At 45.5% G+C, this 288,358-nt stretch overlaps 1 protein-coding gene and 1 pseudogene across 1 annotated transcript; both read left to right on the top strand.

Annotated features, from left to right (window-relative positions):
• The first annotated feature begins 23,702 nt into the window (after positions 1 to 23,702).
• Positions 23,703 to 154,186, top strand: IGSF11 (immunoglobulin superfamily member 11). Its single transcript, XM_067546051.1, has 7 exons — positions 23,703 to 24,249; positions 144,609 to 144,772; positions 148,081 to 148,288; positions 149,113 to 149,268; positions 150,594 to 150,716; positions 150,954 to 151,104; positions 152,083 to 154,186. Exons 1-7 carry the CDS (start codon positions 24,180 to 24,182, stop codon positions 152,528 to 152,530), a joined length of 1,320 nt encoding a protein of 439 aa, XP_067402152.1. The 5' UTR covers positions 23,703 to 24,179; the 3' UTR covers positions 152,531 to 154,186.
• A 101,304-nt stretch (positions 154,187 to 255,490) lies between these two features.
• Positions 255,491 to 261,463, top strand: LOC137151923 (uncharacterized; annotated as a pseudogene).
• The last annotated feature ends 26,895 nt before the right edge of the window (positions 261,464 to 288,358 follow it).

The raw sequence follows: 288,358 nt of genomic DNA on the forward strand, positions 1-288,358 counted from the left end.
ATACAGAACTATTCTGCTGATTTATTCTGGAAACCAGATGAGATAGATCATATTAATTCCAATTCAAGAGATTTTCTAAGGCAGAAGGAGCCAGGAGGATCCTGCAGGGATTAACCAATGTCAGAAAGAAGTTCAGGTTGAAGTGTGTTTGTTATTTGTTGTCAATAAATGAAACTCCAGGAAGGGGATAAGTTTGGACACTTGTGCTTGTGTGTACTGTGTAGGATCAAGATAGGAATTCCATCTGCTTACAGTGAGTATTCACAGCTAAGAGCTTGTCTATACACACCCTTGCTCTGCTTTAGTTAAACTGGTGCAAACCCCTGCATGGGGTTTGAGCTTTTGTTCTCTTGATCACTCTTGATCATCTTTGATCAGCCTTGTGATCACCCTCCACCCAGTGCATGGGGGCCAAGCCTACATTTCCACCTCCTGCAGGCCTCATGCCCCACCTCCCGCGCAGGGCAGGAGGGGTCCCGGTGCTGTCCCCCAGCTGCCCTGGGGAGAGAGGGTCTGTACCTGCATGGGGGGGGTGAGGCTTGGGAGGGATGCAAATGCAGGCTTGGCTCCATCGCCTCCCCTTCCCGCACTTATCCCCATATGGCGCCCGCTTCTCCCACTGCTGCCCCACAGCCCGGCGCTGGCTTGGATGGGGTGGCCACACACCCCCAGCCTAGGGAGGGGTGCGCCGGGCCGGCCCTTCATGATGCGCAGGTGGGGAGGTGCTGAGGGGCACCCCTCAGAGCCTCCTGTGTCCCCCGCCTCCTGTGCTCCTGAACAAACAGGGAACAGCAAATGGGAATTTGAGAGGGAGTCTGTGCGGGGGAGACATGATAGAATCAGTATGGCTAGGAAAAGCTGCATTGCGAGTGCCAACTCTGCTCCTGTCTCTTCAGTTTGCACTTGTATCCAGACAGAGAACCTGACCATGGATGCCTCTATCCAGATTCTGATGTGGACTTGCAGAGACTGTGGCCTGCATTTCTCTTTCACAGAAAGCCAGGCAGGAGACACGGTCCACTGTGGGAGGTGTGCTGTCTGCCAGGGGCCTTTATCAGAGACATTAGAGGGGGATCGTCAAGCATCATCCGGCCCTCTGACTAGTATCCCACGCTATTCATCCCCGTGGGCACTAATGATATGCGAGGCACGACCCTGAGTAGATCAGAAGTGAGTTGGGGGCACAGGTGGTATTTTCTTCAATCCTTCCAGTCAAGGGTAGGGGCCCAAGCAGAGACAGAAGCATCCTGGAAGTGAATGTCTGGCTGCTCAGATGGTGTAACCAGAAGGGCTTTGGTTTCCTTGACCACGGGACGCCATTCCAGGAAGAAGGACTGCTGAGCAGAGATGGGATCCACCTAATGAGGAAAGCGATGCAGATACATCTCTGATCCAGTAAGGTTAAAACTAGTTTTAAACTAGGTTCAATGGAGGCAGAAGACAAAAACCCACAGGTAAGTTAAGAACAGGGAGACTTGGGTGAAGGGTTGGAATCTGGGGGGATCATGGGCAATTATAGCAGGGACAAAGGAGAGACAAGAGGGAACATAGAAGGGAAATCAAATCAATATCTTAGATGTCTGTATACTAATGCAAAAAGTATGGGGAATAAACAGTAAGAACTAGAAATTCTAGTGAATAATCACAACTATGACATAGCTAGCATCAGAGAGACTGGATGGGTTAATACACTTGACTGGAATATTGGTATAGATGGGTACAGCTTGCTTAGGAAGGACAGATATGAAAAAAAAAGGGAAGAGGTGTTGCCTTGTATATCAAAGATGTGTACACTTGCAGTGAGGTTGAGATGGAAATAGGAGACAGACTTGTTGAAAGTCTCTGGGTAAGGATAAAAGCAGTAAAAAACAAGGGTGATGACATGGTAGGGGGCTACTATAGACCACCCAACCAGGACGAAGAGGTGGATGAGGCTTTTTTTAAACAACTAACAAAATCATCCAAAGTACCTGACTTGGTGGTGATGGGGGACTTCAACTACCCCCATCTGTTGGGAAAGTAATACAGCAGGGCACAGATTATCCAACAAGTTCTTGGAATGCATTAGAGACCTTTTTATTTCAGAAGGTGGAGGAAGCTACTAGGGGAGAGGCTTTTCTATATTTGATTTTGATAAATAAGGAGGAACTGGCTGAGAATTTGAAAGCGGAAGGCAGCTTGGGTGAAAGTGATCATAAGGAATAGTTTATGATTCTAAGGAATGGTAGGAGGGAAAACAATACAATAAAGATAATTGATTCCAAGAAGGCAGACTTTAGCAAACGCAGGGAGTTGGCAGGTAAGATCCCATGGGAAGCAAGTCTAAGGGGAAAAACAGTTCAAGAGAGTTGGTGGTTTTTCAAAGAGATATTATTAAGGGCCCAACAGCTAACTACCCCATGCTGTAGGAAAGATATAAAGTATGACAAGAGACCACTCTGGATTTACCAGGAGATCTTCAGTGATCTGAGACTCAAAAAAGAGTCCTAGGAAAAGTGGAAACTAGGTCAAATTACGAAGGATGCATAAAAACATAAACACAAGCATGTAGAGACAAAATTAAAAAGGCCAAGGCAAAAATGAAATTAAACTAGCTAGAGACATAAAGGGTAACAAGAAAACATTCTACAAATACATTAGAAGCAAGGGGAAGACCAAGGACAGGGTAGGCCTGTTATTCAATGAGGGGGCAAAGCCAATAACGGAACACGTGGAAATGGTGGAAGTGCTTAAATGCCTTTTTTGTTTCACTTTTCACCAAAAAATTTAGTAGCAATCGGACGTCTAACATAGTGAATGCTAGTGAAAATGAGATAGAATTTGAGGCTAAAAAGGGAAAGAACATGTTAAAAATTACTTAGACAAGTTAGATGTCTTCAAGTCAGCAGGGCCTGATGACATAATGCTAGAATACTCTAGGAACTGACTGAGGAGATATCTGAGCCCTTAGAGATTATCTTTGAAAAGTTGTGGAAGATGGGGGAGATTTCAGAGGACTGGAAGAGGGCAAATATAGTGCCAATCTGTAAAAAGGGGAATAAGGACACCATGGGGAATTACTGACCAGTCAGCTTAACTTCTGTACCCGGAAAGATAGAGAAGCAAATAATTAAGCAATCAATTTGCAAACACGAGAAGATAATAAGGTAATAAATAAGAGTCAGCATGGATTTGTCAAGAACAAATCATGTCAAACCAACCTCATAGCTTTCTTTGAAAGGGTAACAAGCCTTGTGGATTGGGGGAAAGGGGTAGATGTGGCATATCTTGAAAGGCATAGTTAGTGGGGTCCTGCAGGGATTTGTTTAGGTCCGGTTCTGTTCAATATCTTCGTCAGTGATTTACGTAATGGCATAGAGAATACACTTAAAAAGTTTGTGAATGAAAGCAAGCTAACAGGGGCTGCAAGTGCTTTGGAGTTTAGGATTAAAATTCAAAATGATTTGGACAAACTGGAGAAATGGTCTGAAATAAATTGGATGAAATTCAATAAGGACAACTGCAAAGTACTCCACTTAGGAAGGAACAATCAGTTGCACACATACAAAATGGGAAATGACTGCCTAGGAAGGAGTACTGTGGAAAGGGATCTGGGGGTCAGAGTGCATCACAAACTAAATATGAGTCAACAGTGTCACACAGTTGCAAAAAAAAGCAAACCTCATTCTGGGATATATTAGCAGGAGTGTTGTAAGGAAGACACGAGAAGTAATTCTTCCTCTCTACTCGGTGCTGATAAGGTCTCAGCTGGAGCATTGTGTCCAGTTCTGGGCATCACATTCCAGGAAAGATGTGGACAAATTGGAGAAAGTCCAGAGGAGAGCAACAAAAATGATTAAAAGTCTAGAAAAGATGACCTATGAGGAAAGATTGAAAAAAAATGGATTTGTTTAGTTTGGAGAAAAGAAGACTGAGCGGGGGACATAATAAAAGTTTTCAGTACATCAAAGGTTGTTACAAGGAGGAGATGGTGAAAAATTATTCTCCTTAATCTCTGAGAAGACAAGAAGCAATGGGCTTAAATTGCAGCAAGGGTAGTTTAGGTTGGACATTAGGAAGAACTTTCTAACTGTCAGGGTAGTTAAGCACTGGAACGAATTGCCTAGGGAATCTCCATCATTGGAGGTTTTTAAGAACAGGTTAGACAAATACCCTGTCAGGGAGGGTCTAGTTATTACTTAGTCCTGTTTGAATGTAGGGGACTGTACTAGATGACCTACTAAGGTCCCTTCCGGTCCAACACTTCTGTGATTCTATGGGCACTCTTAAACCAGTTTAGAAGTGCCTTAGATCAACTTAGCTTAAGTTGGTTCCTTACTGACTTGGATTTAAGCAATTTCTTCACTGATTTAAGAGCATCCATGCAGGGGTTTACATCACTTTAGTTAAACTGGAGCAAGTTGGTGTGCGGACAAGGTCTAAGAAACATAACTTGGATTTTGGGTATTCACAATCACTAAAGAATGAAAAAACAAAAGCAACCCCCCCCAAATAAACAAACAAACCCCAGAAAAAACTATCTAATAAATTCATATAATGTATGCATTTGAAGAAACTGCGATCTATTTGTACAGAGAGAGGCTACAGTCATCAAAGTATTTGTTCTATGTTGTTTGCTCTTCTGTAGCTTCCTTATGAAGTAAGATGAAATAAATAGGAAGGGCTAGAATGGAAGGGACCAGGTTTTTCCCCCACATTTTCCTTATTGGTACTAAATTAGTAAACATAGTTGCTCAGTGGTCTCCATAGGGCAGGAGGCCAAGGATTAGTGGAAATGCCTTGCAGGAATCCCATGGAATTTCCCACCTTGCCAGTGAAGAATACCATAGGAATTTTAGTATGCCATGATACCTCACTGCAGGAATGAAATGTTCCTCCCATCCACTGTGGGAGAACAGGACAAAAGAGGAAAGAGTGAGTTGGAATAGAACTTGTCTGGAATGGAGTATGGGCTGGCCCCTTTTATACAGAACATGGGGATTCTGAATGTATTAATAGGCAGATGCCGCTACACCTCTGACTTATGAAATCAAGGTGGGTCCTGATGTCAGTGGCAAGATCACCGCCCCTAGATTTGCCACAAGGTCTTAGGTTTGATCAATGACCTGGATGATGGCAGAAGGTATTGAAGATCTCCATTCATGGAGACGAGGACTCTTAAAGGATACGTAGGGAGTTAAGCAACCAAATCCCACTGAATTTTAATGATATTTGGGTGCCCAACTCCTTTAGGTTCCTTTGAAAACCCCTGTCTTAGTATTAGCCTTCCAAAACCCTGCACAGGGTTTGCCTACTTGCTGCAATTTTATTAATTTACAAGGAAAACTTCAATTAGGAGAGCTCGTTAGTTTGTAAAATTTTACTTATTTACACTGCTTTTTGGACAGGGACCTTCATGGAGTATGACGATAATAGGCTTAGGCATTACAAACTCTCTTGCTGCTTCTGTTAATGTGCAGGCTGAGAACAGTAATTAGAGGGAGACATTTCCAGCTGTGAGCTGCACTCTAGTTTCTAACCACGGGGGCCAGTTCCGCAAGGTCACCCCCTGAAGTTAATGGGAGTTCTGCTTGGGAAGAGTTTTCAGGCCTAGATCTCTTGCTTTCTGCTGTAGAAACCCACTTGAAATAACAGCGGTGAACCAAGGAGTTCTTCATTAATCACGGTGTAAATAACAGACAATGGGGGCACAGCATTTGCCTTAAAACGCAGCGTGATGCTTACAACATGCCCCTAAGCCCCAAACTCTTTATCTGCACAGTGTATTTGTTTTCAGTGGGAGATATGGTAATGCTCTTCAATATGTTAGTACACTCTAGACCACTCTCCATCCAGGAATCTCACTACTTTGCAAACTAATTCAGGTTCATATCACCCCTAAGTGGGAGATGAGTCTGATCCTCATTTTACAGATTGGAAAACTGTGGCACATAGTGGGAAGGTGGTTTCTAAGGGTGTGCAACAAGTCAGTCACAGGGCTGGGAAGATCCAAGGTCTTGTAACATCCAGGCCTGTGCCTTAACAGGACCATCTATGTTCTCATCCACTGCTCATTCCTATAGGAGCATCCAAGTGAATTCATTGCTAGTGAATTTTACTTGCCGTGTTGTTTTATTAGCGCATACTATAAACAGGGCTAGTGTGGGAGGTAGCGGGAGGTGAGCACCGCTGATTGTACCTTGCGCGGTAGGTGCTAGCTGTCTCTTCCTGATGGAATACATTAGAAAAGTGCTGAATGGGTCACTTTTCCTTCTGTGCTGTTGCTTTATCAATACATCACCACCAGTACTGACTTTTCACAGGAAACATTTCTCAGTCATTCTGGTTACTGAATGTTTGCTCTGGACTCTTGGTGGATCCTCTCTCCCTGTTGTGCAGATGCACTCAGTGCACAAACAGCACAATTTGCACACACACACCATGCTGGAACATTTACAGTGCCTGCCAGCTGGAATCGCCTGGGCAATCGCAGAGGCTGGGCTGGAGGGGTTAAAATAGCACCATGTTTATTTACTGGTACGGGCCACATAGGCAATGCCTCAGGCAGCAGTATACAAGAGGCGACATCTAGCTTCTAAAAGTGACAGGTAAGAGAGAGAGAGGGATGAAGGATTTTTCATATAATGTTTCCATTTTTGCTTTGGTTTGACTCTGTCATGTGTTTTCTCTACGGTTGGCTGACTGTTCTCTGCGACATTTCCTCCAATGCACTTCCCCCCTCCTCAGCTGCTCCCTGGCCCCTGGAACGCCCTGTCCAACATGCTCCCCCAGGGATTCTCCCTGCCCTGTGGAACACCCTGTCCAACGTTCCCCCGCCCCCCGGCTTCTCCCTGCCCTATAGGACACCCTGTCCAACATGCCTCCCCCCCGGCTGCTCCCTGCCCCCTGGGATGCTCTGTTCCACGTGCCTACCTGGCTGCATCCTGCCCCCTGGGATGCTGTGTCCCACAGGACACCTTCCCCCCAGGCTGCTCTTTGCTCCCTGGAATGTTGTGTCCAACTGGGCCCCTCTGGGCAGCTCTCAGCTCTGGGAATTCTGTGTCCAACAGGGCCCGGTGGTCAGCTGTCTGGTTCCTTAAACTCTGTTCAACACAGGCGCACCAATTTGAAATATGGCCTCGTTGCTGTATTTGGCACCAGCCCCCTAAACAGCCAACAGCCACCGGGGCAGCTTGCAGATATTGAGTGATCCTGGGCACCACATTTTCAATTTCCTTCCAGGGGAAGAGAAAGAGGTTGCGGGATGGGCAGACCGGGAGAGGGTGGGCTAAAGTTTTCTCATTGGGAGGAAGCCCTGTCAGTGACATTCCAAAATATAACCTCTTGCAAAATCCGACACTGCAGATTCTTCCTTCACCGAGAGCCGTATATCTTCATTAAAACAGACAGAGGGAAGCAGGAAACCACACACGTCTTTGTACTCATTGGTGCAGAGAAGGGATTTATTCCTTTACCAAGCCAGTTTCCCAAAATCTAACTCTGAAGCACAGCTTTTGCAGATTTCACCCTGGATGGGTAGGCCACAGGTAACTTTACTAGTAGTTATAGGTGTTAGTGTGTACACAAGGACTTTGCTAGGACACTCGTGTGAGCTAAAGGAAGATATGTCGCTAACAGAGTGTTAGACCTGAAGCAGTTTTCAGCCCAACTGAAACCCACAATAATTAACAGGCGTGCATAACAGAACCCCAAGGACAATGGCTAGTGTGAATACCTGATAACTCGAAGACCAGATGCCCACCTAGTGATTCTGCCTTTCCTTGAGAACAAGTGTAGTCAGAGATCCTTTGATTAGAGTGTCTCTGCATGTATGTTCTGAATCTGTCTTTATCACCCCGGTTCTTTCTGGATGGAACAGGGTCTGTATTTGTAAGTAAATAGATAGAAGAAATGTAAATGGATTGTTTAAGTGATAAAACACCGTATATAAGTGACCTTTGCAACACCATGAAGCTGAAGCTGATTTATCAGACTTCCCGGTATCATGAATAAACCTCTTCGGTATTGTCTGTGCTGCCTGATTCTTGGAGAAAGAATCCTTCATGCTTTACAATTTGGCGCAGCGAGCAGGGTGCAACTGGGATCCTCAAGGGCTTCCCACAACTAAGGACAGAGGTGAGTACCTCTTATACTTACCACCTCTGCGTGCACCTTGGTCTGGGACTCCCTGCGATACCCCTTTGCACCCTTTTTTAAATTAAAATGAACCATGCATAAGGCACATAGACAAGAGGACTGAACAGGGATTGTGTTTTGGGGTTGTAGTTTTGGCCACGTTTTCGGGGTGCAGGGATCGCTTCGGCAAAGGCTGCACTGCCAAGTACTGAGCACCAGAGTGTGCTTTAGTAGTGCTGAGTGCAAGGGTGTGCTCGGCTGATTCCCCTGAAACACCGTTTAAGTGGGTTTAAGGAAGCTGGGTGACAATGTCGTACAAATTGCCCCAGGGTGCTTCAATGATTCCCTCAACGGGAGGAAAAATCATTGAATTTCTAAAAGAAAAACATGCAAAGGTTCAGAAATCTATGGTAAAAGATGGATGGACGGGTATAAGTGTGAAAGACAGTTTGTTGTGGTGGTCTGGTCAGATGAAAGGAAAGCTAGAGAAAGGAGTTGTGATACTTTACTGTGAGGAAAGAAAGGTAAAAGAGTTAGAGGAACTTCAAAAGGCTTTCACATCAGTGCAGAGCTAAAAGGCAGATCTGAACCATAAATTAAATGAACTCCAAATGGAGAACAGTGCTTTGCAGGTTAAAATGAAAGAATGTAACTCCTCTGCACATCGTATTACTGCTATCATGCAACAGGAGGATCGCACCGATTTTGGTTCAGACAATGATAATGAAAATAACCAAAAAGAAATTAATTGGGAACAGCTCACAAAACAGATACAAAAATGGAAGCTGGCACACACGGAGAGAACTCAGGATAATTGGCTTCTTCCTCCTCCTCCATTTAACCCAGAACCTGGTGCCAGCGCTCCCTTCGCTCCGTTCCAAGTAACCCCGCAATGGACGGGACAGGGAGATAACAGAACAGCTCAGCATACTTATAAGTATACTCCTCTCAGTACCGAGGAAATGAGGGGCTTATTAAAGGATCTCCCGGATCTAAAGCCCAAAGACCCAAACTTGATATTTTGGAAAAAGATAAATCAGATGGTTACAACATATACGTTACATCCTAGGGATCTCCATATCCTAACTAAAGCCAAATGCCCCGACCTCTCATGGGCCAAAATCCCTTCAGAAGAACATCGAAGTGGCACCTGGGCCTCTGTTAAATTTGAATCAGAAATCGACATGACCTGTGCCTGCGCTGGCTTTAAAGAAGCTGTTCAAGAAGCTCTGGGTAATGGAGCCGGTAACTGGGGATTGATAGTGTGATGTGTGCAAGACAAAGATGAGCCTGCTGCCATGTATTGTGAGTGAAAGTGGGAAGTGTATTCAAGTAATGCAGGCATCTCGGACCCAAAAAAGACCGAGCACTCATTCTTAAAAAAGTTGACGGAAGGTTTCAGCTCCCATCTGCAAACCGCCCTTAATTTGGGAGTAAACCCAGGCTCCGATTATGAATCTATCTGCCTGTGGGCTTCTGAATGTGAAGCTAGACAAGCCAAAAATAAGAAAGAAAAACCTGCCCGCATTTCTGTGGTAACAGCAAAAAGTAAAATAACTTGTCATAACTGCAGGGGTGGTGGGCATACCCAGAAAACCTGTAGGCGTAAAGCCAAAACCCTAGTCAGGGATGGGACCACGGCCAATTGAACCCCCGCAGTACTCTGCCTTTTCAGGCTGGTCCTGGCCCCGCTCCTCCTACTTTGCCATGTTTTATCTGTGGGAGGACTGGACATTCGGCAGCTGGATGCCCAATCCGGACGGCCCCAGGAAACCAACCCCAGCCGGCAGCTCAGCCCACTGCCAACCCCTACTCACACCCGAGCAGGGAAGAAAAGGCTAGACTTTTGAATTCCATGACCCGCTAGGATTCAGCGGCCCCCTTATCCGTCAGTGCTAGGGAGGCGGATATAAACCTCTCGAGACCACACTTGCAAGCTGGATAAGGGGCCGGCCATGCACAATTCTTGTGGACACGGGAGCGTCCGTTTCCCTTACTGACCTCCCCCTCCCCATTATTAAACAATACATTACTATTTCAGGAGTAGGAGGCACATGCATCACTGCTTACAGGAGCCACCCCCTTCTTATAGAATCCAATCCCTTTTTCTGGACTCAATCTTTTTATGTAGTTCCAAATGCTGAGGGAACTATTTTGGGCATGGAGGCCCTCCGCGATCTTGCAGCTACCTTTAATCTCGCTCAGAGCACAGTGACATTTACTGATAAACTCATGCGCACTCATACCATTCCCCTTCGCAGCAACAAATCTCTTTCTTCTATTGCCACGGCTAACTCTGTAACTCTCACCTGGAATACCTCTAACCCTTTTCAAGAATTATGTTCCAGGTTTCCTTCTGTCTGGGCTGAGGACAAGTTATCTTGCGACTTGGTGCCTGCTCATCTCTGCCCACCCATCCAGGTTACCGGTCAATTTCCCCCACCTACCAAACAATATCCTCTCCAGCCTGAGGCCTTAAACGCGGTAGGTGACATTATTCATTCCTTACACCGACGACGCATACTTGTTCCCTGTTCCTCTCCCACCAACTCTCCTATCTGGCCAGTTAAAAAACCTGATGGCGCCTTATCATCGACTACCGCACCATTAATCAATATGCAGATAAACTTGCCCCTATTGTAGCTGACCCATCAGTCGCCCTTTCGGGCCTTGATCATTCTTACTGCATCTTCACTGTGTTAGGCATTGCAAACAGCTTTTGGAGCCTCCCCGAGCATCCAGAGTCACAACGCTGGTTTGCGTTTACCTTTGGCCCCACCCAGTTCAGCTGGACTCGTTTGCCCCAAGGACATCAAAATTCTCCCACCCTCTTTCACCGGGTTATGGCAAAGGCCCTCTCGTCGGTAGACTGGGCTTCTGCCAATTCTACTTGTTTGCAATATATTGATGATTTATTGCTTGCTTCCTCCACTGTTTCTGGCCACTTACGTGCCCTTCAAATGTTGCTCCAGGCCTTAGCCGATGCAGGCTTAAAGGCCATCCCTTGGAAAGCTCAGATAGCTCTACCTACAGTTCAAGGTTACACGGTCTCCCAGGTCTCCAAAGCCCTCACTTCAGACTGCCAGATCACAATTGCTGCAGCCCCGCAGCCGACAACAGTTCAAGAATTACGTAAGTTAATGGGCCTCCTTAACTTTTGTAGACAATATATCCCATCATTTTCCACCTTAGCACAACCCCTCAACCCCTTCTTAAAGGGGCCCAAGCCTCCTCGGACCCCATCTCTTGGTCACCAGAGCATGACCACTTCTTAATGCAGCTTAAAACAGCCCTCCTTTTGGCTCCAGGACTTGGGTTCCCCCGCCCGTCAGTACCATTCGAACTATGGAATTCACAACGTTACATATAATGTTGCTACACACATTCTACCATGATACTATTGGCCAGCAAGTTATTTGTTTTCCAGTGAGACTTTACAAGGCATATTTTGCACCAAGATTATTACCATAGTGTGTAGGATGTGACTACAGGTGTGCATTCCATCACAGTGCTGCTCTTCCTTCTGCGTGGGCTCTGTCAAAGCCCCCCAGTGTGGAGCGGGTGACACTGGGCATTGTCACCTTTCAGATGAAACATTGATTCATCAAAATCTCCACACTCTGTAAAAGATAGGGTGTTAACTTTGGGATCCTGGCCAACTTCCAACTTACATTCTGCCTTCTTAAATTTCTCCCAGCATTTTCAATTTCCTTCACTTCTTGCCATAGCCTGTTAGCCCATGCTAGTGATGGAGAGAAAAATGTCAATAAATAAGTTGTACTTGAATATCATATCTTGGTTTCCCAACCAGCTTTACCATGCCCTGTTCAATGCCTGCTGCATTCCACCAGAGAAGCGGCTGCGCTGCAGCCTGGATGAAGTGATTCCTTTGGGTTAGTGGGTGGGATGGCGTGGTATAGAATTATGATAGGTGTGAGTTTGAGATGGTCGCATTATTCATGCATAGCGAGACTATGAATCAGTTATGCAGCTTGTCCTGAATGAGTGCTGGTAAACCTTTATCCCATCTAATCTGTATGTGCCATATAAGTTATCTCCAAACATTTTAACAATGTTTTAGCAAACTTAAAACAAATATTTATGGGGGTTATGTTTTCCATTGCTCTGTCTGTGAACCCAGGTGCCTTAGTTTCTGTGATTCCACCTGTGCCGGGCTCAGAGGCAGGAGCCTCATTTGCTATGGGGCAAGATGGGCAGTTACCCCCTCAGCCCTTGCTTTGTGCCCCCACCCCAGACTTTTCATAGGTCTATACACTCCATTACAACTTCTGTTGTTGCCTCTCCCACTGACTTTTCAGGATATAAGATGATCTTTGTCCAGCTCCTCAGGGGATAGTGATTTTGTTGTCTTGGACGCTTGGACACGGTCATTAGGGAAGCAATAGGGCCCAGATCCTTATTGCTTATCAGTGGGAATTAGACACTTCAATTCCTCTGAGGATCTGGGCCTCATTGCCTGCTTCTCATTCTTGATGCTGTTTGAGACAGTGAATGTTCTATATGCTGATACAACTTTTTCTCTACCCACATTTTTCTGAAATGACGCCCCTGCTCAGAGAGAGCTGCAAAGCCCTCTACATATGACTTTAAAAGGCTCTTGTGTATAAAAATGTCATGATTTTAAAGTGTGTTTATCTTGGGTCCTTCCAGGGCTAGAAGTGAGTGCTGTGTGTCCCACTGTGCAGCTGAAAAGCTCCTTTCTCCAGTGGTATGAAGCTTCCATTTCTATTGCTTCAGGGCCATGTAAATGTCAGACAGTAAAGTCAGAGCATTTTTTATGCCTAGAAAAGCATCACTAGCCCAGGGCTGAATCTTGTCCATCCTGGGCAGGGATTGCTTTGGGAGAGAAGAAGGAAACAGAGTTGTTGTTTTGTATGGTGAGTGTTTGAAGCTTCTCTGGCGTTTGCAATGTTAGAATGCATCCCAGGGAAGATGGATTGCTAGGTAGAATGCAGCTGAGGTGGTAAAAAGTTCACGATATGTTCATTTCTGACATGACTCTGCAGTCGATCACGTGGCTCTCACCTCCACCTATGTGAGACGTATGTCACTGGTTGATGATTATTTGTACTGCTGTAGCACCTAGGAGCCCCAGTTGTGAACCAGGGCCCCATTGTGCTAGGTGCTGTATAGACACCAGAGCAGGCATTCAGCTTCTCAAGAATGTTGAGATCATTTTGAATGATGGGGCAGTTTTAGTGTGGAATATTAGTGGATCCTTCATGCTTGAGAGGCTTCTTTACTTTGTAGCCTTCCAGGCGTGCCCCATCTTACATCTTTGGAGCCAGTCCCTTGCGAAGACAAAGTCTGGTTTCAAAAATAACTAATAGTAATCCAAGAAGCAAATTTAAAGCAGCGAGGCGAGCAATACAAGGATGCTCCCAAAGACAGTAAACTCCTTCCATGCCACTTGGGTGACAGGGTTTCCCAGATGCTCTTGGTTTTGTTCATGAGCAAAACTGCTCACTGGTTTGAGCAGGGGGTTGGATTCGATGACCTCCCTTCCAACCCTAATTTTCTATGATTCTATGAGAAATTTCTGAGTTTCTTCCACTTAGTGAACCCGTATTGGAATCATGGTAATCTGGGTTAGAGAGTGAATCTGCCTGCAAAGAAAACTGCCATGCTCAAACAGACTAACATCCCTAGCTAAGGGAGTGTATCAACATTGACGCCATCCCTCTGCAGCTCTTTACAATACACTTTTAGCTACAACACTTTGCAAGTATATTTTTTCCATGGTTCCACTGGGATCTCCATATTTCACCTCTGGGTACATGGGCTGTTGTTCACTGAACAGCTTGTGCTCCCCTTGTTAGATACTTAGGAAGTCTCACTGCATAAATCAGTATGACTTTGTGCCTCCATCAGGTGTTTGTTTTCCTGTCAGCTTTCCTTGTATTTCAGACTGGATTGCTTCTGAACTCAGAAGGCCACGGTGTTATTTTGTGTGTAAGTGGGATGCTGGCTCCTCAAAAGGGTTGCTATATAGAGCTTGCAAATCAAGGCAGGCATTGGCCCATTGTCTCTGCATCCCAATCACGGCATCTACTCAACCCAGCAGTGAAATCCTGGAGCTTAATTTCTGACATCATATTCACAGCAGGCTTCTGCCTGATCCTGCATGCAGGATTATGATTTGACTACAGGATAAAGTAGATGCGTAACAGGGTTGGAAGGGAGAGAGTTGACAAGTTAATGTTTGTATGGCTAGTGCCAGAGTCTGCTCTGTTCGCCTGGACTCTCACTGGTGTGACTGAGATCAGGCCTCTGGTCCCGTTCCACTGTCAGTTTCTCTTTGTGAGATACTTTTTTAAAAGCTTCTTTTGTACTTCATTGATGTTGCCCACCTAGGGAGCCAAACGGGAGTTGCTAGCACTGGAAGGATCAATTCTTGGAGATTACGCCTCCCTGAAACTGTTATATGTAGCATAGTGTCTCCCGTTGAACCATAAATGACTACATTCCTATACTTAAAAGAAGAAATTTGTGACATTTTAAATTAGGAGTTGATAGGGAGGAGAGCGCCGATGCTGGAAAACAGGGTACTGAGTTGCACTCCAGTGGATACAAGGTATGTGTGAGTTTTATACCTCAATCCTCATATGTTTCAGCTTACGTCTTTGCACAATTAAGGTCCTATTTACCACATAGCAATGCCTGCATTATACTATAATGCTCTCTTATTCAGTATCATTCTGCTGACACTATTATGGAAGTGTTGTGGTAGCCATGTTGGTCCCAGGATATGAGAGAGACAATGTGGGTGAGGTAAGATCTTTTATTGAACTGATCTGAGGATGTCTGTGAAGCTCAAAAGCTTGTCTCTTCCACCAACAGAAATTGGTCCAATAAAAGATATCACCTCACTGCTAGGAAAGTTATTTAGACCTTGTCCACACACACAGAATACTGATTTAACTAAATTGGTGCAACTCCCTTGTGTAAGGACTCTTAATTGATTTAAGAGTGCCCTCCATTGATTTAGTTTGTCAATTCTTTATTGACTTAAATTAACAATAGAAGGCACCCGTGAACTCATTTAAGGGTGTCTATACTGGGCGTTATATTAATTTAACGAAATCACTTTATAAACCAATTTAGTTAAACTGGTGCAACTTTGGTGTGTAGACAAGGCCTCAGTGGAACTGATCAAATAAAAATTTTAAAATGTCACCATTTTTTAAAGAAAATTTTCTATTGTAACTGTTCATCAAAAAAAGTTTCATTTTTGAAACAAGAAATATTTTTAAAATTAATTTTTTGGTCTGCTTAGTTACATAATGGGATGTTTTTTAAAAAAATAATATGTTTTGGAAAATACATTTTCAGAAATTTCTTATTTCAAAAACACTAAACAATAATTTTCCTATGAACATTTTCAGTAACAAAAAGAGCACCTTTTGACCACCCCTCCCCCCAAAAAATCAATTGAAAATTTTGGCCTGTTCCATTTCTAAGTAACATCTCTTATTTAGTGGGAGTTTGGGGGTAGCTGACTGTTATGTTTGGGGTAATAATAATTGAGGTGAATTACCAATAATAATAATTATTATTTAAAATCTCTGTGACAGTGTGATGGGATGACCACTCCACCCAGGACTAAAAGGGGCTAAGGTGGCCAGGTAGGCCAATTAACTCCACAGGTTGCACCTGGAGGAGGAGCTAGGGAGCAGGGAACAAATTGAGAGCAGGTTCACCTGTGCAGGAATAGGTGGGGCCTGAATAAAGCCAAGTAGCTGGCAATAGAAGGGGGTTGTTGGGGAAGGCTGCAGGAAGGCAGGTAGCAGTCACTCCCTGGGAAGTGGGAGGAGGGTTTTGGAGCTGGCAAACCCAGAGAGAGAAGTGGAACCAGGTGTGGTAAGAAGCAGTCCAGGGAAGGAGCAGGGAGGGCTAAGAGAGGAAAGCCCAGAACTGCTGCACTGAGGGTCCCTGGACTGGAACCTGAAGTAGGGGGCAGGCCCAGGTTCCCCTGCCAGTCACTGAGAGAGTGCCCCGAAGCAGTGGAAGGGAAAACTGCCTAGAACTGCTAGGGAGAAGGGGGGAAACACTGAGCGACACACCCAGAGGACTGTCACGAAGAAGATGCTGTGGTTCTTGGGGTGAGAGAGAGGCTGCAGACCAGGAGAGAGAGAGCGACAGTCTGAAAACTGTGGAAGGAGGGGTGTTGACCTCAGGAGCTAATCCCCAAAATGGCCAGGAGGAGGCGCTAGACCAGTGGTGAGCGGCGTGCCCTATGACAGACAGAAACACCCATAGGCCCCAGTGGAGATTGGGGTCACTGTAAACACTTCTATAGGAAGACACAGTGCAAATGGCAAAGAGCTTACAATCTGAGAAACAAGTGAATTTATTAGAGACTAATTTAACAGCTAATTTAACATTTAATTGAATCTACACTAGCAAAATGGAGAGCTTCAATTGGTTGAAAAAAATTGCTTCCTCATAGATCTTCAGCTGGGTATCAAGTTAAATATGTTATCTCATCAGAACAAATTCTCATTGGCTGATCATATCCTGAGGCTAGGATGCTGCTGCCTCACATCTTCTGAGGACAGCTAGCTTTTAGGAAATAAGTCTTTCCTGGATATCGCATCTGCTACACTCCTGCATGGGAATCTGAATGTAAAACTTCAGAAAAACCAGGCACTGAAGTATAAAAAGGAGGTCATGGTTGGAGAAGGCTACAGCATCTAGAAGCAGGAGCTTCCCCTCATGTACTGAGTTCTTATAAGTGCCCGTCATCATGGTATCTGAACACCCCAAAGCCAGTCTTTCTCTCTTCCTAAACTTCAATGCTCCAATTGACCGAATTCAGTAAAACTCTTTAGAGTAATCAGGGATTGCCAGATGCCACAGCTTGAATCTCTAAAAATTGGAAGTCCCACCAAGTATGAGCCAAACAGAGCAAAGGAAAAATGCAAGATGGAAAGTTCACTCTAAAGTTATGGGAGTGGAGTGGTTATTTGAAATAACTACACTTGCTATGGCAATGTTGGAATTGAGGTGAATACCTGTCCCATCTGTTCTTTTATTATGGAAGGACCATTCTTGAGGATGAGAAAGGAGTTGTGTCTCTATGGACCATTCAGTCCTTGAGCTTTTTGCTAAGACTGACAGGAAAGTTGCCCATTGCAGAGGTAGGTTTTATAGTGTGGACCCTTTTGGACTAGATCAGTGGCTTCAACCTTCTTTCATTTGTGGACCCCAAAAAAATTTGAATGGAGGTGTGGACCTCTTTGGAAATCTATTGTCTGCATATATAGTTGAATTCTGTTCAGTCAGTTTTCAGTCTTTCACAAACCCCTTAGACGTAGTCAAGGGTCCATGGACCTCAGGTTGAAAACCACTGTACTAGATACTACATTGAGTCCTCCCCACTCATTTTCCATAGAGTAACCATACTGCTATTGGAAATATTCATTGTCTTTCATTTCTAGGCATCCATTTTATATCATTAATTTTCTAGCACTGTTTTATAATTGGCTGGTCTGAACTTTCCAGTTTAAAATACGTCTTACTGTGCTTTCAAACATTCAGACAAAACTGTTAGATAGAACAAGATGTTCTTATTGCGTTACCATAGAGACATCCATGCGAAAGTTTCTTGTTCATAATTGTGTTTTTAAGGGGGGCTGTGGTTTAGCTCTAAAAACTTGACAGAGAAGGACTTAAGTCTTTAGCAAGTATTGGTATAAACCAGTTTGGTCTGGGGGTAGTGAAGTGGCAGTCTCTATTCAGATCCTAGTAGATAAATGTTCATATCACAAAACTTGCTATTCCCTAGAAAGGCTAAGGACCGAATGGGCCACTGAGACTGAATTGACTTAAAACATTCAAAAAAAGAAAGAGAGGAAAAACAAACAGTTCAGGCTTTTCCTTAAATTTTAGTGCTGATTTTTAAAATGGAAGATTTCCATTTGCACTCAGCTGAACTTTGCGTTTTAAGTGTACGCATTTTTAAGCAGCACTAAATGAACTTAGTGGTGGTGAAAGATGCTGGACTGACAGCTCTACTCTGGAGACTGAAATCTTACGTTCATCTGCCCAGGCATAGTAGTGGCAGCCGTAGCTGTCTTTCAAACCTGACCTGAAGAAGCCACTCCTAGGAGTGAGAGGTTGGTACAGTCTCTGGATCCATTGACTGCCAACACTAGCGATAGTTCTATTAAGTAGAGAAAAAAGTGGTTCATTGCAGCTCTGGGAAGTGAAAATAAAGGAAAACAAAATAACCGAGGTAGCTGAGAGTCTCAATTCAGCAACATAATCCCTTGATAGGGATAAAGCTGTCTTTGGTTTAGACTAGAGTCTCTGGGTGGCCTGTACTAGGAAAAAAGTGTGTGTTTAAAACAGGTCATGAACTGGCTGGTCCTTTAAGGCAAGCTGAACTCAGCCTTGCCCATGACTTATCTGCTATCTTTCAGCCTCACTGATGAGCGGGCAACATAGGGACTAATTAGTGACCCCAGCTGGATGTAATGGGACTTAATTAGAAAGACTGACCCCAGCTGTGGTAGGGAGGGGACTACCTGAACAGAGTTGGGAATGCAGGAGAGGAAGGAAGGAAGAACAAGGGGAGTTCCCTTCAGGGAAAAACATGAGGGAAGGAGGCTAAGTCATCCACAGGGAGTGGAGTGGGAGCCCTGACATACGGCCTATACAGAGCAGAGAGATTCTCTGAGACAAACTGCTGGAGTCCCCGGTGAAGGGAAGCAGTGGGGGAATCCTGCTAGCAAGAGAATTTCTGCAGGGGCCAGGAAGCAGGGGATTTCAGTCGAGCCTGAGAATGACAAAAGAACTATAAGTTTGAACACTGTTTGTGAACTTTAAGTTGTTTCTTTAGTCTCTCTAGAAGCGGAGTGAACTGGTGTTTGACCTGGCCAAAGGACAGAGCCACAGAACACCCAAAGTCAGGAGAAGAAGACAGCTGGGACTGGTCATTGTGAAGCCAAAGTAGTGGCCATCTGGAGGAGTGCGAGGCAACGTCCCCAGCAACGCTGTGTCAGGGCGTGAGAGGGTACTCTAGAGGTGAGGAAGTGTGTTGGCCGCCTGGCCTGTTTGCTAAACCGTTTTAAAACTAGTGTGGAAAGGGGAAGCTGAGCTTTAACACGTTAGCCGGCTGAATTGAGCCCTTTTATCCTCTGGTGGGCCAGCCCTCAGGCTCAGCTCCACCCTCTAGAGAGGCTACAGCTGCCCTTTCTCTTGGAGTGGAAAGTGTAAACACAGACCAAAGGAGTTCTTGTTTCAGAACCTTCAGACTACCTGTTTCGTATCAGTCCTAGGAGTCTCCCTAGGCTGGGGAGAGGAGGAAGAACGAACACTTCCTCCTTTTCTGACTACCCCAGATAATTTCCTCTTCTGGTTACATACCTGCCTTGATGAACCTAGGAGTAAACTCTGTGCTGGGCAAGCACAATATAGTTCTCTAGGGTAGGGCTGGTCCTTTGCCTGTCTCACTTTGCAGGGAATTAACCCCTTTCCTGCCTAATCAGATGCCATCACAAGATTGTGGATGTGAACATATGGCATTCTGCTTTATGGACTAACAGCCAACAGGCTATTGCTTGCCACTGTGTCCTTGTGTTTTATTATAGTGTTAACAGAGGTGAGGTACCTGGGTACACATCTTTTTTGTCACTAAATAGTATGTTAAGCGGATCTGTGTTCTCAAATATCCAAAATGCTACTAACTCAGTGGAGTTTAGGCTCTGTCAGAGATGATATATGGTCTGTGGTATCAATAAAAAACAACATGCCATGCTGTTAGTTATAACCTAAGGATTAACGGTCCCTGTTTGTTCCGATTTATGTGATGGAGTGTACTAACTCTGAAGCGGGTGGAAAGGCCTGTGAGACTCAGACCTGGCATGATCTCAGGACAGTTTCTTGCCCCCAGAGCCAAATCTGAATGCACAATTTAGGGGGCAGGCTTGAATGTTTGACCCCCAGTTTTAATTGGAGCCTGTGCCTCCTGATATTTTAGCTAAAATTTAATTTAGGATTTAAAGGCTCTTATTTTTAATTAATTCCTAGAATTAAAGGCTCAGTTTCTTCCCACTGTAACTCTATTTAATGGGGTTACACCAAGGATGAATGTGGCCCTCGGTTTCTATGCATCATCATGTTGTACATGGCAGAAAGGCACAGAGAGGCGGTGTAGGTTCTGAACACTAGTCACACATGAACTGGACTGGCAGAGTGGGATTGGGTGCTGGGAAGCAGGCTCCACTGCAAACTTTTTTTTTTTTTAAAATGCACTGTCACTTTCTCTCTATGTACAGCACCTAGCACAATGGGGGCACCAACATGATAAGCCTTGGCCAGTAATATTTTTCAAAATTAATAAAAAAAAAAAACCTCCAACATAATAAGCAAGATATTTCAAATGACCCAATCATTACCAAGATCAAGATGAAAATATCCAGTTAAGTCTATTGCTTTATATTTGTAGCTTCTATTTTTCTCCAGGTATTTGTTTTATTTTTAATTTTGATACAGAAAGGGGCCAATGCATGATCATAAGATAAGTGTATACTAATTGCCAAAGCACTTAAAAATATTATGACATCCTGTAAGAACCATGCTATGTTGTGCATGCATATAACAAATTTTAGTGTGTTTTCTCCTTTTTGTCAGTAATGTGTTTTATCAATCAGAGTTGTGTCTTACATTCTTCCATTATGAATAAATTAGATTTCCATTCTCTGAGCATTATGAGTTATGCTACTATAGTCTATAAGACATGTCATTGCCACTCTTTGTTGATGTTTACTGAAAAACATAATTCACTAATTCCAGTATTACAGACTTTTTGAGATGGATAGGACTTTGTATTCAGAGCTATGGAAAAGCCTTTGAACATTTTGCTCCAATATTTTTGTAAATCTTGGCAGGAAAAAATTGTGTGTTGGATTCATAGTTGATAGTCAGTGGCATCTCCAGCATTTGCTATGGTTAGCTAAATCTATAGATGTTGGTGTTCAGTAAAATCTGGAAAAATTGTAAAGATAATTAACTGGATGTATTTCTGATGTTCTGTCACATTTCTTGCCAAACAGAATTAAAACAGAGTGAGTTGCCCAACTCCATTTCCTCAATAGCATTGAGATAACCAAGTTTCTGTAGACTTTGCAGTTATTAATGATCAGTTCAGTAAATTTTATCATCTTTATATGTCAGAAGGAAACTTTGATGAAGCTGATTTTGTTCAATTCTTGAGCAATGTCACCTTTAATAAATTACTATATGACAATGGATAGCCCAATAACTGTTCAGGAGACAGAAGAGGCAATTCAGGACTTTGGCATCTGACAGAGTTCATGGAACTGATGGCTTCCAAACTGATTGTTATAAACCAATTCAGGAATAGGTAGCCCCTATCCTGGAAAGGCTCTTCACCAAACTATCCCAGAAAATATTATTTCCTGATATGAGAACTACCTTACTTACAGACATTCTTTAAAAGCGTAAGGCAGGTAATAATTGTGGATTCTTTTGCCCTATGTCTTTGCCAAGATCTTACATGCTATGTCTGGCAAAGATGTTAGCCACTAAATGATACGTACATGACAGGGAGAATTGCCCCAATTAGCTGCTGATGCCTGGAGAATTTGTATGAGTAACTCTCCTCCACTCACAGAAGTATACTGTTCCATCAGTGTTAGTGGGGAGTCACACAGGCAACCCCTGATGGGCAAATGGACCCCCAGGGAGCAGTAAATATAAACCTCACAGTCACTTGCTCCTTCCCCTTGTCTGGAGCACCTAGCTGCAGAGGTGTTGACTTGTGTACTTTCTCATGGTCAAACAAGGAGCTGGAGCATACTAAGTATTTTGCGGAAGACTAAATTTCCTTTCCAAAAATCCACTAGAGTTCCAGGAACAAGGGGACATCTCTAAAATCCTTTTTGAGCAATTTGCAAACTGTTTTGGTGGTGTTGGCATGTGGTGGAGTGAGGAGTGTTCCTAAATCTCTTGCCATTTGTTGCCTGTGGCTGCAATTCCAGTTTTCAGCATAGCCACCGATTAATAGGTTATTTCAGTGGCTGGAGAAATAAATGAAAGCCACCTTTGTTGATATGACATGATACGTTGTGAGGGTCAGATGCTAGCAAACCATTAACTGATAGGCACAGCTCCTCCCCACCTGACCAAGAGGAATTGGCTCATTTTAGGCCAGCTGGCAGAAGTGCTCCCCTACCATGGTGATTAAAAGTCATGCTTAGGGTACTCTGCTGGAAGTGAATCCAATCAGCCACTGCAGAGGGACCTGCTCATTGACTGACTTGATTCGAGTGGTCTGGCCCCTCAGCTAGTAGATGACATGGCATGAGAGAAATTGGTATGTATTAAATGCTGTGCGACTGTTTTCAATCAAACACTTATTTCTCAAGAGGCCAAGGTAGCTCCCAGGTCTCAGCAGAGGCAAAGGACACTTCAGCACCACCATCCAGTAACTGAAACTTTGTTTTTATTTGCTTGGTTTGTCTATCCATTTCTAAGGGCCTCATCCCTCTTACACCTAGATGCCAGATTCATGAATAAGAGCCGTGTCCCTCTCCCCTGCATGCAGCCCGCAGCCTCTCCACCCTGCTTGGTGGTGTTCGGTGTTTCTCACGTTACACCGCGTTGCTGGCTCCACACTCCAGTTAACTTTATTTTTGATAACATCTTGGTGTGATTTTCACAGGTTCTTGTGTGTCCCCTTGACGTGGAATTGCTGGCGTACAACACCTCTGAAAATTAGGCCTGTGGGTATGCATGCCACTTGAAGATGGGTAGTGCAGAGACCACGGGTCCAGACAGGTCCAATGTAGCTTACCCAAGCCTACAACCCAAACTGCCGTTCATAGAGGTGCAAGCTGTACGTCCCTCAATGCCCTCTTCCTTCCAGAACTGCTGCAGATGCTAAGAGGGAGATTGCACAGGGCTAGCCCAGAGTGTCATACCCCACAAGCCACAGCCTCTGCTGGCAGGATGCAAGCTGGGCCCTGTTGCTCCCATGAGGCCACAGACCTGCAGGGATTAAAAACTGAGTATGGCAAGCAGGGGCAGGGCTGGTTCGTGAGGGGTTGCACCTTAGCTTGGACCCTCCCATGTGGGAATGCCTGGTCTCTACATACTAAAACAAGAGGTGAGTACGTGGGTGCTGGTTTTAGGGGGGTGATGCTCCACCTTTAGTTGAGCCAGGCAGGGAGATGACTTGGCTGAAGAGGGAGCATCACCGGCAGGGAGGAAACTGGGCTTGGCATGAAGCTGGCCCCGTCGCTGGCTGAGTCACTGGACGGGGCTGCCGGCGGGGGCCAGCGACCGACTTGGGGCGGTGCGGCCGGAGGGCAGGGCGGAACCCGGCGCCGTGTCATGCAGACCGGGGGTTTTCTGGCAAGTGCCCGGCGGCCGTTTGGGCAGCCCTTGGCTGGGCCGGGCTGGCGGCGGGGGATGAGGGCGGGGATGAACAGGCGTGCCCGCCTCTCGGCCGAGCCGCGCCCTGCAGTTTGAGTCGGCGGCGGGCGGGTGTCTGCCGCTCTCCGGCGTGCGGGGGCGAAGAGGTCGGGGGTAGTGGGGGAGGCCCGGCCGGAGCAGGAGCCGAGCCCGCGGGCTGGGAGGCAGGCGCTCGGGCGCGGGCGGGGCGGGGCCCGCGGGCGGGCCGGGGCAGGCGTCGCCCGGGCGGGGTGGCATCCCGGCGCAGCGGGCGGCGGCGGCTGCTGCTGCTGCAGCTCGGCCAGGCCGCCAGGCTGCGCTCGCGGGCCGGTTCGGAGCCTGGCGGACGTCCCCGGGCTAGCGGGGCTCCGGAGCGCCAGAGCCTCCCGGGGAGCGGGAGGTGCAGGCGGCCGGTCCCGGGACAGCGGCTGCGGCGGGAGCGGAGCCGGAGCCGGAGCCGGAGCGGCGGCGGCGGCTGCAGCGGGGACTCCGCTAGGCTGGGGCAGGGGCAGCCGCCTGCGCTTCCCCCCCCGGGGGGCTTCGGAGCTGGCCGCGAGGCGCGGAGCCGCCGGTGCCCGGGGAGGGGGAGCGAGGTGCCCGCGGAGCCCCTCTCCCTGCCCGGCATGACTCCCCGCGGACCCGGCGGCTGGGGGCTCTTGGTCGGCTCCTTGGCCGCGCTCCTGGCTCTGCGAGGTGAGTGGCCCGCTGGGCGAGCTGCGGGCTCCGGAGGAGGAGGGGGGGAAGGCTCGGGAGCCTGGCACGGGCTGGGGGGGCACCGGCCCTCCGCCTTCACCCCGACCCCGGGGCGGGACGTGAGCGCCCAACTTTCCCGGTGCCCGGGGAAGCGATCGCCCCCCAGGCGGCTCAGGCTCGGGCCGGGAGGGGAGGGTGGCACCCAGGCACCGAGCGCTTCTCCAATGCATGGGGCGGGGGGACCCAAAGCAAGTCGGCCGGGAGTCCCAGAGACGGTCTGATCCGCCGCTCGCCCGGCTCCCGAGCTGCCTGGTCCTGGAGGGGCTGGGGCAATGGATGCGCCTGGGCCGGCAGAGGTTTTGATTTGTGTCCGGACCGGGCTCGGTGACCTTTTAAGGAGCAGCTGCCTGCGCCGTGGCTCGTTGACGGAGCGGGAAGTGTGCGGGTTGCTCGTGTAGTAGTTTTTCATGCAGAGGGGTGTGATGGAGTTGTTACATTGCAACCCGGCATGGAGAGGAGCGCGTTTCCTTTCCTCTCCCGGAGTCTGTGTTCCCATGGGCGTTTTCTGTTGAGCCCTTGAACCTGCTTTTGACAAGGACCGTATTTCAGTTCATGTTCACTGGCCTGGCCCCAGCATATCTCCGAGATGGCTTCACGCTCCAGGAGGGAGATCGTGATTTACAACTTCGATTCTCAGCACAAGGCAACTTTCCGCCAGTAGGGCAAAGCTTGTCTGTGAGCGAGACAGAGCTTTCTCAGGGACCGGTCCAAGACTATGGCATGAACTCCCACAGGATCATCCCAAACCTCACTGCCTTCAGCTGCGAGAGCAAAGTGCATTTCTCCAAACTGCCTTCTCTGACGTTCACACACAGCCGCATGTACAGTTAACACACCAGCCTCAACCCATGCCGCTACCAAAACAAAACGCTGCCCTGCATTCATAGTTCTCCTCTCGAGGAGGGCATGAGAGAGTTCAGACTACACACAAGATGTTAGTTACATGCTAGTCAGTTAAATGCACCACTGCAAAGTGCTCAGGTACTAAGGTGATGGGAGCAATAGAAAAGCCTGTCTCGAGTTGAATCTTCAGACTCATCCTTTGATCAGTTAGTTATGCCTGTTACTGAAAAGAGAGCATACTTGAGGGTCTGCATTGTATATGCTATGCTATGATCCTTTTCCTCTCCATAGTTTAGCTATAATTCCTCTAAGATACTGGGTACAATTTTCAAACGTGCTGAAGTGACTTGGATCCCAAAGTCCCATTTTCAAAAGTGATTTAGGAGCCTAAATTAGGTTGTTTTGACAGGTAAAATGTTCAACTTAAAAAAGATAATTTGTTTACAGTATATTTCCTTACCCATTTTACTAACAACACTTTAGATTAAATAAGACAGGAATAGTCAATAGGTGGACTGCGGGACAAATCCAGATGCTTTTTGAATGGACCCTGAAATCTTTTTATTTACTTATTATCATTATTATTGTTGTTTGTATTATTTTCTCTGGGGTCTGGACCTTGACTATATCTTGACTATATCTGTATCACAAAATTTGGATCTTGAAAAAAAAAATTGATTACTCCTGAAATAGGTACTATTGATCATGCTATTGGTCTACTTTTTGCCTTTCTCTTAGCTTGGATAATGATGAAAGTGAAAGCAACTTCACTAATTAGGTTCTCAATGCTGCAGTGTTGGGGCTACAAACAATGCAAGGGTATGTTTGTTTAAACAGACCCTCTCCCCATTAGCTGGGAGGGGGAATAATGAAAACATTTCTATTGATGTGAGATTTTTGTAAAAGCTTATTACAAACTCCAATTTTGGGGACAAATTTGAGTTGTACTTTGCTGTCTCTTTACATAGTAAAGGATCTGGCTAATATTTATTCTGGAGCTTTCATTTTATTGTACAATGTTGATAGATACTACTTGGCACATAACAAATTTCCCTTTAAATAAAATATTTCATTTACAGTACTGTAACTACTGTACACCTTCCTCTTTAATTTTTAAAGATGCATCAGTGATCCCCCATTCTCTCAAGCTGGTGGTTTCTTTTTTTGCCTTCAGAAGATGCTTCGAAGTGGGTGACAGTTGTAAGCAACAGTGGAATAGTAACCTGCATGTTACACAGAAGGCGAAGACACACAATTGTTTTGGTCCTTTATAGAAGAATAATCTGGTGTAGGTGTAAGTGTCAGGCATATAGCATTACTTACGTTGATTTAAAACCCAGTGAGTACCATGGTGGGTTTTTTTTTTTAAATCCAAATAATGTTTGAAGGAGACCTACATGTGGATCTCACTTTGGGGTACAAAGTGTGGTCTTTCTGTCAGATGTGTGTTTGGTTTGATGGGAGGGTGGAGGGAGGAGATTGGACCTCATTCGAGGTGATATTTGGACTGAGGGTGGAACCTCCAGCGGTCTTCTCGCACCCCGTCACTTTTCTCCTATGACAAGGAACAGTCACACCTTTTAGTGAATTGACTGATGAGAACCAGGTGTCACAGCCTCTTTAACTTATGTTTTTTTGTGGCACCGAGGTGATTCTGTCGTCATAGAAGCCACTGTGCTGCTTTGTTTTGGTTTATAATCCACTACTGCATGCTCCTCAGGGCAGGGACAAGGTCTGTATTTTCCCTGTAAAGCATTAAGGGGGATTTATACAAATGTTAACGAACATTCAGCCCCCTTAGAGGAGTATACGGAAAATATAGAGGAAATTCTGTTTAAAGCTGAAACCAAACCTATGCTTGCAAATCAATCGCTATGTTGCCAGTAATAGCTCATTGCAAATTTTCAAATGTGTTAGAAATCACACATTGGGAACAGCTAAATTGAAGTTGTGTTGGTTTTTTTTTTTTTTTTTTTTAAAACTAAATGAGGTTTCGATCATGTGATGTAGTGTTGCAACTGGTGAATGTGTTAACTGCATGTGCAATGGGAACTCTCGAGATTGAAGGACTGACAGCACTGCATAGATTCTGCCAGAGTCCCAGCAACTTTCCACACCTTTAAGTCTTGATCTGTAGCACCGTTTGCTTTTTTATTACAGTCGTGGACTCTTTTTTATGCAGCTCTGGTAGTGCACTTCAGCCCTGCCATGAAGCACCTTCTTCTATTGAAGGCCTTCTCCCTCTTCTTCCCAGCTCTGCTATAGATCCTGGTTCCCGGCCACAGGGCTGTACCCCTTGCTCTTCCATCTTTATGTATCATCTGAACAGTTTGTGTCAAGGTGTGTGGCTTCTTGATTATGTAGATAAATTATTTCACTTGTGACCTGACCTGTTCTCTAGAGGTAAACACAAATGCATTAACCCACTCTTGGTCTTCTCCATTAGGGTTCCTCCCCTTTTTTGGGCATAATTAATTTTTCATCTCTTTTCCCTCACTATTCTTCAAACAGTTTTCCTTTGTGGGATGCCTGTCATTGTGGGATCTCAAAGCACCTCAAGACCAGCTATATTTAGTTTTTCTGTAACAGTTGGAATATTCCAGTGTTGCATAAAGAACTTTAGAAACTTGCAGATTATTTCTCCCCTCCCTCCTGAGAGGTGAGTAAGTATCCCTATGCCAATATTACAGATGGCAATATTGAGACACAAAAGGGTTTGATGTCTTACTCAAGGTCAGTGGCAGTGCCATGAGAAGAGGCCAATGTTCCTGGCTCTTTGGTCCACGTTCTAACCATGAGAGAACGTTAAATGCATGTGGCAGGATGAGCAAATTCCTAATGGTACTCTTAACTACTAAATTGCGGTGACTGATCTATATTTAGCAGGATGCAACTATCATTGTGCTTTTTTAAAATCAAGTGCTTTTAACACAATGTATTTCAAGGAGAAATGCACACACTAAGAATCTAACCTTTGTAGTTTTCTTCTTGTTGAGCAATGATTCTACTTTCCTTTTATGACAGTCCAGAGTGAAATGTAGCTTCTCGGTGGTCAACAGACAGAGGTGTAATGAAGAAAATTCCCTTGTTGTTAACACTGACTAGGATTTACATGGCAAATTATAAATATTATCCAATGAGTGCTCCCAACACTTTTGTTTGGTAAGGGAGGGCACGGTCATTATACCCATTTTACAAATGGGGAAACTGAGGCACAGAGGAGGGACGTGACTTGCTCAGTATCACATAGTGCATCCTCCCAGCTCTGCTTCTTAGAACTCAGGAGTACCTGGTTCTCAGCCAAGTGTTAATAAAATAATAATATATAATAATAATACCTATCTCTTCATCAGTGGATCTCAAAGCACTTTACAAAGGGGGGCGGGAGCCAGTAGTATTATCCTTATTTTACAGATAGGGAAACTGAGACAGAGAGAGGCAAAGTGATTGTCTGAGATCACCCAGCAGGACAGTGGCAGAACTGGGCGTAGGCCCAAGGTCTCCTGAGTATCAGTCCAGTGCTGTATCCACTGGGCAACACTGCCTTCAGACCACTTCTCTCTTGTCTAAGTTTCATGCTCCTGAAGACCATGGTTAAAAATGTATCATTATTAGTTATGTCCAGTAGAATGATTTCTCTACATAACTGATTTATCTGCTTGGTTTTGGTGGTCACTGTTATGTCTATTCTGGCTCCAGTGTTTACTTAGCTATTTCTGTTGATTTTTTTTTTTTGAAGGGGGTTGAAGTTTAAAAATACACCAAGAAACCTGCCCTCCCCTCATGACTGGTGGTATTTGGAAGCAGTAATCTTGCCTTTTTAATATCGAATGGCCCATCGTTCCTCATCCTTCTTTCCTGCCTCTATACAGAGTCTTGCATGCAAATACTTCATACACACATGCCATGTTGTGTGTGTCCTTCATTATTCATATCTACATAGAGTCCAGCCCTCCTTCCCCAAAATGAGTGGATGGTGTAGTCTGAAGTCTATTAATTTTGAATTAAACCTCCCCCTGTTTTTCACCTTCTGGAGCAGTTGGAAGAGAATCAAAACAGAACTAGTAGATTTGACACAGCCATTTATTACTCATGTACATTCAGAGTCACACCTCTCCCCTCTGCACACGTATACTCATTTGCATGCAGATAAATCAAAGTGCGCTTCTGCTCTGAAAAATGACTATGTAAAAATGTCCCCTTCTGTCTCAATATATCTGAACCGTGTGTGTATTAGAGGAATCAGATCACTCACTTAAGAATAAAAAGCAGCTTCATGGTGTCTTGTCTCATTAGTCTTCCTGAGACAACAGAGTGACAAGAGTGTGAGTTAGGTTCTACATCTTCCAGTTGATGTCTACGTTCTGGTCAGTTACATCCATGCACAGGTTTTCTTCAAAACAGGAGGGCTAGAAGTGTAACTTTAAAGAGCTGAAAGTTTTACATTTGGAGGCACGATTCTGCAGCCGTGAGCATAAGAATTGCTGTACAGGATCAGAGCCGTGATCACAGAGGGCAGTTTCCTGTCTCTGACAGTGGCCAATACCAGATGCTTCAAAGAAAGGTGCAAGAAACTCCACGGTGGGCGGTTAGTTAATAATGTGCATTTAGTGAAGAAGTTCCCTGGTGCTGTCTCATTACTGAGGGCAGCCCAGTAGCTGGGCCTTGAAGGTAAACAACATTCCAGGTGTAGCTCCTAAAATCTTCTGCCTTGTCAAGGCCACATTCCCTTCAACCCTCTGTTACTTAAAGAAGCTCTCCCGAGTCATACAGGCAAGCTGCATTTTGAGGTTTTCATGTCTCAAAATAAAGTAAGTTATATGTTCCTTTTAACAGAAGAAAGAGACGAAGGAGTCCAAAACCCATTCTTCCCTCAGGGAAGCTCTTTCTATCCAGAAGACAAGAAGCACAAGTCTCTCTTGTTCAAAAGCAAGATTCAGTTACAGCAACTGAAAACAAACTTGCAGACTCTTCAATTATCTCGACCGTTGGCATGAAATACCTTCCCCTCATTCAGGCACCCAGTCTTTCCCCTAGCCCCCACATCAGGGGGCTGGTGTGCCATATCAAAATGACACGTGGGCAGGGCCCCCACATGGAGGTGGAAGGGTACACTTAACCAGGCCCTGGGGGGAAAGGGGGCTGGCCCAGGCTGCAACCCCCATTGTGTGTGTGGGAGGGGGGCTCGTGTTACAAGTTTTTACTGGGCCTGAAAAAATTATGCTTCGGGCCTGCACGTGGGAGATTTCTTCCTGACCCCCATGAGTGAGTTAGAGATTGACTTATTCTGCTTTCAAGCATGGAGATTTATAGCATATATAGAATGTTTATATTCTACCGCACATAACTGGTGGTGTTCTCATTATCCTTATAAAAGTTTAATCCATTGTGAATCCCGCTACGCTCTTGGCCTTAGTGATAACTTGTGCTAATAAGTTCCACAGGTTAATTATGTGCTGTGCAAAAAAACCCCCCAAAAAACGAATAATGAAGTGTTTCATTACACATTCCCTTGTCCTTCTGTTCTGAGGGTACATAGAAGCACTCGGTTTATGTTCTCCATACCATTCAGTATCTTATCTGTCTCTAGCCTATCCTTTTCTTGTGTATCTCCTCTCTAAATTGAACAGTGCCAATTTTAACTTCATAAGGAAGTTCCTCCAATAACCATTTTTGTCACCCATTTTTGAAACTCTTCAGTTTCTGCTATATTTTTTAGCTAAAGCGCATCCAGAAATAAACACCGTGTTCTAGCTGAGGGTGAACTATGCATTTTCATACTGGCATTTTAATATTTTCAGTATATTCTATCTCATTCTTTAGACCGTCTAACATTTTGTTTGACTGCTGCTGTGCGTTGAACAGATGTTTTCACTGAGCTGTCCACAGTGACACCAAGGTAATTTCCCCAAGGGATTCCAGTTAAATTAGAACCTACTAATATGTATGAGTAGTTCAAATGATTCCTTTAAGTTTGTATTACCTTCCATTTGCTAACACTGAATTTCATCCTACGTCATCACGCTATCCATTCACCTAGCTTTGTCACATCCTTCTGAAGTTCCTCACAGCCTTCTTTTGTCTCAATTAACCTAAACCATTTTATCATGTGCCAATTTTGCCCCTCCCCCACTATTTTTTGTTTAGGGTTGTATGTACCCTTGTGTGATTCTGTTCTGGTTGCTTACATAGCCTCCATGCTAACTCTAAGGGTTTTAATTTCTCTGCTTTGAAGTCTGGTTCTTTTGAACCAGCTTCCTCATTACTTTTAAAATCTCCCATTTTAAAGTTTCGTGTCACGTAGCTGCTACCTTTTGGTATGATCCCTTTCACAAGGATGTAAAGCTTAATTGTATTATGGTTACTATAATTTCAAATGTGGTTACCTCTTGAATGAATTCCTGTGCTACTTAGTAAGAAGTCAAGAGTCGCCTCTGTTCTTGTCTGCCTTAGAACTAGCTGTTCCGAGAAGCGCTGTTTAAGATGTTGAGAAATTGTTTCTTTCACCTTTGTCCTGTGGTGGTATTGAACCAGTTTTCCATGCAGGTAGCTGAAGTCACCTACTATTACTGTTTTTTGTTAGGCTTTGTTGCTTCTTTGATCTCCCTCAACACTGTACGCTCCATATCCTGTTCCTGTTCAGGAGGTCAGTAATAGGAACTTTAGTAGTATACTTCTGGGTTTCGTGGCTTGGGCTTTGTAGCCATAAAGATTCTACCCTGTTCCTCTCTTCTCAGGAATTTCAGCTCATTAGATTCTATAGAATCTCTCAGGTGTAATGCTACTATATCATCCTCTACATCTCGGTGAGTCCATCCTATAGCACTGTTCCACTGATTTATTGTTTGTTTGTTTTTATTATTATTTTGTCAGCCAACCACCTCTCAGTAATATCTATCGAGTCAAGGTCCTCTTCAGCTAGTAGGCATTCTAGTTCACCCAGTGTTGGCTTTGAGTTTCTTGCATTGGTATGTTGGATTAGTACTGCTATTATTTTAATCAGCCCTGGGCCTATTTTGCTTTAACGTATCTTATTACTTCTTACAGAATTTAACTGTGAGCGGTCGAGCTGTTCATCAGTTAATCCTACAAGGGATGCAGAGTTAGTTCTGTATCACTGGCATCCCTAGCCGATGTCTTTGTTGGACTTGAGTGCCCCTCTGCACCTGTTGGCTTTTCAGACATGGCTGCGTTCTGTGGCGAATTCTGCAGCCACAGGACCCTGAACTACATGGAGCCCTGGTCATATGCACCCTCATGCTCTGCGACTAACTTATGCATTCAGCTGTACAATACTCTGCCCTGTGGAAGTCAGAAATTATATCATGCCAGAGGGGATGGTTTGGAGTAGATCCTAAGCATCAAATGTTAAATACTCAGACTTCCCAGAAACATGGGTTCTGGCTCCAGGGCAGTCTATACAGATCTTCAGCCTCATGAAGTAGATAGACTGAGTTTCATGCAGCATACCGTCTGTTGGTCCTTGGGCTGATGTTGTAAAAACCAAGGTCCCGACTGCTCTGCTTGGATTCAAAAGATTCCATGGATTTACCTTGGTGTTCTTGGCCAAAATGTCCCCTCCTACTGATGTGCAGCATGCTCTCTGCTTGGCTGCTGTTCTCGACTCAGAAGTGATGCATCTCAGTGCTGCTATGTGTATGTGGTGTCTGATGCTACTCTGGGATCTTTTGGGAAGAGAGGAAGATTCTTTACCCTGGTAAAGACTGCGATATGTTGTTTTAATGAAGCCACTTGTGAGAGGCTGTGCCAAGGGCATCGGGAATGGGCTGCCGGGCATGTGCAACTCGGATTGCCTGAATAATCTAAGTATCCTTTGTCTCACTAGCTGCATTAGCCTCTCTGTTAGTTCTGGAGCAATGAGAAGGTCTTTCAGAGGGGCTGCAGTTGACCTTCTGGCTAGTTGTCCGGAGCTAGTAGCCAGGACAGACCAAAGAGAGCTTGGCTAGTTGGCAAAGGGACAGAATAGCCTCAGTCCCTGTGCAAATCATCCTGTCTTTGGTTTGTCAAGGGCAACTGCTCCCTTTGCCCCTGAAACAGCTGGTCTGCCTGGGGCCCCATCCACAATCCGGGCCTTCCATTCCCATGCTGCTAACGTCCATGGCACAAACCATAAGTGTGTCTTTTTCAGTTGGGTGGTGGTGTGGTAATGCTGTATTTACAGGGCTTTTGCTGGGACTCTTGGGACACACTTCGTCTCTGTCTTTTGTGCATCCCCTCCCTAGTCTCTGCTTTTTTCTTCTGTCCTGGCTTCTCTTGTCCCTATTTCCAGTTACAATTTAAATCACATTTTAAGCCTCTGTCATGACAGATTGATAGCAATTCTCCGTTTATCCACAGAACAGGTGCAACGGGGGCAGCAGCCACACAGACTCCTCATCCCCCAGTACTGTCTTGCCAATGGGCTGTAGCCCAGCTCTGAAGGGGCAGGAGGGGAGTTCAGTCTCCACATACTCTTGCTGCATCCTAGTTGAAATAGCCCTTCCAGAATCAGCAGTTTCTTCAAGTAATTGACAAGAGACACTGGATTCTTGCTGAATCAGTGAGGTGTGTGCTTGCCAAGTGACTGCAGCAGAAGGAGGCTGTTGCGAGCCTCAGATAGAGGGAAGCCAGGGCAGTGTGGGTTCCTTAGCTGCTTTTGGGCTCTTTTACTCTAATTTTGCAGAAAACGAGCTGTCGCAGCAGTTATGCTGTGCATTAGGGGACAAGGAGTGTGCTGGCTAAAGCACAGGACCGGGACTCAGGGGGTCTGAGCTGTCTTCCCAGCTGCCACTGCTCACTCATTGTGCTACCCCATCTACACGCCGAGCCCAATTTCACAAGGGCAGAAAGCCTGGTGTAAACTACCTGTTGGGTGTAACTGGCAAATGAGCGTGTCAGGCAACCATATGGCATGCAGTGGGTGTGAAAAATGCAGGTGTCACCCTAAGGTGGGGAGGCAGTGAGGAAAGCAACAGGCAGATGCTTTTTCTAACCCTTCCTGAGATTCAAAATGTACTGTGGGTGCTTTTCACAGACAGAAAGACAGATCTTTCTCCCATCTTCTGACCAGTTTATGGCTAGCACCTGAACTCTCATTGAAGATTATGGGAATTTCGCCATTTACTTCAATGGGTGCAGGATTGGCTTGCTGGTGTGTGACTAATAATAGGGTTTATATCACTGCTGAATTTGGCCCAGGGACTTCCATGGAAGATACTTACACAAACCTTGGTTCAGATTAAATTTGGTCCTCTGTGTCTGTCTCCCTATCTGTACCCTGCGGCAATATCTTCCTGCTTTACACAGAGATACAGAAGTGTTTGTTTGTCAAGTATTATCCTCAGTCAGTAAGGTCTGGGTCCTGCTCCCCAAAACATTTTCACAAATGTCAATCAAATATTCCTTTCAACACCCTGGTGAGGTCAGCAATTATTGTCATCCCTGTTCTGTATATGGGAAACTGAGGCAAGGAAGGAGAGGAACTGACTTACCCAAGGACACACAGGATGTGTGTGGCAGAGCCAAAAATAGATTTTGCATCTCTCGACTCCTAGCTCTATGCTTTAATCCCAACTTCCCATTGATTTGCTTAATCAGCGAACATCTAATTCTTTCCCTCTTGAGTTTTAGTGGCAAAATCTAGTGGATAGTTATTGATTTTTTGGGGGGGTATTTATACAATAGCTGCAATTACTAAATCAAATCTTGATATTTTCTTTATATCAGTCATACCTTTGTCACCTCCAGGCTGGATTACTGCAGTGACCCTTATTCAAGGTATTCCGTGAGGCTGCCTTCTGAGTGGGGAGCTGTGAGTGTGTGACAGCCATGCTTCTTGCCCTCTGCTGACTACCTGTTTGCCTTCTGGGAGCAAATCATAGAATCATAGAAGATTAGGGTTGGAAGGGACCTCAGGAGGTCATGTAGTCCGACCCCCTGCTCAAAGCAAGGTGCTAAAGCAATCTGGAAAGCCCTACTTTGCTTGAGACACATATTGTAGAGAGAGCTGTTTTTCCTATGTTCTGCTGAGATGTTTGTGATCTGCTGGGGTATCTGGGCTGTCAGAACCTGATGCTCAGCATCTGTGGGTCACAATGCTGTCTAGAGAGAGGCCCTCCTGGCTTTGGAGCTCTCTCCCCAATGCTGTTCATAAGTGTGCTTTAGAGCACACCAGAAGGATCCTGCTCCCTGTGGTTGATGATCTCATTTTGTTTTTTTCTGTTTGAATGCTGTGCTGGTTAGTTGGATGTCTTAGGCCAGCACATTGATATGGAGGATGGGGGCTCTTGTATGGCCAATGGTTATTGTACCGGAGGGTCTCCTCCCTAGCCCTGTTTTTCATCTAACCTTCCGCTCTTCATCCAAATCCCCTTTTTAAGGCTCTTTCAGTGAGCTGGTCCCCATGCCCTGATCCAGGCCTTTCTGTGCTATCCACTCCCCATCCCTGCCTTCAAAAACTGTCTGTCAAGCCTAGTAAATCTGGGTTTTCCAAGGTACCTAAAGGACATGATTTCCTAGCTCTGTTAATCTTCTTTGAAAAATTTAGTTGAAATTAATGTAAAAATAAATGAACAGCAGAGGCACCAAGTGTCAATACCACGAAGCCCATCTCATAATTTTTCACGCTAGTGCTATTATAACTCTCCTCTCCTTCATCCCTCCCTGCCTGTATTGTAATTTTTTGCTGGGATAAATCTGATTTAGATGCTAAGCTCTTTGCGCCAGGGGCTGGGAATGGAATTTTCAAAAGAACGTATGGGTAACATTTTCAAAATCACGTAAATGGCTTTGACTCCTAAAGTCCCATTTTCAAAAGCAACTCGGGTCCGTAGAGGCCTTAATTCTCATTGAAAGTCAATGGGATGTAGGCTCCTAAACCACTTAGGCTGTTTAGAGACTTTGACCTGCATCTTTTGTCTGTTAAGAACCCAGCAAACCTGAAGTACTCTAGAAATATCACAGGATCATAATACTAATAGTAGTAATAATGCTACTAATACCACCAGTTATTCTTGGTATGGGACTTGCCCAAGGACTATGTCTACTAGCCAGGGTGCATAAGAGCTCTGTGTAGCTTAAAGCTGGTCTTTCACCAACAGAAGTTGGTCCAATAAAAGCCATTACCTCCCCTACTGTGTCTCTCTACTAGCTAGAGCGACAGACGTGTGACACCACGCCTACTGTCATTTCTGAAGAAGTCAAACAGCTGTGTGTTTGTTGTGTATGGTGTTTAATTGTAGGGTTGTCACGTCAGTGGGTATTCATTCAAGTCACATTTGGGAAGTTATTTTTCACAACTATGGGGGCCAGAATCTTTTTCTTTTTAGGGAAGCTTAGGATGTGCAGATGTTGAACACACTTGCCAGCGAAAGGTTCCTACATGCCCTCTCTGAGTGGCCAGGTGGATCTCTTAAGCCCTGATAGGTGCAATGGCAGACAAAGTGGTATATTAAAATGCTTTCAGTGTTAGCCTGACTTCGCTGTCATTGAAGTCAATGAGGGAAAACTGAAACACCCATTCGCTTCAATGGGGGCAGAATCAGACCAGTGCTGAGAGCTGGTAAAACTTCTTCTCTTCCACCCTCCCCATCATAAACAAATAGTGTATGCGTTGTTTTACTGAAAATCTAGAATTTTTGCATCTCTCAGTAATTACTGTAATTTTTCATTAAAAGTGAACAAAAATACTTTAAAAAACCCCAAAACTGCTGAGAGGCCAGACAAGTAACATTGTGTTTATCATTTAGAAATACATTTTAAAACAAAAGAGTTGAAAAACGTTTCCATCTTTTGTTATATATGAATATCCCGGCTCAAGGTTGTGTTTCCTTACAGAGATGGGGTGGGTGGGTGGGAGGGAGTTAGTGTTTTACATTTTACTTTTATAATGCCTTTCCTTTGGCTGTCTATATAGATTACAAATATTCATGGTTTTAAGCTTTGCTTCTCTCCATGGGAAGTAAGTCAATTTTCTTAATTTAGTGTTCTAATAGGCAAAATGTAAATGTATCTATCTGGGAACAAAGAATGTAGCCATACATACAGGATGAGGGACTTTATGCTGGAAAGCTGTGACTCTGAAAAAGATAGGGGGTAATAGTGAATAATCAGCTGAACATGAGCTCCCAGTGTGATGCTGTGGCCGAAAGAGCTAATGTGATCCTGGGATGCATAAAGAGGAGAATCATGAGTAGGAGTAGAGAGGTTATTTTATTGCTATTTTTGGCACTAGAGTGACCGCTGCTGGAATATTGTGTCCATTTCTGGTGCCAACAATTTTAGAAGGATGTTGATAAATTGGAGAGGGTTCAGAGAAGAGCCACATGAATGATTAAAGGATTAGAAAACCTGCCTTCTAGTGATAGACTGAAGGAGCTCAATCTATTTACCTTAGCAAAGAGAAGTTTAAGGGATTACTTTACAGTCTATAAGTATCTACATGGGGAACAAATATTTAATGATGGGCTCTTTAGTCTAGCAGAGAAAGGTATAGCACAATCCAATGGCTGGAAGTAGAAGCTAGATACATTCAGACTGGAAATAAGGTGTACATTTTTAACAGTGAGAGTAATCAACCATTGGAACAATTTACCAAGGGTTGTGGTGGATTCTCCATCACTGACCATTTTTAAATCAAGATTGGATGTTTTTCCAAAAGATCTGCTGTGAGAATTATTTTTTGGGGGGGAAGTTCTATGGTCTGTGCTATACAGGAGGTCAGACTGGATGATCACAATGGTCCCTTTTTGCTTTGGCATCTATGAATCTGTGAACTTCCTTTCAGAAATAAGAAAACTGAGGCAAACAGAAGTGACTTGTTCAGGGTGAGTCAGGGCCAGGCTAGGAACAGAATCCAGAACTCCTGTCTTTCCGGCCTGCTATTATCCACTATGCAGTGTTCCCTTTCTTGAGGGCACAACTAACATCTGCTGCTGGTCCACGCATTTCAAAATGGGTAACAATTCTGATTTTCACTAGTTTGGCTCATGCCCTGCATGCCCAACTAGTTAGACAATTAAAGAGTTCTTTGAATTCTCTCTTGGTCTGCGGTATTACTGTCACCATGTGGAGATCAGGGCATGATGACACCCTGTTGCTGTAGGGTTGAGATGTGACTTTTGTCCTGAAGGACAGTTGCAAGTAGGTGATACCTAATGACATTCCAAGCAGTGAGAGGGCAGCAGTTCTCCGGCTCTGCGTAGAGGTTGATGGCATTCTCAACTATTGCAAATTAAACATATAACCATGAACTTGGATCTTGAGACTCTGCACATCGAATACCTAGCATTCAGACCCCTTAAAGTTTTATGGAGGATGGACTTGAATGATGGAAACATTTAGGGGTGATGTTATAAGAATACAAACCCCAGAAAGGTACAAATGTTTGTGTGTATCTGTTGGAGGCTGTACATGGTATAAATATATATCTTGACTTGTATATAGTATATCAGTTTAATAAACCCAGCATCATTCTGGTGTATGCGTTGCAAAGTAGGTCTAGCTCAAAGGTACCTTTTAAAAACAGTGCATGGACTGGATGGAGATGGGTATGATGGGGGGGAGGGAGTGATTGGCAGGGAACCCCATTAGGTGCAGATCAGTATGGTCCGGAAGGATCAGGAGAGGGAAAGCCACATGTGGGTCAAGCGGAAAGGAAAGGAAGAAGCAAGTCACATGTGCAGGAAGGCGACTTTTGGGGAAGGAACGGGGTCTGTACCTGCTTGGCTAGCCAGGTTCAAAACAAGTCCCTTTGCAGCTGGAAAGGTCTGCGGGGTGTCCCGTCACTGAGCCGTTTTTCAACATTCTTTGACATTGACTTCCAGGGGCTTTGGGTAAGGCTCATAGTTCATAAATGACAAGCTGATTTTGTGCAACTGTGGTTACTAGGAGTACTGCCATTGACTTCAGTGTGTGTAGGATTGGGATCTGAGGGGCCATTTAAGTAGGCACTAAGTGTATTCTGAAGTCAGATAAATTCCTACTGAGAGACTCCTATTCCAGTGCATGCCATGTGTGCCCCAGAGTCAGTGCAGGATAGACTTTAAGGCCAGAAGGGACCATAATGACCATCTAGTCTGACCTCCTGCACATTGCAGGCCACAGAACCTCACCCGCCCAATCCGGTAATAGACCTCTAACCTCTGGCTCAGTGATTTAAAGATTTTAAGTTACAGAGACTCCACCATTTACTCTAGTTTAAACCTGCAAGTGACTCGTGCGCCATGCTGCAGAGGAAGGCAAAAAAACCCAGGGTCTATGACAATCTGACCCGGGGGAAAAATACCTTCCTGACCCCAAATATGGTGATCAGTTAAACTCTGGGCATGTGGGCAAGACCCACCAGCCAGACACCTGGCAAAGAATTCTCTGTAGTAACTCAGAGCACTCCCCAGCTAGTGTCCCATCACTGGCTATTGGGAATATTTACTACTGGCAGTTGCAGATCCTGGCTACATGCCATTGCAGGCAGTCCCATCATACCGTCCCCTCCATAAACTTATCAAGCTCTGTCTTGGAGCCACTTAGGTGTTTTGTCCTCTCTGCTCCCCTTGAAAGGCTGTTCCAGAACTTCACTCCCTCTGATGGTTAGAAACCTTTTGTCTAATTTTAAGCCTGAACTTGTTGATGGCCAGTTTATATCCATTTGTTCTTGTGTCCACATTGGTGCTAAACTTAAATAATTCCTCTTTCTCACTTATATTTATCCCCCTGATATATTTATAGAGAGCAATTATATCTCTCCTCAGCCTTCTTTTAGTTAGGCTAAATAAGTCAAGCTCTTTGAGTCTCCTCTCATAAAGATAGTTTTTCCATTTCTCTGATCATCCTCATAGCCCTTCTCTTTGCCTGTTCCAGTTTGAATTCATCTTTCTTAAACGTGGGAGACCAGAATTGCTCACACTATTCCAGATGAGTTCCCACCAGTGCCTTGTATAATGGTACTAACACTTCCTTGTCTCTACTGGAAATACCTCACCTGATGCATCCTAGAATTGCATTTGTCTTCTTTACAGCCGCATCATATTGGTGGCTCATAGTCATCTTGTGATCAACAAATACACCCAGGGCTTTCTCCTCCTCTGTCGCTTCCAGCTGATAAGTCCCCAGCTTATAGCAAAAATTCATGTTAGTGTTGTTACGTTTCTTCTAAAACCTTGCATACAACTGAGGTAAAACTAACAGGCCTGTAGTTTCTCAGATCACTTTTTCCCCCCCTTTCATAAAAATAGGAACCATTTTACCAATTCTCCAATCATGGTGTATGGCCCCCGAGTATACAGATTCATGAAAAATCCTTGCTATTTGGCTTGCTATTTCATGTGCCAGTTCCTTTAATATTCTTGGATGGAGATTATCTGAGCCCCCTAATTTAGTCCCATTAAGATGCTTGAGTTTGACTTCCACCTTGGACGTGGTAATTTCTACTTCAATATCCTCATTTCCATTAGCCATCCTGACACTGCCTCTAATATCTTCATTAGCCTTATTAAAAACTGAGGCAAAATATTTGTTTAGGTGTTGGACCATGCCAAGATTATCTTGAATCTCCACCTTCAGTGCTTAGCTGTTCCACTTGTTCTTTCCTTGTTTTCTTTTAATTTCTATGGCTATCAAACCATTTGCTATTGGTTTTAATTCCCTTTGCAAGGTCCAACTCTGCTTGGCTTTTGGCAGTTCTCACTTTTGCCCTACACTTTCTGACCTCCAAGAGGTAGCTTTCCTTGCTGATCCCTCCTATCTTCCATTCCTTGTAGGCTTTCTGCTTTTTCTTAATCACCTGTTTGAGATGCTTGCTCATCCAGCTTGATCTACAACTCTTCCCTATGAATTTTACCCCTTGATTGAGATGCAGTTTCAGATAGTTTCTGTAACTTTGACTTAAAGTAATTCCAAGCCTCCTCCACATTCAGATCCTTGAACTCTTCAATACAGTCCACTTCCCTGACTAATTCCCTTCATTTTAAAGTTTGCCCTTTTGAAATCAAAGACCCTAGTTCCAAATCTATTTTTGTTTATCCTTCCAGTTAGTTTAAACTGAATTAGCTCATGAACACTTGAACCAAGGTTGTCCCCTACACCCAGCTCTATGAGGTCCTCACTACTCATCAATACCAAATCTAAAATGGCATCATCGCTTGTTGGTTCAGTGACTATTTGGTGAGAAGTCTGTCAGTTATCACATCCAGGGCAATCTAGACCCTACTATTATTAGTAGCACTTGTCCTCCAATCTGTATCTGGGAAGTTAAAGTCTCCCATAATCACAGAATTCCCAGTAATATTTATTTCATTAAAAACATTAAAGAGGTCTCTGTCCATATCCAGATCAGATCCTGGAGGTCTGTGTCATACCCCAAGTACTGTCCCAGGTGAGCTTCTAGTAGCTTTCTTCCCCAAAGTGTTTTTGACCCAAACAGATTCTGTTTTATCCATTCCATCGCTTCTAATGTCTTTACAGTCTACCTCATCATTACTATACAATGCTACTCCACCACTTTTGCCTTTATATCTGTCTTTCCTCAACAGCACATATCCTTCAATACCTGTATTCCAGTCATGACTACTATTCCACCATTTTTCTATTATCCCTATAATATCTGGTTTCGCTTCCTGCACCAGTAGCTCTAGTAACTCCATTTTGTTACCCAGGCTCCTTGCATTGGTGTAAAAACATCTTAGTTGTTCCTGCTTGGCTTTGTCCACATTCCTCATCTGACTGGGTACAGTTATTCTACTGCAGTATTGCCTACCTGACTGTTAACTTCATTGGTATCATCACTCTCTTTCCTCTTAATGGCCATTCTCCTTCCCACTGCTGTTCCTTTCTCCACTGCTCTATCCTTTCTTACTTGTTTTTTAATTCCCCGTCATGGAGATTACATCAGCGTCTCCCAACCGTGTCCCCCAGGTTCCTAGTTTAAAGCTTTTAATCAGTTGTGCCAGCCTCCATCCCAGAAGTCTATTTCCCTCCATACTCAGGTGGAGTCCATCCCGAAAGAACAGTCCTCTGTCCATGAGAGCCTCCCAACGGTCAAACATCCCAAAGCTCTCCTTATAGCATCACTGCCTGAGCCATCTGTTGATCATCATTATCTTGTCTCACCTTCCTTCTCCTTCCCTAGGGACAGGTAGATAGATGGCTTCCTGTTGCAGACTTGTTCTTGTAATAAATTTAACTTTTTTTTCTATTCTGCTTTTTGGTGCAGAATGTGGCTGGTGTGTATTTCTCATTTGACCCATCAGGTCACTAAAAATAACATTTCCCTTCTCTAGAGCCTTTAATTCAAGGGCTTCGGAGGTGTCATTGACCCTATTTTACAAATGAGGAAACTGAGGCACAGAGCAGCAAAGTGACTTTCAGTGAATTGGTGGCAGAAGTGGGAACAGAAACGAGGGGGAATAGAATCCTACTCTCCTGCTCTCATCACTAGATCTGCCCATTACCCTGGGTGATGTTCACGGTATGCAGTATGCTGGGTGAGCTTCACAGTGTGGATCCAAGCAGCAGTAAACAGACTTGTTTTTCCCCCTTGTAATAGTTTCTGGAATCAGGCTCAACAGAGGTGTTCTGCTTGTGTGAAATCTCTGCTTGCATGGTGTGCTTTTTATTAGGAGGGCTTCACTGCACATTTTCTTCTGTTTTTTGGGTTTTTTTTCAACATCACCCATCAAACTGGGGACATCCTAGTGCCCCGGAAGGTGACCCTTCACAGCTCTGTTAAATCACTTTAATCTGACCTCCAACACACCCTGCTGTTCCGGGCCGGAAACCCACCCCCTTCTCCCAAGGGCTGCTGCTGCATGACAACGCTGCCCTGTGGCGTTCCCTGCTGTTCCCCTTCTAGACTGACTCTGAAGAACATGCTTGGAGTGGCATGATCATTTTGTGCTGTCCTAGCTCTCTTGGGACGAGGTGGACAAACAACAAACTCATTTCACTTGGGTCTGCTTCAAATAAGTGGCTGGTGTGCCCTGAGCAGATCGGATTGCTGCTCTTCTGCGTCTGATTTATATTTTTGCATCAAGGTGAGATGGGCTCACAGATGTTCTGTTGTCCTCTCTCCTGCTCGCTATACAGCTTCAGCTTCTACTCCACCCCGCCTGAGCCCTGCATTAGGTCTATACAACAAGGAAGAGGGCACTTCTCCGGAAGAGCTAGGAGCACAAGCCGCAGAGGTTCCCCCTAGTCCTTTTACCACACGCACAGAGCAACCATACGCTTTCATACCGAACGATTCTGTGTTCCAATTACAAGAAAGAAAGAACAAAAGTCAAGTCTGTGTGAGAGAGTGCATGGCAGAAGTAATGCTGTGTCTTGAATGGTCTCCCCACCCTTCCAACAGCCAGGCAGGAAAACGCCTCCTTATTTTAAAGGTGCCCTATACCGTCATAATATTTCCTTCTTTCCAATAGATGGAAGATCGTACCAGTCTGATCACATTGTGCTTCACTGATTACACTCTAGTAAGATACAGCTCTCAAACCATCCTGAATATTTCTCCTTGCAGCTCCAAACTCCCAGTCTCCTCCAGAGTCTGCTTCATTTCATCCTGTTGGGAGGCATGGACTACACAAAGCAACAGAAATTACCTGACATTTCATCACAAAAGACAGGACTAGAATAGCGGGAGAAGGGGAGGACAAGGAGGGGGAGACTGCGGGGCAGGAGTGAGGGACATTGACAGAGCTGTGTGGGAAGCCTAGGACTGGAAGAGCAGGGGGCTGCAGGTCAGGAGCCCTGGCCAGACCCATTGCCGTTAATATGTATGTATAACCCATCTGACCTTCCCAAGGGGTTCTCCAAGTATCGTCATTCTAGGCTATGAAAAGGTTTAAAAGGGGACCCGTAAAAGGGTTTTGCAATTACTCTCACTTCCTTGACATTTTGTATCAATCGTCTCCCTTCCCCTGTCCATCTGGAGCATTTGGCACGTTAATAATTTAAATTTGCCCAGGCTCACCACTGATAACTGGCTCCTTTTTTAACCCCAGTATTGCACACTGTGAAATGTATATAGGAAATTACTCATATGCAAGAAGAATAAACAGAAAATGGTCGTGTGCCCTTCACTTTACACAACCCCGTCTACAGGGGCGTAGGAAGCGCTGCATTGAGTGCCCCATAGTTCCTGACTTCCCCCAAAATGCACAGCTTTGGAGACAGCAGGATCAAGAGGAAATGGCATCCTCATGTCTTTGGCAATTGAGCCTCTCTAACTTGGGGAAGCCAGGCTTTGGCCCCGTGTCTGTGTTCTGGGCAGCCAGAGCCAGGTTCTGAATGTGACTCCGCTTTGTTTTCCTATTGCCCGTAGACCCGCACAGGGTGAAATGGTTTGTTTTTTAAAAGAAATGTGGTGATGTCTCCATCCAGCAGCAGGAGCTGCTGCTAAGTTTGTGAGTCCTGCAGAAATGCTAGTCACCTCCGAGAGGGTTCTGACAAGAGGAGTAGCATCCTTTAAACTGGGGAGAGGAGGATTTCTAAAAACGGGATGGGGAGAGTTCTCGTTCCCTGAACGTAAAGCCTGGAAGAGGAGGTACGTGGTACAGGTTAACGTTTTGACTACCCTCCCCTATTCCCCTCACTGGGCCAGTGTTGGAAACACAAATTGTTTTAATCTCTGGATAAATCCTGGTTGTGATATGGGCTAACGTATTTGGTCATGAGTCCTGTGGGATTATGGACCTTTTCAGACCTGAATTGCTGGTACTGTACAACAAGCTCACGGTGCCTCTGTCATAGTCAAACAGGACAAGAGGAAACAGGCAAGGGGAAGAAAAAACACACAAATTTCTGCATCCACAGCAGCTGGAGAGAACATCAAACAGATGGGCTCTTCCACCTCGATTATTCTAACCTCCTAAATATAGAAATACTGGCTTTTTTTTTTTTTTTTTTTTTAATATAAATTTAAATTACCCGAGGGGGTGGTGTTAGCACACGCTAGGGCAGTGCTAACGAGTGCAAATAGAAGTCATCTGCTGACAGTCGGAGCCCGGCTCTGCTGATGACTCTAGCTCTCTCTCTGCTCTGCACGCTCCTCCGCTAGAGAATGTATATACCAAGCATCAGCTGAAGCCTTCTTCCCTCCAGACAGGTAAAATATGTAAGAACAGGCTTTCATATTGCATCATGTCTATGGCTGCACACACACAGTAAAACATAAGTAAGAAAATTGGTGGAAGGTTTTTATGTTCTTGCCTCTCCCAGCAGGAGGTGCTGAAGGGAACGGGGCAGGAGTGCTGGCTGAGGGCAGTTCACAGTAACTCCAGGCATGGCCTCTCCCAGCAGCAGACACTGTGAAGAATAGCACAGGAGCACTGGTTGTGAGGAAGCACGCAGCTACTCCATTACCAGCGTCTCCCAGCAGGAGGCACTGCAGAGAACAGTGTAGGGATTGTTTTACTGTCTCTTAAATCCCAGATGGTATTATAATACAACTGCATAGTGATCAAGAGAGAGACAGTGCCAGTGGCTGGGTGACTGCTGCAGCTCTGCCTGAGCCCCCATGTCCTCTTTGTCCTGGAGTGTGTGACACCAGTAAAGAGACTGGGGTGTGTGCGTTGTTTTTGGAATTTTCTCCTTTTTCTGCCATGGCTGAGAGCTTAGTTAGGGAAACACTGACTGGAAAGTGGAATCTTCCCGGCTGGCATGCAACACTTTGGGTTTAGCTTCGTATGTTTTTCATCAATGTATTGCATTAGGACCGATCTTAATAAATGTTTCCAGCTTTGTGGTTACCCTGGTCTAGGACCAAGAGGGGAGGAAGGGGAAGAGCAAGGTGCCAGATGCAGAGATTTGTGGACTGAGAACAGGACTGAGGTTCTAATTCCCACTCTGTTCAGTCTTTCTGCGGCATGCCACTCAGCCCCTAAGGGTATGTCTACACTGCAGTGTAAGCCCAGGGTTAGCGGGACTCAAGTCAATTGACCTGTGTTAGAGAACCCTGGGCTTGGGCATCTATGATGATTCTTAACACTACGTGAAGACTTCCCAACCTGCGGCACTGGCGTTCACGCCGCGGACCCAGGTCAAACTGATAGTATCCCAGAATCCCTAGCACCCTCCCAAAACGTAGTTGCTCTAGCACTAGTGTGCTGAGGGAAAGCTTTCCTGCCCACCCTGCACGTTACAGGAAGTGTGAACAACCCTCCAGCACTGCCTGCCAGACAGTCATTTTGGTCTGGGTGCTCCCAGCTCCTGAAGCCAGCAATGTGGAGAGGGAGCCTTTTGTAGAACTTCCCTTGCTGGAAATTTCACTCCTGTGTCGGGAAATGGGCAGAGCTTCCGTGAAGCACTGGTGGACACCTTAGCAGCGTTTTCTGACCCACCAAAGGCACCTGACGGAGCTTCAGCTGGAAGAGGTGGCAGTGGCAGTGGTGGAGGAGTACCCAGGCATGGCAGATTCACACTGGCTGATGCTCCTCAGTACACTTGGTACAGTCACTGAAGCCCCCTACATAGACCGGTGCTTCTGGCGCAGGTCCACAAGCACAGACTGGTGGGACCACGTCATCCTGCAGAGCTGGGATGACCAGCAGTGGGTCCAGAACTTTTCCATGCAGAAAGCCAGATTTCTGGAGTTTTGTGAGCAGTTTGCCCCAACCCTTCAGCGTAAAGACACACGCATGAGGTCACCCCTGCTGGTCCAGAAGCAGGTTGCTATACCTGTCTGGAAGCTGGCTACCCCAGGCTGCTACAGGTCCGTTGCCGACCAGATTGGTGTTGGCAAGTTGACTGTGGGTAAAGTGGTGGTGGAGGTTTTGGAGGCAATCCAGCTTATGGTTTACCCCAAGGTGGCGGGCATAAAAGATATTCCTGAGGTAATTGCTGGCTTTGGGGGAAAGGGGTTTCCAACCTGCTCCAGGGCCATTGATGGGACTTATGTGCCTACAGTTTGCCCTCCTCAAGGAGTACACAAACTGCAAAGGGTTTTTTCCATTGTTATGCAGGCCCTCATGGACCACAGAGCTAAGCTCACGATGCCAGGCTTTGTTGCCAATAGGGAGTCTCCATTCACGAACAGGCTGGGACACTATTCCCACCGCATGACTACCTATCTGGAGTGCCTATTTCAGGAAAAATGTGCAGCTATAAACACCGGGGATTGGGTCAGAATTCACGAGGGACTCAACGGGGTGCTGCATTAGCTTCCAGACAGCTCACCCTGTTGTGACTTCATGCAAACATGCAGAACTCCACAGCCTTCCTCTTCCCCGCTCCGGGCACGTTTCTGAACGAAAATTCAAACCCCAGTCACACTTGAGACACACGATTTTGTCACCTGTGGACTGCATAGACTAGCTGTCACTGAAATGGACTCGATTTGTAAACAGAACACATTTCCCTCCACACGCACAATACACTGTGTCCAGGTGGTTCGACAGATCATTTTGTAATTACAGGGTGGCAAACTTAAATGCGCGGCAATGTAATGTTATTACTTTTAAGGACCAGGAATGGCCCTAGCAAAAATCTGCACCTTTCCATTAAAAATACTCTGTAAAAGTTGTTCTTTACTGTTTGCATTTCCTAGTCACCGTTTTGAGCACCACGTGGTTAGGGGACGGGGGGCTGCCAAGGTGCTGGGGTACAATCTGCTAGCCTGGGCTTCTCAGAACTTTTGGTTTCGTTCTTAGAGTGGAAATCCCTCCTGTTACTGTGGCAATAAACACTAAATAGGAGCCAAAAAATGACTGGGTCCAGGGGCGGCTTCTGTGTTTGCCACAGGCTTGGCAGTCAGCTGTTCCTCCTGGGGAGAAGAAAGGAGGGGGCTTCAAACAGCTCTTTTGAGTATGGACTCAGAATTTGCTGCTGATCCTGTCCAAGGGACTGATTTCAGCAACAGGGGCTTCATGGTCCTCACTTGGTGCCTGCTGCTGGCTTCCATTGGCTTCCAAAAACACAGCAAGAAGGAATTGATTATCTCTGTGCTGCTTGGACTTGGGGTAGGGAGCGTTTCTAGGCATAAGCGAGAGATCCCCAGCTGCTTAGCCTGGGTTAGCACTGAAGGCAGTGCTTAATTTGTGCTGGGGCTTAGCCCTGGCACCTCTAGGCTTGCCACGTCAGTTATGAAAGTAAAAGAATTGCTTGAGCCCCGGCACTTCATTGTTTGAGCCCCAGAACCCCTTTCATTACAAATTAAGCAGTGGCCTAAAGGACATCTAGAGCTTGTTGATTATAGAAGCTTCTATCACCTTTTGAAATTGAAGATTGTAACTCATTCACGTGTCTGCTTGCTTTAATCTTATAAATAATTCTCTGGTTTCCTTTTCCTATTTAATCCATTTTTTATCTACAGTTCCCTAAGGTGGAATTGACCTGGGGTAAGTGACTGGTCCTTTTGGACAGGCAGTAACCTGAATATTGCTATGATTCTTGGTGTAAAGGAACATCTGCCAGAAAGGTACACTCACATGGCTGGCAAGATGGGTTGGAGTACCCAAGGGCTTCATCTGTGACTCCATGTTAAGGCTGTTATAGTGCCTGAGGAATTTCCACTTGATAACTGATTTGTGAAATCTAAGTGTAGAACTCACAGCCAATTTGGGGTTGGTGCCCTGGTTCCTAACAGTCTACCCTGAGGTTGGTATTCACGCATGCTCTTGAGTCCCTGCAAGTTGCGTTACAGAAATGCTAAATTTGGGGGGTATAGAAACAGCCAACATTAAAATTGGAGAAGTTTCTTGAATTTTTCTCAGCCCTGGTAGGGAAATTTAAGGTCTTGTTCACAATGGGGATTTCAATGCTTGGTGGCCAGCCTCCAGTGTGTCTGTACCAGCACAAAACTATAGAGTAGACTGGGAAACCAGTCTATAATCTATAAACTGCAATTTGCACTGGGGGAGGTTAAACCTCCTTGAAACAGAGAGAAACTGCAGCAGTGCAAATCGCAGGTTTGCCCGCCCATCCTGGCATTTGCACCAGTAAAACTACACTTATGGCGGGCAAACAATGGGTGAAATTGGGCAAATGCTTGTTGCAGAAAAGAAATGTCAACGTTGAGTGCATCAACTGCACAGCACTACATGGAGGACCGAGTGTGTTGCAAGAGAGACTTCATCTTCCCCCTAAAGCATCAAGTAGTAATCCTCTGTGGGATGCAATATACAGAACCCGATGGACCAATATCTGACCCATGACGGCAGGTCCTATGTTCACTGGGGAATATTTTTTTTTTTAATTAGTGAATAAAAGAATCAGTTACAGTTTAACAGTAGGTTAGGAAGAATTCAATTTTTTAAAAATAATTTCAATGGATAATATCAATGTTTATTTTAAGCATTTTTATTTTTATTGATTTAAATTTTCGCAGTTGTGGGAAATTATGGGAGGGTGGGTCGGACAGTAAGAGGGCTCAGACAGTAATTATTTAATGACAGTAATGCTGAAATTCAAAAAGTTAAATCTTTATAACCATTGAAACACAAATAGTCAAACACCACATGTCAAAATATATAAAGTAAATACCCTTAAATCAAGTTCTCAAGCAGCATTTTTCTTTCTTTGTAAATTTTGATTATCAGTGGAAGTATTTTTATTGGGTTGTGATTATGATGAAATTGATGTTTTTTGAGACAGATAAAAATCTAATCCTTCCAAGCGTATTTAACAGTGACAGTGGAATCCTGTATGGCAGAGACATCTTTACTCAATGACTGACAGTTGTCAATACTTGCATGCTTTGCTTACAAACCACCCCTGCCACAGGATGCTGCACAATCAGTACAGTTTAAAAAGGAACCAAATTAAAAATGACTAAATAATTAAAAATCTAATAGGTTTAAATCTCAGCATGGTAGAGTCAATCCTTCATCCTTCCAATGCAAATAAATCGAGTTCCAGAATGTCACCTATTCTCACTCTTGTCCCCACCACTTTTATGCCCAAGGCAGAATGCCTGATTGCTACGGTGTCACTTGGAAGTGGCTACATATCACAGGTACAGAATGAATATTCTTGGTGTCGCACTTAAGATGGATGGGGACAGGGACTGTCTTTTTTTTTTTTTTATTGTATGTTTGTACAAAGGCTAGCAAAATGGGGTCCAGGTCTGTGACTGGGTGCTACCCTAGTGCAAGTTAGTAAGTAATTATTGTTAGCCAATCCAGGCTAGCATGCATTTTATATAAAAACAAACAAAAAAAAAAAGTGGTGGGGAGGGAAGAAGGAAGGGAAAGGGGAGATAAAGAATCAGGTGTGGGAAAGAATCTCCTCTTAAATAGGCAGGGATTCAGAACTGGATTTGAAAGGGGAGTGGAGAGCAAGCTCCAAAACAAACGCCATGTACTGAGCAGCATATGTACATTGCACTGTGCAAGGAGATCTCTCTCTCTCAGGGATTTAGGCAGTGCTAGCTGCCAAAACCACTTGGCGTGGTTACACACTTCTGTTACCTGCATTGTTAATCTGCTCTCATTACACGTCAGTACTTGAGGATTGAGTGTAATAGGGATATGGCTTTTGCTGGCCGTGGCTGAAATATGCTGCTTGGGTTCCTTGTTCCTCTCACTTTTGTTTTTATTCGGGATAGTAAAAGCGAAGGACAAAATCCAGCTTTGAGATGATCTATATTATGGCTGATGCCATCCCGACCAGGGACCTCACAAAGCCATTCAGTGGCAATCCTCCCCGTGCAGTTGGGTCAGATATTTTACATTTAAGTGCCTATAGCTGGACGCTTAAATCCATATTTAGGCATCTTAAATAAAAAAGCCACCTGATTTGAATGCAGCTGAGCATTGAATTCAGTGGGAGTTGTAGGTGCTGAGCCCTGCTGAAAACCAGACAGCTTTTACTTAGGTGCCTAAACATGGATTTAGGTGCCTAACTTTATGCACCCGAAGTTACAAGAAAAAATGCCTCCCTGCTAGAAGTCTGGCTCCCCGACATCTGCCAGTTTAGCAGGTTTTCCTCACATAAATACTTTCCCACATCCATGAATCTCCAAACTGGATGTATTATTTTCCAGTGGCTGGGAGTAAAGCAGTTAGTATTGGCCGAATGAGCGTGTGGGAGGGAGAACAGAGTTCCCAGAGTGTATTCCCCTATTAATCACTTGCCGTCTTTAGTATTTTGCGACTCTGCAGCAGGTTGATTTTGAAATGCATTGGAAGCTGTTTCCACACAGCGCTGATAAAGGTCTGCCGCAGTGGCTGGCCTGGTGTTCTGCTCCATCCCTCTCTCTGCTTCCGTTCTGCGGACAAATTCCGTCTTGGGAGGAAGAAACAAATATGTGACGTGTGGTGCTTTATCGGGTCATCCCCCCTACTCAAGCTGGTCCAGTACTGCCGAAGACTATTTGCAGATACTTGTTGGAATTCTGAAAGACTGTTCTGTTTTACACTCCTTCTGCCCTTGTTGTTTGCAAACGTTTGTGCAAATGGGTTTTGCTCACTGTAATAGCAGTCACATGTACACGAAGGTATCTGTGTGCAAATGGGAGAATTTCCCGTTTGACTTTTGTGGTTCCTTAGTCTCTGGATGGAGCAGAAACAATACCACGTTACCTATAGTACCAGCTGCATACAGCAAATAGTTGAAACAGTTTGTGAATTTCACATGGATTGAAATGTTTTTGCATAAACTGTTGGTCAGATAGTTGTGACTAGTGAGTTGATTAATAAAAATCAAACTCTGAATGCATCACAAGCAGGGAAAAGGGCTGAAATCAACATCACACATTCACAGTGACTGATTCAACCAGTGCCTTCTACCAACTCCAGAGCCGTGGTCCTGAGAAAGAGAGCCCCCTAAGCCCCTCTCGCTGTGTTGGAATTATTGTGGAAAGTATTAATGGCAGTGTTGTGAGAAATGTATGAACAGTGTCAGGAACACCCAGTGAGTGGCCTCAGTGCTCCTACACAACACATTCATCTCTTGAAATGTGGAAGTTAAGCTTTACAATCAAAGCATCCCTTTCCCACCAGCCTAAGCCTTGAAGAGACACAAGAAGGCTGTCTGCCTGTCTCTCTTTGTGTGCTTTAACCTCGTGGTCTAGAGTGAGACTTTCTCAGTTACAAATGGGTGACGGCCAAGTCTCTGGCCAAGTAAAGGACTTTATAGTGGCTGTCTGTCTGCACCCCTAGAGTTTCTCTCCAGATATCTTTGCCCTTGTCTCTTGTGCAGCTGTGAAAGTGAGCCAATCAGAAATGTCAGGAAAAGCTGCTTTCAAGAGTGAGGGGTGGAGCTGCGTAGCTGACCTCATTTTTCTCTTGCTCTTCCTTCTCACCACCCTTTGCATGCAGAACCATGTGGGTTCACAGCACACTCAAGCAAAGGGCAGAGTTCACTGTCATTTTTTTTTCTCTCATGGCCTGTGCTCATTTCTTATGGTGACTGAGCTTTTGAAATATGTCCCAGAAGATTACTCCAAAACTGCCTCTCTATTATCTCCCTGCCCAAACTCAAGCCAAAACTCTTCTCTCCCGGCCCTAACTCAAGACAGAACATGTGGACTGAATTCCAGATAGTTTTTAAACTTGTCTTCCTTCAGTCTCCTGATCGGGGAAGTGATCTGTGAGGTAAAGACAGGTGAGGTTCTTACAGGAGGAATTTGAGTCTCTCCCTTTGGCCGTCTGTCTTGATTGGGAATCCAGTTTCAACTCCCCCTCATGGTTCTGGTCCCACCATTCAGAGCATCTGCCTCATTTATGGTCTCTGGTCATCAGGATAAGAGTGAGATGTTATTCATCAAGCAAAGGCCACTTCTGAACTGTCCATTTGGGGTAGTGTAGATGAAGAATAAGACAGGGAGATGTCTGTCTCTGCTCCTCTTTCTCCTGTATCTGCCTCCTGGGCCTCAGACATAATCATTCTTCAGGGCACATGCTCACCCCAAGACTAGTGGGAGAGTACTGAGGTTACTTACGGTAGACAATACCACATGGCAGCAAAAGACAAAGCTGTGAAACCAAAGCCTTCAGGTTGGCTTGTAAAATTGCCCAGGAATGACGTTTTGATGTCTTGTCTTGGTTTATTTAATTTGATGTATTTAATTAGGTCTTGTCTTGGTTTATTCTGTGGCCATCTTATCTCATGCAGTGAAAGCTCCTGCCTGAACTGCCCCTGTGTAAAGCGCTGCATTTTCCCAGGCTGGAAACACTCGTCATTGGTGACTAGTGCCAGAGCTCTAAATACACTTACACAAAGGTGAATTGAATTCACAAGCCATGCTCTTTGGGGGGGAGTGACAAGGGGATTTCTCGAGCTTTGGTAAGGATCTCTGCAACTGACAGCCTGTGCCACCGTGAGCAAGTCACTTCGCTTCCCTGTGCCTCTGTTTCTCCATTTGGAAAAGGGGCTAATGCGGCTCACCTGCATTTGCTGTGTGCTTTGAGATCCATGGATGAGAACACATTGTTAGGTGCAGATTATTAGTTGGGGTTGGTCCTGCTTTGAGCAGGGGGTGGGACTAGATGACCTCCTGAGGTCCCTTCCAACCCTAAGCTTCTATGATTATTACTTTATTATGGAACAGGAAAGTCAAGTTCATGTTAGTTGCATGGGCTTTAACTCTCACTGGACGGGCTTTAGTTCCTCCGCCCTCAAAAGCTTTTAAGACCCTTTCTCCAACTTTGGAAGCGTGCATGCAGGCCTGGAATGTGCATGCTTGAATGTGTCCCTTCCTCCTCCATCTCATTCCTCCCCCCACCCTCATTTCCCCCCTTGGAAATCTCCCAGTTCTACTAGGAGGAATTGGTGCTTGTCCTTTCTCAGTGCAGGCCCTGATTTCCATCTGAATAACAAGCTTTCTGCTAAAACTTCCCTGTGGTCCAGGCCAGCACACAAGGAGCCCACTGTCCGCAGACTGAATGTTCAGCCAGCCCTGACGTACTCACCATTGTCAATGGAGCTTATTCAATACAACTTGTGTGTGTGGTGCAGGCCAGGGTGAGGGGCTTGTCGAGGGGAGGGGGACTTTGCTACTGGTAAACAGACTCCCCACTCCATGCAAACACTGCAGTAATGTGAAGCAACCCCTTCTGTCTCCACTTAGGGCTTTATGGTTTATTGCAGGGTGTTTCAGAGGCTTGTTTAACTTGCAGCTGGTTTTCATGTGGCGCTGCGTTGGTTCCTTTCAGCTTTCTGCTCTGCATTTGTCAGTGTTCATTTTCAAGCTGTAAAGTGTGTGAGGAAATTGCAATGAATCTTTAGAGGGATCTGCTTTTCTTTCACCCTGTGTTCTTTCCCTTTCATTAGTTTTTCATGCTCTTTCTCCCTTATTTTTTTTTTCATTTCTTTATCACTCTTTCTGCACCTCTTTTTCTCTCATCTTTTCATTGTGCCCTTTCATCTGTCTCACGTCTCTCTCTCTCTCACTCTCACATGCATGTGCACACATGCTTTTCTCCTGCCCCTGTTTCTTTCTGTCTCTCACACCCCTCTACCTCTGAGGACTATCAGGGTGACTTGTCAGAATATAGGTAATAACATAGAAGGGATGGGTCAAATTGGAAAGGCAAATAAGAGGTCATTTGCCAAAAGCTTGACTGAAGTTTGAGCGCGTGGACAGGGGTGAGCATACAGCACACGCAAGATGTGTCCCCTCGTGGACTTGCAGTGATGCCTCAGGTTAGGCACAGACCTGCATTGAATACTTAATGTTTTCTTCTAAAAATGTATTTGTACCGCCTGTCACCCAGTGTCTGTATCAGAAGCAGCTTTTTCTATTCGCTCTTGTTGTCAGCCACACAGCTGTGTCTCTAGTGTTTCAGTAATAGAGGCAGGACAAAGGAGTGGAACATCCCCATCTCCCGAGTCCTTGGAGGCTGAGAAACCAGAGGCGTGGCTGTGCCTTCCCCATTGAAAGGATTGTGTGTGAACTGGGAAGGAGAGGGCAGCGAGGTTAAGATGCCCTGGTGACCCCATGAGCCTGGCTAGGTCATGCTAAACGCTCTGTCACACAAGACCTGGGAGTTCGCTGGCTGGGTTCGAAAGTGCTGGAATCTCATTATCACAGCCGGATGCGGATGAGGGCTGACATGCCCTCTAGTAATTTTTTGAGTTTTGTCCTTCAGACGAGGCTGGCCTGGGTGTCGTGATGGATTCTTCTGCCGCACTGAAATCGCCTCTCCTGAAGAGGCACAGGAGTACTTGGCTACTTCTTCAACTGGGATTAGCATCCAGAATGTTTTAATTGAATCTGGAGTCCCGAATGGGCTCCCAGCATTGCCATGTGCAAAGCTGCTTCTCTGTGTCGTTTGTCTTTATGGGACTAGTGAGAGAATCCACTGTTGGTTTTTGTTTTGTTTTTTTAAAGGGTGTCACATTAATGACACTGGCATCCTATCCCTATTTTCAGTGCAGTCACAGTGTGGGCAGCCGCGGGGCCAGGGTCTCTCCATGCTGCCCTGGAAAGGGCCACTGGTAGCATGAGAAAGGGGAGAAAGGTGGGTCATTCTTAGAGCCCTTTCAATCCTCTCTCTTGAGACTGCCAGCTGCGATGTGGTTAAGTCTCCAGTACACAGGGAACTGGACTGAGAACCTACCCATTCGTTATACGTTAGCCACCAATCTGCTAGTGGATTGTACCAACTTTGGGTCACTTCTGACGTAGGCTGGAGTTAAAGTAGTAACCTATCAAACCCTTGAGCCGTTCATCCAGTCCTCCAGGGCACTCTCCTCATAGTGAACCGTGGCATTCTGTTCAAATTGATCTCTACCAGTCAAACCTTGACTTGTGAAAAACAAACGGCCGACAGCCTGAGATCAGAAGCCCAACTTCCCTGTGTCCGTTCTCGGTGCTACCCACCAGTCCCTGAGAAGAGAGCACCGCAGGCCCGAGAGCGTGGTGGATAGCCTGGCACGAGAACCGGCAGCCACTGCAGCATCTCAACAAGTCAGGGCTGTGAAGATAATTTGCAGCCGGTCACAGATTAAATGTCTTCCTTCTGCAGGGGTTTAATGAGACTGCGAATCACATCAGCGGCGAGGGCATGCTTACTGTGCCGTACGGTGGCTATCACTCAGGCCTGGCACGCAGGGGCAGGCCCCGCAGGGCGTGCAGCAGAGAAAACAGCAGCCTGACTGTGTAGACTCCAGAGCTGAGGACGAGGGACTGCACTCGGAGTCTCAGCCGTGCTGAATGAAGCACAGAGCTTTGAGCTGGTGAGCTTGCTTCCAGCTTGACCACAGAAGACTCTGCTAGAATGAGGTGGGATCTCCTGGAAGGCTGTTCCTATGGCAGAGTAAACCCAAAGCTTTAGCATAATTAGGGACACAGTTTGGTGTCTCCCTCCCCCAGTTCTGCAAGATGGAGCCATGTTTTAACTGTGTATGGCGAAAAACGATGGTCTAATTTATAGGTAAGCAACACTAGCATGGTTGCTTCTACAGTATGAAGAGGCCCCACCTAGTCCCCCGTGCCCATATGAAAGAAGCCCTGCATTTTATGATACAGCTGCAGTCTGTTATCTAAATAGGTCCAGGGCTAGCATAGCAGGAGGTGCTGAATGTCAGGAGTGAGGGACATTGGCAGAGCTGCGGGGAGCTCAGGACTGGATTAGTTGGAAGATGGAGAACAGGCCCTGCAGGTTAGGAAAGAGAGGCATGGGCAGGATCGTGTGTGGGTATCCCAGGACTGGAATAGCAGGGCATGCTGCAGATCGGGAGTCAGAAACATAAGCAGAGCTGTCTAAGAGAGCACCTCCCTGCATTCTGCTTGGCCAATTTTCATGAGCCTGGGGTAAATGGAAAATGATTTCAAAACACAAGACCATCCCTTAAGAAAGTAGTCGGGATAGAGGATCGAGTCTGCACAAAGCCGTCGTGCCCAGGGAAGGAGTGGATTGGTTTAACTTTATTCATGAAGCCTTAGCTGTTTGAGCAAACTCTGTATGCGCATGTGTGCGCACTCACAAAAATTCTATGCCGTTGAGCAGACCCGCGAGCATGGTACGTAGATACAGGAGAATGCTTCTGTGCTCAAGTAACACCGGCAAGGTGGACACTGCACTTTTAATGATTGCAGAGTGGGAAATCATTGAACGATGCCACTGTAGCCTCAGAGGTGGAAGAAGCTAAAGTGACTGCACTGTCTAGGTTTCTTTTTTTTAAAAATTTTATTTATTAAAATGCTCCAGAGGCAGGGGAACTCTGCTTATTATTTATAAGTTTCTCTGCTGCCTTGCAATGGGGTCTTTTATCAAGGGCACTTTGATAAATGTGGTGGAAACTTGTCTGGTTTCACTGCCATTTTCCTAAAGTGCTTCCCGTATCCTCTGCTGAAATGCTGGTTCATACGTTTATATAACAACGCTCAGTGACTTGCAACAGACACCCGTTTTATCCGGTGCTGGTGGAAATAGAGCAAGAGTGAGTAATGCAATGCATAGTTGGGAGCACTAGGGGGAGCGAAGAGGAGGAAGTACCTTGTTGGGATACAGAATCCAATGTATTCCCTCTACCTGCTTGCTTCCTTTAGTTAAGATCACATGCTATTCTTAGGCCTCATGGTGCGCCGGGGTCACCTTTTCTACCCAGCTGGTAATTCTTTCCCATAATCTTAACTTCTGTGTGCAGTGCAGAGTGATGGATGAGCCCTTTCTTGTGCCCTCTGCTGAGGCTAAAAAACGCTGCCTCCTTCCAAGCCATTCTGCCAAACGGCAAAAAATAAAATATGTTAAATTTCCCCAGGTCTTCCCCTTCTCCTCAATCATCTCAGCCACCTAGGAGATTGGCGCCGCATCTGGCATGCAGGCAAAACATGGCTTGCATGTGTAAGAATGTGTTGAAGACAGTGTCCCAGGGAGCAGAAACCCAAAGGGCCAGTAGGATGCAATATCCCAGAGAGCAGAGAACAGCAAAAAGTCTGCAGCAGGGTGGATGCAAATCACTGATTTTTTTCCCCCCAAATTGGATTGGTTTAATTATTATTAAATACGGGGTTTTGTTTTTAAAAAATAAAATTGAAACTGACCATCCATGTTGCAGTTTAAATTTATAATCTATTAAAAACATTTAGATTAAATACAAAATATAATATTAAGCAATACGTTTGCTGCCCGGTTTAAAAGAAAAGTCAGACCACTGAACTCATGGAAATCACTGGCTGAGCACCTGGAGCCAGAGTTGGTTGACGTGCTAAACCAGCTTTTAACAGCAGTAGTGTCTTCTGTAGGTGCAAAGAAAATAGTTTATTACGATTTATTATAATGGTTCAGTGGAATGACTAGTTCATTCCAAGTTAAGAAACCAACTGGGAGATGAAAAAGCAAGAAAGCTTGTTTTTTGCCTTCCAAACCATGAATAAGAACAAAGTGGATGAGGATGAGATCTATTAGTTCTAAAATCTTGAAGGACACACACTGATCAGAAACAATCAGTTAAATGCACTAGCTACAGATAATACTTCCTTTGTTTACTAAATCAGTTAGTTTTAAAGGCAAAAGTTTTTATCAACTTATTTCTTATGTATCCAGCACATTTAAGATAGCTTATTTTAAAAAATGCTTATTTTGTGCATTTTAATTGAATTTAAATTTCCACCCAAATAGTTTGACACAAATTGCAAACAAAAAATTAATCATCATCTAGTCAAAAGTTGTGATATAATTGCTTAAATAAATGTATTTAGATACACTATATCCTGCTGGTTAGCAAAAAGACACACTAAATTTTGTGTAAATTCTATATTTAGTTGCAAATCAGCATGTTTTAATGGTATCTACCAATCAGTATTAATCTTTCCTTAGGAAAATAATTTAAAAGTACAAATGCAAAAACATGATTAAAACTGATAATTTGAATCAGGTTTCCTGCTTGCTGATTTAAATCATGATTTAAAATTGATGATTTAAATCATTTTGATTTAAATCTGTCCAGCCCGGTCCACAGGGAAAGGCACAAAAATCAAAATAAATGGAGAAGTCTTGTAAAAATCTTCTGTCTCTTCTCCTTTGGCCACTGGAAGTTGCTCTTGGCCTATTTAGGCCCCCCCCTTCCCCCATCTAATCAATCTAATCTCCCTTTGATAGTGCATATTTTATTTAGAGAAGTGCCTCAATCAAAACCCTGAATCAAACTTGAGAGTGTTTGAAATCTGAACCAAATTTTGCAGTTTGAATCAATTTCTAGATTTTTTTCCATCCCTTTAAAAAATGTTCCTTTATCTTGAATTCTCTATAGTTTCAGTACCCTGTACGGAAGCTTCTCCACATTCAGGTTTGTGTGAGCCATTTCAGCCTGTGTCCAGCTGCTCAGTAGTTTTGGGGGCTGAAAGCCATTTACTAGCTAAGAGGGCAATGGTACAAAGCTATTTTCAGCAACGTGACCCCATCTCAGCCAATTGGATTGTGTTTGGGAATCCAATTTGATTGAGACAGGGTCACACACCCTGAAATAGATTGTGCTGCTGCCTTCTCTGGTTCACACAGACATGCACGTACAGTTAAGGACTCTTGACTACATGCTTTGGTACATGACCTCCAGTACTGAATGGTGCTATGTGGAGTCTCCTCTCTAAGATTTCTGCTCCTCATTCACTGTTGTTAGGTGAGAAAGTTGCCACCTTTTCCCAGTTTGTCCTGACGAGCAAACTCTGTGTCATCCATTTATATTGCAACCTGATCACATAGTGCCAGCCCCAAATCATTTTTGCTCTGCACACTAGTCCGCCAGGCCTGTTTACAGGATGCATAGCCACCCCACTGAAATTTGGATGAGCCTGCAAAATGGTACCATCAGATTGATAGTGTGGAAATTAGCAGCAGTTTTAAGACTCTGTATTATGGGCTTTCTAGAGTACCTAGGTATTTTGTGTAGGAATTGCTGCCCTTGGGGCCCAAATTCCTAATATATCCCACGTGGATCCCACAAGCTGCATGTGTCGAAAAGGGGATGTTGCATTCATTGCTTATTTAGTGGACAGCGTAGGATTGTCCTAGCAGCTGCTGACTGCGGGGGGGGGGGGGGAGTGGAGCAGTGCCCCCGAGCTGTGGCTCCCTGGGCTAACCTGCCAGTGTACAGTGGGGTGGCTCAGAGTGGCTAAAAGGGGATGTGTGATGGAGTACACAACAAAGCTAGCCCGGCACAGGATGATCATTGAAGCATAGAGAAGTTGGGAGCCAGATCAAAGCACCACTCTCCAGTGGTATTCTGGCAAGCACAACAGCTGGGCCACAGCTCCTGATCTGTCCTTGAGCTCCCGTCCTGCCCAAGTCCTCTTCCCTCACTGCCCCTTAGCTGTGCAGCAATGAGCAACACTTGGCCCACGCTTCATGTTAAACAGTGAGCCAGGACATTCCCATAGGCCATGCCTGCGTTCAGCATTTCTGGGGAGCCTCCCAGTGTTTCACTAGCACCAGTGCAGCTCCATCTTAAATAACAACAGTCAGGCACTCTAATGAAGACGGGACGACAGCGTTCGTCACTATTTCCCCGCCACATCAGCAAGACCTGCTGCGAGAAGGGTCAGGTGGAAAGGTGCTGGGTCTACATTAGGACACACACAATTGCTGCTCCAGCTGGAGCTGCACTCCAGTGTAGACGCAGCCATGCTGTTCTGGGTTTTATTGCTCCTGGCTGAACTTCCCGGTTCCCGGGAATGGCGTCTGTTCTCTTCTTGACCCCCGGCTGTGCTGCGGGATTGCGCTTACGTGGGACACGCAGCCACCTGCTATTCAGAGACCTCGCCAGTACTCCAGTCCAGCAGGGTGCAATAAGGCTGGAGAAACCATTCTCGGCTGCTCTGGCCATGCTGTGTGGTGGGTGTTTTGGCTTATTGTGGGGGGCTTAAGTATAATTAGTTCGTGTGTGTGTGTGTGTGTGTGTGTGTGTGTGTGTGTGTGTGTGTGTGTGTGTGTGTGTGTGTGTGTGTGTGTTGGAATATTATACGCTTTCTCTGTGCTGCACCCAGAGCCCTCCCTTTCTAGCATTGTTCTTTTGGGAGGGCAGCATGCAAGGCATAAGCTTCTTGGAAAGTAGCTGGACATGAGAGGGTGAGTAACGTCACTCGATCTCTCTGTGAACCCTGTTGGTGGTTGCTTAGGTAGACGGCTTGGAAATGTTTTGACAGATCAAGGTGGCTAGGGCTAAAAAATGACACAGTGGCACTTGACCCGTACTGATGACTCCTATTCATGGCAGGTGAGTGGAGGGTTTCTTCTCCCTTAGCGGAGTCAGGCTTCTGTAAGCAAGGAGCAGATGTGCCTCTTGTAGGTCTATGCTAAATCACTGTGCAGCCACCTCTGGTGATTTTCAGGGTTAACGCCGAGATTTTGGCCCCTGGGGGAGCCATCCGGGCCATGATGTGAGAAGCTCCAGCAAATTTCAGCCCGGCCTGGGGGAAAACCTGCCTTTCCCGCTTCCCCACCACCTGGAGAAGAGCAGCCAATCACAGCTGCTGCAAGAGGCAGCCAGAGCTCTGCCCTTTCCCGTCAGGAGCTGAGGAGTTTTTGGATGGGGAGGGTGAGATGGAGCCATTGATACCTCAGACTTCAGGGTTTTTTTTATCCCCCCTTCCCCGCCTCATGTTGCAGGGATGAAGAGGAGAGGGGGGAAGTTTGCTTCTCCACTCTCCATTCCTGCAACATTGAGCCTGGAAGGGGATAACCCCTCTAAAACTGCAGGAGGAGCAGCTGTGGGGCTGGGCAGACCAAAAACCGCTATAAATGCTTTTAAAAGAAACCTGTGTATTTTGGGGTCAGTCTTGTGACTTTTGAGGGGCTCTGACACTTTATTTAATTTATTTATTTATTATTGGGGTTGACAACATGGAAACTGACGTTGCAATGCTGGGTCAATTACAGTGGAAATTTTTGTTTTGAAGGTGTCTGTGGATGCTTTTTGCTTTCCTCAATAGAGAATTAAACTTCACTCTCATCCCCACACCAGTCCCTTACTCCATAATCCTTCATAAGGGGTGGTAAAAATTAGACGAGGCAATTGCTAGACGGCCATTAGGACAAGGTAGCCGTGGCCTCCACCTCTCCAGGAGTGCTGCTGTAGCTTAGCTGTTTTTTTACCCAGCTCCACGTCGTTGTCCCTAGACCGTACTCCCTTGGGGCAAGCTCTGCTGTAGGTCTGCGTCATTGGGGGGTTAGGACTAATCAGGTCTGGTACGTTGGGTTTGGTTTGGGTTTGCATTTTGCTTTGAGTGTCTTGTTCGAAAACACCAGACAACTCAAAGTGCTACTCAGCAAAAACCACCAAGTTTCCTCTGATTTAGCAGCTCATGGTTTCAAACTGGTGCATAACTGGCCCCAGGTTGACTCCGTCCTGGGCTTGCAGATTCGCAGTGTTTTGGATTAAACTGGCTCTAGTTTCAAATTGGTAGCAAAACTCCAAACCAACTGAGTTTTACCCGGTTTTATAATTACTGTTTGGGTTGGCTCAGGCCAAGCACCTTCCAGCCTCTCCTTTGGTGTCCACGCTGTCCTTTGCTTGACAAATGGCTGCAATGGACAAAGGCGGGTTCCATATGGCTGTCTCACTCTCCCATCATGTGCAAACAACTGTTGGTTAACCTCCTTCTGCCTCAGAGGCTGCCCTGGTGATTATCTGCTCTCCTTTAAGGGGTGACAGGAGAGCCCCACTTTGGCCTGTAGCAGAGATCCTCCAGGTGCAGGCAGGCCCTGACCATGGGACAAGGAATGACTCTGCTGCTGACGCCTCTTGGGCTCAGTTGATGTCTGCTGTTTATTTTAAGGAGTGCATTTTTTACACGGCAAAGGCATGTTTCCCAGGGGACCTAAGGAGCAGCAGGCCCTCGGTGTGGGCTTCTCGCTGATGTGAAAAGAGCCTCTGAGCCTCCTCGGTACAATCCGAACCCGAGCCTGCCGTTTGAAATGACCCTCAATGCCAGCATCAAATCTGACTCCCAAACACATGATCGTGCACCAGAGAGTGGTCGCCCCATGTTCGTTGGGTGCCTGGTTCGTGTACGATGTGCGAGAAGCCTTTGCCCACCTGTCGCTGGCTACTATTAATAAAATCATGCCGTTTTTAATACTCCAGAGACTTCGGTGCAAGGATGTTACAAACTTTAATGAGTTAAGCCTTGCGAGAAACCCGGGGGATAGGTCAGCCTGGTATAAATTGGGGAACAGAGGCACAGATTTGAAGTCACATACCCAAGGTCACACGGTGAGGCCGTAACAGAGCATGTAATAAAACCTAGGAGTCTTGCAGTCTCGTGCTGTAACCCCCCGATCACACTCACTTCAGAGCTGGAAATAGAAACCAGGAGCCCAGTCTCTGCTCAGATCACTCTTCTCCCTTCCCCACCCTACTCCTACCAGGTTGAGTAAATCCAATGTATTGATGGATCTCAGGTGGGTTTGTTACCTCTTAAATTCTGCCTGATTAAAAAGCAGTTAATCCTTGCGTGTTCGTGCTGCATCTGTGTGTGTGGATAGTGTACTGTGGGTGTCTACCCTTTACTTTACAGCTCTATGGATAGCCACCAGGGAGAAGTCACAATAAAGGAAGGAGGCAGCTGATACGCTGTTGATTTTGTGTGAGCACATACATACACCAAGGCAGCACTGACGACTGGTAGGGGTCAGGTTCAGTGGGAACTTTACCAGCCTGGAATGTATGCAGAGGGAGGGAAAGGGGTTCTCGCCTCTCTAGAGCATTCACACTTACAGGGTGGGCATCAGGGATGTGTCAACTCTTCTATTTTGCGCTGCCTTTTCTGTCAGTCCGCCTCCTTCTCACCTGCCTCCATGGCATGTGCAGCAACTGCATGAGGAGGAGCACTTCCCCTGACACACTGATATCCAGCCCCCAAGATTAGGCTGCAGCCCATGTCTCTCACTCAGCCTGTCTCCCCGTCCCTCTGAGTTGGAGTAGATTTTTTTTGTAGGGTGTATCTAGAGTTTTCCCAGAGAAGCTCAGACGTGGCATCTGATTTACAGTCATTTCTTTTTTTACTGTTATTCAGCTGAGTACAACCATTGTCCAGTTTCAGTGATGGGAACATTAGGCCGTTGGACTCGGGTATTGCATGCGATGCAGAGGCCAATTGCCAGCAAAATATTGTGTAAGTTTGGAATAAATTATACATCCAATTCATCTTGTCATGTCACTTATGCTAGGTGACTCTGGAAACCAGAGACTCTGGGAACTCTTTTAGGCAGGAGAGAAGTCAAAACCTGTTAGAGACAGAAGAATCTTTCCAGCATAAGGGAGTTCCCTTAGCAGATTTCAGCGTTCTCAGCTCACCAGGGCATCCTGTATTCTAAACACATCCCATAAATGCTGACTTGGGTCCTAGACTGCACTGGGGATGCCGAGGCTGGATTATACACTAGGACAGTGGTTTTCAAACTTTAGACTGCATACCCCTTTCCATATAATGTAGCCTACTGCATACCCCCATCTGATCCCCATAGGGTCACAATATGCCTATGATTATATTGCCAAGTCTTACTAAATGAAGTGCGTTGTCTGCCATTACAGAATTTTTCTTGCATACCCCCTGATGGGAGCTCATGTACGCCTAGTGGTGCTTGTAACCCCAGTTTGAAAACCACTGCACTAGGAGGTCTGAAGGCCTGAGTTCCAGGGTAGTTGCTATTACATCTCCTATGCTTGGCTCTGAACTGTGTCCATGTCCATCCCCTAGTGCTAGTCAGACTTAAGCACCTCTTTCCCCCCGCCCGCTGATTCAATTTCTTTTGTTCACTGCATTTAGTTGTGAATTGCAGCGGTCATGGTATTACAAAAAAGAAAAAAAAAAAAAAATCTGGGTTTAGAAACCAGCTTCTAGGACGTTTAATTACACCCAGCTCAATGGACACAACCAGGAAGAGCCCCACTTTGTGTGTGTATGTAGTTTGCTGGCTGTAGTGGAATCAAGAGGGGACACAGGTGTGTGTGTGTGTGTGTGTGTGTGTGTGTGTGAGAGAGAGAGAGAGAGCAGGGCCCAAGCATAATTCTTTCGGGCCCAGTACAAACTTGTAACACGGGCCCCCTCCTACACACATACCACAATCCCTCATCCCATACATACAATCGCATGAGCCATGAACATTTTTTCCTCATGGTAATGGCTAGGCTGGGCCCCTCTAGGCCTCAGTAAAGTGTACCCTTCCCCCCCCATGTGGGGGCCCTGTGTGAGAGAGAGAGAGAGAGAGAGAGAGAGAGAGAGCTTATGAGATCTGGTTAAATAGATCCTTTATATCCCTGTTCCAAATATAATGTTCTTAAATGCATAACCCACAAGGAGACAGCAATCCCGTTATGAAATGTTCTGAGACGATCTGAAGGCTAGTGGCTGGAAAAGGTCAGCAGGCCAGCTTGACATGGGCAGCGTGGCGCTGGACCTGGGAGACAGACTGCTTCGATGGGCCGTGGAAGCACCTCAGACAGGCCTCTGAAAGGGGGGAATGTTTCTCTCTCGTGTCAAGCAGTACAGCTGAAGAATCTCGGCTAATTGACAATAGGACTAACGCACTGTGATTAGGGAATCTGCAGGAAAGTTTCCAAAGACCATAGCGGAGAGAAACTTCTGTGTTCTTCTGGTGTGTGTGTGTGCCCCCTTGTGTGTGGTTTGGGGGAAACCTGTTCAGGTGCCTATGTTTGGTAGGGAGGGTGGTCTGGGCCTGTAGGAACAGAGCCATTACCATATCCAGGATCGTGCCTCTGACTGTGGCCAGCACTGGACGTTCAGAGGAAGATGCAAGGCACACTGCAATTATGGAATAACCTATCCCCAGGGAAATTCCCTTCTAAACCATCCTAGTAAAAGGTTGGTTTAAGCCCTGAAATTGAATGGTTTATATGATCCCTCCCAAAACTCTTGAGGTTTTTGTTTAACCCTTTCTGTATAACTCTAAATAGTCATATAAATGTATAATCCTTCACTGAATCTTACTAAGCTCTTGGCTTCTATATAATGAAGCATTGAGTTCCACAGGTGAATTGTGCACTGTGTGGGAAAAGTCTTTCCTTTATTCAGGTTTTAAATGTGCTTCCATTCAGTATCATTGAATCTTTCCTTGTTACTGTGGCATTCTGAAACAGGAGGAGGAGACGTGCCTTTCTGTGCCACACGTTATTTTGCATTTGTTCGCACCTGTGTCTGTCTGGGGAAGGGCAGCATATGCCCCCCCTGCTTCTGAATGCCCCCATTGCCCGATCCAAACATGTGATGTTGATGTGATATGTAGGAAGGAGGGAAGTGGAGTGGAAGCAGTTGGGCTCTGAATTTCACCTTTGAGCCTGTCCCGGACACCTGTATGCGCCATACCTTTCATTCGTGCTGCAGTTGCCCCTCTGGTTTGACAAGGAACTGATTTTATTTTTTCTTCATTTTTGAGGGGACGGAGGTGCGCAGCGGTGAATAATTTAGCGCTAGTGGAAGTGGCTTCCATCTTCCTCACACCTTGCCTGGTTTTTCTGACTATTCTTTTTTCTAAAAATAGCCTGGGGTTCCCTTTCTCTATTTCTGGATGGGTCTGTCATGCCTCCCGCTTGGTTCCAGACACAGGAATCCTCATGTTCATGACATCTCCTCTCTTTCCAATTCCAGAGCCCTCACAGACCACTCCCTCCCTCAGGGCAGCTGGGGGCTGAGTCCTGTGAGTGCGGCTAAGTGTCAGTCCCACGGGCAGTTGTAGTAACTGGAGGCCTCCTGCTGCCTTATGTATGTTGTCCTTGCATCATAGCTGCTTGCAAAGTCTCTGTCATTCTCATGTGTGTTCTATTTAAAAAAAAAAATTTCCCTGCTCTTGTTTTCTGACTGAAACAGGCCAAATCTACAAGTCACGAGCAGCCATTCCCATGACAAATAAAACGATTGTGTGCAACTCTCTAATAACAGGCCAGTGTGCTCACATCACCACTTCCATCCACTAAGCGACTTCTCAATGTCCCGTTGGCAGCAAGAAGACGAGGGCGTGGGGAAGAGGTTAACGGTGATATTTCTTTGTAAATGTTATTGTTAGCTATTTGTAATACAGTAGATACAGTGCTTGCAGTTACACATTTCAGTTGCATTAGATAACTCAATAGCACTTGCAGTGTTCCCTGTATTCAGCATAAAGAATATTGCAAAAGGCTGATCGTTGTCTGAGCTATAAACTTATCCCCCAGTTACAATCCTACATCTCTCTACAGAATATAACTTTCATATGTAGGATTATGTTCAACTACATTTTCCCATAAAAGGTGGCAACCTAACATACTGTTCTTGCAATCAGGGAAATGCAGACTTCTTTAGTTTCTGCGGAGTCATTGTATGTGTAGTGGAATCAGGTTATAACAACTAGTCTGGACAACTTCTGGTTTGATTGTTCAGTCAGAGCGATTGCCACATCGAGAGCTAGAAACCCGTTAGCTTCTCACATCACACGCACAGATATAAAATCCCCACTTCGCAGGGACTAGAGCGAGTCATGGCATTGCAGTGCCGCAGCAGGTCATTCAGGTTATAATCGGCTCTAATTAGCACTCCCAGAAGCTGTGACATTCTGTACCTGCAGCCAAGTGGCCCAGAAAGGTGTGAATCTAGTTTTATAAAAACATCAAAGAAATGCTTTCCAATCTGCTCCTCGGCTTCAAAGGCTGTGTGATAATGTAATGATCAGCACCAAGGGGAAATGTCTTCTGGCAGATGGCTTTGGGAGCTATATCCAGTACAAGGGGTGGTCACACCAAGCACAGTCATTAAAGAATGTTTCATTGCCAGGCTCTTCTAATAACAGTGAATGACAGTCTGATGAGGAGCTCAGGAAAAAAAACTCTGGTGCATTAACATGGAGTGCTGAGATTTAAGTGCTTTTTCAGCTTCTTCTTGTCAGGAATAAGTCTCAATTCTGGGGAGGGTTAGATCAAGTGTCTCTCCTCAATCAGATTTAGTTCCACTCCATCTGTTCTCCGCAGCTCATGTTCTTCCTTGCTCAATTAGCACAGCTTGTTTGGGCTCAAGGAGCAGTTATTGGGGCCTGGAGTAGACTAAGGGTTTGTCTACACAGCTGCAGTCTGGACTGTGGGGCTGTGAATAGAGGAACGCTCCAAAGTGTTGTGTGCTCTACGGAGGGATTGGGAAAAGCCCTGGTTATCTATGGTAGCCTTAGGGGCTGAATTTTGGCTCTCAAGTTCTTTCTTGGTAACACCAGAATTGAATGGTGTGCTGTGGGGGTTTCTGATGGAAAGTGACTGGCTGGTTGAGAGTTTTATGTATCCCAGCTGACTTCACCTTTAGCACCATCTCCTAAAGGATGAACTAAGCTCAGGAACGTGCTTACCTGGTGCTCAGAGCCCTCTGGGTGGTGGAAAAAGGTGAAGTTGATGGGGTCGAGGTTTTGCATTGGTAGTTGAATAGTGAAATATGCTGTTCACTCTGCTTTCCTTTTCTGAGCACAGCCATAATGTTGAGGTGGGAGAACCCTGCATCTGCTTGCCTCTTTCTGGCTTAAAGGAACTACTTGTGGTGCCCATTGAAATTCTTCTCCTCCTGCTGTCCTCATTTTGTCCAGTCCCCACCCAAACGCTAACACAACAAAATGACACCAGGAGTCTCGGCAAGTTGTCTTTCCGGACAGGATGAAGCCGTCTAAGCGGGTGCAGTTTGGAGCAGAGGACAGAAGAGATGTTATTCCTAGTGCTGCTGGGAATAATTGCCTCATTATTCCTAAAGAGCCACAGTTCAAGAATAGCTGGTGTGTAACAATGCCTCTTTTGTAACTAATGCCCTGGGCACCTTCTTCGGAAGCAAGAAGAGAGACCCAGAGCTCTGTCTGCCCCTGCAGTTCATGATCAGCATTACTCACTTTGATTTTGGCCTTCTGGTTTATTTTTTTTCTTTTAGATACTAATATTACTTAATGCTTTTCATCTGTAGCCCTCCGAGCAGTTTGCCTAAATGCAGATAAGTGCTGTTATCCCCATTTTGCAGCTGGTGAAACTGAGGCACAGAGAAGGAAAGTGATTTGTCCAAGATCACACAGTAAGTTACTTGTAGACCAGGAACAGAATCAGGAATCCTGATTCTCAATTCTCTGTTCTCTTCATACTGTCTCTCTTTCTCCTTTTTTTTTCTTTTTTTTTAAGTATCCCTTCACAGGAGAAAACCAGCTCTTTGGGGCAGGGACTGTCTTTCTGTTCTGTGTTTGTACAGTGCCTAGCACATTGGGGTCCTGGTCTATGCTGGCAGCTCCTAGGTGCTACCACCATGCAAATTATGTATAATAATAATAATGGTGGTTCCATTTTGGGCTTCATTATGACATAGAAAAGAGGCTTGGAAGGCTGTTTGGTTTGGTTTGGTTTGCTTTCTCTTTACACTGGAAATATCAGGGTTTTTTGTCTCCCAATTGTTGTTGGAGGTTTCCTTGAAGGACTGGAGAACTAAAGCAGGAACTTCCTCAGCCCTGGAAGGGGGGAAAGCCTTAAATCTTTGCCAAAGAGGGCATTTCTTGCAGATGTTTTGTCAGGCGAATGAGCTGACTATGCATTACCGCAAACCAAAAAGGCCATTTTAAACATTTTGACTACTAATCCCCCCTCCCTCCCGTCAGTTGCTCAGATTTCAGTCTCATCAAACAATATCACTAGTTCATCAGAGAAATTGCTGGTTTTGCCAGAAAAGTCAAGAACTGATATATTTAATGTGCTTGCAAAAAATGGAGATTTCTTTAAAAAAAACCAGACCCTTTCAGGCCACCTGTATACCTCACAAAGAAGCAAAAATGGGAATAAACCCCATTTTATTTTTTAATTGCAGGTTACCTTTAAGACTTCTTTTGCTATAGGGCCCTTGTGCTTCAAATGAATTGTGGAGCAAGACGGGACTGGAGGGGACTTGCTGACATTCACTGAAGGAAGCATGGTCTGTTGGAATATATGGTGTGGGGGAGTTCTATTCCATGGCTCTGCCACTGACTCACTGTATAGCCTTGGGCAAATGCCCCCACTTTCCCCATCAATAAAATGGGGATAGTGGTAATTATCTACCATAAAGAGAGATGGTGTGAGGGTTAAGTCGTGAATGTATAGAGCTTGGCATATGTAAAGTCCTGCATAAATGCTAAGTATTCATCTCCTCCATGTAGCCACCACCAAAAATCCTGGGAGGGAAGACGGAAAACCCACCCTCCTCACAGCACATCTGCAAACAGTTCTGAACACACCCTCTGCCATTCCTCCCTGAGCCTTCATCTTTATGGTACATAGGGATTGTCTGATTTTCCTCCCCCTCACTCACCTCCTTGATAAGCGAGGGCTTAAAAGGAAGGAGCTCTGTGAATTGAAATCCCGGCCATAACCTCAGGAAGTGCAGGCTATCGCCAAGCAATAAGACATCTTGGTCTTCACAACACCATCTGTCTCGTCTAACTTTCTGTAATCCTCCTGCTGCTGGATTAGAAGTTAGCACTGGAGAGAGCTGGATTGAGTCCAGAGCGGGGTGTCTTCTTAGGGCCGACGAGGAAGGGGAAAGACTAGTTGAAACACCCTTCCTCATCAGAGTTAAACAGTCTGGATATTTCAGTAGAGGTTTCTGCCGCTCATTCCAGACACTCCTTTCCTAAGGCTCTGTTCAGGTGCAGTGGGGCAGAAGGGTGCTCTGTGTGTGTGGGGAGGGCGGAGGATGAGAAGGGAATTGGGGGAATACATGGAAGGCTCCCTCTTATTTCTCCTTTGGTTTAATAAGCACAGACCACCTGTTTGTTGCTGCACAGGGTACAGAGAAGACCAAGACCCTGCCCTAACCTGTGGTAGGTTTACTCCCTGGAAATGATTTGATCTTCACCTTTGATTCAGCAATAGGAGAATGGAACCAATATATCTGCCTTTTTAGAAGACAAACATTTTGAGCGGTAGAGAAATCACTAGTTACTCCCTCCTCCAACATCCTACCTTCTCCCCCTTCCCCCCCAATCCATGCTATTACTGTGACAGTGAGATGCTGTTTTCTGTTTCCTTGCCTTTAAAGTTGCCTGTCTGCCTTCTCCTTCCACCACCCAAGATGTTCAAAGTGTGTTTTTTCTCTGACCACTGACTGTAAAACTGCACTGTGGGGCTCCATGTTTGGGTCTTACTGATTCCAGGGCAAACTCGGCCAATTTACAGTTCAAAGATGTGTTTTCTAACTTCCTGGGCCACAGACCCTGGGATCTGAGAATCAAGCTGGATTCTTTCCTTCTCAGGCATCATCACCCGTTATAAAGATTCTGCAGGCCAAAGTCCACCTGTTTCCTTCACTGGGGCGACACAAGCGTAAGTGACAGCAGATGTGAGGCCTACAATTGAAACTTTATTTCCTAGTTAGCAAAATTAGGACGATACTTACTCACCTGTGTAAAGTGCTTTGCGTTTTTCAGGTGAAAAGTGCTGTGTAGGCATTAGCTGCTGCTGGTGGTATTTTAGTATCAGTGTTTGACTGTTTGTTTTTTTTATTTTTACTCTCTAACAGTTCAGTTGGTGCATGAGATAGAATAGAATCCAGCTCACTGCTGTGCAGCTGTGTTGGTTCGGCGGTGCTAACGGTAGTAAGAAGCAGTTACTCTGTGTTGTAGACAGTAGAGAGAGCAGATCTTTCACTGAGCATTCTCAGAGGGGACCGGGCTGTTTGGTGAGAATCGGCCCTCTTTTTACCTTAGTCCCTTTCCCAGCCAGAGCTGTCCATTGTTGTTGCTTAGGGTGACCACATAGCAAATGTGAAAAATCAGGACAGGGGGTGGGAGAGAATAGGCGCCTGTATAAGAAAAAGCCCCGAATAGCAGGACTGTCCCTATAAAATCAGGATATCTGGTCACCCTGTTGTTGCTCTTGTGAGGTGCAGCGGTGAATAAGCATTTTAAGGAGTGGAGGTTTATGAAAGATGAAAACTTGTTGTTCAGGGTAGCAGATGCCATCTCTGTGAACCCTCCTTCTCTGTGTGCGTTAATGGTGACTTGGCGTCTTGGACAACTGGCACTGACACTGTGTTGCACTTATTTCCTCTTCTCTGGATTCTTCCTTTTAAGAAGGGACTGGAGACAAAGGGGCAAATAAAAAGGGGCGTTAATTTGGTAACGTGGGTTTCAGATAGAAACTTGCCGGCAGGTCAAGGTGGTTTCATTGTCTGATCCCCTTATTCTATCCCTCCCTCTTTCCAAATCAGTGCTCACTCGGAGAAATGGGTGTTTAAGGGAATGAACTGAGCCCTGAGGTTAACGAGACCTGCCACCCAAAGTGAAATTTGTGGGATGGCGCTGGTTTGTATGGGTCAGTCCTGTGTCCTGCAAGCCCAGAATGATGGTGTATACGGAAGATGTTGTGATACAAAATTGCGGGTCGATGTCAGTATGACGACTTGGCAGGTTTGTGTTGTGACACTGCACCATGCCGTCAGGATGCAGTGACCCGCAGCACAGTGCAGCATTCCAGTCTTGCAACACAATTATTTGTCTGGCAGCAGAAATAAGAGGTGTCCCTAGTTCCGGATGGCCTCAGGTTTCTGTTCCCCTGTGTAGATCAGAAGATCTCAGGCTATGATCTGTGAATCCCCGGTTGGTGCTCTGCAGGCTGAAATAGTTTGGAAATGTACCAGTGAGGAGAATGGGAGGCTGAGTCCTGGAGCCGGCCTTTGCCTTATGAAATGGTACCCAAAATAGAAAGGTTAGACCCCTGATGTAGCGCATAGACATTTTCCCACTGGCTTATATTTACCCTGTTCACCACTGGAATACATCAAACCTACTGAGGATGAGCTAATAGAGAAGCTCCTGAAGCAGGTTATGTGAATCCCAGGGAGGCTCCTCCAGCGAGTCAGCGGCTCGCCTCACTTCCCTGTTTCCTATTGAAAAGTGATAAGATTATTGGAAATAACACTTCACTTCTCTCTTCCCTTCCATGTGAGGCTCTCCAAGCACTTCACAGACATCTAAGCCTCTCAAGCCCTCCGTGAGACATGGAAAGAACTAGTTTATAGGGAGAGTGACTTGCTTATGGTCATTCAGTGAGTCAGTGACAGAACTGGGAATAGAATCCAGGAGCCCTCATTCCTAGTCTTGTGCTATAACCCCAAGGTCATTCTGTTCCCACACCCCCATCATCTGGGGCAAGGGGCAGACCCCACACTGAGCTTGGAAGATTTCTGTGGTTATTTACATTAGGAGACAGCATGGTAACTTCTGTATATGCTTTCCCACCTTATAGGCAAAGGCATTCTGTGTTTAGCCCTTCTTATTGATACAATATCCCCTTTTATTGCATGTAAGCAATTTGCTTAACATCCCCATTTAAAGTCAGCCTTCATTTCCTGTGGATGAGTCGCACCCCCTCCCACGTTAGCACGTCTGTACATGATTACACACGCTAGACCTAACTCACAAATCTTTGCCCGGCATTCCCTTTCGCTCATCTCCTGGTAGCTCAGTGCTTCCCTTTCTGTATTTCCTTGCCAGTCATGCTGTGGGGAGGAAAGGATCAGAGTAGGAAGAGAAGGACCTGTAGTGCCAGCCGTATTCAGGCAGAGTCTAGTCTTGTGTGGAGTTGGATGAGAGAGACTGCTGCACCATCCCTGTTCCTGTCCCCTGCGGAGCTGACCATCTGTTTACATTAATGGGCTAAAGATTAGTAGAAGGGTTAACTCATCACTGTAATTAGCCTAGATCTCTCCTCTAGGGCTGCGGCATTATTTTTTATTTTGCTTTTTCCCTCCTCTTCCTGCTCGATGAAAAGAATCCCAAATGCTGTGAAATTGGGAGGGTTCTCTGCATGAACAGTTGGAACTGTGGCTCATGGAGGGGAAATCCTTTTAAAGACTGAAATAACTCAGAGCCCTTGAAGCATAGCTCACGAGAGATCACGAGGGGATGATGCGTCCAGAAATGAGGGCTGGAGATTTCCTGTTAAACAGGCTGCAGCGTGGACCAGGCAGGAGTGTGCCAAAAGATAGCTGTCCTGATCCCTCAACGAGCACAGGGTATTATCCCTGCAGAGCTCCCAGTTTTCAGCCCTACAGCACAAGGAATAAGCATTGCACTAGCATTCCATTCTATCCTCTTGCTGGTGGAGTTCATTCACTGAGACAAAAGGACTGGCAGCATTGTCCGAACCAGTCCTGGCTGCATTTCCTTCTGTGACCCTTCCGTGCCCAGGGTAGCCCCTGAAAATGCCAAGGTCAGGGCAGGCTGCAAAGGGAGAGCAGATTCCCCCAACACTGGTGGGTGACACTGAAGTCAGACTTCCTAACCAGCCACAAACTGCTTCTGATTCCCCAAACCAGTTATCAAGAAGCCAGTACACAAATACCCACAGCCCCCTTTACTGCATTTCAGCCTCCGGCCCCCAATCAGCCAATAGGTCCAGTAAAGAGATCAGTTATTTAAACTCTGTGCTCTTTACCAAAAAGGTTCCTCCTGACCCCAAAGGGTCAGCCACAGTACCAGATCAGCATGAGTTTAGATCTTACCCAAAATACCACGCTGCCAGCCAATCCTTTAGCAACTAAAACTAAAGGTTTATTATAAAAAGAAAGAAAGAAAGAAACTATAAGAGCAATGTTAGAGGATTAAAGCAATCACATACATACAAATGATTTGAAAGTCCCTATATATCAGGTTTCTAGGAGAAGTGTGGAGTTTGCAGGCTTGTATAGTCCCTCTGGTTATACATCCAGTTCCTGGATGGGTCTCAGTCCTTTGTTTCACAGCTTCAGTTGCAGATGAATTGATCCAGAGGTAGATAGGTGGCTGAAAGCTGAACAGGACTGAAGACAAAATGGATCCCAGGCCTCTGCCTTTTATGTCCTCTGGCCCTTTCCATGCTGCTTGTGGAATTTCACAGGAACCAAAATGGAGTCCAGAGTCACATGAGCAAGTCCTGGTGACTCATCAGGTATATCCCTGGCTTCTCTCCCTGGGCCCCTTGCATCTGTGAATTTCTTAATGGGCCATCAAGCAGGCTTTTGTTCTGCAGCCATCCTGTCTGAGTCGTTACCCAGACAGCACAATTTGACATGCTGATATATCAAACATATCCATAACTTCCATTACACATCTAACACATGAACATAAACATCATCATCGTACTTAGCACATTATAGCCTTTCTAACAGTACCTGGCATGGCATATCTCACATGAATTATGATTTTGACACACTGATGTCAAACAATATACTAAATGCCCTCCTCCCCGCCCCAATCCAGCCAGCGTGACACCCCCAATGCCAGACTGGTGTAGAAGGGAGTAATTGGAGCTTCTGAGTACACCTCAAGGGCCCCCCTGATTCAGCCAGCATCACACCTTCATATGCCAAAGAATATGTCCTGCGGAACTTGGGGGGCAGGGGTTGGAGGTGGGTTGCAGAAGGTTGTGGGGGAAAGTCCAATGTGCTAGTGATATTCAAAACTGGAAACCGAATGGTTCTTGCAGTTACCATCCAGAAAGTTTGAACTTGAACCCCGCTTTAAGTGAAGGCACCGATAGTAATGGAAAGAGGAATCGGCAGTCATCTTGAAGAAAACAGAACCAGCAGTGATGAGATGCATGAGTTGTTAAAGCACAGTTCTTGCTAGATAGATCTAATCCTGTTTATGATTAAATTAGCATACAAGCTTTGGGAAGACCATACCCAGCATACTACATTCAGCTGTAGGCAGTTCACTGTCACAAAGAGATTGACAAATTGGAAGGAGTTCAAAGAAGAACAAAAATGAGTAAGGAGCTGAGGTAGGAGGAAAGGTTCAAAGAACTAAATTCATGTATGTTGCCTAAACGATGATTAACGGGGGAACGTAACTGTCTACAAGTAATTTGAAGGGTGAGAACGCCGCCAGTGAGTGAGAGGAGCTGTTTAGGAAGGGATCGGGAGTATAAGTAGGATTGAAGGGATGAAATTAAGAGAGAAATGCAGGCCGAATATAAAGAAAAATGTCTAATGGCGAGATTTCTTGGAATAGTCTCTGAAAGCAAGTGGTAGATACCCCATTGTTTGGGGTATTCAAAATTAGATGGGGCAAAACACCGAGGGGAACAACTTTGTACAGCCAGAAGATTGACTACGTATGCCCAAATAAGTTTTTTTTTATATATAGCTTATATATATTTATATATATATATATATATATATATATATATATATATATATATATATATGAGAAAACAAGGTGGAGTCAGGTAAAGGGATAATTGACAGCACTGTTCACTTGGAAGTACTTAATAAACATTACATAATTTCTGGTGCAGATAACACTTTGCCCCTGAAATGTCTCCAGAAATTAATCTACTTTCACATTTAATGTCAGATTGACAAGGTTTATAGGAGAGTTGGATTGTGCTCTTACTACGTCTCCTAACTTAAGCAGAGTGAGGCTGGGTCAGTAAGAGGATGGGGGATCGTGCTGTACTAAAAGTGATTTGGGACTGGTTCAAAGACTCAAAGATGGCTCCCCACCCACTGCAAAAACCTCACAATCACCACTAGGGACTTTCCTAGGCTTCTATGAAGCAATCTCATAAATGAGCTCATCCCAGTGTATCCACCTTGCTTCCGAGTTTTCTATAGAAATAACTACCAAGCTGCTTAACCTTTCCTGCTTCATGGACATTCTTAGATAGGTCTTGAATAACTTTATCTTGCTGAAACTCCTTTCATTAGTGGCCATGGTTACAGGACGACCCAAAAAATATACAGTGTTGTTTCTGTGTTAGAGAAAAACTCAACTAAAGACTTTTTTGTAAATGTAGCTAAGGAGATCAGTGGGCGCCTTCATTTCCAGCCATCCTTCAAAATTCATCTGCAAAAACTTGCAAAAAGCTCAATCTCATTTGCAAAAATCTGAATTTAAATCCTAAGGGTAGCTGCTTGTTAAGTTGTAGGCATGCCTCTTTAGGTCTTTGCTGCTGAAACTTTTCTGTTTCTTGCCCATCAAAAAAGCAGACTTTTCTCTGACACCAAGGTACTTATTCATCCTCTCATCCAGTTGTGTTAATAGTTTGTCTAAGATGGGATTGAAAACCTCACATTCAGAATCGTTGTAGGATCTGTTGACCTTTCATCCTTTTGCAGATTTGCCTGGTGTCACCACTACTACTTCTTCAAGTGTTTTTTGAACTGCATGAATATTCTTAATATTTCAAGCTGTGAAGCAGCAGCATCCTTACGTGTAACGAACCCAGAAGACTTCTAATTCTGATAAAGCATCTCAAAGGCCACCAAGTAAACAGCGAACCATTTGAATGTCAAGACTGAATGGACTCTGCAATTTTGTGCTCACTTTTGATAAGATAGTACATCACATCACGGCCAAAACAAGAAACGAAAACTGTGAAATGTTCATTTGCAAGCCCCCATCAGCTTTTGTGGCATAAGATTGTGTGAAGCCCTTATCTCCTCTAAAATATCAAGAACGCCCTCAACCTGATGACCTCCTTGTTGTGCCTTGGCATCTTGATGTAATGCTTTTTCAACACATCCCGACAACTAGTAGAAGCGGAAAACAGGATATACAATCTCTGAAGGATTCCAAAATATAGAGCAATTTGGGGAACAGCCGTTGCAGCAACTTCTCCAACAAGATTCAGTGAGAGGGGCAGTGCGCTGACTGAAATATGCATTCCAATTCACCTGCTGAATTTGATTTTTGAATACTTCTGTATGCTGCAGCCATGTTACCTCCATCGTCATAGCTTTCCCCCCGCAATCAGCCAAATCTAAACCATCTTTTTCAGCCTCTCTAGAATAACCTCTGTAATTCCCTATTTTGTTTTGGAGTAGATATCAGTGAAATCTATAAAGTGCTAACTGGGACCCTCAATGGTCCCTATGGGGCAGTAAATGGTTCCCCAAATACACCATTTGGGACACTAAATGGAGAAGACTAGGGTCCCCCAACAAAAGAAAAGAGTGAGAGGTAAAAACAAAAATCAAACCCCCCAAATGAGGCCCTGTATGGGCCCAGACTGGGTTCCACTGGAACCATTTGAACCCTCTTCTCTTGTTGGGAGAACTCCAAGGAAAATGCATATTTTTTTTGGAAATTCGGTGGGTGGTCCTTTTCCGTCTGAGGCAGTGCTCAGCCAGTGCCCAGCAGGTAGCCAGAACACTGTGCTGCTGTAGGTGCCGTCTTTGAAATGAACTTTAAGAATTGCAGTCCTAGCCCCTTGCGGTTATTGAAGACCACATTGTCCCACTCAGCAATGTGTCATAGACCCTATGCTGTCAGAGGGAGAGTCTCCTTTAGCTGAAGAGGTCAGCATCTGTGCTTTTGGAGCAGGACGGTCTGAATTCAGTTTCTGCTCTCAGTGGAGTTCTGAGTAGCCATAATATGCAGTATAGTGACAGCCAGGAAGCCTTTGGTGGCTGTGTGTATGTTACCATACTATTATTACTATTCTTCCTGTGCATCAAAGTACAACATCCGCTGTCCTGACAGGTGGATGAATTGTCTGCCTTGAATCCCCCAGTGATGGCCATTTTGCAACCGTTCTTTGCCCCTCCTTCTATCTCCTACAAATATATTTGTCCCCTAAATATGTCATCTCTGTATTCCCTCTGTAGTCTAAATCCAATTCCCTACCTCTCCCTCCTTTTCTGTTCATTTGCCAGAGAGCTTGCAGAGTGCTGGCTGACTGAACGCACTGCATGGAGGGGGTTCCCATGTAAGAATCTCACTTTATTACTCCCTGAAGCTTAATGCATTTAACTCTGCCCTTGGAAGTCCATATACAACTTTCTCATTTTGTATCTTACCCTCCCTGTTCTGTTCCCATGTCTTTCTGTGCTTCCCTCTCCTTTTCTCTCTTCCCTTCCCCCGTCCTTGCTGTAACATGTTTCTGTTTTGTACATCAGATGTATGAAAGCCATGGCGTGGGGTACCAGTGCTGCTAAAGCTGTGATGCGCTGGCTGTGCTCTGCCCGTTCTCTCACCTGAGGCAGCCATCCCCATCAACTTAACAGAGAATGACTCTGCTCTGATGCCTCTGCAATAACCTACCTTACTGTAAATTGGAGATGTTTACAGCTAAAGATTTGCCTTTAACTTTATTTTCTTTCTTGCACAGAAATGTTCCTTTTGGTGTGTGTGTGTGTGTGCACGCGTTGTGGGTTTTATTTCTGAAGGAGATGCTGTCATGGTTAATAGGCCCCAAGATGAATTTACCTTAAAAATAATTATTTAGATAACTAACAAAGCTCCTACCAAATCTGATGGGGTGGCAGTTTCACTGTCGGGGGACATTTCAGTGTCCATGTAGAATGCCTCATCTGATAAAATAGTCCAAGGCACCCTACCCATCATGATGACCATGGGCTTCTCTGAGGTTGTCTCCTAGCCCATTCATGTAGCCAGATGCACCCTGGACCTCTTCTTTTAGGCCTGGGATTAGACCTCTTTTTTGACTGGCCACGTCCACTTCTAAAAGAGATGTTAAAGGGATGCCACCTTGCCTTTTCAGTGAACCAGCAATACTAATTCAGTCACAGAAGTGCTTGTACTGGAACATTTCTAGAAATTCCTGGAGCAGAAACCACCCATTCGAATGACCAGGGCACCAGCTAGCAGAACACTGCAGCCAATTGAAACCACTGACAAACTAGGCACAAATGACCCATGGCCCTGTACTGCCCCCTTACAGGTAACTGTGGCTCATTGATGAAGCACACAAAGTGAAGCACAAGAAGGGAGGAAACTAGAGAGTCTATGGTGCAAAACCTACTCATCCATGAACTGTTCAAGGGCTATATGCTTCAGCCACAAAGGAAGTTAAGAGAATCTTCCTCTCTGATAGAACTACATCAGCTAATTCCCAGCCAGCAGAGCTGCTCTGTGGAATCTAATAGCTAGGCATTGTGGACTTCGCTGGTTAATAGGCCTGGACTGCCTGATCTGTCCCTGGACCAAGGCCCTCCGGCCACCAAGAGCCTACTTCACAGAGAAAAATCACTGGGACATGGAGGGAGCCACTCTGGTGCCGGAATGACAATCCTTCCATCTGCCTTCACAGAATGTGAATGGGTCACCTCATTAGAAGACCTGTTAGCTGTTGAGGAATGCCTGGACCACCATTTGTATGAAGTCTAGTGAAAAATGGCTTGTATGATAACAATTTTCCATCCTTCAAAGAAGTCAGGCTACCAGATATCCTAAGGAACAGAGAGACCTGAAAAAGTCTATGATTAATACCAACTACCTTACCAATTACTGGCCAGTTTCCAATACTCCCTCGGTTAGCAAAGGTGGTGGTGTCTAAACTCCAGAAAATCTTCTCTTCTGCCATCCTCTGGAGGTTCATTGCATTCAGGTCTCTGGCAAGGTCAGAGAATAAGAATGGCACTGCTCACACTGATGAATGATGTTCTCCTGGCCTGACACAGGAAATGAACCTCCTTCCTCTGTGGCTTTTGATCATAAGATGCTAATGACACACGTACAAGGTCTCGCAGGACTAAATGGAGCAGGAGTTTGCATGATCCACTCATTCCTGTCTGAAAGATCACATGGAGTTATGATAGACACATGCTCTCGGTGATCCTGGTCCTGAGGAAAAGTCTTTACTCATCACCCCCTACATGTCCACTCAGGAAGTGGGGCAACTCCCAATCAGCAACATGTCTTTATCATTGTCGTCGTCTTCCCATCAGTGCTCCCATTTTCTCTCCACTCTAGGCAATTTCCAAAATAGGGAGTGAAAGGGGGAAGAGAATTTTGCATGTGTGGGTAGATGGCTAGGAATGTTGATGGTTGGATGCCACCAAAATGGTGGAAGGTGGATAGGCAGCGTGAGTTGTTTGTGAGAAGTTGGTGAGATTGGGGTAGCCGCTGTCAGTCTCCTGCCAGCTCTGATTTGCTTGTCAGCAGTGTAAACACTATAGACTAACCTTTTTGGAAAGAAAGTGACAGCGAGGAAATTGAGACTCGTGGAAGTGTACCAGTGAGTGAAGTCTCATCATAAGATACCCTGAGGCCAGATCAGAATTACTCTAGTGCAGGGATATTTTTTTTCCTGCTTGCCTTTCAGGGAAGAGATGCTGCAGATCTTGATCAGTGTTGTTGGACATGTAAAGTGCTGTGTTGCACAGATGGACCAGATGCTGGCCGAGGGACATACTAGGCTCATGTGTGAGTGTTAGCTTGAATGTGTGTCTTCAGAAAAGCAAGCCGTTGGCTTTTTGGAGCAGGTTTGTGTTGCGCAAGCTCCTCATTACTAGGTCAGCACACCCCAAATCCTCACCTGCAGCACCTGCTATTCTTCTGGACATGGGCTCCCATCCCACCTCAATCTTGACTGGTAGCACGGCTTGCTCTTCTAGTTCTGGCCCCCGTGCAGCTCTGCCAAAGCACTTCAGTTCTGACCTGCAGTCTTCACTACTGTTCCGCTCCCGGGTTTTGCCTCCCCCCACACACCTCTCCCAATGCACCTTACTCCTGACCTGCATCACGCCCTGCTGTTCCAGTGCTGCTCCTCCATCCCCCTCCCCCAAGCTCTGCTGATGCATCTTAATCTTTGCCTGCCTTTCCAGATTGTGGGGTCATTGTCTGATGTAGATTAATACATCACCAATCTCATTCAATTTTCGCTCCAAGAAAAAATCTGAATGTAGATCTTAAGTGAAAGGCTATTACTAATAAATTATTATTATTGTTATGTACTGAGCTCCAGCTTTGTGTGTGTAGCACTCTACTAATACAGAGGAGGATATGGTCCAAACACAAGCAGCTTCCAACCTACATGAACTATAATACGGATGAAAACCAGCATAAGTCAGAAGGAAGCTCGTCATGAAAGCTGTGCAGGTTTTTAAGAGACAGATCTGTAGGTAATACCCTGGGGAGTGCAAATGATCAGCTGCAGGGTAGCAGTGAGATTGGTGGGGACTTTTGGAAGTGGAGAGGGTCGGTATACAAGGGCCCCTTCATGGCGATTGCTTCATTGGAGCAACTTGGTTTCACTTGTATAGGAGTGACTGCTCTGATTGAATAGCTGAGATGTGGCAGAAACATGGTGCCTGTTATAGTGCTACTCCGTAAGCTTCTTAAGCCCTGTGTTTCTCCGGGAAGGGTTTCGCTCCAGAGAGAATGCCTCAGAGATACAGTGCACTGAATAACTGAAGGCAGGGGCTTGTCCACTTATCATTAACCTATGTCATGTGGCTGTGAATCTGAGAAATGCTGATTACATCCATCCTCCTACACCAAAGAGACAAAGCATGTGATCCAGAGCAATCCTGCAGTTTCTAGATCAAGATCTAGATCAAACAGGGCTCTACAGTCTACGATTCTACACTTAAGGGTACTTTCTCTTTTTTATGCATGCTCTCTGGGTCTGTCTATCCCGTAGGGTCTCAAGTATTTGCTCTACTGTATGTTTGCTTCAGAAAGGAGTCTAGAGAAGACAGTCCACTCCAATAGAACTGATAAACTACTAAGAAGAGAAATGCTCTCTCAATAACTGGAATAGAAGTGAATCTGCTGACTTAATACCAGGAGGAATGAGGGAAAGGGCAGTAAACTAATTATTTCACTGAAGCACTGTTGAACAGATCCTGATTTTTTGTTGTTGATGTGGTTCAGTTATTTGTCTTGTGATTAACAACATTCCACTTACAATAAGCTTGAGGGAAATACAGCCTTATTCATTAAATCCTGGGAGTCAGGATTTTTGGGCTTTATTCCCTGCTCTTCCACTGACTTGCTGAGAGATCTTAGGTGGGGCATGTCGTCTCTCTGTGCCTCAGTTTCTCCATCTTCAAAGTAGGAATAATACTTATCTCTGTCATACAAAGATTCATTACTGTTTGTAAAGCTTCTGGATGGAAGGCATAGAGGAAGGGCAAAATAGCATTATTTTTATTTTACTTTCTTTTACCTTTATACATTTTTCTAACTGCCAAAATTATACAGGGCTCTTTTTTTGACATCACTGAAATGCAACCACTGTGGAGTGTCACAGCAGCATTTAAACAGCCACACAGAAAGAGTTCAGGTCAGGAAGTGAAGAACTCTTATCTGTGGCAGAAGCTACTGGAGTCAGAGTTTACTGTGAGAATATAGCCCTTTAGGAACCCTGCCCCATGTGAGGGGCCAGGAAATAAACACCAGTCTCTTACCAGCACTCCTGTGTGTCACACCTCTATTATAGGGTGTCAGAAGAAAACTTAATCTTGGCAAAAGCGGAGCATGTGATGCTTCCTGAGTCCCTCAGTCTAGAAGGAGATCCTGACAGAGAATTGGAGGGGATGGTTGCTGTGCTTCCAAATTTTCCTGAAAACAAGTGTTACTCCAGAGAAGTGGGAGGCTCAGAGGCACTGGAGATCAAGCTTAGCTTCCAGTGTGAGTATAAAGGGGACTGCAAATTGATGAAACGGTCATTGAAAATTTGAAGTGTACCATGATCTAACCAGGAATGTTATGTGGGAAAGGCACTCTTTCTTTAAAGGAAACATGCTGTCACATGAGACCAGTGACCATTATGTTACAGACCTTTGCCATCACCCTAAATCATGTGAATTTGAATGCAGATGGATTAATCACCAATCAAGTTCTTTGTGGTGTAACTGACAACCAGGTCAAAACAAGGTTACCATGAGAAATAGACTTGACTTGGCAAGGTACAGTGGATATTTGCAGGGATAGTGAAAACTGTGCTTCCCAAATGAAAGTGTTAGCAGGCGGTGAAAGAAGAGAAGTGCATCTAATTAAAAATGTATGTCAAGGAATAAAGACGGATTCAAAGGGTAAACAAATGGTAGAGACCAGATTTGTTTGCAATAAATGTGGAGGTAATCACAAAACAACACAAAGCTGTCCAGCACAATGGATGCAGTGTCATGCATGCAATGAAAGCAACCATTTTGGTTCTCGTGCTCAACACAAATTGCAAAGAGATACAAAAGCAAAATACATTCATGATCATACAGCTGGAGGAAAAAACTCTGATGATAATGGCACAGAGATATCCGTAACTCTCTGATGAGAAAATATTTTAAAAAAATCTCTTTGCTATCTTGTTAAGTTCACTTGTACTTTATTTCTTAGTACTTGTAATGCATGCATTTTATGGCAGCAAGCTGGGATTGATGTCCATGCGATGTATGCTAATATATCCTCAAATGAATCACAATCTGTTAAACATCTTTCTCATCAAATTCTTTAAGAATATTTTTGTTTTCTGCTCTGCAGACAAATTATGCACCATTTGACCATCTGCATTTGCAGAACTCTCTTCAGCTTGAGCACATGTGGGTACTCCTGTTCTACTATTTCAAATGCTTGAGTGGTATCTCTACTTATACACTCATGGCAGTATAGCTTTAATACATGGGTTTATTTTATGTCTGTTACATGAAGCAAACTTAGGTTATTGAGCAAATAAACACAATTGAATTATCAACAGGGGCACTAAAGTTAAAGATTTGCGTAAGTCCACAAAATTTGAGTGAGGCCCTCAAATGTGAGTGCTACCCCATGAGAACAGTTGAGGAGGTCATGCTTGGACTTAAAAACACTAAAATATTTTCAGTTTTGTGTGCAAACCAATGGTTTTGGCAGGTTCATCTCAATTAGAGGCTGCAGATTCTCTGTACGGTCAGCTCCACTTTTGAGAGACATTGATTTAAGTTACTTTCCTTCATGACTGCTTCTGCATCCGAGGTCTGCCAAAGTTTGTTCTTCTAGATCTTTGAGGATGTAGTTGGGCGCACCAGATGCTTTAATAACAGGTGAAGAACTGCAAACTATAAGTAGTGCATTTTGGCAATTTTGTTCAGAGAGTCTCAGGAAGAAGAACAAAGGACATAGTGACAACTTCCAGCAAGCTTCTTGAGCCAAAGACAATTAAGCCTGAAGTATTTACAAAAGAGCTATGCACCAGGAAACTAGAATAGAAGAAATCCTACAACAAGAATGCCAAAAAGTTATCCTTATTGGAAGTGGGCGAGAGCGTTAGATTACAAACAAATGGGTTGGGATTTTGTTAAAGGTAACAACTATATAATCCACACCAAAGTCATGACCATTTCTGAGTGTCTGTCCTACAGAAAGAACAGAAGACAACTAAACAAATGCAAGGAGGACAATGATTTAGTTGGGGTTGGTCCTGCTTTGAGCAGGGAGGTTGGACTAGATGACTTCCTGAGGTCCCTTCCAACCCTAATCTTCTATGATTCCTCTGTTCCTTGAGGAGGACATCCAGAATCTTTTTCAGACCAAAGTAACCTGCACACACAGTGGAAAACACCAGGAATAGCAAACAGAATCTGCAAGTGGCTGATCCATCTTCATGGCTGAACAGGTCACAGCAAAAGGAGCTATTTTGAGACCAAAGAGTGATTATGTGAACAGAAAGTCATTCGAGTCTAGATATGGTAGTTACTGACAAACGTCCAATACCCTGATCTCTATCCTCAAAGTCTGCATTTGTGTGTGTTATTAATTAGTCTCTGGGTGTTATTTTTAGGTTATTATATTTTATTTGCATTTGATTTTTTTAAGAGAACTTGTAGCTGCTGGAGAGAGTGGCTAATATTAATGTCTGCCGTGTGGCAGGGTATTAACCTTTTGTAACCCTGACCCCTGGCACGTGACTGAGGTTAGTATGTTAAGTTTAGTCTCATAGCTGCTTTCATGTATGTCCCACCTGTGTTACACTATCCAGTCAGAACTGCAGGGGAAATTTCGTTAGGGAAAATGTAATCATCTGAGTTGGAATGTAGCCATGAGACTGGTTTAACATCTTTAATCTTATTAGAAAGTACCACGGGATCTTTAACAACCACGAGTGAGCAGGGCCACAGTTTTGCCTCTCATCTGAAAGACGGCAGCTCCGCACTCCCTGACGCCTGGTGGGTAGGCTGTGGGCTCAGTGGTGACTTGGGGAAGAGTGCCACCTACTGAATCACCAGGCTCACTTCCTGCAGCATCCCCTTTGTTTCTTTGACGGTCTCCTAGCCAAGTACGGACCAGGCCCTACCAGCTTATTATAGGCCTGATCCAAAGACCAACAGAGATCAAAGAGTCTGTCCATTGACTTCAATGGGCTTTGGAGCAGGCCCTGTATGAAGCCTGACTCTATCAAGGGTTGAGGTGGGGGGGCGGGGGACCCGAAGCAGGTGTTTTGTGTTTATAGCCAATTAAAAAGAAACAAAAGCCCCTCTTCTGGTATCTTTCTGTTTTAGGGAGGGATAAGGAGAGCCGGCACGATAGAGAAGGGAGAGAGATTGCAAGGCAGAGTGGGAGCATGGAGGGTAGCTGTGGCGATGGGAAGCCTTCCGCAAGTAAAGAATTAATCGTCTTGATAATAGCTCTGGGCAGCTGGGGGAGCAGAGCAGTGCAAGAATTCAACCATGCTGGCTGGTCATCTTCTTGCCATGCCCATTAGTCGAGACAACGTTTCCTTAACTCAGTCTGAACTCTCTGGGCTCCAGTAAACAGGGAAATGGGATTGGGATACACAGCATGGGATGCTGTAGGCAGTGTGTGTGTGTGTGTGTGTATGTGTGTGTGTGTTTAATTCAAACTGACGGTTTGCCCTGGCATATCGCTATTGTCCCACCTGAGGGAAGCTGTGAGCTGTGGCACCAAATTCTCTCCTCGCCCTCCCCCTCTCACGACCTCCCTCAAGTCGACCTAGACTCCGCACTTAATAAAGATGCTCTGAAAGGGAAGCGCTGAACTTTTGTGTTCAGCCTTCAGCAATGTGCCCCCTTCCCACACACACACCTGAGCGAGGCAGTCTGCCTGCAGCCCCCCTGGGATAGTGCTAGGGTCACTTCACAAAAGGTCACTTCCCAGAATAACGCGGTGGAAACTCTGCTGACGGTGCACCCTGGAGATGGGATCCAGGAGGAAGATGAGCTAATGGCTTTAGTTGACAACGCATTCTTAATACCTGTGCAGCTCCATAGGCAGAGTTGCCTGAGGAAAGATGAAAAATTTATGGGGAGATTTTCACCCTAGCTGGCTCACATGCCATTTTAATCCTGCTACCAACATGATGGGCGTTTTCTGCCTCAGAAGAAGTGCCACATCTAAATCCAAGTTGCTAGGAAAGGAGTAAAACTGATTAGGGGCTCAACAACCCAGATGCAAACACCCCTCTACTTTGGGGGAGTCTGAAGCAAAGCTGTGTGTCTGTGATGGTCTGAACCTCAACCCCTCCTACATCCAAGCACCCTGGAACCCAGGGGTGCTTGATATCCGGATCCTGGCTTTTCAGTCCTAGTCCATTTCTAAAACAAACTACCATGTGAGAGAGAGGGGGGGGGGGCATGGGTGTCATGGGGAAAGTGTATTTTATTTCAGATAGTTAAGACCTGATCCACATACAAAGCTGAACTGATTTAACTCAAGGCATGCTTTGGTTAAACCAGGGGAACTTTGTCTGTCAACACTCTTAAATTGGTTTAAACTAGGCTTTTATTGGTTTAGTTTACATAAAAAAAAGGTGATCTACACAAGAAAGTGGAAGTGATTTTACCTAAAAGAGATTTAAAAAAAATCCACATAGTCAAACTGATGCAAAAGTCTGTGTGGATTCTCTTACTTCCATTTAAATCAGTATTATTTTGGTTTAGTGTAAATCAGTTAGGCACAGATTTAAGCTAAATCTCCGAAAGCTCCTCTTAGGTGAGGTCTACAGACAGAATTCACTGGTTCGACTAAAGGTGTGATGTTAAACCTGTGTGACTGAGTGCATCTTCTGTTCTTACTTCAAGGATAGTTAAATCCAAAGCAGACAGCAAAGAGTTACAAAGGGATCTCACAGAACTGGGTGACTGGGCAACAAAATGGCAAATGAAATTCAATGTTGATAAATGCAAAGTAATGCACATTGGAAAACATAATCCCAACTATACATATAAAATGATGGGGGTCTAAATGAGCTGTTACCACTCAAGAAAGAGAGCTTGGAGTCATTGTGGATAGTTCTCTGAAAACATCCACTCAATGTGCAGCGGTAGGCAAAAAAGCTAAGAGAGTATTGGGAATCATTACGAAAGGATAGATAACAAGACAGAAAATATCGTATTGCCTCTTTATAAATCCATGGTACGCCCACATCTTGAGTACTGCGTGCAGATCTGGTCTCCCCAGCTCAAAAAAGATATATTGGAATTGGAGAAGGTACAAAAAAGGGCAACTAAAATGATTAGGGGTATGGAAAAGCTTCCATCTGAGGTGAGATTAATAAGACTGGGACTTTTCAGCTTGGAAAAGAGATGACTAAGGGGGAATATGATAGAGGTTTATAAAATCATAACTAGTGTGGAGAAAGTAAATAAGGAAGTGTTATTTACTCCCTCTCATAACACATAAACTAGGGGTCACCAAATTAAATTAATAGGCAGCAGGTTTAAAATGAACAAAAGGAATTATTTCTTCACATGATGCACAGTCAACCTGTGGAACTCCTTGCCAGAGGATGTTGTGAAGTCCAAGACTATAACAGGGTTAAAAAAAACTAGATACATTCATGGAGGATAGATCCATCAATGGCTATTAGCCAGGATAGGCAGGGATCGCTGTTTGCCAGAGGCTGTGAATGGCTAACGGGATGGATCACTTGATGATGACCTGTTCTATTTATTCCCTGTGGAGCACCTGGCAATGGTCACTGTCAGAAGACAAGATATTGGGCTAGATGGATCATTGGTCTGACCCAGTATGACCGTTCTTATGTTCTTATCTCATGTTAGCTAACACATGGTATTCATTTGAGCTAATATCCGTATGAAGACAGTGTAAGGTAATATTGATTGGACCAACTTCTGCTGATGAAAGAGACACGTTTCTGAGCTTACACAGAGCTCTTCTTCACTGCAAACAGCTTATGAAGACAAGGCAGTTTGTAGTTTGCACATTAGGTATTAGGTGGTTAAGGTTAGACAAAGGGAGAGCCCTGCCTGTCCTTTTCCTCATCACCTTTTGTTGAAATCTGTGTAGAATTCACATAGTGTTTAATTTTTAGATGCTAGTGGTACTTTATTTAAACCTGCTGTGCGGGGAGGCAGTATCCCATCAGCTGTGTCTCCAGCGTATGCAGACTCCAGCTACCAGGAGGGAAAGGAAAGGGGTTAAAATATCCAAGTCAGAAGTCTTTTTGAAGGCTAGTAAATCTTTTACCTCCAACCCAGCCCTTTGTGTGCCCTCAAGACTCTTCTAGCTACTAGGAAAATTAATTGGGGATAGGAGCCGTTCACTCCACCAGCAGCTCCAAGTTTTATGGTGTTCCAGTGCCTGAATTTATATTGAGCATACACCATTCTAGCAAAGGGAGCTACATGTACTGAGCATTGCTGAAAACCAGGCCAGGAAAGTTTAGGGCTAGAAGCATGGGATGAGCTTGTGGTCTAAAGCTTGGCTGGGCATCAGAATCAGCTATTTCCAGGGAGAGGAATGAGTGATCTGGATGCAACCAAAGCTTAAAGAATAACGGGGAAATGAAAAAAAAATCAAGATGAACCCAAGTTGCAAAGCTCAGACTTGACCCAAAGTCTCCTAAAGTGAAGGTCCCTGGAATCATTAGGTGGGATCTATAGTGGGAACAACGGGAGAACATGCCTGTGCACGCAGAATATTAAACGAGGTATCGCACTTACCAGTCTTCAAACATTCCCAACTTTATTGCAACAGGTTTTTGGCAAGCAAGGCAAATGGGATCTTCCTCCTTCCAGACATATCGGGCTTTAAAACAGTCAGTTTTGAGTTAAAGCTTAAACCTAAGATGATTAAATGATTTCTATTTAAAGCAAAAACTATTGCTTCTCCAGGATTACATAACTCACAAGCCAGATGAATGCACAGTCTGCAAAATTATCACAAAAACAAAATCACCTATGGGACTGCGAAACTCGCAGGATACATTTCAGAATTATGAATAGCTGGAAGCTGTGATGGGAGTTGAAACAGAATTGTCACCACAGCCTTTATTACAGCATCAATGCCACTACGTAGCAGCATACAGGGGCAGATCTGCTCAATTAGTCAATGTTCCTTGGATTGCCACCAATTGCCTTACTATTTTCCCAGTCTCTAGAGAGAGGGTGGACATCTGGAAAATGCTGTATCTTATTGAAGGAAAGTTGAAAAGCAAGAGAGGTTAAGTTCCCCCTATATCTGTCTATATATGCAGTGCAACACAAACAATCCTGCAGTGTTGCATGGCCAGTGGAAAGTAAAAGCAGAGCAGGATGTAGCTGCAAAAAGCTTTAGAGAAATCTGTTTCAAATCAATAGCCAGAAAGTTCTTGTTGTGCAGACTTTGCAGAGGGAAGGAGGTGAAGTTGGGTTACCCACCTTGCCTGCTTTCCTAAAAGACAAAAAAAACACAAACAAGCCCCAGACTCCTCCATGAAACTTGCAAAAACTTCTGAACTCTGAGTTAAAAACAGAAATAAACGCATCCTCCCTATCATCGAGTTTATGGCCAGAAGCGACCATCCAATCATTCTAGTCTGACCTGTATAGCACAGGACACAGACATCACCGTCACCTGCACACTAAAGCTCCCAAACCAAAATTAGACCAAAGTATTACAACGCTCAGGAGACTAATCAGTTACATGCCTCAGGCAGAGAATAGGAGGGACCCTATTCTCAGTGCCAGTGCCTGAGGCCCCAGCAGTGACAGGGAACTGATTAAGTGAGATATACCCAGATGAACCTGGCAAGTGACCCACGCCACATTCTACAGAGGAAGATGTAAAACCCCCCTGGTCTCCGCCAATCTCACCTGGGGGAGGGGGGGGGGGAATTCTTTCCTCACCCCAAATGTGGTGATTAGTTAGACCTTGGGCGTGTGAGCAAGCACCAGCCGCATGTCAGAGAGAGAATTCTCCATGCCACTTCAGACCACCGGTCCACTCCCAGTGACCCGTTCGCAGCCACAGCTCTCTCTGATACGTCCAAGGACAAAGACAAACCCAGCCCAGAATACACCCGGGGGGGGGGAATAATCCTTCCGGGCCCCTGCAGGAGGTGAGGAGGAGCCTTTTGGACATTAGGGGAGTGAAGGCGTTGGCCTAATTTTGCTCCCATTGAAGTCAATGGGAGTTTTGCTCAGGAACATGGCTGCAAATCTGCTGACTACATCAGGTGACTTCTCAGGTATCTTTGTCCCCATTGTTCCTCCATTAGGTGGCTGGCAGGCCACCCAGTTGGACGTTAATTCTGCACCAGTGACCCACTATTTCTTGGGATCCACAAACCTTCCAGCCCACTTGTCGTTACTCTGTTCATCTAGGCTGCTGCTCATCAAAACCACTGTCTGACTGTGTCTTTCCTCCCACGCCCACCTTTCCAGCCGAACCTCAGCCCTTAAAGGAACCTGACGCCTCTGTGTTGCATGCTTGGGGTAGTGCTGAGCACCCAGTTCAGCTCATTGTAGAATAGCCTCATTCTCTGGGAGATGCCGAACTGGGAGTTGTGGTCTTTGTCCTTTCTGTATGTGGTCTTGAGAGCTTTGATTTTCTCTCTGAACTGAGGTCTCACCTGGACAATCCTCTCCTCTGCCGGCTTCTTGGGGATGTATTTGTGGAACTGATGATTTTGGGTCCACCAGATTTTGGGTCTTACTGACCTCACACCAGACAGAGGTTCACCCGAACTTTGGTGTCGGCATCTGGCCAGCTGGCAGCATGTTGGGTGGAGGATTTCCCAGATAGCATGTCTGTTCAACTGCTATGGAAGTGTAACAGAAATATAGCAGGCTGCATGCAGAGTGGGGTTTAAATGCTAACCCAGTATATATAAACTGGTAGGTGACTTTTGGTACAGAAGAAGGGAGTAGATTGAAGGCAAGAAAATACAGCCCAGGGGGATTTGTGGGATGGCATTGGAAGACTATTGGCATCCAAGCTGATTAGTGTGTGTCCACACTGCAAAGTGAGCAGGTTATGAGCCCAACTGAAAGTGGCATCTGGGGTTTAGCCCATACCCCCAGCCAGGCCAGCTAGCCTGGGCTTAAAACACCTCATAGCCCAAGTTAGAGATTTTTCTGTGTGAATGGTAGTCTGGTTAGGGGCAACACCTGACTAAAACCCCAGGCTGACTTAGCAGGGAAGACATACACTTGCTGGGATGGAAAGAAGACAAATTGTGTTCTGACTACGGTGAGAGGGTCTCACATTTCTGCTGGTGACTGTGGTAACTCAGGGGAGTGCACAGGGCAAACTAGTGAAATTTTGCTGTCAAAACTATGGTTCACAGGGATCTAGTTTTTTACAAAAAGGGAATGGCAGAAGCACAGCTAGTGGGAACTTTGTCCCAGTGTCGTGCTGGAATTCAGCCTGTCCCGCTGCTCTAAAAGGCTGCCACTTGTGCACCTAATGCACTGAAACAGAAAACCGAGGAGTCCAGTTTGCAGCCATGTGATACGGTTGAGCAGCATGTCTGCGCTCATAGGAGCTCTCAGCCCTGCGAATGTGAGACAGCAGCACACAGCTCCTCCCAGGCCAGGGATTTAACAGGCTCACAGAGACAAAGGGAGATAAGGCTGAGGTTTAAAGCTGTGCGTGGCAGGCAGGGAGACGTAGCATAGGCTGCTGGACTCTCTCAGTCCTAATGTGGGCATCCCTCCAGGAGACCCACTGCTTAGCTGACCCCCTTGCATGGCCCTCTCCTGGCATGCCGTGCTCCTCAGAGAGAAACAGCCAATGCTTTTCTCCCTTTGCCGCATGCCAAGGCAGTTTGTTTTACTCAGGGGGGAAATTCCCAGGAAAGCTACCGTTATTGTAGTTTGGGAAGTGTTGGGGACCTGACCTGAATGGAAATGTGGATTTGTTATATTGGATGAAACCATTGGGCCATCTATTTCAGCATCCTGCCTCCAGCAAAGTGACGAATGTGAGCCACTGATATGAGCCGTACGTCTCTGTTGTCTTGTAGGAGAGCTTCCTTTCCACCCCATAATGCACCAGCTGAGCTGTGGATGGGAGAGGAAAGATTTCTTCGTAAGCCCTGCAGTGATTTTTGAGACACTCAGGTGTAGTGCCATTAAATCACCACTCCACATCCCCCACTCCACAAAAATATCTTTCCCATTCTCAACCCTACCAAACCACGCTGCAAGACCTGTCTGCTGTCCCATTCTTTTCTTAGATTGCGGTATCAATGGGTTAAAGGTGGACAGGATTTTATTGGTGGGGTTGGGGATGTTTGGGTGATTTACCGATGCTAGGCACGAGTCTCTCAAATTGCCCCATAGATCTAAATGGTAAACACTTTCCTCCTTCGGGACTTTGGTTTCTGTCAATCTCCCACAATGCTAACCTCTGTTAGGCGTGCCCGTGGAGAATAAAGCTGGATCTTTAGAGTAAACACTCATGCATATCATTCCTGGGGCGTGTCTTTCTCAGTTGCACCCAAGCAGGCCTACAGTCTCATGCACACAGAACGACTGCCTGTCCAAACTCAAAATCAGGACCCATCATTGTAATCTCCTGCACACATATCCTCTGGTCTCACCACACCAAATATCCTCTGTTTCCCTTCCCTCTCTGTGTAGGTGTTTTCTCCTCCTTATACTTCCATCTCTCCTTTTCCTCTTCCAGAGCTCTTTTTTCATAGCCCCTTGCTTGGCTGTGGCTGTCCGGGCAATCCTGCTTGCTGCCAAAGTCCCAAAGATCCAATTCAGTTCCAAAATCTCCGCATTCATTAAAAAAAAAAAATGTTTCTCACCCTTGTATTTGCCAAGAATGCCTGAGAAATGTGACCTGAGTATTAGAGATGCACTGCAGACAGCCTGAAACAATAGTTCAGGGAAGCGTGAGCTGGCCCATTCATCTCAAATCAAGAATCTAATTGTCAACATTGTTAACTATTTCACCGGTGATCATTTGAGCAATAACAACCAGCTATTGTGATAATCCCACAGTTCCTATTGCCTCCCACACTTCCCTAAGGGACCAGAAGCCTCAATTGCCCCATATTCAGCTGCTAAAACCTCCAATTTCCCCCCTGACAACTGCTGTGATGCAGATGTGTGTTGTCCACACACTAATCAGGTTGAAAACAGAAAATGAGGAGCGTGAGTATAAAATAAATTGGATTTAACAGAAATAACTAACAGGGGTGCCACTGTCCTGCATGTATGATTCATGTTCCTATTTAACTCACTAAAAAGCTCCATTCTTTAATTCAATTGGCACTGCTGCAGCATCCGCAGCAGAATCCAGGCATATTGCTGCAGAATTTAGGCCGAGTTTGCTGCGGAGTACATGGGAATTTACTGCCTGTTGGCTGTGAGCTTGCGGAAACACTAGAGGGAGTTTTGTGTAGGCACTTTTTCAGGACTATAATGTTCAGAGTCTTATTGAAACATGGGCCATAATTCTCCTGGTCTCAATGAAAACCATCTGGGCCATGGGCCCTAGTCCTTCAAACCAGGATAATCCTGAGAAACTGAAAATCCTGCTTATTCTACTCATTCAGCCTTCCTGCTTGAAATGCATTTAAACAATCCTGCATTATTGATCTGGATGTCTTCAGGTCCCTGTTTCTCTTGTCATCGCTTTACCCTTCTTATTGCAGATGTGCTGCTTAGCTGATATAGTTTATGTTCTTCCCTAGTGATATTGTGGTGGGAGGCTTGCCACATTTGTAAAGGTTTTTAAACAAAGCCTTATATGCAGTTGTGCATATCTCTACTGAATCATGCACATTTCACTTTCCCTTGTTTCAGAGGTGCACAACCTATACCTTGAACGTGGTGTTTGAAGTAGCCTCTGGGCTCTCTCTGTGGTTTGAAAGGTTTTCGCTTTGCCCATCAGTCTCCCGTTTCATCACTTTTCTCATATTCCTTTCTCACCGTGTACAGATAAGGCGATTGCCCTCTGTTACTCTATACCAAACCTGCATTGGTTACTGCACTCCGGAGCAGCTACACTCCTCTGCTGCACTGACTCTGGCATGTTACATATGACTAAATCTAGAATTGTCTCTTTCTTGTGGGCCCCAGGGCAGGCTTTTCTAACACTCAGCTGTTGGCAGTCTCATTAAGTTTCGCCCCCAATAGCTATTCAGCCGGTTCGCAGCACTATTGGACCAAAGGATTTTGCAGTTTGGATGAGACCCATCGCCAGTGAAAAGATTAAACAGTGGCCCAGATGAGAACTTTATATAGCGGGCCAGATCATAATCCCAGACCCAAACACCCCTTCAATGTAAGGTTAAAAATCTAGTTCTGAATCCAGCTTTTCCTAAAGTCTGGGGTGTTCGGATTCAATGTTCTAACCGGATAGATTTCCGCTCCGTAGCCATTCATCCACCCTCCCAGAATGTCTGTGGTCTGTCTCTCTTTTGTAGAGTGCAGCCCACACCCCACCCTTGCTTTGTGACCTGTACTTCATGGCCGCGTGGAGCATTGTGAGAGATTTCTGTTAATCACCCTGTATTTTATTCTCATGTGGTCTGAACTAGAAATGCCTTGTCAGCTAAAGCTGTTTTTTAAAGGGCAAATTTGGGCTCACAAAGACCTCCGCTCAGAGATACAGAAAAACAGAAGCTGTGGTTCTCTTCCCCCGATTTGGTAGCTCTGTCTATCTCTTTTCTCTCCCCTTATTTGCCCTACAACCTCTCCCACTCCAGGGCATTCAGACGTGGGGCTAGTGTCCTGATCAGTCATTCATCCCATAGCTCTCCGCCCTGTTCCACTGTGTGGCCACAAACAGCACCACCTTTTGCTCTACTCCGGAGGTTTCACGCCTTGTCCAACGCTGGGAGCGTAGAGACTCTGTTTCCAGTGGCCTGGAGACCAAGAGTGACACCTTCACAGAAACTGGATCTCCAGTGGGTCAGGGAGTGGACTGGTGGGGATGCTGAAGACAGAGTACGGTGCAGGCAAATCCAGCGCCAGTCCGTGTGCACACGCACACTGCTACCTGCAAATGCTTTTAAAGAGCTTCTGGCAGAACTCAGGGCAGTCTTTACAAAAATCCTGCTTCAGCCTCCCACAGCTTAAAAAGCATTTGTGAAGCATGAGGTGAAATTTGGGTAGTGTCTGTTAACTGTGATTTCTCTAAACCCTAGCGACCCTCTTTGCTCTTGGGGGGCAATCCATGTATTTTTATCTGTGCTTGCTGAATTCCCTGTCTTTATATGGCTCTCTGTCTTCATCCCTGGGCGAGGGTCTTGTCTAGTCACTCTTCCTCTCACTGTACCTGTTTATATTCAGCACTTAGGCATGGATTTGTAGATGCTTCCAAGTGTGGGTTACTCCCAATTTCCACCTGTTGTGAAGATTCTCTCCTGGGAGAAGGGGTCATTTAGCAGTTGGCTCGAGGTACATAGTTAATCCCTGGAGTCTTGAGCTGCTCCTCTTTAAAGATCTGCCTGGTTTTCTGCCCCCAGCCCTTGTCTCAGGGGGATAGAATTACCGAAGATGGCAAGAGGGGGTGGGGAACATGTCTATTCTGAGGAGCAGTGTTTGGTTACCATCTCCTGCTTAGTCCGAATCCTTAGCATTCCAAAGACGCTCTGGTAATAGTAGCTGTAAGAGGGACCCCCAACCCCTCCCACCTCCTGCCCAGTGTGCCTGGTTAAAAGGGGACTGGGAAGAGATGCAGGAGGAAGGGCCTACAATGCTGCATTAGCATTCAGTTGTTTCAGATGAGGATCCTGGGACCATTGCAGGGCGTGGAAGGAGATGACTCCCTGGATCACTTGAACGCTGAGTTTTCCCAATCTCCTCCATGCTCTTTGGTGGTGCTTCATGGGCACTCATGAAAGTGCACAAAGAATCCAGTCTTCACACGGGCAACCAGCCCTGAGGCAGCGGCTCTTCAACAGCAGGCGAAGGAGTGTCTGGAACAGTTTGCAGGCTTGAGTTTTACAGGAGCGGCTCTTTACTGTGCTAATTGCTGAGAAATAGAGGTGGGACATCAGAGAGAGTTTGTGATAGGAGGTGGGAGGGTGGTGGTGGAGGGTATATAAAGCTTTCCATCCATACACCTCCTCCTTTTGCTTTCTCCACTCGGAAGACCTGTTGGCCTATGGGAATGGGCACAGATCCATTTTCCAGAGAGGAAATGGAGGATCAGCATGTTTAAGTGACTTGCCAGAGGATATATAAGGAGTTTGTGACAGAGCAAGGAAGACGACCTACTGACCACTAGACCGTGCGTCTTACATAGGTTGCCTCAGATCGACATACTTAGGCCAGATGTAAAGTTGTACTTCTCTGGTCTTGTAAAGCCCCTTGACATCCATCGACGATGAAGCGTTAGTTAAGTGCAAAGTGTTATTCAATATATCCCCCCCTCTTCTCTCAGTAACACGTCCAAGTTTTGGTCTTTTCTCTCCAACTTCAGGCATATTAGACCCTCATCTTGACTATTGCAACTTCCTCCTCCCAGGCTTTCTTGTTGCCCAGTGCATTCCCCTCAGGTCCATTCAAAAATAGATCATCTTTCCAACCATGCCAGCCTGCTCTTTGAGTTCCTCCACTGGCTCGCCTTCCTCCACGGTGTCAAACTTTAACCCTTTCACAAGGTAGCCCCTCCTACCTCACCTGCTCTTGTATCTCCTTGTGTTTTCCTCCTCCATCTGTTACTCTGCCTATGAGACCCTCCATTAGCTATTTGTCTGCTCCACCCACAAGCACCTTCACAGTCTCTTCTATGCTTTCCTGAAGCCCTCTGGTTGAGCACATATCTACCCTTTTTTATAGAACCATTTCCTTCATCCTCCCTCCCCCTTTCCTTCTACTGTCTGCTGCACCCCAATGTTGTGCTGTCTTAAATTAGATTGTAAGATCTCCTGGGCACAGATTGTCTTTCACTCGCTGCCATGTCCAACACCGTGGTGCCCTGATCTCAGCGGAGGCCCGTAAGCACTACTGTAATACAATATATAATCAGTATCATATTTTTGGGGCTGTGTAAAATTCCTGATGTCCTAAACTAGCAATTTCCTTGCTTTCCTGTGCGTGGGTTATGAAAGTGATGTGATAGGTAAGTATACTGCAGTCACTTAGCAACCAGAACTGGCTTTTGAAACCAATCTTTTCATGTTTGTTTTAAAATTAACTTCTACATGCTCAGCAAATCATTTAAGAGCATGCAGGGTTGTAGGATAAAGATGCCCCATTGGATTGTGTGTATTCTCTGTGGATCTGATTTTTCAGAAGTGCTGCAACTTTGATTATAGTGAGTGGGAGCTACTGGGGCTCGGCACCTCTGAAAATCAGCTCTCCGATGATCCATACGAACACAAACTGCCTCCAATGCATCCCCAGGTGCTAGAAGTTCCAACCACCTCAACGCAAGAGCCAAAACGTCTAGATTTGTCCTTGGCAACTTCTGTAATGCAGTCCTAAGTGATCAATGCAAAAATCTTTGGCACGTGAAAACTAAAAGTGTGAGGACAGCATAAAATAAATTGAATTGTAAAATAACACAGAGGCAATTCTACTGATTGCCTCATTCAGCTTCACATTTATTTAATTAAAAAACTACATTTTATAATTAAAATGCAGCTCTTGCAGAATTTTCAGTTTTCAGGTTCAGGGTGTCAAAGAAACTAGGAATCGGGCCCTAGAACTGCTTGCTGTAAGAGACACAGGGCTCGGACACTGGGGCCCAACCTGCAAACATGTACTAGCAGGAATAATGCTTACTGTCCAGAGCAGTGCCATTGAAGGACGACCAGGATCAGGAACTCACTGGGACTCAGCCTAGATAGCATTTGGCCCATGGGAATGATATCCACTTCCCATATTGATTCCTGTACAGTTCATCAGTGAGATTAGGGTGGCTGAGAGACAGAGCGTGTTTAGATTTTGAAAAGCAGAACAGTGCCCCCGAATGCTGTTCGGTGCTGACGGTGAATGGAAAGCATCCAGAATATGGAGGGCAGCTGTGGAGCGCCCCCTGAAGCCCTGAGGTGCTGTTGAAAAATGACAGTACACTGGGAAAAAAAGGGGCCTTTTTTGTCTTTTTATAGGCATGAAGTAGTGAGAGGAAGAGAAAGTGTCTTGTGACTGGTAAACCAAGCCACTGTGACTCAGCTGATCAAGAAGCTGTGGTGTGTGAGACCCACACTGCATTCTGACCTCAAGGCTGTTTCACAGATATTTCTGATCAAATACATGTTTTTGCCTCTCTGCTCCTCGGATGTGCCTTATACTGTGAACATGTAGTGCATACAGTGCAGTGTTACTGTTCAAGCTGCTGAGCCCTATGGATATGGTGTTGTAATGCTTTGTACATTTGGATGACTTACACCATCCTCACTGGAAGAAAACCTTTCCTGAAGTTTGCAGTGGTAGAGTTTGGGACCACAAATCATACCCGAAACCCTTCCCTTTAGCTGCACTCTCTCTTGCTTGATCCAGTAGTTTGGGATGCTGCAGTGTCAATAGCTTCCTTTCCACCTCCTCCCTCCATGCTTTAGAAACACATGACTAATTTGAACATCACATTGATTTCAGGGGTGTCCCAAATATCCCACCTTGGGAACTTGCTTGGAGCCCAGTCTTGCATCTTTATTTCTAGCCACATTTTTTTAAAATTAAATGTTGGCTAAGAGCGATTCAATGCTAACTGGTACTTGTATTAGAAATGAGCCTGAACCTCTTAGCTGTAAAGGGAGGATTAGAAATCAGGACCTGGTTTTGAATTCTGTGGCTTGAGTCCATTTCTTGCCAGATGGGGAAGATTTGCTTCTTGTTTGGTTCTTCATCAATAAATTCCTGAAGTCTGATGAGCTTTGCCCTTTCTCTGTGATCACAAGGAAAACTTTTGGGCTTGACTTCAAAGCTCTGCAGGCCCCATTTTTGGCACCCCTGTTTAACTGGAACCCAATTGCTCTTTTTTCCCCACCAGGAACTAACCCTGCACAACACTATGCTCTTCCCCTTTAAGGCATGCTTGTGAGTTTTGCTGCTGAGATCTGGGCTGCCGTGCAGAAAGTGACGGTCCTAAAAATTCACTGCATTGCACTGCTGCTAGTGATTGTTAAAAGTTGGGGTGGGTGTGTGGGGGTGTTTTTTAGGTTGGGAAGGGAGTGTGGATGCTGAGATTCTCTCTGTCTTTCTCTTGTGTATGATGACCTCTTCATGGTCCAGGAAGGAGATTGGTGTAGCAGGGCAGCTGGTTCCAGCTAATGTAGTTCTCTGTGTTCCTGACCTGAGGGCAGTCGGGTAGGAAGCTTGGCTGGGAATGGCTCATCATAAGACTGTCATCAGTCTGTTAAAGTCAATACCAATTACAAGGCTATTAATTAAAAAAATGTGACTGATGCCTATAATGAATATAACCCTCTATTTTCCATGTAACCACATTGCACACATCCAGTAAGACTTAGGGAACTCTGCATGCACTGATTGTTAAAGGGGCAGCATGATCTTTTAAGTGTTAAGGCTAATTTTTTCTTTCCTGGCTCCCCCATCTTCTCACACTGATACAGACACTGTTCAATTTGAGATTACTTCCTAATCTTCGGCTGGCTGGGAAGATGTCAAATTTGGGGTTATCTTTTATCTCACCCATTGTGAAAGAGTGAAAGCTCAACCCATGTATGGAAATTCCATTGATGTCATATCTCATTCTTGGGAAGGTTTTTCTTGTAGTCAGCCTCAATGTTCCCATGCTTAATCTGTGAAAAATGGAGATTGTGATCCTTGCCTTCATTTTAAAGCACTTTGAGATCTATAGATGGAAAGAACCTAGATAAGGCTAAGTATATTAGTGCCATTGTGTGTGAATACTATCCCGGAGCTGATTTCCAGGCCGACTGTTCCATTGCCTCTACTCTGAAGAGGGAATTCCAAACTGAGTGACTTCCATGAAAATATGGGAGTGGCTTCTGGAGTGACTGCTTTGTTGCCATGGCATGGTGAAGGGATTTCCAGGCTGACTGATGGTTGCTTCACCACTCTCCTGGAGGGGGTGTGGGTATGGATGGAAGGAAGGGTAGGACTGCATGTGTAAACATGACATTGTAATTTTCCTACCAAGGCTTATCTTTATCTGGGGCTTGGCAGCCAGTCCCATCAGCATTAGTGGTTTCCCCTCCTCACTTTGGGTATCTGGAAAGAGTTGCCTGACTTTGCTTTGTGAATTACCTGCCAGATTTCCTGCACTGCTCCTAAGAGAGTCCACCCCATTCATGCATGCATACATATGCTCCCTGCCTCTCTAACACAAACCCAGGTAACCTTGGAGTGCCACGTAAACTTGGCAAAGACGAGTGTGATTCCTCTGTGTCAGCAGGCAACTTGGATAGCGTTGGGGGCATGAATCCTTCTCAGAAATGCACGTAGACTCGGTTCCCTGACTGCCGGGCAGGACAGATGTGACTCAACGTGCACCAGTGACGCAGACAATCTGTATCTGGCCAGATGCCGGGTCTTTGAATGTGCGTGGCGGGGGGGAGGTGGGGAGAGAGGATCTGCCTTCTCCTTGCCCCTGGTGTTGGAGGAATGCAGGAGGGGGGCTGTGATGGAGAAGCCTGTTTGTCAGTAGGTTCTTGCCCATTTGAGGGCAGAGACGGAACAGAATGGGACTGATGCAGAGAAGCCCTGCTGGAGCTGTTTGTTCTTTTGTTGCATCTGTTGGATTTTTGTGTGTTGTTTTGTTTTTCATCCTCTGTAGTGATATATATATATATATATATATTTTTTGGGTAATAATCCCCTCCAAGGTTACAGCGATATCATTTGTCAGGCAAGCCGACAGCTCTTTCTTACGATGGGATTACATAAGAGAACACAGACTTTATTACCATTTTAGGGAGTATTAGCAGTGTGGATTATTTCCATAGAGACTCAGCACGGCGGCAGCCTTCACTTCTCACTGGCTCTTCCTCCGTCCCCCACCACTTAAAAATAATATTTATCTATGAAGCAAACATTAGAAGTGTCTCGCGACCCTGAAACTCATGGTTTGTGATGGAGGGGTTGAATCAAGGCAGAGCAGCTCACAGACCCATGAATGGAAGGGAAGGTTGTAAAGGGAGAATGCAGAACAGCAAGAAACAATAGCATCTCCTCTAGTCCTGCTTTTTGGCTCTGTGAGAAAACAGTAAGGACTGGGACTTGGGACTTCTGGGGTCTAATTCTGTCTCTACCACTGGGTCACCTTGAGCCAGGCGAGTCGCCCCTCAGTGCCTCAATTTCCCCTTCTGTAAAATTGAGATAATAGTTTTTTCCCAGGTTTTTTGTGCTGTGCATCCTACTAGACCAAAATAAGAGTGCACAGATTGTGGCAAAACAGATTAGCAAGCCTCACATCACCATCCCACTGCCTGCATGAGGTGCATCTGCCTACCTCACCCTCTGCGTAGGCAAAGGTGTAGGGTGTTTGTGTCCAGAAACTAGGCACCTGAAATTGCACAGGCCTCACTTTGAAAAACTAGTCCTGTATTTCTGACTGATATTGTAAGCTCCCCCGGCAGGGACCTACTCCAGGAATGAACTAGGTGGATCTATTATGTCTTTCCCATTTCCAGCTTATTGGGTTGTGCAGATGAACATGGATGAGGAAATAACTGAACCCTGTGGAGTAGCTCTGTATTCTGAATGGCAGAGACGTTCCCCTGGGCATGTGGTGAGCACGATGAGGCAGTGTCTGCTTCTCACATTTTTGAACCAGTGCAGTCTGGAAGGCGTTAACCTTGTCACCACTGTATCTGTGCTGCAGCACAACATGGCAACATTCTACCTGGAGCGTCACCATCTCGGTGCGCTGTACCTGGTTCAAAGGGCAGTCCTCGGTGTACATCTTTGCCCCGTCAGCTTGCTGAGTGAGGCAGCCCGCACGAGTCCCAGCCCATGATTGTCTGTCAAATCTGTTCACGTGGCTGTGCTCAGCTGAGAGTGGAACTGATGTAAATGACTGCTGAGACAGATCACTGCGTCTTCAGTCCAAGATTGGGATCAGAGCAAGGGGACTAGACAAGGGAAGTGCCCTGTCTCTGTGTCTGGGACTCTTTTGTGTTGCCTGCTACTGGATGTTGTGCAATTAGAGCTTCTTCACTTAATGGATATCTGTTTGTAAACTTCATCCAGTGCCTCCAACAGGAATACTGCATTTGATTTGGTTTATTTAGGCCTTCCTTGTTAACAGCTACACAATATGCCCCACAGTCATCTGTCATGACCACCCCTGAGGGTCAGCCCAGCAGGAGGAGCAGAAGACCTTTAAACAAATCCACGGAAAAGATTGCCTCTTTTTCTTGAGGGCATCCAAAATACTACGGACAGTGTGTGTCTGCTGATGGAAGAAGCACCTGCCCACAGACTCACTGACTGTGGAAAACACCAGGAGCAGCAAATGTAGGCTCCAGGTGATGGATCCACCTTAGTGGCTGGATAGGCCCCTGGAGAAGAAACTGTTCCGACAGGAGGAACAAGAAGTGGCCATGTGATCAGAAAGCCATTGAGGTTCAGTCATTCATAGATGATCTGTAAGAGCTGGAATAGGACATTGTGGTGGTCATGAGGGGGATGCTGCTCAGTTCTGGTGTTAGAGGTTGTGAGTGGTTGCTCAGTCTTCTCTTGTGATAGAAACCATTAGAGATCCTTTTTCTGTCTATGTTTTTACTTTATTTTTTATTAAGAAGAACATGTCTTCTTGTTTAGTTTCTTGTTGCATGAGACATTGGCCTCTTAGGGGGAAAAGGGAGCACCTCACCTGCCTACTAGGAGATAACAGTCTTCTTGGTGAGCTCCTAGCTCTTGAGGCACGTGTGTGATTTATAAATGTAGCGTAGGACGGCTAATATCCACATTTTCTGACAATTGGAAATTGTAAAATTTGAGCTTTACCTGTGGGCTGAACCCGTTCTGGCTCTGGGTTCCTTGCTGACATTTGAAAAATAAGTATCAATATATTTACTTTTTCTTGTCCATCAGAAAAATAATCTCTTTGCTGCAGATAAGTGAATCCAGACAAAAGTGGTTCTCAGAGACTCAAAACTGTCTTCTTTGTGGCCTGCCTTGACTTTCTGTTCCCTCTCTATTCTCTTATGTGCCATCACTAACAATCCTGAGAGGCTGAGCATGGTTGTGAGGGCCTATGAAATCCTGCAAAGCCTGAGTTTCAGATTAAAGGCTTGAGGTTATTGATTTGAGGTTATGCAGGTATCTTGTGCAGATACACCAGGCTATTAGTTGCACAAAGGATTCAATTGGATTCCTAGAAATGTTAGCCAAGAATATGGACCAAAAATCCTAAAGTGCCATAGGATTTCTAGGATTCTTCTCTAAATGGAGAAGACAGTCCCATGGTTTTAAGGGCTAACTCCAAAGCCCTGCAGATGCTAAGCATCAGCAAAGGGGCACTTCTCCTAATCGAAGTGTTCTAGTCTGTCTGCCTATCGCAACACTGAAACCACTCACAGGGACTACCTAGTGAGAAGCTGTTCAGGAGGGAGTGAAAGTCAATATGTAATTGGACTAATGAGAGCAATGTGTCTAGCAATAGCATGTTCGGTTACCACCCACACGGTGAACACTGCTGCTCTTCTACCTTCGAAAGATGAAAGGCTCAGTCGACGCTGAATGGATCCCAACCTGCTGGAATACTAAGCCATGGCTCCTGGCGGTAGCAAATCCTATCCAGCAATCTTAGATATCTATATTACCAGGGCAAAAATAGAGGAAGTTAGGGAAAGATTTTTTTAAAGTGTAAAGACTGTGATGTTTTAGGTCTAGCTAGCTGTGTTTGGGGAAGGCTTGTTTCAATGTTCCTCACTTCAGGACTCTGGGACAACTAGGGAATCTCTTCCATGTCTCACACTAGACCTAGGGCAGGGAGGGGCTCTGGGCATTTTAGTGTCCGGTAGATACAATAAAATTACTTTCCTTTAATACAAAGACTCGGACCATCATTTAAAGGCTCTTGGTGGCTTGGGACATGATCAGAAGTATTCCTACTTTATCCCCATGGATTTAAAAAATGTATAGGCAATAACCATAAAAATGAACTATTTTTCTCATCTAAACACACCCACGTGCAGTCTTACAGGCGCCTCAGGGAAGGACACACAGCCAAATGCCGGAACTCCTATGGGCCATGATCAGTATCTATTAATCACAGCTATTATTAAAGTGCGGTTACAGTAAAAAACAGTGAGTGTGGGAGTGAGAACTTCTTCCTCAACAGATCTGTTCTCTCAATGTCTTCAAGTCAGACCTGTTCACTTAACTGATACAAGCTATACAGCTGTGGGAGGATGAGCTGGAATCTCTTCTGCCTTATACATCCTAACATGACGGTTAGCTAGGTTCTGATTGCACACTCTTGAATAGCAGCAGTGGTCGAAGAGGCAGAAAGAATGGCATCTTGGCTTTCACATAAATCTTGAGTACTTTGTATCTTCAGAATGCTTTGCAAATGTACTGAAGTGTGGCCAGGTACGTGCAGAGGTAATGGTCGCCGTTGGAGATGGAACCCAGGGTCTTTGGTATCAAAAGCAGAAGCTACCATCACTTGAGCTAACGGTGTATTTTGAGCCTTTCTGCTGAATGCTGTATCTGTAAGTTACGCAGCACAAAATGGCACTTGAATGCCTGTGCACCTTAGCATGTCATTCACTAGCATAATGCTTGTCTCTTTCTCGGAGCTGGTCCTGGAGATCACAACAGCCAGCTCCAGAGCTGTCACTCCTTTAACCCCCTGTCAGAGGGATTGGGCTTTTGATACTGTAGGTTCCAGGTTTGAATCCTATTGATGACCCTGGTGTTTGTGTATCTATCTTTGGTACTTCTATACCCCATTCTATGTCTCAGTATCTAAGCACCTCATCGCCACTCACAACACCCCTGGGAGGCCAGGCAGTGCTATTATCCCCATTGTACAGATGGGGATCTGAGGCACAGAGAGGCTAAGAGAGTTGTCTAAGGTCACCCAGGAAGTGCATGGTAGAAAAGGAGAGTGAACCCAGCTCTTCTAAGTGCCAGTCCAGCCCCCTAACCCTCCTATCATTAGCCTTTGATTGTTAGCAGCTACTGTGCATTATAGAAACATTAATGTTTTCAGATCCCAGTGTGTCTCCAAATAGGGAAAAAATACCTTTTGAGCAGTGAATCAAGCAAATTTGACAGGGAACTGTGCAGAAAGAATAATTAATAACAATTATTTGTGTTGTAACAGTCTTGCATCCATGGATCTTCCAGAGCTGGACAAACATGAATTAATTCAGCCTTACATTTCCCCCTTGGGAGGACGCAAAGTGTTATTATCCACATTAAGAGTCTCTCTGTAGGATCATGATAATTATATCACAGCACTAAGGTGTTGTTCTAGGCACTATATAAGATGATAAATACATGACATTTGAGAGCAAAGGCATTTCCATTACAGATCACACCAGAGGTCCAACTTGGCCAGTATTCTGTCTCCCACAAAGCATGGTGCCAGATGCTTCGGAGAAAGATGCAAGAAATCTCCTAGCAGACAATTAATGAATAACCTGCTCAGAGCAACAGAGAAGTGAAGCAACTGGCCGAAGGTCAGAAAGTGAGCCTGTGACAGAGCTGGATGTATTCTGGGATCTAGGCCGCCTGTCGTATGACTTAAGAGAAAGGCAATCCATTCCCTACACAATCACTCTTCTGTATTGAAATACACAGTTTTCATGCATTTTTAAAAGTTACATTCTGATGTTTAAAGCCTCAGGTGTACATTCCCAGAAAGGTTTTCTTGCCAGAGTCTGAGATTATTTTGAATCGAGACACCGAAACTTGCTACTGAGGTACCAAACCACTGGCTTTACTGCTTCTGCTTGAGCTACATGGATATCCACAGACCAGACACAGAGCTCCCAGAATCCCACGTGTCATGGATTGGATTTGGTTTAAAACCTAGGATGGATTCTCTGGGACAGACCTGGTCAGAAATGTGGAGAGGAGACTTCCCCAGATATGATAAAGGGGATGGTTGGGTAGCCTTTCTGCCGGGGTTCCCCATGATCCAGCAAAGTCTCCTTTTCTGCTAATCTATGCTCCTTGGGAGACCAGAACACAGGGAATGGCCAGGGATTCTGAGCTGCTTTATTAGTACAGCCTTAGCGGTTAGTGGCCTTGTTCTGTGTGCAGCAGCCTTCCTCTTGCTCAAAGCGTTGGGAAAATGGTTACAGCCCAGATGAAATGGGTGGGTTAAGTCGGTGGGCACTGAAGAGTTATATCTGGACAAATTTGGGGCTGTAGGCCCTCCCTGTTCCTGGATCCTGGCATCTGAGAACTCCAGCAGGGGTTTTTCCATCCCTCCTCCTCAGATACACCCAAAGTGATGTTTGGCTTTTCTGAGGACGACTCCATGGCTGGGCATGGCAATGTCTGAAATAAATATAGTTTTGGAGGAGAATGCATTTCCCCTGAATTAATGCAGCCTGACACAGAGCATAGGAGCATGTGCCATCTGGTCTCAGATCTGACTTGATTCCGTGAACAGGGGGAGGGTAACCGATACTTTTATGAAGTGGAGTTGCAGCACAGGCGGAAACAGCAATCCCTAGGTACCGAAAATGCGAGCTGCTAATCTAAAATTAAAATGGGTAAATGCTTACAGGCCCAGTAAGATCGAGAAGGTCAAAATGTTGATCTCGGAGGAAATGAACCTTTTTTTATCTACAGAAGCCTTGGGCATAACTATGTAGTCCATCAGTTTAATAGGCAACAGTGAGTAGCGTGCTGTTCTTTTGTTTCAGAGCCAGCTTGTTCATTGTATGCATAGAGTGTAATGTAATTTCCCCTCTACTACTCCAAAGATGTGTGTTTTCTCTGTAGAGGATCCCTTTGTTTGTATACCATCCACACACACACACTCTCACGCCCTGTAGTGAAGTTGCCTTCTGATTGAGGACATGTAAATTGGGCCAGAGGGTGCCCCTCATTCAGCAGCACTAGCAGCCCATGCAGCAAGAAATCAGGAATCTAATTCGGTTCTCCTATGTAGTCATGCAGAGCACGTAATGAAACGGCTAAATTGCTCCAACCCTTTGCACAGGGGGGAATCGGAACTCCTCATTTTGGGACCATAAAATAAGCTCTAATACTGCTAAAGCTGAAGGTGATTCTCATTTAGCTCCAGCAGTAGGGACTTGTGTTTTGGAAGCTGAATGATCTGAATTATACTCCCACTGCTGCTGCTGGGAAGTTCCTAATGGTCATGTTATGCATCACAATGACAAACATGAAATCATAGTTGGCCATGATTTTGTTATAAGCATTGATCAGAGGGCCAGCCCAGCTATTGAAGATTTATTGACTAATCGTTTAGTTCTGCAGAAAAGGACCTGGGGATTACAGTGGACAAGAAGCTGGATATGAGTCAACAGTGTGCTCTGATTGCCAAGAAGGCTAATGGCATATTGGGCTGCATAATTAGTAGGAGCATTGCCAGAAGATCGAGGGAAGTGATGATTCCCCTCTATTTTGCATTGGTGAGGGCACATTTGGAGTATTGTGTCCAGTTTTGGCCCCTCCCCCCCACTACAGGAAGGATGTGGACAAATTGGAGAGAGTGCAGCAGAGGCAACAAAAATGATTAGGGGCTGGAGCACATGACTTACGAGGAAAGATTGTTTAGTCTGTAGAAGAGAAGAGTGTGTGTGTGTGGGGGGGATTGATAGCAGCCTTTAACTACCTGAAGGGGGGTTCCAAGGAGGATGGGACTAGGCTGTTCTCAGTGGTGGCAGATGACAGAACAAGGAGCAATGGTCTCAAGTTGCAGTGGGGGAGCTCTAGGTTGGATATTAGGAAAAAGATTTCTACTAGGAGGGTAGTGAAGCACTGGAATGGGAGATGGTGGAGGTTCTTACAGCCCGGATTGATAAAGCCCTGGCTGGGATGATTTAGTTGGGGTTGGTCAAGCTTTGAGCAAGGGTTGGACTAGATGACCTTCTGAGGTCCCTTCCAACCCTAATCTTCTAAGATTCTATGACCAGAGCTTATATAAGAAAGGGAAAGAAAGGACCCTCTTTCCAAGGAAAATGACTGGTGGAGTTGCCCAGCTACTAGCAACAATGCACCCATTGCCTTGGAGTACTGAACTGTAACAGTCAATTTGAAATGTTTAGGGTAAGAAGGCAATAAATAACAAATCTGACCTGCAGGGCCAGGACTAGAGAAGAGGTGATTGAACTGGAGAACTGGAGAGGTGATCCAAAGTGTCCTTCATGTATAGTAAAATAGTCCCTCATAGTGTTCGATGTAATACAGAAGCACCCTATCTCCTTTACCCTCCAAGAGGCTAGCAGAGGAGTGTTGCCCAGGGATAAAACCTGGCTAATCCATCAAGTTAAGCTTGAAATGGAAAGTGTAACAAAACCTTTTGCTGTCATTAGAAGTAAGTCTTTTAACCTTTATATGGGCCTAGTCATTATAATGGGCAACATGACTCATTCATACACATAAAGCTGCTACATTACAACAGCTGTCAATTGACATCAGTGGTTCAAGGTGAGTTGGGTCTGTTGGAGGAATAAATTAAAGGGGGTGTGTTCTTTGCTATTGCTTTTTAAAAATAGCAGTGAACATTGCTGCTCTTCTGGACCAGGTTCGGGGGGACGGGGAGATTTTTGCCCCAGTAACTTTTCATTTGTCACTAACCACAAGGACCCTGTTATAAAGCAAGGATGGAATCTCAGCTTGTTATGTATCTTAGGTTGCTCCACTTATTCTTGGGTGTAGCAAATCTTATCTCCCCAGCTGAGGAGAGGAGAGTGTCTTGACTGTTTGGAAGGAGTGTTTTTGTAGCCATGTTGTTCTGAGGATATTAGAGAGACAAGGTGGGTGAGGTAACATCTTTTATTGAACCAACTTCTGTTGGTGAGAGAGACAAGCTTTCGATCTTACACAGAGCTCTTCTTCAGGTCTGGAACAAACTCAGAGTGTCTCAGCTAAATACAAGGTGGAAAAGATTGTTCAGCATGAGTAGTTAACACATCACAAACCTTGGATGAAGGATGCTCTAGAAGAGCAAAATGATATAAAGATGTGGGTGAGCCGCAAAGCCCTGAAGGCAGGGTTTGTGCTCAGCTCATTACAGAGAGCTTCTAGCTGTGAACTCTGGCCCTGCACCTCTCCACAGTCCAGGGATATTAGGCTTTGGGGATTTGATTCAGCTGTATTTCTATAGAGACTCAATCCCCACCTCACACCCTTTCCCCCAAAGTCCCTTCTCCTAAATTCACTTCACTTCCCATAAATGGGAGAATTTGACCACTCGTTCTCCTCCTCTACTGCACCCGCTTTACTACCAGCCTCATTTATGCCTCTGGAGCAGAACATTGGATAAAATTGTGCAAAGGTCTCTTATTAACGTTCAGCTAGGAGCTGACCAGATGCCCTAGCCTGTGAAATAATCACCATCTGTTGATTGCAATTGTAATTGCAAGTCAAAAGCCAAAAGCCTGGAAGGTTTTTCACTGATGTATTCAAAGAACTGCTGCTTGACTTTTCTGAATTAAAATAAAAGCCTCCTTTTCTGACCCGCTTTGGGTCAAGGCTTTAAAAAGCACACGATACCCTCTGATGCCTATGAATAGCTTTCTGGCTCTTTACCTCCTCCTGGAGTTGTTTAGTTTGCACCAGCCTCTCTTTCCTTTTGCTGTGTTGTGGATGAAATGCAGCATTGCTGTGCGCTGTTAAAGAGCTGATGTTTCACCCTTGCGCTGGCTGTACTTTAGTGGAAAGTGAGTTTCTCTCTGCAGCAGTGCTCACTATCTAGGTTTCTTCCATCTCTAGCATCGGTGGTTCTGTAAACCTCCGTGGTGAAAACTGGAGGTGTAGTGTGGGGGTTGTTTTGGTTTTTTTAAAATGTTAAAGGCAAAGAATCTTTCTGAACAGATTATTAATTATATGAACGTAAGACAAAGTTTTGGGCCTGCTCAAACTATATGAAGAGAGCAAGATACATCACAGGGGATCTAATCTGGTATCCTGCCTCTGTGTTTAGGAGGAAAGTGCTCTGACCAGTTTGTGCAATGTTATATCTGCTGGGGCAGGATTCAGAGATTCCTTTCTGCCTTCCCATCCCACACATGATCAGTGGACAGCTGGAAGCATGAGTGCTCTGGGCAGGGATTGTCATTTACTGTATGTCTGTACAGTGCCAAGCACCATGGGTCCCTGATCTTGTTGGCCTCTAGGCACCACCATAATATAAATATTTATAATAATGATGATGATGCTGAAAAATGGTGCTTGATGACTCTTAATGTTTTCTCTTAATTAAAGACACGTGTGTTAATGGTTATAAGATTATCCAGAGCTGCTGGAAAATCCAGCCAGGCTGTTTGCCTCTGCAGCAGTATGGATTCCACAGGGGGACCTACATGCTCAGTGAAGGGTCTGCTTTTCTTAAAAATAAGGAACAAATCAAACAAACAAACGCAAACCCCACCACTAAGCCTTCATTTTGGTGTCCAAAAGAATCAGATAAACTGGAGAGACGTAGATGACCTAGTTCCTGTTTGTGATCTCACTCATATCAATTTTATACCAGTGTAACTCCTTTGACTTCAGGGAAGTTACTGCTAATGTACACGGAGGTAAGAGCAGAATCAGGGCCGCATATTGCCTGATATGCAGTCTGATTTTCCTTAGTTAAAACCCATACTCCTCATTCTTACCCAGCTACCACTCTAAAACAATCCCTCCCACTCCTTAATATTCACTTGCTTCAGATATCTTTGAAGAGTTATTATGCCTTTTTCCTCTGAGTCCTTCCTTAGTAAAACTATGCACATTTAACCTTTTTTGTCTTGCCTCGTGAGTCTCTCCAGTTCCCTGATCAAGTTTGTTTCTGTTCTGTGAATTCCCTCCAATTTGCCATTCATTTTGGGTAATGAAATGAGCAGAACTGAATTCTTGGGGTGATTGCACCAGAGAGGTGTAGAATGGTCTATTACCTACCTATGCTGTGATGTGATCCTTCTGTGTACAGAGCCCCAAACTGCGTGAGCTTCTTTTGCTTCAGTGTCACAAGTTCATTTCTTATTTGCTGCTTTCTATTCACCCATATCTCTCTTAACATGATTGCTTCCCTGGTTTCTCCTGCCTGTTCAGTATCTGTGTTTTGGATTATTGTTCTCCAGGGGTATCAGCTACATTTTCCAAGATGAATCTCATTTTGTTGTGTTCAGCCCATGTTTCTAGTATGTCTAGTTTCCTTTGCATTATGGCCCCTCTCCGGCAAAGATTTATATATGTGCTTAACTTTCAGTTAGCTTATTGGGGTTACTCATATGCTCACATTATTTACGTGCTTAAAGTTACAGATGTGCATTTGCACTTACAGTTAAAGATGTCTTTGCAGCATGAGGGCCTGTTTCTCTGTCTGCTCTGGCATTTGTTATGCCTTCCACTTGGGTGTCATCTGCAAATTGATTGACATGATGTTGACTTCCTTTTGACTTTCCTTCCCTCCATTGGTTTAATAAACTGGACCTGAGAAAACCTGTGGTACCCCATTAGACACCTCTCTCCCAAAAGATACTTTATTTATAGTCCTTCCACCAGTTTTCAACGCACCTGACAGTGTTCTGTCCAAGAGGATGCAGCATGAAATGCTTTCCTAAAATCCCAAAACATTTCTACATTCTCTTCATATAGTAATTGTGTTATTGCGCCAGAAAACCTGGTTCTGTTCTCTAGATGCTTAATGATTTTTTTCTCTTTAATCTGTGTTCTATTGTTTTACTAGGGATAGAAACTAGACTTACAGTAAATAATTGCCAGGAGCACTTTTCTTTGAAAATCAGTATTACATCTGCTATTCTTCAGTCTTCTGGAACTTTCCTACCTCTTCATAGTTTTTCAGATTTATTTGTCAGAGATATAATAAGTTTGTTAGCTAGTTCCCTTAACAACAACCCCACTCCTGCAGATACTTAAACACATTCTTAACTTTACGCGCTGTGAGTAGGATATCGAAGTGAAAGAGACTGTTTACAGTGAATAAAGTTACCCAGGTACATCCATCTTTGCAAGATCAGGTCCTAGGACATTATTTACTGTATCTGGATTGACTGGTTGGTAAACAATCCAAGTGTTTCTTTATTTGCTGTTTTTCAGTAGCGATGTCTGCCAAGATTTTCCTCTCTTCCTTTCTAGTCCAAACGTCTTACTTTGTTTTTCTCCTAAAGACAGATTTAAAAAAGCTGCTCAGCCATTTTTGAATCATTAGTTTCATCCCCACCCTCATTTATTAATGAACCTATCTTCTTTCAGGCACATCTTTTCCCCCCTAATGAATTTGTAAATCCCTTCTTATTTCCTTTAGTGCCTTGGGCAGCATAAACTCATTTCCTTTTTTTTTTTTTGGTGCCCTTATCTTTTCCCTGCAGCCTTAACTGACTTGGTGTATTCTTGTTTGGTCCCATTCTCCCTTTCAATTTCCATTTCCAGTAAGGATTTTTTAAAATTATTTTTTATAACAAGGTATTGGTCTGAGCACACTGCTGTACGGTACAATGAAGTATAAGTGTGTTATTCATAAGTCTTGTGTGATGGTGTCTCCACAGGGACAATTTGTATTAGCCACAGTCATCTAGCTGCAATGCTAGAGTAGCTCCATGCCTAAAGTGTCCTCTCCATTTACAAAGCTCAGCCCATTATCTGGGTAGCTGGAATGCCAATGAATCAGAAGGGACACTCTTAAGTGTTTCAATCAGTCGTTCAGAGGAAGGTTGAATGTTGGGGGGGAATAATGTGGGAGACGCTCAGGACTGACTGAGTGAATTCCCTGAATACAGGATAGGTGTGTGAGGTAGTTCCTTCCCCTAGTGATTTTCTCCTTATAGACTTTCTTTAGGGATAGATTCACTATGTTGTTATATTGTGTGACACAAGCATTCAAGTGGCTTGGAAGCTGTGATCAACACATTCAACGTTCAACATCAGAACAGGTGGCAAATCCTCTCATAGACTCATGGACTTTAAGGCCAAAAGGGACCATTGTGATCACCTAGTCTCACCTCCTGTACATCACAGGTCATAGAACCTCACCCACCCAGTCTTGTAATAGACCCCTAACCTCTGGCTGAGTTACTGACATCCTGTTCGGTTGGGATTGGAAGATCTGAGCCAGATTCCAGAGAACGTTTTTACTGGTGTCCTTGATTACATGGGGGAGCTGAAGCTTTGTAAAATAGATATTGATGTTCTGAAACCACCTCCTCTGGGTTGAAAGAATCGGGATTGGTTGCCCCCACCATCAATGAACCTGTATTCCTGCTTCTGAGCTCTTCGTAGGGCAATTGCAGTTTACCCCAAATGTAGTATTGGGAATGGAGTTGGGAACTTAGGTCATCCCTAACTAACTGACCACTGCACATAACCATGAAGCTGTGTTAAGGAAGCAGCTCTTCATACTGCTGCATTTATTCTGTTGGGAATTAACGGCGTGCGCAGAACAAATATTGCATATTGACGTTTCACGTGGGTACCGCAGAGCGTCGGCTGGCTGGCTTCCGTGGTCATGATTTAAAGACTTCAAGTTACAGAGAATCCACTATTTACTCTAATTCAAACCAGCAAGAGACTCATTCCCCATGCTACAGAAGAAGGCGAACCTCCACACAAGGTATCTGCCAATATGACCTGGGGTAAAATTCCTTCCTGACCTTAAATATAGTAATCAGTTAGACCCTGAGCATGTCTGCGAGACCCACCAGCCAGACACCTGGGATAGAATTCTCTGTAGTAACCCTCCCTATCTAATGTCCCATCTCTGGCCACTGGGGATATTTGCTACTAGCAGTTGCAGGTGGGCCACGTGCCATTGTAGGCAGTCCCGTCATACCATCCCCTCCATAAACTTATCAAGCTCAGTCTTAAAACAAGTTGGGGTTTTTTTGCCCCCACTGCTGCCCTCGGAAGGCTGTTCCAGAACATCACTCATCTTCCCACAACCTGTTTGGAGGAGAAAGGTTGAGAAGGGTCTGTAAGAGGAGATGCCAGACATGAATAAATATGGAGAGTGAATTCTGCATGATCATCAGAAGAGGGGGGTATTTGGCCATTAAATACATGATGGTCTTGTAGCCAACGCACATGCCTGTGACTCATCCTATCGGGGGTGAGGGGGGGGTCTGTTCTCAGCTTTGTCACTGCCCTGCTGAGAGACCTCAGGTGAGTCACTTTTTCTCTTTGCTTCGCCATCTCTAAAATATAGATAATGATGCTCATAGAGGGACCTTAAGGTTGGTTCCTGAATGGCTGTGAAGTGCTCTGAGATCTGGGAATAGAATAGCAATGTACCTTTTTTATAGGCATTCTGTACTAACGCTTTGCTGGAGCAGGCTGAGAAGGGGCAAGGCCTAACGTTCAGCAATTCATTATTTTCTGTTCAGTCTGTTATTTCCATGATTCTCTAATGGGTTGTTTTCATCCGCTTTCTCCCTCCCCTGTCATTGTGTTGTAGCTGTTGCTATGCAGAGGGTTATGGATAAGTAAAGCATAATGAGGTCACACATTCTCGTGCTCATCTAAGACCAAAACAATACAACCCCCCCACTCCCCTCTTCTCCCTTCATCCCTCTCCTCTCCAAGATGGACAATCCAAAACAGACTCATGCAACCTGCAGAGCGGTGGCAGGAGGGCCCAATGCTGTGTTTAAAAAAAAGACATAAAAGCTCATGTTGCCTTCTCTCTCTTCCTTGATTCCCTTTGCCATATTCTTCTCTGTTGACTGGGTATGGGAAAGCGTTGGGCCTGATCCATGCTGGGGGTATTTACTCACAGAAATGTATTTCTGTGGGGTTTTTGTTTACATAGGGGAGAGAAGCTTAGCGAAGAAACCTGGCACAGAGCAGTTGGGATTCAGTTAATCTGCTTAGAAATACATTAATCAGAGGATCAGATGCTGTCAACAATACTCTTTCCCCCTTGCTGTCTTTCCCTCCCTCTGTATCGTCCCCCATCCGTCTGTTCCTACTCCTCACCCCACTCTGCCTCTCCCTGGCCCTGAGAGTCAGTGAAGCACAAGGAGATTAAAAACAAAATTAACAACTAAAATATAAATCCTGGATCTAAATGAAAATTAAAAATGGGTCTTTGGCTGTTTATTTAAGATTCTAAATATAGCGCCAAGCCTCAGCCAAATTGAATGTAGTAAGAATTTCCCTGGAAATCATCAGGATAATGGGGAGTTCAGAGCAGATAATCATATAACTGCCGTCCACCCTGTTCCTCCACTGAAGGCAGCAGTGCAAAACAGACTTGTTTGTGTCACCGTGTTGGGTCGTAGCCTCGTCCTGGTACAATGTGGTGACGCAGCCACATTGTGTCATTACTAGAGAAGGGTCCACTCAAAACCCACCGCTCCCGTTGACTTCAACTGGAATTATGGGTGCTCACCAGCTCAGAAAACCAGGCCCGAGGGGTTTAAAGTTGGGCGCCCAAAATTTGAGACAATCAAATTTAGTAGACGTTTTTGGAAAATTTGGGCATTGGCCTCTTGTTGCTTCAGTTTCTCTCTCTGTACAACGGGGATAAGGACACTGAGCTAGTTCACAGGAGTGTTGCCTCTGTGGAGAATGAGCTACGTGGCTGAGTTTCAGTGGTGTTTGTTATTAGCAGCAGATTCCATGGCATCTCAGTACGTCTCCAGGGAGCCGCAGGCAGATCTGGAAGAGGAGGAGGGGGACAGGATGGATTCCTGTGGCAATGTGTAGTTGAGGGGTTTTGGAGGAAAAGGATCAGTTGTCCATCACTGCTTTCTGGTTCCTTTTGGGGAAAAAATGATTGGAGGCGCTGTGGTGTGTGCCTGCTCCAACCATATGGGAGAAGTGGGACGATAATCATTGTGGTGCTTTTTGCGGGAAGCTGCAGAGAGGTTTAGCAGCGTGGCCTCTACCATCTCCAGAAAGAGGTTGTGCATGAGTTCTTCTTGGGTTGTTCTCATTCCACGCCCAGTGGTGAAACAAACAGCATGCTGGCTGACAAATGCACATCCTTTAAGCTTTGCCTGTCACTGCTCTGTCAATGGTTTTGCCTAGGAATGGGAGGTTGGAGATGGTGAAAAGGTTGGAGAGGTTTTCTGCATCAAATGCTGGCTTTGTGTGGATCAGGCAATGATTTTTATGGAGGTGGGCAGGCTCACGTCTCTGAAGAAGGGATTGATTATTCCTGTTAGCAGTGGGCACAGTTGTTCTTCACTTCATATTATTCACTGGCTTTCATCCGCCAGGAGAGGCACAGATCTGTTTTGTAGGTGGTGGCTTGAATGTTTATCAGGGCTTCTAGAGTTTCATCTTCTGTGACAAGGCCAAGCTCCACCAGGAGCAGTGGGCGATTAATGTCACCTGGTCTCGTTTAGAGTTTTCTGCCTCAATTAGTTGCCTTCGTATTAGATTAATCTTTTCTGCAAAGAATGATGAGAGCTCTCCGTATACTCTGGTCCAATGTTTGGCTTGTGAGCTGATTTGCTATTTGGTATGGCTGTGATTTTGTGACTCTGGTGATGGAGAAGGAGAAGATTCTCTTTGCTTCTGCTACTATGATGGCACAGTCATGCGGGATTTCTTTGTGCTGTTGACAGATGGATTAGAGCATTGCCATCCTAGTCTTCTGTCTGTGTACTCTGACAGAGATAGTTTGGCAGTAAATCATGGTCATCATCTCAATCGGTACAGAGGAAGGGAGGCAAATTGGGGCTAAGACCTTGATGATTGTGGCCAGCAAGCCATACTACTCTGCCAGCTTGTTGACACATTGGCCTTGTGAATGGGCATTTCCCAATTTTTCTAGAGCATGCAGAAAGCTGGATAAATTCAGGAGCAAGCCAGCTTTGTCATTTCACTTCTCTGGTGGGACGGAGGGAAGACCATTCTCTTCACATGGATGAGGTGGTGTTAGGACCAGGAGAACAGAAGATTTGTTATGTTTTCAAAGTCCATTTGTCGGCTGAAGATGGGGTGTAGTGTGTGTCCAGACAAGTGTGTGGGCTTGGAGAAGTCCTGCAAAACACCCATCATTACCATGGTGCGCAGGAGATCAAACACAGGGAATCCTTGGAAGTTGCAGTCACCTGGGGGGCAGAGCTGCATAGATGCTGGAGGGCAACTGGGGAAGAGGAAAAGGGGAAATTCCCCAGAGGAACGATTTGTTCCTTCTGCTCCCCTCAGCTCTAAGAAAAATAGAGATTTCAATCTCCTGAGCGCTCATTGGCTAATAACTATATCTTGGGCTAATGAGTCATGTGCTGGGAATCCCCAGGAATCCACAGCAATGGCAGGCAGTGCAGTTACTGCCTAGTTAGTACCTAGGAAATGAGAAGCCCCCTCCGGGTCCCATTGTAGTATTATTCCGACAGCTCCCTGGGAGGGGAACAGGCTCCCCTGAGCCCGCATCTCAGATCCCTGGGTTCACATCTGGAACTGACTGCTGTGCCAGGAAAGCAAGCTGAGCAGCCTCCTCAAGAGGCCCTGCCTCATGGAGCATTTCACCCAAGCAGGAGTCTGAGGCCAGACCCTGTTCTTTGCCTTGTGAATGAAAGAGAGAAGGGCAGAGACAGACCTTGAGCAATGGAAAGGTCAGTTCCTCAGGTTCCAGGAGCCAGTGCGTGATCTCAGCACTGCTCTGAGCAGCAGGTCCGTTAGTCTGGCAGGGTTTCCATCTGGAGACCATTAGAAATCCTAGGTTCCTTCTGCCTCTTATGTCATAGGTTTGCTGCTGTGGACATTAGGAGGTCTGCAGGATCTGAGCTTCACGGAGATCTTGGCGTGTGTGCGGGAAGGGTTGGAGTGGATATCATAGTTGTCCTGAAGCTAGTCAAGACCTATGGTTAATTTGCGTTCAAATAATTGAGATTTGGTTGTCGGTTCATGGAAATTACAATGGTCTGCAGAGCTTGTAAACTGTGTAAGCCAAACAGATCTATATTTGATCTCTGGTTCTTAATGTAGTTCCTTTATTTAAAAAACCCAGGCAAGCTGAATTTTTGAAACTATGGTTAATGCAACGATAAGGTTGCAAAATCAAATGCTCAAAACTCAAGATATCCCAAGAGAGAAAGCTCCTTACCCAGTTTTAACTTGGCCATGTGGCACGCGTGCAGTATTATCTTCTTCTTAAATGTTTTTCTTTATTAATTTATCACAAAAACTACAACAGCAAAATGTACTACAGTGAGCAGGACTTTATTACTGACATCCAGACAAAGGAATGCAAACATATCTAGCTATTGCTTTCTGCTTTTAATTGTTGTTTTTCTTTGAACAGATGGTATTTTGAAGTCCTGTTTTCTATATTTAAATGCACAGTTCCATGTTTTAGTCTCAGTTATTAATGTATAATTATAAATGATACAGGATGTATAGTGTAGCTGAGTTAATGTTGCAGGGGAGCACTTAACCCTAAGACGCTCCTGGCCCTAGATGTAACGTTAAAGTTGCATCCATATTAGTTCCCTTCAGTCACACATTAAACATATTTGTTTTTGCTTATTTAAGGCTTAATCCAAATCCCAGTGAAGTTAATAAAAAAATCCCCCTGGCTTCATTTGGAGTTCCATTGGGTCATTACATTTCACATTGTGTTGAGGGAGGCAGTGGCTAGAGCAAGGGGGAAGATATCTCTCCTTAAATCAGAGAGAGAGCTCACCCTCCTCTTCCTTTCCTCAGATCCCCCCGTGTCTTCACTGGGTGATGAAGCTTACAAGGCTCAAAGTTTCCTGCCAATGGGGGTATCAGCACCCATACCTGGAATCCCCTACCTGCATCTTCATCCTTTCTTTTCCAGGAAGATATGTCCTTGTGTTTGGTTGTCCTCTTCTGCTCCTTCCAGCTGTCCCACCCCTGCAGGGGAAATGGGAGACCCTGCCACCAGCTTCCTCTATCCTGGTCAGAATGAATGAAAACAGAATACTTCCACATTGCATGTACACACACACACTCTCTCTCTCTCTCTCTTTCTCTTGCCTGGCTGGCCATGTACCTGCTTGTTGACTTGGACTCCTTTCAGATAGATGATTTCCTTGATCTCCATTCTCTATCCCATATCATCTCCCCTCAGATAATATGATGCACTGTCAATTCACCACATGACATCGACACCCATGACAACATATAACCACCCAAATGGATGAGATTGCTCTCCTACATTGCTCTGCTTTAACCACTGATTCTGATCTAGGAACTTCGCAGGCCTCATCATGCCAGCAAGCTAGAGGTGCTGACCCCCTGACCTCTCAAAGCAGGGCCCAATCATCATTTTTTCAGGCCCAGTACAAACTTCTAACACGGGCCCCCTCCCACACACATACCACAATCCCTCATCCCATACATACGCTCTCATGAGCCATGAACATTTTTTTCCTCGTGGTAATGGGGTTGCAGCCTGGGCTGGGCCCCCCCAGGGCCTTCAGGCCCCGGTAAAGTGTACCCTTCCCCCTGCCCCCATGTGGGGTCTCTGTCTCAAAGGCCTGCACTGTGACATAAGCCTAGAAATCTAAAGGTGCTGAGGCAATAACGTCACAAAGTCCTGTGCTTTGGCGTTAGTCCAGCAAGCAACAAGTGCTGAGCAAAAGATCTCACAGGAGCTCTGTCCGGACATTATTCCAGCAAGATCAAGATGCTGAGGTAGCAAATTTACAAATTCCCTGCATCTTGGCTTCAGCCCAGCAAGCTAGAAGGACTGAGCCGATAAACCCCAGGGACATGTGCCTTGATACCAGCCCAGCGTACTAAACTGCTCTGCCGTTGACCTCACACAGGATGGAGCTTTGACATCAGATCAGCATGCTGAGTCAGTGAGTTCACAAAGGCCTGTGCCTTGCCAACATTGCAACTGGGACATTTGCTGGGTTGATCTGGTCCAAATTTTTCATTCCAAAAATATCTGTTGATGAAAATGGGCCTTTTTTTGCTAACACAAAATTTTCACAGAAATTTTTGTTTCAATCAAAATTTTCCAATTTGTCTATAAAAAACTGAAAAATCTTCTGGTTTAGGGGGGTGGTTTCTTTTTTTGGTGTTTTCTCCCATTTTATTTTCCTTTTTTCCATTTTCTTTTTCCCATTTTGCCACCAGAAAATGGCAGGGGCACCGAGGAGCAGAGGGAGGAGATGAGTAGTAAATTAGGAGAGACGGGAAACAAGATGGAAACCAAAACTTTTTTTTTTTTTTTGCGGAAAACTCTTGTTTGCTATTCTTTTCCAGTCCATTTTCTTTTCCTTCCCTTTGCTCTTTCTCTTTATTTACCTATCTCCTTCTCGCTTTCCTTCCTTCATAGCGGTCACTTGCCCCTTTCATGGAGAGATAAATGGCTCATCAGCCACTTGAGGACTCGCCTGCCATTTTTACAGAATTATTTTTAAGAAAACAAAGCAATTTCCCCGTTTCAACTGTTGTTTTTAGGTCCTGCCTAGCTTGTTGCCGTAGCAACAGAGCCTAGCTTGTTGCCGTAGCAACAGAGTAGATTATTATGGGGTAGCTCAGCCAGTTCTGGCTTGTCTTTCGAGTAGTTAAATATACTCTATGTGTGTGTTTACATCTCTGTGTCCCAGTCTGCTGATTTCCCTCTGAATACAAGTAATTTCCAAGGATTCAAACATAACAAAAGTAGCGACGAAGAAGGACAGACCTGTGCTGCTGGAAGCACCAAAAACGTAAGAAAAAAAAAAAAACTTCTGCTGTTACGGGGGGTTGGCTGTGCTGATGGAGCAAACCGAAAGTGAAACAGATTGGGCAGGGGGAAGAAGCAAATTGAACACAGATTGCTAAGAAGCAGAAAAGCAGTGCTAGTGAAAGGAAGTTACTAGCAATTGGGTGTGAATGATCCCCCAACACACATGAATAAAAGACTCTAAAGGGAGAGAGAAAGAAAAAGGCAGCAATGGTTGCACGTAGAGGACCCCAGGGGCATTTTGATGAAACTGTGGAGCAGTGGAACTCATATACTGAATATTTTTAGGGTATTTTTTCTGGCAAACAGATTGCAAGATGAAAAGAAGGTGGTAACCTTCTTAACTGTCATGGGAGCTAAAACATTTAGTCTACCGTGCAGCTTAGTGCACCCTGATAAACCAGGCACAAAATCTTACAGTGAGATTGTGCAAATCCTGGGGGCACATTTTTCTCCAAAATCACTGGTAATTGCAGAGAGATTGAGGTTCCACAAAAGGAAAGTGAAACAATTGTGCAGTTTGTAGTAGCTCTGAAGAAGCTTGCTGAGCACTGTGAATGTATTAGATGACACCCTGTGTGATAGGTTAGTGTGTGGTCTGCACAGTGAAGCAATACAGAAGTGCCTATGGACAGAGGTCAAGCTCACCTTGCAGAAGGCCATTGAAATTGCGGTTTCTATGGAACTGGCTGCAAAGGAAGCACAACAATGAAGTGCATCAACCAGAGTGCATAAGGTGTCACAAGAACCTACCAACCACCAGACAGTGGGAAGGCAGGAATGTTACCGCTGTGGGAAGCTGGGTCACCATGCATCAGAATGCTGATGTAAAGACCTAGTGTGTCGATAGTGTGGCGAAATGGGACACATTGAGCATGCCTGCAAACAAAAGAAAGAAGAATCAAACAGAACAGGCAAAGAGGAGAGAAAGAAGCCTGCTGTCTGGTGGCCCCAAAAGAAAAAATAGCATGTGGTAGAGCAGGCTCAGGATGATCGAAGTGACACCCAGTCAGAAGACGTGCCACTCCATGTCTTGTCCATGGCAGTTGGCTCACATGAATACTGGGTAACCCCGCCGTTGGAAGGTAAACCTGTACTCATGGAACTGGACACAGGCACAGCAGTTTCGCTGATCTCAGACACTGTGTATAAAGAGAAGCTAAAGAATCTCCCGCTTAAGCTGACAAAAACGGTTCTGAAGACTTACACTGGAGAAGCTGTACCCATGTCGGGCACTACTGATGTTAAAGTGGAGCTCAATGGACAGACTGCTCAATTGCCACTGTTTGTGCTGGAAAGTAATTACCTTCCTTAATAGGAAGGTCATGGTTTAGGAAGATCCAGCTGAACTGGGCGGAAGTGCACTGGATGGCTAAAGAAGAAACCGGTTTGACAGCTGTATTAAAGAAACATGCTGCTGTTTTTGGAGAGGACCTGGGACGTATGAAGGGAATCACTGTGAAATTGAACATTCAGCCTGACAGCCAACCAAAATGTCTGAAAGCCAGAACTGTGCCATATGCCATCAGGACAAAAGTTGAAGCGGACCTGGAGTGTCTGGTCAAAAATGGAGTCCTAGTACCTCTTAACCACAGCCAATGGGCAACACCAGTCGTTCCAGTATTGAAGAAAGATGGCTCCATTTGGACTTGTGGGGATTTTAAGGTTACAATTAACCCAGTGTTGTGTGCAGAGCAATACCCTCTTCCTCGCATTGATGACTTCTTTGCTGGCTTAGCTGGTGGACAAAAATTCAGCAAGATTGATCTGAGTCAGGTGTATTTACAGATGCACGTCGATGAGAAGTCCCAGGAGCTTTTGACTATTGTGACGCAAAAAGGGCTATACTGATACTGTCGCTTGCCCTTCGGAATAACGTCTGCTCCCGCTTTGTTCCAGAGGACTATGGACCAGATCTTGAGTGGCTTACCAGGAGTCCAATGCTATCTTGACGACATCCTGGTCACTGGCAAGAATGAGGAGGATCATCTTAAAACCTTGGATGCTGCAGCAGGCACCTTTCACATTGGATGGTCCCCCAAGCCTGGCTTTCTGTAAGTGGGAAATGCAGGCCACAGTCTCTGAAAATCCACACTGGGATTTGGGTTGAGGCACCCATGGTTAGGTACTCTGTCTGGATATAGGCACAGATGGAGGAAAGGGGAGCAGCGTTGACACTGGTGATGCGGGCCTTCCTGACAACTCCCTCCTACAAACTCCCTCTCAAACTCCCCTGGTCGCTTAGCCTCCGGCTTTTAAGGCCTTCTCTCGTAGGTCAGCCCTACCCCCTCATTAATTAAACGGGGAGGGTGATCACAAAGCTGATTGAGGCTGACCAAAGATGATCAAGGATGATCAGGGAACAACGGCTCAAACAGTCCCCAGACACACAATACCAATTGACCCTGTAACTGAAATAACTGGAAAGAGAAAGAAAATACAAACAGGCAATACACACTCACCCACTCACTCACTCCGAGATCAATACTCGTACCTTGTTCGTTCAGCAGAGGGATCTCCTTCTCCCCCTCTCAAACTCTCCTGTTTGCAGTCCCCTGATCGCTTTTGGTCTGTCAGAACGACTTGTGCGTGACGACGGACCGCAGTTTGTCTCTCAGGGGTTTGAACATTTTATGAAAGCAAATGGGATACATCACATCACTTCGGCACCGTATCATCCGTCCACCAATGGATTAGCTGAAAGGTTTGTGCAGACAATGAAGCAAGCTTTGAAGTCTGCATGGGGACGTTCGTCCATTCAAAAGCATCCGGTCACCTTACTATCCTACAGAAACACACCTTATTCTACAACCAAAGTGTCCCCAGCCTTTCTAATGATGGGATGGCAGCTGCACACTTGCTTTGACCTGCCGAAACCCTCCAAAGCACGACAAGTTGTGCAACATCAGCAGCACAACCAAGTCATCAGACGTGCACACAGAGCAAAAGACCGAACCTTTAGTCCTGGACAGCCTGTCCTAGCTTGGAGCCATGCTTCTGGAGCTACTCTCATTGCCCAGACAGGACCTGTTTCCTACACTGTCCAGACTGCAGATGATCTCACCTGGTGGCACCATGTAGCTCAGTTGTTGCCAGGTCATACATGTCCGAAGGACACATCTCCAGTTGAACTGCCTGACCTCACCATTGCAGGTGAGATATCATCGCATATATGCAAACGCCCCCTCCTCGATCCACCTCTGCAGCAGATACAGCACCAAGCGAAGTGCGTTGCTGCCGGGCTACAAGACTGGCACAGGCTCCTTGCTACAGCCATGGGGACTGGAGATCAGCGCTCCCCTGCCTCTGGCTGTAGCAGGGAGCACGGCAAAGCGCTCCGTCTGGATCCATAGGCACTGGGGTCCCTGCTGGAGCCAGAGGGAGGGGAGCACTGATCTCCAGTCCCCCTGGCTGCAAAATGGAGCCAACGTCTAGGGACCCAGGTGGAGCGCACAGGGCTACAGGATGCATGTGGTTTCCTTGCTGCAGCCAGGGAGATGGGAGATCAGTGAGGACTCCTTCCATCTGGCTGCACGGGGGGGAGGGCGCCTGCTGGTGGAGACTGGTGGCCCTTCAGGATTGTAAAAATGATATCTGTGGCCCTCGAGCCAAAAAGGTTGTGAACCACTGCTCTAGCTTCTCTCTCACACACACACACACACACACACACACACACACACACACACACACACACACACACACACACACACACACACACGAGTCCTCTCCCAGCTAATGTTTTCTGCTACGCTTTCTACTCTCTTTCTTTGCTTTTTCTCTATTTGCCTGTGTCCTGCTTATTTCATTCCCTCTTTCCTTCCTCCTTAGTGGTCACTTTCTCCATTCACAGGGAAATAAATGCTCATCAGTCTCTTGAGGACTTACCTGCCATATCTTGTGGTCTCCATTTGCCCTTCCATGCCCCAGACCCCTCTTTTTGAAAGGCCCCTTCCCTCCTTGTTCCTTTTCTGCTGGTTTTAATGGCTCACCAATCGCGGCTTTGACCGAGTCGAGTGGACTGTTGATTAACCCATCCTTTTGGAGTGTTCGCTAGCCAGTCAGAGCATGCACCGTTGGGCCCCAGCAACCTTGTTTCTAACCTGAAACAGCTCGCTGCTCAGATGCTGACATTTTCACTTGTGCTCTAGCTCACTGATGCCTGGGGCTTACAGGAATGTTCATTAATTAATCCTTTGAGCCACCCTGCCCGCAGGCTGTGTTGTGTATATACATCCATCCAGCAGAGAGATAGACGCACGCATGACACTGGAGTGTATGCTATACATCCTGCCATAACACTCATTTAAACAACTGGTCATCCCTTAAGGGCTCAGCCCTGTATGTAAGCAAAAAGGGGATGGGATGTCTTGGGTGGGGGGGCTAAGAGAGGCAATAGGGTTTGACAGGGTTTGCACCGTAAACTAAATCTTGAATGTTAACATTTGCCACTAAAGCTTGATGCAACTTTTGGGAAACCCCTTGCAGAGAAGTCTGTCACAAATCCAAGCTACTGAAAAGCAGGGGGAAAACTACTTTGCCACCTCCTGTTTTTTGCATCTGGAAGGATGTAAAATGTTGAATCTCAGAGTTATGTGGTTTCTTGGCCTCACTGAACACTGCTTCTCCATCACCCCAGGGGGAAAGTGTGCCTGGCAGGGATCTGAGCACTGTCAGGTAACCATTTTCCCTTTTCCACCCCTCGCTTGGGATAGATACACTCTCAGCTCCATACTCACTGCACCTTGGACAAATCAGGTAAGCTATCAGTTTCCTGCATAATAGTACCCCCTTAGCTCACACCAGTGATGGGAGATGCTCAGATACTAATGTGGAGGTGTGGGGGGCAGCATATCAGCACCTTGAATAGGTAAGTTTATGTTAAAGAGGAAATTGCACACTGGATTGCATGTACATTTCTAACGGGCACTATTTTAATTGTCTTCAATTTGCAGTTATACTGGGTATTTGCAGATTTTATTTTTTCAATAGAAGAGCTTTCTCCTTGTTTTCTCTTCAATTTGATCATGCAGTGAAGCTGTCACAGCCTTCCATCTGGAGACTCTCATATGGGTGCCTGGGCCGGGTGAGATGTGATATCACAAATTCTGCACTATGACTTCACTGCATGATGAAGCAGCGGAGGAGAAAAGCTGGGAAAGGAGCCAGGCTTTGATTTCACTAGCGATAATTATTACCACCATTAGCAAATACAGCAGGAAAAGTTATGATAAACAAGGGAGATATAAGTGGGATTTGTGTGTGTGTGTGTGTTTAATCTTGTCTATTTTTTTCTCCCAGTCTGAAAGTACCTCTTTAAAACTAGGGACGATTTGCATTGTTTTCTTTGAAAGTTCAATAAAATCAGGCTTATGCATTGTGCAACAGAGGCCACAGTAGAATTTAATTTTATATTGTGTATTCTAGTCATCACAAAGCACTTTACATAGCAACCAGACCCCAGCTGGGGGACTCCATGGGAGCAGGTGTAACTGGCTTCTGTGTTTCTTCCTCATCCACCAGCCCAACAGTGCCCAGAACAGAGGTCACGTAGAGCATAGGTACAGCGCTATTGCGCCATGGCTATTCTTGGACTTTAGCTGGCATAGGTCAGAGCAGCCCTGAGGTGACAGTTTCAGGTGAAAGTTTTGGAAAGTAATGAACATATGTAAATGAAAAAGGATTAGGATAGAAACTGTTTAGTGATTGCTACAGGGTCCCCTATACAATGTCTTTAAAAGTTTTCCATGGAACATTTAAAAAGAACCACCCTCTTCCCCCGGTTCATGATGGAGTCACGGTGCCACAGTTTGTTGGTACAGAAACCTTCCCTGTTCTGTAATCACAAAGGTGTAGCTTATTGTAATAGCTCAGCTGATTGAGGGAGGCTGCCCATTTGTCACCATGCAGGGTGCTTTGGTCATAGACCCCTCAGTGCTTTTTAATGTCAGCTCAGTTTCTTTCTTGCTGGGATCAACAAACACAACGTTAGAGAGGGGACTGAACTTCAGAGTTTAGCTACAAGCTTCTCTAAGCTTTGCAGGCAGTCAGATTCAGCACTTTGGTTTGGGCCTATATGTTTTCCATGTGTGTGGACAGTGGGGCTCAAATGGGATGGTTCAAAAAGGCATGATTCACATTGTGTGACAGGTTGAGTCAACCAGTCATCTAGTACCCCTGCTCCATCTCTCCTAAACATATGTGCATAGCAGCACAGGGGTTTTGTTTTGTATGTGCCACTTGTTCCAATCAGAACAGGCTGGGCTTTGTGTCAGGATATGCTCCTCATGGCCTTCTGATCTTTGCTATTAGAGTGGGATGGGCTCACTTTGAATTTGGAGACACAGATCTTAAACAGGGAGGCCCAGAGAAGTGGACTTTTCGAGCTCTTTGGAGGCAGTGGCCTGGCTTCTATTTTCGTTCCCTTTCTTCGAGTTAAATGGATGAGCTTTGATGATGGTGAGCACATGTGTTTTGGCCACAGAAGAAGTAAAGGAGTTGGGGAGACTTGAGCTTGCAAAGTGCTGCCGATCTGAGTTTTTAATAATGCATTGCACTTGTAAATGTTCCAAACTGTAAAATTTTTTGAATTAATTTTTAATCCAAAGTTTAACATTAAAATTTAACGAATGTGTCTTGAGTTTCAAAAGGGAATTTACCCCCAAACGGAGCAGGGGATTTTAGGTCTGCTTCAGTGGTCTTTTTATTTTTTATTTTTTTTTGGTGGCATGTGTAAAAGGGAAAACAAAACAAAGAAAAACCCTAGTATCCAGACTATACATGGGAGATTTTCAAGCCGTTGTTTAAACCCGTGTCTGATCTGGCTTTTTTATATTAATGTTGCTCTGTATCTGTTTGGGGTTTGAGGAGTGATTACATCTGAAAAGCTACTCCAGCTGTGCAGAAAAAAAAATCCCTTCCCAGTGGTGCAGAGTTCCCCTGTTCCTTATTGTCTGGGTATAAGCTGCTCCTCAAGTGTGTCATGTAGGGGAAACTTACAACACTCACCCAGATGTAAAAGACAAGGCAGGAGCCTCTTCTGTAGAAGATGTAATTGTATAGCATTAGCAACTCCTGTAAAAGGAAATTCTCAGATATCCAGAAAGGGAGGAGAAGAGAAGGAGAGGGCAGGTTGTCAATCCAACAGCACGGTTAGGTTTGGTTAGCTGGGATCAACTCACAGGAAAGGGGCAAGTAAAGAGGGAGACACATTGCTATATGTTTTAGTGACTGTTTCTGGCAGCGATAGTGTTAATTAAAGGTCCCTTGCCACAGCTCAGACAGACTGTAACAATGCTTCTATTTTTCCAAGACTTCACTAAAAGGTTCTGAGTCTTGTGAGGATTTGCAACTTTTCCCCCTTCTGTGCTCCAGAATCCCTTCCCGTCAATGAATACATCCCAGGTATTAAATGGTGCTCAGTGGGTTTTGGAGATGAGTCATTTGGCGGAATTTTTGTTGGTGTTATAGTGTGTAGATCTCTGGCAAAGGTGAACATACTCAGTAAAGCTGCTGATTTTTACCTTGATAATAAATTTGTGTATTAATTGCAAACCATTAGCAATAAGACATTGTACTGCTCTAGGAGGTGAGGTGAGTAGACGGGGCATGAGACTGGCTCTCAAGTGAGTTGATCCTATTCCTCTCTCCATTAGTGGTTCATCTGCCATATGACATTAAATAAGACATTTTGTCTCTGTCTCCATTTTCTCCTTCTGTAAATTGGAACACTGGTAAGGATAAAACATTAAAATAAGTTTATTAATGACAGAAAGATAGATTTTAAGTGATTATAAGTGGTAGGCATAAAGGTCAGAGATAGTTACCTAAGAAAATGAAAAGTAAACACGCATTCTAAATCCTTACTTTCAGAATAAGCAAGAGTTGAAACAAACAGCTTTTCTCACCACACTGGGTATTGCAGGTTGGTTACAGGTCTTGATACACAGGCTGAATTTCCTTCTTGGCCTGGGACCAGTCTCCCCAGTTCAAAGTTTTTGTCTTCCCAGCATTCTAGTTACCTTCAGAGTAGGTGGGTAAGGAGATAGATGGTCTCATGATGCCACTGTCCCTTATTTTATACTCTCATTTCATGACCCAGAAAAGATACTGGCCCAGACATATATCCTGGTGAGCCTTGCTGAGTCACAAAGTTGAGCAATCCCCATTGTGTGGTGCTTGCTCATCTCTCTCTTACAGAATTGTAAATCTCTTGTTTACAATTCCCCTGCTGGTCATTGACTCATGATGGTCAATTAAGGCCTGTTTGGGTATGGGTCACTACCTTCATTGTCACTGGAGAGCTAACAGTGGGTGCCTCCCAAACTCACAACATATTTCAATAACAACCATATAGCAAAATCTCCTAACTTCACACACACTAATGATATACATATTTTGACAGAACGGTGAGTTTCAGCAGATCATGCCTTTTCATATGACATGTTACAAGGAATGCTTTGTATGAAATTTCACTACCGTATACCAGTGATGAATATGGGGATTACAGGGTGCTTTTTTGAGGTACAGATTTGAGGTTTGATTTTTTTATTTTTAATTTTAAGTTTTGTGGGGGTGGGGTGTTAAAATGTCAGTAAAAACGGTTCAGTGTGCCTTTGGGTTCTTAGATTCAAATCAACTGGCAATAAAAGAGAAATCATATAATTTGTTTACATTGCTTACTGCGAAGTAAAGTCTTTGAGTATCCTGGTGAAAACTGATTTGATTTGGTTGTATTGGGATCCTTTTTTAAAACTGCACTTTGTGATTGCACAGTCATGTTTTTAACAGCAATAGCAGTTTTTCAGCAAGAGGCCTGAAGGCTGTGCTGTGCATGAGTGTGCTGTTCGCTTAGGGCTCCATCCTGACCATTCAAATCAATGGGAGCTTTGTAACTGAAATGTATGGGGCCAGAGTCGAACTCTTAGACCCCTATTCAGCAAGTTAAAGCACATGCTTTAACCTTACACATGAGAAATTAGTCCCATTGACTTTGTTGCCTTCAATGGGACTATGCACAGCACAGAAAGTTAGCATGTGCTTAAGTACCTTGGTGCATGGGGTGCAAATTAAGTGACGCATGACTCCTTGCTGAATCACTGTGCAACAAGATGCTTCAATTGCTGAGAGAGCTGGATGAGCAAGCATCTCAAACAGGTCATTAAGAGAAAACAGAAAGTCTACAAGTAATGGAAAAGGGGATGGATCAGCAAGGAAAGCTACCTCTTGGAGGACAGAAAGTGTAGGGATAAAGTGAGACCTGCCAAAAGCCAGGCAGAGTTGGACCTTGCAAAGGAAATTAAAACCAATAGCAAATGGTTCTATAGCCATAGAAATAAAAAGAAAACAAGGAAAGAAGAAGTGGGATAGCTAAGCATTGAGGGTGGGATGGAGATTCAAGAGAATCTAGGCATGACCCAACACCTAAACAAATAATTTGCCTCAGTTTTTAATGAGACTAATGAAGCGTTTAGAGATAGTGGCAGGGTGGCTAATGGGAGCGAGGATATGGAGGTAGAAATGACCACACATGAGGTGGAAGTCAAACTCAAACACCTTAACGGGACTAAATTGGGGGGCTTGGATAATCTCCATCCAAGAATATTAAAGGAACTGGCACATGAAACTGTAAGCCCAAAAGCAAGGATTTTTAATGAATCTGTAAACTCGGGGGTCGTACCCTATGATTGGAGAATTGCTAATATAATTCGTATTTTAAAGAAAGGGAAAGAAAGTGATCCAGGAAACTACAGGCCTGTTAGTTTGACCTCAGTTGTATGCAAGGTCTTGGAATACATTTTGAAAGAGAAAATAGTTAAGGATGTAGAGGTCAGTGGTAATTGGGATAAAATACAATGTGGTTTTACAAAAGGTAGATCATGCTTGATCAACCTGATCTTCTTTGAGAAGATAACTGGTTTTTAGACAAAGAAAATGCTGAAGATCAGGAGAAGGTATTCCTTGTCTTGCAGGGCTCCAGAACTCCACAGGAAAAGGAGTTTCAAATAGGAACCATTAAGCTGAGGCAAAGAGTGGGAGGAGGGAAAGAGCTTGGTATTTTTTTTTTTTTATTATCATTATTACTTGGAGGTTGAAGGAGGCCTGGGGAGCCTGCTAAGGTGTGTATTAAGGGTCTGATCCAACTGCCGTCAAAGTAAATGGAAAGATCCCTATTAAGTTTGAAGGGAGTTGGCTCAGCCCCTAAATGAGATCCTTTAGAGTGGTGCACTATAAGCAGCGTGATCCCTGCCGAGGTGGGAGCCATAGGCCTGTAGGCCAAGGAGTCAGAGCTCAGATGCGGAATGTGCCTGGTGACACAGCTCCTGTGGCAGGTGCCAGACCCCTAAGCTGGGGTGACATGATCCCTATGGGAGGTGCCAGACCCATAGGCTGGAGTGGCACAGCACCTAGGAGGGCGACAAACCCCTTGACTGCAGTGGCATGGCCCCTGTGTGAGTGAGGTGTCAGCCTCTTAGTTCTTAAATAAACTTAACCCTACAAATCTGAGAGCACGAGCACTTTTTGGCATTAGAAGGGGGACCAAAATCCACCTTCCAGCAGGACCGTGGTTCCCACGGTAACTATACAAAGGCCATCGCCTCTCATCATTAAAACAACATGCAGCGGTAGAGCTGAGACTGGAACACTGGCCTTGCAGCTCCAGATACACTTGTCTCCAGCGATCACTGGGGAATGGTCCAGCTCCAGAGAGCTTGGTTTCTCAAACTAAGCCTTCCATGCATGTGAATCGTTGTACTGTCTATGCACAGACTCCCCCCGTATGAAGTACGTTTGCGTGTGTGTGACAGAATACACCATCATTCAGGCAGGCACACGTTGTGTGTTTCAATTGGCTTGTCGCCTCGTTATTTCTGCAACGTGCATCTGCATCAGCACGAACACCGCCTGGGCTTCGCTGCCACTTCTGGCAGATTGTCCCTGGCGTACAGCAGCACCACCTGAGGCCTCCTGCAGATCCCCTTAGGGGGTACCTTGGTGAGGGGGCAGGGCAGGGGGCCGGATTGTTTTGAGACTAGCAAAGTGAGGGGTGTCCCTCTTTTACATATGTCTGGGGAGCACGTGTGCATTATCACCCCGCTTGTGCTTGATCGGTGCTAGCTTGTTCCAGGCCTTGTGTTTGCCTTCTCTACTCCTGACAGAAAGATGCTTGGCAGGTTGAGAGAGAGATCTCTCTGCTTTGGGTAAAGATAATGCAGCCATAGATCTCGAGCATTTGTGTTCAAGGTGAACTTTGTGATCGGCTGGTTTAAAAATCAGTGGCATCCGGCTCCAGTCCTTGTGAGTCCCTGGGGAGAACAGGGGGTGCAGGAGATGAAAGGCTTTTTATTTTGAGAGGGGCAGAGGGACTTCCTTGAAGATGTGTATGGTCTCAGGGTCTCTGTTTCTGCCGGCTTTCTGGAGCCTCTGCAGCATGAAAGAGTCCAGCAATGAGAGGCGAGGTGCCAATCTCTGCATGTTGGGAAAGGGAATGAAGTTGAGACAATACATTCAGACTCTGTTCCTGATCTTTGGGGCATTTTCTAGCAATGTTAAAAATTGCTGATGATCCACGCCCCTTCCCCACTTTCCTACCCATCTGCCCCCTACCCAGTGTGCCTTTCCCCAACATGCATAATCCCCCACACCATATGCTTCAACATGCTAGCCATTTATTCTGTCTCCCGACCTCCCATCCCCAGATGTGAACCGCCTCTCCCCACAGCACCCTTTCCTTGTCCCTGCTGGCCCCTTTCCTTCCCACTCTGATATATTATTGATCAGGTTTGAGCCTTGTGTTGTTTTCCCTTATTAAGCAGTTTATCATTGTGTCGCCTTTTTCAGGAGAGGAGAAAGAAATTTATCTTTTGACCATAAATCATTTACAAAGCTGCTGGGCCATTAATGTATTTTTCATGGCTTGGCAAACAGTAAATAGGAACAAGTGTTGTTGTAGAGCCTTGGTAACCTGTTTCAATTTCCCGTTCCTAACTCCGAGCCCTCTTCCTTGATCCCGGGAGCGGATGTGTTCTACTGCAGAGATACGAGTGGATTTCTTCCCCCGGAGGGGCCGCTCTGCTGTGTCAGCAATGGCACATGCTGCTGACTGCACTTGGCACCAATCCGCAGCGCGGTGCATCTCTGCTGACTTGGCTTTGTAGAGAGAATTTTAACAGGGAGATGGGGGGAAAAAACTAAGTGGCAATGTCTCTACCGCCAGATTCCAAGCGGAGCATTAATTAGGCTCCTGCTCGGTGTAAGAATGTCCTGCATTCCTACCCAGTTCTCATGTAGGAGAATCTCAGGATATTTAACACACCGTGGGTTGAACTGTTTCTCCAAAGAGGTGAGGCTCACTTGTGAATGGAGACGCTGGCAGGGATTATGTCTGTCAAAACTAGGGATTATGTCTGTCCCAACTTTTGAGAACTGAGTCCCCCTTCAGAAAAATTAAACCAATTACACTGCGGCTGCTCCCCATCATGCATTGTTGAAAGTCTGCACATCTTACAGTTTCCATTCTGCTGCCCCCACACCCCCAGCTAGTCTTTCACACACCCCCCCCTCACTTCAGGAAGCACTGATCTATATCTTTCTAATAATAATAATCTTTCCCCTTCTCTCTCTGATATGCTGGGACAAGCAGTGAAATAGTTAACTAGAGCGATGTTTAAAATATCCTCATTAGCACCTGAGTCAACACCAACTGAAATGAATGGGGGCTGTTCCCACTTCAGAGCTACTGTTTCAGGCTCTCTGCAAACACAGGCAGACATCTCTGCATCGGTTACACTCCCGTCACATTTTCAGGGTTTCCTTCACAACCATAACTTCATTGTTTGAAATGAAAGCTGAAACTCTGGAGAGCAGGTGAGAGGCTTGTCCATGGGTCCAGCTAGTGCTTCGCTCTCCCCCAGGGGTGCCCCCCACACCTTGAGAAGCATTTATCCACGAGCCTCTGTGTACACTTGGGAGGAGAGAAGAGAGAGAGAGGCCTGCCAAAACAGGTTACATGCTCTGCAACTCCCATTCATGACAGCAGCTGTCCTGGTTCCCTAGAGCCACATCTCCTCCTCACCCAGACACCCCTCCGGGCCAGTCACCCACCTGCTCTGTCTTTGCACACTGGAATGCTGGGAGTCAGATTGTGGTTGCCTCTTGTATTAGTGCACTACAGGGAATGGGGAAAGGCACCACCAGCTGAAGCAAAATCCCTATGTCCTGCAGCTCCTCTGTAGAAGCAAATGACATTAGGCTAGAAATAAAAGGCACATTCTGAGGTGGAACGTAGCTGTTGCCACACGATACAATATTAAGGACAGGGCATGAAGGCAATTGAAACTTCAGGGGAAATCTAGGTAGACCGCCTGTGATTTCCCAAGTTGAGCTTTGGGTAACAGGGAGGACACCCCTATGCAATGGGGTCTTTAATGGATACGTGTAGAAATGCCTTGGCTTTCCTTGTGATTCGGAACTTGTGCATCCAGCCACAGAGCCACCCTCTCACCAGCCTGGGACAGTTGCCCAGCACTAGCCCTCTTCATGAGGCTGCCTCCTTCTGAATCACCAGCCGTACTTCCTGCCGTAGCTAGACGTTTCCTGGCAGAGAGGCTTCCCACCCAAGTGAGTCAAGTCGACTTCAGAGACTCGAGGGGCTCACTTACTGAGCTACTACTGGTGCCTTGTTTGCCCCTTTTCCCCTGTCACTATTTGACCCTGCCAGGGGAGGGGAGGAGATGGGATGAGACAGTGACCTCGAAGGATGACACAGTGGGATCATGGGCTGTGGTATGCCTTGTTGTCTTCCCAATTGGCAAAAGAAGCCAAGTATTGAATATCTGAATGGGTACCTGATCCCACATGGACACCCTCTGCCCTTGCTCAGCAAACAAGATAAAGAATCCCCGAAACCCATCAGTACAGCTGCTAGCAAATTCCTCTGCAGCCAGATGCAAGCGCTGGGAATTCAAGGACTGTCAGAACAGAACAGAGCGGTCTCTGACATCGGCAAATGCCGCATGCATCAGAGGGAAGTGTTAAACCTCCCATAATGTACCTAATTGTGCAATACTATACCGCGGAAAGGGGATTAACGTATGCCCCAGAGCATGGGGATTGATTAGTTTTATCCTAGCTAATGTCATTGTGGATGCTATTTTTATTCCTGTCAATGTCCCTTCCTATTTTTGTAATCTTGCTATAATACAATACAACTTGATTGGTGTCACCGGCTTGCATGCCAGTGGCATCCTCGGTAGTGAGGCACAAGGAGACCTGCTCCAGATAGCACGTGCTGCAAAGAATAAGGCTCTTGTGGCAGCGATAGGCAAGTTGTGTGGAGATGCAGAAAGGAAGCCGACGCTATAGAGTGGGGAGGGGAGCTGAGAGAGAGAAGGGAGGATCGCGAGCTTGGCTGGAGAGTGCTCAAAACAAGGAACACGATTTAATGCCTGGAATCCATTTCTAGTTCACACATGGGCTGAAAATCAGACAAAAATATCCATCCTCTTTTATCCCGAGTCAGAAGCTTGCATTCGTTTTTTTTTTTTTTTCCAACGCAGGTAAGATCACTGAGCGAGTACAATTCCTCTGGCGAGCAAGTGGGAGGGAAAGAAAGCCGTCTCACAAGAGCTGACTGTGGAAATCTTGCCTCTTTTCTTTTTGCCTTAAACTCTGGTTCCCATCCCTTATGCCCACTGCGGTGTGGAGAGGGCAGGGGAAATGAGAAGCGCTTCACGTTATTGCGGTCAGGCAGCTGGTTCCAAGCCTCCTCCCAGCAGTGGGGGAAAAACTCATTTCCACAGGAGGAGAAAGCAGGAGTGCTGGCTTATCCCTGTTCATGAGGCCAGCAGCTGAGTGCAGGGCAGGGTGGGTCAGCGAGGGTTTTTCATCAGTGAGTTACTCTGTTTTCTGTCTGGCTAGTCCAGATGTGGGCTATAAATGATAGTAGAGAAGGGTCAGATGGGATCAGCCCAGATTTGTGGGTAATAGATGTCTCTGATCAGCTGGCGGAGCAATCAACAAGGAATGCTGCAGGCCAGGGTTCAAGATCCCAAACCTCTGATTGCTCTATGTGAATTAGCGTGTTCATTGTCCCGCCTTCTTGTTTAATGGCACGGGGACACGCCCTGCTGGAGCAGGTGAGTGTTTATTCGATGGGGCACATGGCTCCCCCTGCTGGGGAGATGAATCGGTTTATTCAATCGGCTGTGTGCTAAAGAGATGGATTTCAGACCACTTCTCTAGCTGTGAAGGTGCTGACAAGTTAATTCTGTTTTTTTACCTGTGTTTAACTGAAGGGGGGGGAAAACATATTGATTTTTTAAACAGATTTAGTCTGTTACTATATACATTTTTAATACACGTGTCACTGAGATCTTGCATTTCTGGGACCAGTATTAAGTTTTTCCGGCTCTTTACTCCCATTAGCCCTGCAGAAGCTAGTGGAGAGGGAGCTGGAGTCCATGCCTTCTTGTCCATCACTGATGATCCTGCTAACTGCGGCATTACTGGTGAGGATGCATGGGCCAGAAAGAACCCAGCTGGGGCCCTGATACAGGACAGCATCCCTATTCATGAAATGGGGATGGACTAAGCATGTGTTCAGGTTTTTTCCTGTATTGGGTCCCTGATTCCCAGATCCCAGGGTAAGTTTGTCATGTGTGACTCAGTCACAAGTTTCTGGCTTGTTTCCGCCCTTGTTTGCAGACCTGTGTGACGAATGGTCAGCTGGGAATTCTCAGCTGGGAGTGGGTATAGTGGAGGGGATTGGGAAGGGTCTGTGGCTGGGAGCAGGGAAGGAGCTGGGTCGGCAGTGTGACTGATGGTTAGTTACACCTGGCCAGGTGCAGCAGTGATTGGAGCTCTGCATGTGTGATGGATGAGACTGACTGGTAGATGCTTTTCTTTGGATGGATCCTGTGGGGTCAGCAGACTCTCTGGCAGGATCACTTGCCTACGCTGCGTGTCCCTGAGAATGGAGCCAATGTGGTGTAAGCGGGTGCAACACCCATGGATGGCTCTGGGCCAAAACCTGCTTCGGGTCTTGCCGTGCACACCCAGAATCACTTTTGTGTGTCCCGGGTCTTCTTTCATCTGACTAGTGATCCCATGTCTCGGTGCTTGTCTCCACTAGACGTCTGCCTCTCAGCACCCTCCCCCCTAGTGTTTGTGCCGGCGAGTATGACATGCTGGTGGCTGGGGGCGTGTGCTGTCGTGACCACGTGTGGGCCCATCCCTGCCTTCCTGATCAATGACTTCAAGGACGGTGTTCCTCGTTTGGTCACCCCATCGGGCTGGGGTATGCTGGACTCGTCAGACATTGGATCCAATCCCCACTCCATTGCACTTCCTTGGCTCTCAGGGCTCACGGTCAGTCATGAGTTGCTGCGGGATGCCTTGCGGGGGCCAGTCCTGCTTGTAGCTGGGCCGTCACTGAGCTGGCAGGCTCATCTGGGAGCCAGAGCTCACTGGGAGACGCAGAAAAAGTGTCCACCAGTGAGAACGGGTGAGATCAATATTCGAACGAATTGCCTCGTCCGTGGCACGTCAGAGCTCTCATGCGGCTACAGTGGCTCTTTTGGATGCTGAGACTGTTCTGGTCACACCCCGAGCAGTCTCGGTTAGCCTCTCTCTATTCCTGAGTGTGCTCGCCAGCACATCGCCACCCTTCCTCTGGCCGTAGTGATCCTCCTGTAGCAGAAACAACGCTTTCTTTCTCTGGCACTCGGGAGCAACCCTCTTCCCCCCCACGGAATGGATTACTACATGGCGAAGCAGTTGCTCCTTCCTAGGCCAGAAGGGATTAGCGGCAGTGACAACATCCCTCTTGTGTCTTGGCTGTCCTTTCTGCATCAATGTCATTAGTACTCAGAACCAGGAGTCTCTTCGTGTGGCCTCTTTAAATGGATGCTGTGCTAGCAGGTCCTGCAGCCAAAGTGCTCATTGCATATATCACTCTCTCCTCTGCGTGCGATTCTCCTGTTCTTGGAGTCAGACCTACCATCGCTCTGGCATTGTATCCGCCAGCCACGACAGCTCGCCTGGGGCGGATAGCATGGGGAGACCATGGCTCTGGCCCAGTAGAAGTGTTCTCTTTTAATCTGCCTTCCTTAGCACTGAAGACAGTTTTGTCTGGATCATTTCACTTATCATGGGGCCAAACTTACAGCTACTTGTTTTTACTTTAATCTCAGTAAAAGATGGTTCTGTGGTTTCTCTCTCTGGCTAGGATCCCAGAATCTATCCCACTTGAACCCCACATTTCTATCTGGGGTTATAGAATTTTCTGAACTGGGCAGTACCCTTGTCTGTGTCCTTTGGGCCCCCATTATTAGTGAAACCAAAAGTGTTATACACCATAAAGGCATCTTCTGCACCACTGTGCAGCAGGATTGTTCACTGCCTTGTCTGGGGCTTGAAGTATTGCTCCCACCATCTCCACTTTACTGTAAAGTTTTCATGGGGTGGTGTTGGATTGATTCAGTTTCTCTGTTTGCTTCCTTCCTTTCCTGTCCCCTCCCCACCCTCCTTTCTCTACTGAAGGAGGCACAGGATGACTTCTCTGACACTATTTCACATCCCTGGTTTGGTACTGAGCATGGAAGCAATGCCGCAGCCACAAGGTCCTAGAAGTTCAAGATCCTAGAAATCGGAGTACTTAATAATGAGGGGCACTGGCAGAGCTGTGTGGGGAGCCCAGGACCGGAATAGCCGGGGAGGGGGTCTCCAGGACAGGAGTGAGGAACATTGGCAGAGCTTTGTGGGATAACCAAGGTCAGGGATAACCAGGAGCCCCATCCCTTCTACAGAGCAGGTACCTGTTCCATGGCTGCTTTGATATGTCTGTACTACAAAAACAAGCATAGTCTTAACTCAGGTTAACTAACCCACATTAGTTAACTTGGGTCATCTCTATAATTGACGGCGAAAGGTGATTATGGACTGCACTACAAACACACACAAATCTTAGCTCAACTTCTCCCCTTCCTAGCAAACATTTTAGATATTCATTGAACTGCTGCACTTTTGTGTACCATGCAAGGTTCCAATAAAAGGGACCCTGATTGCAGCTTACTCAGAGATCATTTTGCCTGCACCACACCCAGTTCCAGCCAGTTGCAGGTCCTGGTGGGGGTCTCTGCCAGCTCTCTTAAAGACACACTCTGCTACAGCCTCTCAGATGTGTGTAGGTGCCCACGTATCTGTCTGGCATCATTTGCCCCTGACTGTTTCTGAGCCAACCAGTCTTGGCTAACAATCTATATGTGGGAGCTAACGGACTAGTGGCATCTGCTTCTTCCTTACTCCAGGAGAAGCAGGGAGCCTGAGGCCAGGTGTGTGAGACTGGACCCCAGAGGTGTAAGCATGAACCATGTGGCGTGAAAGTTGGACAGTGGCCCCTTAACTGATAGAGAAGGTAGCTGAGAACAACACTTGGAAAGCTGAGGGGATCCCAACAAAGATGAAATCAAAATGACCCAATTACAACAATTATTTTGTTAACCAGGCCCTAGAAACACAAGTGCTTAATAATACCAGCGCTGTCATTTCTAACAACCCCCTTGTAGCCAAAACATCACTCTGCCAGCTGGTTCCCCTAGAAGTAGGTGATGCAGAAATGGAACATTTATTCTACATAACTGCTGCACCCTGGTGCTTCAGGACCAAAATGGAAAGCAAAACGCAGTCTCCTGAGTACAGGTTGTGGGCCTGATCCACCTCTCACTTACACCAGTTCGTACCAGTGTCAGTCAGGAGACCTGTGTGAATATCCAATGTACACCTGATGGGCACTGAATTCCAAAGCTAGGAGAAGCTACTGTTGTACCTGGAATCGATTGCAGGTGATTGTCGCTTACAGGAGAGGGGTGGTTGCCTCTGACGGGTAGTTTAACTTTGCTGACTGCTTGGGGTACTCACTTAATAAAGGTGGGGCTGTAATACAGCTTTCACTGAGTTCTCTGTCGCTTTATGGTCTGATGTGTAATTTGATAAATTAGGCTGGGATTTTCAAAGGAGCCAAAGGGGTTTAGCTGCCCACATGGGGCACTTAATTCGCCTTAGGCTGCTTTGAAAATCCAAGCCTTCATATTTATGTTAAGGGCAAAACCTCTATCCCTCTGGTTAGGTAACGGGTCGAGTTAACGTCAATGGGGGAATAGGGAACTTGCAACTCCGGATTTTCTAACACTTGAACTTGTAACTCTTCACATTATAGCAATGGGTGTTTTTCAGTGTACATCTGCTTGCGTGTCTCTTTGTGGTTGTGTGTGTTTGTTTGCACACGTGCATCTGGCTGTGTTGGGACAGTTGTATTCGTGTGTCCGAATGTGTCTTTGTGTTGATGTGTCTGCAGATGGGAGTGTGTGGGTGTGTCTCTGTGTGGGGCTATTTATAGCAATAATTTTTATGTATCTGGGATATAAATAAATGGGGCTTATGCTAGAATGAGAAGCCTGTAAAGAGCATGTGATCTTTGCTGTTTCCTCTTCACATTAGCCTGTCTCCTTGGCAGAAGAGTCACTTTGTAGTAATGACCCCCTGGTGCTGTGGGTGTGCACATCTCTCTGTTTACACTGGTGCAGGGATAACTCTCAATACACACAGTCTCCCGCTCCCTTGTCACTTTTGTTATGTTTGCTTGTCAGAAGCTGTCGTGTGTGTTTTCCCCAGCCGTAGCCCTGCAGGTGCCACTTAGCTTAGCAACATGAAGCTGTGTCTTTTTTCTGTCTCCTGCATCATGGGCACTCAGGGCCAAAGAGCAGCTGACAGCGTTGGGATACTCAGGGCAATGGCAGCTCCCGAAATGTGGGGCAAGGTGGCAAAGTGAGAGTGGGAGGTGGGACCCTGGGCAGCTGAGCAAGGAGGGAAGGTATCGGGTAGTGCATTGAATTCATATACTGCACATCCAGGTTCAAAGACATACCCTGGGTAAGTGCAATGTGTCTGGGTCTCCGCTAGCCCTGAACGCCCTCTTCTAAAACCACTCCACACTGTTCAGTATCACAATAGACTGTATCCTGGAATAGCAGGGAGTGCTGCACTTCGGGGACTGGAATACCAGAGGGGCGGGCATTGCAGGTCAGGAAGGAGGGGCATTGGCAGAGCTGTGTGGGATAATCAAGGCCAGGGATAACAAGGAGCCCCCTTCCTCCTACAGAGCAGGTACCTGTTCCATGGCTGCTTTGGTAACTCAGGGTATGTCTACACTGCAAAAACAAGCATATTCTTAACTCGAGTTAGCTAACCCACTCGGTTCAAGGAGTAGTGGAGTCCTGGTGACTCAGCTTTTAACTCCGATTAGCAGCTTGAGTTAAAGCCTCTAGGGCAGCCTGGGGTTGAACGCGTGCTGCCAATCAGAGTTAAAAGCTGAGTTGCTGTGTCTTTGCTGCTATTTTAACCCAGGTTAGCACCTCTTCTTTGCAACCCTTAGAGTGGTGGTTGCTTTGCTTTCCTTTTGAATGGTCATTATTGCAAGTCAGGCTCACATTCAGAGCTGGGTGAATTATCCCAATTTTCTTTCTTTTTGTGACCTGTTCACAAACCGATTGGGAAATTCTTCAATGTATTTTTTATTCCAAATTATTTTCACATTTCAGAAGGAAATAATGATGTAGGTTGTTAGAATTATTGTAGTGTTTTTATTATGCTGCAGCTTGTTTGTTTTAATATTCTGCAGTTTGTTGCAAATATTAGCAATTGCGCCATGCTCATTGGTTACATAAACCACATGATCTTATTTCATTTCCCTGATTGGATGACTTAGGTAACTAATCCTGCAGCACAAACTGCAAGGTTTCCAGCAACATTTTCTGTTGGCGAATACAGAGGTGTAAAATTCCCTTTTCTTGAGTAGTTTCACCAGCAAGTTTAGGCTCTTGAGAGTCTGCAGACAGTGAACATGGAAGTGTCATGAACATGACAGAATCCACATTCCCTTTCAAATTGAAATGAATATTTGTGGACAGCTTTTTCCCTCTATTTGCGAGGCTCATAAGGATTGTCTCATCAGACTACAGTGGGCATCAACGAAGACCCTGGTTCCCCATGTTAGGGTGAGAGCATTTGTCAGCCAGTGGCTGGGTTCTTAAGACACTTAAGACACTTTATTGGGGCAAAGATACATCTCCCCTTCTTTAGTCCAAAAGGATCCTAAGTTTGCCTTTCACCTTAGCAGTTGGAAGGCAGAGGCCCTGTATTGAGGGGAGGTCATGCTTGCTAACACATCAAACTATTTACTTCCACTTACTACTGGCATCCCCATATAGTTGCTTACTGGCTTGAACTTAAGTTAGCTGTTTCTTCCCACGGCTCCCAGTTCTCTCAGATATCAGGACCAGAACTGGCCAAAACGTTTCAGCAGAAAATCCTCAAATTAAAAATAAAAGACATCATTCTGAAACAGGCAGAAAAATAAAATTTTGAAAATTCCTGTGGAAAGGGAATTCCAAAAGTTCATTTTGATCTTTCTGATTCATTTTGGTCACATTTATTTTGATCATTTCTGAGGTGCCCAGAGCTGCCTGGAGGCCCAGGGAGCAGGGAGCTGGGCTGTTTGGGGAATCTGGGAGCTGGGACTTCCAGGCTACTGAGGAACTAGAAGCTTGGAAACCCCAGGACCTCTGGCTCCAGGACCGGCTGCCTGGGGGGCTGCCCAGACCTGGAGACCACAGAAGCCTGGGATGTCAAGGAACTGGAAGCCAAGGCTCCTAGGACTTCCAAGCTCCTTGTTCCCCATTAGCCTTCCAGGCAGGTTGCCCAGAAGGTTGAGTGGTCAAGATGGCAGGAAACCAGGCAGGTTTCGAAACCTGTCTGTTTCCTGTCGATATTTTGTAGAAATCGACGCTTCCCCCATCACATTTTGATTTCAGCACACATTGGCACTTTCCAACAGCAAAATGTTCCATTGGAATATTTTGGACCATCTTTAATTAGGACAGAAGATGGCAGGGCTATCCACACTCAGGAGATGTACAGCTGGGTGTTATCAGCGTCCTGATATGATCTGATAGCTGGTAATGTCGTACAGTGCCCCCCACCTCCCTCAAGAGGCCACACATATATGTAAAACAAGAGAGGGACTAATTGACATTTAAAGTGATGCAGGTTGGTGGTTTTAATCCAATATTTAGAGTTTGTGGGAGAAAAAAAGCTCTTTAAAAAACGTAATAGAAATCTTTGCAGAATGTTCTTGTTACATTTGATATGGGCAGTGTTTGGCTGTATGGATTTAACTATCTCCATGCAAGGTTTGCAACCCAAACACTGCAGCCCGGAGCCAGGGCATGAGAGCTGGGAGCTGAAAACGGTTGATAGTCAAAGCGAGGCTTGCCAGGTACTTGCACTATCCAGCCTGAGTGAAATGCAAAAAAAAAAGGAAACAGCGTGAACGATGGAAAGTCCTTTCACTTAGATCTGTTCCTTCAGGGTCAGGAGTCATTATAACCACATCGAAAGAAATTGGAATTTAAAAACATATATTGGTTTTATCCCTTTAAATGTAAAACAATCATGAAAACTTACCGGGTCATATTGGATTTTATTAGGAAATATGGAGGGCTAATTGTACATCTCCTATAACATGAGTTATTTCTCTCTTTGTTAAAATTCTTGTATCCAGGTCTTGTTGGACGGCTTCAGAGCTGCCATCTATCTTGATGTTAGGTGGCTTTTAAAATGCTACTCATTAGCTCTAGGACAGCTTGGCTTTTCTTACAGATTTTTCCCTGTCTTCAAAATGGACCCCCTTATTTTCAGAGGGACTGAAGCCAGAATGTCCTCAGTGAAGATGGCTGCCATTTCACCTTTGCCTTTTGCAATGACTCTGGGGAGAATGGCTCCGTTTTACAAAGCACTGCAGGATAATGTAGCCCTTTTTGGCCTGTGGTAGTTGGACAAGGATGGCTGCCCATTGCTCAATGCTGGCGCCGTGCTGCACTCATGTACAGTGCTGCATGAAAGGGGTGGCATTGCCAGAGCATGGGCAAGGGGGTGAATGCTTGAACTTTGTCTTTACAGGTCTGGTGAGCCCCCTAGAGGTGTCAGTGAGCTCGGGGAGTATCCAGGTTGCTCGGGGGCAAACGGCAATCCTGCCTTGTACCTTCACCACTAGCGCTGCCCTCACTAACCTTAACGTCATCTGGATGGTGATCCCGCTCTCCAACGCCAACCAGCCAGAACAGGTACCCAGGTTCCTTGGAATGTGGAGCTGTCTGTGTCTTTCTCTTCCCTTTTCCCATTAACACTACTTGGGCATGGGTATGTGTATTGGGTGTGGGTTGGCTGATAACCCTTCTGGAGTATAGTTCAGAAAAACTGTGCAGTAGCTGGACTTCTGTCACTAGTGTGACCAGCTCATGACTCAGGATAGGGCCCCCCAGAGGATAAAGCGATCCTGTTGCCTCTACTCTTGAAGGGCCCAGCAGCGGAGCTGAAAGGTGATGGAGGTGAGAATCATTGCAATGAATTGAGAGCAGTATGACTGCTCAGTGCTCCAGTGTGAAACTGGAGAAAAGCCTATTGAGAGTCTCTAGGTTAAGTTTAGAGGCGAGAGCAACAAGGGCGATGTCGTGGTGGGCGTCTACCATAGACCACCAGACCAGGAGGATGAGGTCAACGAGGCTTTCTTCAGATAACTAATGGAAGTTTCCAGATCACAGGACCTGGGTCTCATGGGGGACTTCAATCACCCTTAAATCTGCTGGGAGAGCAATACAGCAGGGCACAGACAATCCAAGATGTTTTGGAGTGTGTCGGGGACAACTTCCTGGTGCAAGTGCTGGAGGAACCAACTGGGAGCCATGGTCCTCTTGACCTGCAGCTCACAAAGAGGGAAGAATTGATAGGGGAAATAGAAGTGGATGGCAACCTGGGCAGCAGTGACCATGAGATGGTCGAGTTCAGGATCCTGACAAAAGGAAGAAAGGAGAAGAGCAGAACACGGATCCTGGACTTCAGAAAAACAGACTTTGATTCCCTCAAGGAGCTGATGGGCAGGATCTCCTGGGAGGCTAATATGAGGGGGAAAGGAATCCAAGAGAACTGGCTGTATTTTAAAGAAACCTTATTGACGGCGCAGGAACAAACTATCCTGATGAGTAGAAAGACTAGCAAATATGGCAGGCGACCAGCTTGGCTTAACAAAGAAATCTTCGGTGAGCTTAAACACAAAAAGGAAGTGTACAAGAAGTGGAAGGTTGGACAGATGACTATGGAGAAGTATAAAAATACTGCTCGAGTATGCAGGAGTGAAATCAGTAAGGCTAAAAGCACAATTGGAGTTGCAGCTAACAAGGGACATGAAGGGTAACAAGAAGGGTTTCTACAGGTATGTTAGCAACAAGAAGGTCAAGGAAAGTGTGGGCTTCTTCCTGAATGGAGGAGGCAATCTGGTGACAGGTGATGTGGAAAACGTTGAGGTACTCAATGTTTTTTTGCCTCTGTCTTCACAGACTAGGTCAGCTCCCAGACTACTGCACTGGGCAGCACAGTATGGAGAGGAGGTGAGCAACCTCCAGTGGTGAAAGAACAGGTTCAGGATTACTTAGAAAAGCTGGACATGCACGAGTCCATGTGGCCGGATGCATTGCACCCGAGGGTGCTGAGGGAGTTGGCTGATGTAATTTCAGAGTCATTGGACATTATCTTTGAAAACTCATGGTGATCGGGGAAGTCTCAGATGATTGGAAAAAGGCAAATATAGTGCCCATGTTCAAAAAAGGGAAGGAGGAGGATCCGGGGAACTATAGACCGGTCAGCCTCACATCAGTCCCTGGAAAAATCATGGAGCAGGTCCTCAAAGAATCCATTTTGAGGCACTTGGAAGAGAAGAAGGTGATCAGGAACAGTCAACATGGATTCACCAAGAGCAAGTCATGCCTGACCAACATGATTAAACTCCTATGATGAGGTGACTGGCTGTGTGGATGTGGGGAAAGCAGTGGATGTGATATATCTTGACTTTAGCAAACCTTTTAATACAGTCTCCCACAGTATTCTTGTCAGCAAGTTAAAAAAGTATGGGTTGGATGAATGGACTATAAAGTGGATAAAGATCATCGGGCTCAATGGATAGTGAGCAACAGCTCGATGTCTAATTGGCAGCCGGTAACAAGCAGAGTGCCCCAGACATTGGTCCTGGGGCCAGTTTTATTCAATATCTTCATTAAATTGTCTGGAGGATGGGGTGGATTGCACCCTCAGTAAATTTGCAGATGACACTAAGCTGGGGGGAGTGGTAGATACACTGGAGGGTAGGGATAGGATACAGAGTGACCAAGACAAATTGGAAGATTGGGCGAAAAGAAATCGGATGAGGTTCAACAAGGACAAATGCAGAGTCCTGCACTTAGGACAGAAGAATCCCATGCACTGCTACAGACCGGGGACCCACTGGCTAGGCAGCAGTTCTGCAGAAAAGGATCTGTGGGTTACAGTGGACAAAAAGCTGGATATGAGTCAACATGTGTCCTTATTGTCAAGAAGGCCAATGGCTGTATTAGTAGGAACATTGCTAGCAGATTGAGGGAAGTGATTATTCCCCTCTATTCGGCATTGGTGAGGCCTCATTTGGAGTATTGTGTCCAGTTTTGAACCCCCCACTACAGGAAGGATGTGGACAAATTGGAGAAACTCCAACGGAGGGCAACGAAAATGATTAGGGGGCTGGAGCACATGACTTCTGAGGAGAGGCTGAGGGAACTAGGCTTATTTAGTCTACAGGAGAGAAGGGTGAGGGGGGATTTGCTAACAGCCTTCAACTACCTGAAGGGGGGATTCCAGGGACGATGGAGCTAGGCTGTTCTCAGTGGTGGCAGATGACAGAACAAGAAGCACTGGTCTCAAGTTGCAGTGGGGAGGTCTAAGTTGGATATTAGGAAAAACTTTTTCAATAGGAGGGTGGTGATGTACTGGAATGGGTTAGCTAGGGAGGTGGTGGAATCTCCTTCCTCAGAGGTTTTTAAGGCCTGGCTTTACAAAGCCCTGGCTGGGATTATTTAGTTGGGGTTGGCCCTGCTTTGAGCTAGGGGTTGGACGAGATGATCTCCTGAGGTCCCTTCCATCCCTAATCTTCTTTGATTCTATGAAAGGTCAGTCTCAAATCAATTTAGGGCATCTCCACCAAAAGGAGAACTAAATTGACCATCACATGAATGAGGAGGAGGAGGTTGACATCCCAGATGCAATCATAGAAATAGACTTGGGAACTTGGCATGTTGCCTCTGAGAAGAGAGTCTATCACAGTGTATTACTGACACTCACCGTCTGCCTCTGAGGCTACTGCTGAGTTCCCATTTTATCACAGGGCAATCCTCCCTTAGAGGAATTCTATCAAGGTGCCTCCACATGGAGCTACTTGTAAATTGGCATTTGGTTTCACTGAGGTCCATTAGGAGCTGGCCTTTTCTGATTTACCCCTCATTGTAATACACACCTGGCTTCTTCACACCAGCCGGTACTGAGAGATGTCCAATCCTTTTTTCTCTTCTAGGTTATTCTCTACCAAGGTGGGCAGATCTTTGGTGGTGCACCCCAGTTCTATGGGCGAGTGGGGTTTGCAGGAACAATGCCAACCACCAGTGCCTCCATCTTCATCAACAACACCCAGCTGTCAGACACTGGCACGTACCAGTGTTTGGTCAACAACCTTCCAGACCGAGGTGGCAGGAACATTGGAGTCATTGGACTCACCGTCTTGGGTGTGTGTATTGTGAGTGGGGAGACAAGGGAATTTTCTAGGTATAGTGGGGTATGTACTGGGGAACAAGACAGTCCTGGGGGCTTTTGGGGGTGGGAAACATTGGGGGAGGTTGTGAGTGGGGATGATGGCTGTACTGGGGGGTATGGGAGGGTATCTTATGCGTGTGTATGTTTTGGGGGACAAATGGCTCTTGTGGCTGGAGTGTGAGGTGGTTTGGGAAATGTACTGAGGGGATGAGAGTGTCAGGGGCGGGTGGGGGGGAGGTAGATATATTAACAGGGCCATGAGAGTTTCCTACATAGCCACAGGAGACTGGGACAGACCTGTGGTCCCTTGACTCTGGTTTCCTTCCCCTGAAAGTGGCCTGTATTGAGTGCTTCACAGTAGGTTGTAGATCCCCCAGTAATGCACTTGGCCAAGTGTGCTATAACTTAAATGTTTTGCTGTCCTCAGCCCATAACCAGCATATGCTATGGAGCAGGAGGATTTAATGAAAGGCCTTATCATGTTATCTCAGCTAGGGAACTGCAGATGCTCTTCTTCCCAGGGATGGGTCGAATGCAAAGTGACCATGAAAAATTCAGCAGTGTTGTGCTTTCCTTTTTTTTTGTGCTTCTGTGTCTGTGGCTTCCCTTTCAATCTCTCACCATCCCCATTCTGCCCTTTCACTGCCTTTCAGCTGTACTGTTGCCCATCCTGGTGGCCCTGCTTTCCCGGATGTGGGGGCACACTCACAGGTAACGGGTGAGCAGCAAGAACCTAGCCCCTTTGTTGGATATGCTTCCTGACATGCTGTCACTTTCTCCTCTGCTCTCATTGTAGTTCCTCCGTCTGCCCCGCTCTGCAGAATTCAGGGGTCTCTGGATGTCGGCAGTGATATCACCCTGACCTGCAACTCAGAAGAAGGCATCCCTCGGCCGACATACCTCTGGGAGAAGTTGGACAATGCCCCCAGGCTACCCCCGACTGCCACACAAGGTGCTTGGTCTGTTGTTTATCTTCCTCTTCCCTAGGTAGCTAATTTGGTTTGGTTTTGTCTGTGCTGCCAGTGATGACACAACATATCGAGTTTACTCTGAGTCACTGCACCCTCACTTATTCCTAAAGAAGGTACCATGTGGGAATAAAAGGGTGACTTGACAGCCGTAGTGTCTTGGGTGCCCTCTAGTGACCGTTCTCACTGTAGTGTTTCTTCATATAGGAAATGCCTCTTGGGCTACAACGGCTCAACAAAAAAAGTTGTGGTCAAAATGTTTGCAGGTTGCTATTGATTTTGGGGGCCTCACAGATTAAAGTGCATTTCAAAGCTAACTAAGGCTATGTCTACACTGACAGCGGCAAACTCGCTGCCGTCAGATCGACTTATCTGGATTGACTGAACGGTCAGTGAAGAAGCTCAGTTGATCCAGAAGTCGATGTACTAAAGCCACCTCCTCAAGTGGCGCAGTGCAGTGAAGACGGCGCGCAGAAGAGAAGCACAGCAGTCAACGAGAGTTACGCAAGTTCTTTGCATACTTTGCGTAACTCCCGTTGACTGCCGCCGAATCGCTGGGGTAAGTGTAGACCAAGCCTTAAAAGAGCCAAGGACTGGAAATTGTGGGAAAATAGCATTAGGATCACCCAAAGAACCCTACAATCTCTTGACTCTGAGGACTTACCCCTATGTCCCAGCGTGGTGCCAAGGGGTGCTGTGCTTCTGGAGGAGCTGTCCTCCAGATGTGAAATAAAGCCAAGGCCCTGACCATCTTTTTGATTATGAAAAAATCCCATGTTACCACTTGTGAGACTTAAAAGTTAATCTTGATGTACCGGCCAAATGGCAACCCGCCTGTTTCTATTCTTTTACCCCCACTTACTCCAGCGTTTCAACTGGTATGGGATCCTTTGATTTTTTTTTGTATACAGGAGTGAGGGGCATTGGCAGAGCTGTGTGGGGAGCCCAGGCCTGGCCTAGAAGGGGGGCTGCAGGGCAGGATTTAATTTTTATGGAAGAATTGTGTGGTGCACATTCCTTGCTTGTATTTTGTCTGGTTTTCTTCTCTTGCACAATATCAGTTCCAAGTTTTCACGTACGAAAATTCATCTATAAAAAGAAAAAGAAACATCTACTGTAAGCTCCTTAAGACCTAATCTTGTGTGTGTGAAAGAGAGAGAGAGAGAGATGCTTCCATCTCAAGGTTATTTCCTAATTTATTTCTCTCTTAAGAGTCTCACCAGAATTCTCTATTTGCTGGATTTGCCTTTTCATGGTTTTCTCGTGTGGGGGTTATGTATAAATCCTTCTTTTCTTCCTGCTTGTCTAGACCAAGTCCAGGGCACAGTCACCCTCCGGAATATCAGCACTGGGTCCTCAGGTCTCTACCAGTGCGTGGCTTCTAATGCCATCGGAACCAGCACCTGCCTTCTGGACCTGCAAGTCATTGCACGTAAGTACATTCCAGTGGGAGGTTTGGCCATGCAGTTGGACTCTGCTCTGATAACCAGTGTAACCAAGTATATCCTGAGCAATCACTCCTCTACAGTCTAGGACCCTGGTGCCCACGACTGTGGTGATGGAGACCCTTCTGCGCCACCATGTTCTTCCCTAGCTCCAGACACTCTAGCTCCAGGTGGCACCCCAACCCTGATTTCTTCCTTCCCTTTTTGTTCCATGTCCCACACAGCTCATCCCCGGAGCGTCGGCCTGATTGCTGGAGCCGTTGCCACGGGTGCAGTCGTGCTTTTTGTCTGCATTGTCTTGGTGGCGGTGGCCCTGGTTTACTGGAAGAACAAACACAAGGAGGAAGAGGAGGAGGAGATCCCCAATGAGATAAGGTTGGGCTAAGGGCAGACAGATGGCAGGGAACCTCAGGTCCCCAGGGCCTCCCCTTTCCCCCTTCATGTGGGGGCCCTGGGTGGGGGGGAGATCTCTGCATAGCCTGTCTTTACACAAGGGGGATGTAGCTGGAGGCTGACAGCAGTGGCTATGTGGGGAGAGTGACTTCAAAACTGAAAGGAGGAATGTGGGTGTAGGACGAATGCGACATCCTAGTCCAGGGTACGAAACAGCAATGGGGGAAGGCTCTCGGGATATAGGAAAGACTTTGTCCAAGGTTACAGCTATGGCCCTGTCCCTGGTTAGATCCCTCTCTCCACAAACACACGGCTGCTTCCCATGGGATCTTTGCCTCCCTCACATGGTGCTAGCAGGTGGGATAATTAACAAGAACTAAGATGAGAATCGTGCTGTGTGATCAGGCCAGGATAGTGCCCTTGTTTACTGCGACTGTCCCCTGGCGCCTTTGATCACCACTGCCACTAGAGCTGGGTGAGTAACGGAGTGTTTGGTTCATTAGCAATTATGAAAAAAAACCCAAAACCACTTTGTTTAAGGGCCCCCCACCTCCAACACAACAATATTTGAAATTTTCATCAAATCAAAAACCAAAAAATAATTAATTTTGGGTCAAACAAAACGTTTTGTTTTGATTTAGGGCATTGTAAAAGGTTTTTTTGATTTTTAAAAATAAAATTAGGGAAATTTCGAAACAAGAAGTCATTTCAAACTGAACAATGGAACCGTTTCCTCCCTCGCCCCTGAACTTCCTTTTGTGGGTTTTTTTATAAACAGACAGTTCAATGAAATTGACATGAATTCGCAAAATGTTTCTGTATTTTTTGCCAAAATATTTTGTGTGTGAAAAACTGCGCCCGGTTCTAACAACCGGCTGCCACTCTCTGGAGGGAGGACGGGGGCAGGAGGGGATTGCAGACAGGATTCGGATCTCCGGCCCTCTCTCTCTCTCTCTTTAGGGAGGATGACCTGCCACCCAAATGCTCTTCGTCCACGAAAGCGTTCCATGGTGACGCGTCCTCCTCGGAGAACGACACCCTCACCTCCTCCAACACTTACAACAGCCGCTACTGGAACGACCCCAAAGCCAATCACGCCACAGACTCCTTCACCCACTTCAGCAACAACAACGAGGTGCGCCAGCCCTTCTCCCGCTCCGGGAGCACCAATGCCCGCCCTGTCTATGCCAACGGAGGCCACCCTTCCCCAGCGCCACCTAAGATGCTGGTGGTGACAGCCAGCACGGCACCATCCCCGCAGGAGGTGGCCAGGAGCAATGGCTCAGTCAGCAGGAAGCCGAGGCCTCAGCACACACGCTCCTATGCCGTGAGCCAGGCGACGCTGGAGCGGATAGGGGCGGTGCCTGTTATGGTGCCAGCCCAGAGCCGAGCAGGCTCCCTGGTGTAGGAGGCCAGAGCGGGTGTCAGGAAAGCGAGAAGCTATCGTACCAGATGGGGCAAAGATCTGGCCCAGAGACCCTCCTTCTCCTCCCTGAAATGCGAGGAACGGGGAGACGTGCTTCTCCCTGGTGCCCGCCCCCCTCCACTAGACTGTAACCCACCAACGCGATGGTCCTTTCCTCACCACTCCGCCCTCGGGATCTCAGGGGGCTCCTCCACACCAGATGGGTCTCAGCACCAGGCCAGGGCCATAGGCGGGGCCCCAACGGGGTCAGCGCTTTTGTTTCTAATCTCTGCCTGATGTGGGTTTTCTTGATTTTTGAGAGGTGGGGGGGTTTGAGAGGAGAGCCGGCAGGGGAGGGAAGGACCTGCCGAGGGAGGACATCAGCTCTGCTGCTCACGCCCCCACTGCCGGCCCCAGAGCAGGTGATGGAATCGAAGAGGTCCACAAGGGGACGTTGGCCAAGCCGGGCCGATTTCAAAGGGACGAGGCAGGGTCAGACCAGCCAGCGTGGGCAGGGCTTGGAAGTTCTTCTTTCTTCTATTTATTTCGGTTTCCTTCTCACTTCACACGGGACGGTTTCCTGCCCTAGTTCTGGATGCTTCCGGAGTCCTTGGAAGCCGCTGCCATCGGGGCCTCCTTCTCCGAGAAGCAGCTCGGCAAAGGGGACGTGCGGCTGCTGCAGCAGGGTGTTTGTCAGCGCCGTAGAGGAGTCAAGTGGGGTGGGAAGCAGAAGCCGGCTCCTGACGGGCTGGCCCAAAGCCTCTACAGCTGAAGAGCTGCTCCGTTTCTGGGCACGTCGCTTCAATTCCCCACGAGCTGGGCTTCGTTTTGGCCTTTGCATGGTAGGTTCTCCCTCCTGGGCTGTTTGGGGCTGCCTCGCATGGTCCCAGCGTGGTGCGTGTCGCACGGGGGGCACCACATTTACTCCTTCCTTACGGGATGCTGGGGTTGTCAGGGCTTGGTTTTAAGTACCGTTCTTTAGAAAGAGCAAAAGCAGGGGCCCCGTGGAGGAGGCAGTCCCCTGGGGCCTGTGTTCTAGTTGTCTGCCCCTTTCCTTTGCTCGTTCCCTCCAGGCAGCGTGGCCAGGTCTCTGGGCCGCCTCACGTTGGCAGATGTGCCTGGTGGTCTCTTGCCGCCATGCCACACACTTTCACATAGCCAGGTTTTTCTCTTGCGACTAAATAGCCTTAATCAAAGCTGAGGGTCTAAACCATTTGAGGGTCCGGCTGCTAAAAGGAGGCTGGATCCCAATGGCTCAAGGCGGGCAGATCCAAGGAGCCACATCCTGATGTCCACACATGCCTCATTCATTATGCCGACACTGCTATACTTAAAGGGAACATCCCCTCGCACACATACACACTCAAGTACCAGCCCCTTGGCACTAAGAAAGGGAGGCTGTTATCCCAGGGGCTGTCACTATCCCCATCCCTGCAAAGGAAAAGGGAGCTGTACAATTCAACCACTCTCATCCTCATTTCTCTTCCACATGGCACAGATGCTGCAGGAGCCATATCTTTCATGCTCACACAGACACTGCTGAGAGTCTGTCTCCTTGACTCCGTGTGGGCACGGATGTTGCACAGGGGGCTACCTCTGCTGCACTGGTTTGAAGCTTGGCTGAGATTTTGTGCCTTCTTTGCTTCAAAAAAACCCCCCTGAAAACCAACCACCCCATTGCCCTCCCGTACTCCCAATTCTGTCCACAGAGATTGCAAACCTCCCCAGCAAACCAGGCAGACAGCTACCTGGTTTACACAACTTTCCCAGGGAGCAATCTCTTTGCTAGTGTGCTGCCTGTCTCTCCCTTGGCTGTTTGGAGGGGGAGAATGGCTTTCAAAATCCCAATGTGAAAACAAAAAATTCCCAGCAAATTCTTTTGGCTTTTGTAACAATAACTCCATGAGGTTTAAAGGGATGCTGCTCTTTGGCAGCCCTGCTTCAGTGTTGGGAAAACTCTTCTGGTTATACCCTTCATGAGACTGTTCACGCCTCTTTCTTTGTTCTTTCTAATTGTCTAAAATTGAATAAAATTTTATTCGTATAAAAATGGAACGTGTTTTGTTGGCTCCTTTCTTTCCACCTACTTCTTTAAATGTCTGTCTGCCATTGTTGGTGACACTTTCCCCTGAAGGTGACCTGCAATGACCACATGACAATTCTTTCCCCTTATTAGTGCATTCATTGGTATCAAATGCTATAGTTAAGGTTGCAAAATGGCTTCAGTTATAAGCCCAGTTTTGCCCGCTCATAGCTCTCTGCCTAATTCTCCCTGGAGATGTAATTTACCAGCCCTGTGTGCTTCACCTCTGCCCAAAGGTGAGTTTTGTTTTCTTCCTGATTTGACTGAAATTCCTCCTGCTATTTCTGAGTTACGTGTTGATGGAAGAAAGCGCATTAAAATTTGCCACACTTTTTCTTGCACATATAGCAGCACAGCTGAACTTCGTAACCTGAAATGTGGCATGTTCAGAATCCTCACTGAGAAGGACTATGGTCCTGATCCAAAGACTCCCATTGACTTCCTTTCTGCTTTCAATGCATGCTGATAGTGGTCAACTGGCACTTGGTAGCTACAGCGGCTGGACGCTATACTAAGGAACTGAGCAAGTTTTCTCAGCATCTATGTCCCGTTATTTTCTGTTTTGTCTTTCCTATTTTTTCCTTCAATAATCCTTAGAAAAATTAATTTAAAAAACCTGTGAATTCAGTATGAGGGTCCAAAAGCACTGTTAACTCAGCCATACTGACTATGTGTAGTATTTTCTGTTCTTGACTTCATTTTAATGTCAGGTCAATCAAAACATTTTGTTTTGGTAATTTCTCTTGTTCCAATTTTAACTATTTTTGAGTGGGTTTTTTTTTAAATATTGTACTAAAATAAGCTTCCATTTCAAAATGAAAAAGGTCATTTCAAACCAGGAAATGGAAAGCTTTCATTTAGAAAAATTGTCATTTAGAAAAATTGCCAAATTTCCAAATCCAAAACATTTCCAATTTTTTTTCAGCATTTGTTTTTTGAGTCAAGAAATGTGTCGAAACGAATCTTTTCGGCAAAAAGTTTTGATTTTGATGAATCGGCATTTATTTTATGAAAAGACATTTTGTTGAAAAATGCCCAACCAGATGGACATGCTACACACATTACTTGCCAGCCAGCCAACCAGCCAGCCACCTTCAAAAATCAAAGTGAGGATGTAACAGAAGGCGTGAGGGTTTTCCATGACTGCAACACTCCAGTCTTGGTGTGCTGGGGGAGGGAGGGTCCTACACTGAGGGTGCTGCACCGAAGGTGATTGGTACCAACAAGACGTCTGATGCTGTGTTCGTTAATGCTCAGTTTTGCCCAGGTTAGGATGGAGATCAGGGCATGAAAGAGGAAATGTAAATGACCGAGCAAGCACTTAAAGTCAGAACAGATGAGATGGAAAGCCAAAACCCTGGCACTCTAGTGCCATTTTCAAACTGCATCCCCCCCTGCAATCTCCGCATATAATGACTCTGGTGGCAGGCACTTTTATGTGGGCAGGACACGGTGAAAGGTTATGAGCTGTGCCTCTTACCCTGTTCATGTAAGGCAGGCCCAGACGGTCACTCCCTACGTAGAGGACAAGATGCGTTCCTCACATTCGTAGCAATGGAAGCTCTCACAAGGAAAACGTTCACTGGCACTGCGATCATCCAAAGCTGCTGCCTAATTCTAGCTTTCCTCCAGCCTAGGAAAAGGTTTCTTTAGGTCACACTGCACAGCAGTGGCTAGGAGTGGGAAGAAAGTTCCCTTGCTTGAAAGCCTAGGACGTGTTGCTAACAAGGGTCGTGCAGGACAGAGCTCTTGGTGGGCCCAAAGACTCCTTTTGAGGCTCTGACACATCCTGCTTTTGTTAGCTCCTGGTAACAATGAAAAACCATTGTCTTGTTTAATAGTAGGGCCTGATTCTGAATGCTCACATGACTAGAATCCTTGACAGGTATGGGATCCCTTGTGAGTGTCTGGATTGGGGCCATGTTAAGATGTCTAACCACAATGACCCATGGTTTGTTTTCTCCCCATAACCAGCTTGAATGAGAAAGTGGGTCGACAGGATTTTAATCTACCCTGAAAAAACAAAGAGCATGGAGGAGAGGAGATTAAGACATGGCTTGTATGGAGAGCTGGCAGAGGATTCTTTAGCATTTTATATTGGCAGGTCAGCTTTTGGATTTGGACTCAAAAATAAAAAGTACTAGATCAATTCATGGAGGATAGGTCCATCAATAGCTATTAGCTAGGATAGGCAGGGATTGCGGCTTGCCAGAAGCTGGGAATGGGCGATGGGATGAATCACTTGATGGTGACTTGTTCTGTTCATTTCCTCTGAAGCAGCTGGCATTGGCCACTGTCGGAAGACAGGATGCTGGGCTCGATGGACCTTTGACCTAACCCAGTATGGCCATTCTTATGACTTATTAAATCATGCTTAAGGGACAAGAATGTCATTTGCTTACAACCCATTTCCAATTGATGCAGTCTTATGAAAGAGCTGTTGTTGCACAGCCTGGGAAACATGCACTAAAGGGCCAACCTGCCACATTAAAGCCAAGAGCCCCTGCTGTTTAATTTGATTGTATGTATGTATTTCAGTTAGTATGATTAAGAGAGCTGGACCTGGGATGCCAAGGCTGGAGCCAGACTTCCCCTGATAGCAACACTATACATTTTCCCTTACAGAGCACTTTATCTCAGAGGATCTCAAAGCGCTATGCCGAGCTGGGTATCCTCCTCATCCAAATAAGGAAACTGAGGCACACAGCACGAGCGTGACTTGGGGCGCTCAGTGAATTAGCCGTAGCAGTGCTTTAACTTCCAGCAGTCCAGAAGCCCCCTTTTAGGGCTGTGCACCTTGGAAATGTGCTAAGAGAATTCTTGGACTTATTCCTTTCACCCATGATGTAACACTGAGGACAGACAGACAGACAAACGAAGACTGCAGTGTAATACACAGGAGAACAAAAACGTGTATTCTTGCTCAGTAAAATGCTGATCTGGCCACTGGAAGGAGCTTTCTGGTCAGGCGCACACAGAGAGGGAAACTATCCCAGAGTGCTTTGGGATGAACAGCCTTACAGAAATGCAAGGCATTATAGCATTTCAGGGATGTGTTATTTGTGGGGCTGACCACAAGTTTGGGAGTCAGGACTCCTTGGTCCTATTACTGTCTAATGTATTGACTCACTGTCACTGGTTGATCTTGGGCAAGTCATGTCACTTCTCTGTGCCGTCGTTTCTCCATCTCTCAAATGTGAGATGACACCTCGCAGAGGGGCTGCGAGGACTAATTCTACAGGCTTCATAAAGTGCTTTGAGTGTGAACAATGCTGATATCAGATGTGGATCTGAGCTACCCACAGATTGGGACTGTTTGGAGGTTGGTGTTCGTTTGGCTCATCAGCAACTGGGTTTCTTTTCAGTCTACAATGTGGGCCCTTCCCGGACTATCGAGGAGGGTGAACTCATATGAAGGACAAAACTGGCAGAGAAAGTTCGATGCAGGATTGGTAGGGCGAGAGCATGAAAAGGGCAGCAGACAAACAAGCTACAGTCCACTTTCTGTATCCAATGTGCAAAGCTTGTTTGGAGGAGAGGCGTGTGTGTAGTGTATGTACACAGAACCACTATAGCGATCAGGAAGAAAGCAGGCAAACCTGTGACTCACATGAGTTTATGGGGCATTTGCCAAGTCCAGTCAGCTATAGTAGGTTATTTTCCAAACTAACCTGTTGTAAATCAATTGTCATGACAGATGCTACCTGTCTTCCATCCGTATTGTCATTCCACGGTATGCTTGTCTGGGACAGGTGGTTCCTTCTTGGTTACAAGGAAGGTTTGAGTGCTGCGGTCAGAGGAACATTGGCTCATTAAGGTTTATTCTCCCTCTTTCTGGATTTGGGTCACAGATTAGCCTTTTTGGCAGCTGTATAATGACACCTGCTGGAAGTATGAGGAACTGTATCAGCTGCACATTCTCCACCCGCTCAATGTCTCTGTACCAGTGCTAGACTTGCTCATTGTCACTATCAGCTTTTCTGCTCATTTTAAAAGGTTGCAGAATGTGGCTCAGTTTCACTTCCCGTCCTCCTCTGGCTATCGTAAGCAGAGAGGAGGTCGTGGTGCAAATCTGAACGCCCAAAGTTTTACACAAATTATTATTTAGCACTTGCACATAGTGCTGTGGGCCCTGGTGGTTTACCCAGGAGATTGAGTACCTGGTTCCCCCACCCCAGAGCAAACAATGGTTTGATCTCAACTTCACAGCTGGTCCTTTTCTCTGTAATTGGACAATTGAAAACCCTGATCCGAACAGCCCCGACTCTTGTTGAGGATCAGACCTGGAGCAGGTTCTGGACTTCGCAGCTTGGCTTTGATCTCTAATTTTAAGGATACCAGTTTCTAAGGGACTGGATAAAAGAAGCCTAGCTGGCACGGATTCCCTTCAGTCTCTGTGTTGATAAGCAATCACATATCAATTCATGGCTGTGATACGCAGGTGGGGGAAAGCACAGAGTGGGTGGGGTGTGGAATGCCTGTTTTAGAAACAGAGGACAGGAACCAGCCACTTTACAATACACATCTAGCTAAACCACTCAGTGTTGGCAGGAGACTCTTGGTTTTAGGTGCCACATAGAGAGGAAATGTGGCCTAGTGGATAGAGCACTGGACTAGGACTCAAGAGAACAGGGTTCTTTTCATGGCTCTGCCACTGGCCTGCTGGGTGACCTTGTGTAAATCATGTCCCCGCTCTGTACCTCAATTTCCCTACCTGTAAAATTGGGGTAATGATACTCAACTCCTTTGTAAAGCACTTGGAGTCTCTACTGATGAAAAGCACTACATAAGAGCTAGGTATTACTAACCAGTGTTTCTGGCTTCTTCAAGGGAGTTGATTTCCCCCCCCCCCTCCTTCTGCCCTGCCCCTTTAGTTTGGGGAGGCAGGTGCTTTCTCTGCTCTCCCATTCTGTGTGAATCCTCCTCATCTGACATGGGAGAGATGTAGAGGATCCAGTGCAACTGAAGAGGCTAACCTGCCTGCCTGCCCAGATGTTCCAGGTCAGGGTGGCATAAGAGACTTGTTGAGGAGGCTGTGCTCAGAACTGGATTCAGATCAGCTGGATACCAGAACAGGGCTAGAGTTATGGTTCATATTTGACAGAGTCGGACTGTCTCAAACTTTCCTTATGAGATGCTGGTCCCCAAAGGCAGAAATCTCTTGAGAGCAATTTCACCTGCATCTGAAATGAAATCAGAAAGTAGACTCCTTTAGGTATTGACTCAGACCAGAAATCAACATTTCATATCTTTCTCAAACCTGGGCCTGCTAGGTGTGATCTTGAATGCTTGTGGATTGATTTCCTAATAGATAAGGGGTATTAGTTGGTGTCTGCTACAGCCCATCAAATCACTCTAGGGAATAGGATGACCACCTCGTTCTGCACCGATCTACATGGTGTAGGGGGAAAAAAAGCTGCATGATCATGGGGGACTTAAATTTGAGTGACATATGTAGAGGTCTCATGCTGCCAGAACTAAAACGTCATTTGAATTTCTACTCATAATAGAGGACAATTTCCTAATGCAAAAAGTGTTGCAACCAACACAGGGGATTCTATATCAGACCTTGTCCTAACAGATAAAGAGGAACTGATCACAGAACAAAAAAAATTAATGGTAGCTTAGGTACACATGATCATGACTTGATCGCATTTATAATGTGCAAGCAGAATAAAATCTAGACCAGTAATATAAATATACTTAGTGCTTTAATAGGGCCAGTTTTATAAAGCTGAAATCTATTATGAACAAAATTAGCTGGGAGAAAGAATTTAATCAGAAATATATGAACAATAATTGGCAATCATTTAAGAACAGCTTACTAGGATGCCCCAAAAGTCACAACTGAGGAAGAAGGTTGTGCCGGTTTAAAAAAAAAAACAAAACAAAACACCCCCCAAAAAACAGCTTGGTTTACAGGGGAAATGAAGGTATCTGTAAAAAAAAAAAAAATCTATAACAAATGGAAGAAAAGGGAAGTTGATAGTCATGAATATAAATCAGAAGTTAGGAATTGTAGAAAATTGATAAGGGCAGCAAAGGGACACAAGAAGAAATCTATGGCCAACAGAGTTAAGGACAACCAGAAGAATTTTTAAAAATATACTAGGAACAAAGACATTCCTGAGAATAATTGCTCCATTACTAGATGGAAATGGTAGAATTATCAGTAATAAGGCAGAAGTTTTCATTAGATATTTTTTCTGTAATTTGTGGAAAAACAGATGCTATAGTTTCATCATATGGTGATAACACTTTTTCCATTCCAACAGTGTCTCAGGAGGATTTTAAAACAGAGGCTACTAAAGTAAGATATTTTTAAATCAGCAGGTTCAGACAGCTTTTTTAAAACTCTGGATGTGAGTTGTCTGAGTAGCTTGATGGACTATTAATGTTGATTTTCACTAAGACTTGAAGCATTGAGGAAATTCAGAAGCCTGGAAGAAAGCTAATGTGTCAATTTTTTAAAGAGTGTAAACGGGATAACCTAAGTAATTATAGGCCTGTCAGCCTGACATCAATCCTGGGCAAGATAATGGAACGACTGATACAGAACTAAATGAGGGTAATACAAATCAACAAGGTTTTATGGAAAATAGATCCTGTCAAACTAGCTTTATCTTTTTTTTTGCTGAGATTACAAGTTTGGCTGATAAAGGTAATAGTGTTGATGTATTATTCTTTGACTTCTCTAAGGCATTTGATTTGGTAACACACCATGTTTTGATTAAAAAAATAGAATATAAAATTAACATGACACATTAAATGGATTAAAAACTGGCTGATAGGTCTCAAAATGTAACTGTAAACAGGGAAGTGTCATCAAGAGGGTGTCTTTCCAGTGGGGTCCCACAGAGATTGGTTCTTGTCGCTACACTATTTAACATTTTTATCAAAGACTGAAAGAAAACAAAATCATCACTGATAAAGTTTGCAGATGTCATAAAAATTGGGGGTAGTGATAAATAATGAAGAGGACAGGTCACTGATACAGAGTGATCTGGATCACTTGGTAAAATGGATGCAAGCAAACAATATGCATTTTAATAGTGCTAAATATAAATGTATCCATCTGGGAACAAAGAATGTAGGCCATACTTCCAGGATGGGGATTCTGTTCTGCGAAAAAAGAACACTGAAAAGATTTGGTGAGTCGTGGTGCAAAATCAGCTGATCATGAGCTTCCAGTGTGATGCTGTGGTCAAAAGAGCTAATGCAATCCTGGGATGCATAAACAAGGAAATCTTGAGTAGAAATAGAGAGATTATTTTACCTTTCTTTTTGGCATTGATACGCCCATTGTGGGCATACTGTGTCCAGTTCTGGTGCCCAGAATTAAAAAATGATGTTGATAAATTGGAGAGAGTTCAGAGAAAAGCCATGAGAATGATTAAAGGGTTAGAAAACATGCCTTATTGTGATAAGCGAAATAGATTGCGCTCCTTGCGTCTAACAAAGAATGTTAAGGGATGACTTGACTACAGTCTATAAGTAACTACATGGGGAACAAATTCAGACTGAAAATCAGGTGTAAATTTTGAACGGTGAGAGTAATTAGCCATTGGAACAATTTATCAAGGCTTTTGGTGGATTCTCCACCACTGACAATTTTTAAATCATGATAAGATGTTTTTTTTTTTTTTTTAAAACAAGATATGCTCTAAGAATTTTGGAGACGTTCTGTGACCTGTGTTATACATGATCACAATGGTCCCTTCTGGCCTTGGAATCTATGAATAAGGAGCCAACCCAAACTCTCAGCTGTGCACGCTCTGTGTTTGAAATCTGAGCTTGGTTCTAGATCTGAATTTGTCAATAGCACCAATCTTATAATGGACCAAACCAAAAAAATCTGATCCAACTCATGTGTTTGAAATGTTAATTGTGATCTGACTTTGTGCCTCAGTTTGTGTTCGTGAAGCCAGAGGCATATGACACACATGCACATGGTGGTATGGCAGTTAAGCTGTGTTTTACAATAAGTTAGTGTACAGCTTCAGTGACTTACCAAAGTTTGTGTAGCTAACCAACCCTCTCTATGAATTGACTTGTGAGCCACATGACCCCCCACCACTGTGTAGTTTTGCAACACCTGTCCGTTATGTTGCATGCCTGAAAATTAGCATCAAGGGCTTTGCTTTAATGAAATGCAGCGTTAATAGGAGCTGGTCATATTATCCTTTGCCAAGATTTTTTTTTCCAAAGAGTTTTTGCTATTCATGAATTATTCACAAACAGGCCGTGTTCTGTATTAATCCGTTTGTTTTCTGCAGGGGTTCAATGAATAGTCTGAGAACAAATGTTAGTTGCTGGATTGTTTACAAAACAGGCCCTGTGACAGAGTGCAGCAGAACTAGCACTCTGGTCACGGCCGCTCCAGTTAGTGGCCTGGGAGTAAACTGGACTATGAAAGCGGTGCCTAAGTGATAGACTGGGGATGGACTGGAGAGAGCTACAAGGCTAATTAGCGCATTAGTCCAGAAAGTAGAAAAAATACAGTAAGGAAGTGTGGGGAGTTGGTCTCACAGTTAGTCCCAAGAGAGCTCTGTAAAGGAGAGATCTCCCACGTCTCCTATCCTTAGTCTAAGGGGCTGAGGATTATAGGTTATTGTAGATAAGGTGCTGCAGAGATGATGGGGGGGGGACACTTTAAATAAATTACACGTGGTGTTCACAAGCAAAGAGCCTCCACGTGATCTGTATGCACAGAGAAAGACAAGCGTGAAGGGCATGTCCTGTTACAGGCACTATGAATATTCCCAATTTATTACTTCCTATTTACACCATATTACTGTTCACCTAAATATCCTGAGATGGTTTCTGTTCCTGATTTGGATGACTTCCCCGCTCTGTGCCTCAGTTTCCCCAGCTATAAAGTAGAGATAATGATACTGACCTGCTTTGTAACATGCCTGGACATGTGCTGATGAAAAATTCTATACAAGTGCTAGGTATTTGTTAACAACAGGGTGAGTTCCCTTTTCCTGCTCACAGATTGTCTGCAACATTTTTAACTGTCCAAATCTGTTATATTAGTGAAAAGATTCCCATGAGCTTTAGTGGGTGTTGGATCAGGGCTCTGCTGAAGAAACTTGAAGGGCTGAGGTATATGAGCAGATACAATTCTCCGTTGTAGACAGACTGACAAAGGTATCTGTTTAACTTAAATTTGTTTTTAACCTGACTTTGTTAGACAGCTACAAACCCTAGAATGAGCACTTATTTTGGGTTAAGCATAGTTTATATTTATTTAACTAAGAAGGAGCTGGTGAGGCGGGGCCATCTGAAAGAAGGAGGTGAGCTTTCTTGGGAAACCATTGCTTGGGATCCTGGTGGGATTTGAACCAACCACCCTCTTGTTTTCCAATCTATTGCCCTCATCACTGCAGTACATGTGTGGGGCCCTGCTAGTCTTATCAGGGGCAGGAGGGTTTTTCGGGAGGAGCCGGTGAGGCTGGGCCGTGCAACAGGCAAGTCGAGAGCTTTACGGGGATTTACACAAACCTGAATTGAGAGCATGTGCAGGATGGTTTGCGTCAGTTTAACTAAATGGCTTACAAAACAAAACAAAACTCACACCTTTAGTTAAACCGGGTCAACTTTCTCATGTAGAAACTTAGAAAGATGATTTCTGCACCAGCCTCTTCAGAGCTCATCTGCAGATGTTTCAATCTACTCATTGATCTTAAATGGAAGCGTTCTTTAATAATTTCTTACCATGTAGGGAAGTGATTCAGACACTTTGAGGTGGGGGAAATTACTCAAGACGGGAGGAAAAAGGCACATGAAATGAAGACAGATACACTGGGTGAGTGTTGTCCTGCAGAGATGTCACTGAACTGGCAATCAGGAGACCTGGCTTTTACCCTCATCTCTGCCACTGACCTGCTGGGTGATCCTAGGTAAGTCCCTATGGCCAACACACTGCTCCTCCCCCTCAAACTTGGTGCCCAGTTAGGCAACTAAACCACCTCTGAGAAGCAGGCTGCTTTTCTTTAAGGTGCCTAAGTAATTATTGGCCTTATTCTCTGTGCTTCGTTTTCCCTTCTGTAAAATGAAGATATTACTACGTACCTACCTACTTCACAAGGTGGTGTTTAGAGGATTAATTAGCTAGTGTGTTTAAAGGACTACCCCAGTAGTAGCGATTAGCAGTAGCACCTCGGTACCACAGTGATAGGAGCAGTAGCGACGCTTAGTGCATCACAAGTGCAGCCGAACTAACATCTAACCAAACTCCAGGATTTTCCCCCCAGAACCATCCAATCATTGAAGGATCATATACTCCCCTCGCTCATTTCATGCTTACAGAAGTTCTACCGCTCATTTAGGTTATGGTACCAAACTCAGATGTCCTATAAAGAAAACAAACCCAGCTGTTTGTTACATACCTTACAGAGGAACAGATTAGATACAGTCAAATACTCCCTGGGAGCTACCCCACAGGATACAAGGAACTTCCAGTAAAATCAACACAAACTGCTCACATTCTACAAGAGGCAAAATGAGGCTCAGGCAGCAGACTCCGAACCATAGGAGAGTGATGTGTTCTCTGCATGGCCACAGCTGGGCTTTGCAGTGAATGCACTCTAAGCTGATCCTCTCTCTCTCTCCTTAGACTAAAGAGGGGGTTGCAGCTTTCTTCGCTGCAGTAGAAAGGTGAAGTAACTTAAATTTTGGTCCAAGTAACACTTGCATTCTTGGGGAAAGTGGGCTAGAAAGGAGCCATATTCTCATATAGACCCTCACAAGCATTCCACATGCATTTATCTAGGAGGAGATTATAGACCCCTGCCAGTCAGAATGGCTCATGGATTAACACTCAGACTTAGCACTGCTTTTCAGTTCCAGAGCTGAAACGGTTTTAAGGAAAAAAAAACAACCCATCTTCATTTTATCAGTGGGGGAAATTGAAGCACCAAGATGATGTACTTGTGCAAGGGCCCCCAACGAGGCAGGAATTAAAACAAGTGCACCAGTGTCACATATAAGCGAAGTGTGTCAGCTCTCCATAGGCTGAAGCAGAACCCCAATATGTGGGGATACAATCCACACACGACCAGGGAGCTATTCAGCTGGAGAGAGAGAGGCTCTGCATTACCTTTGTTTATGTCACTTCCACAGCCAGACAGAGGTGACTCTGTTCTCTCCTCAATCGGCCTTTGATTACCATCAAAGCTGTACTACTGGAGTAGGACACGCAGGGAAGATCAAGTGTGTAAATAAGCCAGTTGTCATGAGTACTAGGCTGTGCTGCATCGCCAACAGAAGTTGGTCCAATAAAAGCTATTACCTCGCCCATCTTATCGCTCCAATATCCTGGGCCCCGCATGGCTACAACACCAGTGCATAAAACAATGCTCGTTAGCTCAGTGACAAAGTGGCAGCGACGTGCTCCGTCACTTGGGCGAAAGGCAAATGGCTGTTTCATGCAGCAGTACCAAGACGGAAATTTGTTGCGAGGCAGCCACAGGATTTGCCAATCTTTGATGAAATCCTGTGCATAGTTTAGTGAAACGGTGTGGCCTCCCTCCGAGACGGGCACTGACGGGCTGACCCATTCCACCTGGTGGGCAGGCCCAGGCAGGGCACCACCCACCAGAAGTGCAGGGGCGGGCCAGGAAGGGGAAGTATAAAAGCAAGGCCTTGTAGGTCAGTCAAGGGAGAGCCGCTGGAGAAGAAGGATGTCGTTCCCCCCAGGGTTGGGACATGAGCCCGACTGCTGCACCGCCAAGGAGCAGCCAACCGACGGGAGCCTAGGGGAGCGGCCTGACGCCGGAGTCGCTGAGGGGCTGCCCTTTGCGGTTTATCCTGAGTGGATGACGACCCAGGCCGCAGGTACACGGGCGCAGGGGTGGAGGAAGTAGCTCAGGGATAGCTGACCTCACTCTGGCTGTGCTGAAGCTTGAGCAGCTCTCCGCACATTGTGACTGGTGCCCTGCTGACCCAGTGCCACTGTTAGGGACCTGGGCTGGGACGCGGTGGACTCAGGAGGGCCCGCGTCCCCCTCTCTTGCTACCCCAACCCTGGGATGACAGCCTTACCTGGCCTATGAAGCCTCACTGGGCTATGTACTACTTGCCCTGCCCTGCCTGAGGGCCTGGGCTCCAGACTGCTTGCACGCCCCACCCTACCGGAGGGCCTGGGCTCATAGGCTCCTGAAGGGACTGCCTGGACACAGGCTACCCCTAAGCAGTTTACTGCCCCGCCCTGCCGAGGGCCTGGGCGTATAGACCTCTGAGGGGCTGTGTAGCGAAGCGGTGCGGCCTCCCTCCGAGGCTGACACTGAAGGTCAACCCCAATCTGTTCCAATGCAGACATCAGTCTTCATCAGGAACGCAAGCTAAGACCCTCAGCTCCATTGCCCAGGCCCCCTGCCAATTGAACTAAACAAGACTGGCCCTCAAAGTGCTGGCTACGGAGCAAACTGCCTCTCAGGTGAGTTTCAAGCCACTTCTGGGGAGATTTTTTTAAGTGAGTTTAGTGCCACCGAACAGTGCCAGCCTGACGGCCCCTCTCCACGGAACTGCTCCATCACGGGCAGCGTGCACCAGCCTCACATGCCTCTCCCCACGGCAACTGTCTTTCCAAAGCCATCTCTGCAGCATAGCACCTCTTGTCCTATGCTCCCCCATCCTCAATCAATCGAACCCTCTCCTGCCTAGGCACCTCAGGCTCTCGTCTCCATCTCCTCCCAACATCCCTCAGCTTGTCCCCCCCGTCCCATTGTCTTTTTCTCGGCTCCTTTCTCCCCCTGCCTTTGTCCTTCTCCTTCGCAAGTGTGCTCCTTTTCTCCCTTCAGCCTAGTGTGGACCAGCTCCCCTGCTGCTTTCCTCCTCTCCCAATTTCTTTTGCCTTTCTCCAGTCCCCTCCTCCCAGTCTCTGCCTCATTCCCTGCATTTCTTCTCTTCCGCTTCTTACTTTCCTTTGTTCTACTTGCGTCAACCTCCTTCCTGTGTGCTTCCCCGACCCTTCTTTTTCCCTCTCCCCTGCCCCAGTTCCCTGCTTCCTGTTTTTCTCCAGTTCTCCTTTCTCCGTGCCGAGCCCAGAGTAGCCCAAAGATCCCTCTCACCAGTACTGGGCCCTAGGGCACACTGATGCTGGGGAATGATGGTGTCCAAAGGCCTTCTGGACGCACAGGAGCTCTGTCGGGTGCTAGCCCAGAGGTGGTTTTAGGATTAGAATGGCTCCCGGTGAGAGCTGCGCATGATCTCCCCACACCCCAAAACTGCAAAGACCAGCATGCCAGCCTGGAAAGATGCTCCTCCAAAAGAGCCAATCAATCAATTCTGCCCTCAAATCAATAAAGCAACCAGTTTTTGCCCACTCCCAAATAAATCCATTATGACTGCCCCTCCTCATCCCATCAAGTGCTCTTGGTGGGGCTCTGCCGCCATTGCCCTGGGTACCAGGAAGCCTCAACCTCCTGCCGTGCCCCTCACTTGCTCTCACTCCTCCACCCCTCCGCTATCCTGTGCAAGCTCCGGCTCATTGCTCCCTCACCCTCTCCATTCATCCTCTTGAAGGTCAAGGACCATTTGTGTAAGGGAGTCCACTCACCTCCGCGGCACCTCCTGCTGGCCATCTTGGGGATTAGCTCTGCCAGTAGCTGTGCCGTCTTCAGGTGGCGTCTCTCTCCTGTCATCCTCTCACGCTGTGGATCTACCTCGCTCCAGGAATCCCAGCATCCTCTTCATGACTGAGCCCTCCTGCCAGATCACCCTCTGGGGTTAAACAGACATCTTGCTATGCAGACCATGCCAGCCAGTCATCTCTTGGGTTGCCCAATGGTGCACACTTCCTCAGTGGCCAGGAGGGGAACCCAGGCCTGCCCTCTAAGCTGGGGTCCAGGCCAGGGACCCTCACTCAGCAGTCCTGAGCTCTTCCCTCTCAGCTCCTTCCCTGGACTGCTTCCTACTCTTCTTGATTCCCCTCTTTTCTGGGAGCACCAACTCCCTCTTCCCAGGGGGTGATTGCCCTTACCCCACATCCTGCTCCCAGCTCCATAGACCTCAGCTATTCCTGCCCAGCTGATCTGCCTTTAATCAATTCCCTGCTCCCTGGCCACTCCTCCAGGTGTAGCCTGGGCAGTTAATTGGCCTATCTGGCCACCTGAACCGCTTCCAGGCCAGTGTGGGGCGAACCCCCCCTCACACAGTGGCTCAAAGGCCATTCTGCTATCTCTCCGCACCCACCCTCCTACTGAAGCATCAGTGCCCCACTCCCTGGCCTTGGCTGAGTGGGGAGGTGACCAGATGTTGGGGGGGTGTAACAAAACCCTTGTTCCCTAGAACCAGTCAGAAGGCAGTTTGGAGGGGCAGGCTCTGTGACCAGCTCAGGGAATTGGGTCCTGTAGTCTCGCCACTGCTGAAAAAACCTTCTTTAAGGGTCAGGAAAGGGTTGGCTCTCCCTGGCCCAATCAGTCCATGACCTCTTGGCTTAAACTGCAGTGAGGGGCCTAATTAGTGGCAGTAGTTTCCAGGGCGTAGATGCAAGCTCCCAGAACTGAAACCATCAGCTCAGTTCACACAGACCTGAACAGCCATCTGCCATTGACAGTGTTTAGTTATGGGGGGGGGGGGGCGGGGCTAGCTCTGAGGCCATGCCCACAAGATGAAAGGTGCCTTAAGCCGTTTGGGAGCTAGCTATGTTATCTGCCTAGCTACAGTAATTGCATGGCTCTTCTGCCTCATGATTAACAACATACATCCCCTCACAATGCCTCGCGAAGGTAGGGCTGTGCCTCTGTCCCATTTGTACAGGTGGGGACCTGAGTTACAGACAGACTGAGTGGCCGGCCTTTGGTCACACAGAGAGTTGGTGGGAGCGCAAGCATTTAACCCGGGAGTCCCTGTCCACAAATGTAACGATGATGCCATCCTTGCTCTAGAGTGAGGCAAAACGTATTTTATTTTCCAAACAAAATGTCAAAGAAATATACTCTGTTTTCATGGAATACTTTTGGTTTTCATCAAACCCCCGCCCCGCCAAACTGAACTTTTTTTTTTGGTTTTATATTTTTGAAATCTCAAAATTGTTCAGGTTTTGCTTGCCAAAAGTTCTCAGTTTAGCAACAAAATATGCACCTTGGATACATGCCTCTGAGGCCATACGTAAATGCCACCTTGCATATCTCCAGGTGCTTGATTCTTGCAGGAACTAGGAAGGCACCCCACCACTTCCAGGACTGAGTCCCTTTTGATTTCCAGGATTCCCTGCTTCAGGAGTGAGGCTGTATACAAGCTGAATCCTTCTACCCAGCCACTGCGGAGGATGTGGGGGGCTCTTATTTCAGAATGGAATGGTCCCAGATGATCTTCATTGGCTGAAATTCCCATCCATCGGGACACTGCTGTCCCTTAGGCTTGAGCCCTGGGTATTTTGTCCCATCCCCAGCAGGCAGAACTTCAGGACAGGCTAAGACATCTGAGTCCCAATCACTTGCAATAGGACTGTTCTAGTGGCAGCCTTTGATTTTCCAAACTGTGGGGGAGATTATACCTCGTTCTAACGATCCCTCCCTAAAATGGGAATGAACAGTAACCGCTTTCATCTTACACACCATCCGTGGAGGATGGTAACAAATCATGAAAATAGCCCCCTGACTCTAACTGCACCCCCATGGCTTGCAAACTCAGCAAAGAGGCCAAGGACTGAATGGGCCATGGAGATCAAATGATCCTGAGCCTTACAGGAGATCCCTCCAAGCCCAGAGTGAGGCACTTTGGCAGAGGCAGGCATGGCGGCACCCAGCCATGACGCTGCGCCTGTCCCGTGGGTAGAAGACATCCGTCTCCAGGGCTGTCAGTGCAGCAGCCTCCATGACCAGCACGTTGGCTTATTAAAAGGACTAAAACTCACAGCTTTATGTTCAGCTGCCGGAAGAAGCCTGCAGTGGCAGCGGTTAGGAAAAATCTTCTTTGGACAGAGAATAAATCTCTGTGACAGGGAATAAATAGAGAGCACCGAGTTGTCATTTTAATAGACTTTTCCCCCAGACCGTTACCGCACTTTAAACCTTGAAAATCACCATTTCTTTCATGGTCACCTAGACACGCCTTTCATCACCGTGGCCTGAGCCACGCTGACTCTCCAGGGGCATCCTGTTCCCGGCTCCACTGCTCAGGCCCCTGCCGCACTGGGCTATGATTAATGCTCCCCATCCTCGGGTTACCTTGCCGAACAAAACCATAGGCCAGACATTGCCACTGGGGGGCAGCCTCGTCAAGCAGTTTGGAATCGGGCTCCCCAAAGCAGCCGGCGCTACCTTCCAACCTGCTCCTGACTGACAGCATTTTGCACCTAATCTTCAGGCCCCGGCGCCGTTCCAAATCCCAGTCACATCAAGCCACGTGGCGGTGACACTTTAACATGCAGCATATGCAGCTCATTTCCCTATTCACTGGGCTATTTGTAAACCTAATTTAAGCTAAATCTCTCCCGACTCTTATCATTTTGAAAAGCGATGAAGAAAAAGAGTTGCCAGGAACGCACCTTTTTTCTGCTGTTCCAGTACAATGGCTTTGCAATCATTCCCTTACCCGGTGTACGAAAGTGTGGTCTACCTCCCGGCGCTCACATCACCTTGGGCAGTGACCTTCAAATCTCACAAGGTCGGAAAACAACCACCCAGGGTGCTGCAGGAAGTGGTGCTGGAGATGCGGTAGGGGGCACTGCTCCATCTGAGATGGCATGGAATACAACAGCCCAGTGCACTGTATGGGGCGCTGTGCAGCAGAACGGGCTAGTGGTGCTTCTGAAAGTGATATTCTTCTGAGTTAGCACTGCTCTCCCACCCCACACTGTGGTACTAGCGGGTGCTGTGCTGGTAGCAGCGCTGTCGTTTGCATTGGGTGTGAAGTTTGGTCTGAATCTGGTTATAAAAAATCCCACCATGCTTTTCACAAGAAGAGGGCCAGGACCCCAAAGTGACCCGGCAAAATAAAAACTGCAGTTAGGGTAATTATTCTGCCTCCATAAACACCCCTGGCAATTTCAAGTAGATACAGGAGTCGCCCTCACTTCCTGCCCTACACTGTTGTGTAGCGTTGCTGTACACTGTTAAGCAGACGCTGTATTCCACCCCCGAGGAGGCTGCATTTCAGGACTTGGTGAAGTTGTTATTCTTTTTGTAGTGCCAAAAGTGTGGTTGGAGCTTTTACACATAGCTGAAGACCAGATTGCTGCTTCAAGGCGCATACAGCCTGAATCAGAAATGTGCAGCTAAAGGGTGTGGGAAAGCGAGACAATGGGAAGTACAGGGAGCGAGCAGACAAGTCTTCCATATGCCTTGTTGGTCCCATGATTTGGGGTCAGCGGTGTTTGCTTTTGTTCACACTCTTTTGAGGAGAGGGCTTGTGGGTGCAGACCTTGTGGCAGGCGTATGTATTCAGGAGACACTTGATGGAGGAAAAGACGGAGGCCATCCGGTCTGACAGATGGAGTCAAGGAAGAAGTTTCGGGCATGGGGATCTCTTGGGAAGGGATGGGTCAAAGGCTGCTTGACCTGTGGGCCCCGAACAGAGCAGAGGGGCTGTGAGGGTGGGTAAGTGAAAAGAGATGAGAACAGCGAGGTAGGTGGGTGATGGGCATTCAAGATAAGGACAAGGGTCTTGAATTGGATGTGAAAGCAGAAGGAGAACCAATGAAAGAATCTGAAGAAGGGCTGGATGTGGTCAGAACAGCAGGTGAGGGAGAGGATTTTTCCACCAGCATTTTGGATAGATTGAAGGGAGGGGTGGGTGAGAGGCTAGGAGGTCAGAGAGGTTGCAGTTGTCAAGTCATGAGATGATGGGGGCCTGGATGAGGGTTTTAGCAGTGAGCAGGACGAGCGGTGGATGGGTTTGAGACCTACTGTGGAGACCTCTCTCCTGTCCATAGGTCTTAAGCCCTCTGGGATCTGAAAGGCCCTATATATGGGTCATTCATTATTACAAGGGTTGCTCAGCAATTGCTGGGCAAAACATATGGCCCAGCTATAATCATCATCACCTCCGTGCCCAGGAGTTTGTCTGAGTACAACAGCTCAGTCCGTCTTTATCATATTTACAAGGAAGATCCACCAGGACTTTCACCTCCTCAGTGAAACTGTTATATGGAGTAATTAACATACTCTGCGACCAGGAGGGAGGGCTGAAGTACTAGAACCCAGAGCCTCAGAAGCAGTGGTGCCACAGCTGCCTGTGAAAACTATCACTCTGGCCAAAGCAGCTCTGTTATGAGACGCACATAGCTCTTCTCAATGCCTCAGCTAGGTTTCCAGGGTGCTACCACCCTGGCAGGCTGCAGAGTGAAAGCTGGAAGGGCAGTAGCAGCAGGTGTGACTCTGCTGTTCAGAGCCACGGTGTGAGGAGCAGCTGGATTGAAGCAGCGGGGACTACCACACAGGGAACTGATGTGCAGAACATCTGCTGGAGACAGATAATGGGAAGAAAGAAGCCTGCAGGCTTGTTCAACAGGAGCTCAAACTTCAAACTAGTGTTTACAATGTGTTATGTTTTTCTTCATCTACTTTCCCTGTAAAGAGGCTAACAAACTCCCAGCAGGAAACATGCTGGATATTTAACCCCCGGAAGCCACTCTCAAAAGGGGAAGCTAGTCCAGACAACAGCTAGAAGTTCAGCTCTGTTTCTTCATCCTGGAGGCTCTGAGAAGTGACCCCACCATAGGAGAGAGAACTAACTTGGATTATAATTGTGTCTGATCACACCAGCTTTGATGGCTTGGTCTGGCTCAGGGCTTGTATGGGACACTGCCCTGGAAAACCCAGGTTCTTACAGAAAGTGGTATTGGTAATTCAATAGGCAGCCCCTTCCCTGAACCACTACTGAATAAATACCCCCGCACCATGTTACAGAGTGCTGTATGGCTAGAGATGCTTCCATCTGCTCACTGGGGCTTTCCTCCACATTGTTTGCAAGGGTCAGAATGTTAATTTTGGTGTCTTGGTCCAATCCCCTTGGGTAATTCCATTCTGTCTCCTACATTACCTCTGGATGTGGTGTACTTTTTGTTTTCTGCCCCCTAGTGTGGCTGTGAGCTGTTTAGCCAACACCAATGGGTGGAATGTGCCAAATTCTACCAGGGCTGAGTGAAGCGAGGAAGAAATTCTCTGTGTATATTAGTTCACATTTGAAAGCCAATTTCCATCCGGAGCAGAGACAAGCCCACATGACCGCTGCAGTTAAGCCAACCAAGCATTGAATTGAAGCTATTCAGAACAAACTGTCCATGGAGGGCAAGAGGAAATTCATGGACAATTTTGACTAATGAACAAATTCCGGCATTTGGCTTTCTGTTTGCAGACAGTTCATGAATAGAAAAACAGATGAAACTTATTGAATAAATGATACCGTGTGAATTATTTGCTCCGATCTAATCCCTGTCATATGTATAGTTTATGATGCTGGAAAGCACTTTAGGATTAGCAGTGGGTGCTGTAGATCAGTCAATCGCTTGTGGAACAACATCCCTTTCTGGACAGCTACATGGAGAAATGTCTGCCCCCGGTGCCAGGGGTGTCTGATAAAAAGCCTCAGCTTGGAACAGGGGCTTTGGGTTCCAGCTCTGCTTCCTGGCATCTGGGTTCAGAAATGTAGGCTTGGAACCTGGGTGGTCATGAAAGCAGTGACAGCAGAAGGAGGCAAATCTCAGTATCCCCTGGCATTGGAAGCGAGCTGGAGGCATCGTTTCAATTTGCAGATTATTTTTACTGAGTGGTTTTGTGTTCACTTCCACCAAGGGTATAAGAAATAAAATTCAGTGTAGCTCTCCCCCGTGTCTGAGCACCAGCTGGAAAAGCAGGTGGGGCAAATCACTCTCCAAAGACTGGCATGTTATTCTGTCCCAGTATGGGAATAGGGGAGAGGATACAGAGACAGATCTTTCCAGTGTGGGGTAGAAGGGACTTGGGGGGAGTTACAGAGACTGCCCTTCCCAGGGGAGAGCAGAAGGGACTTGAAGGGGGGGGGGGACAGAGTCAGCCCCTCAGAGGGTGAGACTCAGATGTCCCTCCTAACACTTTCTTCAATGTGTATTTAATTTCCTAGTTTGCTGAAGACTCTGGATCCCGACTGAAAAAAAATCAATGACCATTCAAAGGATGCTGTTCCCTGTAGCTGTCCGAGACTGCATAGTCTGGGCAGATCCCATTAACCATGGTTCACTTGCGTTCCTATAAGTGCTGAGACCAGACTATTTAGTTTGACTGCACTCAGAGAGGGATAGCAGTTTGCAACGTGATGGGAGTAGACAAGGCCCTCACTCACCAGCTGGGGTTAATGAACACATCGCAGCTCCCTCTCCTCACATCAGCCTTTGCTGCAAGGGTCGCAGCTTTTGGTGAACCGAGCTGGCAGATGGTGACGGGGGAGGAGGACCCTTTAAGGGCATCCAGCATACTGGAAGGATAAATATTTCCAGAGGGCACCAACTCAACACCCCACGGCGGTACAAGTACTGTCGCGATATAGCTTCTGAATGTTACCCCAGCCCAGCTCTTGCAGAAGGTGCTATTTTGTGAGGCATGGGGGATGCAGCTCATTACAGAGAAAGCACACACTGTGCTCTCTCGGGAAGAAGACTTGTGTCCTGGCTTGGTTGTTTACCTCAATTTAAAATAACAGTCATGTGGGCTGCAGGTCTATGATCCCTCTTTGTGTATGGCGTAAGGGCACCTTGGATGTGTTCTTGCAGGGACTGAGCCTGGGCCCTCTGGGTCTAACAGTGTCAGCCTCTACTACTAGCTAATGGACCAGCTCAGAGGCGCAAGTGAATTCAGAAACCTCTATCTGTGGGCTAGCCACTAGAAGGAGACAAAAAAGCATATTATATCATTGTGGATTACAGTAGGCAAACAGGAGTCATGGCCTCTCTTGTTTCAAAGGGGAGAACAATGAGGAGGCAGGGTAAAAGGATACCAACAACACACCTTTACTACCTTTGCCCAACCCTGGGAGGTGCCGCCCGGCCTTTGAAAGAGGAATTCCATTACAATTCTTCCCCTGACTATGTGACAAGCCCTGGAGTTGCTGAGTGAAGGTGTGAGGGACTGTGCAGACCTATCGTTTGTTTTTCCATTTAAACAAAGATGTTTTCTTGCTTTCAAAACCAAGGCGGGCAGCAGCATCACTTGGCAAACAAGCTTCCATTAAGAGCATTTGCTGGAAATGCTTATACTTGGTTTCTGCAAAATGTGTCAAGTGAATTGATAGCACAGCACAGGGCTTGGTACTCTGTGCAGGGATCAGCTTATGTAATTTGAAGTGGGGGAAGGGTGAAGAACCTGTAGGGGACCTAGGGGGGTCTCCTGCTCCTGGAAGGATTTCTTTCCTAAACACACACATCAGCTGGTGCCATCTGGGCTGACCCAAAGACAGAAAATTTGCACTTCCAACGTATGTGTGGGAGCCCTGCTGGGATAGGTGATCTGCAGCATAGGTGGTTTAACAGCATCCACAGAAGGGGCAACTCCATCCAAAGATGGGAAATCACCCCAGCCCACCCATGAATTTGGGAGCAGAATTTTTCAGAGGAAACCTGGAAGCACATGACTGCCCCGTACTCATGTGATAAAGGCAATAGCAACCCTGAACTGAGGCTTATGTTGTCTAATGTTAGGTAAATAGTCAGACTCTGTTCCTCAGGTGCAAGGGAACTTTCTACCACCAAGGTGAAGTTCGGCTGTACAGGAGACACAAGGGCTGGTACAAGACTCCCACAGGAACTGAGGGCCACTGCAACCCTTGCCACCTTCAGCTCCAAGTGAAAGGTGCGTTTTCTTTGCTCTGCCTTCCCTAACACACACACAGAATAGCATGGACAGTTAACAAACAAAAGCAAATCCCTACCAGAGCACAATACTACCCACAGGCCTGGTCTACACTTACCTTCCAATTCAGCGGCAATCAACAGGAGTTATGCAAGCTACACAGAGTAGCTTGTGTAACTCCCGTCGATTTCATAACTCCTCTTCTACGTGGGGGGTCTTCACTGCACTGCGCCGACAGGAACACTGTTCCCGTCAATGCAGCACTATGCCACTTGAGGGGGTGGTTTTAGTGCATCGACTTCTGGATCGATTGAGTGGGTCTACACTGACCGCTCAATCAGTCCAGATAGATCAAGCTGATGATGGCGAATTTGCCGCTGTCAGTGAAGACGGACACTCAGTTCTCCCCCTGAGGAGAGGCAGGGAGAGAACAAGCTACATGAGATATTAGTGCACTTAATGCACCCCTGGAAAGCACTCAGATACTATGGTGATGACAGCAATATAAGAACCTGTACAGAATAGACAATACAACCAGCATCATCCATAATCCAACTGTATTATAGAAGGATAATGGTTTAGCAAGGGATCATCAAAGGGCAATATATTTAAAATTCGTAAGAGATTTTTTTTTTTTTACACACTGTGTAATTAACCTGTGGAACTCATTGCCACATGATACAGCTGAGGTCAAGAGCTTAGCAGAAGTCAAAAGAGGATTAGACATTTAAAAAGATAATAACATCCACAATTACATTAGCCAAGATAAAAATTTATAAGGGATATAAACCCTCATGCTTCAGGGCATCAGCCAATTACTAACTGATGGAATTTAGGCTGAAACTTCCCCTACAGCCAGGTTATTAATTGCATAATTGTCCATTACAGGGATTTTACACCCTCCTCTGCAACATCTGTCACTGATCTTAGTTGGACACAGGATACCGACTAGATGGACCATTAGCCTGATTTTTCAGTCTGGCAAGTTTTATGCATGTCTTTTAGTTTTGTGGGGTATCCAGAAAATACTAGGAGGAATGCAGTAGAAATACAGTAAGTAGAGTGACTGCAATTTAGTGGTGGGTGAAATGATTCATATATATAGATGTGTGAATCATACAGAAACACATATATAATGTATAAAGCTGTTCAGGATCCTTAGGGGAGAAAGATGTGACATAAATTTGTAAATAAGATCTTCGTTTCTTTAGAGTTCCATTGCTCCTACTGCTTATTTCCCACTGGAAAACATCCTCTAGCTTTTACAATACTTAGCAATCTGTAAAGTGCTTTAAACTCTACATCCAGATTCGGGGGTCAGCTGCATAACTCCAGCTCTGCTGACTTGGCAGATTTGTGCTGATGTAACTGAAGATAGAATTTGTCCCTCTGTTCATAGCTTTGCTGGCGAAGAACACAAAGGCTCTACAAAGGTACGTAGGTGTCTAAACCCCAGATTCACCACCTAAGTCTGGGGTTTAGGCACCTAAGTCCCAATTTTGGCTTCACCGTGATCCACAAAATTCCTGTTGAACCCTGTAGGCACCTGAACCTGCTCAATGACGAAGTTTTCAGGATAAAAATTCCTTCTGTGCCTAGGTTTCTGCCTCTGAACATCTGCAAGCCTATCTCACACCTAAGCCTCAGAGTGACCCACGAATCAGGGGCAGACAGGTATTTGGATGCCCACGTCACGTGCAGAGCCCAATCAAGTAGGCGGCCTCTGAGCACACCTCCGAGATTGGGTTCCATTCAAAATCCAGAGGAGGAGGTTGTGCCCACTGTGATGGTATGCAGAATCTCCCCAGGATGCCACCTGGAACTGGGGTACCACTGAGCCTTCCGTCTGGCCAGCCTGGGTTCCCTCTCACACTGTGATGCAGTGACAAGTCACAAACCTCTGGCAGGTGCTGAACTTACCCAGCCATCCACAGGCAGGGATCACACCTTAGTTCAATGAACGCCTTCCCCAGCCACTCATGAACCAACAACAGAGAAGCTTCAGCTGGCTCCCCAGCTGGGGACCCCAGAACTGTACCATCTTACCCTGGTCAGAAGCCTGCCCAGTGAAGTTTATTGCCCACTCCACCCCTCCATCAAAGTGGAGGAGACATGCACCAGCTTTTGTTAACTTGAGCTAAGATTTTTTCCAAACACTTCAAGGAAAACACACCGGTTTAAGTACAACATAAAACAGCTTTATTAACTACAGAAAGATAGATTTTAAGTGATTTTATGTAATAAGCATACAGATCAAAGTAAGTTACCTACGAAATAAAGGTAAAATCGCAATCTGAGTTCTATTAACCAGACTGGATTTGAATCAAACGGTGTCTCGCTTTATTACACAGTTCAAGCAGGCTATAGCTCTTCCATACACAGGCTGGAATTTTCCTACAGTCTGGGATTCCCTCCCTCTGGTCCAAGTCTTTGTCTTCCAGGTTTCTAGGTGTTGAGTTATGAGAGTAGTGAGACCAAGTCATTATGTCACACGCCCTCTTCTATCATCCTTTCCTGCTTGCTGGATCAGTGGTACTTGTGACCTGGGGGGTCTTCCTCATTGGTCAGTCAGTACTGCATTGTGTAAGTGCTTTCTTGTGAAGTTCCACTGTAAACAATCCCTGTTAGTGGAATCTATTCTTGAATGGGTGAGAGAGAGCCATTAATACTGTCTGGCCATCCACTGTTCTGCCTGAAAGGCTATTTGTGGGAATTTCCCACCTTCCAACACGTTCTAGTAGCATGTTCAACAACATTTCATAACTTCACATCCTATGATAGCACATACAATCCAACAACATATTAATGTTTAGCAGATCAAGACTTTTAATACAACACCACACAAGGCATACCTTGTAGAGAACATATCATAATTACGTGACATTGGTGAATATGGAGTATCTGGGGTGTTGTTCTCAGATACGGAGTGTCACACCCACCTTATAACTTTTAGCCCAGTGGTTAGAACACTTGCCTGGGATGGGGGCAGATTCAGATTTTGCCAGCTAGGGAAAAAGGATTGGAACAAGGAGTCGCCTACCTTTCAGAAAGAGCGCTCTAACCACTAAGCTATAGTATACTGTAATGCAGAACTCCTTCAATGTCTCCTATTGAAGCTGTTCCACTGTGGATTAAATAATTAATAGTCACTGGGCCACAGAGACAGCGAGCAGGAGAGCAACTCTATAGTCCGGGGGTTAGGATAATCCCTGGGAGGTAGAAGATGCAGGGTATAGTCCCCCTGCTCTGTTCACTACCGTATGATGCTCAGTTATGCAATGCCTAGATCCCGCATCCTCCCTCAGTGTTATGTGAGATAGGGTAGTATTCTCCCCATTTACAAAGGGGGAAATGGAAAGCTGAGAAGTGCAGTGACTTGCCCAAGGTCACAGAAGGGAGTCAATGTCAGAGCTGGGACTAGGAAGTCCAGGTTCCTGGACATGTGCTCTAACCACTAGCTGACACTGCTATTTGGACATGGGGATTGCTGCATTCCATTGATGAAAATGATTTGCCATCACCAAAACAGAGCGGTGACTTCATGGATGTTCGAGGGGAGAATAAATGACTGGAATAGGTGGACTGCCTCTGCAAAAACAAAAAGCCAAGATTCCCCACAATCCTTCTGCATTATTTTAAAGAAAAGATTAAGTGAAAAAGTAATTTAGTGCTTTCCAAAGTTTTCCCATGAGATATCAGCAGCTCCTAAAAGGGATGGCTAGTGCTGTAATTTTTCTGGCCTAGTCTTTCGATGCAACACTGGGCCATCCTCGTCCTTCCCCATCTAGTCTCTGTTTATATTATACTCACATCGCACAGCGTGTCCCCAATGGGACAGGAAGAAAGAAAGTAGAACTTGCCCTGAAAGTGTCACCCCTCATTAATATCTTCCAAGGCAGCTCCCTAATTAGTATGCAGATCTGGTTTCAGCTCAGCTCGCTAATGGGCTCATTCCTTCGAGAATGGTAATTAGGTGTGACACTGATGTACTGTGCCGTTATGGGAACTCGCCACCATGCTGGACCCAATGGACAGGTGAGCGGCAGAGATGGAATCTGTCACTTCAGGAGAACAGGCCATGCTCAGGCAATTAAACATCAGGTGAGCAGAGAAATGGGCGAGGAGGGAACCTGAATCATAAAAGAAACAGCTGGTGATGTGGCCTCACAGGGCCGGCCATATTCATCTGCCCATCAATCGGGGCTGGGGAGGCACTCCCCTCATCTTGAGGAAAAAATGGGGCATTATTTGAATCTTATTCTGCTGACAGCATGAGCTAGGGCCAGGGTGTCTGGAGAAAGGCCATGCAAACTTCCCTTCCCCATCCAAAACTCTGCCAATACCCTTCAATCCTGACCTGCAGCACCCTCTGCTATTCCTGTCCTGGGCTCTCTGCTCAGCTCTGCAAATGAACCTCGATTCTGCCCCCTATTATCTTGGTGCTGGTCCTCTCCTGAGCAAAATCTGCCAATCCCACTGAAGTGAGTGGTGGATTGGAGACTTCACAGGGGTGTGGAGATAAACAACAAGAGTGGATGGACTCTGCAGAAACAAAAAGTTGCAGTTTCTCCTGCAAATAACAGAAGGGAGGGAAGTACAAAATGCCACTCGCTGGGCCTGATCCTGCCTGCACTGCATCTGGAGTGATGACGCTCTGAGGAAAATCCATGCAAAAATCTCCACAGGCCATAACACAGCACTGGACTCACTGAGTGGAAGCGAGGAAAGAGATTTTGCATAGGGCCCTGTCTTTATCACAGGCCAGAACCAAAACCCTAGATCCAAACACCCCTAACTCTGGGATATCTGAACTCAAGATGTCTACTGGAGCCTGTAATTGTGACTTCTCAGCACTGACTTACATAGTCTTTCTATTCAGTGGGTGCCTGCGGTGGCAGCTACTTAGCACGTTTATTCTTCTGGCCCACGAATGCTGGAAGCCCCGGGAGGAGCCTGCGTTCTTCCGAACCATCCCTTGCAGCAGATCCTCAGGGCTGCACTGTGCCAATGAGAGACGCAGGGCTCCACCCGACAAGATTGCGATGAACTGTACTGGTGTGCATATCCCATCCTGACTCTGAAAGAGTTAACTGGAGTGAGAGAGGCCAATTAACCCACCTGGTTACATCTGGAGGGTGAGCCAAGCACAATTAAGAACCGGTCTGAGCTGGGAGAGGAGCTGAGTGGTTAGTATAAAGAAGGGAAGTCTGAGCTGAAAGAGGTAGGAGGGAGAAATTTTGTAGCTTGTGGGGAGGGATTGGGAAGCTCAAGGAGGCAGCACAGGGGAAAAGCTGGCCCTGATATCCTTTCCTAAATAGAAAAGTCTGGCAGGAGGCCAGGGGAGACATGGAGCAGGTTATAGTGGTGAGGAGCCTGATTAAAAGGCCAGGATCTTTACTTGTAGGGGGAATGCCATGGATGTTGTTCCATGGAGGAATGGCATAGGGAATTTAAGTGCCATGAAAGGGTGAGCTGGAAGAGAGCAAAAAATTAAGTTTCCACTGCTTGTTTGGGATTCTGTAAGTCCTGTCCTTGAAAGGAGGGGGACTCTTGAGAGGCTGTGGGAGAGGCCGGCTGGACCACTGAGCCCAGAACTGAAGGTGACAGACTGGATGGATAGATATGGTACTTCTGTTTGTTGGACTTTAAACATGCTGTGGAAAGGGTGGCACTAAATGTAACCTGGTTGGGGAACTGAATCACAAGATGGAGCTGACCACTGCAGGGCCAAACAGCTGTTAGCAAGGGGTGCTAAATGAGGGCAGCTGCTATGCTCATGACGCTGTGCACCAGAGGTGAGTACTCTTCTACAGGGTCTGAGACTATTTAATAGCTACTGCCCTCTCACTCTGCAACCCTCCCTCCCCTTGTCCATGATAGATATTACTTCAAATTTCCTGATGCTCTGAAGAATTCTCCCCCTTTCTCCTCTACCTGTGCCTGCCTCTGCCAGGGCCATAGCTTCAGCTTCTACCTCACCTCAAACCCACAGGTGAAATGCAAGCTATTTACTGCAAATCCTGTCTACTGTATCTTCGGTCTGTTTCCCCTTCCATGCCATGGTACTCTCTGCTGGTTGGAGGATCAATGGGCTGCATGGCCCTCATCAAAGGGGTGGGGGGAGAGGCAGGGAGCTGCGTGGAAGTGTGGAAGCTAAGGGGGCCCAATGCAGATGCTTTCTGGCTTTCTCCTTGCCCACTGAAGTCCACAGGCTTATGAACCAAATCTGTGTCTCTTCTGCATGAGCTGAAGCTTCCGGAGACTAGAACAGAGGTGTTTCGTGGGGAGCTGGAACTTGGAGTTTCAGCTCTCCTAGATAAAAAACAATCCATCTTCACAAACATGAGGGCCTTCACAAACATTGAGTCCAAAGCAGCGTGTGACGCATTACAAAGGGATCGCCCAAAAGCGGGCAACAAAATGGCAGATGAAATTCAAGGTTGATAAATGCAAAGTAATGCACATGGGAAATCATAATCCCAACTACACATAAAATAATGCCGTTTAAATTAGCTATTACCTCTAAGAAAAGATCTTGGAGTCATTGTGGATAGTTCTGTGAAAACATCTGCTCTATGTATGTGGCAGTTAAGCTAACAGTGTTAGGAACGGGATCGCTAGTATGACCGAAAATATCACAATGCCACTATATAAATCCATTGCACGCTCACACAGTATTCAAGGTGAAGTTCTGGTCGCCCTGTCTAAAAAAAAAAAAAGTGAAAAAGGTACACAGAAGGGCAACAAAAAATGATTAAGGGCATGGAACAGCTTCCATATGAGGAGAGATTAAAATGACTGGGACTGCTTAGCTTGGAAAAGAGGTGATTAAGAGTGGATATGATAGAGGTCTATAGAATCATGAATGTAGAGAAATTGAATAAGGAAGTGTTATTTACCTCTCATAACACAAGAACCAGGGATCATCCAATGAAATTAATAAATATCAGGTTTAAAACATAAGAAAGTACTTCACGCAATACACAGTCAGTCTTTGGAACTCATTGCCAAGGGATGTTGTGAAGGCCAAAAATATAACTGGGCTCAAAAGAATGAAGTTCATGGAGGATAGGACCATCAATGGCTATTAGCCAAGATGGTCAGGGATGCAACTCCATTGTCTGGGTGTCCAAATACCCTAATGGACAAGCTGGGAATGGAGGACAGGGGAGATGGATCTCTCAGTTGCCCTTTTTCTGTTCATTCTCTGTGGAACACTTGGCCGTGACCACTGTCAGAAGACAGGATAGTGGGCTAGATTGATTGATTATTTAGCTGACCCAGCCTGTCTGTTCTTACAAACAGAATTTTAGAAAGCATATAATCAACATGACTAAGTCTAAAAAAAGCTAGACATAAAAAAGGTGCCCTAATTGCCCTTAAATAGGGAACTTTTAAAATGTGTTTTTCTTTAGAGTCAAGATAGCACAAGCCCATGAAGAGGGGAACTGAAGACCTGAAATTCCCTAAAGCTTGGGGGTGTTAATACCGTCATGCTTTGTTTTGGGACCATTTTTTCTTTCAAGGTGACTTGCAAATTTTTTTAAAACCTGGATTTGAGCCCTCTTTTGTGCCTGTCCGCTGACAAACATGGCTCCTGAATGGTCTAGATAATACTTAGTCCTACCTGAGTGCTGGGGAGTGGACTAGATGACCGAACAAGAGTCCGTGCAGTCCTACAATTCTGATTCTTTAGTGAAGTTCTGATGGGTTGAAGGATTTCTCCCCATACCCCCTACTTGTTCTTTATCTTGGAAATATCAAAAATGTCAAGTCAGGTCTTGCTGGAAGAGTCTTGGTATCATTAGATGTGTTGAGTTCCCACCTTAATTAAAAGGGATCATGTGTTGAATCTTTAACAAAGACTTCCTTTTGCCCAAGCCTTCCCTAGGCATTGGAGTTATATAGCTAACAAAAAATAAATGCCAGAACTTTCAAACTTGAGTGCCTCTAGTTAGACATCCGTATCCATGTTTAAGTACTGAAATGAATGGCCTGGCTTTGATTTTTTTTTTTCCAGAGTCTGGACCCTGCAAGCTCCCAGTGAAGTCGTCAAAAGCTCTGCCGTGAAAAAGACATTCAGAAAAGTGAGCAGGTTTGTGGGTTTAGGGGTTTTTTGTTGTAATGATGGTGAAAAGGACTAGATTGACCGCCCCGAGGATAGATTCACTTTTGGTCAGCCATCTTGATGCTGCAGTTTCATGCATGGTAGCATAAAGCAAAGCTGTTGCACATGGAAATGGAACCTAACAAAGGGGTTGCAAGAAAGGTTAAGTGTTAGTGGTCGGTAAATGTCAATCGTGTCCTGGAGGGAATGCCTACAGAGGAGTTCAGTCTCCATTCGATTCTTAGTCCCTTTTTGCTGTTTACCTCATGGAGGCCAACTGATGCTAAATACAACGGTGGGTTTGGACATGGGCACCTCTTCTCGGAAAACGGGACTGAAATCCAGTCTTCCCCAAAGTCTTTCAAAATGTAACTTTCTCATGTTATCCAAGGAGTTTTTAACACCAGCCTGACCTTTCATCCCCTCAACACATTGTTCTGTGACAATTGGGTGGTGGAGACATTTTTGTTGCCCTTGGGTTTTCATCATTTTAAATATTTTATAACCATTTAAATGTTAATTGTGTGCTGTCATGGGGAGAAGAGCCATTGTGGTATTTAATAGCATTTAATTTATTAGCCATCAAATATTTAAACAGTTGCTAGCCAATGGGCCTTTTCGCTCTCCAGTTGTCAGAATGGATCCCTCCAACTCAGCCTTCCACTGAACTTTTCACTGGGACACTATGGAAGAATAACACAGAAAAGACTATTGTGGGGACCCCCCCATTTTCTTTACTAAATTTGCCAGTGCAGTATAAACTCTGAATGCTAGCAAAATGAAAAGGCAAAGGGATGAGTGTACCTGTAGCCTTTGCATTGCTCTTCTGGTATTTCATTCTGACTACAAGTAGCAACATCTATCATTGAGAGCCACGGGCAAATCCTCCAAGAAGTGCCCCCTTCAGTCACTTCACTATGTTGCGCTGCACCTCAGATTCCATCTCTTGCCCTTCAAGTCCTGACGTCTCAGTCCCTGCTTACATTTCTGATGTGATGTCCTTTCACATTTCCCGCCTCTCACCCCTTGGCTAGCCCTCACCCATCTCTTGCAACTTCTTCCTTCCGACAGCTCTGTGCCACCCCCATAGGCTAGCATCCCCCTCCTAACCGGTTTGCCGGGATGCTGCCTCGCTTCATTCAGATTGGAACCCCCGCAGTAACTACAAACCCTACCCTCCGACACTAAAAACATCAGGATGAATGTCTGGAAGAAAATATAAAATCATTGCTGGCAAAGTCTGCTGACGACTACAAGCTGGTGGCATGGCAAATAACGACCGGAACAAGACCGTTAAGTAGAGCAATTGGGATTTCTTGGTAAGAATGAGTGGTTTTTAATACAGCTGAATGCAAGGTCAGACATCTAGCAATGAAGAATGTAGGGCATCCTTGCAGACAGGGGAATGTGTCCTGGAAAGCAGTGACTCAGCAAAGGACTCTGGGTTCATGATAGATCTAACCAACCAAACATAAGCTCCCGGTGCAATGGTGTGGCTAAAAGACATCCTCCTTGTGGGGGGAGGAGGGACTACCTGGAGTAGGAAGGTGGTATTATCTCTATGCAGCATTAGTGAGATCATAACAGGAATACTGTGGCCAGTTACATCAAAAAGGTTGTTGGAAAATTTTGAAAAGGATTCAGGTTTTCCAGACCTTGAATCATTCTTCTAGCTTATTCTGATTTACAGTGAGAGATTTAGGAAATTATCCATTTAGCTTATCAAAGAGAGGGTTAAGAGATGAGTTGATCAGCCTGTAAGTACCTATGCAGGGAGAAGACATCTGATAGTAGATGGCTTTTTAATCTAGCAGACAAAGTTATAATGAGATCCAATGGCTTGAAGCTGAAGCGAGATGAATTCAGATTGGCAATAAGGTGCAGTGAGTGACTGTAACCACTCCTTTAACACCCTATGCCCGATTGTAGTAATCATTGTACAAAATATGCCTTGTAAAGTGTCATTTGAAAAATTAATAACTTGCCAGTCAATAATATCATGGTGACATGTATGTAGCAGCATTATATGTAATGCTAAATCCTTCTGTATATTAGCATATGTTCAAAAGCTGACTGCCCTGCGTAGGCAAAAGTTGTTAAAAAGATCTATCCTAAACAAGTGTTTACCTCAACTTACCTATAAGTAATAAACAAGATCCTCAAAACAGCAGGGGGTGGAGATAGAGGAAACAGAACAACTTGCATTTTAGCAAACACCAGTGGGGGAAGAAAGAGCCTGGAGCCTCCTTCACCACCAGACTCCATGTTGTCTTCTTTACTGCTTGGCTAAACACTTTATTTGGAGAGGGTAACCTTCAGAAGAATCTCTTTCAAAGGTGTGCTACCCCTTTCTTTTATAGTCTAGAGAATCCCAAGCGATCGCTTTCACCCGAGAATGCTGGGAGCTACCTCATCAAAGCATTGTGAGGCAGCTGAGGTTGTGGGACAGGTGGTGACACACCCCCTCTGGTCCAGGTTGCACCACAGAATGTGACCGAGCAATTAACCATTGCCACAACTCACTGAATGAAGTGGTAGATTCTCCATCACGTGGAGAGTTTTAGGATACCAAGTCTAGCTCTTCCCCCAAGCTTTCAGTTAGATGTGGAAATCACTGGGTGAGATTCTCTGGTCTGTGTTATTCAGGTCAGACCAGATGAGCAGAAGGGGCCCTGCTGGCCTTGGAATCTAGGAATCTGCTAGTGAACACTGAATAACCATGTAATCACTACTGGAACCTGTCTCACCTTGTACCCTTCATGTACATTATAGCCATTGCCTTCATGGAGCTGCAGCCACAGAAATTGCCATTCTGCTGCAGTCAGGGGCTTGATGCTTTTTGTGTCTCCCTGCCCTGCTGGGACCTGTCTGCACCTGCATCTGCTTTCCTCACACGAGGAAGCTAACTGGGTTATGGTGCTTGTTCCCTTGCACTGTTCCATGCAGCCAAGCAACAGAGGGTTGGGGAACCAGAGTTGGAGAACAGCTCGTAGCCAGTGAGTGGAGGGGAGGCAGAGGCATAGACTGTTAAGCTGGACTTCCTGGAGAGCAGCACAATAAGGCTCAGGATATGGAGCCAGGGGGATAAAACTAGCAACAAGCTTTCCCCAGCCCCTGGCACATATGGTGGGGAAAGAGGTTCTGAGCTGGGCTGTCTAGTTTGTTATGGGAACAGAAGTCTGGGAAGCAAAGCCAGGTTGGCTGGAAAGTATAGGAACAATCCCATACCTGAAAATAATCGTTGAAAACAATCATTGGGGAATATTACGTTAATGAGCCATAGGAGTGGTGGTGTATTAATTTAGGTGAAATACATTAGCCCAAAGAGTCAAAGGTTTTAACGTGACCCTGAAATTGTCCAACATTAAACAGTTAAAAAGGTTTGGTATATGGAGACTTCAGCTTGCTTGGTACCATGGCAAACACATTAAACGTTCTTTTTAACGTTTTGAAGATGCAGAAAAGGGGGGGGGGGCGGGATAAAGCAATTGAGACGTAAGTAGGACTTATTTTAACAACATCCCTTATTTCCTTTCCTTTTTAGCTGTAAAAAGCCCTTTAAGAGGGAGAAAAATCTTGTTTGACAGTCTTTTAGACAGTATTAAAGATAATTATCATCTCTTAGGAAAAGAGAGGTTGCATTGTTTTGCCTTCTAGGAAGACAAACATGTGAAGGGGGAGAGGAAAGAATAGCAAAGCCAGAAAATGCAGTTTCTCTCTGGTGTTGACTCTCGCTTTCAACCTCACTGCTGGAAAAACTTGGATACAACACGTGATCTTCTCAAACGTTCTGAGACCTGGTGAACTTGTACCAGCATCAGTCTCTTTACGTCACAGCGTACAGCAGTGCTGAAAAATATGCAGTCTTGCCTGGCTCCTATTAGACAGAATAAAAAAGGAGAGAGGCAGGAAAGAGAACAAATAAGATGGGGAAGAAAGTTTCTCATCGCAGGTGGTGGTTGGGATTTAGCTGGAGCTGATGGAGGTGCTGATGTCATCTGGGTCCCGTCTTGTCAGAACATCTCTCAGGATTAGGATGAAGAAGGTCTGGAGTCCCAGGTGACAGTGGGGGTGGCAGCAGAGATGGTGATGCTTGTTCCTTCCCCTTTGTTTGAGTCAGCTAGTGAAAAGTGGTGACAGCTTTCTCCTTCTCTTGTCTTTTAACCAGCCAGTGTTTTGGTTGCCACCTCCTTATTTTCCTCCAACAGTCTCTCTTTTAGGACCCAAAAAGGGAGTGATGGGTGGCATAGCTCCTCCACTCAGTGTTTTGTCCACCAGTTAAGCCTAGCTTCCAGCACACCAATTTGAATGGAATTTCTGGCCATCCCACTTTTCTCGTTTACTAGGCATGATTTAACAGTCCTTGAGTTATATTAGTAGGCCTCTTTGTTTAGAGTGATCTTGCAAAGGGGGGTTGCTGACATGCTGTGGACATGCTTTTGATATTTAAGCTTACAGATACAATAAATTTGTAAGCCCAGTTACAACAGTGGGGAGAAGAATGAAGAGAATTTCATGGCAATAGAATGAACTAACATTGCTGTAGAACATAGGGTTTGTTTCAGCAGAACTAGGTTCTCTAGTGCTGTGGAGTATCTGCAGCCTTTGTTATATCCTCATTTGTCTATTTCCATCATTAAGACTGCATAAAGCAATCTTAGGTCAGGGTTTGTTTTCCCTGTGAAACACCTACTGCTTGTGGGTGTTATAAAATAACAAATAACCATGCATATGTTGGTTAAGAGAGTTAAATAACTACACATTAATTTAGAACAGGATTAGAAGGTTAAAGTTACCCACAAACCAAAATTTTTTAAAGGTGACCCTAACTGTTAATTCCCTGTCAGAATTTTGGAGGTGCTGATGTCAGTGAAGGTGCTTTCTGGGTACGCACTGGGTGTTTCTGGGGTGATGGTTTCAAGGGTGGGCGTTTATACTGCTCTAACCCAGAATTTCTATACAAGACTTCTATACAGCTTTTCTAAGAAAGGGAGTAACTAGCACATGAATGATATTCACAGACTATCCTAATGAAGAAAATAACTGAAAACAAACACTAGGCTGGACAGAATAGTAATGTTGCTCCCACCACCCTCTGTCCTTACCATTGTTTTTGATTCTTCTCTCCTCCAGCCTGTCACCAAATCCTGACTCTTGTCTGTACAACATCTTTAAAATCCATTCCTCTCCGGCTGGCCCTTCAGCTAGAGAGCTTGTTCATATGTTTATGATGCTGCACGCTCCTCCTTTCTACGTGTTCCATTCTCCTATTTCAGTCCCTTCTGGTCCATCTGGAATGCAGCAGCCCAAATCACTTTTCTCCCCTATCTCACCAGTCCCTGAATCGGCGCCCTCCAGTTGCCTCCCAAATCAAATTTAGGATTCTTGTCCTCCTCTTGAAGGTTCTACACAACTTCACCCTGCCAACAGCTCTGCTCTTTTGGTTCTTATCATATCCCACATCAGCATGCCTCATTGCCTTTGTCTTTCTCCCACTATTACCATGGTGCTGCCTTCCATGCCACCTTTATGCTTGGAACAACAACTCTATCCATATGGGCTAGGTGCTCTCTCTTGATTTAGCTGCCTCTGGGAAACCCACTTCTTCTGCAAGGTCTTAAAAAAAGTGATAATCCCAACGTAGGCCCATCGCTACTCCCTTCTCTACATACCCAACCCAACGTTCTAACTCGGCACCATGCTCTGAGCTTCTCGGTGTGTCATCTCTGATCTTTGTCTTTTAGACTGCAGACTTCTTAGGAAAGGGAATGTCTTTGCATCTTGTGCAGCATCTGGTGCACTGACGGCCCTGGCTCACTGTCAGTACTTAACAAAAATTAAATAATAATATGAAGACACAGATTAGAAATTTGGTCAGGTTCCACTTGGCAACAAAGACAGTTAATGCATCTGGTGGTAGGAAAAGGGTGAAGAAACATAACAATCTACAAATATTTTAAGTGTGTAAACACCAAGTGGCGAGGACTTCACAGGGATAGAACTAGGAGTAATGGGATGAAAACAAGGATAAACTTCCTTACAGAGTTTCATTAGACAGTAGCATAGTCTCGGAAGGGAAAGGGTAGAAACCTCATTGCTGGGGACTCAAACTAGACTGGACAAAACCCTAGGTGCTAGATCCATGAAGGGATTTAAGGGCCTAAATCCAAAATGTAGATGCTCAGCTGCTGCCTAACCGTATAGGCCTCTAAATGGCCTAGGTGCCCACACTTCCATGGATAAAGTCCCCTAAACTTCTGCCAGTGCACATGGACACAGGCACCTAAGTTCTGATGCTGCTGAGTTCCTCAGTGCCTAAGCCCTGGTAGACTTCTCAAGCAAGTCATTCCCCATTTACCTCACCTGCAGGGCCTGATCCGGCGGCTGATAGCAAAACTCTCATTGGCTTCAACTGGACCAAGATTTCACTTAGCTAGAAACACAAGAACTGGAAGGGAGAGAGCCTTAAACAATGAAAACCCCCCCAGCTTTTTTTTTTTTTTTTTTTTTTTTTTTTAAATAATATTGCTTACAAGTAAATAGAACTATAGAAATGTAGCAGCTGGAAGGGACCTTAAGTCGTCAAGTCCAACCCCCTGCACTGTGGCAGGAGCAAGTAAACCCATACCATCCCTGACAGATGTTGGTCCAACTTTGTTTTTAAAAGCTTCCAATGACAAGGATTCCACAATCTCCCTTGAAAGTCTATTCCAGAGCTTAACTACCCTTAAAGTTAGAAAGTTCTTCCTAATACCTAACCTAAATCTCCCTTGCTGCAGATTAAGCCCAGTACTTCTTGTCTTACCTTCAGTGGACATGGAGAACAATTGATCAGTCTTCTTTATAACAGCCCTAACATATTGGAACACTTATCAGGTTGTCCCTCAGTCGTCTTTTCTCAAGACTAAACATGCTCAGGTTTTTCAACCTTTCCTCAGAGGTCAGGTTTTCTAAACCTTTTACCGTTTTAGTTGCTTTCCTCTCCCTTCAATGCTGTCCATATACTTCCTAAATTGTGATGGCTGGAATTGGATGCAGTACTCCCGCTGAGGTCTCACCAGGGCCAAGTGAAGTGGAACAGTTACCTCCTGTCTTACGTACACCACACCTGTTAATACACCCCGGAATCCTATTTGCCTTTTTAGCGGCTGCATCACTCTGACAATTCATGTTCTGTTTCTCGTCCCTTATAATCCCCAGATCCTTTTCAGCATTACTACCATCTAGATGGTTATTCCCCATTTTGTAGTTGTGCATTTGATTTTTTTTTCCCCCTTCCTAAGTGAAGTATTTTGCACTTGTCTTTATTGAATTTCAACATAGACCACACCTTTCTGTTTATCTATGGGCAAGAACAACGATTTGCAGGTACTAGGTAAAGGATTTAAATGGGACTTAGGTCTGTGTTGGTGATCTGCAAGAGGTTAATTTGACATTTAATGTGTGGTGGTGGGTTAAAATTTGATAGCTGTAGATATACGTAGCTGATATGACCACTCGGTGAAGCTGGGGTATCTGCTGCTCCTCTGTTTGCACAAGTCCCTCTTTGACTAAAATAATGTTGGCACTTTCATTTAACTTTATTTAATGTGGAGAGTTAAATCAAACGCAAACTACAAAAAACCTATGCTAATGCAATGTTAAGTTTATCTGTGATGGGGAGTTGCTATCATTTGACCCTAAAGTATGAATCCTCAAGCCATAATAAAGGTTGAGGTATGCAAGGAATATTACCAACAGTCAGTGGAAGAGCTGGGGCTAGAGCTCATGGCATCTGGGTTTGTTTTTAGTACATCTTTCACTAGGCTGCAGAGCATCAACTAGGAGTTCTCACTTTCTGTGCTTTTGCTTCCCAAAAATCATGTGTTGGCTGGAGCTTTCATGTCTTTATGAGGCTGCCGGAAGCAGGGGCCCCAGTCATGTTACTTCTGATACATTCAGTGCTAACAGTTCCAATAATTGTAACTTTTTGCATTAGTGCATGTATGTTGCATGATCAGGTATTGGAAATCCCTCTACAATGGATCTCCAGCTGTTTCTGTCATGCCTCTAAAATGCTTCAACCATATCAAAACATCGTTTTTGCAAATATCTGCAGAACATTGTTTTGATATGGTTGAAACTAAATATTCACAGAATATTTTATTTTGCAAAATAGAGATTTTTTTGACTTTGCCACCCCAATTGGGCCAATGAAATTTGAAAATCTTGGAATTTTCTGTAAAACATTCTTAAAATACTTTGTTTCAACCTTATCAAAACACTTTTATTTCATCTTTATTGTGTGGACTTTTACATACTATAAAAATAAAAACATCTTGAATATATAGATTATGAAAGTCTGCATGATGAAGTGGAATTTTTTTTTAAATTTCCCATCTAAAATTTTGATTTAGTAGAATCTAATGGAAAATTGTGTTTGGACAATTTTTTCATCCAGGTCTAATCTAATAAAGCCCTGTACCCAGGGAGAAATATAAAGCATGGATACAGAATGAGGGGATTTAGCTAGCTGGGTGGATGTTTTCATTTTTTATTCCTGCCCTATGAGCTCTTTTTTTATTAGAGCTGTCAATTAATCACAGTTAATGTATGCAATTTATGCAAAACAAATTAACTAGATTTAAAAAAGTAGTTTGATCAGTTTCAATTGTCCTCTTAAACAATAATAAAATACCAATTTAAATTTATATTTGGATGTCTTTCTCCATTTTCAAATATATTTATTTCAATTATCACACAGAATACCAAGTGTAATGATTACAAATATTTGCACTGTAAAAGATATAGTATTTTTTCAATTCACCTGATACAAGAACTGTAGTACAATCTCTTTATTGTGAAAGTGTAACTTAGAAATGTAGAAGTTTTCTTTAACATAACCGCATTCAAAAACAAAACAAAATGTAAAACTTCAGTGCCTACAACTCCACTCAGTACTACTTCTTGTTCAGCCAATTGCTAAGACAAACATTTGTTTACATTTATGGGAGATAATGCTGTCCACTTATTTACAATGTCACCTGAAAGCAAACAGGCATTCGCATGGCACTGTGGTAGCTGGTGTTGCGAGGTATTTGTGCCAGATATGCTAAACATTCATATGCTCCTTCCTGCATTGAGGTCTAGGCTCTAAGGTTCTACATTATTTTGTTTTTGAAGGCAGCTGTGTTTAAAAAAAAAAAAAAAATCCTACATTTGTAAGTTACTTTCATGATAGAGGTTGCACTACAGTTCTTGTATCAGGTGAATTGAAAAAATACAAATATTTGCACTGTAAAAAGATAATAGTAATAAAAAATATAAAGTGAGCACGGTATACTTTGTAGTCTGTGGTATTTGATTTTTTACCTTTTCAAATATATTGATTTCAAAATTCATAATTTAAATTGGTATTGCATTAACAGTGCAATTAAAACCACAATTGTGACTATTTTTCAAATCATTTAACAGCTCTACTTTTCATGTCATTTATTGTGTTGGTTGCCGCAGGTAGGTGTGGAATTGGGAGGTTAGATAGCCATAAGAGACCCTTTAATTTAGTAGACAAAGGCATAACAAGATGCTCGCTGGAACTTGAAGTTAAAAAAAATTCAAATTGGAAATAAAAGGCAACCTTTTAATAGTAATAAATCCTAGACCAGCTTACCAAGGAATGTGGCAGATTCATTTGTACCTGGACTTCTTAAATTAATCTTGGATGTCTGTCTTAAGAGTCTCTGGCTCAACCACAAGTTATTAGACTTGATTGCATTCATTCACATCATAGGAGGGAAAAAATTCCTGCCATTAAAGGAATTACTGGGTGAAATACCATGGCCTGTGTCATGCAGGAGGCTAGACTAGACCATAGTGGTCCCTTCTTGCCTTAAAATCTCTCAATCTGTGACAGGGTTAGGATAAGCAATAGGAAAAAGTTAGACAGCTGCTCTACTGTATTGCAATGGATACACATGCTAGATAGAGAGAAGGCTAGTGGAGGAGCCTCATACTTTGAATATCCTGATTGGCTGTGGAATTAAAATCTCAAGCACTGCATTATGGTGGCTTTGCAGAGTAGAGAATGAGTCCTATAAGGGATAGTCCAGGTTTGCTGGCTAGGTTTCTTTATAGACTGGAAAACCTGGGCAGAGGTCTTCCTTGCTGTGAGAATGATGGTTACTAGCCTATTTGAACAGCTCTGTGCCTTAATCATTACAGCTCAAGATCATAAACCTCTTTGGATCACACTGTCTGAAGAGGTAGAACGTTTCCCCTCCACCCTCTCCTGTAGGTCATATAGCTATTTGGCCTCATGTCCTTAGAACGACCTTGCAACTAGAACTGATTACAGATTCCTGCTGTTATCTTTCCAACAGTTCAAAATTCTCAGTCTCTCAAATTAACCAACTCCCTGTCCCTGCCCTTGGCTCCTGATGGATTTTTATCATTTAATGAAGCTTGATTCATATACATTAAAGTTTTATCATTTATTTTTAAATTTTAAACGTCTTTGGACAGCAATCATACAACTGCACAGCAAGGCGCTGCTGCACTTACAAACCGGCTGAAAGTTTCCAAACAGATAATGTGCAAATTGTTGCTCTGCAATATCACTGCACGGTGGATTATGGAAACACAACATTGACTCCATGGCTTGGGTTTCAAGATAATTTATTATTGATAGAAACTATTTGCATTTTGGCTGTCCCCCAAAAATGTGAGTTCCACACTTGCTCCCTGTGAGTTCCCCATTGTTTCACGTGATGTACAAATGCCTGGGGGAAGTGTGTGTGTGGGGAAGCGGGGAGGGTGCTGATTGGTGTGGTTTTTTTTGCTCTCGCGAAGGCTCACATACTACAGTGATAGGTGCTAATATAAAAACCTGGATGGAAGGTGACATGGGGATAGACACTTACTGAGGTGAGGGTGGTGAATGTTTTCTGAATGAATTACAAACGTTAAGCACTACCGATTATAAATAGCCCTTATTATTTTAGCGTTCACATTTTAAGGAAGTCTTAAAGATGTGTCTATATACTGAATCTGGAAAAGCATCTGGACTTCAGGAAGAGAGGATAGTGATACTTGCCTCTTTAAAGACTTGGAGCTTGGTATTTTCAAAGCTCTCTACAATAATTAGTTAATCATCCCAACAACCCTGTGAGGTGGGGGCAGGAAGTAGTAACATCCCTGTTTTACAGAGGGGGAAACTGAAGCATTGAAAGAGGATGTGACTTACCCAAAGCCACATCCAGTGAGTTGATGGCAGAAACCGCATCAAATGTGACTCTAAAATACGCTATGTATCTTAGAAAATCCCTATCAAACATATTCAAACCTAGTGCATGCAGATCCTTTAGATGCATTTGGAGCCTCTCCCAGAACAGTAGTGGTTGACAGAGCCTAGATAAGGCAAATATTAAAGGTAATGTATCAATGTCTAAAACATCAGCAATTCCTGCAGTGTTTTGCAGGTTCCTCTCTTGTACTGGAGACTGCATTCTACGGGGTTGTCACAGGACAGAACTTTTTGGCTGCCTTCACTGAATAGTCTGCTTTTGTCTGATTGTGATTGAATTAGTGAGTAAAGTATCTTGCCCACTGTTTAATTGGGCCAAATTCAGAGGTGATCTAAATGGAGGTGTGTATTACCTGCCAGTAATCTGGAGTTATTTACAAAACCAGAGTTGGAAAATGGATGGTGCAGCAGAGAAAACAACTCATTGGAAGGTATGAGACCACGTGAGTGTCAGAAGTTCTTTATCTTAAATAGCTTTACCTGGTAGGTGCTTTCCCAGCTGTGCAAATCACTTGGCCTGTAAATTATATCCATTTACTGATGGGAGTAACATGCAGTATCACGTCAGTCACTTCTGAGTGTGACCCAATGTGTTTACTTGCATAAAAGTGGAGAGAATTTTTTAAAATGATATTCCATTGAGCAAGAGAAGTCAGCTGTGGGCGATGTTCAGTTCAGTCCTTTTGTGGAGTGGGAGGCACAGTGAAAACAGTGTGACACATTTCTGCTGGCTAGTGCTTTGAAGTCTGCTGCTAACCAGCTCAAGGGGAAGGGACATGGGGAGAATGCACTGCTTAGCAATAAAACACTCGACATAACCACAGCAATAAACAATAATTAAAGCGATCGCTATAGCTTTACAGTTCCTTTGCCCATGAATTCCCCTAGGATAGCCTCAAAATCCTCTGTACATCTAATCCAATCCAACAAGGCCTTTGCACTGTTTTCATCCAAAAGGAAAAAATATTGCTTTGCTTCACAGGAGATTCTTCTTTTGGCTGGCTATACGAGAGGTGTCAGCATTCTTCTTGCTAAAAGGCTGTGTGATGGTAAGCCTCTCCTCTCGCTCTGTTTGCATGTGTTTGCTCCCAAATCCAGGAAGATGACTAAATTGATTAAAACAGAGCATTTGTGGAGCTCAGCGAGCAGGAATAGCAACAATTACAGTTTGCAAACATATCTCCTTCATATCCGGGGATCTCAAACAGTAATAAGGCCTCACCTCGTCCTTGTGAGGTCCTGAAGGTAAGTATTATTCCGATAGTACAAGACAGAGGTTAAGGCCAAAGTGGGTCTGTCTACACTGCAATTGGGCACCTGCAGCTGGCCTGGGCCAGCTGACTTGGGCTTAAGGCATTGTTTAATTGCAGTGTAGACTTCCGGGCTCAGGCTGGAACCTGGCCTCTAGGACCTTGTGCGGTGGGAGGGTCCCAGGGCTCAGGCTGCAGCGCAAGCCCAGAAGTCTACACTGCAGTGTAGACAGCCCCTTAGCCCAAGCCCCTTAGCTTGAATCAGCTGGCATGGGCATTTAACTGCAGCGTAGACATACCCTGTAATTTGAACAATGGCTTCTGCTTTTGCGTATCTCAGTTTCTAGGTACTTAGGTTGAGCCCACCTACTCTGTAGGTGGGAATGCAAAATTAGAGGCCTTTTTTTTTTTTTTTTTTTAATTTGGCCTTAAGTGACTTGCCTAAGATCCCACAGTGAGTTATTAGCAGAGCTAGGGACAGAATCATCAACACTGCAGTTCAAGAGGTAGGAAAGGATTCTGTACCTAGCTAAAACTAAAGGAAAGTGAAGGAGACAGAATTTAACTACTCCCAGAGTTCTATTACCCTAATCCGATTCAAACACCCCCGACTGTGGGACACAGTTCCACATCTACCACCCCAGACACTGCACTCACTTATACCACACTGAGGCAGCAGCTTCGGGAAGGGTACTACACACTGACATTACCCATACCTTGCTGTTTTGTTGGTGGTCCCCCATTCAAGCACTGGCCCAGCCTGCTCCTACTGAGCTGAGAAGTAGAACAAATTCACAACCCAACATATTAGAGTTATAAACCATTAGGGCTTCTTTAACTTATAAAATTTTCAAGACCTTAAATTACATTGGGTTGGTGGAGGGGGAAGAACTTTGTCTCACTTATGAAAATAACAACTAGTTTACCTTTTGATCAAAGGCAAGGCAGTGATCATAAACAGACTGTAGCACATGATATTGATGAGCTTTTATGAGCACCCATCATAATACCAGCTAAGCACAGACATATCCATCAACAAACTAGTAAGTTTAAAAAAAATTGTATATGCTAATAGCAAATTTGCTGTTTAAAAGCAAATAATTCCCCTTTGTTTACTAACTAGTCATAGTGGATTTTCACCATACACAGTGATACAGCCAAGAGTGTGCACATACCACAAAGCAAATCAGCACATTACAGGCTTTTTCCAAGGGGCAAATGGTGTTCTTGTAATAGCCAAGCTCTGTGTTGATGAGAGAGACTTTTAGCATAAACATGCATCACAATGACACAACGGGTAGACAGGGGATATTAGACGATTGACCAGGTTCTTCTGGCTTTTTTCTCCCTGTGGAATTTTTACAATATATAGTTTTTCTCCTTAGTGTTCGTTATTTAGAGGCTTATTGGCTTTCCAAAGCCAAAGTTTGATCTAGCAGCTTGCAAATGCACTATACTATAGTTATAGATCACAGGGGTCAGCCTTCTCTCTATTCCTTGCAGGCTTGTGGCCACACTACTAAAAACACACGCCTTAAAATTAATACTGGTGCATGATGCACAAGGAACCCTCCTCCAGGCCACTGAGCTCTGGTAGGGTGAAACCATGCATGGTAGCTGTGAGAAGGGAGAGGATTGGGGGGGAAACATGCTTGAAAGAACTGTTTGCTCTAAAGTCCACTGTGCACATGACCATGCAGAACAAACATCTGTTCAAAAGACTTTCACTCTGACTAGTATGGGAAGGGAGGGGAAGCCTTTGTCTAGGAGAATAACACCCCAGTGTCTAGGATTAACAGGTCAAGAAGACCTATTCAATTACTTTTAGTTCTCCAGTGCTTTATACACCCTGGGGCCCTAAGTGATGGGAACGCCACCACTTTCCTTGGGAGTCTATTCCACCTAATATACCGCACAGCATATGCTGTTGAAACTGCCAGGTAAGTCTTGAGTGACATCTAGTCTACCCTGGAATCATGTCTAAAACAGCCATCTACAACAGGGAGGGCAACCTCAGAACAGTGACATGTCCCTTCATTCCAGGACTATACCCACTCTAATGGCGTCTGTCCATGAGTCTAGCTTTAAAACAATACACGACTCCCTAGGTCTGCTATTAGTTACAGCTATAGTGCATCCCAGGTGTTCCCACATTCTTTACCATGGCCTGTTATAACACTGAGTCTTTCTTACAGCACCTTCTTTATAGGTGCATCAGTTATGTCTCCTGCATCATCCCCTGTAGTAAGCATCCCTACACTGTCTTTGTGTGATCAAGTTTCACTGTCGTGGCTGGTCCTGGTGAATAAAACAGTAACTATTTTCTGACCGCTGCAGGAGCTGTCTTCCAGCTCCAATAGTGGAAGTGTGTGTCTTCTGGAGCTGCAGGTCCTGGGCTTCATCCTCTACTCATACAATCACTGTTCTCCTCTCCCAGCTCCTCTCACCCACTCATGCTGCATTCTCTGAGATAAATTCATGCTCACTTCTGTGTCTGCAATTTCCATATCATGTTTATTCAAAGTAGGTTGTTTTTGCTTCTCTCGGCCCTGCGGGGTTAGCCCATCTTATGAAATTCAAATGTCCTCCACTCACACACTCTTGTAGTGCTTCTCTTCCTCCCTCCCAGCTCCAACTGTCTTCATGTGCTTCACTAGTTGTGAAAAGAGATGCTGAGAGGAACAGATGAAACACCATCTCTGCCCCATCCATGGTATGAGTCAGTCTTCTTCTGGAACCTGTTCTAATGTTTTACACAATGCTTCTGAACAAAAAGACACCACCCCCCAGTGCTCTTTATCACAAAACCTGTTTCTAATTCCACTCACAAAAATAAGACTCTACCACTGGGCTAAACATCTAATGCAGAAAGCATTAAGGAGATATGAATTTCCCCATCAGCTCAGCAATTTTCAGTGCCTTATTAAAGAGAGCTTCCTGTTTTACAAAATACTTAATCTTCCAGTTCATGCCTAATGTGCACTGCCCTGTTGTATAGAACTTTGCTATCGCCAAATGAGATGATGATGAAAATTCCTGCCTATGTAGCCAGTGATGTCTGGGTGTGCTTCTTTCATGCAAAGATCACAAAGCCCTTTATGGCTAGGATTTTCAAAGAAGCCTAAGGGAACTAGGCACCAAAATCCTATTGTACTGGGTACCTAATTCCCAGAGTTTTTATAAATCCCACCATATACCCTAACAAGTTGTTTTACAGCCTCCAACTCCTCATGAGATGGGTAAATATGTTTAATAACAGGGAACTGAGTCTCAGAGGGGTTAAAACTGACTTGCAAAGGTAAATACATTGGGTGGTTGTTCTCTTTTCATCATCTATGATACACTTCATTAAAAATGTATTAAAAGAGCATTAAGGCTGTAACATGAAGCACTTGAGTCAAAATATGCCAGAGTTAAGGTTGCCTGTACAGCCTTTACTCTGACCCCCTTGTGCATATGCATTTTAATACAGACTTTAATTACATGATATATTATTTCCCAAACCAAAACCCCAGTTCGAAACACCCTCACATTTTTGGTGTGTGTTCAAAATCTAAACCTAGATTCAGAATTGAGTTTTGGTGCTGGCACCTAGCTCTACAATGGACCAAACCACCATCCCCGAGCTATATTTTGCAAACTCTCTGCAGAAGGGAAGCCCAGATCCTGGGACCAAGAGAGATTCACAGCAGAACTTCCCTCCTAGTACAATGGAAGGGGACTGTGGTTAGCAGGAGACTCTATGGCCAGTCAGCAGCCTCCTTCCAGGCTTCCTAAAGCCTGCTGGTTTGGACCTCTCCTTGGGGATTGGCTTCTGAGGTTTGCAGGAACGGAGCTTTTTTTCCAGCAGACCTTAGGACCATGAATGAATCTACATTAAAAAAGCTTCAAGAAGGGGAAGTTTAGGATGCAGCTAGAGCTGGCTGGGAATCTTTCAACAAAATGATTTTTGGACGGAAAATGCATTTTTCCATAAAATCAAAATTTATGCAGGAATATTTCAGTTTCACAAAAGTTATTTTTTTAATCAGAAAAATAGAAACAAAATATTTTGGCAAATGGTTCAGCCTGACTTGGGAGAGCTAGGTTTGTTCATCTGTCTGAACTGTTCTCTTTTGAGTTCGTTCAACATTAAACTTCACTTCCTTTTATGCTGTACTGCCTCATGAAAGTTGAAGTTTGGGTCCCCATTCTCTCTGGGCCAGGATCCATGGCAGGACCACTTCTCCAATGACGAACTATGGGCTCCCCTCTGACCAAGCTGCATGGTAGGAGTCACATGACTGCAGGTGCATTGTGGGAGAGGTAGTCCAACCAGGGAGCCTGGCATCAGGCTTCTGAACTGCAACTCTGTGGCATGGAAATTCATTTTCACTCCACTCTAATCGTAGACATGCATCAGCAGTTTGTGTGCTCATTACGTTTCATGAAGGACCGTGTTTAAAAACAAAAATTTGAGTTAAGGTCAAACTTCTCAAATAAGTCACCCAAACGACCTTAACTCCACCCCTGTGGTGAACCATGAAAGAATCAGAAATGCCTACTAATTTACCCATCCATGAGGTTTTTGTGGTTATGGCTCAAACAAATTAGAATGCCTCATCCTAATCTTGTATTGGCTGGATTGCCTTCTAGCTTTATTTACAATGGTACATACAAAAGGACTTCATAGGTTCTTAGACAAATAGCATACTGAAGGCAGTCATTCTCCATGGTTCAAAAAGGGCATACTCTTGTCAGGTGCTGGGTGCCCTCCGCTTCTCGTAGAAGGTGCTCAGCATCTTACAGGATACAGCTCTCCAATTCCATAGTGCAGGCTGTTATCTAAATGTCACGAGACACCGTGCTAACATGTCGCTGTAGATAAACTTCATGCACCCAGATCATGCAATCTGAGTGCTTACCTGAAAAGAACAAGGGTCAGTGGGGTGATAAAGCAGCACCTATAGTATTGGAGATATGTACTTATGGAAGGCAAAAATGCTAAAGTTGGTGTTCTGTTGTGCACATTTAGGAAATTCTACACGCAAAGAAGGGAAGTGGTAGGCTGGTATCACTAAGGAGGCAGCCTTAAAGTAATTCAGGTGCCTTGTCTGATAAATGCAATCTTGACTGCATTTCATAAGTTTCTAATTTTATTTTAACTCTAATGTTCTTGAGAGGCAATATGCACTCAAACCACTGATATGTGCCTGCAACCTTAACTTCACCTTAAAAGTTTGTGTGGGTTATTTATTACTTCGTGCCATGGATACCCATAGGACTTCTGTAACATGGGAATCTGATTACACTCGCTAATAAAAATAATGGGTAATAATAAAGCTGTCACTGTAGCTAAAAATATTGACCACTACTACAAATTACTTGTTGTATGGACTAAATTATTTTATTAAATGTCAATTGCCACCTTCATGCAGGTGTAAATACTTTCTCTTTGGGTAGATGGGATGAGTAAAGGAAACAGTAAGTGGGTGACTGCAGGGCAGGGGCTGAGGACTACTATAGAGTGGTGAATGAGGATGGTAGTGATAGGGCCAGGCAGGTGGTTATCATAGTGGGTTCGGGTGACAGTGATGCTGTTGACCAGTTTCCATTAATTTTTCAGCCACTTCACTGCTGGTAGCTGAGGTGTGGGGGACAGAACAAATGCACAGTCTTCTCCAATTCACATGCAGCTCTTCACCCATGGAGTCTGGGAACAGAACGGTCCTTTGGATGAGGTGCATACTTATTGCATGGCCAGGGGAAGAGCTGTGCTCAGAGGATGCCCTCAGTGTGTAGGTAGCAGGATTTGTCCCTTGGTCTGCTCTTGCTTCTATTGAGTTTGTCCATTGCTTTCACAGGGAGCAGAAGCAGGATCCTAGTGAGCAGAACATGGGGAAGACCGAAAACTGAGTCTAGAGACTGATTAGTTAGTAACGTAAAACTTACAGGGAGAATGCAGATCAGAGGGTAGGGAGAATGAACCAGAGGGGAGGCATGAGGGCAGATGTTACGAGACCTCAGAGTGGAGGGTAAGCAAGAGACAAAGGAACCACAACCCTTGTTGGTAGGAGACTATGCTGTGAAGAGTTGATGGAATGTTCCACAGGATGGTCACGCTCTCTGCTATTGTCTGGGTTCAGGAACCCATGGCATTGGAAAGAGGGACTGAAGGGGAATACAAGCAGCCAGGGACAACTTGTTCACTAGTATCCATGTTAGATTCAACAGAATGGCCAGCAAGAGGGCAGATGTTGGAAAGCCATAGAACAGAGCTGGACTGAGAGCTGATGTGGAGGATCACAGCACTGGTGATTTATCCACACAAGCTGCTGGTAGAGCAAGCTGGTGAAGAAGGAAGTTCATGTATGCCAGAGGACCTGTACAAGTCTGGAATCTTCACAATTCTGCTAAGAATCTGATATGTACAAATGACTCAAGTCCAGATATAGCTGATTGCCTTAACTATTTAACGTCTCTTGTTTTTCTTTTCTTTTTATAATAAACCTTTAGTTTTAGTTACCCCAAATACCACGCTGCTTTAGTAAGATCCAAACTTATATTGATCTGGTACTGGGGCGGGCCCTTTGGGGATCGGGAGAACATTTTGCTAAAAAGGGAATACAGTTTTAAATAAGTTCTCTCTTTACTAGACCTAGTTGCTGATTCTTGCATTTCAGTCTCTGGCTTCAAAGGCGGCTATGTATTTTTTTGTTGTAGCTTCTTGATAACCAGTGTGGGAAATCAGAAGCAGTGTTTGCGACTGGTCGGGGAATCGCATTTTCAGGTGGGCCACCCTAGGCATGGACGAGTCAGAGGCACATAAGCCCTTTTACTGCCTGCATGGGACAATCTTCACCTGGGCGGCAGGGAGACAATCTAAACAGAAAGAGTGGGGTGATATTTATCTGATTAGGTCTCTGACTTTTGAAGGAAAGAGAAAAGGGGTAATGCAATTAACAAGAGAAGTGATGTTAAAGTGTGACAGAAAAAGTGAGCAAAAAGTATTTTCTGGATGTCGCAACACAAGGAGTGTGGGAAATAAATAAGCAGGAAGGGCTAGAGATTCTCATGCATGAAAACAATGATTTAGTTGGCATTACACAGCCCTGCTGGGATAAAATACATGACTAGAATACCAATACAGGAGGATATGATCAACAGTAGGGGGGAGGGAGAGCATGTAGGAGAAGAGAAAACGAAATTGTATAATTGCTAGATCAAGAAGCTGATTCAAAAATATTTTAGGCCAAATTCATCCCTGGTGTAAATCTATGGCTTCTGATACCAAAGATTAATTAGAGCCAATTTATGTTAAGAAGAAAACCAAATAAAAACCAGACTCATTAAAAGAGTTCTCCATTTAAGTGATCCAATAAACAGGATCTAATGGCTGGAGCAGCATAAGTAGTTCTCAAGACACTGGGGTTCTCTTTCAAGCTCTGACGCTGACTTATTGTGTGATCCAGGCCAAATAATTTCCCCTCTCTCTTTGCTTCAGTTTCTCCCTCCGTCAAATGGTGTTAATGATACTGGGCAGCTTCACAGGGGGTTGTGAGGATTAGTGAATTGCTTGTAAAATGCTTTAAGATCCTTAGATGATCATTGCTATACAAGTATAAAACTTAACTTGACCGCTAATATGGATAGGTCACTTCTTAGTATTTTATGTAAGCCCAGATTCAAAGATCCTGAATTCAGAGGGCTGGAGGGGTTGAGAACCAAACAGATACAGAGCTGAATTCCAAATGATCTCAATAGCTAATGGAAGCAGGAATGGTACCTTCAAACAAGAGTCAAACTGGGTGAAAACTTAGCAACCCAATACTCTTTTCTGGTGGTTGTTGTATGTTCCAGAATCAAAGCTGCATTTTTTTAAAATCAAGTCTCTGTCTAGTATGACTGTAAAGGTAACCTTCAAAGTATGAACCCAATGTAACTGATATGTAGTGATGGCTGCTTAAGCATGAAGTTGTAGCTCTGGGAGAGTTATGAACTGCCCCCATTCAAGTCAACACATTAGTGACAAATAATCTGTTACACTCATTCATTCCCCGAGCCAAAATAGGTATGGGTGAGTGAGCTGGGATTCTTTTTGGCCTTATGTCTCATCAGCAACATCGTGAATTAAGAACCAACTGCAGAATCTTTGTTACCAACAAGTCAGAAAGCACCAGCTTGACTCTCAGATCCAAGCTGTGTTAGCAGAGATGGCAGTTAAAACAATTCTTTAGTGTAAACAGAGTGAATTTATTAACTCTGACACAAAAACAGAACTCCATAATGCCATTTTTATAGACAGGACTGTACAATTTAGCCATATCTTGAGGCAGATATTTTAGCCATTAAGCTGCATAACCTTTGTTTAACCTCCATGGGGATTTATTGCTGTTATGTTAGCAAAGGATGCAGCCTCCATTGTTCAGAAATGTAACAAAAACCCAATGCTGAAAACAAGAACAAAACATGAGATTTCTATAAAGGTAGCCCCCACGGGGGAAAAAAGCAAAGAGTTTGTGATAGTGAGATAGGATAGATGCCACCTAATAAAGAGAACAGATCAAGATATAAGGCAGGAACTAGTGGAAAGAATACCAAAATGGAAAAGAAATTGAATTATGGGGGATTTTGATTACTGAGAAGTGTATTAGCAAAAAACACCTGGCAGAGAAATATCCCAAAGACATTTTCAGACTGAGTGGAGGTTAGCTGCTTTTTACAAAACGTGAAGGAAATAATAAAGGGAAATGGAATTTTGGACTGGGTGGATAATCAACAGAGAAGAGAGGCAGGGACATGGGTTTGAAAGTTGGGTGAAGCTGGGGATGGAGGTTTTCCTTGGTGTGCGGCTCACTGCCAACATCACACATGGTTCCACTTGACAGAAGCATCAGAACTTCTGGGGGCTTTGCCAAATCCAAATTAACCTCCAAGCCTATTGAGCTTCACTCCTCACTAATCAGAACTCAAGACAGGCCCATGTGGCAAAGTACAGATCTGGCTCTGACCTTCCCAACTGTTCAGGGAATGTCTGTTATAAGGGTTTTGGCTCACGCTGTTAGAGAGATGAAGCCAACTGCAAAGTTCAGATGGTTTTTCAGATACAGTGGCTTGATTCTTCCACCCCGGGAGGTGAGTAACTCCCACTGACGTCAATGAGTTACTCAGAGCCTGCTGCCGGAGAATGAGGCCCCACGCTATTGGGTCTGACCCATCTCTAATTAGAATGCTGCAGTTTCAGTAAACCCAGTTGTCAGGGGAGTGTAAAGTTGCCCTCTCGTAGTAGCAACTGGAGCTGGGGTCTGGAAAAGACAGGAGTGAAAACTCAGTCCAGAAAGCCCAAAGGCTAGCTGGCTGTATCAAAACGATTTAAAAATACAAGGTAGATTATTTTTTTAAAAATCCATTTGGCTGAAGGGAGGGTGTGTAAAGAATTGCATAGACAATGAAGAAACAGGGAAATTGATTTGAACAGATGGAAGCCAGCCATCGATGCACACCTCAATCCAGGGAGGAAGGGAAGGGAAGCAGAATCGAATCTCTCTCGCTTGGGGGTGAAAAGCAACAAGAAAGGATGTTTTGATCAGGCCCTGAGAGTGAGGAACCAGAGAGGGTTTCCAAATGGGAAAGTGAGCAGGGGAGGGAGGACACCAGCGTAGTGGTGATTCTTTCAAGCACTATTTTTGCTCAATTTTCTTTGCTCCAAATCACACAATTAATCCTCCTGGAGCGATATTTTTCAATATCATCCACCGCTTGAGCAATGTACATCATTCCCCAGCCCTGGAAGACAGTATTGTAGGGGTTAATACATCTTGAAACAGAGCCCATCCATGCTGTGGGAACACTCCCCTCTCCCTTTAGGAGGTTAAGAGGCACAAGAATGGCCTTGACAGATATATCAGGGCAAAAAGTAGGTTTATTATTAAATGTGGGTGGGCATGAAATTAGGGATGGCTCAAAAATATCTGAGATTCAGATATTTTTTTGTAAGTGCTGAACAAGAAAAATAAAGAAATTTGAACATAAAAAATGAAAAAGACCCTGAAGAACAACTTAGAGAGCAGGTAGGGAACATAAGAAGGTATACAGATGAGTGTTGATATGCATGAGATGCATATGAGGACACTAAAAGAAAAGTCATTAACCTCACAGAGTCACTGACAGTTAATTCTGAAAAAAATGTGCAGAACTGAGGAGATAGCGGGAGGTTTAAGAAAAGCAAACATAGCACTGACCTTCCAGAAAGGGAAGAAGAGTGAACTTGATGGTCACTACCCTTTCAGTCTAATGTTTCTCCCTAATAAAATAATGGAAGAAATATTTGGAAAGTCACCAACTAGCTCATAGATAATGGAACCGTAAGCAATCGGCAGCATGCGTTCATAAACAAACATCTTGCTAGATAAATGTAACTGCTTTTAAAAAAGATTATAAACTTGGTGGATGGGGGGGGAAGGGCAGATATAAGATTTTGGATTTCAGTAAAGCACTTGATACTGTCACAAAATCTGACTTGATATTTTAATTCAAACAGGTTTAGAGAGGAGTAGGGTCAAGTAGAACGAAAACTCTCTACAGGACCTTAAACAAATGGTTATTCTAAGCCTCCCCACTTTCTAGCTTCTACAACAAATGAGGCAGACGTACTACAGACAACAGTCTCCTTCACTACACAACCCTAATTCATCCCAAAGCAGCACCATCCTGTGCACTGAACGAGGCGGGGGTCCAGTGGAAAAAAAGTATGTGATCATGTAATTAAAGATTTGTATCATAATGCATATACATAAGGAGACTGAATTAAGGTTGCATGGCCAGCCTTCTTCTGGCATTTCCTAGCTTCCAGGAATCTTGCCTCTTTCTGTTCGGACAGCAGCTTCAGTGGATCCCTACCTCTCCCTAAGATACAAGAGAAGAAGTGGGATCTGCAGGAGGTTTTGGACTTCAATAATACCCCCACTTCACCTAACAGTTTTCCCTTCCCCTCTCCGCCACTCTGTTACTAATGTTTCAGAGTCGCTCTTGCTGCCCCTCTCAATAGCGGTTGCTTGAGGATCTGTGGTGTGAATGTGAGGGTTTTGTTTTCTTTGCTCGTCTTGACCCATAACTGGAAACAAAACACTCAGTGCAAATTGCAGTTGGCTGATGCCCTGATCTTTGGTTTATTTGCGGAGAGTATCGAGCACTCAAATCTGGATGGTAACAACACAAGGAAACATAAGTGTTCACACTAAAAATAGCCAAGCGCTATCTCCTCTCTCCACCCTCCCCACTCGGAGATGAATGCATTTCAGTGGAATATGTCCTCATAAATAATTCACCGTTACACACACGCGCACACACACACACACACTGTCTATCATTCCTCCCTATTGCTATCTCTCTTCACTCCCTCCACAGCCTGATCTCTCTCTATATATGTCTTTCTTTCCTTCTCCAGAAGGAAATTTCTTTCCTTATTTAAAAAACAATGACATCTGAGAGACAGAAGGCACACGTTCTTCGTTTGCAAAACAGGCACAAGCTTCCGGCATGTTGTACTACTGGTGTGCTACAATCCTGCCCCAAAGGGACTACCTTTAGGGATGAGAGGGGAGTTACTCTCCCTGGCTCATTCAATTCTTGGTCTTCCCTGCCAAGATGGAGGCCAAAACTGGTGCTTTTTGTAATGTGAAGCAGTCAGATTACCAACTCATGGTTTGAACTGCACTGAAAAAAGTATTGAGCTGAGATTCAGGCAAAGTGAACTGAGGAAAGGACTGACAGATTCAGGCAATCTAGGTTCAGTACCCTGTTCTTCCAAAGACTTCCTGAAAGACCTTGGGCAAGTTGTTTAATGTCTCAGTTGTCCAGCTGTAAAATGGGGCTGTTTAAACTGTAAGCTCTTTGGGGCAGGGACTGTCTCTGAGGGTGCATCTGTAGAGTGTCTGGGCCTCTAGGCATTACTGTAATATAAATAATAATTATATAAACATATTACATTACATTAAGGTGGCAACACTTATAACTTAGGAAATACCAGAATTGAGATTTCTTGGGCAATTCTAATTTGTCCCTTTTGTGCGTATGCATTATAGTAGTCCAACTGTACAGTCACATGCTATCTTTACATAGGACACCTGCCTGTGGGTTTTACAGCTGTTTGCTCACAGCAGAGGAATGCTGAGAGACTGGAATTCTGGATTCCATGCCACATTCTCAGGGGAGTGGTTACAGATTCTTCTGCATCAGTCCCCCCACAAGTCAGGCCCCTCTAGCCTGGTATTGCCCCAGTCTCAATCTCTCCACTTGCCCCCATCATCCTCCCTCTTGGTTCTGTATCCCAGATTCCCTTGTCCTTGGGCACTGATCCCAGTTTAGGCCTCACCCTACTGCAATTGACGTTAAGTTGTTCACCCCTTCTCTTTCTTACTGCCAGAGCACCACAGATGGACACTGAGACTGAGCACAGGAGAGACAGTCTTCCTGTTCTCAATTCCAGTGCCACAGGGGCCGTCAGCTGCCAAGAGAAGCATTTGCAGGGAAAGTCCAGCTCAGCCCCTGCAACCCTGGAGTGTGGCATGCTAAACCCAAACCGAATCTTTGGATTTAGCTGCTAAATTCTTTCAACTCTCCACTGAACAATGTGCAAACTGAGATTCAGAGGTCACGACTTGGCCAAACTGGGGTGAATTTTTAATAGGAAAGGCAAAAGGCATATCACTGACACCAGGGTGACACTCTTTTTCCCTGCTCCAAATCCTGGAGGTACTAGAACTTCTCAAATAACTGGTCCTCAGAATTTTTTTTAACATGGCAAAAAAAATATGTTTTCCCCTAATCTCATTCTCAGAAATGGCTGAACCATTTTGGCTGAAACTTTCCAAAGCAATCAGCCTTAGACATGTACCCCCAGCATGGAAAATTTCAGCCCCAAAAATTAGTTTGGCAAAATTATAAGGTCTTATACTGGAAAGTGTGGTGTAACCTCAACTATAAGTATCCCTATCTGCACTGCATATAATAATGGCAACCAAATAGTGATCGAATGCACAGCAATAGCCATAACACATTTAAAAATACAAACCTCTGTGGCTTATTAGTTCCTGTCTCCCCTCCATCACTGGAGGTATGAGAACTGGTGCTGAGGTGAAAGGAAGGAGCCAGCATGCCAGCTCCATCTGTGCTTCTGCCTTCATCTTTCTACCCAGTATTCAGTGCGACTGAGGTGATGGCATCCATTACCCAAAGATCAGCTTGGAAATGAACTTCCTGTCATAATTCGGAAGGTTCCTGTTGAAGTCAGCTGAGGACAGTAGTTCTGACAGTTATTTGCCCACTAGGGATGGGGAAAACTGGTGACTGGACAATAAAAATGGGGAGGGGGAAATCCTTCCCTCAAAACAAACTTGAAACAAACCTTTAAAGGTCAGGTAAGTTGTCAGATGTTTCCCCAGAGGGGAGGAAATGGAGTAGGGATGTGAATTTAATAAAAATAAAATACTTAGCAATTTAACAGGACTCCAGGAACATTCCTTTGTCCTCACAACTCCTCTATGACATAGGTCAATGTTATTATTTGTCATCTACCAATGGGGAAACCGAGACACAAAGTGGTTATGGCTGAATTTTCAAAAGTGGCCAGTCATTTGGGGCAATCATTATTTGGAGGACTCAAATGTCTCAAGGTGGGTGTCCAAATACTGAGCCACTCAAAATCAATGGCCACTTTTGAAAATGACTTGCTCAAGTTCACAGGCAGAGTCAGAGTTTGAGCTGAATTATAATTTAGGAATTCCTCATCTGGGCTAATCAACAGACTGCACTGGAAACATGGACCAGATTCTCACACTGGTAAAATTGGCATAACACTGTGGTGAATCAGGCTTCTGAGTAGAGCTGGTCAAAAATTTGATTTTTACAGAACTGAAGTTTGTTCCACAAGAACATGTGATTCTGTCAGAAATGTAGATGGCAACCAGGCAAGAAAGCCGGCTGCCTGAGCAGCCTACTTCCCTGCTGGTTTCTTGCCAGCCAGCCAGCTGCCCTACTCTTTCGACAACCACTTTCTCAGCAATTCATGCACCGGGGGGGAGCCACGTGCCCCAGGAATCAGATGGCCTGGGGAGGCAACTGCCTGGCAAGCCAGACAGCCAGCTGCCCAGGGAGCAAATTGAAAATTTTCATTTCAGTTCTGAAATGAAATTTGACGTTTCTTCCTGCCAAAAAAAATTTGAATTTTTGACCTTCTGTCCTGATTTGGCAGGAATTCTTTTTCTTTAAAAAATTTGGAACTATTTCTTAGGAAAGAAATTCCCTTCTCCGGCTGGCTTTATTTATGAGCTCTACACCCAGTCACTGAGTCTGAGTCTCAACTGCTGTGTCTGATGTGGTCATTTACAAAGTGTATGTAAAATGGCGCCAAGTCAGCATGTCCCACTCATTTACACCAGGGGGAGTGTACTACTGCCTCCACTTTGCACAGCTGTAAACAGCTCCACAGTGGGGAAGCAGGTCCACTATCTCCCAACACCATTTCCTACCAAAGATGGCCAGTCTTCTTTTGGGAAGGAAATCCTCAGGCAAGTGGTTCTTGAATTCCTTGAAGTTGTAAACAAAAGTACAGAAGAGAGGTGGTACAAGTAGGGTGAAAGGGACATTTCCTGTGTTCGTTACCTTCTTATTGAAACCCAGTGCAAAATCTGCTTTTTGTGGCCTGCTTTCTTGGGTTGTGAGTGTATGAGAGATCCAACCCATACAAGGGTTGCTAAGCAACAGAATCCTGCCCTCAGGGTACGTTGAGCTAGTGAGTATTATTCTTTCATGGCATTCTTCCATCTTGTGTTTCTGCTGTGTATGGAGTTTCTGGTCTGATCTCTCCAGCTTAGATTCAAGCTCACCTGCTCATGTAAGTTGAATTAATTTTTTTCTAATGAAAAGCAGGGGATGTTTTTCTAAGGCCTGGCCTACATGAGAAACTTGTATCCATTGAAGGAAACCAGTTGAGAAACTGTTTGGTTAAATTGGCATAACCCCCTTGTGTAGACATTCCTATATTGGGTTAAGAATGTCTTATGTAAATGAAATTGATGTAGGGTAAAGGGATACAAACAGTTTCTAAACTGACAGTTAAATCCGCACAAGTTTCTCATGTAGGCAATCCAAGTCACCTCTAGGCTGTTGAATATAATTATTCTGTATGCAACAGTGTTTATGCAAGGCTTGGGGGAGAGGTTCACTGTGAGGTGATGCCTCCCTCCAATGCTATCTCTGCCACAGTTCTTCAGGAAACAGTAAGCAAAAGGACTGAGACTCACAGCAGCACAGAGCCATTTATGAAACAGAAAAATGGAAATAAAGGTCTCTAGTGTTGTTTTGGTGAATTATATTTTCTTCCCATAGTGGTATCTAAGGATCACTGTCAGAGCCCCCACATCTCATATGAACATCAGAATAGCCATACTCAGTCAGACCAATGGTCCATCTAGCCCAGTATCTTGTTTTCCAACAGTGGCCAATGCCAGATGCTTTAAAGGGAATGAACAGAACAGGGCAGTCATCAAGAGAGCCATCATCCTGTGTCGTCCAGTTCCAGCTTCTGGCAGTCAGAGGTTTAGGGACACCCAGAGCATGAGGTTGCATCCCTAATCAGCTTGTCTAATAGCCATTGATGGACCTATCCTCCATGAACTTATCTAATTCTTTTTTGAGCCCAGTTATAGTTTTGGCCTTCAAGCATCCCCTGACAATTTCTACAGGTTGACTGTGCCTTGTGTGAAGAAGTATTTCCTTTTGTTTGTTTTAAATCTGCTGCCTATTAACTTCATTGGGTGACCTCTTGTTCTTGTGTTATGTGAAGGGGTAAATGACACTTCCTTATTCATTTTTGCCATACCATTCATGATTTTATAGACCTCTATCATATCCACCCTTGGTTGCCTCTTTTTCAAGCTGAATAGTCCCAGTCTTTTTAATCTCTCCTCATGTGGAAGCTGCTCCATACCCTTAATTATTTTTGTTGCCCTTCTCTGTACCTTTTCCAATATATCTTTTTTGAGATGGGGTGACACAAACTACAAGCAGTATTCAAAATGTGAGTGCACCATGGATTTATATAATGGCATTATGATATTTTCTGTCTTATCATCTATCCCTTTCCTAATGGTTCCCAACCTTCTGTTAGCTTTTTGACTGCCACTGCACATCGTGTGGATGTTTTTCAGAGAACTATCCATGATGACTCCAAGATCTCTTTCTTGAGTGGCAACAGCTAATTTAGACCCCATCATTTTATAGGTATAGTTGGGATTATGTCTTCCAATGGGCATTACTTGGCATTTATCAACACCGAATTTCATCTGCCATTTTGTTGCCCAGGCACCCAATTTTGTGAGCTCCCTTTGTAATTCTTTGCAGTCTGCTTTGGACTTACCTATCTTGAGGCTACACAGACAGATCCCCCCCCCCTTCCGTTTACATGGTCTCTGGGAAGCCATCTGATACGCACGATGGATTTGCTTAAGAACACTTTAAATAATTTCCAGAGCTTTAAGTCCAAGAGGGACTCTGAACCCAAACTGAAGCAGCTCAATGGCTCAGGTCAGCCACCTGGAAAAGGAGTATCAGATGAACAGATCCGCCTCAGTGGGGGGGGGATTGTCAAGCTCTGTATTATATTATTACTGTGCTCATTAGCATTCGTCTTACTACTTGGAGTTTATAGAGCGTTTTCATCTCAGAATATGTAACACGTGTGAGCCCGAGTTACCGCCAAATCTGAGCCTGCTTAAGTTGGAGCATCATCTCAGAGCCACAGAATGTTGTGAAGCAGAGGCAATTACCTGCAGGCCTTGTGATAGGCCCCAGGCCATTCACCCAGGCCTCAGCCAATCCACAGGTGAAGACCCACCCAGGTGATCCCATTGTCCAGTCTCCTAAAAGAAGCCATCTCTCTATTGTGCTCAGTGTCACTACCTGGCTGAGAACACTCCCAGTGCTAGGATAGTAGTTTCAACAGAATGCTCCTTCTCGGTCTCTAGCCCATGCCTGTTTCTACGTGAGTCAGCCCGTCCTCCAGCCTGCATCTGCTTCTGCCTCGGCCAGCCGCCCAGCAACCCTGAAGGCAGTTTACAAATGAAGGCAGTATCATTATTCTTATTTTACAGATCGAGAAACTGAAGCACAGAAAGTGAAGTGACTTGCCCCAGGTCACCTAGCATGTCCGTGACACTCAGGTCTCCTGATTCCCTCCCATGGTCTACTCACTAAAGCACGTTGGGCATGCATCCTCATATCCCAAGCCATAAGGGAAGTTCTCATCTGAAACCATGGTCCTAACGTTGTGATTTGGGCCTTTCTCTCGTTAATATTTGCTGGCTTTTCTCTGGAGCAGTGGCAGACACTGAACAAACGGTACTTTGGAGTGGCACCTCTCCCAATCTAATGAATTAATGATGATAATCTCGTCTTTCAACTTGCTTTAAAATCCTGGCCTCATTTAGCTCCCCATGTCCTCTGTGGAGAGGCAAGTGCCATAGTCCCCACTGTATGAAAGGGGAAACAGAGGACAGAGAGGAGAGAAGGGAATCTGTGATTAAAGCAGGAATGGAATTCAGCAGCTCCTAGCACCAGTTGCTAGGCCAAGATGGTCTCATTGGCATTGTCGGTATGAGAAAGAAAGACTGAAGCAGACCAGACTGGGGCAGAAAGGCCTTGAGTTTCCGAAGAGGAAAAACTCTGAATCAGAGCACAAGAGACTTTAAAAAGGAGTGTGGGGAGGAGACAGAAAGAAGAGGGTTGAGAGGGAGACAGCAATTTGAAATTCACAAGCACATGGGCTGGTCTCTTGTTCCTTTTGCACAATATAGTATAAACCCATAATCCTGCCAGGATAGTACTGCCACTAGTAGAGATGGGTCTGAACCAACTCCCAGTTCTGAACACACCCAAACTTTGGAGCAATTTGGATCTGGGACAGTGTCTAGCCAGTGGTTAGAGTTAGCCATGTGCTAGCAGAAGTATCCCCAAAGCCTGCTAGCCATGGGAGAGAATAGCACAATTCCAGGGCATACAAAAACAGATGTAGGAAGGAGGCTATATAAGGTAAGAATCAGCACTTCCCAGGAGCAAGAGGTAAGGTGGCTTTACATAACCTCTGCATTTATGTATTCCTAGATTCCAAGGTCAGAAGGGACCATTGTGATCAACCAGTCTGACTTGCTGTATGACATAGGCCATAGAACTTCCTCAAAATCATGCCTAGAGCAGATAGTTTAGAGGGGGAAAAAAAAACTGATCTTGATTTAAAAATTGCCAGTGATGGAGAACCCACCAAGACCCTTGGCAAATTGCTCCAGTGGTTAAGTTACTCACTGTTAAAAATTGATGCCTTATCTCTGGTATGAATTTGTCTAGCTTCAACTTCCAGCCATTGGACTAGGTTATCCCTTACTCTGCTAGACTGAAGAGCATATCATCGAATACTTGTTCCCAGTGTAGATACTTATATACTGCGATCAAGTTACCAGGCAGGATTCCAAACTTGCCTGGTCTTCTGGAAGCTCACCCACATGACTCCTCAACCATGGCCCACCCTAGACAAAACAGCACCCAGGCAAGAAGCGTCTTCACCCCCCCATTTGTTAAACTTTTGAGCATCACACAATATATATATGTAGCTTCACAATATCACAGCTGGGCTCTCACTTCAGTTTGTTCTTATGTCACACTGACTGACTGGCGACGCCCCGCCCTGCCCTTTATATACCCGCGAGGGCTAGCTAGCAACATTCTTGGAGGTCTGAAGAAAAGGCAGTTCTCGGACAGTCCGGAAGGTTCCACGAGACTCTGCAAAGGTCCAGAACGTTCTAGGAGGTTAGTGAAAAAAGAATCCATGTATGGAATACCCGAAACATTTTCCTTCAAACATTCTATTTTCCCTTTTGTCACTAACAACAAAACCGGCGCCCCGCAACCCCGGCACCCCAGGTGGTTGCCTGCCCCTAAATCTGGCTCTGTCCTTGCTCATTACTTCTCAGCAGCCTGGGTTCTTGGTCTCCCTGGCTTCCCTGGAGCTGGGGCTCTGAGGGCAATCCTCCAGGTGTAATGCCCTGGAGCAAGGGGTCCAGGTAGAGCAGGGTGAAAAACAGTAATCCCATTCAGCAGAGAATTTTGAAATGTTTGGTTTTTGTTCTGAATTGGAACAGACGCCAAATTTCAAAATCCTCCACCAAACAGAATGACTGTTCTCTGCCCATCTCTCCGGCCAGCTCTTCAGAGCAAGAGTCGTGTGTTTTGCTGTGTGTGTGAGAACCATGTATAAAGTTTGTGGTGCTGTATATATGATTTTTATTACTATGAATCAGAGATGGGTGCTGGGTTTTAACAGGAGTAAGAAACAGTCAGGTTTTGGATTTGCCAGCAAATTCCCAATGCATGTAACAGCCTCTCTCTCTCTCCTCCCCCCCCAGACCCACACCCACATTTTTTTCTTTTCCACATTTCCTCATGTGAGCTCCCTCTAATGTTCACAAATATGTATTGCATTTACTCCCTCTTATTCTGTTTCATTAGACACTGATACAGCAAGAGCAAACCCAGAACCTTTTATCTGAACCTATACTTCAGTCATTCAGATAAAATGGGACTCAGCTCAAAAATCAACCCTGCTGTCGGTCTTTTGGTGGCAAAACTCAAACCAGGATTCCTCAGCCACTCTTTTAATAATTAATTAATCATAACAGAAGAGGAGGGAGGCGAGTTACTGGTACTGTGTATGGAACAGACATGATGGGAAGAGGCAGCAAATCGTGTGATGGGAAATTTAGACTGTTTCCCAGCTTGCTTGAATGCATTCCAATGAGAGGAAAAAGCTAGTTGGTTTATTTCTGCATTTTAAACAGGTTCTGAAGCCCACTGGAGAAAGGACCCCCACTGTGCAAGCACATGCTGAAATGTTCTGTGTTTGTCCCTGGAGCTCAGACCTCAGTGCTGCTCTGAAGCATCTGGGAGCTGGAAGGGCATTCTGGTTAATGGGACATGTAGATAAGCACTCCACGCATACCATGATGCTTCGGAAACTACCACATCACCCAGAACATTGTGGCATAAAACTCCTTGGCATTACAGATGGGCTCAAGTGGCAAACTTTCCATCTGGATTTTGAGCTCTCCTTACCAAACTCTGAGGAGTGTTCAGAGCCAAAGTTTTGGACCGGTTCAAACCTCTATAAAGTAGAGACATTTGAAAAATATGGAGGTGGGATGAGGTTTGGATTTCAGCCACCCCCAAAATTCACAGGGGTGTTGGTTCAGACCTGTCTCTAAAGACCTATTTTAATGGGGTAATGCTATTTTCTGGCAATAATAGGCTGAACCTAAGATACTGCCCAATGGAAATCAGAGTCTCAATTTTGTAAAGAACAAACATGTCAGCAAAACGCTATCCATCTACTCATCTTTGTCCTGTGGTTAGTGATCTACCCTTCACTTTTACTATTGTTTCCCATTCTCATCCTGCTTGACCTCACTGTGGCTCCAGTGCTATTGATCACTCCAGCCTTCCTCAAGACTTCTCTACCTCTCTCACCTACCGGTGAGAATCATGCCTTGCTGGCTGCTGTTTATTCGGTGCAGTTTGGTAGAGCCTTTTCATGTTCCCTTTGTCCTTTCCTTTATGTAGCTGCCACAAGGCTGTCATTAACACATTCCTGCTGCTAGCTTCCCACCCTGGTGTCTTGCATTGGTAGCTTCACCTTGGGCCACAACTTGTATAAGTGACGCCCAACTCCACATCTCCCTCCGCTCGCTTTCATCTCTCCATCTGACATCTATTAGTGTAGCCAGGAGTTGACAGAGTCCAGGCAGACAAACTTCCTGCTACTCAGCACATCACAGGATGAACTCTTCTTTCCGGGTGAAAAGTTCTTCCTCCTCTCACAGAGGCAATGTGGAGCCATACACAGGGCACTAGCCTGCAACCCAGGAGATCTGGGTTATGTTTTTGCCTCTGCCACTGACACAGTGGTCTTGGGCAAGTCACTTGTGTCCCTGTGCCTTTGTTTCCCCTTCCGCTTTGAAATTTTTGAATGAAAACTGATAGACAACTGCTGGGCATTATCACCAGCTGTGGTTCCTTTTGCAGTCCCCTTATCTAAGACCTTACATTTGCTTGATAGGTCCAGATGGCTGACCTTAACCATTTCTTTTCCACCCAGATGGACATTCTCTGTCAAACTCCTAAGCCCCAAATCCAAAGCACATGCACAAATCAATCTCCCCTTATTCTTCCCTTTGCTGAAATCTGTATTCACATGGTAATTGCTTCCTGACCTGTTCACAATTTTCTCTATTGTATTCTTAAAAAGCCATGCCAGGCAAACCTCAGGGAGTCAGGAATATTACAGCCAGATGACTGTTTAACTCCAGCGAGTGGGAAATCTTCATCCAGGAGTCCAGCTCCGAACTGTCTTTCTGGTTCTCCAATCTCTCACTCAGGGTTCATTCTACCTCTCTGAATGCATTGACTGAATATCCACCAACAGCTCCCTTCCATCCCCACGCTTCCCCTTCCCCATTCCTGCCCCTTCCTATCACACTGACCCCACCCCACTCACCTTCCCTGCCGTCTTTCCTGCCCCTTCCATCCCCCCTCACTGTCACTCTGTATTCCCCCCCATTTGAGTAGAGCCATCCTATTGTGTGAAAGAGACAGTAATTGTAATTACCAGTGTAGCCCATATGTATTATTTTACTTCTCAGGGTAGTGAGGTTCAAGATCAATGTGTGAAGGATGCCACATGAAGAATTGTTCTGTGTAGATTTCCATTGTGCTGCACTTACTGCACCAAAAGGCAGCTTTGTGGCCACCGCAGCATCTTTTACTGCACACCACAGGGTGGTGCTCTTGGACACAGTAACACTGTTCAATTGCAATAATGTTCAACACAGCCACATCTTCAGAAGGGACCACTAATTTTGAGTGACTCTGTTATTTGGAACCCAACCTGATCTCAGTATTAAGCTGAGATCCCAATAATCAAAAGCCACTTTCACAATTTTGGCCGTGACATTGCGAATCCTTGTGCGCTCTTGGAAAAATTTTCCCTGTCCTTTTCTTTTGTCCCCTTTCTCTAGGATGGTATTTTTTTCTTCTCCTTTTCTTCATCTTCCCTTTCTTATTGACTTTTTGTCTCTTCCTCCTTTCAAATGCCCTCTCATTCATGTTAGTTTTTCTCTCTCCCCATTCTCTCCTTTCACAGTTGTTCTCCCACCCCCTTTCTTTCACATTGACTTGCCCACTTCTTTCCTCCTCCTCCTCTCTCCCTCACCCATGCTCTCTTTAGAGTTTACACTGCATTCAAATCCACATGAAGTCCTAAAAAGCTCTCAACACAGGGGTTAGATTTCACTTGCCTCTGAAATTGCAGTCTCTCTCCTCCCTCAGCATTTGCTGCAGTCCTAGTCATTTTGCATGAAAACAAAAAAAAAAAATCTCTTTTCTATTTCATTCTTCCTCTGATGACTCATTTTCCAACCATGTTCTTGTGAACCAGCAAATGCAGCTTTAACACACCACCCATTGCAAGAGCTCTAGTCCAGATGGCCCAGAGAATATACCGCCTCTCCATGGGCACCTGACATTGCGATGGAGTGAAGTCTATGAGCCCCCTCTAAGAAATTCTCACGTAGAGATTCATTGGGAGCCCAGTGCAGGCTTCACTCTTAAGTGTACAATAGCAGTCCGAGCACAATGCATCTCTGCGTGCTACCATTAAGGCTGGATCATTAACAATACTACAAAATACTACTTACTGATACTATGCTCTTAGGAAATGCTTGTCATCTGAGGATCTCGGAGCACTTTATAAAGAAGGGTAAGTGTCATTATACCCATTCTGTAGACAGGAAAACTGAAGCTCAGATAGGGAAATTATTTGCGCAAGGTCATCAAAATAAGTCAGGGCTATCTTTCTATTTCTGTCATTGACTCCCAGTCCTCTCCTCTAAGCACTAGACCATACTGCCTATTATAGTGTTGGTAATACTAAACTACAATAAAGCAAGCAATCTCTAGCAGTTAGACCAGGGAACTGGGAGTCAGGACTCATGGGTTCAATTCCCAGCTCTGCTACTTATTCAGTGTGTGACCGTGGACAAGTCACTCCCCCTTTCTGGTCCTGATTCTGTCCTCATTTACACTAGTGTCATCAGGTATTACACCATTATCAAACCAGTGTGAGTAAGATAAGAATCAGTCCCTCTGTGCTTCACTGAAATGTGATTTTAGTGATACAGACGCAGAGGTTGTTTAGAGAGAATTAGTAAATGATTGTAATGTGCTTTGAGATCCTGAGATAATTGGTGGGAGAAAATGATAGGTTGTCCCTCTCCAGCTCCTTCTACATGTGGATCTCAAAGTGTTCAGTTAACATAATTAAACTTCAGCTGCCCTGTGATGTAGTTAAGTAAAGCAACAAAACCATGGTCAAGTAATTCATGATTGTCACTACATGGGGCACCATGCTCATTTAGAACTTCATAGCAATAGCAGGGATAGAACACAGATCCTCTTGTTCCAAGAGCACAGGTTTCTGCCACTGGAGCTAAAAGAGGGTTTCTGTTAGTTATTAGAAGGCAGCTCATGCCAGGAGGCAGCACCGGTTGAGGTCTGCCAGGCGGCGCTTGGACAGCTCCTGTTCCAGATCCCCGGCACCGAGGAGTTCGCCCACACCGAGGCGGTGCAGAACCCGGTTGCTGTCGGAGGACTCGGCCCCGCACAGTCCACAATGCAGAACCTGGTCGCCGGAGTCCGGCTCGGCACCGAGGAGTTCGGAATGGTGCGAACCTCGGTCACCAAAAGGGTCTGCAGGACCTCAAGGCAAGCGGTACCGGAAATCTTTGGTACTGAGATGGCCCTCCGGTACCTCTAGCTCTTTGGAGTGCACCTGTGGTACCTCTAGCTCTTCGGCACTGTTCACGGCGATGGAGGTAGTCCTCGTCGTTCTCCAGGTTGGAGGCGTCGAGGGGGCGGTCCCCAGCGCGGAGGGGCGGCTGGGACCGAGGATGTGCACAGCACCGCCGGTCCAGTGACTTGGGGTCTCCTAGGGAGGACAGTCGATGGGAGAGCCGATGCCCCCACAAAGCATCACAGCCTGTGATGCAGTCCGTCCTGGGTTGGCCCAGAGTCAACGGCCATAGCAAAAGCCTTATTGGGCCCCATGGGGTATCCAGATGGGGTTGGGGCCCTAATCCATCCTGTCATCGGGGGGTGCAGTCCGTGCCTCAGGCACAGGAGAAGGCCCATAGACACCACTCCTTGGACAAGGAGTCACACCCCATGGAGGGACCCCCAGTGGGTGCAACCCTTCACCAGGAGGGGGCGCACCTGCAGGATGCACCTTGGCAATCCTCTACCTCCTCACTGGACGAGGCAGTCTCCCAGGACCACTCGGCGCCATTGGAGGATTTCAAGGCGCACCAGGAGCTGCTCAAGAGGGTGGCCTCCAACCTGGGGCTGGAGGTGAAGCAGTTAGAAGCAGCCAAAGATAGCCTCTTTAATGTGCTGGCGGCAGCTGCCCCAACGGGAGTGGCCATCCCAGTCCACAAAAGGGTCCTTAAGATGTAAAGGCCCTGTGGCAAACCCCCTCCTCGGTCGCCCGGACACCAAACGTGGCCGAGAAAAAGTATTATGTCCCGGCCGAAGGGTTCGAGTATTTGTTCACTCACCCCGCCCTGGGTTCCCTGGTGGTGGACAGGGACCTGGTCGTTGGTCCACACCTTCACATCCCACTACGCCATCGTCCAGCAGGCGAGAGAGGACGTGGGATTGGCAGAGTCATGCTGAGGGCAGCTACCGGTAACTCCGACCCACCTCCAAGGTATTGCTTGTTAGTCACCTATAGTGGAATGGATGTGAGCAATCACTCGAAGAAGAAAACAAGGTTACTTACCAATAACTGTCGTTCTTCCAGATGTGTTGCTCATGTCCATTCCACCCCCACCCCCTGTCCCCACTGTTGGAGTTGGCAGAAAGAAGGGACCGAGGGGGTGTAGGGCTGGCAGTGCCTCATATACCGTGGCATGTGCATGGCGCCCTACGGGATCTGCTAAGGGGTAAAAAGGGTCCGGGAACCATGCACGGAGGTGTGCACATTCCTATAGTGGAATGGACATGAGCAACACATCTTGAAGAACATCAGTTACTGGTAAGTAACCTTGTTTTCTCGCTTTGTCCCTCAATTTTCCTATTTATTAAATGGGACTAACAACACCCACCTCACACAAGTGATATTGTGATTTATTCTGTAAAGTACTGTGAGATCCTCAGATGAGAGGTGTTACAGAAGAGTATTATAAAAGAACAGAACGAGACTCTGCAAAACCTCTTGAACTGAGCAGTCTTGTCAGCCTGTATATTTTCTCTGCACCTTTGAAGATGAGACTCTGTTGCTCATGCTACTCTGCTCCAATTCAGTGGGTTTTAAGAGGCCACAAGGGGACCTGTTAGAGTTAAAATGGATTGAATATGTCTTTGAGCCTCCAGAATAATGAGTATTTCCCTTTCTTTACCATTTTGGATCCAGATGAGATGCTGTTCAGTCACTGTCATTCTACCAAGCGTGCACCTTCTCATTGCCTCGAAACTGAGTTCCTAGGATCAGACATTTGCAAGCAGATTAACCTTTTTTGGAAATACATTAAGCAAAGGAAACTTAGGCAGAAAATTTTAATTACTTTTTACATTCTCAGATAGCTCTTGCTGTTCCCCTTTTTAAACGCTTTTGATTCTGCATTGTGCCAATGCTGGATGTTCCTATCTGCATTAAGTTGATGATCTTCTTACTGTCTACGCACATTTATTAATGATTACTCTTTAATGCTGGAATGCTGCCAAAAGGAAAGGAAAGATAATGTTAAGGTACCAGATTAGGACTTAATTCCTACATCTGGCACAGACATCCTGTGTCACCTTGGGCAAGTCTCTTAGGGTCTGTCAAGACCACAGTCGTAGGGGGTTGTCGCTCAAGCAGACCTACCCACGCTATCTTAGGTACTGGAGCAGTGAAGCCATGATCGCATGGACTAGCTGCCCAGTTATTTACCCTGGGTTCTGGGCAGGCTTGTACAGCCGGCATTGGAGCCTGTGCTCTCATGGCTTCACCGTTGCAGCACCCAGGCTAGTAGGTGAAAGCTAGTTCGGTATAGATTCATGAGCTGCAGTCATACCCGAGGGCTGCAGTGTCAGTAGACACTCGGCTTTTCCCTGCCTCTGTTCCCCTCCTGTAAAATGGGGGTAATAGCACTGCCCAGCTTCATAGGAGTGTTGTGGAGGGTACATTCATTACTGGTGGTGGCGGGGGTCAGATAGGCTCTGATTAGGGTTCCATTGTACTAGGAGCTGTACAAATACCAAGGAAGGTAAGGTCTTGCCTTGAGATTACGGCCTAATGTAATACCATTCCATCAATCAATCTGCACAGCACTCCCCTCCAGAAATGGAACTAAACCTTCTAATAATCCCCCTAGATCCTTCTACGTTCTACCTATCACCATAACGTCTGGGTGATAACATAGGCTCCATCCTATCTCCTCATGTGAAAGCTGCCGTTTTACAGAGACGCATATCCAGGGGGTTTACTGCCATGATGTTGGGGCTGTATTGCAACTCAGTTGTTAGGTGACTTTCCAGAAGACACATCTCACCCTCAAGGTGGTTAGGGTGGGTCTCACTCTGATCTCCAGCATGAATGAAGTCCTTAGCTGAAGGCTCCCCATGTGAATGTCTTACCTCCCATTCCCACAAGTTCAAAGCTGGTTTCCATCAGCTGTAATGCCCAGGTTGAATGGAACTGTTATATTGTGGTACTGAGAGAGGAGCCCCTTTAAGATAGCCAGACACTTGCCCAGTTAGGGATTTGAAGATCAGGCTCAGAATAACGTAGAACTTGGGCTGGCACTTTATGCCATGGTCTTGTTTATTTTTTTCTTTTTGCCCAAGGTCCCCTCTCTGTCTGAGTAAGGCAGTGCCGTCTCTTTGAAGGCCTGCTGTGGCACTTCTAAACTGACTATAAGCCAACAATGTGGAGCAGCTGAGGAAAGAGGCTATCATCATCCTGGGGCATATTACAGGACTGCTGTATATCCGACATGGGAGATAATTGTCCTGCACTACACAGCCACGGTGAGGCCTCAGCTGGAGTACTGTGTCCAGTTCTGGGCACCACACTTTAGGAACAATGTGGACAAACTGGAGAGAGCCCAGAGTAGAGAAACAAAAGTGATAATAGGTTTAGAAAACATGACCTGTGAGGAAAGAAATTGGGCATGTTTAGTCTTGAGAAAAGAAGATTGGGGGGAGGGGGACAGTCTTCCCATAGGTTAAGGAGGATGTTATAAAGAGGATGGTGATCAATTGTTCTCCATGTCCACTGATGGTAGGACAAGAAGTAATGGGCTTAATCTACAGCAAGGGTGATTTAGATTAGATATTAGGAAAAGCTATACGGGTAGTTAAGCTCTGAAATAGGCTTCCGAAGGAGGTTGTGGAAGCCCCATCACTGCGGGTTTTCAGAAGAGGTTGGACAAACACCTGTCAGGGACGGTCTAGGTTTACCTGGTCCTGCCACAGTGCAGGTGGCTGGACTTGACTTCTCACAGTCCCTTCCTACATTTCCATGTCTTCACTGCAAATAAAAAGGTGTGCCCTTAACACATTAGCTAACTCAATTTAAAATAGCACTAAAGACACGGCCACTTGACTTTTAACTCAGATTAGCTAACCTGAGTTAGGAACACCTTTTTTTTTTTTTTAACAAAGATGTACCCTTAGAGATAAACAAAATGTTCCTATTGAAATCACATGAAATATTCCCTGATTGGCTTTCAAATCTGTAACAAGACCCCAATGTCCAGCTGAAAGTTTAAGAGTCACAGCAGATGGGCCTACACTGTAAAGTTTGGTTTGGGAAAGTTCAGGTCGGCATTCAGAGCAAAGTTTTTTTGTTGTTGTTTTACACAAACCCAGGTCCAGTTCTGACCAAATGTGGACTAATTTAGGATTTAGCTTCAGTGTGAAACTCAGATGGCACTGATGCAAACCAGTTGATACTTGTGCAAAACTAATGTGAAACTTTGGTGAAAGTGATATGAAACTGGGAGAAACTCAGGTAAAACTGATTCAAAAACAAGTGACGTAAAGGGGGTGAAACTCAGGAGAAACTGCAAGAAAATCAGGTGAAATTGCTGAGGACCCATATGAAACAGGCGACAGACATGAAGCCAGGTGAAACTCATTGGTTGTGATTTGTACTTTGAGATTTTGGACTTGTTTGACTCTGAACACAGGATGTTAAGGGAGTGAATTCAAGTGACCCAAACACCTAGTAAACTTCCACATAAACCTCTGTAGTGTGAAATAGGTCACACTTCTTGCAACTCCCTTTATTGTCTAGTCCAAAGAGATATACTCAGCATATCTCGTAGTTTGGACACTCAAAAAAATGGCACCCAAATTTCACAACAATTATATGCTGTTGGCAACAGGCCAAGCTCTCAAGGGCTGAATCTAATTTTAATATGTAGTTAAATAATTTCTAAATAAAAAATCAACTCACAAACCCCTAATATTTGCATGTACTTGAATCTTCTTTGATAGATGTATGAAAATTGCTTGTTGGTTGAGTTCACCAGCAATTTAAAACTGCAGTTACAGGAAATAATTACAGATGGTTTTATAGAACAGAAGGATAATTTGATCTAAAAATTTGATCTGATGCTCTTGCACAGGCGTATATTCTGCTGGGAGAGGAGTTAGTTTGTAAAACAAAAGCGAAAAGCAGTGTGGACATGGATAGGGGAAAAAACAATTATTCTCTCATTAGATTGGAACAGATTGCATCTGGCTCCTGTGTGGGGGAGAAGGGCACAAGGAGCTCCTCATGTGAGCTGGAAATGTTCTCTTGCTAATGGTCCCTGCGGTGTATGCTTCCTCAAAATGGGCAGGCAGGAGGTATAGCCACGACCCCCCTGAAGCTGGCCAAATGCACAGGGAAGAAGAGCCTGTTGCATCCTCTTAAAGGGTGGTGTGATGGACCCACTATCCCTGTGCGCTGGGGAGTCCTGGGATGTATTAGGTCTTCTGAGCTCAGTGAGCTGTACCAGCCCCCACCACCGGTCAGCTAGCTGTAACCTAGCTCCCAGCTGTTAGTGTGTTTTTGGACAAAGGCCCAGCAGGCAGGCATCTGCATTTGATCTCCGCTACTGAGTCAGTGGGGCAAGGGTGTCTACCTGTGGCCCTCCCGGGTGACTGTGGCAGGAAGAAAATGTGTGTTTGATTAGGAATCGAACACGTGCTACCTCAGCCTGATTAAACTGAGCGTTTCACTCAGGCCTGGTGCTCTGAGGGGGAGGTAGGTGGGAAGCCTCCCTTGCCCGCTGCCCCAGGAACAGCTCTAAACATACTTCACAAGACATGGTGTGAAATTGAACGGGTGCAAAGTGTTTTGAAAATGTGAAGTGATGGGGGATCATTATTACCCGCAAATGCAGATCATCGCCCTCCCTCACCCTCTTGTCGGGGTCCCCGAGGAACAGCACCTGTCTAACCTCTCCAGGCACTTCAAGTAGCCAAAGAAGTCGATGTTGGCAGTAGGCACACACCAGGTTAATGGCAACGCACAGCTCAGCTTGCAGCTAATAAGATTTAAACACAGGCTAATGACTGCATGTTTTCACTTTAATCAACACACACATCGCCCTTTTATTATGATGTTTTTTCCCAATTTAATTTATAATTGAATTATGCTCAAGACCGTAATTGGTGATGATATAATCCACCTCTCAGCTTGCTAGCCCAGTTGATGCTTCACCCTAACCTGTCTGCGAGCCATGGAGAGAGGGCTCAGTTGCACAGTGGGTAAGTTAGTGCATTCGTCTGAGCGCCAGATCCGCACTGGAATCCACTCACCTGAGAAATGAGTTTGATGACCTAACTAGTCCTCTGGAGTCTAGAAGAACATTGCTCAGCCTTTTTGATACCAGGGACTGGCTGGCTGCCTTCCTCAACTGTGTCAGGAAAATCAGGCTAGCCAGGAGTCTGCCACTGACCACTCATTAAGAAACCCTGCTCTAGTAGGTGTTTGGGCCAGTTGCAATTGACTTGTCCACGCTGGGAAAATATATCGTATTAGCCCTGGGCGACACTCCAAAATTACTTTGGTATAACTACTTTGCCCAGGGATGTGAATAATCCACACCCCTTCAGGCGGTAGTCAGACCAACCTCAGTACCAGCATAGGCAGTGCTATGTTGGCAGGAGAGCTTCTCCTGCCGACATAGTCCACCTCCACAAGAGGCAGTAGCTAACTACACCCCTGGGAGAAGCTCTCCCCATAGGCTTTGCGTGTCTTCATTAAAGCACGACAGTGGTGCAGCTGCATCAACGCCGTGTTTTAAATGTAGCTCCGCCCTTAGAAAAACCTGACTAAATGTGATGCTAAATGCAATTTTGCCCTTGGTGTGCACAAAGACCGCTACGCTTGAAAACATGTTCGCTTGTCAGGGCACATTAGGGTTAGCCATGACCAGCTACTGTATTGAAACATAACTTGTCTATATGGTGTGCTAAATCACATTGATCATGGTCACTAAAACGTGTTCGTACTTAACAAGTTTTCTAACACAAAAGATTGCACCAGCACAGCTATGATGCAGCTCAGGCTTCAGGAGCACTGGCAGCGCGGTGTGGGGAGCGCAGGACTGGAAGAGCCATGGAAGTTAGGAATTTAAATACCTGTGAGGATCTGGGCCTCTCTCTCCAAAAACTAAAGGGAAAAAATAAAACTAACCCGCCAAAGTCGGGCCTTATCCTCCAGGTGGCAGAGTTGGAGCTTGCTGCAAAAAGGGCGGGTGTCACTTCCCTTTCAGCTGCAGTGAGGCAGTGGTGGTCACAAGCCTTGGCCGTCCTCATCTCCCAGTTCAGCAGCAGCCTTTCCAGCTCAGCAGGCTGTTGGTCTTCTCAAGTCCTCTGTGGCAGAGAGCAACTCAAGAACAGTGTCCTCTGCTGCAACTCCACACCTGCAGCTAGCGCTCCCCCCCCAAAACCAACCACTGTCCTTCCTTTTGGGCTCAGCTCACAGATCTGGGTAGTCTCAGCCATGCCCAGGCTTTCTGGTATCTACAGCTGGTTGCCCTCGAACTGGCAAGAGGTCCCTGGAAGCATTGTGTCACCCCTTCATGCCTGGCATGCTGCAATCATTTGCCTTCTCACTCTGATACCAGGCACGTACAGATTGGCCTGTCACATGCTGCACACATACAAGCATTGTGGTCAGCAACATAGGTCACACCTAAGACTTTCTGCACTGAAAACAGAGACCTGCTTTAGCCATGATGAGTAAGTAGCTGGTGGTTAGAATTGCTAGCTTCAGCTGCTATAGGGAGACACAATCACATGTACTTTAAGTCTGTGTAATTTATTGTGAAGAACAAAACAATCCTGTTGCAATGCTGGGACACTGCATCTCACAGTGCTTGCCTTTTCCATACTCTGCATACATTTGTGGCTCCTTCGTTCTCCTGACCCCAAGTTAAGCTTCCAGCATGTGGGACAGACCCAGCAAAATAAAGCACGCTTCCTGGTGACTGCGATGAAGATTGTAGCTCTTTACCCCCATCATGCTGGAAACTGACAACAGCCTCACGTTTCCAGCTGAAGGTTCAGCTACCATGCTGATGGGCACCTTTATAGAAACAGAAAGCTGCTATATCTAAAATGTCTATGTTTGGGAGAGCAGGGAAGGATGCCAGGGGAAGACAAAAATACTGAGTATTTGCTGACTGAGGGTTATATCTGTCTTGTAAAGTTTTTGACTACATGCAAAGAAAATAGATTACAAAATTTTGGCTTCAGAGTTGCTGCATTCACAGGTTCAATTTCTGGCATGGTCAGTTCAGCCGTTCATCCTCTCTGGTAGACAAACTGCTCAGCAGTTCACTGTGTGGGGGTCTTTGGAGGAGGAGACCTTAAAAAACCCAAGCTCCTGTCTGCACTGTGGGGGGTACTTAAAAGATTCTCTGATGCTTTATGTGAGAGTTGGTTACACTGATGTCTTTGGCCAAAATTTCCCTCTCCTCCTTGACATCTAGTGAGTGGGATTCTGTTCTGCTTGGCTGGTGTGTTCTGCCCCAGAGGCAGCAGCATTTCAGCAGAGTTGTTTATGAACAGCTTTGGGACCCTTTGGATGAAAGATACTACTGCAGGTAAAGCCTTATTATTCTGAATGTGCTGTGAGTTAGAAAAACCGGTTCACCTCCTGCCTGGGTGCAGGTGTTGGTTCAGCAAGCGCGCTCCAAGAGGCCAGGCCCCACTGGCTCTGTGGCAGCTCTACTTTGGCTATTATTATAAGTGTTATCTTTACAAATCTATTAGCTTTACCAGTCCCATTAAATGGCCATTAGACTGCCCATTAGCAGCTGCAGTGTTGATAGTTTCCTGCAGAGGCCTCAGCATGGGCTCTCTCTCTCTCTCTCTGCTTAGGGCAGGAGGAAGAGAGCAGGATGGAGAGCTTGGACTAGTCACTGAAGTGTGGAGACAGAGAAATAAAGAGGGAGAGAGGTCACCCTTCATTACTGCGCTCCCCCAGAGATTGCCAAAGCAAGAGCCTTTGTATTCACATCCTTGCCCTGATGGGGAAGGGATGATGCAAGAGACAAGTTTGAAAGAAACTAACAGATAGGGAAAAAGGGGGGTTCGCCAACCACCCAGCAGCTTTCCCAGACACTGTTCCAGTCCTGTTCTGTGAATCAGCGCTGTCAGTCCTGCCCCTCCATCTGCATGAAAAATCTCTGCAAAAAATTCAAGGAAAGAGAGCAACTATTGGGCTAGGAAGTGCCAGGCAAAAAGCAACAGATGCTTTTAAGAGCCAGTGCTCTGTATTAGAGGCTTCGCGAGATGCCAGGCGACTGGTTCAGCACTTGCCGCTACATGCGGTGCTTTTTGGAGCACTGAGACTGGCCCAGGCACATGCAGCCCTGGCGAGCGCCGGAACAGCTTGCAGCAGGAGCACAAATCACACCCCACCCTCTCTCTGCTCTGTAAAATTGCCTCTTTGCATTTCAGATCACCTGGAATTCGCCTTGTCCTTTCTGCTCTAATCCTGGAAGGGACTGCTAAATTCTCCATGCAAGCGTCTTTCCTCTCAGCTATAGCTGAATGGCAAAGTTGCACTGTTAAGGGGCAGGGAACTCCGGGCTGGGGGGAAAGGCAAGTGGGCAGCGGTGATAAGTGCAAGGGGAAAAAAGAATTTTTAAAAACAAATAATTTTATGTTTTATAAAAAAAGGAAAGGCATTGGAAGATATTTAAATTTTATGAAGACTATTATGTCTGCATAGATATTTTTATACTAATAAGAACAGCCAGACTGAATCAGACCAATGGTCCAGACTAGCCCAATATTCTATCTTCTGAGAGTGGCCAGTGCCAGATGCTTCAGAGAGAATGACTAGAACAGGGCAAGTTATCTAGTGATCCATCCCCTGTTGTCCAGTCCCCACCCCTGGCAGTCAGAGGTTTAGGGACACCCAGAGCATGGGGTTGCCTCCCTGACCAGCTTGGCTAAAAGCCATTGATGGATGACTCTTCCATGAGCTTATCTAATTATTTTGAGCCCAGTTATAGTTTTGGTCTTCACACCATCCCCTGGCAATGAGTTCCACAGGTTGACTATGCATTGTGTGAAGTACTTCCATTTGTTGGCTTTAAACCTGACGCCTATTAAATTTCCTTGGGTGACACCCTGGTTCTTGTTTTACGAGAAGGGGTAAACAACATTTCCTTTCTCTGCACCATTCATAATTTTATAGGCTTCTGTCATATCTCCCCTTAGTTGTCTCTTTTCCAAGCTGACCAGTCCCTGTCTTTTTAATCTCTCCTCATATGGAAAAATGTTCCTTATCCCTAATCACTTTTATTGCTCTTCTCAGTACTTTTTCCAGTTCTAAATCTTTTTTGGGATTTCTTTTTCAAAATGCACACCATATTCAAGGTGTGCGCATACTATGGTTTTATACATTGGCATTATGATATTTTCTGTCCCTTTCCTAATGGTTCCCAACATGGTTAGCTTTTTTGACTACCGCTGCATATTGAGTGGATGTTTTCAGAGAATTATCCACAATAACTCCAAGGTCTTTCTTGAGTGGCAACAGCTAATTTAGACCTCAACTTTGAATGTCTTGTTGAGACGGGATTATGTTTTCCATTGTACATTACTTTGCATTTATCCAGATTGAATTTCATCTGTCATTTGGTTGCCGAGTCACCCAGGTTAGTGAGATCCCTTTGTAACGCTTGGCAGTCAGCTTTTAACTTCACTATCTTGACTAATTGTGCGTCATCTGAAAATTTTGCCACCTCACTGTTCACCTTTTTCCAGATCATTTATGATTATGTTGAACAGCACTGGTCCCAGTACAGATCCCCAGGAGAGCCCCCACTATTTACCTCTCTCCACCGTGAGAATGGACATTTGTGCCTATCCTTTGTTTCCTAGCTTTTAACCAGTTACTGATCCATGAGAGGACCTTCCTTCTTATTCCATGACTGCCTATTTTACTTAAGAGTCTTTGGTGTAGGACCTTGTCAAGGCTTTCTGAAAGTCCAAGTACACTATAGCCACTGGATCACCCTTGTCACCCTCAAATAACTCTGATAGGTGAGTTTACAAAAGCTGTGTTGACTCTTCCCCCACATATTGTGGTCATCTGTGTGTCTGATAATCCTGTTCTTTACTTCAGTTTCAGCCAATTTGCCTGATACAGAAGTTCGGCTTACCCACCTGTAATTGCCAGGATTGGCTCTGGATCCTTTTAAAAACATTGGTGTCATGTCACATTAGCTATCCTCCAGGCATCTGGTACAGAAGCTGATTTAATGACAGGTTACATACCACAGTTAGTAGTTCTGCAATTTCATTTGAGTTCCTTCCCACTGTGGGCAGTTGCTGAGCAGATTTAAACCGCACAGCTCTGCCTGTGCCACTGTGTCCTGACCTGCAGCTCCCTGCTTTTCCAGGCCTGCCTTCCCCACATTACAGCTCTTCCAGTGCCCCTCAGTCCTGACCTGCAGTTATCAGAGTGTCTCACCCTTTCCTGTTAACACACATAGGAAGAGCTCTGCCAATGCACCTCAGTCCTGACCCTTGGTCCTTCTAGCTATGCCAGTTCTGAGTATTCCCTCACTCAGAACAGAGAGCCAATCATGCAGAATTGTGTTTAGTGGAGTCAGGTTATTGTGATGCTGATAAATGAGGAAGAGATTGAGACCATCGAGCTCATTTCCATTGTTCGCTGTAACTCCAGATGTGAAAGTTAATGGATTTGGATTGGTTGCTAACATTGAAGCCTATCAATGATCCTTTTTCCTAAGGGTATTCAGTGCAATTCACTGATTGATTAGAGGCTTCAGACATTCTGAGTGTGGATTTGTGTTTAGGCTGGACAAGGCATTCAAGTGGAACTCTAGCCTGGTGCCTTCAGATCTGCTGAATGGCACCAGAACACTGCGAACTCAGAATTAGCAGGCAAAGTATTAAACTTAAAGGCTAGGAAGTGGTCAGCCAAGAGCATATACTTCATATTCCCCCGGACCCCAGGCTGGCAGCAGGATGGAGCTTGCCATTTCCCCATGACTCAAACAGGGCCCACACTGCAGGAAAAGCTCTTCCCTGGGGGAGGGATACAGAGACAGCCCCTCCCTGTCTCAGGTAGAGTGGGCTTCAGGGATTAGAAAGGACCTAGGGATAGCAAATACAGAACACGCTGGAATGTCCCCTCTTCCCCCCGCCCCCTTTCTGCTCGGTCAGAAACCCACAGGAGTTCCAGCACTGTGCATGCTTGTCAGGATGCCTGCTGCTGCCATGCCAGCCTGTCTTCTGTTGGCATTCACGCTGGTGGTTCGCATCTTTGTCTGCAGCACAAGCAGTCAATCACATGGAGAACCTAATTAGGTGGTAACAAACCCAGGTGTCCTACTTCTCTCCGTGTAACAGGACATCTGCTGTTACCCCACGAGCACTCTGCAATAACAGACTTGACAAGGGACGTAATCTAGGGCCATCATGAGAACAGCTCCCCTCTGGCCCAGCATTCAGGGAATCAGGACCAGAATGTGGCTGGGAAAGTCAGAGCTCCCAGCGGATTGCCTGGATCAAACCATCGGGCTGCAACTCTGACCCTGAAGGACAAAGGCAGGACAGATACAGCGAATCCCCAGGGAAGGATGTGCTTCTCATGGGACAGAAGAGCCAGGACTGGGGAAGCTTTATGGAGGCTGCTAGACATGGAATGACCCTGGTTCTCTCTAGTTTCCATACTGATTGGCAGTGGCACTAACACGTCCTGCTCATGAAAGGATTGGTAGGCTGACTACTCTGCTAAAGGCAGCTGCCCTGTGGCCAAATCCTGCAGTGCTTGCTTAATGCTGAGTAGAGCTGAGCAAATCATTCACAAGCAATAATCTCTTGGCTGAATTTCATTTTCCTTTCTGTCTGAGCAAATAGATTGGAATTTTCCCAAATCGGTCCCTTCAAACGTTATCTCAAAATGCATTTGTTCTTTGGCTTGCTATAGAAAGTTGAGCCATATTGCTTAGTTGGTCACACAAGCCCCAAGGAGTTTTCTCCTTCCTTCACATAAGGCAGTCAGGTTTCTGGTGTGAATACTCAGAAAGAGAATTTACGATTCACTACACAGGTATTTGCATGTGTGAATGTAAAATTCATTTCCCTACAGAATTCCTGTGAGTAAAACTCCATCACACAAATATAGAATGCTCTGTAGCCTCTCTCAAAGTGTCAAATGCACCGGGGGAGGCCTAACCCCCACCTCCCAATCAGACAGGATTGTACTATGAGAGGGGAGGGCACTTTCTTCCTGACCAATGCTGGAGAACAGCAAAAGCCCTGAAGCAGGAGGATTAATTATACTAACAGCATGTATTGTAACAAGCATAACTGCAGAAGCTGTTCCTATTCATACTACTGTCTACTTCCATCTGCCTGGAATTTACCAAACCATATCACTCTAAGTGAACAGGATACAAATCCCTTTAGCAAATCCAGAGCCCCCTCCCTTACCCCATGAAAAGACTTCCTCCTTATCTCACTGACAAAAAGGCCTCGGAAGTAGAAGTACAATGACGCATGCTTTGAGAGTGTCTCCCCCTCAGGCGAGGAAGAAATTTTGGAAAGTGCTTCAATAAGATGTTTGAAAGCCTTCTGGTTTAAATTGTCCCACATTTGCTAGTGTTTAAACAAAGTTAAGCCCTATTCTAGGCTTTTCTCCTTTCTTTTCAAAAGAGTGAGTCAATTTCATGCTTAGGAAGCTAAGTGGCTAAAAACAACCAGAAGAGAAGCAGCAGATGGCATCTGAGTTCTAGAAGCTTTTCCAGTAACACTACCAGTGTACCCCACACTGCAGTCCTGTGTCTCCATCCACAACCCCACATGCTTCTGCCAATGCATCTCACCCTTGAACATCAGCACCCCCATATAATCTGCTTTCGTTTCCCCTCACTCACATACTACTGGCCAAAATACTCATATAGAATGATAAGAGTGAAGATACCAATGGAAACCTCAAACAACTCTTATTTCTTTCTTAGTTAATAAATCCTTGGATCATTTAGTATAGGATTGGCTGGTATTCTCACTCCTGAGCCATTCCAAACAGTGTGACCGGGGGCAGTGACGGGCGTGTGGTGTGGTGTGTAGCCTGAGATGCCTTGGATCAGACTTTCAGAAGTGTCGATACCCACGGCCCCGATTGCAGTCGGAAAGTCAGTGTGCAAAGGTGGGGACCCAAGAAAGGAGACACCCAAAGTAATGACTACTTTTGAAAAGGTTGGCCTGCATCATCTTCCCACCGCCTTCTTCCCAAGTAAGTTGGAAAGCTTCAGTTATTTTCATTTTGGAGACTGGGAAACTGATGCATAATGACTTGCCTAGAGGTCAAAAGACCATAAGAACAGCCATACCGAGTTAGACCAATGGTCCATCTAGCCCAGCATCCTGTCTTCCGACAGTGGCCAAAGCCAGGTGTGTCAGAGGGAATGACCAGAACAAGGCAATTATCAAGTGATCCATCCCGTCATCCTGTTCCAGCTTCTAGCAGTCCGAGGTTTAGGGACACCGAGAGCATGGGGTTGCATCCCTGATCAGCTCAACTAATAGCCTCCATGAATTTCATTCTTTTTTTGAACCCAGTTATAATTTTGGCCTTTTTCTGGTCACACAGTGAGTCAGTGACAGAGCCAAGCATAAAACTCAAGTCTCCTGTCGCCTGGTCCTGTGCTATAATCAGTAATGCACCCTGTGAAACTTGCCTATCAATGATACTAGTTCTACTTCCTCTTGGAGTGAGGAAACCATCCATGAGTACAAAACTAAATATCAAGTATGCAGAGAAGAACTTGACCTTTCTGTTATCAGCTGCAAGTAGATTTTGAGATCTATGTCTTCTTTTACCACGGGAGCACTCTGTATCCAGAAGGAAGGAAGTATTTTATTAGAATAGAATAGTGACTGTATTTGTTAGAATTTATTAGAATAGAATTAGAATAGAATTAGTGACTGGGCCTCCCTGTGGCTTCCATTGGCCAGCAACAAAGCCAACCACAAACGAGAAGAGAGACCATCCTTCCAGGGAGCTAAAAAGGAACCAGTGGGATATTTTTAAACTGCCTTGGGTCATGGTAGCTCTTTCTACTGCTGCATCCCGGGTGATTGGTAATTGGTACATTGCCTCTTTTCAGGCATTGGGTAAAAGAGAACCTGTTATGGTTCCCTCTCTCTGGTTCTCTGCTCAGCCCCAGTGCAAGGCAGAGCTGTCAGCTGAGGGTAGCCAGAGCGCGCTGCCCTCCAGACATTCCTCCTTCCCTCCCTGTTGCTGCTCCCTACACATTGCCTAGGCCCTATGGGCAGTGGAGCAGGAGCCAGCCATGCCAGCTCTATCCCCACCAGGGACTCCCCAGACCAGGGGAATCCTTTTAGAAACAGAAGGGGGCAGAGACTGTCTAATTCCTTTTTTCGTGTCATGTCCCCCACTGTATCTGTCCTGTCCCACTCCCCCCGTCCCTCCCCGAACTTGCAGTCCAGCTTCCTTCTCCCCCTCATGCTTCCCTTCTCCCCATGACATACTGCCCATCTGCTCTGTTACTTTCTCTTCAGCTCCCTTGGATGCTTTTCTCTGCTGCTAGTGGCTGGCAGTCTCCAAGGATGCTTCCAATTTGCTATCTAATTAAAGCATTGCATGCAGTGTACTGTAGGTCCATTGATTCGCAGGGGGCTAGCAGAGCTGGAAGTTTCCACCTACCAGGTTGTAAAAAGGGTTAGTGGCATTTCTGGCACAATTCGTCTGAAGCCCTTCGACAGTATCATTCCTCTGCATTTGCTCATGTTGGGTAGACAGCTGATGTAGAATCACTTGACTCCCAGCCTTGGAAAAGCCTCACACAAATGGGCGCTATTGTGTCCTCCAGCAAAATGTAAATCCTGATTAGGATTCTGAAAATCCAAGCTGGTGATTTTCCCCTGGCCTGTGTTACACACGCCAAATCAAATACCTCTGGGATCTTGCTGGACAACACTCTATCTTTCAGTGTACTATTGACTACATGACAAATAAGATTTCTTCTAAATTGAACATTTCTTCTGAAGATTTAGACACAGTCTGTCAGAACTGGCAGCGTCTTGTAGAACAGTCAATTCATTTGCTACACCTCATCTGGGCTGCTGAGCTCTGGGTCTTAACACACCATGAAATACCTTTGAAGTGCTCTGCACACAGAAACAGCCGGCTTGGTAGCAGCCACTGTGAGCAGAGCATGCTGGCAACCGAAAAAGAGAGAGAGAGAGAGCGCGTGAAGGATGAAGCTTGCAGGGAAGATTTGCAATCCCTGGGCCAGAAGTGGCTGGCGTGGTCTTTCAAAACAGCTCATCTCTCCCTCCTGCAGGCTGCAGAAGGAAGCTGCTTCCTAAGGACCCAGGCGGAGCGTGTTGCCACCTGGCTACAAGACCAGGGCAAGCTCCTTGCTGCAGCTAAGGGGACTGGAGATCAGCGCTCCCCTCTTCTTGGGCTGCAGCAGGGAGCACGGCAAAGCGCTCCACTGAGTCCCTAGGCGCTGGGGTCCCTGCTGGAGCCAGAGGGAGGGGAGCACTGATCTCATGTTCCCCTGGCTGCAGAAGGGAGCCACTGCCTAGGGACCCAGGTGGAGCGCACAGGGCTACAAGACATGTGCGGTTTCCCTGCTGCAGCCAAGGGGACGGGAGATCAGCAAGGACTCCTTCCATCTGGCTGCACCAGCAGGCCCCCCTGCCCCCAATGCAGACTGGTGGCCCTTCAGGATTGTAAAAATGATATGTGGCCCTCAAGCCAAAAAGGTTGGGAACCACTGATCTAAGTGATTTAGGAGCCCAGCTCCCATTGGCTTTCAATGGGACATGGGCACTTAACTTCTAGTTGCTGTAACGGGGTGGGGCTCTCTTACCCCTTGAGTACCCCCTGGCCAAGCGTGTGAGCCTGCACGCATGCGCACCCACACTCTCTCTCTCTGGTTGCAGAGATTCTCCAGGGACTCAGCCCTCCAGCCAAGTCACACAGTCTGCATGCCCAACACAAGCAAAACAAACCCCTTCCAAGGTACACAGTCCAACAGAAGCCTATCCAAGTACCCCACAGTTGGAATATCCCTTGAGGCAGCCCTCCCAAAAACTCAATCCCTTAAACAGTCCCAGCCCCAGTACAGGGCTGTACTCCCAGCCCCAGGGCTGCCTCCCTAGGAGGAATGTCTTCACCCTGTCTGGCCCCAGCTCAGCCACTGAACAGTTCAGGTCCCCTTCCAGGGATGTATCAAAGACCCATACCACTGATCCTCTTTAGGATCTTCAATCCCCTCTCCTGGGCCTCGTTCAACGCCCCTCTCTGGGGTTAGGCTTCTCCACCTGTGGCTGTTGGAGGACATGGGGATGGGGAGGAAGACCCAGGCCACCCACTACTCCAGGTCCCAGTCCAGAGACCCTATGACTAGCAGCCACATGCTGCTGCATCCCCTTAACTCTGCTGCTGCTGCTGATACTCTTCCCTTGGCCATTTGCCCACAACCCCTTCACCAGTGCTTCACCCTTACCTTAGGGCATTCAGCTACCGAGTGCTAGCAGCCAGCCAGCCAGCCAGGAGCTCCTTCTTCCTCTCCTGGTCCCTGCCAGCAACTGCTCTAGCCATAGCACTATGGTGTCTTCTATCGGCCAGGAACACCATCCTTGATCTTCCACCTCCCAGCAGCAAATAACTCCTGAAGCCTACTGCAGCTCTTTTTGTATGGGCCTGCTGGGCCCTGATTGGCTGCTCCCTGCCGCCTCTTTCTGACTGGCTGCTTCCCATGCAGCCTCTGTAGGCCACTTGGAGAACTCAGATACACTGCTCCTTTTTTGGGACAGGGTGTGGTAGGACCCTGAGCCCTCCAGCAGGGGGCCTCTGAATTGATACACCCTATCACAGTTGCTTTTGATGCCCTCGCCCAGGTTGTTTAATAAAAGGTTGGACAACTAATGAATGAGATTTGGTTACACAGTAAGGACCAGATTCTCAGCTGGTGTAAATGAGCGTTACTCCATTAAAGACAGCTGTGCTGATTTATACCTACCGAGAATCTGGCTCTAAAGGCTTGTCCACACACAAAAGTTTCACTAAAGGTAAGATGTTAAACTAATGTAGTTGAACAGGTGCAGCTGTATGTGTGGACACTCTTCCATCAGTTTAAATCTGGCATGTATTGGTTTAGGTTGCACATGAAGACCTGGTCTGTGCTTAAAAGTTAGGTTGACATATCTACGTCAGTCGGGGGTGTGAAAATCCACACCCATGTGCCGAAGCTGTGTTGCCCTAGCTCCTGATGCAGGCGCAGCTATGTCAACAGAAGAATGCTTTCATAAGCATAGATGCAACTTCCATCAGCCTAGCTGCTCATGTTTGGGGAGGTGATGTTCCTACACCAATGGAAAAAAAACCTTCTTGTTGGTGTAGGCTACGTCTACACTATGGGATTGGGCTGGCATAGCTACGGCAATGTCAATATAGACATACCCTTAATTAGCAATGAAGGTTGAGGAAGGAGCTACATGAAGATTTGGTCCCACATGATTTGGCACCAATTTGTTTAAAGACCAAAGGCCGATCATTCCACCTAGATCTGTCCCCGGGTGGAAGATCAGCAGCATCCCAACATGCTCCCCCAGACCACGGAGTGCAATCCACGAGCAGTGTGAGAGGCCAGACAATGGGTCTGTTATGCACATCTCCCCATTTCAGCTGTGCAGGGCATCCACTGAATCCCTGTCCATGGAGCAACTGAAATCTCCCTTCCCCCTTCTGGGGGGTTTTCCCCAGGAAGGGGCAATTTGGCCTAAGTAACCCTAGCTGTGACTGCTGCAGGCGGTGGTGTTGCTATACTATAGAGATGGTGGATGCCTGTATAGACTCCTAGTATAGGGCCAGATTGTGACTTTCCCACAAGACCTGAGCAGAGGGCAGCACATCCAAGTCTCACTGTGAGGAAACTTGCTCCACGGGGAAGCCATCAGCAACATCCCTGTGACAGGCGCAGATTGCTTCCCTCTCCATGCAGGCTTAGTGGTGCTGTTTGGGGGAGAACAGAATCAAGGCTTCTCCGCTCACGCCCCTGCACACCTTGCAGGAGGGAAAGCAGCAGCCCCAAAGAGGCCATCGCATGTGATATGGGTAGCCTATGCAAGGGATTACAGGGGCACCTTCCATCTCCTTACTGGCCTGGTCAGGTGCTGAGGGGGATTCACAGTATGGTCCTTAGTCTAAAAGCTGGGCTGTCTCTTAGGCATTTCCTGAACATTTCAAGAATGTTTCCATCCTCCTCGTGAAACTATTTATTCTTGTTTTCAAAATTCTCCATGGGATTATTAAATAGACTTGTTATTTATTTTTGAAATCAATTGTTTTGGAAAATGGTGGTAGTTTTAAATCTTGACATTTTAAAGGGCCCTGGGGGTGGGGGAGCAGATGATGCCCGAGCCCAGTAAAGGAGGAGGGTGAAGAAGATGGAGGGTGAAGAAGATGAAGACTGAATGAGGGGGATAATGGCTTTCCACTGAAAAGAAGGATGATGAGTCCTTGCTAACTTAAAGTGCAGAGCCAAAAGAGGCCTGCGCCAACCTGGCAATGCTGGGGATGCTGTATTGGAAAGGCAGCGAAGCAGACTGTTTAGAAAAGCAGCAGCAGCAAAGGGAGGAAGGGAAGTGAAACCAGCAGGAGCAGCCTGCTAGCACACTCTGAGCATCTGCAGCTATCCAGGCTGGGGGAGAAGATGCATTCCTGTGCTGTGGATGCACAGTGAAGAAGCAGCACGCTGCCTGGCAGCAGGGGTGAGGGGCTTGAATGGCTTGTCCAGGTGTGGATCTGCAGAGGCAGCTCAGTAGAACAGAAGCTGTGACAAAAAAAGGCTCTGAAGCCTGGTCTACAACCATTTGATCTCTGAGCTGTTTGGGATTAAAAGGTTAAGGCTCTAGATGGGGTGTAAAGTGCTGAAAGCTAGCAGCTCAGAGTTTTAAATTGTGATGGTAGGATGGGTTCGAGGTCACTATGACCCATGAGCACATTATGTTTTGACTCATTATGCAAAGCTGTTTGTAAGCACAAGCACAAGCACAAGCACAAGCACGAATGGGGTCAGGGAAGATGTCTTAATTGGCCGGGTTTAGGCTAAAAGTGTCGCACTTTGTGATGGAAAACACGTTTTCTGGGTTCTTGATAAGGTCACAAATTGCCAAGCTAATGACCAAGGATGGTCTTGACGATGGAAAGGTGCCTATATTCATAGGCTTTCAAAGTCATTTTTGATCAAACGCTTTGATGGACCTTTGGATTTCAGAAGGCATTTGTCTGTGGACTTTCAGAGTCTTTAGCACCATGTACTACATTCATACTAAAAAAGCGAGTGTGTCTGGGCTCCTAAAAGATAAACCATACTGGAATTTCACTTGTGCCTTTACACAGTGGTTCTGAACCTGGGGGTCACAGCCTGTCCCAGATTTTCAAAGGGTCTGTACCTCCATTCAAAATGTTTTAGGGGTCTGCACATGAAAAAAGGTTGAAAACCGCTGCTTTATCATGTACTGATGAGCGCATGATAACAGCCAGTTGTACGTGCTAATGAAGACACTACACAAATACTTCCTGCTGGACACAAAAGTTGGCTCCTAATCATGTTAACGTGATTAATGCTGGTTGTGTTCTGTCTACATTAGAAGTGGCAAGCTTGTTAATGAACACATGTGAAGAGAACTAAAAAGTCAAGTGTAGTCTCAGAGGCTGGCTGCCCTTTAAGGCAAACTGGGCCCACCCTGGTCTGTGACCCAGCAATCTAGCGATAATTAGTGATCCTAACTGAAAGTGTTGGGGAGGTTTCATTATAATAACTGACCCCAGCTGTGGGGAGGGACTTAGGCAGGACTATATATACAGAGCTGAGTGCACTCACAGGGCTAGCTGGAGTGAGGGGGTAGCAGAGGAACATAGCTAGAGAATTAAGCCTCAATATAGTAGTCTAGTGAGTGTTAAAGAAGTAGTGTGAAAGGTTATTGATTACAAGGCCTGGGTAACTCCATGCCCTGAAAGGAGGGAGTGTGGAGGAACAGCTAAAGAGGTTGAGGTTCTGTGTTTAGCTGGGGACAATTGAAGACAGCCCTCAGAAAGGAGATGTGGTGCCTGCTGGGAGAAGGGGAGGAGAAAAAGTGTTTTAAAATTGTAAAGCAGTTATCTTTCAGAGAGGAGGAGCAATGCCCCTAGTGAGATGCTGTATGTAATACACTAGGACCTGAGAAGAGGTGCTAAGATATGACTCAGGCCTTGGCTGTGTATTAAAGGAGCTCTGGGGAGGAGGGAAACTGAGGAGGGGTGCTGCAGACCCCCCAAAACCAGTAGGGGGCACTGCAAGAGGGGCAGGGACCAAATCCCCACTGACTAAACAAAATGGAAGGGATGGGGGAGGGGATGTCACCCTGCCATAATATTCTGGGTAACCCAGTTAACTCTTTGATGACCATTTTAGGATAGTCCTTTTGTGTGGCCTTCCTTGTGCTCACAAGATGGGGATGTTGGATTCCTTCCTCTGCCAGCCAGGGGAGCCAGAGCCTAGTGCTACTACCTCTTCATGTCCACTGCTGAGCAGATCTCCTACCGCTGCTAACCAGCTGTTAGCCCCACAGGCAGGAAGGGAATGGGGTAGTGGCCAGCTGCTACTTGGGGGCCTGGGACCACCCTCCTCTACACGCTTAAAGTTGGTGGTGTGGGGAATTGAATTGTGGTCCCCCCAAAAACACACTCCTTTAAATAGGGAAATGTCCTGCACCTCCTTATAGTTGACCTATGGTCCTAAGAAACCTCTGGGATCCTTTATGTTCTCAGATGATGCCCATCATCATATCATCTGAGCTGACACTTTGGATTCCTGCTGCCTCTTTCTTGGTGTATCATTTCACCACGGCTTTATACTCGCTTATCTTTTTCTCTTCTTCCTCCCCCTTCCCCCCCCCCGGCCCTTTCTCTGTTCAGTTCCAAGTCTGGCCAGCCATAACATTGACTCAGCTCCATCATAGGCTGTATTCGGCATGGTAGGCTGAAGCAGCGTGAGCAGCATCTCTCCTGGAATGAGAGAGCTCCAGTAGGAAGAAACCAGAATGAAAAAAACAGATGTTCTCCCATTGTGTGAACCAGGATCTGGAGGGCAAGCTGTCCGTATGTCCTGCCTGCAGCATCTGGGACAGAAACTTCTGTTCTTTTCCATCCCTTCTTGGTATATTTGTTATCTCTGCCATGAAAGCAGTGCTAATCTTAACAAAAAACACTATGGAGCTGCTATTCCACATTTAACGGGCTTTCCCATTCCTCCAGGAAGGCTATTTGGGGTCAGATCTGATGGAGCTATGACAATCTACACCAGCTGAGGGTTTGCTCCTTGCTTTTAGCAGGAGATTGGGGGCCTGATTTTCCTCACTTGTACTGTTGTAGATCAGCATTAACTCAGTGGAGTTGCATCAGTCTGAGTGAGAGGAAAATTGACCCAAGCAGTTGAGCGTGCTCTTTCTTAGACTGTGTGTGTGTGGTAGGGAGGGGGCAGGCAGGCAGTGCAGAGAAGGAGGACTGGAAAGGAGAGATAGTAGTATGTATCTAGAAGAGCAAGAGATGAGAGTCAATCCCATTTTCTTTCTCTAAGTGACTTTGGCACCAAGCGCCCTCCTCTTCACTGACCTCCGCTCTTATCATCCTAGACTTGATGTGACCTTCCTGCTTTCCAGGCTAAAGCTTCTTATTCTATCAGTCACCATTTCTTTCCACTTCTCTTTTGTAATATTTTAATGAGCAAAGCGCTTATGCAAATAGGAGGAGGAAGCAATTGCCCTGAATGGGGAAGGAAATTTACCAGGCAACCACAGAGACAGATTCTGATTTCATTTACACTAGTGTCACATTGGCTTCCATCAAGTTGCTCCTATTTTATGCCAGCCATGAGCAGAATCAGGCCCTATGCCTCCCCGGACCCTGTGCTTCCAAGATTGGCCCTGCCCCTTAACTTAGGATGGGGCAATGCGGGCCAGTCCAGGAGGAAAAAAATGGAGGGCTCAATTCATTGCCTGACATGTACCTTGTAGACTCATTTACCCCCTGTGGAAAATGCTCCCAGATCAGAGTGGTAGGCCTTTGCATAGGTGTGTATATATAAATGATGACACCATAAATGCTGGTGCTGGGGGTGAAGCAGCAAGCCCTGGCTTGAAGTGGTTTCCATCTTATAGAGGGTTTACTGTTTTGTTCAATGGCTCTCAGCACCTCCCCTATACAAATTGTTTCAGCATCCCTGGATGACACAAGGCCCAAGGAAATCAAGAATCACGCTCACCATTAGCCAAGTGAAACTGGAAGGAGAATTTGAATACCCAGAAAAATCAGACTGGAATTTGTTCAGAATATGGGTTTACTTAAAGGCTTTTTTATTTATGTGCCCTTTTGATAATCATACTTGGCATTTGATTGCACTTTATATGCTCAAATCATTGAACAAACATTAGCTCTTTTTATGATCTATAAGGCAGGTCTGGAGAAAGGGTTGTCTTTTTTTTTTTTTTTTAAGATTACATGCGACTCCCTCCCACTGCTCTATGCCTTGCTTTCTGACCTGCCTACCATTTGTGTACCAGTTGAACTACTTAATTTGGGGGAGGTGAGTGATTTTAGAAATAAATAGTTACGTTAGTAAAAGCCTGAGAGTGGATGCCATTATCCTGATATAAAACATGCTTGATATTGGTATCAGGAGTAACTATATTCATTTAAGCTCTTTTATACAGATATAACTGAATCCATACTATGGAGTTGTATGGCTTTAACTGTACAGTATAGTTAAAGGCACACAACTTTCTGGTGTAGACATGCTTTTAGTAATATTGAGGGTGTCAAATTTAGTCTCCCTTGGTTTTTTTAGTTGCAATGATGTTTATTGTGAGCTCTGACACCTTAATGGAAGAGGAGGTTGTGCAATCTTGAACAAAGGTTTCCTTTACCTGAAATGTAAATCAGTTATTGCAATTAAATACATGTGGACAGGACGTGTGAAACTTGAAGAGTGGGTTTTTTGTGCTGAGTCTTGAAAGGTCTGTCTACACAGCAGCTGAAAGGTGCGATTACAGCATATGCGGCCATATCAAAACTGGCTTTGCTCTAGCTACAGGCAGAACACGGGGGCAAGGGGCTTCAGGTACCTTTAAACTGCCTTTTGTGGGCTCCTCTGGAGCTTGGAGTGGCCCTAGGTGTAATTTAGATGGCCCATGAGTGTGTGTGTGTGGGGGGGGAGGGGACGTAAATGATGACAGCTTCTCAGGGCTGCCCTCTGGGCTGCAGCATTGCTCAGAACCTCCATAGGGTTGTTGTGCAGTCCACCCACAACACACCCCCTATACCAGGGCTTCAGAGGGCATCCTTGTGAAGTAGCCTTATGACCGCCTGCCTCAGTTTCTGCACTGGGGGAATTCTTCGCCAGCTAGAAGTGGGGCTTTTGGAGAGGGGTGCTGGAACAATTTTTCTAGTGGAGGTGCTGAAAAACACTGGACAAAACTGTAAATCCTGTATATGATGGACCCTGTACTCCAAGCCAGGGATGCTGCCATGCCTCCCCCCTCCCCCCCCCCCCCCCAGTGCTCCTGGTTTCTGTGCCCCTGCTTTTAGAGCTCCTGTACATTGCTCTGGCCCTTTCCCTGGGGTTGAGGATCTCACCCAAAAGTTTTGAACTGTCTAACTAAAAATCCCTTGCCCTCTCAGTTGTTCAATCTTCACTTTTGTGACACTTATGATACCAGATGCCCAGTCACCATAACATCTTCTAGGCCAGAGACCTGTATTTCTAATATAAAAAAACCAAGCCAAAAATACATTTATTTTAAAATTCTATTTCACATCTTTAGAGGGAAACAAACAGGACATGAGCCCAGTTTGATTTCCTGTTCAGGTCACCTTCAACACCCCTTCTGTTGTGAAAAGTGCCCATAAGATCGTTCCGGTTACAGTTTCAGTTGTGCCCTGAGAATCGATGGGCGTGTGTAAATAGGTGACGCTACAAGCTAACTTTGCAATCCTTCCTCACCTGAGCAGTAATATTGCCTTCAGGGGTGAGTGTGTGCACACCAAAATGAACATTGCACAATTGGCCATAAACTGGTACTTGGGAGAAGGTAATCACTCTATATTAGAAATAGCCAAGGCCTAGAATATGTCATCTGCTAGCAGCTGGTATGTGGTTATCCCCTACAGTCTGTTCGGTATTGCTTTGTCCAGCCTGCTGCTTTAACTGATTTCAAGCACATCCCTGCAGCAGGGTGAAGAGATCTATCCAAAGTGTCAGAAAAGCTGGTAAGCCTATTGATTTTTTTTTTCCAGGTCTCCTATGAATCCACCCTGTCTGACCTGGAAGTGGACTACCATCCTTTGGGGATGATGTCATTAGTCATGAGGCACTCCGACTGCTAGCTCACATAGAGTCCTTCCCTGCATTCCTCTCACAGGAGACTGAAATGCCTGCTACCGGCAGATAACCTGCCCCCCAGTTCGACCAACAGAGTACACTCCTGACCCTCTCCAGCTGCTCTCTCGGTGTGCATTTGGGTGTGTCTGCTCTAGATGACCTGTGTAAGGCCATAGTTTGGGGGAAGGCAGGGAAACCTTCTCCCCCCCCCGAAACTTCAAGCCTCAGGCAGGTGTGGAATTTGCTCCCCACACATCCCGTTGGCCCGACTGGGATTGCCCCCCTCAAATACAGAAGTCGAACTACACTTATGTGTAAAACTCCATTGGTTTTACAGCCGTGTCAGATTAACAGTGCTGTAAAGTAATCTCAGGTGAGTGCATATGTAATTATATTATATGCACTTCGTTAGCCTTTGGGTAAACATCTTCTGTAAACTGGGGACAGAGTATGATGCAGAGGTTCCTAGGCAAAGGGTCCCCTCTTCTTTGCAGATAACTGTCTCTTCAGACCTGACAAACTCACCACACCAAACACAGATCTTGCAGAATATTTATTCATAAAGAGTAATGTGTGAATTATCTACAGAAAGCTCAGAGCTTGTCAAGATTTATAATCATTGTGAGATGCGCGTACAGGTAACATTTAAGGAATAATGTATATATTGAAAGTATGTTTTATGGACTTGGAGTAAAAATTAGTCACAAGGGGATAATATGTCTCAGCGATGGTCCATTCTGGCAGTAGGGAGTTGTCATCCCTGCCCTGCTTAGCCAATGATGCAGTGAAAGGCTCAATTGTCTAGCCTAGCTCCATCCCAAGACTTTTAATGGAAAACCATTAGAGACAGCAGCAAACAATCGAAACCTCTTGAAGGTAAAAAAGGAACATTATAGCAAGACGGGGGTTCACCCTGTCTACGACTAGAAACAAAGTACTGTTCCCTGTAACACAGAGGAATGGTAGGTGCTCTGTATCCTTTCACTGAGGAGACACGGTGAGGAGCGAAGTGTTTTCATGAAAAATTGGATGCTGGTTCCTATATGGCCAGCCAGCTCTGCAACAGACAGAACTTGGGGGGTGAGAGTGAGAAACCTACTTGATTAGATAGGGAAAGGTAACTATTAATAAGTGTAGACCCAGTTTTGTGTGTTAAGATTTTGTTTTACCACAAAGTAATATATGCTTTCCTTCTTCTGCCCTCTCCCCACTACTCATCTCGCCACCACCTTCCCGCCACGTTGCTACCCCCCCCCCCCCCAAATGGAGAACCACTCTATCGCTGAAAGGATGGACAGACAGACCTTCTTGAGAGGACCACTGATGTTGCTGTACAGGCAAAGCAAGACCCCAGGGCGTAGGGGTGATGAGCAGAGGGGCAGCTGAGTTGTTCCTTTTCACGTCCCACTGGACTCAAGTATTTGCATCACATTTGTGACATAACCAAACTGGGCAGGTCGTCCCATGGGCAGGTTCTCTGGTCTCAGTCATACTGGTGTACAGTAGGAAAAGAAGTTTTGTGGTCAAAGCAAGTTCCAGCTACATGACTAGTAGTGACTAAGGCCATGTCTATACTACGGGGAGTACAGCAGCATAGCTACAGCTCTGCAGCTCTGCCCATATAACCCCTTAATGTAGAGGCAGCCTGCAGCAACAGAGGGCTTTTTTCATCCCCTCCCACAGCGATGGTAGCTAGGAAGCATTCTTCTGTTGACACAGCTGCGTCTATTGCCTGGGGCAGGCGCGGGGCGGTAGGCTGGCATGGATACAGCGCTCAGGGGTGTGGATTTTTCACAGCCCTGAGCCCTATGTCAGCCTACGTTTTACCGTTAGACCAGGCCTGAGTCAGGTGGAACACAAAGCAAATAGCTCCGCCCACGTCTCTGACTGAGCAGGGGAAGGGCTGTAGAGCAAGCTAGCTAGAAGGGCGAGGGGTGCTCAAAAGCAGAACGCTGCTGAGATCTTGGAAACCGCTTTGACTAGTTCAGCCTATTTATCACGTTTGACATGCACAAACACATTGGATTTTTTCAGCTTTCGCGCCTCTCCTAGCCTCAGATGGCATTTAAATATTGAATATTTCCCTTGCTCTTCCTGTGCAGTGACCGGGACCAGCCTGGGAACCCCTTTTGGCTCTGTGCTCGGGAAGAGAAGACTGGATGGGGTAAGAGAGTGACACCCACGTATTGGAGAAGCGGCGGTAGGAGGTGCCTTGCGAAAGGAGGGAGGAGAGAAGCAGGTACTCAGAGCCCATAAGAGGTAATCATATTGGCTTCAGCAGAGCACTGGAGCTTCCGCCTGATTTAAAAATGCCTTTTTAAGGCCTTCTCCCTCCTTCCCTTTAGCCACAATGCCAGACTGAGCTACACCCGTCTAAACCCTCTTTGCACCAGTGCAGCCCACCTCCATGAGAGGTTTGTACTGCTGCAAGTCCGTCAATGCTGGTACACCAGCTGGCATTTTCTTAGTGTAGCCACAGCCCGATTCTCCCCTGCTTTGCACGGTGGCTGTAATTAACCATGGGTGCATTTGGACTTGGTCGCGTTTTACACCCACTTTACACAGGTGTAAGTGACACACAAGGTGCGAGGCAATGGAGGATCAGGCCCCATGTGCATGTTACATCATCCATAGGGCCAGTGTGACCTCAGTTAGGCCCAGACGCTTTTAAGGCATTTTTCCCAGCTTTTCCCAGGCTTATTCCTGGATGAGTTTTGCTTGATAGGCCCATGATCTGTATCTGGTCTACGCTACTATGTTCATAGACTCTTACATGGTAAAGTCAGAAGGGACCATTCTGTTCCTCTAGAGTCTAGTCCCACCTCCTGCATAACCCAACCCAGAGAACCTCACCCAATGATTTTTATATCAAGCTCATAACCGTGTGAGTTAGCGCATATCTTTAGAGCAACAGCCAGTCTTGATTTATAGAATCCACCATCTCCCTAGATAAATGTTAATACAATTCATGCAACTGTTCTGTCCTGGACTCTTCTAGCACTGCTTTATGCATATTTCTGCAACCAGGGGCTCCTGTAGCCTCCCCTACAGACCACAGCCATCTGTGAATGGAATATATTTTGCAAGAGCAGGGTAATGGGGAAGGAAGGGAGGGGTAGGGCCTATTAAAACTAAAAACCCTGGAACAATTAAAATCAGGTGATTGACAGAGCAGGTGTGACAAGTTGACTGCAGGAAGATAAACTGTTTGTGAATGCAGCCCCATTTTATTTCCCCACCAATTAAATTAAGTTCTCTTTGGCCTCCAGATTTAAAAAAAAAAAAAAAGCCCTAAACAAACATTGTTATGCTGCATACATCTTAATACTTCTAATCTTCTGACTAGCAGAGCAAAAAATTAATATCCTCCTGCCTCGGTAAGAGGGAAAACAGAGATGCCATTGGGAGGAGGAAGCAGGAAAAGATGAGCAACCAACCTCCCAGAGTATTTAGATACCAATGCGTATGACTGCACATAGAGAGGCCAAATACACCTCAGTTACACGGCGATGCTTGGTGCAGGACTCAAATAATGAGGGGGAAAGAGGTGGTATTATGTCAACCTTTCCCTCCTTTCCCTCTAATCCTGGGGCCAGCTATGTTGTTTGGCCCTGGTGTAACTTAGATCAGCCTCAGGGCTGCTGTAAATTACCAGCCCCTGGTGATGGCTCCCTAGAGGCCATTCTGCTGGTGTAGGACTGCCAAAGTGCAAGGTGAGCTGGACATGTCACTGACACGCTATTGGGATTCCCCCTACACTGCCGAGTGCAGAAGTGAGTGGAATAGAGCTGGTTAGTCTAGCTTTACACCATCCATTAATTCCCCTGTAGAAGAGGAATCCCCAGCTAGCTGTATAAGACAGCTTTTCTTTTCCCTTGTGCTGCCAGAGCATCACAAAGGGAAGAAATGGGACTGATGATTTAGCCCACAGTGTGTAAATTCAGAGTAACTCCACTGAAATCTGTAGAGTGAAGTCATGTTGACTCTGGTATTAATGAGATCAGAAACAGACCCTTATATATATATGTATATGAGCCTAATGGGCCTGCTTCTTATCTCCCTCCCATCCACGTAAAATCTGGCGTATCTCCACAGAGCTCTAGAGTTACACTGGTGTAAAGCTGTGAAAGCAAAACATAATCAGACCTCATGGGTTTGACTCTCCGCTGTCTTGTACCTTATGGACTCACACCTGTGCAAATGGGTATAGAAGAGCGACAGGTCAGAACAGTGGGGTTGTACACCCCCGTTGCACTGGTGTAAACGGTTTGAGGATGAGGTTCAAAGTGCGTACATACAGAGGCTGATGCTGGGTGCCCCAAAGGAAGGCTGTCCTTGAAGTCAGAGTTTTTCCCAATTCCCTCTGACTCCATCTCCTGTAGATATGCTAATGAGTGAGCATTCAGCAGGACTCACTGCTGGAGCCCACACACATCCGCAGATGGAAGAGAGGAGTAAGCTGATGAATTTTACATGATCCGAGAGAGACAGGGCATGTGCTGCGCTCCCTCACAGTGGAGAGTCAGGCAAACAAACAAACAGGCAGTTCTTTAAAAAATCAGCAAATGCCTCGCCAGCCTCCCTTCCCCCTGGTCCCACCTTGCTTCCTCACAGCCTGTTTGAAGGCTCTTTGGAGGCAGCTGTGGCATATCTGATCAGCTGTGCACCCAATGCTTTCTTTAAGGTGCCGTGCTCACCTCAAAACAGCTTTGCTTTCATTCCCAGGGGGGCCCTGCTCGGGATTTGGAGACCACAAATAAGATGTGTTTCCACCCCCCCTCCCACCCCGGTCCCCCGCCCAGGTTTCCCATTCTGAGTCACAGCTTGTACCACAGAAACACATCGTCAAACATGTTTTGACGTAGCTGCCTGGCTCCTACTCCATCTCTGTTACGGAGACATATGGCCATAGTCCACCACATGAAACAACATGTCAGTCTCTTGGGGCCTGATTCTCCATGGCTTTGTGTCCTGTGCAGTGAGAATGGCAGGGTTTTACACTCACAGCGCACAGGTATACATGAGGGCCCTGATTCTTAGTTACCTTAAGGCCCCTATAAGCTGCTCAGGCACCATAAAGGGGACTTAATGTGAACAGAAAGAAGCTCCTGGGAATCCTGCCTGTGCAGAGGGCATGCCTGGCCTGCGGAGAGCTGTGAGGGCATGAAGCCCTGGCACGGGGGCTGATAGGGCGCATAGTTGGAGTTCACTGCCCTAAGGCTGTCCTCTGCTTCCCATAGGGGACGGAGCATGCCCTCAGAATACAGGAAGCGCAGAGCTTAAGGCCACGTTACAGTCCCCTGCCTCGAGTATCTGCCAGTCAGGCCCATGGTACCAGGCTGTGGAGAAGCATTGCTCTATGTCCGTGGCCTGCCCCTGTAGGGAGAAGGAAAAGGTCTGTGGACTTGCAGTTAAAACCCAGGACACAGGGAAGCAGAAGATCTGGATTCTAGTCCAGGCTTTGCTGCACACTCACTGTGCGAACGTGGGCAAAATCATTTCCTCACTCTGGGCCTCGGTTTCTTTACTGGTAAGACAAGGAGGATATACTACTCCCAAACCTTGCATGGAGGTTGCAAGGCTGAATCTCCATTCATGAAGAGCATTGTTACCTGTGGGCCTTTGGCAGCTGATAGCATGGAGGCTGCCATAAACTACAGCGGGGTGGGGTGGAAGAGGGTGTTTGCTGGTGTGCTATGGTGATTGTGGCATGCAAACAGCAATTTTGTATGCAGTGGTTCTTGGAAATATGGGATTATGCCATGGTGTTCTCATAACTGCCTTTGGAAGACTGTCTCAAAGAGTTCAGTGGCAGGAAAGTTTACCTGATATTCAGCTTAAAGGTTGCTGTGTTTCATTTCATCTCCTTATCCTTAATTAACTTTCTTGGACAAGATTCTCACTACTGCTGCATCGCTTATGGAGCCTCTTTCCATATTTCTGATTGCGCTTTCTTCCCTACCTTCTGATTTACTTATTTTTCATGTATTTTTCTTTGAAATATAAATCTGGCCCTGAGCCCATGGAAATTGGTGTCGGATCCAAAGTTTCTCAAAATTTAGGCATATTTTGATCCAAGATTTTGGTTCAAGCTCTTTTATACTAATATATACACATGCATGCACAAAGAAAAACATTCTGTGTGGGATTTGTAGTAGCACTTAGCATTGGCCTAATTTTGTGCCAATTGAAACAAATGGTAAAACTCCAATCAACTTGAATAGAAGCAGATTTGGATCAACGTTGAGCCCTTTTGAAAATTCCATTTGCAAAACATCCATATTAACAAATTGTTGAGGTGTTGGTTTTAATTCAGGAACAAAGAGGCACCATCAGGATTTTAAAGAAACCTTATTGAGGGTGCAGGAACAAACCGTCCTGATGTGCAGAAAGAATAGAAAATATAGCAGGCAACCAGCTTGGCTTAACAGAGAAATCTTCAGTGAGCTTAAACACTGAAAGGAAACTTACAAGAAGTGGAAACTTGGACAGATGACTAGGGAGGAGCATAAAAATATTGCTCGAGCATGCAGAGGTGAAATCAGGAAGGCCAAAGCACAACTGGAGTTGTGGCTAGCAAGGGAGGTAAAGGGTAAGAAGAAGGGTTTCTAGAAGTATGTTAGTAACAAGAAGAAGGTCAGGGAAAATGTGGGCCTTACTGAATGGGGGAGGCAACCTAGTGACAGGTGATGTGGAAAAAGCTGAAGAACTCAATGTTTTTTTTGCTGCTTTCTTCACAGACAAGGTCAGTTCCCAGACTACTGCACTGAGCAGCACAGAATGGGGAGGAGGCAAGCAACCCTTAGTGCTGAAAGAACAGGGTCACGACTCTTTAGAAAAGCTGGATATGCATAAATCCATGGGGCCGGATGCAATGCACCCGAGGGTGCTGAGGGAGTTGGCTGATATGATTTCAGAGCCATTGGCCATTATCTTTGAAAACTCGTGATGATCGCAGGAGGTTCCAAATGATTGGAAAAAGGCAAATATAGTGCTCATCTTTTAAAAAGGGAAGGAGGAGGATCTGGGGAACTACAGACCGGTCAGCCTCACCTCAGTCCCTGTTAAAATCATGGAGCAGGTCCTTAAGGAATCCATTTTGAGGCACTTGGAAGAGAGGAAGGTGATCAGGAACAGTCAACATGGATTCACCAGGGACAAGTCATTCCTGACCGATTTGATTGCCTTCTATGATGAGATGACTGGCTCTGTGGATGTGGAGAAAGTGGTGGACGTGAAACATCTTGACTTTAGCAAAGCTTTTGATACGGTCTCCCACAGTATTCTTGCCAGCAAGTTATAGGAGTATGGATATGATAAATGGACTACAAGGTGGATAGAAAGCTGGCTAGATCATCAGGCTCAATGGGTAGTGATCAACAGCTTGATGTCTAGTTGGCAGTTGGTAACAAGCGGAGTGCCCCAGGGGTTGGTCCTGGTGCCAGTTTTGTTCGACATCTTCATTAATGATTAGAGGATGGGGTGGATTGCACCCTCAGGAAGTTTGCAGATAACACTAAGTCAGGAGGAGTAGTAGATACGCTGGAGGGTAGGGATAGGATACAGAGTGACCTAGACAACTTGGAGGATTGGACCAAAAGAAATCTGATGAGGTTCAACAAGGACAAGTTCAGAGTCCTGCACTTAGGACGGAAGAATCCTATGCACAGCTACAGACTGGGGACTGACGAGCTAGGCAGCAGTTCTGCAGAAAAGGACCTGGGGGTTACAGTGGACAAGAAGCTACATATGAGTCAACAGTGTGCCCTTATTGTCAAGAAGGCTAATAGCATATTGGGCTGCATTAGTAGGACCATTGCCAGCAGATCGAGGGAAGTGATTATTCCCATCTGTTCGGCACTGGTGAGGCCACATCTGGAGTATTGCATCCATTAAGGAAAACAGCAAAATAAGAAAGCACAAAGGTAAAGTCTCAACGAGAGAGAGCAGAGTGCATGTCTCCTCCCTGACATACTGCACTGTTCTTCATTACAAAATGGCAGCTGTCACTGCAGACAGATGCCTTAGAAATTGAAAGCATGCGATAGAAAACACAATTAACCAATAGTTAAACAGCTACATACACCACTAGTGTCATTCTGTATGCCCAATCCTTGCATCTGGCTGAGCTGCTCTCAGTGTAGGAACTGGGGGGCGGGAGGGGGAGGGTAGAGGAAGTGACCATATGACATTTTGCCACATACTCCTGATCCTGGGACCAACCAGGGGTCAGTTCAATTCCAGGAGTATGCAAGAGCAGCCTAAGGGCTGCTCTAACTCACGAGGTTTGGTACACCCAAGAGGCCATTATGCTGCCTATGGATTGCCAGAGCACAACACCACTCTCCCCCAGTACACTCCCAACACTGATGTGAGGGGCAGTGAGGTGAGGCACATAGCCAGCTATGCAAGCTTTACACCACCTGGAGATTTTGTGGGGGAGTCATCAGTTGCCTAGTTAGGGGCAAAGGGGCTATCTCCAGGCCAGGATCTGACCTCCTTTTTCCAGTCACTTTCCCTTTCACGTGATTATGCCCTAGATCAGTGTGGGTGTGATGAGATTAAACAAACCCGTTTCTTATAACCTTTTTTGATGTCATTTCTATTGAGATGTGGTTTTATAGTCCCCGCCCCACCCTTCTTTCCCTGCGTTTTGTAAGAGATCCCACATTTGGGGCCTAAGTTGGGTTGACGGCTTCCAAGACATTGCACCCCTCTGCCTGTGAAGTTGAGAGGGCATTGTGCAGATGCAGGAGTTCATCTGTGTGGATCTGTAGTTGCACGATTGGGTCCCACGTTTCCACAGCAGATGTCTCTCATCCCCCTTGTGCACATATCTGTGTATTGCAATAGATTCCTTCTGTGAGATGATTACAAAACATACAGTATACATAGAAATATTAAAATGCTGAATATGTGTGCATTTAAGGCTATAGGATACATCTGCATTATTTGCCAAGTAGCATGTTATATTGCTCAGTGCTGCTGAAATCCTTGTTATAATCCTTTTGTTATTCAACCCTTTGCCTTCCCCTTGTATTCATCTAGTTTGTTGGGTAACCCATTCTCATCCAGTTAAGGCGCGGGAGAGATTTTTCAGAGGCTGCTGCCTCCATTTCCATTTTGAAATCTGTTTATTTTTCTTTAGCAAATATGGCTGCATTTCAAAGCGTCATTTCAGAACAAATAAAAGTGGCTCAATGTGGAGCAGGTGCTGTCAGAATTTAAACAAGAGAGCTAGTGCAAGGGGTGTGAATTGATTTCAAGCTCTCCTCCCCAGTGTTGTGTAACAGTCTCACCTGGAGTCAGCAGGACACATGTCTTTGTTCTGTCCAGCTGCAGCTCAGTTAAGAGTATAGCAGTGTGCCGTGGGAGAGGGTGCTTTGTGAGCTGCTGGGCAGAGTATGGGATGGGAGTAGTAAAACAGCAAGGAACTCTTTGGGAACATTCTAGTTTGGATGTTCTGTTGTTCCCTTTCTTTATGCCTAGGGGCTCCCAGTGTCTTTAAAGATGCAGTAATCTTGGTGGACTATAGTTTATTAGATTGTGGCTAGAAGAGCTTGTAGTTCACCCTTCCTGAAAACCACACTGGGATGATCTCCCTTCTGAGTGCTCTGGGGAAGTGAATTGCATAGAATGAGACAGCCTTTTGTCTGGCTAGAAGATAAAGCTGTGTGATCAGGTGTAAAATTGAGGGACCCTTACTTTCTTACTCCCTCTCTGACCTTTGTGCAGTCTATTGTGTCCGCAAGGTGCCGGCCCCTTTTAGAAGAGCTTATACGTGTGCAAAGTTGGTGTAAAAATACAACTAATAGACAAGCAGGCCAGCTCCTCAGCTGGTGTAAATGGGTGTAATTCTAAGGTTCATGAGCTGATTTATATCAGCTGATATCAGCTGTGTGATCAGGTGTAAAATTGAGGGAGCCTTACTTTCTTACTCCCTCTCTCTTTGACCTTTGTGCAGTCTATTGTGTCCGCAAGGTGCCGGCCCCTTTTAGAAGAGCTTATACGTGTGCAAAGTTGGTGTAAAAATACAACTAATAGACAAGCAGGCCAGCTCCTCAGCTGGTGTAAATGGGTGTAATTCTAAGGTTCATGAGCTGATTTATATCAGCTGAGACTCTGGCCCACAAAGTCAAAAGTGTGGCATTTTACACTTCCTGCCCTGACTTTCTTGTGAGTCCAGTTGTCATGTTACCTCCACTGCAAGGAGCATTCAAGCCCACACTGCACAGGTATAGGGCTGTGGAATATTTTGGCCTACTTCTGTTCCCTTTGAAGGGTAGTACTCAGTCCCTACCACCCAGGTGTTTCCGGGGGATTTAATACTCTTAATATTGAGAACCTTGCTCCTGAAATAGCATAAGCAAAACTCTTAGCACTTTACACTCCTGTAGTGCTCCTATGTTAGCTGATTCTACAACGCTGAGCTTGTTACTACTCTGTATCCAAGGGTATTCGCACCATGTTAGAGATGGATGCACTGCAGCTGGAAATGAAGTGTGACAAGGTAACACTTTGGATTGTGTGTATCCAAGCTAGCATGAGCATTAAGAAGTTGCAGATTCTTGCTCCATGCCATGCTCAGTCACTAAGCCATGCCTCTCTCCGAAGGTCTGGTATTCATGGACTGGAACGGTAGCTATTCTGGAGTTTATGGTCTGGCATGAAGAAGGGAACTGAACCCTTTCTCTGTTTAGAGTTAGTAATGAAGAGAGTTTTCTCTCACTCTGCAGGACTACTTACTGAGCCATCTCTCTGCGAGAGGCAGTGCCTTCTCTCTTTCTTATCTTTCAACAATTGGGTCCAAAGTGGATGTATAAATCCATCCTTCCTGTTTCATTACTGAGCAGTAACGGGTAGCTCACCTGCTGGGACTTGTCTGTCCCATAGGGTTCTCTATTGCTTGTGGTTTCCAGCCTGCCTTCCTAGATTCAGAAGGATGACCTAATCTTCTGCATAGCTCTATATGTGGCGTCCTGGTCTCTTAGAAACAGGATGGTTCCATTGTTACCCGGGGTTCTGCCAACCCAAAGCTTTTAGTAACTTTACTCTATGCAAGGTGGTGTCAGGAAATAAATCACACGGCTGTCCAGCCAATAGATGGACGGGTGCAAACAGTATAAGATGAGTGCTCTTACTTTAAAGCTATACTTTACTTAGGCTCAAGAACTTACACACGTCCACAACAGGTTAGTATCACACCCCCAGCCCTCAATAATTACCGAAGTTTGGGGCGGCTTTCGAGTGGAAATAGTGACGGCTTTCCAACTGGCCTGGTCTTCCAGCTGTCATTGGAGGATCCCAAGGCTGTGTCCAAGAAGAGATCCCACAGAGTCCAAAACTCTCCCCCCATTTATCCTTGTTAGCAGACAATATCACGTCAAGAAAAACACTTGTTGGGCCGACCGTTTCAAAAGCTAGTACGAATTAACCAGATGTGCTCCTACAGGAGCTGAATAACTTGAGGCCCAGACAAACATCTCCCAGAGGACATGCATAAATAAGCTTCTTGGTCTTTTCCTGAAACACAGATCCCAGTACGTCCATCAGAGCATCAGGGAGCGGTGCAGGGTCAGGCAAAGGTTGAGCAAGAGGCTCCCCTCCCTTCCTGTGTTAGTCATGCCAAGGCTGCACAGGCCTGCAGAAAGGTCTACTGATTTTGGCTGCTTTTAGCAACAAGTATGATCATCAATATTACACTATCAAGTGGTCCTTGGCCCTTTTACTGGTCCATCAAAATCTTCCCGTACACCATGATTGTGACTGCTTCCTACTCCGGGTGCTGCTTCATCAGGAAGGTAGGGCTACTTCCATCTGCAAGGAGTATCAAAGGGATGTCCTCCAATTACCTGGAGATCCCTTTTTCCAGATAATGAAACCAGTATTCTTAGTTCTTTCCTGGGGACGAAAAAAGGGTGGTGGGTTTGGGAGGAAGAATGCAGATGCAATCACTTCAGCAATCCTAAATGGAGGCTTAAAACCAAAGGCAAACCTTCCCAACTGGAGCAGGAGGGAGCTTTCTCTCACTTCATCACTGACTGCTCGTGTCTTCGATTTAAGCTTCTCCAAGACCTAACATGCTTCATTTTCCCACTTATGGGGCCCTGTACCATGCTATCATCCACGCTCTAAAGACTACTGCAATCAATGAGGAAACAAGTGTGAAGTCACCATAATTAACATTTTACTCCCTCACTTGTAAGAGTTGGTGGCAATGTTTTTTTAGCTTATAAAAAACCTCTAATCATTTGGATGAGTTTCCTTCAGTTTAAGGAGTGCTTCAAAATATAAACATAAATGACCTGTTTCTGGTTTAACGTGTTGGTTAATGTCAACAGTCACTCCTGACTTAAATACCACCGTATAAATGAGACTGGAATTGCATCTGAAGTCTATGGGAGTGAGCCGTGACACTGAATTAACACAGAGGGCCTGATTATCCTTTCCCATCTGTGAAAATTGGATGAGCTCCACAATGGAGTCTCAGTGGCAGAAGTCAGATGAGAACTGGACTAAACATGTAAGCTGGCTCACAGCTACTCCTGCAGCAGTCAAGAAGGGGCCTCTGTTTTTTAAAAAAGAAAAATTACAAAGTTGCATACCAAAACTCATAGAAACAAAACTGGCACATGTAGCTGAGCTGAAAGTTTGTGTGCTAGGGGGGGTGAGGGTGGAGAGACCAATACCATGTGACTGCTTATCAATCACAACTAACCACCAGCTCAAAATATTCAAAGTTCTGGATTTGAACACGGACACGGACTTCTGAGTGGTTTAACCACTGAGCAATGGGATATTCTAATGGGGATCCCTCAGTCTTTCCTGCTGAAGTTGTTCCACTGTGGATAAATGAAAATCTAGGCTCCCTGCAACCTGGACTTAAATGCCTATCTCCTGAGAAATGGGCAGGGCATAGCAAATTCACACTCCCATTGGCTTGCTTAGGCATTCTCATGTAGTGGCCCATTCGGGTGGACAGATAAGCGACTGGTTCAAGGAATGTGGCAGTCTCCTAGAGGGCACCTGCTTCACCACTGCTTGTCTTTCTCAGGTGTCCGTACATGGGTGACAGCTACCAAACCCAGCTTATCCCTGTGGGAGCTGCTTCAGGGCTGCAGTTCCCATCTCACTACATCATTGGCACCTTTCCCTTTGTGGATTTTGCCTCCCAGCAGGCACTTAGTCTTTCAAAGTGCCTTGTTTCATAGTCTGCATAAGGCCTGTAGCTCATGCTTGGAAAGAGCCTAATACTGAAGTTAAGAATTTGATAGAATCAGGTCTAATCTATACCCACCCCCATGATAACACTACAGGATTCTGCTTGAGGAAGGAGCCTGACCCTGCAGCATGAGTCTTGTGTTCTGCACCTGCTTCCCAGCAGTGCAAGGTCTACCAAGCTCTGAGACGAAATTCCAAGTGGTTGTGGTAGTTTCTACCCATCCAGTTGTCCTAGTTCGCAACAAACTGGGCCTGAATCTGGGACTCTTTGTTTAGCAGCCAGTCCCCTTTACTCCATACATTGAACTATATCTGGATCCAGATACCTTGCAGTTCAAAGCCCTGTGATGTTAAACATCTAGAACAGTCGTTACTTCATCAAGTAAACAGGCACATCTCCCCTAGTCTCCTTTGGAGACACTAAAACAATCACAAGAAGAGCTACTTGGAAGCTTGGCCATAGGAAGATTTTAGAGGCTCATTCTTGGTGTTCCAGTGATGGGTTTTGAGGATGTGACTGAGTAATGGTCTCAACGAACAGTGAAAGCTATGCCCTAATAGGGACAGTATGGAGGACCTGCATAAGGTGAGAGACAGGATGGGAGAAGCAAGGTCTGAGACACAGAGTAGGATTGGGGTGTACAGGGTCTTGCCAAAAAGGATGAAAGTGTCCAAGAGTTGAGTTCAACTCCTCCTTGTCTCCAAACAGCAAGAATAATCCCTGAGAAGCAGGCCTCTGAGAATGCTCCAGTGAACTTGGTGACAACAGAAGGACCTGTGGACTTCTGGAGGACAGAAGCAGAGCAGACCCTTGAACAGAAAGGTAGTACATGGTGGTGGTGCTGGTTGCCCCAGCATCAGTGTAATAGTGGCTTATTCAAGAGCTCTACTGTAGTGCCACACTTGCCTAGAATCGGGGCATGGTCTTTGGGGATGAATGGAAGTTGTCTAGATGTGTGGAAGCTGTGGAGCTAAAATGGTGATGCTCCCTCCCTTTGGGGAAATTACTGGACCTTCCATGCTCACCGCAGGCTTTTAATTGAAAGGAACCTGCCTGATATCCAGCTTGAAGCACACCCGTGCTGTAGGGAAAAGTTAGGGCCTGGATTCTATTTTTAGAACTGGTTATCACTCCTAGCTGTCTCTGGAGGGTAGAACAAAAGCCTGACTGCTTGTGTCCCATGAGACAGCCCCCATGTCTCTTCATGGAGCCGCCAGGTAAAGGATTTGGGATGCACCAATGGACTGTAGGCCTCCTGAAGTAGCAAAGCTTTCCTTTCCTTTCTGCTAAAGCTCAGACTGTGTTTATCGCACAGAAGAAATGGGACTGTGGATGCCAGGTGGATGGATGGATGGATGCAAGGTGGATGGATGGATGTTTATAGCACAGAAGAAATGGGACTGTGGATGCAAGGTGGATGGATGGATGGATGCAAGATGGATGGATGGATGTTTATAGCACAGAAGAAATGGGACTGTGGATGCAAGGTGGGGAGGAGCTTCAGAAGCTGGCAGCTGATGGAGGCTCCTCTCTACAGCAAGGGTAGAATCCTCTCCCTTTGTCCTAGGGCAGGAGCTTGTGGCCTTAAATCTGAGGGTTAACATCAGCAAATAAAAGCCCCTCCTTGGGTGGGATGAGCAAACTGGGACAACGTGAGTCTTTTGTTAAAACTCCGCTTTGGAGGAGTTGAGAGCAGAGCGATGGCTAAGGAGCTTAAAAGCTGAGCTCTCGAATGTTCAATTAGCACCCTTCTGTCTTATATGGTACCGAGCATTAATGCCTCTTCCATCTTCCAGACTGTAATGGATTTGGGTAAAAACTAAACTAACCGCAACAAATGTACCAGTGTGTCCTGTTCCCAGGCACTTCCAGCAGTGGGAATAAAGCAGGAACATACTCACCATTAAGTGGTTGTGGATAAACTAACCTTCTTGGAGGACTATTCTGCTGTGCAGTGTTGATAGAGCATCACCCTTGCATGAACTACTGCTTGATCATCCCCTTCTTCTCCCAGGCTTCTCTTGGACTGGAGGTCTCCTGTCCCAGGAATGGGAGTGAGTGATGGTGGTTGCAGTGGGAGCTGGTGCTATTGCTCTGTGTTTTGTGGGATTGAAGTATTGGCAAAGACAAACACTTAAACAAAAAAATACAGCTCCTTAATAAAAGTATTTTATGTGGCTGGGGGTTAGTGCTTTCTGGGTGCAGAAAGAGAGTCCTTTATGTTCTGGCCCTGCTGTAAGGGACACCTGTACCTTCATGCAGTGGTGTGGGTCTCTTTCCACTGAATTGTGGACTCTACTAGTGAACCTAACTCTTCATGGAGTCGTTTAGGGTGCAGCATGCTACGCTGTCAGCACTCTCTAGCCCTTAATGCCCACATGCTCAGAGGGCTTTCAAACCTACATGGGGTCATAGAGCAAAACAACCTGATTGGAGAAGCCAATCTTGCTATCCCACTTCTTTCCCCTAGGTGGTCAGTCTTCAAAGGTTGGGCATTTCTATAGCCAGCCTTAAGACTTTTGCATTCTCATCCCCTGGTGAGTCCAGGACCACAAAAAAAAATGTGCATGCTATATTGATACAAAGGGCTGTGAATATTCTGCAAGTTCACAGCTGGCCCACTTCAAGATAGTGGTCTTTGAAGATGTGGTGTGTTCATCATGGCTGTCACAATGGCTATTATAATCTTCCTGTTGATGATGGTGTTTCTCTTTCTGAATAGAAGTAAAGCACTTTCCCTCCTCCCCCAACCCCATACCTTGCCCTCTATAAGTTCAGAGATAGGAAGGGAATGTTAATGGCCAAAGATCCACCCATATCTCACCAAAATGAGATGCAGATCAGGCAGATCTTCATTTTACCCTTGGATGGCTTGAGCACTGATGTAGCTAATGACACTGACTCCAGGATTAGCCCTCTGTCTAATGCTACTGAGTTAACTCACCCCAGTAGTATCCGACTGATTGTAGACTAAAATGCTACTGCAATTCTTGATTTCTGGTCTGGTTCAAAGTGTCAAGATCATATTTAAAACACTAACTCGTGGGTCATTTTCGGACTGAAAGTGGAGGTTCTAGAGACTTGAGTCACAATCTTCAGGACATTTGATCCATGCTTTTCCTTACCAGTTGCCTCAGCAGCAGTGCCCGGCGGGGTTTGGCATATGCAGTGGGAGGTTTTAGACTTTTATGCATCTTCAGCTTTTTGTCTTAATGTAACTCTGCCTTTCGGTGACCTGCTGCCACTCACAGTTCAGAGCGAAGGCTTTCTGTTCCTGCTCTGCATTTAAGCTCTCCACAAAGAGTTAGAGGGAGGTGCTAGAGGTGGAAATGGGCAAATTGATGCTAGTAAACAACTTGGGCTTTGAAGGAACTAAATGATTTGGGCTGAGACACCTGCCGTTGCTATAACAGATGAATAAAACTCATGCAGTAATACACACGCTGGAAAGCCTCAGACCGTGTCAACCAATAGCCGAGAAGATGCTGGAGACTTATCAAAGATCGCTGAAGGAAGATGTCAACTTAGTGTACTGCTACAGTTAAAGAAAAGACCAGCCTTTTTTCAACTAAAAGATTGGCTACAATTTCCTAGCATCTCTCCTGTGCTCTCAGAATGTATTTGCTCTTAGTTATCTTTTTAAAGGACATATCTGCATGTGCCAGGAGCTGCACGTTCTATTCTTACCTCTACTCTGTATTGCCTGGCCCAACTCACTCAACCTACCCATCAGTAAGGAACGAAGCTAGCATGTAGTCTTGCAGAGAGCCTGTGCAGTAGCCCAAATGTATGAATGCCGGATGGAAGGTGCTCTAGCTGTGGTAGTTGCTGAGTATCTGAACTTTTCAGTTGTTTGGAGCAAAGGAGAGGGCCTTTCTGCAACTAGCTGGTTTAGGAGAAAGGGTGGAGGGGTGAACAATGCACGAGTGGCAGTCAATCCGGTCTTCCCTCTCAGTCTCTAACTATACGACCGAACAATGTAACAGCCCGATAAAGCTCACTACCATGGGAGAAAAGGGGGCCTATCTTTCTGCTGAATACAGTCTGATTAACAAGTAAATAGCTGTAACTTCACAAGCTCTGAAGCGTGGGTGGAGCTCACGCTGCACCATGTAAATGGATCATCTGCAGGGGGTTCAGGACATAATCTCCTATGGAAATGATCCATTTCTTTAACCATAGTGCTTCTGGGCTTTTCCCTTCCTTCTGCACCATCAGCTGCTGGCTGCTTATATGGTCAAGACAGCAGCCTTGGACTGTTGGCAGGGTACAGCACAGACAGAATCCGTGGGGGCGCAAATGGCCATGCTTGTAGTGGGGGCGAATAGCTCATTATGCACTTACCTGCCTCCCCCTGGGCCATTAAAATGGAACAGCCAGTTCAGAGCTGGGCAGCCTGAAATATAATCCTGATGTGAAAAGCGACTCTGGTAGCAGATAGTGTTGGCTTCTACTGCAGTAAGCTGCCATCTTGGATTTCATGCCATACATGGTGGCTCCTAGTGGAGACACTTACCACACCTTCAGGCAGCTCTTCCAGGCCCAAGCTCCCTTTCCATGCAGTGGGTGAAACTATCCTCTCTGCTCCGAGCATTGGCCATCATTTTATGGGGAGTGGGAGGAGGAGCAGGCTACCTATGTGTCGAAAGCCACTCCGGGTGGTCTCTCCTGTCATGCTGTGACTGCAGCACAAGATACCTACTCTTAACCCTTATCCACAATATTCTGTCACTTATCTGACTGCCCGGGGGCCTTTTAGTGCTTTCCAGTATGGCATTCAACTTCCTTTAGATCCGTCCTGCTGCGGTCTAATGTAACTCCTGAAAGCGCCAATGGGTAGTTTGAGAGCAGCTCTAGTAAGATGTTGAAAAAGGCACCTTGCGATGCAGTGAACATTAACACTACTTGGTCAGTAACAACCTGTCTGAGATGATGAGTCAGACTGTGGCTGTGATGCAGAATATCCATCTGGGGTAGGAGAAAACTTGCCTAATGAAGATGTATTAGGAGCTGCCTCCTTCTTATATAAGGGCAAATGCACTTGAAAAACTCTAAAAGTAATTAAAAAAAAACAATAACGAGGGTCCTGTAACACCTTAAAGACTAACACATTTCTGCGGGCCATCTGACGAAGTGGGTTGCAGGCCGCGAAAGCTTATGCCCGCAGAAATGTGTTAGTCTTTAAGGTGCTACAGGACCCTCGTTGTTTTTGCTAGATACAAACTAACACGCTTACCCCTCTGGAACTCTAAAAAGAGTTTTTGGTGTGGTAATACTTTGAGATCCTCAGCTAGCAGCTGCTAAAGAAGGGCAAAACACTTCACAAACTCTAATGGATTAAGCCTCACAATCTCTGAGTACTATTTTCCCCATTCTACAGTTAAGGAAACTGAGGCATAGAGAGGTGAAATGGCTTACCCCCAGTTGCACAGTGAGCCCCAGCTTTGTCACTGGCTGGAACTGAAGTCTCCTGAGTCCCAGTCACCTGTTGTAGCCACAAGTCATGGTGCCTCATTTGTTGTTCATGTTTATTCAGTGGATTTGCAAAAGCTCCATTGTCAATTACCAGAATGAATTCTCTGATGGCTATGATACCATTAGCAGGATCTATTCCATTCCAGGGAAGTAATGTGGCAAAAGTTTGGGTGTCTCAAAAAGGGAGCATTTTAGGCCATTTTGAGTGTTAATCAATAGGATTTTAAAGACCTAAATAATTGCATGAATTTCTTCTGTTCTCACAACTGCATACAGAAACACACCTCTCACTAATGAACTGTTCAGTGCTGTCTTAAAACCAAACTAAGTTTAAAAGCTACGTTCCCTGGTGTAACTCCAGTGAAGTCTTTGGCATTATACCAGCAATGAATTTGACTTTTAGGGGCTTATAAGGACTGTATATTTTAATTTTTTAATTGGGAACCTCTAGTGCTAATGAATGTTTTAACTATCTGGACAGCTCAGGAGTCTGAAGTCTTCTGGTTAGAGCAGGAACTAGACATTCCTCTGGGGCCAGTAAAGAGGCTATTGCATGGGGTGATCGGGACAAGCAGACCATTGGACCGATGACATGCCAGGCTGCCCAGCTCCCCACCAACTAGTGAGCTGGGGAGGGGACAACCTGACTTTGCACAGAGCTAGTCTTTGGAAGAGGGGGAAGAACATAACTCAGGGAGTCCCTGCTAAAGTGCCCCTAAAGTAGTTCTTGCACTGCTCTGAGCTTTGCTGCATAAATCAGGCAACTCCACCACTCAGAGAGACAGATGTGACCTGGCACCGGCAACTGAGAGCTGGCCAAGATCCTAGGACGATAACAGACCAGAACACCAGTGTGCCCGGTTGAAGTCAGGAGAGGATCCTGCACCACCCAGGGGAGAAAAACAAGATGGGTGTTTGATTTCAGATGGCCCACTGCTGCAACACTACGTCTTGGGACATGCAGCATGGGCCAGGCCATCCACGTTAGGAAGGTGTCGGGGGGAAGCTGTGGTTTGGAGGAGTGTGTGAGCAGGGGGAGGTGGGGAATTGGTTTATTTAGCAATGTTCATTACTAAACCTTAATTGGAAGGAGAGGAATTACTTAGGGTGTCTCAAGTTTATAACGGTGTGTAAAGGGATGAAACTGAGAGAGAGGAATTTTAAACTGGATGCCAGAAAAACTTCCTGACCATGAGATCTCTTACCCTGTGCAATCAACTCACTGGGGAAGCAGTTGATGCCCTTTTATTTCCAGTCTTTTACAAGCTAGACTGGACAAAGCACTATCCAGTACAAATGTATCCAGTAGGAAACAATCCTGTAGTGGCTAAGGGCAGCCAGACTGTGTGAGCTAATAATTCCTTTTCCATTTGAAACAGCAAGGATTGTCTGAAGCTCCTGAGTGCTTCCTTCTATGTACCCCCGGAGAGAGCAATGCAGCAGCAGTAGATCTGGTTGGGAATTGTTTGGTGAACTGGTTTTCCACTGAAAAAAAGTCAATTTGTAGAAACCAAAAGTGTTTGTGAGAAAGGGTGGGATTTTGATGAATTTCTCAACTTGAAAAAAAGGTTTGAAATTGTTGAAACATCTCATTTTGGCATTTTTAAAACAAAAATGGTTCAAAATGTTTTATTTTGAAATTTGAGCTAATTTATCGTAAAAGTATTTAAAAAAAATAAAAGGTTAAAAACAAAAACAAACAAACAAACAAAAAAAGAAATTGTTTGATTGACCCAAACCACATTTGTTTTCAGGTTTGTCTGCGCAAACATTGTTGAGATTTTGACTATCCTGATTTGGGCCAGGAACGTTTTTCAAAATGTTGATTGTTTTCCCAGGCGGGAAATGGTTTTCTGCCCAGGTCTATGCACTAGAGAAGACTAGAGAAGCAAAGTAGCCTCGTAGTTGGAAGCAGTTAATGTTTGTATTCAGAGGACTGATAGGATCGAAATAATAGAAACAGTCCATCCCCTCTGCCTGCCAAAGGCAAATATCATTTGAGTAACTGGTCACAGCATCTGTCTCTTGTGTTTGCAGGTTGCTGGCTCAGAATGACACTGAAGGGGGTCCCTCTTTCAAACTGCTGGGCAGGAGGGGGGACTGCAGTACTGGCCTCTCATCTCCTTCTTCTCCCTGATGCTTTTGTTCTCTGCGTTAATTCCCTTTGGAAGGGATATTTTATTCAGCAGCCCCCGCTGTGCCAGAGCCCACAACAGAAGTTTCTCAAAAGCGCTCCATCAACAAAATGATAACAGCTGGTCTTTGAAACTCTGGGGGCCATCGTCTGAGAGGTGGTGGTGGGGAATGGGGACGGGAGTGAGGGGAGCCAGGAAATGCACTGTTTGTTCGGAATAATGAGGCAGAAATGTGACACGGGGTTTTTATTACAAATAATAGATGGAGAACTTCAAACAGCAGCAGAGAGTCATTAAAAAAACAGCAACAGAGTTAAATAAATGCCTAATTAGCAGGTACCATGAAAATGGAATTTACTGCTCCAGAGCTTCTTGAGGGAGCGTCAATACATTTACAGCGGGGATTTTTTTTTTTACTCAGGCACACAGGCAAGTGTGAAGGTGCCCAGCCCACTCCTGGTTTGGATTTTATCGGAGGTGGCTCAAAATCAAAGCTCTGCCTGCTGGAGGTGGGGCTTCCTGGGATCGCTCTCCCAAGGGCACCCTGGCTCTTTTGAAGGAGAGAGAGAGCACACCTGCCACAGCCAGGTGTGTTTGAGTTCAGCCTATTTCTGTCTATGTAAATGAGTTGTGTGCGGTTTCCTGTGTACATGTATGAGGGAGAGGTATGTGTGACGTCACTGAGGTGTGTGTATATGGCTTTGTGAGTCATGCAGATGGAGGAGAGCTATGTATGTGGCTGAGCTGAGTGCAGGCCCATGTCTGTAGGTAGGTGTATTTGAGCTGTGTACAGATCTACTATACCAAATGACAGTGAAGTCTGTGGCCCGACATTAACACCAGAAGTGTCACAAAACCCCGTAGAAAGAAACCCTACAGCTCCATATCTTCAAAAATACCCACAACATTACATATTCATACCTGTCAGGAATTTTCCATTGGAATGATTTTGTGATGGAAAATGGAGTGTCAGTGTGAATTAGTTTAAAAACAAAATAACCCCGCATTTCTCCATGGCTCACTGCCTTATGGGAATTGTAATTCCAGCATCTGTTCTCTCCTATGGGCCAGGGTCCCTGGAGAACTACAAGCCCCATATGTCAATGCACTAATTCCCATCTGAACTGAACTGTATGTGACTCTGGGTCATTAATGGGAGATGTAGTCTCACCAGGGACAGTAGCCTATAGGAGATTAAAAATACCAAAACAAAATGTTTTGTTTGACCAGAAATGAATTTTTTCTGACTTTTTTGATTCACCAAAAATTTAAAAAATAATAATTCGGTTTTCTCTTGACTCCAACTGCAATTAAAAAAAAAAAAAATAGGCAGAACGGCTAGCGAACCAAAAAAAAACCCCCAGGTTTTTGCCCAGCTCTACTGTCTAATGTGAGCTGAGCAAATGAAACAGACCTGTTCTACTTCTGTGACCAAAAGAAAAGGAAATGCAAGAAAGAGAGGTCCTCAGATTATAAGGATTGATAAAGACTTTTCAACAAAATGCAATGACCAGCAGCGGTGCCTAACCCTGGGGGAAATGAGAGTGACCGCAAGATGGCATCATGCTATTGACATGCCCATTGGATCAGGAATCGACACTCATGAGAAAGGGACGCAGGCGATAAAACCCCAACCACCGTTTGAAGCCCTATTCTGAGAAGACTGTCCCTTCCTCTGACAGTCACTTTTACACTATGGCATTACATGTATTGCTTATCATTCCAATGAAATATTACTGAACCGAACTGTGTGTGAGGGAATGTCATTTGGGGGCTGATCTATGTCTTAGAGAACATGTGTGTGTGGGGGTGTGAGAGAGAGAGAGAAGTTCTCTGTGTGTGAAAGGGGATGAGCTGTGTGTATACACATGTGAGACTGGGAGAGCTGTGTGCATATGTTTCATGCTGTTGAGAGGAATATGACTAAGGGCATTAACCCTTTAGCACGAGCTGTGAGGAATTAATAGGATTAATCAGAGATTTTTAAAACATCTGCTGCTGTGGCTTTTGTGTTAGATGAACCTGTGGGTTATACAAGGCATCTCTGTGTATCGGACTAAGGGTGGTTGGTGGAAGAGAACAAGACTATCTCATGTACCGATGAGGTGCTGCAGGGTATTATCTTCACCGCAAAAGGTATTATTCCTACAAGCAAAGCAATAAAAAGGAACGGGGATTGGATATTGAGGTCACAGAGAGAACCGGCAGGAGGCACCACTTACATGCTAAGAGCAAATATTAAGGGATATAGCGGGGTTTGACTTACAAGGTTATAAAGTACTGCTCTGAAACCACCACACCTTATCTGAGCCTGGCAGTGATGGAGGAGGGAGTCTGTAGTACACTGGTGGATGTGTTATGGCCATAGCCCTGATTCAATATTTCTAGAAGAATTTGTGGGAGGCCAAAATGATTGGGACTCCAGAGCGTGTATTACAAGGGATTGCCCGAAAGGAGCTAACAGCTCTGCTCAGGAAATGCTGGGGCTGGTTTGTTGTAATGATCAGTACAAAGGGGCCTACCTGCTGAGACACCTGAATACCTTGCAAGACGTTCTGCTTTAAGGAATGGTAGAAAGTCAGGATGCTGCAGGCAGCAGGATGTGAGAGAGAGAGCAACATAATGAGGGATCAAATGGACAAACCCAAGGGACTCTGGACACGGAACTCTTTTTGCAATGCAGTGGAAGAGAGCAGCGGAAGCAGGTACATAGTGTATATAAGAGCAGTGGAAATACACTGCAGTGTCACAAAATTCAGCAGTTACAATGTGCAAGGATATGTATAAATCAAGGTGCTCAGATCTAGGTTCAGCCTGTCATACAGTTAGATGGCAGCATTTGGCAAACCAGCCATGGTTATTGCTTGCTCTCCATAAAGGCCCTAAACCTCTGCTACTTTCCTTGGCCTCTCTTTTAGAGGTTTAGAGATCACAGGCCCCACCCAACCTGCCCGCTCTGGCCCACCTGCCACTGGGTAAAACGTATAACACATTGGCAAAGTGTAGTATGTGTCTTCCTCTGAGGCTGCCCCAAAGAGGATAAGTGAATGTTGTCTTCTGCCCTATGTTTTGGAGCTATAGTTTCTGGGGTTTGATCCTTTATCAGAAAATCCATCTGAAAAATTAAGGTTTGTATTTGAACTCCCTTCCGCACTTCGGATTGATTCATGGAGGTCTAGACTCAGCTTTTATTTGAAGGAAGCCTGAATCTTCAAATAAAAGTAGCACAGGTTGGACACAAAGCCATAAACCAGGCTCAAGCTCTCTCAGAAAGTTGGTGAATCACTCTGAACTGTCTCTGAATTTCCATCTTGGAACAAAACCAGGTGAGTTTTGCAGAATTCTGGACTTTGCTGTGAGGTGAGGACACTCGAGAACTGGCTCTAGGATGTACTCATAGAGTAGAATGCAGCATTTGCACCGTACCCTAATTTTAATCTGCCACCATAATGTTGCAGTGAAGACTTGGAATTTTAACGCAAGTTATTTAAATTTACAGAAAAAATGGTAAAATTTTTCAAAAAGTGTGAATGAACATAAAGGTATGTGGTTATGTAAGGGCTCTGATACACACAAAAAGCATTTAAAGGCGTTGCACAAACATTACTGGCATGAATACAAATACATATTCTCATGACATTTTCTCTTCCCACAAACATTCTGGCAAGGAAATATTCCCTGGCGTGAATGATCATGGGAAGCAAACAAAGGGGCCCATGAAAGAGGATAGGTTGGTCTTATTCGAATGAATGTTTGCAAATACTATGTTGCAGTATTTTCCCAAATGTACAAAAGATGTAGAAACTTGGGATTTGAGTAGGAAGTAGAAATAAAGTGTATTATGGTGCCTTGGGAACTAGTTTAGCACCTGAGAGCTCGAGTCAAATCCCTGCTCTGCTACAGATCTCCTATGTCATCTTGGGCAAGTCACTTAGCCACTCTGTGCCTCGGTTTCCCATTTGTAAAATGGGAATAATAGCACTTACCTTCCTCACAGGGGTAGTGTGAGAATAAGTTCTTTAAAGCTTTTGAGATGCTCAGCTACTACAGTAAGGATGGGCATATAAATAACTAAAACAGCTAGATTAGCAGGAGGCAAATCTGATTATATCCTTTTTTAAATTATGTCTTGAGAGCGACTCCTGTAATGCGGCTCATGAAATGGCGGTGCAGCAAGCTAATATGGTCCATTGTGTCTGTAACAGTTGCAGTAGGCATAGCTCCATACAAAATGGAACTCTATATAAAATGGAATTCTATTATAAAGATTAATTAGGGCCACATCCCCCTTTTGGGGTTATTATAAGCAAAGGGTTGCAGTCCCGTGATACAGTAAACCTTGCAAATCAGATATGTGCACAAGAGGAAAATCTTCACTTTGCAAGGACACAGACGGTTCTGCTAGGCATTTTAATACCAAGGTGGGTCTCTCAGGTTATAATTGACTCTAATTAGCACTCCCACAAACTGTGACATTCTTTACCTTCAGCCAAGTGGCACTTAAATATTAGGTGTGAAATTCTTTCCTACCTTTGGAAAACATAAAAGAAAATCACTTTCCATCAGATGCCTCACTGATCACTGAGGCAAAGACATCTGCACACATGCGGAGATTGTTTTTTGGGAAGTGAGTTTTGATCTCTAGAGCCAAATGTTCCCTTGAAAGGGTGCTCGGTAAAACAGAATTCCACTGTATTATCAAGCTATAAATCATAGCAAGAGAAGAGACGTGTGTGTATGAGTCACAGGTCATTGATTCCTTATTCTCCAGAATGAGGCTCCCCAAAGAATTATAAAGAAGGTTTGTAAGAGCTCAAAGACTGCAACATGCCCCCAAGTCAATTCTATTCCTTTAACTACTGTTAATTATTATATTTATTATGTGTATAGTACCATAGGCATGCATAACACTTTACATAATAAGTAAAGACATAGGGTGAAATTCTGGCCCCACTGAAAATAATGACATGGATTTCAGCTAGAGCTGGCTGGAAAATATAAGTTTTTCCATAAAAATCTGAAATATTTTGGCTGAAAACTGACATTTCAGCCGAAACCCCAAATAGTTTCATTTGGAAATACCATTACAATTCCTCCTGGGAGTTGTAATTTGGTTATTAATATTGCCATTCTCCCCCATAAGGTTGTGCTCCATGGTTGATCTACATCTCCCATAATGCACTATGTTCGCCTCTCTTGGTGAGCTACCATGATGAATCATGGGAGATGTAGTCTGGCTGGGGAGCCTGGCCCATAGAGAGCATGAAGATGTATGAGGCAACCAAACTATATCTCCCATGAGATACCATGGTGGCATATCCAAATTGAAATATTTTGTTTTTTTGCTGAAAACTGAAAACTTTGGGTTTTGGCTTTTCTTTTTTTGTCAAAAATACCTAAATTGCCGGAGACATCTTATATTTTTCCATGAAAAACAGATTTTATGGACCATTTTAACCAGTTATAAATTCGCCAATAGTCTGGGTGAAATCCTGAAGAGTTTACAGTCTCAAATGATAATCAGACAGGATGCTAGGGGAGCTGTGACATACAAGCAGGTTGGAGGAAAGAACACAGAAAGTAAGATTATGGAGCTGCTTGGGTGGTACTAAGCCCATCAAATTGGTTCCTGAGTCTTTAAAGTTGTTTTCATAACAGCATTTTTATTGTATTTTGTTATTTAAAGGGAATTAATTATAAGTGTTTTTTTGAGAGAGAGATTGTGGGAAAAGGTGGGTTTTGGGACAGGATTTGAAAGAGAGGAAGGTTGTGTGACATACAAGATTGGGGAGGGCAGTCCAGGCATAATGGGCAGCACAGGAGAAGACACAGATGCACGGTGGTAGAAGGGAAAAAGGGGAGAATGGAGGGAGGTGGGATTGGCCATAGAATCCATCCTTTATGGAGAACTTGCTCCACAACCTCAACTTTCATTTAAACAAGCTTATATTTTTAGCCCTCCCTTTTGAGGAAAGCCTAAAAATCATAAACTAACATAAACTGTCTGAGTTTAAAGGCAATCTGCAACAATAGTTCTGAGAGGTGTGAACTGACCTATTCATCTTAATTGCCTTTATGTTGAAACCTAATTACTTCAATTTAAATATCAACATTAGCTATTTCATAGCTGATCATTTTAATGGAAACGTCCAGTTAAAGTGCTAATTCTGCAATCTCAAACTGTCTTCCTCCCCTTGTTGAGTTCCAAAAACCTCACCTACACTCTCTGCAGATGCCACAATCTCCACCTTCTCCTTGATAAATATCAGCAGGGGCCCCTCTATTGATTTAAATGATGCTGACATTCTGTGACAGTGACATAGAATCTAGACTCTTGCTGAAGAATTTTGGTCCATATTGCTCTGAAGCTTTGTAGTGAGGCCTGGCTGGCACAGTACTCTAAAGGAGGCAAGATATACATTCACCCTTATCTCCTCTGCTAGGAATGTTTGTGGCCTTTTCATCTTCCTAGCTCATTGTTTAGGAATCCACATTCCTCGGCCCAGATGTGCTCACCTCCTGTGGAACAAACACCATGTGAGAGAATGAGTTGGCCCTCAGTCCTTCCAGTCACTCCAAAATAAAAGCCACTCCACCTTTAAACATGTCATTGGTAATACTCCTCCCAGAGCTGGTGGGCATGAGCCTGGTATCCTTCAGGGTGGAATAATATGGGTGGCGGAATGAGTGAATGTTGATAATGACACATGAAATCTTCTCCCCTTTAGGTCACAGATTCCAATCCACTCCATAGTGATAATGACTTAAGGTCATTACTATTTGATGGCTGTTAGTGACTCATATGAAATGAGTTGGTGACTCTCAGGGCAGCTCCTAGTGGACCACATGGAAAATCCCCCTGGTTTAAATGGCCCCCTTATTGGCAATCTCAGGAGAAAGACAAGAACTGAATAGGCATTGGAGACCTGTCAGTGTGGAGAGAAATTGGCATTGATATTGTTGTTGTTCTACCCATTTTGTGCATGAAGGACCCCATCACTCTTCAAGCCTGGCAATCTGGTCCCTTACACCAGCATTAAATTAACTTAAGATAACAAACAAACCTGGAGGAGGAAGGGGGTCAAAGAAAACTAGATCAGACGCACAGCAGAAGAAGCCATAATTCTATTTAATCTGATAAACTCAGATCCAAGTCCAACTCAATCCTCATTATAAGAACTAAGATTTGGACTCTTTACAGTGTTTTAGATTGTTTTAATTTTGGGGAAGTAATAACAGCACTTAATGCCTTTCATCTGCAGATCTCACAGCAGCTTACAGAGCCAGGGAAGTTACGGTAATCCTATTGTACAGATGGACTCACTGAAGAGAAATGATTTACCAAAGAGGATGTCAGTAGCAAAGCCAGGAACAGAACTCATATCTCATGAGTACTAGGCTGATGCTCTATCCACCGTAATACACTAGCTAAAATAATCCAATACCATGACAAGTGTCTGAACAAATGTGCTTCCTTAATAAGTCAAAAGATTCCCCCCACTCCAACTTCTAAATGGAATAAACTCCACATGAATCCACTGAGGGGTTTTTCCTGCATCTCCTAGACACACATGATGATGCAATCCAATTTTATCTGATATAGCCTTGTTGATGAGGCATGCGGTATCCCTTAGTTCATTGCAAGTCCAACAAGAGTAAATGCAAGAAACAGACTCGAGCAAAGAAGTTCTATTTGGTCTGTACTTCCTCGAAGTTTAGGGAGGTTTGGATTCTGGGTTTGAGATGCGACCAGCTACAAAATTCAGATAGGAAGCAGGCCCAGACTTCCTCGAAGTTATGTTCTGGGACTTCAGATTCAAAGTTCAGGTTTGGGTCTGTCTCTAGCAAAACCATGATTTTTGTCAGTAAATACAACAAATGTGACTTGAAGACACCTGGCGAGCAGACCTGTGGAATATAAAGGGGATTATTTAGGGAGGCTGGTTGATCCAGACAAACTTAGTCATTCTCACTGGCTTCTAGTCTCAGCCTGGTCTGCCAAGTTTCACTGCACAGTGCCTAAATTCTGACTTTGACGAAGCAATCATGGAGGGTTTAGCAAGGCAGAGTGGCCGCCGTCTGATGCCGACAGAGAGGAACCTCTCCCCCTGGTGGGCGGAGCCAGGCCAGGACCGTCCCTTGTGTGTGACGTGGAGGGGCGGAACAGGAAATATAAGAGGTGGGGCCTGCAGTTTAATTCCTTTAGAAAGAGCCAGGGAAGGAGTCAGACACTGGTGCCAGCCCTTGGACCAGGGACCGCGCTGTATCAACCCCTGCCTCTGGAGGAATACCTGGAGGAGCTGCTGCCAGGTGAATACCCTCAGCAGCTGCTGGAACTGCCGGCTGCTGAGTACCCTGAGGTCCCATGAATGATGAAGCCCTATGAAGAGGTAGAGGTAGGAAGCAGCCCAGGGAAACCAGACGTTAGTCCGGTTGTGTTGCTGAGACTATGGTTGGCGTGTTTCGGAAGGATCCCCGCTGAGCTACTTGTGGGATTCCCTGCCCCTGATAGGGCCCTGAGCCGGGACCTGATGAAGTAGGATGGGCCTGGGTCCCCCTACCTCCCTGCTGCCAATTTGGCATCCTCCCCACCTTAGGCTGAAAGGCCTGTGTTTGTTTGTTGTCTGCCCAGCCAGGGATCCGGACCACAGACTGCTTGATATTGCTGCCTGCCCAGCCAGAGGGCTGGCTACAAACTGATACTGGTGCTAATAACCTGTGGATTGGCTCTCAGCCCTCAGGTGGCATAGCAAGGCAGCGTGGTCTCCCTTTGATGCAGACGGAGAAGAACCACTCCAAGGCACGACAGAGGAGAGTGCACAGTGTACTACATGGTGGGGCAGGGATCAAAACTTGCATGTATGGAAGTTCATTAAGATGTCCACTATTCCATAATCACTGGCATGCAGCAGGATGATCCAGTACAACACCTCCCACCAATGGATTCTACTTTAATTTTTCTTCCTTGTTTCCATACTCAATAGCATTGTTAGAACAGATACACGGACACCCGCAGCGATGGCTTTTGTGAGAGTTGAACCAGCAGAGATCAGAGCCATTTTTCAAAGGCTTTCCAGCTTTCCTATTGCGTCTTGTTCAATCGCCTCTGGACCTTCATCCCACTTGAGATGGCTGAATGAAACATCCTCTGAAAACTCTGATCACAGGTTTTATTTCCCCAAGTGGTCCCTGGTAAAAGAAACCTTCTAATTTGGACATGCAATACTAAAGCAAAAGTGAGAGAGAAAATAATGGTTGCTTTAAATAATGAACAAAATCACTGGGAGATTTTTTTTTTCCCCATGCAGATTTTCTTTTCTTTCAAATAATTTGTTTTCGAGTGAATTTCAGGCCGGATTGACAACCCGGCCGAGCAGGATCGCCTGTGTATGCACCAAATGGGTATAGCCAACACAGTGGTATTGCAGGCTTTCACACTGCTCTGCCAATGTGCTTCAGGCCAGTGGGTCCCAGAAGCAGGAAGCCCTAAGATAGCCCAAGAGAGTCTGCTTTTGTGATATATCTAGCTTAGGCAGAAGCAGGAAGTATTTGAAATCTCCCTGTGAGAAAATGTGTTCGAATGGGATTTCCAGCCCAGTTTTGTAGAGCCCAGAGGTATGGGTGCTTTGAATAAGGTCAGGGAATGGATCGGACATCTTAACTAGATATGGGCTTGAACCAAACTCCAGATCCAAACTCTTGTAAATGTTGAGGATCTAGGTCCTATCTCCATAACAGGCTGCACAAAAACCTTGAATTCAAACACCCCTGAGCTTTGGGGAAAGCTTGGATCTGCATCTCCAACATCCTCATCCTGAGAAAAATCATTGAGAAGGGACGAGTAACAACCAAACTGCAGCAATGCCTGGAAAATTCTGCCATCCTGGGCCGTTCATGATGAGGGTTCTGTCAAGGGCATGCCACGGACACAGTTCTAGTCGTGTTGTTGGATGGAGGAGATAAGACTGAGTCAAAGCCTGACTATTTCCCAAGCACGTTGCAAGACTCACCTGTGTATCAAAACTTTCTTGTAATAAGCAAGGACAAGAAATCATAGACTTACGAACAAACAAAACAATGCAATCCAACAAACAAACCTAGGAACCTATGAGAAATGAAAAGCAGAATCCACTGTACCTGCTCTGGGATCTTAATTACTGTTTGGTGCTGAGATGCTATGGAGATGGGGGGTGAAGAGTGAGGTGGCAAAATTTGCAGAAGACACAAAATTACTCAAGATAGTTAAGTCCAAAGCAGACTGTGAAGAGTTACAAAGGGATCTCACTAAACGTGGTGACTGGGGTGACAAAATGGCAGATGAAATTCAATCTTGATAAATGCAAAGTAATACACGCTGGAAAACATAATCCCAACTATACAAAAAAATGGTGGTGTCTAAATGAGCTGTTACCACTCAAGAAAGAGATCTTAGAGTCATTGTGAATAGTTCTCTGAAAACATCCAATCAGTGTGTTGTGGCAGTCAAAAAAAGCTAGCAGAATGTTAGGAACCATTAGGAAAGGGATAGATAATAAAACAGAAAATATCTCAATGCCACTGTCAATCCATGGTATGCCCACACACTGAATACTGTGTGCAGTTCTGGTTGCCCCATCTCAAAAAAAAAAAAAAAGTAGAATTAGAAAAGGTGCAGGTATAGGCAACAAAAATGTTTAGGGGTATGGAAAAGCTCCCATTTAAGAAGAGATTAAAAAGACTGGGACTGTTCATCTTAGAAAAGAGAACTAAGGGAGAACCAGGGATGATCACCCAATGAAATTAATAGGCAACAGGTTTAAAACAAACATAAGGAAGTACCTATTCACAGAATGCATACTCAACCTGTGGAACTCATTGCCATGGGATGTCATGAAGGCCAAACGTATAAATGGGTTAAAAAATGAATGAGATAAGTTAATGGAGGATAAGTCCATAAATGGCTATTAGCCAAGATGGTAAGGGATGCAATTCCATGTTCTGTCACTAAACCTCCAACTGCCAGAAACTGGGACTTGAGGACAGGGGATGGATCACTTGATAATTGTCCTGTTCTGTTCTTTCCCTGAGGCATCTGTCACTGGCCACTGTTGGAAGACAGGATACTGGGCTAGACAGAATCATAGAAGTGTAGTACATGAAGGGACCTCGAGAGGTCATCTAATCCAGCCCCCTGCACTCAAGGCAGGAATAAATAATATCTAAACCATCCCTGACAGGTGTTTGGCCAACCTGCTTTTAAAAATCGCCAATGATGGAGATTCCACAACCTCCCCAGGCAATTTATTCCAGTGCTTAACTACCCTGACAGTTAGGAAGTTTTTCCTAATGTCCAACCTAAACCACCCTTGCTGCAATTTAAGCCCATTGCTTCTTTTCCTACCCTCAGAGATTAAAGAGAACATTTTTTCTCCCTCCTCCTTGTAGCAACCTTTTATGTATTTGAAAACTGCTATCATGTCCCCTCTCAGTCTTTTCTTCCTTCACAGGTCATGTTTTCTAGACCTTTAACCATATATTCTGCTCTTCTCTGGACTGTCTCCAGTTTGTCCACATCTTTCCTGAAATGTGATGCTTCGATTTGGACACAATACTCCAGCTGAGACCTAATCAGTGCGGAGTAGAGAGGAAGAAATACTTCTTGTGTCTTGCTTACAACACTCCTGCTAATACATTTCAGAATGGTGTTTGCTTTATTTTGCAACAGTGTTACAGTGTTGACTCATAGTTAGCTTGTGATCCACTATGACCCCCAGATCTCATTCTGCAGTAGTCCTTCCTAGGCAGTCATTTCCCATTTTGTATGTGTGGAACTGATTGTTCCTTCTTCAGTGGAGTACTTTGCATTTGTCCTTATTGAATTTCATCCTATTTACTTCAGACCATTTCTCCAGTTTGTCCGGATCATATTGAATTTTAATCTTATCCTCCAAAGCACTTACAACCCCTCCCCGCTTGGTATCATCCACAAACTTTATAAGTGTGCTCTCTATGCCATTATCTAAATCACTGATGAAGATATTGAACAGAACTGGACCCAGACCTGATCCTGAGGGACCCCACTCAATATGCCCTTCCAGCTTGACTGTGAACCACTGATAGCTACTCTCTGGGAACAGTTTTCCAACCAGTTACACACTCACCTTATAGTAGCTCCATCTAGGGCCAAGTCTATACGTACAGCACTACAATGAAGACATTCTATACTGACAAGGGAGAGCTCTCCCGCCAGCATAGCGCTGTGCACATGAATGCTTATGCCGGTGTAATTTATTTTGCTCAGGGGGGGTGGAATAGTCCATCCCCCTGAGCGACATGTTTTGCCAACATATGCAGTAGTGTATACATAGCCTAGGTTGTATTTCCCTAGTTTGTTTCTGAGAAGATCATATGAGACAGTATCAAAAGCCTTACTAAAGTCAAGCTATACCACATATACTGCTTCCCCCATCTACAAGGCTTGTTACCCTGTCAAAGACAGCTATTAGGTTGCTTTGACATGATTTGTTCTGAACATATCCAGGCTGACTGTTACTTATCACCTTTTTATCTTCTAGGTGTTTGAAAATTGATTGCTTAATTATTTGCTCCATTATCTTTCCAGGTGCTGAAGTTAAGCTGACTGGTCTATAAAATGGACCATTGGTCTGATCCAGTATTGCCATTCTTATCCCTTAGACCCATAGATAGAATAAAAAGTGTGCTGCAGATGGAAGACACTCTAGAAGTTCAAAGTATTTCTGGTAGTAATATCAGTTTAACACTTGACACATTTTTTTACTGGGGAACGGGAAAGGCAGGGACTATATATTGTACCAGCAGGAGATGGACTCAACTATTTAGCAGGTTTTTTCTCTCTGATGTCTATGATTCTGTGATCCATTTCCAAGTGGTTATAGCCTGACTGGTGTGAGACAGAAGCATCTATCTTCATGAAGACACAGCCCCTTGTGCCCTGTCTGGATTCCCTTCCTCTCGCACTGGTGCTGCCCGTCTGGATACGTGTCAAATCCCCAACATTCAGCAGCCTGCATCCGGCGCTCTATTATTATTGCTGATGCTAATCTCTGACCGGAGAACACGGGTCAGAACCAGGAGATAATTGCAGCTCCAATCCGCCAGGCATGGTCCTTTGTGAGTAGTTAATGAGTGTTCAGGAAAATAAAGCAGAAGGAAGAAAAGGGGGATTGTGGTTTGCATACAGCGAGATAGAGTATGAATAGGAGATAGAAGGAGGGGACAGTTCACTGATGGGGGAAAAAGAAAAAGAATTAGAAAAAAAATCATTTGCACTATAGCTATTGCTGCATTATTCCTGTTTCACCCAAGCAGCCGCTGCTACCTTTGGCAGGAGGAATGCTAAGCACAAGTGATGCGGCAGCTCCCAGGGCTGGCATTACATGCTGTTTGCTTTTGTGGCAGTGGACGCTCTTACTGGAGTAGTTGCCCCCACTCCCCTTGTGGTGGGTCACACCCTCATTCCACATGACAGACATCACCGCGGCTAATGCTGCATGGTTATGCTTTCTCCCCTCCTTGTAAGGCACTGCCTGTGTGTGAGAGAGGTTGCCCTCTAAAGAGGATAAAACATCTGCTTACCGCTGCTCAGTCCAGCCGCTACATCAGGTGGCAGAGGCCTGTGTTGCAGAAGCACCACGGTCCTAGTCTCAGCTCCCTCCTTACGTCGTGCATTTAGTGACCCTACACATTGTCTACAGCACCTAGTCTAGTTAAAACCCCGTCGCGATGAAAGACGTGGTCATGGTGGCTGCTCTCTCAGCCCACCTGGCAACCTGCCGGCCCAGCTAGCAGGCCCAGAAAGCCATCCCGGATTTATTCATGTCGTGATGTGGCATCAATAGCTCTGCATCGTCAGGTGGCGGTTGATGCAGCGAGAGATGGAAGAAAACAACCCCATGACACCGTGGCGCACGGGCACCAGTTTCCCTGTGGGATTATTTTGGGGCAGCTGGGCCAATACAAATAGGCAACCACCCTAACCAAGGGGAGGAGGAGCCGCTTCCGGGTCATGAATTGGAGTCAGTAGGGCTGAAGTTGGAGGGGGATCGTGGGGGGATGGGAAGAAATGAGTGCTGAATGTGTTTGTGTCCATACAAGTCCCCTCTCCCTAACGACCATGTTAATGTGCTTGTAAAAAGATATGGTGTGAGGGGGACGTGGCTACACAGCCTGATTAGCATTTTATGGTGGAATTAAGATGCATGACAAACGACTGACTGGTTGGGCTGCTTTTACAGCCCAGATAACTCCACTTTTAGATGCTGGAAGGGTTGGTTCTTCGGGATTTTTTTTCTCCCTCATGATTATTATTATTATTAACTACAGAGTGGCTGAGGGGAGTCCTAGAGCAACACAGGGAGCTGCAGGAATTGTTGAATGGTGATATGAATCAGCTGTTCTTCTGTGTCGGTTCTCAGTCCATTGCCCCAGCATGGTAGTAGGGGGCACGGGGCTGCTAGAGGTGCTATCTGTCAGTTGGGAAGAAAAAAGGGAAGTCTAGACATGCTGGTGTCATTAAAAAAGTCCTCCTGTGCTTTTCATAAAGATAGCAGTATTAGCCCTTCTATCCTGGCCATATCACAGCTCTTCTCCCTAAATTCTCCTTGCAGTTTCAACTGGCTATCGTGTTCTTCTTCACTTCCTGTCCTAAAACCTTGGGCAGTGTTGCTGAGTGCTATTATTCAGCACACCCCAGAGCCATATGCATTTTTGTGTTGGATGAGTGGTCCGAATACAAAAAGAAAAGTGGGATGCTTCAGAATGAAATACACTTATGGAAATCTTTCATGCAGTTCCAGGGTTCAGAATATTCTGCAGTGCCATAAGATTGCCTTGGTTCACTACCTACTACATCCGCTCAGAGCTCTGGCCTGACATGCATGGCTGGAGGGATCACAGTGTACAGCAGTAATGGTCAAGAGATGAGTAACACGATGGGGTGAAGCTAAGGGAGACAAGAAAGGAATGAAAACAGGTACCCCACCGGCCACCATGGTTGCTGAAATGTACGTTTATACAGGGATCCTCTTGGGGGTCTTTTTATTTTGTTGTTATGAAAGTAAACTCCTTTCAATGAATTTTGCCTGCCTCCACATAGCCATCTGCTCCCCGGTACATGGGCCTCCGCCTCAAAGGTTTCTTACAAGGGAATATCAATGGGTGTAAATATACTTCTGTCTCCATCCACCCACTCCTGGAAGCAGAGAAAAAGAGAGAGAGAGAGAGAGAATATCCAATGGTTTGTTTCCTTGGGGACTGTCTCGGAGACAGAGGGTGTGACTCCAGCTGTGCATTCCTAGGGGATTGTCAGAGAGAGAGAGTGTGTGAGTAAATCCAGCTGTCTAGCCCCTCCCAACACCAGGGGCTGTCACAAATCCCAAGGTGGAGACCTTGTTGCACACAGGAGTGGGGCAGCTCTCATGCTGTAGGCCCCTGACTCCCTGGTGTGGGGAGCAGATCCTGCCGCCAAACAGTGAACAGAAGCACTGCATGACAGAAAGCATTTATCCCGTGCGTGCTGTGCTTTCTGAGTGATGGAAAGGCTCCATCTGCTTAGAAGTCGCAGTATATAACTGCTTATCATATAATGTCACTGGGAAGTCAGTTTTGGGGGGGAAATGTGACAGATATTGAATAGCCTAATGTCAAGAGAATATCAGTTTTGTGCTGGGTGTTTTAGAAATGTGACAAAAGTGGATTGCAGAGACGATCAATTCTGCAGGTGAGCATGGTGGGCTTTGCCGAAGGAGGGACACAACCTGACTTGAGTGATGAATCCTACGGGGACCTGTAGCAGGCAATCTGGTCAGCTCCATGCACTGTGCGTGCAGCTCGTGCACACATTGTACAATGTAGTAGTCATTAAGGCTCTGTTTCTGCAATCCATTCCTATTCCGCAAAGGACATAAACATGCGCTAAGCTTTAGGCACATGCGTCAGTATCTTTGACCGCAGTGGGACTTAGCATATGCTTACACGATTTTCTCAATAGGGATGTAGAGCTTACAGAGACCAGGACACTGCAGTAGGGGTGAATGTAAGGCTGTCTTTATTTCCTGTTTATACAGATTCCGACCTCCTTGCTATATGCCCCCTAAGGGCCCTCTGAATAGTGGCTCTAAACCTTCTCACCACCACAATGCACGTGCTTAAGTGGTTTGCTGAATTTGCTAGAGCTGTGCTGTACGTTTGCAGGGAAACCTGAGCCATGCAAAACTCCTCTAATGTCCTGTCTCATTACTAACCCAAACCCAGTGCTGGATGAACAATGCAATATCAGAGAGAAAGATCTAAAAATATTCCTTCCCATTTATAAACTGAATTAATTTGGATTGTGCTCACACCTCCGTTATGTTTGCTTTCTCTGAACAATTGAGGTGTTGGATTTTTCCTAGTAAAAAGTGCCCACCTAGAGTGAATTGTTAAGTCATTTCCCTGCATGCTCCTGGAAAACTTACGCTTTGTCTACACTGGCATTTTTGTCAGTCGGGGGGTGAAAAAACACCCCCCTGACCGACATAAGTTGTATCAAAAGAAGCACTGGTATGGACAGCGCCATGTCGACGGGAGACACTCTCCTGCTGACAGAGCTACCGCTGCTCATTGGGGGTGGTTTCATTATGTCGATGGGTGAGCTCTCTCTTATCAGTATAGAGCAGCTATATGGGAGATCTTACAGTGGTGCAGTTGTACTGCTGTAAAGTCTGTAGTGTAGACATAACCTAAGTCCTGGTCTACACTACAGACCTATATCGGTATAACTACGTCACTCAGGGGTAGGAAAAATCCTCACCCCTCAGCAACATAGTTATACCAACCTAATCCCCATGGATTAACTACACCGATGGGAGAAGCTCTTCTGACGGCGTAGGAGTGTCTTCACTTAAGCACTACAGCAGCACAGCTGCATTGGTGCAGTTGTACAGATGCAGCATTTTAAGTGTAGACCTGTCTTTGGCTGAAATCCACTCAAACAAGTTGTCACTTTGCAAGTGCTTGTGTGCTCATCCAATCAAGGAGCAAGAAGACAAGTGACAATTTCTACCAATCACAAGTAAGCCACAAAGACTTGAAATTTCAATATTCCTGGTCTCTCCGTGGAGTAAAATATATGGAAGGAGATTTGTCAAATAAAGCCAAACAACAAGTAAATGAGAAGAAATCTCCATTTGCTCATGGATATTTCATAAGCAGGAAAAAGAAAGAGGCAACATTAATGGATTAATTTGTCCATTATTAACTTAATTGGGCCTGGTTTGTCAAAACATGAATGAACCTGTCAAGTGACTCTAAGGCGCATTTATGGTCTTATATCCAATTTGTGTAAACACGGTAGTCAGGGATTGAACTGGAAGCAAAAAATAGTGGGAGTCTCCCAAAGCCTATCCACAAGCAAAGCACCATCTAAAAACTATTCTCCAGTGACTTGAAATGCGAACGTGAAATCCCAGTTATAGTAGACCTCCATTATGTGATTGTGCCTCTCCTTTCTTCTATGCATTGATCGTCAGTGAAATAGTTGACAATGTTGGCCTTTATATTGTGAGACTGGAGCCCTTGAAAAGATTAGGGACAGTTCTCATCTCTGAGCTGTTGTTTCAGAGGAATTTTCCTGTGCACAGCCCTGTACTTATGGTTCTTTAAATCCCAGAAACAACTGTCCAGAGGGTCAACACAAATGCACTTGTGTACTATAACGCACGCCAGATCCTTTGCAAAGCTGCACCCAGCCTCAGTCATTGGCTTGAAAATGACTAGTGTTCCATCATTTTTGTTGATGGGCTGTCTGGAAGTGTTAGTAAATACATATGAGACCAGACTGAAGCTCAAGACAATGGAAGAAGTCCTTGCATATTTGCTGTTAACTACCAGCCATGCTCCATATTGACGATTCCACGTCTGCAGAGCAACACAAACGTGCAGAGTCAGCTGAAGGACAACACCAACTAGAAACAGTGGCTGAAAATGTAAAGCCTTTGACTAGTGATCAGGTAGTTGCAGCAGGAAGAAATCATTTTATAGGACGGCAGCATACTGAATGTGTCTGGGTTTTGACTAGTGTTGGGCAACTACAGGAACAAATAATAGACCCTTGTAAGGATTGATCTGGGTGGTGCTTGAGATGCAAGGAGGCTACATCCCTTTGCAATTTGCCATGATGACGTTATCTTCACCCTTTTGTGTTTATCTTGTGTGAACATAGGTGCAAGTAGAGTTTTGTTTGTATTGTATTTGTGTTCATGAAAAAGGGGATTTGTTTTGTGACACAAGCAGAAGAAATGAGGTATGAAGCTAACCAAAGGCCCTTAAATTAGAGGTTAGAACTGTGTAACAGCAGCAGTATCCGTCTTGTCACAGGTGCAGGGTAATACAGTTCCATGTTTCTGCCAGAGCTGGGTTCTTGTTCTTCCTTTGCAGGGTGCAAGTAACTCTTACTGACTTGTTTCTCCTTGGCCACGGTCCCAACGTGGCCTGTCTTGTTAAACTAGGATTTCGATTGTAGCTACTCAAGGGCATGCAGAGTGGTTTCCCACTTCAGCAGTGGTGTGCTGTGACAGATTTAGTCAGGCATGCAATCATACACTTGCATGCAAAATGGCATCCTCTGCACAATGTGACCTCACCTGTAAGGTGCATGCGAGGTAACCATGTGAGGAGGATGCCATTTTGTGTGCGCATATGGGGGCCGGACAGAATCGTCATGCTGGCATAGCCAGTCACAGGCGTGCATGCCTTGCATATGACGATGGCTTGCCGCTGCACTACAGATTAAACATGCTGCAAAGTATGTAAAAATAAACTGAGGACAATAAATAATTTGGAGAATAAGGAAACTCCTACCCACCCATTTGTAGATATTGTCTGAGTAATTAAATGTAACAACCGGACAAAGGGAACAAGAGAACAAGTGAGATGATAATAATAACTATTAATAATAATTAACACCTAGCTCTGAGACAGTTCTGGCATTCTGACTGGCAGCGCCAAATTGTCTTGTGTGCTATAGATCTGCCAGGTGCAAACTCCTCAGTACAGTCCTTCTGGAAGGTGTTAATGGCTGCCATCTTTGATCTATTGACAATCACAGACCATGTGAAAGCAGATGGGTGTGCTAAATGGAAGGAGTAATTAAATACCCCTTTATATAGTGGTGGCTGGAAGCAATAGAAATAATCACACAAGGCATTAGGCCTCATGGTAAATCCTGAGCGGAGCTAGGCCATGTGCTAGGTTTCTCTGCTGGTGGCAATGGCAAACACAGGGTTAGGGGGTTGTGTGGCAAGCTATGTGTGTGTTAGAGTAGGAAACCAGCAGATAGCGAGAGAAGAGTTGTGAGCGTGGTCCTGAGTGGGAGCGGAGGGATAGAGCTCCGTGGGCACAAAACTGACTGGAGGGGCAGACTTGGAAATTGTGAACATGGCAACGGTCTGCTGTTTGTTCCTACTGCATCCAGGGAAAGAGGATTTTGTGTGCATCCAGTGTAATAACAGGATTGAACTACGGAATGGATCTGACTCATATGAGCAGTTTCTTCTCCTAGGAGAAGCAATCCTGCAAGGCTCCAAACATTGGCGTACAGCTCCAGTCACAAGGGCCAACAGCACTAAGGCTTCTAAGTACTCTCTATATCAGTACTCAGTACTCTCTCCATCTCTGGTCCCCTGCCACTTAACAACAGACCCCAGGGGCCCAGTTCGCTCCATCCCAGATAACAGAGACCATGTAAATAAAACCATCACTGGCAGGTTTTCTGTATGGAGCATATTACGATGTCTGCAGACATTTAGGAAGGGTATGATCAGAAGAAGGGATGCTGGCAAGGTAATACTACAGCAACTCCACCCCCCACCTCACTGACTGATCCGCCTCTTTGTATCACAGAGTACTTTTTCTCCTGAGGAAAGGGCTTAGTTCCTACAACATGGGGTAAACCATGCCATTAACTTCTTGAGGTAGGTCTGCCCGGAGCCCCATTTCTGTAGGGTGAATTTCCCAGAGTAGCCAGGGCAGTGCAGCACAGGCGGACCAAACAGGATCTGTTTGACTTCAAACCAAGCCGTGCACGCTTGCTGAAGGTCACTATACTTTCCTGGGAGGTTTTTGTTCTTCAGTGAGCTCTGGTAAGGGAGCTGTCCGGGCACGAACTGCCTGCAGTTACCAGCTCACCTAAAGAAGGCTCAGTCTCACTTGTATTTTGAGAGTGTGAATCAGACATTCTAGCAAAGCCTTCACCCTACTGCCCAACAGTTTAAACTGTCCCTTCTCTGCATATTATGTCAGTCACTGAGACCTCGCAGGTGCTGAGCACTTTTGAAAATCCAGCCGCTTCTGTAGGCACCTAAACGCGGACCCAACGGACTAACTTCAGGGGCCTATTTTTGAAAATCTTGGCTAACGTCTCAAGAGAATCCTGTCAGGGCTCCAGCCGCAGGTGTGGGAGCGTGATGTAACCCCCAACCCAGCCAAGGGAAGGATCCCCAGCTGTGCAGAGACAAAATCTTTGCCAGTGTACTAGGCACGTCCTGCCTTGAGTGCAGGAGACTGGAGTAGATGACCTCGCAAGGTCCCTTCCAGTCCTCCACTTCTATGATTTTATGTAGGGTGTTTGGTCTCATTTTACAGCCCCATAGCAGACCCCCATTGGATGAGGGGCAAAAAGAGGCCAGCAGCCTACCAGATAACTCTTGCCAAAGTATTTTAAAGGAGCAGCTGGCTGAGAGTCTCACGAAGAGCCAAAAATTGGGGTGGAAGCACAGTTCCAGATTTGACTTGCTGCTCAATATGGTACCTGGAACAACACAGCCGCATTCAGCAGCAAAGGTGTTGTTAGGAAAAGAAAACAGGAGGGGAGTTAGCACCCCAGATCCACTCATTCCAGCACCACCAGAAACTGTATTTTTATAATAGTCTAAACTAATTGATCACACATCCTGCTACCCTTTGATGCTAGAGGGAGAAAGAAAGAGACAGATTGTCCGTTTAAGCAGAAGAGCAAATGATGGGGGTGAGGTGATCTGATTAGTGTGCAAGATGAGAGGAAATTAGTTATTTTCATCCTTAATCACCCACGGGATGGGCCAATTATTGAGTTGTTAGAGACCTATTAGATAGTTGGGAACTCACTCTTCCTCCCCTCCCGCCCATAACCCGGCATGAAATTATTGAAGTCCCTCAATTTCATTCTGATTGAAATCCATGAAGGGAGATCTCACAGCTGAGCATGGGGTGGCTACAGAGGCCTAATTTTAATTGCCAGCGGTATTGCTGTTTCTGGAAATTGGATTATTGATTTTGCCCAAGACATTTACCTGAAAATGGAACCCTCAACTTTGTGGGAACAATTTCAGACTCTCTGTCTAGCTATCTAGCTATTCTTTTGTTTTTCTAAAGTAGTAGAGATGGCCAAACTTTCTGCAGTGGACTATTT

This window comes from Emydura macquarii, unplaced genomic scaffold (assembly GCF_026122565.2).
Source record: "Emydura macquarii macquarii isolate MOO-44397 ecotype Brisbane River unplaced genomic scaffold, CSIRO-AGI_Emac_v2 contig_1119, whole genome shotgun sequence".
In the NCBI taxonomy this organism is placed as follows: domain Eukaryota; kingdom Metazoa; phylum Chordata; order Testudines; family Chelidae; genus Emydura; species Emydura macquarii.

Coding starts and splice junctions, on each gene's coding strand:
- IGSF11 (XM_067546051.1), top strand. CDS start 24,180: ATGACTCCCCGCGGACCCGGCGGCTGGGGGCTCTTGGTCGGCTCCTTG. Junction 24,250..144,608: donor CGCGCTCCTGGCTCTGCGAG/GTGAGTGGCCCG, acceptor TTGTCTTTACAG/GTCTGGTGAGCCCCCTAGAG. Junction 144,773..148,080: donor ACGCCAACCAGCCAGAACAG/GTACCCAGGTTC, acceptor TTTCTCTTCTAG/GTTATTCTCTACCAAGGTGG.